This window comes from Syngnathus floridae, chromosome 20 (genome assembly GCF_059516105.1).
Source record: "Syngnathus floridae isolate MCC-2025c chromosome 20, RoL_Sflo_1.0, whole genome shotgun sequence".
NCBI lineage: Eukaryota > Metazoa > Chordata > Actinopteri > Syngnathiformes > Syngnathidae > Syngnathus > Syngnathus floridae.
The window spans coordinates 7,602,698-7,847,045 of NC_142432.1; the positions used below are offsets into that span (position 1 = coordinate 7,602,698).

Below are 244,348 nucleotides of genomic sequence, written 5' to 3' on the forward strand. Positions count from 1 at the left end.
TAATGCTTCGTGGGAAATACGATTGTTGGGTAACATGTCAGAATATTCCATCTGCAGCCATATTAATCAGATTAAAATCCCCTAATCCCCTCCTCCTTATTTACTCTTTGTACCGTAATTGGATGTGCTTTTATTGCAGCGGGATTAAACCGGGTCAAAGCAGTAATTTGTGAGGTCAAAAACAACACGTTGGACTGGGAGAAAACAAAAACACCATAAAAAATTGTTAAAAAAAAAAATTGCTCAGTACAGGAGCATGAGTAGGGAGCGTGGGGGAAGGGGGGGGGGGCATGCGTGTCACATTGCCTGATCAATATGCAGATGGCAACCTGCTCAGAGTTCATTAATGCTGAAGCGAGGTGGATTTCATCTCCTGTCTGTGATGTTCATTAACTCCAACCTCCGCGTTGAAATAAAGACACGATGATGACACAATAATAGTGGGACGTGCTCACACACACACGCGCACACACACACATGGCCTGACCAATAGCGAGCAGAGAGCCGCAACGTATCCGAGGCCGTGTGATGTTATGACGCCGACGGGGTCTTGTTTACATGTTCAAAAGTGCTCATCAACTGATCGCCCGACACGTTTTTGATTAGAATGTAATCTCCAGATTAAGACGCGTTACGGACAAGGTCGATAACGCTGTGAAAGGACGAATAAAAAAAGACAAATAAGTGCTCATAGAACACGAGAACCATTCTAGTCATTCTTTGTTTTAACCGTCAGATTAATCGTTTCCACGTATGGTCATGGAACGTGTTAAACTGTATTTAGCTATTAAACAATAAGTAGCTTTATCTTCTAGCTGCGACATCCCCTGCAAGATCAAAATGAATTCATACTCAGCTTTACAGATGCCACCAGATGTTTTTGGCGCCTTTTTCAATCTGTAAAATATTTCTTTCTGCATTTTACAAAACCAGTTGCAGTTTTTTTTACGATTTGACCTGAACGTAGTATGAAAGGCCGGTCGTGGTTTAGTGTATCCTAGCTTAGCTGGCTAGCGACGGCTCCGTTGTTGCGTCGTGGTCACGGGGCTTTAACAGCCATGAATGCCAAGCACGGGGGAAGGCGGGTCAGGCCAAGCGGAACCTCGACGGCCCCGTGTCCTTGGCTGCTCGTCGGCCTTCACCTCGCACCCCACCCCGCGCACCCCGCACGGTGAATTTTATGGCTAATTTCCGGCAATTTATCCTGGCACTTTTCCGAAGAGACATTCCTGCGGGAATAATGTGCATAATTTGCATAAATCATTCTGATAGAACGCACATCAGCGTGCATGGCTCCACCCCTCCTCCCCGTACACACTCCTTGTCTGATGCGCCGGCATTTACTTTGTAATCAAAACTGACTCCAATGCACGCAAGGGGGGAGGGGGGGGTGTCACGGTTTTGACGAGTAATTATAATGAATGCAGAGTTTTTTAGACAAAACAATGACTCTATTTTCTCCAAAAATGGGGGAGGGGGGTCAAATCAACAACCTGATATCGGTGCCTTATTTCAATGGATCAGGTATCATAAAAACCGGCAATACCAACCCCCGATCCTTAAAATACCCTCTTGTGATTTTTCTACAACCAGGAAGTAAATACGCACAGCTGTGTGAATCGTATCTTTTGCTATTATTTCAGATGCAATGTTTACTTACGGTTCATTATTAGTGTGTTTATTTTATTTTATAATTTGTAGCAGCCATCTCCAGCAGTATCGCCACTGACAAGTGGACAGCTATCGGCCGGGTGGACGTTAATCACAATAATACAGGGCGGGCTAATCAAGACTCGGTGATGGTGTGCTAAATGACACGCCCCGACGTACGTGGCTGAACCAGTCGCTCGTACAGGGATTCACGCGAGAGCCCCCCCGTTGGAGAGGGCAGGCGGCGATGATGATGATGAGGCGGGTGCACAGCCATCCAGACAATAATTACTCTTTGACTTCGCTCGCATTAGGAGTCAGTCAAAGCAGATTAATTTCGACTGATAGCATTGGTACCTCCTAAATGCAGATTCTCCTAATAAGAGTGAAATTGTAGAGAGCGGCCCGCCACTTTGTTGGCCTTACGCGAAGAGACAAGGTCTTATTCTTTTGCATAAATCACAGCGCGCTCCGTGATACCCCGTTGTCGCCTCCGGAATAGCGCCGGCAACATTAACGCGTCTCGTCTGATGCCGTCGCCGGCCCGGGCCCCTCTTGCTAAATACCACGAAACCCTGAGAATTAGCCCGAGCGCAGAGGACGGCATCTGTTTGTGTGCTTGTGCCGAGCAAACAAGGCAATTTGCAGCACGCTGAGGGCGCGGCTAATAAACGCTAACCCCCCTACGTCTTGCTACACCTGCTGTGCACATTTGTTAGCACGCTAATGCTAGTGGATTTCTATTACAGATGTTTCTTTTGGAATAGACCAGTGGCAGTGTCGTTGAGACTATCGGCGGGTTAGCTAAGATTACTTTTGATTTGAAATCAAAAGTATCAATCCTTTCCTCGGGGGCCGAATCCCTACATGTTTTCCAAGTTTCCCTCGTTAAACACACCTGATTCAAATGACCAGTTCATCCTCACGTTCTGCAGGAGCCTGATTAATTGAATCAGGTGTGTTTAACGAGGGAAACTTGGAAAACATGTAGGGATTCAGCCCCCGAGGAAAGGAGTTTGACATCCCTGTTTAAACCATCAAAAGACCTGTTCACAATTTGTACTAACTAGCGGGGGAAGAGAATGACAACTAAAAGTGATGGACATTACATGGCGTAGCATCAAAAATGTTCCATGTTCATCTTTAAAGAAACCTACGGGCCATTGTTGCCTTGCCTGCAAACAGCAGCTCACTATGATCTACTAGCCAAAGTGACACCCAGTGACAACGCTCAGCAGACCAAACACAAAATGGCCGCCCAGTGCCAAAGCCCATCTTGGCTTTCACTTCATATCACACCAAAGCTCCTGGCTGGGAGCCTTTCCAGTGAATCCACAGATTAAAAATAAACCCACAAAGGTGTTATTCAACTTTTCTTGATCATATTACCCTCATCTAGGACTATGAATCGTGGGTAATTGACTGGTCAGCACTTTCAAGGTCATGAAGCTGGCAGAGCAAGAGACGTTCCCCGACTTGTCATCGTTTTGAGCCTGGCAGCCAAAGAACATGATGGAATCAAATAATGAGAGTGCAAAAGGCAGAGATGAGCACGACTTAGCGTCTTGATGAGGCTAATTAAAACATGCCAGGACACGGAGGGGGCCCCGCCAAGGATCAGCGGGTGCTAATGGGTACCCCATAGGCCCGTCGATTTTACATCGTAATGATGATGTCATGGAAACGTAGCGCCCATTGGAGAAACCCAAGAAAAGATTGGCTGTGTCAGCAAATTGGAATTGGGCCCAATTCAATTACACTAAAGACTTTTTGCACAATAAAAACATTTAATTATTGGACGATTAACGGGACGGCTCTGTGGTTGAAGGTCACATTAGCTATGATGCGATTGGCTAACGTCCTTTAATGAGAAACCAGACTGCTTCTCATTTCTGATGCTCACGAGATGTTTAGTCATGACCTCTAGGGTGCATTTATTAAATCTCTTGCAATATTAGCATTATATAAAAAAAATAACATGAAATATTTTACCATAAATTGTGTTTACATTGTTTTGGACATGAGTGAACTTATAAAACATACATTTCTCAATTCGAATAGTTAGGAAAACAAAGGGCCACAATTTGTTAGCATAATTAGCACAATAAACATCAGCTAGCATAGAATGCGTTATAACAAACGCTAAAATCTTAAATCACAAGACATTTTAGCAACAATTTCACTCCGCATAACATGAATTTACTTTCACGTCCGTCCGTCTGCTGGCTAGCGTAAGTGGCACTGACAATTTGTGTGTTTAACTGAGCTTCAGTTCCAACATCCAACCTGCCTTATGGTGCAGAAAAAAAAGCCACGGTGTGGATATGACAACGCTGATCGGCTATAAAAGCACTTAACGACCCCGTCGCTCACCTCTACGACTGTCGCTTACGGCTCTACTTAACACTTCGTCACCTCCTCAAGCCGCCAGACAAATGAAATCTCTTGGAGACGCTGCCGCTTGAGGATCAACCAGTCACGAAATTGAGACTTGTTTTATGTAAAAGAAAAAAAATACAATATTATATTTGCAATATTATGACTCTATTGTTGGAAGACTACAACTTTGTTTTTCTGTCAAATGCCTCATTCTGCGACGGTGAGATGAAAGTGTGCAGTGCGAAATGGCAACAACAAGAAATTTAGTCTGCCGCTCACTGCGGGTTTGTTTGATCTGTCACATTTTTAATGACCTTTCCGGAGGCGACCCCCCCGAATTTGCATGCTGGCGTAATGAAAAAATGTAGGAGCGGAGCATATTTCAGCAGGCCTGTCAAACTCACTCCCACCCCTCACCAGAGCCTTCAGGAACTTCATTCCCGCCGACGTCCGTTCTCAAGGCCGAGTGGGACAAAATCAGTGTTTGGACACATTTACAGAAAGAGTTGGGGGGGGGGGGGTATTGCCTTGAAAGTAAAGTTCACGCACGCACGCACGCACGCACGCACGCACGCACGCACGCATACACACACACACACACACACAGACACACACACACACACGCACCCACGCACACACACACACACACACACACACACACACACACACACACACACACACACACACACACACACACACACACACACTATAAGGGGCATGCATGAAATCTTTTCTCCTTGAACAAATCAGGCCCATCTAGCTTGTTCCCATTTTTCCTTTGAATATGAACCTGTTTTGCGAGCTTGTTAGGAAGATTTGGTGGGCCCACTGACAGTGACGTGAGCTGGGCCTTGGCAGAGGTGACATGTGGGACACACGAGTCTGCTGCACCACCACGCGAGAGCAATTAGAGACACGGCTTCCCCAGACAGGTCTGGACTCGGCTACACGGCGGACAGATACGTGGACTTCTAAGTCGTTATTGACATGACATGCGCGGCCGCTCAGAGTGACAATCAAGGGGTCATGGCAGTAATCAGCAAAATAAAGTGCACGAGTCAGCGCATCACAACAGATTTGCCGAGTGAAGTGATTTAACAAAAAAAAAAGAAGTTACTCTTAGGCACCAGAGCGCACTGGCTAATTAGCAGTGGCACTATAACTAATTTTTACAGCTAAACATAATGAGTTCAGTCTATTAATTAATATAATCACCCATTACGGCGTTGGCCCGATTTCACGCGCTGTGTTACAAATTTGTTTCTAGGGACGATTTCTGTGCTAACGATGTTGTAATTAAAAGGATGGAAGGCTGGTGCTGTTCTCGCTGTCTTTTTGTCACGTCCAAAGTAAACCACTCAATAGATTTGAAATCGATTCTGAAAGGAAAGTGCCAGAATGATGGCATCATGATCGCCAATTCATCAAATAATTATTAGGCTCGCCATTAATAGATAAACATCATTTGCATCGTCAACTGTTTTGTCAGCCTCCGAAGACAGTCCGGGTTCTCGAGGGACCGCCGGAGGAGCGCACTTAACACGGCGGGCCCTGCTCCCCCGGCTGTGAAGGTGACATGGCGACGCTACACGCAGAACAAGCCCTTTTGATTAATCACAGGATATTTACTAGCTCACATCCAATCAAGGGCCGCCGGATCACCGGGGTTGGAAATTACACAGCAGAGTTAACCTGTCACCTGCCAGTGCTATAAGCACACTTTCGACTTTAAACACACACACACACGGGCTCTGAAGTGATTGTTTTATTTTCTGCAGAAACAACATAACTGCAGTCGTGTCGTTTGATATAAAACCCTATGGCAGAGAGGGGGACGAGCAATTTATTTCAAGGTGCTACTCATAATGGGATATACGCCAAGTTAACAACTGTACATTTGCTGCAGAGGACAAACTGTGCTCGATAAAGCACACGTAGCATAAGCCGGCATTTTTGTAGGGTGTCGCTCAAATTTGAAATAGAAATATATTGTTGTTGATGAATCAGTTCGTCCAAAATGACTTCATTTGATCAAAAATGAAGAAAAAGATACAATTCTTGGCCAAAGTTGAGCTGTCAATAAATGCTACAACGATAACAAATGTTGACGCGATCGGAATAAAAATGCAACCTGTGTTCGTAGAACAAGAAAGTATTGGAAGCAGTCAAGGTCATAGCGTGAAATCAAAATGACTTTTCTTTAAAAAAAAAGACAGTTCTAGTAAGATTAAAAGTCAAAACAAGATAAAAACTAAATTGAAATGAACATAGTATTCTGACCCCGGTCCAGATGATGTCAAACAGTGCGTGACACCACTCGCGACGTAACCTTTGGACTGATCCGCATGCTGTCCTTCACGGTTAGCGCGCCTACGCCAGGCGGGAAAAGGCAACCTTACTGTGTTTGCGCACGATGCTAAATGTCACTCCGCGGGGAGGCCCGTCTCATTTCAAAACAATTTCAACATTTTCTAACGTGCCGCCCAAATCAATGTATGACTCCTTCGGCAAAGCGATAAGGGTAGCGACACGGTTGGGGGGTGGGGGCGACGACGAAGCTAGATAAAACACTTTTGTTAGCTTCCACGCGATAGATCACTTAGCGCCAGCGCGGTATCTCTGGACAAATAGCCTATTAGACGGGAGCGCTTTTGTCAGTGGCGCCGTCGCCCTGATATTTCCTGGGAGTGACGAGTCGTATTAGCCGCCAGGAGGGAGAGTAACTCTTCCGTGTCACATCGCTTTAGCCCGACCCCCGCTGACAATCGCAAAGACGAGGGCGCGCTTACCAAACTCAATCACATTTGCCTTTTTAATGGCGTCACTCCACCATGTTGGCCTGGGACTTCGCACTCACTCGGTATTGTGTGAACGCAAACTGACTCGTCTTCAATAACAGCCTAAAATTGAGCTGATTTCAAAAGAATGAGACATTGCGGAAAATAAAATAAAAGCTCATATACATTTCCAAATAACTTGTGCTATTTTAATCAATAATTGGGCCAAAAAATCACAGTAAATAGATATACTGAAGGAAAAATGGAAGTGAGGGATCCGACATCAAATATTCAGAGCAACTTGCAGTTCTGCGAGTGGGCAACAAAACACTTGTGGTAAAACAAGAATGTTCCGAGGACATTCTGTCAGATTCGGCTCTTTTGTACAGATTTCATCACTGGGCCGACATGGCGTAATGCGTTCAAACATTTTGACATGGCACGCGGCGCGCTGAGAGCCTCTCCGCTTGTGAATAATGAATGGGCAGTATGCTCCGAACAGCTGTCTCACCTACCGCCTCTCTACCGCCGTCGCTCCAGCTTGTTATCACGACATCACCTGGCCAATCGGCGGCCGCTCGGCGTCTTAATGAGGTTGTCCGCCTTCGGCCAAAAGGAGAGAAATGACGCTTTGGGCTATCCTCACGTTCTTTGAGCCACGCTTCATATTTAATTCAGAGCTTGTGTATTTCTTTAAGATTGCGACATCTGTTTGCTTCCACTCTCAGCTGCCACTCTGTTCAATAATTCCTGCCCCGCGACTCAAACTTCACTGGCACACACAAGGACAGCAAGCCAATTGCGAGCGGCACCAAGAAAGAAAGGCCTCATTGTTGTCCTTTTACAAAGCCAAACACAAGACTGCATTTCCTCCAAAACAACAATTCATCAAATATAGGTTACTCAGTGCTAGGGTTGTCACTATCGAATATTTTTTATAATTGATTAATCTATTGATTATTCGATTAATTGAATCCATTTTATTTGCATTAAAGTGTATTATTGTTTTTTTTTGTTTAGTCTTCATTACCTATCAGAGGACTTTTTCCAATTGGATGAGAAACATTTTGTGAGGTTTGTGTCCGTTGTCACGGATGTAGATGGCGGTGGGGTCTACCAACAGATGCTACCAACTGACCTAAGAGAGCACGGTGGAGGGGGCCAGATGTTCAGATGACCTCGCCACGTTGGGACCAGCTGATGCGGCCGTGACGCCGATGGACCCTGGCAGGGGAAAGCGATCCGCTGGCGCCGCAGTTTCCCGCTTTGCCCCCTTTGCGTTTTGGTCTTCTGCCCTACCGCAGCGGGGGCATCCTGGAAGGCAAAAACAGAAGACAGGATGGTGAGAAACATGTAAAGAAAAAAAAAAAAAAAGAAATACAAGTGTGAAGGGAAAAGAAGGACAGCAGCGGGAAGGCGGGTCGAAGTGGTCAGTGGTGGTTGTCACAGATGTTGAGTTCAGCACAAAACATTGCCAGCAGCCATCACGTCAAAGCCAAGTGAGCCGAACGAGCGGGGACAACTTGGGCCCCTGTCACCTTCCATCCCGTTCAAATTTTAACAGCTGTTTCTTGAATGAACACAGATGCAAAAATAATGAGAATAATGCTGACTTACAGGTTCCGCTAAGACGTAAACATGCGCAACCTGCAGGAAGCAATTTTCAAAGGCCGTTTCATATCGGTATGTCCATTTGCTTTAAATGATTACAAACTGACAAAGAGTTCCCTATGACAGCTTTAAAAAAAAAAAAAAAAAAAAAAAAGCTAAATACTGAGAGAGCTGTGATGTTGCGATCTAAAAGTGTCCCATCATATCCCGGGGGCTTTTTTTGGCAAAGGGCACCTCTGCCTCAACCTCAATCAGGGTGCGATTGTGTGAACATTTCCTGACTACTGTTGTCTCTCCACAGGGTTTCCAGAAAGGTGTCTCATCCGGGGACACGGATGCACCCTGTGTCTGCCACCATTCTCCACTGCATAATGTAAATTTGTATTTATTTCCGATTATTCATCTACTTTTCTATTAGTCGATTACTTGACTATGTTACTCGTATCTACCTCATGCACTGGATGAAGGTCTCCAATTTCATTGTACTATGTAGAATGACAATAAAGGTTTTCTGATTCTGATTCTGATTCTGATAGTTACAATATAAAACATAGTCCGCTATCTTTATGCTAACGCTAATTTGCATCGATGTTTAAACAGAACAGTCCGGTAGCACAACCATAATCATATATTCTTTATCCTCCCTGAAGAGATTAAATGAGCTGAGAAGGGTCAAGACATCTCAATGAACCGCCTTCTGTATTATACTGCCCCCTAGTGGCTAAGGCAAGCATAAAAACGAAAAATTTTTAAACTACATTTTATTATGTGTTCGCTCTATGTACTGTACGTCTAGGCGATTCCGTTCAAAGGCAGCGCCGTTGTCACACGGATCACTAATACCACACATGCTCGTGTTTGTACATTTCACTCACATTACCCGGAGAAAGACTGCCAACTTGCCTAAGATGTCCGTCCAGCACCTGTCAGAAAGGCTGAGTGTCACCCGCGTCACAGGGTGTCGTGAAATGACAGCCTCCAAAGTCTTCAGAGGTGGTGCCCCAGGAAGGAAAAAAGCCTAGAAAAAATGTAACCACACACAAAAATTATTTTTACACTCCCACATGTATCACAGCAACATTAAATCATAGAATAAGGAAGTGGTCCGTTTTACGGCGGGGGAGCAGGAGCGAGGGAGAGGGGGGAGGGAAGGTAAATGATGCTGGGTGCCTTTCCAAGACAAATGATGACAATGAAAAGCACCTTGTCAGCCATTGTCCATTTGAATTAATGGAAGCACGGCCACAATTGGAGGGGGACGTCGGACAAAGGAAGAGAGAAGGATTGTGTTGGGGAAAGATGAGCGACCAATATGGAGCTAATAGAATGCAGATACAAATGTCGTGCCTCAATTTCTTGCCATTAAATAAAATCCTCACCTCAAATAAAAACATTTTTTTGCTTCAGGTTAAAAAAAATATATCCAATTCAAATTTAATTTATCAACTCACATCATACATCTATAATCATTCACAAAGATAACAAAATTAAGTTATGGTCGTTGCCTTTTGTGGGCGCAAAAAGCAGGATTCAAAATTTGATATTTAGTAGTCTTCAGTAAAAACATGCCGCTGCTGAAATACGTCAAATTCAGTCTTCAACGTCAAACACAAGAGTGCCATCATCTAGTGGTAGACAGTGAAATTACATGCCAAATCAAATTATTAAACTGTGAAATAGTGTAAAGGGTTTACTGCAGTCAAATTGGAAAAAACTGCCAGTCACTACGAGGCAAGCCTTTTACCCAAACAAACCAACGCAAGTGTGCGCGAGATACAAAGACTTGTGCGGCCATGACAAACATCAGATGCTGCGGGCTAAAACAAACAACCAAAACAAAAAAAAAATAGATATCAGGCAACCAAAATCTTGTTTGTGTCCCTGGGCCAGTCGTTGCGGGCCACTTGTGATGTCGGCACTAGCTGGTGTAACGCAACCAGCCAAGCATTAGCATTGGCCCTCCAGTTAGGAGAGGCTCTTTGGATCCTGTCAGCCAAACTTACCGTACACTACCGCACACACACACACTCACACAAGCAGTTTGTTTGTTACAGCAATTTGAGCCTCCTTTTATACGCATCGCACGAACAGCCGCTTCTATTGTAGGGTGCAGCAGTTCAAATTTAATATCACGAAAACATGCATAATAACTCAGACCATCCTCATCATCAAATGACTGTCAAATGAAATTAAAAACTAAAAGTAAAATTGAAGCGAATGGATGAATAAAACATTTCTTCATGTCGAGTTGGGGTGAAAAATTATACTTAAAAATTTGAGTCTGACCCGCTGGCCTGGGAAGGTAAACCTGTAACTCTGCCCCCCCCCCCCCCCCCCCCCCCGCTATTTAGCGAGCACACAAAGTTCAACAACTGTGAAGAAGGAACTATTAAAGGAGGACACACAAACCAGTGACCTTGACTGACAAGAGCTCTTCACAGTGGTCATAAACAGCAGTGGGAAGGCTGATAAGTGCTCACCGGCGCGGCAAGTAACGACCTATCCGTCACCAGAGCTTGGCCCGTGTGAGCTAGCAGAAATTGAACATACATAATGTACAGCAATAACAGCGCCATTCTCACATTCTAATGTATTATCATTATTCTTGGGGGAAGGGGGGGTTGAGTCTACTGGGTGCCCCACACCCTTTGCCCTGTGGGTAAACGCCTCCAGCCGTGATAATTTCATTCTAATCTTTGTTCCATATTATAATTTTCATGGTCAGAAATACGGCAGAGGGAAGCGACGCCACATTTCGATCAAGAGCTAAACAGAACACGGGGCCCATAACGGCGGATTTTTATGTGACGGCATAACCGCCTGCCGCCAGCGCGCCGGTCAATTGATGATAAGGAACGAGGGGCGCGCCGTAAATCCACCTGTGATGGCCCTTTTCAAACATTGTTATGGCGGCGGCGGGCCTCCGATAGGACGAGCCCTGTATCCATATGGAGGGCTGCTTAACGATGAAAATTCAATGCAATAGATCCCGAAAAAATGATATGCAGATTATAGAGTGGAATTATCGCAAGACGGGCGCATGCCTTATCTATCTGGGAAGTTACATATGCATCTTTGGAGCACGTAAAATGCCCCAAGGACCTTCTGCTACCAAGATATGCTGTTAAATATTACAATAATGATAAATACACACCCTTTGTGTTTTACTGTGTCGCAGAGAGGCTGACCTTTGAAAATGACACGTGCAAATAGTGAACAAAAAGTGGCTTCAAGCTGTTTAATGTATTTCTCAGATGAAGTTGACATCAAATAAAACCATGCGACAAAGAGAAATAAACCGCATATTCAAAACAACAACGCAGCGGTTTAGTCTGCTAGCTTAATGCTAATGCTAACACATCATGGGGAACATTGGCATATAAACTCTCACAATGTAAAAGAGCTATTTTTTTCCTTATCAAAGACACACTATCGTAGAGTCAACCACTAAATTTAGTTTTTCAATGAGCATAATGTGCATTTTAAAAAAAAGTTTTGCAAGCCCAAAAAAACTCACGTCAGATAATGTCAGTCAACCCAGAAAGCTATGTACGCAAGTACCCGTGTGAGAGTAATCATGTAACACCCTTAATTAACAGGGAAGTGTCTGAGGCCTCCCACGCACAAACTGCATCGCGCTCACAGTTGGTGCCCCCGACAAGTCTCGCGCGCGACAACTGCGCTGCTAACTGTATTACGTACGCTCACGTTGCTTCTGTTAAGCGCCGTCACTTTTATTATTTTGGTTTTTGAAAATGTTAATTCCTTTGTTAGCTTTTCAAATAAGCGCTTTGGTAGCTTTTCTACTTTCTGCTTTTGTTCCTTTGCTCTGAAGACTTATTATTTGACAGGGTCCGCTAGCTTAATGCTAATCGTGAGCAGTTACATTGCGTTCTCTTTCCCAGGTATCCACGCAAAGCAAGAGGTGGTGTTGGGGGTTGCATGATTGGTAGGAGAAAAGAAAAAAAAAAAAAAGAAAAATGCCTCAGAAGCTGGGAGACACTAATCTCCCTTGTGGAGGTCAAATCTAACATGGCAGGTTAGTGTCTGTGGAGATTGACAGCCTGGAGAAATTGGGCTGCCAGGCAGCCACAACACACAGTGACAGTAAACACCTCCCAGGAAAAAAAAGGCTGGTTACCAAGCCTTATAGAGCGACTGTCAGAGGGCGCCCGTCGTCAGCGCCGCTGCCGACCCTCGCGCTGACACTCTCTGTCAAGCTACCTCCATCACTGCCAAGCACGCACACGCGCAAACGCGTAAACAGATCACATAGCTACACGTCTTTATCTGAAACATTGCAGGCCAGACTTTTATTGGCAGATGACCTCAAAGCATCCTCATATATGTCAGCCTTACAGATATACCGTGCAGGAGACGCAGCTCCTCTTGGCTTGTCAGTACGGCAGGAATATTAGTTGCTCTTTGCAAAGGATAAAGACTATATGCCGTTGAGGATTGTTATGAGTTGTTTACATGTATTGTAGAAGCGTTTGGGTTTATATTTAAAGGGTAACAAAGCTCCAGCATAGATGCTAACTGTTAGCCTGTGTGCCTATGGGGGTTAGCATATGTTAGCATTCAGTTAACTTTTACAGTTAATACACACAATCATAACAGTTTATTGATGGCGTAAAAACATTGATGCTACCATTCTATAAAGATGCCTTTCGCTAATGAACAACTGTACATATATTTTTGTAATTTTTATCGCGTCTGTTGGATGCGGAGCGCTAATTGCGTGAAATATGCTATCTCGCAGGCTGGCGCTGCCTGCCGTTCAACAAACAAAGGCTGACAGATCATGCCCTCAACCAAGTGACCCCGCTGTGAGCATATGCACTAATGCAAGGTCACACTGGAGACTGGCCACATGACGAGATGACGGCCAACCAATTTGCCTCGCAAGCCACACGCGCGCGCGCGCGCACACGCACGCGCACGCGCACGCACACACACACACACACACACACACACACACACACACACACACACACACACGCACACACACACACACACACACACACACACACACACACAGGGCAACAACATACTCCAGCTTCCTTCCACATCCAAAAAACACATTTGAAAAATAAACTTATGTGTTCATAGTTTGTAGTAGGTTTAAATTATTTACTCATTAAGTGCCAGTCTTGACTGAGACTGCGTTCTGGAACAATATAGAGCACAAAAAGAAAATGTTTAACCAGGAAAAGTTTGTTTCTAGCTTCTTCTGTCTTAAGTAATCAGAAGTAAAGCAAGGGTCTAGCAGAGAAAAGATTTTTTGTGAAAAGAAACATGAACAGAACAGTGTATTCGACGCCAATTACATTTTTTCCATTTAGTCAATTAGTTTTATCAAGGCAAGTAGATAGCGGTGGTCTCAAAGCAACCCCCGTAGCCCGACGCCACGGCCCCTCATCCCCTGCTTGCCCTTTGCCGTGAGCCCGCCTCACCTCCAGAGCTGTCAGTGACCTGTCAGAAGCAATCACCGGATGGCGTGCTGTCTGCCAGCCAGCCGCATCCCCATTTGGACAGCGTGACATCACGTTTCTGGTGCTAAGTGTCAAGGACCATATGAAAACAGATGTCCTCATTACTGGCTTGCCGGACCGCCCGCGCTTTAAACGCACGACACTGCGAGGGATTAACAGGGATTAACTTTCATGATGTTTCTGTGACTTTGCTATGAGAATCCATGTACGGCCTCCACAGGGAGCAGCAAGAGCGCTGGTAGACAAAAAAAATAAAATAATAATGACTAGCAAATTAGCTTGCTAACAGTGCACTAAAAAAGAGCGAGGCATCCCGAGAACGGTGACGCGGGAGGGTCGCTTGAGACGCGGCGCGCCAAAAGTCACGTTATTGAATGGGACAGATCGCCGCTTGTCTGACTGACTTAATCTGTTTGATTGAGCAACGGGACGCCTTCGGCTTCACAAGTCCTTCAAAGGCCGCGCATTCTGAAAGTGTGAAAAAAATAAAAATAAAAAATAGTAGGGTGAGTGGAAGAGGAAGAGAAATCTCAACTAGTCACCCCCAACGATCATGCAGGGACACAATAATATACTGCCATTTTTTAGTCAATTAAATAAAATAAAAATAAAATAAAATTTATAGACTCACATTGTCAAATTGTTCAATATCGATATTTTGTTAGCAATTAAGTGCTCTTACGAGTTTCTTTTCTCACGCGTAGCATCGGCTATTGATAACGGCGCTTCCGAAGCGATTCAACGTGGCAGCAAGTCGATGGCGCACGCGGAGGAGCCACCTGTTAAATGACTTCACTTTTTGCATGCACCGTTGAGCAATCCGGCGATGTGTTTAGGACACCGTGCGCCCTTTTCATCACGTTCATTTAAATAATCATTTCCTTATGGACATTTAGCGTCAACGTTGGATTGTTTTATCACCCCCATCGGCGATTTAAGCGCCCCATTCGGAACTCCCCCCCCCCCTCGACAAAGACACGGGAGGCGGGAGGATCTGTCAAATGTCAGCGTCATCGATCGGGGGCACTAGAGGCCGATGATGAGGAGGCGGAGGCTTCGTTGGGTGTGATAAAGAGGCAAGGAGTCGGAAGAGTCGCTTTCCACAAAGCCTCAAAGAGCATTAGCGAGCCATGCATTCATTTGGCCGCACCTCAGCCGCCATTGTGGCACATTTGAATTTGATTTGGGGCTCCATATGCTCATGCTCCACCCCAAAAGCTGCGACGTTGATGCTTGGCCTCACTTGGCCCGTTAACCACTCCAAAGAAAAGGGCCCATTCTGTCGCCACACGGCCTTTTGTGAGCCGCTCGGGTTCCCAGACAAAAGTGGGAGATCATGAATGAGTGCTCAGCAGTCCATTGAAGGGTAATGTGCAAGCGAAATCAACACCTGACCTCAATCGTGGAAGTAGAATTAACAAATGGACAAACATTTTTGAAAATAAATATTGTGATTGTTACAACACTTACTTTTCCCAAGTTGGCACCAAATGCCAGCTTCTATGAGGAAAGACACAAGGGGGCTTAAATGTGCATCGGACCACAGAGCAAGCTGGAGGACACCCCTCAGATGGTCATACCTCTTCGGGGTGAGGGGAGGGGGGGAAACTGCTTGGACAACTCTCTCCCTCCAAGTATCCAAATCTCTCCAGCTCAGTCTCCAGGTCTCCCCTCGGTGACAAAGTCGTCCACATCAGAGAGCCATCAAGCCTAACAAGAGCTGACTGGTGACACGCAGTTTGGGGAGGAGGGGGGGGGGGGGGGGGGGGGGGGGCAAGAGGCGGGGGTGCCTGCCTACCCCGCGGCTATGCAAAAAAAAAAAAAAAAAAACGCTACGCTCCGCCTGTCGTGTGAGAGGACACAACTGCTTCCTGCTAGGCATGGCTTTAACACCATAAGCTCGACCAGCCCCGCAGCACGCGTTGCATTGCACTTGTAAAAAGCGTCGACAATAACGTAAGTCAATTTAATCGCACCCAAATGTAGTTAGCATAAGGAGCAATCTGTTTTTATAAGACCTTTTTATCCTTGCGAAGGGGAAAAGGAAAAAAAAAAACATCTGCCATCACTGATCCAGCCACGTTCTTCAAACAGTAATAATAAGATGCCACTTCACTAAAGCATTCACGGGAAGAAAAGCAACACACACACATACATGCACACACACACACTAAAGCGTGTGACCAAACAGCAAATCATGTGAGAAGAAGTGTTCCAGCAAGACACAAAAGGGGAAAGAAAAAAGCAAATCAACCCCTCACAAAGCCGCGAAGAGGAGACAACTTATCAAGCGTGGCTTCTTTTACAGTGGATGATTTTTTACAGCACGACCGGGCCCGCAAAAGCATTTGAAGCTGTGACAATGTGGAGTTGAGTGAGGAGGTTTTATGGCGATGGGGGGAGACTTGCTTTGTCAAGTGCGAGCTAAACAGTTTTGGCCACATTTTTTTGCTTCAATTCAGGGGATATTGTGCTGCTCCTTTTGTTGTGTGCGCCTTGGCCACATGGGGGGAGTATAATGCATAGGCAAATACATGGAACAGCTTACAATACTTCTCAATAGTCGTTCTTCGCAGAGGATAAAGAATGTGAGTATTGTTACATTGACTGTCTAGATTACAATTGATGAATAAATAAATAAATAAATAAATAAATAAATAAATAAATAAATGAACAGTTTTTTTAAAAAAAAACTCTTTCGTTTCCAACATGTCATTGAATGTCATGTGATATAAAACAAAGAGCACACAAGTTGACCCCGTAGCCTAAAAATCTCAGCCCCTCTCTTCCGGTCAAGTGAATCAGCCGCGACAAATATATGCAATTAGGTCATGCTGGCCACCATGACCGAAACTAGGGCTACGCATCACTGTTGAAATTAAACCAGTTTGAGGTGAGCAATAATGTAATAGGTTCCTCACAGCAAAATGCTGCAACAAGAGCCCAGGATCAAATTAAGGAACATATGGTAGCTCCTAAAAAGTTAATACAGATATAAGCAAGGATGACTCTCCCAGGTTGGTTGGTGTCCATGGCAGCGCCGTGAAACCCCAATAAAATGGAGTATAAAAATGCAAATGCTTCTGCTGCTGCTCTCACCTGTCTCTCCTGGCCTTCATTTTTGGCCTCAATCCCTGACAACCTCACCCACTGAGCTACAGATTGGCCAGCACACAATATCCTCCCCCCCTCCCCTCCCCACGACCACCACATCAACACAATGAAACTACCTTCCACCGGCCGCTCTATCCGATTCCCCGTTTTGTCCATCTGAACCCCATCGTTGATTTGATTTCCCGGAGCGGCGTCCAAGTCTATCTGCGGCCGCTCGATACATTTGCGGCCAAAGCGAGCATCTCCTGCGCGAGCCAAACAAAGGTTGCACGCTCCATCATTCAAAGCGGGGCCGCCACGACAGCTGCCTCCGCCACGCTCGTGCTGACAAACGGCCAGAAAAACAGATGGTTTGTGCATTCATGACCAGTTTAGTGGAAGCCCGGGAGTCGCCCCCATTCAAGGGGAGGGTGCGGCTTTTTTTGTCCGACGCGGGTTTTCGGTCTGGTAGAAAATTAGAAATGCATTTTAAAATCGTTTCTTAATTATCGAGGCCATGCTAGGCTCTGTGGAAAGGATGGAGAGTGGCGCCGCAGCAATTACTTCAAACACTGCCAACGGCATTTACATACATTTTGTAAATGCTTATGAGAAGCAGATGCATTGGATTCTGGAAGCCAATGTGTTGCTTCGTCATCTAAAAGCAGCTGCCATTCATATTACTATCGCAAAAATAAAAAAATAAAAAATCTAGAGATGCAGTTGCTATTTCGATACACAGTAGAGAGGTATCCGGTACTCGTGGAAACTGCCGATACCAGCAACCAATTCTTAAGGCCAAAGTGATGCTGACCCAAGTAAGTTTGTTTATTGCAAAATTAGCGGCGCGTCCCTAACAATGCGGCGGGAAAGGCTGAGCGGATATGAATTAAAGATAACCGCCACGTCGCCCCGCGTCTGTCTTTTGCTTCGAAACCATCTGGACGTTCAATATTACATCTTCGCCTTCACACGCTGATCGGGATCAGAGTTTTGTTGGCACGTATTTACGAGACCTCTCGCCCAGATGTGCTCGCCCGGGCTGACGGAACGCATTTGTCGCCGCATCACTCCGGCCCGCGAGAGGGGTCGTGAAAATGCCTCCAAAAGCCGTCCCCAGGAAAGAGGCGGCGCAGCTGTGCTGGACTTAAGAGGCTCTTTGTCTTATGCTAAATATGAATGCAACATTATGTCACGCTTGGCGGCTACAAAATTAGCAACTTTGAAAAACAGATGCACACAACTCAAAATCTTCTTCTAAAGATGAACCATAGAGCGAGCGGGCGTGTTGCGACCGTGTTGGTCGTCATGCGAACCCGGCATCATCGCAGCGGACGACTGAAGCCTCATTAGCATAATCAGGCTGCTCATTAGCATAATTCCTCTACCGGTTCGTCTGGGCCGCTGACTGCGATGAGCGCTACAGTTAGGAGACGCCCACCAGCAGACGGGAGCAAAGCGCACATGGGCATCGCTGACCTATAGGAGAGGCGCACGCGGTTGACATGATACAAACAAGGATGCACACAACATGCCCTGCATGACCGGTTACCACTTGAACACTGTCCTCCTCTGACCGTTCAAGGGATTGCAAGTGGATTGGGAAGATAATTGTGCTTTAGAAGGTAATGTAAATCAAGTTTTAAATAATAAAATTATTTTTTTAGACTTAAGTTGGGTTCTATAGGTTGACAAAATCAGCTTTTTGTTAGATTGCAGCCTTTTTGGCAGAGGATGCATCGTCACAACAAAAATTATTTTTTTAGACTTAAGTTGGGTTCTATAGGTTGACAAAATCAGCTTTTTGTTAGATTGCAGCCTTTTTGGCAGAGGACGCATCGTCACAACAAAACGTGGGAGGCCTTCAAAGATAGACAGCGGCTCTCTGCCAAAGGCACGGGTGCTCAATTGACGAAGTGTGAATTTGGACCGAAAAAAAAAAGTAGTTGGATCAAATACATATAAAGGTAGCGAGTGGGAAATAAGTCGCAGCAGGATATCATGTTAGAGACTCAATTATCTCAGTTCTAAAAAGAAAAGAAAAAAAAAGCTTTTTATGCTAACTCACTAGCCATTATTATATTATAGTCGTTATTTTCACATTTTACATTACATTTCATAACCTTACAGTAACTTCTTCTGATATAAAACTTAAAACACCGCTTATACATGCACTAAAGAAGCGTTGATACTGCTTGTGCTATGACTGTAATTAAGTTCCCGGTAGACTTTAATCAGCATTCAAGCATCGCATCATCAGAGTGTGATATACAGCAGAGGCCCTGTCAAGGTGATTTGTCGTCTTGCACCACGGCCATCACACACAGACAAACACACACAGACAAACACACACACAAACGCATATGCACGCACGCACGCCCACACACACACACACACACACACACACACACACACACACACACACACACACACACACACACACACACAGAGTCCCAAATTAATACCCACAAGTGAAACCGTGACCCCGCAGAAGCCAGCCCCGACCTGCCGTCCCAGAACTTCCCATCGGATCCACCCACCACGGAGCGGGCGTACATGTTCGTCTTCCCTTGTCTATTCCCCCAGGAAGTCTGAGCAAGGACAAGAGCTCAGCGGGATTAGATACGGATGATATATTCCGTGTCAGAATCTTTAAATAAACTGCTTTTACACCGAAAAATGTGATATTCACATCTAAAATGCTTCATACGGAAATTATGGGATACTAAAGTAATGATTTCAGGTGTACACGCGTACAAAACGAGTAAGACAATGTAATGTGAATGGAATGTCAAGACTCAAGGCCAAAAGGATCATAATAATAAACCTGGTCTCTCTCGCCACAAAATGGCTGCTGCTTGGTTAGCCGCAAGCTCCATTTTGGGACCTTTGGCTCCCATATTTAATTAAAAATCCATTATCACCTTGCGGCTCCAGCCCGATCTGCACTTTTAATTTCGTTTAAATGGTTTTAAAATGCACACGATCAGGCAAAGTGTTGTTAAAGCGATCCGGATCCTGGTTTCGAAGATTGCGCACATCTGGAAATAGCGTTAGCGGGATAAGATCGAGTGTTGTGCCATACGCCCGCGGATCTCTGAGGGGTCTAAATTTAAGATGTTTAATAAGGAAACACCTGAGCGTCGGGCAAAAATGGACAGACTGAAAGTACGAGAGAGCTACAGGTAAACTAAAAGTGGATCATCCCCTTCACATCCCGTTGCCGCTCTCCTTCACTCTTACCTCGGTGAAGGCGAGCCAAGGCCCGAGCTCCCTTGGCTGCAACTAAGTGGCTTGCTGGCATATGGCGTAACCTCCATTTGAGTGCTAAAAGCTGGAGATTGTTTTTGTGGAGCAGATGTTGGCGGGCATTGGCAAGCGGCGCAGCTGACTGGGCCACACAGCTGGGAACACCGTGTGCGCGTGTGCGCGCGTGTGTGTGTGACCCACATTAGAGGGAGCCATTTGTCCTGTATTGTCTTTGCTCGACCTGTTTGTTAGCTTTTCCTCTGTTTCTGCACTTGCCGGTCGTTTGATTATATTGATCCATAACTTTGTGAAGGAGATGACGAGGCTCTAACTCGCATGAACTGTGTGGCGGGAAATTCTCCGGGGCGGTGCAACGCTCAATTTTAGCTTGTGGGGGCGCCGATGAATCTCTTCGGGGTTATACGACAGAAGATCTTAGAATTCTGTTTTTATGGTGAATAAACTTCGCCGCCTTACTTCACCCGCGCATTATGATGAAAACACAAGTTCTTTACAATTTGGCATTGCCCATCTGTCTAGACTGCGCGGATTAAATTTGCTAACAATTAGACAAAATCTCTCGTTGGCGTTGGTTTTTAAAAGACACCTGGAAAATCCGTAAAACTGACTGATGTCATGGATTCTCATTTATTTCACTGGGCAAAGATTCGATCACTAAAACCAACTTTTTGTTTACCGTTTCTAAAAAAAAATATTTGGTTGCTCCACATTGGACTTAAATGACCGGTTTCCTCATCGACTCGAGCAACTGAAAGCAAAACGAGGACACTTAATACGCCTTGCCTACTTTCCCAAACCCAGAAGTGTCCCGATGCCAAGGGTGGACAAATGAAGATTATGCCGAGATTATAACAAGGATGCCAAAACCATTATCCAGTCTACTTTGACAAATGTTGTGCCTTAGTGCGAGCAGATGGGCCCGAGACTTTTGGGTGGGGAATATCCGTCACCCAGTTGGCTCCAAAAGACGAGGATAAACGGCGATAAAGGTCTGTCTACTTTACGCCGTTGCTTTCTCTCCATTTTGAATTTTGCTATCATAGCAGATTGCTATACATTCATTTTTTACGCTGGGTGATTTTATTACGTACGCCGGGGAGGTTCTAATAAAGTGTTCCTACCTCGGCGTGCCAGCAGAAAGCCGGAGATTGGGCAGAGTAATTTGGCTCCGGCCACTTAATTATGAGAGTGTTAAATGCCGTATGCTGCGAGCTCGGGCAAAACAAACTGGCCGGAGGCTGCGGCAAAAGAACAACACACACACACACACACACACACACACACACACACACACACACACACACACACACACACACACACACACACACACACACACACACACAGCCATGTGAGGTAAAAAGGTTGAGAGTTGCCCGTCAGTCAGCGGGGTCACGACAGAGCGCTACTTAAAAAGGCATTTTGGGAATTGAAAGATGCTCGCGGCACTAAATTGAAGACTAAAGAGATGCTAAGTGCGTGCCTTGAGGTGACCGCTAACGAGCGCATTTCGAAACAACGCTCGTTAATTTACGCCGTTTATTGCGTGATTATGAAAGGTAGCAAAAGGTAAAGCGTTTGTAGCGGAACACACGCTGTTGCACACTTTTTATTTTTTGCTGTTGCTACCAAGTGCAGAAGTAGCACATGTCCATCAAAAGTCAAGTTGATACGAGACACGAGTGCTGAGGCCTGCTTGTGAGTTAAGTGGACGGGAGTGACTCATCGCAAAGAAAAGGAATCAGCACGTCGGGACTCAGATGGCTACGCAGTACACCGAATATTTGAGCCAAGTGAAATCTAATCCGCCCTGGCTGCTGCTCCCCAGTCAGGTGCCCATTTTTTTTCCCCCCTGAGCGGCAGGTCTCGGTTTGTCGTGGAAGTAGTTGTTGTGAAATCTCGAACCCCCCGAGGACACATCAGACGGGCTTCTCGGTTATGTGGTCAGATGTGTGCTCATAACTCGCGTCAAAGCAGCTCGTCGAAGCTTCCTTTGAGCTTAAAACTAAACTCCCGCTTGTTCCTTTTCTTATGGGATCAGTCGTCACATGCTGAAGGTAATCGTGGGATTTTTTTGGCGGACTGAAAAAATTCAAAGAAATTTAAAACGTGGAGTGAGGTTCTCAGGGCTAATAAAGTTAGCATCTCAACATCCTCTTAAATTTGCTACTTATGGATTTTAAATGTTGAAGTGACTTTTTTTTATGACGGTTCAAGCACTCCATGGATACTCGGTTTAGCTCAGATCTTCAGATGTCCGCCTTTCAGCTAACAAAGGCAACTCAACGTCGCGTCACTGTCATTCCGCTCGTCCCATCATATCCACTCTGCTGGTCGCAGTCGTCAGCTCCGACGAGCTTTCACCTGAGATGACAGGTGACTGTCCCGAGGCCACAAAGGCGGGGGGGGGCTTAAACTTGCCAACCATCCGTCAGTCCAGCACAAAACCGTCTCCTTCGTCATGTCATCTCCACCACGCCGATCACGCGTCAACTTTGTGTCAGGAAACAGTAGCGGAGATTACAATCTAAAACAATGTTGCCCTGAGCTGTGGCAATTATTGCAAGGCGGGCATTTAAACGCTGATGGGACAAATAATTACAAATCAGATTTTGCTGTAATTGTTCAGGTAATACAAAAACTCAGTGAAAACACCACAGGGTATATTCTTAAACGATATAGTTTCTCATGCCTGTACGTTTTTTCCAATTTTGTCAATTTTCAAGCGCTGTCAGGGAGGATTTTGTTGACGTTTTGAAAGACGGGTCTCTGTTGCTGTTGTCATCTCAATTTGCGGTTAAAGATCCATCCGACCGTGGACGGTTAATGGAACTGATACGGCCTAAAGGCAAATGACACAACTAACATGTAAAAATAATTCACAATCCAAAGACAGTACTGCCTTTGAAAGGAAATGTAATTAATCTGTTATTTGTCTTCGGTGTATGTTTAATTTGACAACAATTCCTAGCAGAGCTCGAAATCGGCACGTTCCCTTGTTGTCGTCCTTCTCGTTATTAGACAGAGATTCATTTGAGGAATGGTAAAGGTTGCGCTGACCTAGCCCCGTAATCACACATTTTTGGATGGGGGAGACCGACAGCGCCATATGGCTAACCATCACAACAATACATCAATTTCAGCCTGGCCATCATCTTTTAGATGACAAATTAGGATTTTTTTTTTTTTTTATTCTCGCTCGGTATAATTACACTCAATCGCTTTGTCTTTTCAAGACCTAATTTACAAAAAAATTATACAGAGTTTGAAATGTTGATGTTTTAATGCCGCGCTAATGATGACGTCTTCATTGATCAAATAACAGTCATGAGCGGAAGAAGCTCTAACCGCCAAACATGCAAATGAGTAACCTTTCGGAGGGCTCCGTGGCAGATGGGCAGTAAGCGGAATGGGGACGGAGCTTGGCTTGAATAAATATCCGCCGCTTGCTACCCTTCCATATTCTCAAAGATTTTAGATTTTGGCAATCCCGGCCGTCTCCGTTTGGCTTAAATGTGAAAAAAGTCAATCAAGTGAGAAGAATCGAAAATTTGCCATTGCAGCCAATACAGCTGCCCGGAAATTCAGAGAGGGACTGTTTTCGTGCTAACTTGGCAGCAGGTTTAGGTGACCTTGGTCCGCGCGCACGCACCTGTTACGGGATGACGCGGCCCCGGTGACCAAACCAAATTAAGCAGCTGTCAGCGCCTACCTGCAGCTCCGAGCCGGCAGATGATGATCAATTTATGACTGGTCGGGGAACGCAAGCGCCATCCCGCCTCCCATTATTGTTTCCCAAACGAGGATTACGGCACTTTTTAGTTTGCTTTCAAAGTAACGACACAAAAAATCGAACAACGTCCGACAGACTCAACAATGAATAATTGAAAAGGAATTCAAATGCTTGGGATTCCTCATCTGTAAACGTTCTAATCCCGAGGGAGAGACAACAAAAGGTGAACCGAGGTGACGGTGACGAAACAGGAATGTGGCCCGGTACCGCTAAGATGTTACGATACATAATTCATAACGCAACGTGGGGAATAAAAGGCGAAAATGAAAGCTAGGAGCAGCCGTGAATGGTACCAGACAAAAGACTTGCAGGATCTTTATGGCTGTGACATAAACAGCTGCTGTAATCTACCAACAACCTACACAGAGGTGCAACGATTAATCGATTCATCGGCAAATAACCGATTACATCGGTCAACAGATTTTACTGGATTTTTTTAACGTAAATTAGAACAGCTGCTGTAATTTATCACTAACCTACACAGAGGCGCAACGATTAATTGATTCATCGACAAATAATTGATTACACTGGTCAACAGATTTTACTCGATTTTTTTCCATTGTATTTTTTTTAAATTACTATTATTTCTTCTATTATTATTATTATTATGTGAATTACCTTGCACATGAAAGCTGTCATAAATGGAACATTAATTGCACGGCTTCTCGTCGCACCATACTGTACCGTCTTGAGCTTCCAACTGCACTCGCCGCATTTGGTTTGTCACGCCTCTGACAGATTACGTAACGTCAATCTGGAGGTAATAAGTAATTGCAAAAAAATAATAAAAATAGCATGGTGACACGTGGTCGCCGTTGACTCACGCCATTTGATTTGCTAATTTGCGCTTTCAGCGTCAGATGTTTAAAAATGCATGTAATTCAAGGCTTATGTCCACCTCATAAAAGATAATATAAGGCACAAACAATATTCTATAAAAGCATGTGGAGTACATTTGCTTGATTAATTATGAGAAAATTGGCCCATGCCGATTCAAATACATAGCGAAGAAACATTCCAAAACAACTATTAATTCCGATATACATGTATTATTTCCCTCAGGCAGATCATTTGAGTGTTTAAAAACAGCACAAACAAAAAATGGAGCTCCAGCTCGATTTAATGATTCAACAGCCTGAAAGATGGGACTGGAATAGAATTGTGTGTCTGTATACAGTGAGCGAGGGAAGGGGTGGGGGTTGAGGTGCGTCGGGGGTGTCAAAGGAGTCCTCTAGATCAAATAGCCGCACGTAGCTTGACAGCAGGTAAATGATGTGTCAAGCGAGGGCTGCATTTCAATCCTCGCATATTTTCCAAAAGGCTACTCGCCGTTTCCCGCCCGCAAACACAAGCACTCCACGCTAACTGTTTCTGATTAAAATGTCAATAAGGCGGCGGGGCTCTTTCATCTCTCGGCCCCCGAGCTGTCCGTCTTCGCAACCCGATTCTAGTGGTGGGAGTGGGGGGGCCTCGCACGACACCGAGGTCCGTTTATCCACTCTGAGGACCGGTGTCGTGTAATAATCCGCGTCTCCGGGGAGCATTTAGCCTGATGGGAAACGCTGATTGGGGCAAAAGTGCCAATGTCTCCCCCCCCCTGCCCCCCTCCCATTTCGCTGCAGCTGCAGGTGGCTGCAGAGGTAAACACACTTATCTCGGGATGAAGAAGGGATACATACAGTCCCTCATACATTGCTTATAAAATATTTGGATTCAGTGCTTTAGTGGAACAGCTGAACTTCATTTAGGGTTAATCTGAGCCATTGTGTGCCGACACCCATTTAACAAGAAAGTGAGTGCGATTGCTTAAGTCTAAACACAGCCACATCGTCTGTTATATGAGGGTGTGCACACTTTTGCAACCACATTCTCTGATTCTACAAAAATTTACAGATTTAGAAATGATTCCGCCTTTACATCACATTTTAACAGGGGTGTGTAGACTTTTTATATCCACTAGATACAATTCCCAACAAGAAAAGCGAGAATGAGAAAAGACAAAGGCGGAATATGGTCAGAGCGGGCGGCAGCTGTACCCACAGATGCTCGTGTTAAAACATCCTTATTCACTTGTTCCCCTCCGCTTGTTTGTTTGCTGCTAATTTAGCCCTTAAACGTCGAGGAAAAAAAAAAACATGCAGCTTAGTTGTCATACTAACAAGGCAATTAGCAATCATTACACATCTCAAGACTGCCTGCAGCAGCCCAGTGCTGGTCACCAATTCCCTGATTTCTAATGTCTTACTTAGTCTATTTATTCTCCACTGTATTATCTCCAACATTACATTATCATTAGCTAACAGTGTAGCAAAAAAAGGATGAAGAGGGGCGGCAATTCATAAAATTGTCAACTTTTGAAAAAAAGAACAAAAAACAAGCTAAAAAAATCAAGTCTGGTTGCTAATGCTAACAATCAAGAATTTAAACTGATATTTGAACACAAACGCTGCAGCAACACATTCAGACATTCAATCTCAGTCACATTCTTAATACAGAGCAATTTGCTCGACAAAAATCAGTAAACCCAGTCAACAAATGACACAATATTGAACCATGGCCATTTTGTAGCATCAAAACTAAAATGAATGCATTCGTGCTAATGACACAACAGAGCGTTCATGGTCTTCAGCGCTCTATAGCCTCATTGCTTATGCACATTCGTCTGGCTTGGGACCACACTGCACTGGGGTGGGGGGAGGTGGTGGGGGGGGGGGGGGGCTCACAGGGGACAAGAGTCCCCGGGTCCAGGCCCTCTGTTCACAGGGACCTTGGGGTTGGCCGGGGGGGGTCCCATTCCCACTCCAACCCACATTTACCTGCCTCAGTTCATCAGAGCAGCTATGACAGCCATATGTGAATTTTTATTTTTAGGGTCACAGGACAACTGGAACCAACCCAAGCGTTTTCACCGCAGAGGTTTTCATACCGCGATCCCGCATAAGAAGAGCAACTAACATACCCACAGATGTGATCTGAGCAACTCCTTGACCGGTTTATCTGCCAACACATGACGGACAATAAGGCGTGTCAGTAAACTCTGACATGACAGAACTTCGTCTGCCTGCCCGTCCCCGCGCATCTCGTGACGAGAAGCCCTGTCGCCCTGGACAGGCCTGCTGTCAATCATATGCGCCCACGCCATGGATGGAGTGGACACCAGCGCATGCACACAACACTCAACTCGGTTGGAAAAACACAAATAAGACACTTTACGTCTAATCAAGACCATCCCCTTGTCTTCGGGGTGGGGTTGGGGGGGATAAAGGGAACTATGATGCTTTATTTCTAATCATCGTAAATTACTGATATCAATCAGGTGAGGCTCAAATTAAAACGTCCGCCTTGACAAAGAATGGCAAAGTGAATCGTTTGATTTAAACTCAAAGCGCTACACGTTAGGTCATTGGGGAGCAACGGAGGAATTAGGAGCTATACAGAGTGTTAGCATAGCTATAGCTAGCGAGTAGCTATGCTAAAGTAAATTGTCTTGAAGATATCAAATCAGTCATCCAAAAAGAACCTCTCGTACCGTGACCAACCACTGTCTTTGCATTAACACAGAGGCTAAGTCAAATCTAATAAAGTAAAAGCAATCCAATTTGGGGTTTTATTTTTCTCCTTTTTTTAAGGTAGTATTATTCTAACCTTAAGTGAAGCGCTGTCGTCCTTGCAGGGGTACTGTCACGTTAGGTCACAGATTTAAGGCCTCAGAGTCAAGTAAGACGACGCTGTAAAACGGCTGGAAACTAAAAGCCGCTTTATTGTTGTCAACTTGTGAAAGTAATTAGTGTAATTGATCAAATTATCAGTTTAAGTGCACCCGCTTAGCATGTACTTCTTAAAAAATAGATATATATTCAAAGATTAAAGGCAGCGGTCATTAAAGACCAGTGGTCGAGCACAATGGAATTTCTCCAATTCATCAAATAAGTGTGGCAATTAACTAAGTGAGGGCTTAAGAGTGGTTGAGGGGCGGGCAAAGGGTAAAAAATACAATAAAAGTGACCAGAGCAGAATTATTGTTATGAAGGAAGTGCAGGCAGAAAGAAAAGTTCAACATGCCCTTTTTACAATCTATATTTTCAGCATTTTCATGGAGGGAGGCCTTTGTCTGTCTGGTTTGTGTTTCAGAAACCAAAAATTGTAAAGGGGAATGTTATATAACTTATTTTAAAAACGTTAAGGTTTGCATTTTGAGAACATCAGCTTTAGAGACACATCATAGCTTACCTGTTTTTTGGGTGTGGTCACATGACGTCTGCAACGCGAGTACAAGGGTACGTTCATGTCAATTTCAGTGGACAGAACAGGGCAGTGCAAATCGACAACCTGGGATTAATGAAAACCGATCAATTAATATGAAAACCGATCAATTAATATAATTCATACTTATTCATCGTGTGTTAGCATTAAGCCATCAGGCATTCCTAAGGCAAAGTTACGTCATTCTTTTCAATACACAACAGGTGTTCCACTTTTTTTAGTATTTTGGCTGGAATATTAGATATTGTTTTTTGTTAGCTAAAAGATAACAGGAAGAGTTAGTACAGAAAGCCATTTTGATGGTTAATGTTTTTAGCACTTTGAGGAAGAAGCGTGGCGATACCCCGGGTTGGTTTTGCACTTGGCCCAACGAGGATGGCGGCATCCCTCCCTGCCCAGATTAGCGTTATATTGAGCAGATGGTGGCTCCATTTTGAACTTTTGCACTGGTGCAAAAAAAATGCTTGGGCGGGCGAGTTAGGCCTGTTTTTTTTTCTCTTCTTCTTCTTCTTCCTGGCGTCACTGACAGAAGCTGCGCATCAGTTGAAGGGGATGTGTGAAATAGTGTTCGGCGCTCAGGACACAAACACGGCGGCGAGGGAAGAAGAGGCGCACGGTGCGGAGGACGAACATGCTGCTCCGTCACATGCTCGGAAAAGTCATCCGGCAAACTGCGGGCGTGCTCGTAGTCCATTGTATTCAAAACGACATTATGGGCCGCATTAAACAATGTGGTGGGCCAGATCTGGCCCCTGGGCCTTGAGTAGGACACCTGGGCTCATTGCACTGAGACCTGACAAGACTCCAAAAATCCAATGTCCTTTCGCCAGACCACCACCTACTCCCATTAGTATCATCATGTTGTCCCCCACCCACCCCCGGCAGAGCGGCTTGTCTTGGCAGGCCCCTCGCCCACGTCATGCCAACTGAAGCATTTTCACATTTTGGTCAACGGAGGAAAAAAAAAATGTGGCTAAGGCGGAGGCGACATTTGACTGACAAAGTGACTTTTTTTGGAAGGAGCCCGTGCCCATTCCAGTCAGAGTTTATTGAAGGTGATTTTGATCTCCTCGATGAGGACGGCGCCATCTGTCACCTTGATTGCATGGTGGCCTCTCCGGGGGGAGCGCCGTGGCTCCTGATCGTTTACAGATTGCGCTGCTTGCGTCTCCATAAGGGCCACATGCGCGGGGCCAGATGGTGAGCATACACGCTTATTATGAGTCTTTATCTCTGTGCAGGAAGGAGTGGAACCATTAGGCCTCCCTCAGGATCCCCCCTCCCCTCCCCACCACCCTCCACACACACTCCTCACTGCAGCCGTGCTATTCTTCTGCAAATACACTCTTCTTCACACACACACTTGTCAAAAAAAAAAAGCAAACACACACATGGAGTCAGGGCATGTGATGGCTGTGTTAAAGCATCGGCACACAAACACAAGTACACACATATACACACCACAACACCTGTTCATAATTTGACATTTGACATCGAACAATGGTGCTTTAATTTTTGAAATTTAAATTCTTCTATAATCATCGCAATTAGTGTAAGCGACCCTGAGATTAGGCACAATTTGTGCTTGAATTGAATTCGGGGATTTTTCACTTGCCACTAGAGGGCGCCACACCAGCGAGTGTGCGAAAACCTCGGTCCAAATATGGTCAATTTATTATTTTTCCCCAAATTATTGTCTATCAGCGTCATAATTGTTAGGGATTTTTTACTCTAGTTTACTCTTACATTTAATATTCATTTCCAACTAATTGACATCTTAGAGATCATCTGTGGAGTCTGTCGCCCCTGTGCTTGACATATGCCCCTCATGACCAGGAGGGCCACAATGTCGGCGCTAATTTGTCATGCTCCTTCGCCTTTTTCTTTTTTTTTTGTTGCTTTTTATGATGCTTATTATTTCATTTGGGACATGTTCTAAATGAATCACTAATGATGTTGCATTTAGAACGCCACCACAGGAAAGGTAATTGTCCCAGATTCTCCACAGGGGGCTTTCAATGAAGGTCATTGGGGCCTTGGGGGTGAGCTAATATTGGGCATCACCTGAAAGCGGGTCCGAGCGTACATCGGTGGGGTAGCGCTGGCCTGTTCCAAGAATGACGAAGTCACAGCCAAACACGAGGCATTTACATTAAAAGCTCAGCAGGCCAACGCAGCCTGCAGCACGCCAACATGGTCCTACCAACACACTTTCATCTTCACACTGGGATCGCTTTACAAGACAAAAACATGGACAGAGTGGAAGAACATCCCACAAGGTCGTTAAAAAGTATTTGTGACAATAATCTTAAACACTTATCTCAAGGTGATAAAAACCATAGCAACACTGGATTCCTCGCAAGTTTGGCCAAACTAGTACTTGACACCGCGGGAGCGTAGTTATTTGTAGGTGGGGAGGGGGGGGGGGGGGGCGTTCTTTATGTTTGCTTTGGCTTGGGCACGGAAAGCACATACGCAGACTCTCAGCCTTTTTCATCCCTCTGCATCAATCTGTTCCCAAGCTGTTTCCACATTTGGGCCCGGTTTGCCAAGCTTCTTCCTTGGCAGGGACGACAGGGGATGATTACTGCGAGCCTGCGTCCACCTTTAGACGCCACTCGGAGAATGACGCCATTACACTCATAATCGCGCTTTCATCTCTAAAGTCGTCGCGCGGTCTCTCTGCGTAAATTGTGGCATAAATATTGCCAAACCCGCGAGACAGCTGCGGCCCATTAAAAAGTGTTATGCTTGCTGATAGTCGCATGGCGCCAAATCCGCCGCCAGCAATTAGCCCAGATGAAATGTTTAATTGCGCCTTAATTTCCATCAGATTTATCCGTCAGCCGACCCGTCGCACGTCCTTAACGAATCGAATTAGGCGGCCGGAGATGTTTGCTAACATGACAGACAGGTTGTACAATTTTCTGGGTGGGAGGGGGAGCAAATATCAGTTTTGAAAAATACAGTTACCCACAGTGGGTGTCTGGACAGGTGAATGAGCAAAATATCTGGGCCACTTTTTAAAAAGTAAACAAGAAAATATAGCCCAGTGTCTATGCTAGCAGTATGCAAGAAATTTGGTCGCGTGGAGCACATGCGACGAAGATCGACAGATGGACGACGCAAAAGCCGGGAGAAAAGTCAAGATGGAGGGGGGAGGAGTGGCGGGGATACAAAAGGTGTCCACGTCGACTGCGAGAAAACGCCACCGTCCTGCCAAAGCACGCGAGGGCCCCGTCGAGAGGGGGCCGCTCATGGCTCTCAGTCGCCAACTCCCGAGGGAGCAGACGGAGAGGACCACTTATCGAGTCTGACTGCAAGGCACGCTGATGATTATGCTAATGTTCCATATAAATATCAGCAAGATGCTCATTACTGCTTTCATGTGATGGGGCTTGTTCACGTTGATGCATCATCATTTGGCCTCATGAAGCAACATTACTTATGCAAAGGCTTATCAAGTGGGACAATTTGTGGAAAATTACACCCAAAAATGAAATGTGGATTGAAATACGTTCAAATATTATAAGTATATTAACTAAATCAAAATAAAGAATATTTCCCAGAAATTATTTTTTTAACTCTTAATAGATTTTCTTGGTGATAACATCCATTTCTATTCATTTGAAATAATAAATCAAATGAATCATTTTCTTGATACATTCAGTTGTATTTAACTTTGAAGTTCAATACGTGAGCATTTAATCCTGATAAACTGTTATTTTTATTATTCATTTCCATCTAATTTCATGTCCACTACATTTGAATTGAATGATATGCTTACAGATTCCATTTTGTATATTTATGATGTCATCGAGAGAGAAGGCCAGCATGGGAATTGTTGCCGTATTCAGCAGCATGCGCGCCACCAAACATCATTACAAAGGACCACCAGAGAAAATGAGATGTGTGGGGCAAGGCTCCATAATCAAAAGCGGACCCCCCCCCCCCCCCCCCCCCCCCTCATAATCACCGTCGCCAACTGTCACCCGGGCTCGACGAGGATTTTGCCCCACAAACTCACCGAGTGGCTCTGCAGCGGTCGGACATCCTGCCGAACATGTGGCACCCGTGATAATTACGGCAGAATTAACACAGGGCGGTTTATGGGCCTTCTGCCGCCGCCAAGCGGATGCCAGATAGGCGAGCGCACACACGCGCAAACACACGCGCGCACATGGGGCTAGTATTTGAGCAGCACTCGGGGGGTCCGGGCGCCCACCCGCCTCTCGCACAAACAACTGTTCCTTCTCCTCGAGACGAGTAGCGCTTCTTCGATGCCAAGTGCCTCACTTTGCATTAGTTGGCTTTTTAGAATCACTTAAAAGTGAGGCAGGCAGCTAGTTGGACAATTTTTTGGGGGGCGTAGGTTGAAAAATGTTTAAAACTTGAAAAAAGTTTTTCATCAATGCCAACCTTTGAAATGTGGCTACAAGCGCAGGGAACATGTCCTTGATTTCTCTCATTTGATCAAAATAACACAATCAAAGAAACGGGATCACAGGCCTTGGTGCCTGCCGCCCGTATGAAGTTGATTTTTGTGGAGGATTATCAATGGCTAATGGCAGATGTTTGCACACACCATCGCCCCCCCCCCCCTCCCCCTCCGTACGCTTTGATTGGGAGAGGCGGGATAGGGCGTCGGTGTGTGACAAACAGATGCTCATAACTCAGTTCAGTGAAGAGCATTACTTTCCAATGAAGGCCTGGACACGGGCCAGTCCGCATCGACTGCGCACAGCAAGGCAGGGAGGGAGGGACCGGGCAGCAAAAGTCAGCAACGAAACATAAATGGGTCGCTGATAACAGCAAATTCTCTCGACGAATCCCCTATATCTGATCGTCGCAAAATAATCTAGAATATTATGATATTGTATGATACCATTATGATACGTTACAAAGTCGAAATCCCATCAACACCCACTTTTCCGAAAACTATGAAACCCGCATTATGATACTTTATAACATCGCTGATATTGTCCAACAACGAGACACAGAAACAACCCTTTGATATCATCACGATACATCACATATTGTACAATGTATCATGATACCCATGCACAATATCATGGTACATTCGAAATGTTTATACAACAAAAAAAATTTTGGGGTGGTGGTAGTTGGCAAACCAAGTTACATACATACATCACAATATTTATGATATCATGATACTACAACACCATGCATCACAATATTCTATAATACAGTCGACACTATATCAGCCAGCTTTGTGTCGCTCCTTAACTTCCGTCACCATTTTGCCTAATTTCTTTGTCAATAATGCATGAATGTTAATGACAAAAGGAGGTGGAGCGCATTTAACATCAAGCCCGGGTCGAGTTGGCGTGAGTGCGAGAGAGAGCGAGAGCGAGAGAGAGAGAGCGAGAGAGAGAGAGAGAGAGAGAGAGAGAGAGAGAGAGAGAGAAAATGAGATAGGCCGGAGCGGAGCCGTCGTAAAAGAAAGCTGTCGGTGCGAGCGTAGACACGATTTCACGGCTGGCGACTCGCTCGCGAGTTGAGCTGTCTTGAGCTCAAATGATTCAATTAGGCCAGCTGTCCCTGTTTGTCATGGCTCAACTGGCCGCGAGATTACCTTTTGCGGGGCGCATATAGGCGCCTCCGACGCCACCGCTCCGATACAAAAATACACGGAAAAGAAGCAAAGGCGGTGGCATTAACCGTGTTAGCCACTTAAGCGCTAAATGTGTGCATTCTTCCCCCCATCTAGTCCCCTTGTTGCTCTCTTCAACTTTACGATGGCTACGATATCGCCCTAACACCGTCAAAGTCTGTTATTCATGCTATACATGGCCTCCCTCCCTTCTACTACTACTACTTTCCACTTTGCTCATATAAGGCAGTTAACACCAGAAGTCAATAGAGCTGATGTCTTCTTCATCTTCTTTTAATATAGTTAGCGCCAAGTAACCTCATCAGACGTCGTTAGCATAATTGTCAGTCTGGAGAAGGTGATGGCTCAAAATGGCCAATTAAAAGCTCATTAGCCGCATTAGCGTCTGCTCCCATTTTTGTTCTTTTTCAAATGTAAACAACAGCCATGTTAAACGCGCGCAACATGCTAACCGGGAGCCTGCTAGCAAACAAACTCAGAAAAACAAGCAAGGAAACTTGCTTGCTTTTTTTTTTTTGCCAGTGCTGAAGAAAGGGAGGACGTGGTCTTGGTCTCTGAGCTGTCAAATCTCTCAGTGGGCTCACGTTCATCACAGTGATTGAGAACAATGCCTCGGTGCAAAGCTAGCATTCATGGGCCGCCTAGCGCACTGACTCCACGCCTTTGCCTTCATTAAAGCAATTTTTGTCACTTTCACTAGTCAAAGCTGGTTTTCTTTTTTTAATCATGGAAATAAATGGTCACATATCACAGAACCACAATGGCAAACGAATTTTATAACATGCTAAAAGTAATCCAGATTAGGTCAGGATATGCTAAGCATTTAAAAACAGCCTACTAAGCAAAATAAACTTACCACTACTTATCAAGAATAGGAAACCAAACAGATTAGCAATTTCAAAGTACAACAAATCCAGGTTGCAGTCCTGTGTGTCTGTGCTGTCGTGTGTCTTTCCTGAGTTATTTGACCCAAATATTTAACTGGTTCTTTTATCACAAACAAGATATTTAGGTTGAATTACCTGACATGTTTCGCCTTGTACTTCTGCCTTCATCAGTACAAGGCGAAACATGTCAGGTAAATTCAACCTAAATATCTTGTTTGTGATAAAAGAACCAGTTAAATAATTGACAAGTGACAACAAAATGAACATAGCACAACTATTTGACCCAAAGTTGAGGTTTATCTTCAATACTTTTGTTAATTCCACAGTTCCAGGGTCACTTTAAGTTGATGCACCTTAATGCCAACAAAAAATAAACTATTCAGTGTCATCAAACTGTGGTGGAAGAAAAACTGTGTGATAAACAGTGTTTTCAAAATCCTTACTTTCCACACAGGCGCCCAATCACTTATCCAATCAGCTGCTCTGACCCAAAAAGGCGGGGCAATGAACAATTTAAACCAATCGGTGACACTAACCGGAATTGAGTGTATTTCCAATGCAAACATACGTTTTTGACTCCTAAGACAAATTCAGGAGCATTGAAAGGTCTTTGTGGTTATTGCGGTGTAAAAGTAGCGCTACTGTCAAACAGCCTCCTTCAAGGTCTCTATGATGTCATTATGAGGAATCACAACTGAATGGATGCTCTGGTGTGTAATAATGGACATCCATATCAATACAGAGTGACTGCTGGGTTTAATGGAGCTCCCCAGTCAGGCTAGTGTGCAATGTTCAGGCCCATTTATTTTGCACTCCCACTGCAGCGAGGCAAAGGAGGGAGGGAGGGGCGGGAGGTTCTTGACCCCAATGAGCTGCCTGCTTTGCTCAGGTGGCACTGAAGCCACACAAAACGCTTTGCACATTGAAGGAAGGCGCTGACAGGTCCTTCCTGGGTCTCTCGATGACGCTCAAGGCTTTTCTATGCAGACCTGGCACCGTGATAGAATTTAATTTTTTTTATTAATTAATTTCAAATTAATATACACTAATAAAAACTATTACAATAAACAATGAGACTGCAAGAAAACATTTTAGACTGAGCAATTAGGACTTTATCAAATGCGCATATTAGTTGGAAGAAATGCAATTTTGATGAAGCAATCAGTGCACGTGTCATCATCAAAGAATGAAAATAAGTTTAGAAATCAAAGAAGTGAGGGAAAATGTGCGCGCGTGTGGTCATGAAGCGTTGGCGGGAAGTGATCATTACTTTAATTGATGATAATGCTTTTAATGATTGAACATTTTGTCTAATTGATGGTGATTGATTGCACATTAGCACACAAGGAAAGTGAATCAGCGAGCTAATCAGGGAGACGACAGCACGGGTCAACGCCACCGTGTGACGGAAACATACAGCGCGCACACATGCGTGGTGTTGGGGGGGGCAGCAGATGGACGGGGAGTGGAGAAATCATTACAAGAAAATGTGCACATTAAATATTACTTTGACTCACTTCTGGTTGTTTTTTTCCTGTCACATCGACTTGGGGTGTTATGGTAAAAATAATAATAATAATAATTCACTGGTGAGGTAAATGTCGTTTTTCAGTTCCTGCAGTTCAGAAATGTGTTTTTTCTTTTTTCTAATTCACTTCAAGTTACAAATTGACGTCCATAGCCGTCAATGGCAGTGAATGAGTTAAAAATAAAAACAGCAAAGTTCAGGGACATTAACTGTTAGAATAATTTTTTTGCAGAAGCACTGGTCGGCCTGAACCGGAGGTCTCATATCTTCGCTCAAGCCAACATATCTGTTTAGCTTTAAGGAGTTCTTATACTCCCTTCTTTTTCTTATCTGTGAGAGGCCCTCGCTAGTTATGAACAGAACACCTTTGTTCTTTGTTTAGTTCAAGAGAAGTTCTTTCTCTTTTATACCTTGTAGTTTCTATTCATACATTGTTGTTGACCGGGACAGCTTTTAAGTTATCCCATATTTACTCAATGTTTGTTTAAGTAGACTTCATGCAAGTTATCTCACATCTACTTAACGTTTGTTGGAGTGTATGCACGAGAGGTATCTGATTATTCACTCATCATTATTATTGTGTGAAACGTAGCAAGAAAGTCTAGAGCAGGGGTGTCCAAGTCCAGTCCTCGAGAGCCGCATTCCTCCATGTTTTCCAAGTTTCCCTCGTTAAACACACCTGATTCAATGATCAGGCTCCTGCACAGGTGTGTTTAACGAGGGAAACTTGGAAAACATGTAGGAATGCGGCCCTCGAGGACTGGACTTGGACACCCCTGCTCTAGAGCATTGTTTTACAGGGACACGGCCTCCAGGTTTGGAGATCGCAGCCGAGAACGAGGCTACCAACCACCTCAGAACAGACTCTGCATTCCTGGGGTCACGAATCGGCCAAGGCCATGCGGCCTTGCACCACACAATATTGCTAGCTAGCTAATCAGCGTTGCTCCAGCCACAATCTCCCCTCCCTTTAGTGGAGCAACGCCTCTTGTAACCAGGGCAACCCAAAATAAAAAGAGGAGATAGCGGAAGAGGAGTCCAGAATTGGTGGAGGACTGTAACTGGGCCTTCTACGTAATTCTCCTCGGGAGCAAAAGGAATACTGGTTGTCTTCTCCTCTTTGTTTCCAGCGTGTGGATTAATGGCTGATGGTATTTAGACCTGACATTAACGCTCAGGTTTGATGCAGGTGTACCTAATATTGTGATCCACTCTCCGTATGCAAATGTGAAGTGGCGAGGTGGTGAAGTGGAATGTTGGAGTGCGCCGCCCTTTGGCACCGATGAGTGTCTCCGAGTGGCTTTGAGTTTAATGAATATAAGTACGATAATGTGATTTGTCTAATAGGGTGACATCGTCTAATGGCGGCCTGTGATGATGATGAATCATACGCTTTTCTGGGAGACAAAGCCGACAGCCGAGGTGCTCGGTGAGGAGCGAGTCCGCTGGGCTCTTTTTAGCTCCTAATGCCAAAAAAATATATATAAAATTAAGAAACATGACAAAAAAAGAACACTAGGGCTGGAGAGGGAAAGTCAAATAGAATAGACTGAATAGTTGATTCTCGAAAGACAAACGAGACACGTAGCGAGTGTTACGTTAGCTTGAGGCACTCGCCGTAGTGACGAATGGCGGCAGACGCATCTCACCCAAGGTTGTTTGAAAGACGCCAAGTGAGATAGGAAAGAGGTGGGTTTTTTTTGGAGGGGGTCTTCCTCCTCTGTCGCCGTTTGTCACTGTGATATCTGCTAAACGTGATAATTAATACCCTCATTTTCACTAGCGAGCCACTCGGTGAGGGCCCTAATTAAAACTGATGTAGCTACTTAGCGCAGCCAGCATCACAGGTGGGGCCAAATTAATCAGCAAATAGAGCTAAATTGGTCGCACTTGGTGTTTTTTCCTCATTTTTATATTTTCTTTTAATTCGCTGCAACATAGTCGTCGTACATTTCAGGTTTAACGCATACATGGTGATGATATTACGTATGTTAGCCAATTCGTGTCCGGTGTTCTACCTCTTGACATGAATGCTATCAAGTTTGGGGTTACTCGATTATTTTCAGTCAAAACTTTACCAAACGAGAAAAACTAAGTCAAAAGATTCTGACAGCGGAATGTAAAAAATCATCACGTGTGTTTATGAATGTTTCATTCGGTCACGGCAAATAAGGAGAGTTAATTGCAAGTTTCCATAAATTAGCAAATTGTTATTTCATGTTAATCACAGTTCTTCGGCTGCTTCCTTCCTTCATGAATAATTTAACAATCAGCGCAAACACACACCCCAAAACAGTTTGTTAGGAAAGAATGGGGACAAGAATTGTTCACTTTATAAAAGAAGTGTTTCATTTCCATAACAGCAACTGACATATTTGGTGTCAAAAGTGGAACCCATTGGCTGAATGGAGCAAATCGGAAGAACGTCAGGTTTCAATTTTATAAGGGACAAGCCAAAGGTTCAAACAAAGCCATTCTATCAGGGGAATTAGAAATAAATAACAATGGTGGAAATGCGAGGACGGGGAGCCGGGCTCAGAAAGGGGGTGTCGGTCCTCGCTCAAGGGGTTAATATGGAGGCGGAGGAGGGCATCCAGTCAGAAAACAAGAGCTAAACAAATCTGCGATGTGGAACATGGAAGTGAGTGAGAAAGAGAGAGAGCAGCCACTCAGGAGGGTTTAATGAGAAGTGGGGGGCTACACAATGATGTGGCCTTTGAGTGGAGAGAATGGCCCTAGTCGAGCATGGCCCCTGAAATGAGGTGAGACTGGCGTCACCTGATCCACAATTATCATGGCTGACAGGGAGGGAGGGAGGGAGGGAGGGAGGGATAACGAAATGGGGGAAAAAAAAAAATCACAATTGACTTTATGGCAAATTGTCAGCGCCCTTGCAGGACTCAATGAAAGCTTGTTAGAAAGATTTATATTTTAGAAGGCCAGCCGGCTGGACTAGAAGACCGGGGGACACTGATCAGGAGACGTCTGATGAAAACGACATGAACAGAAAGTGCGAAAGAAATAACAGGAGTGCCGATGATTAAGTGGTGTTAAGGAGCAGGAACACTTGTTTGCAAGGACAATCTTTGTGTACTTTTGTGGCGCGCCGGCCGCCTCCATCTTTGTGCAAGCATGAAATGTGTTTAAAGAGATGAATCGGGATCGGACGAGCCGTCCTGACATGATTATGAGGGATTCATCTGCGGCCATCTGCCGGCGTTACAAAGAGGGGGGGGGGGGGGGGGGGGGTTGGGGGGGGGAGCGCGGACCTTCTGTTGAGCGAGCATGCCACAAAGCCAATGCGACACAGACCCCACGGCTCCACTACTTAACGTGAACGCTTTGCTGTGTGAAGGTGGGCTTTGGTTCCTGTCAATTAAAATATGTTTTGACATGTTTGTGGAGCCCTCTTAAATAGGAGAAAATTACTTTGAAGCCATTTCGTACGGGCTTATGTAAGCAGTGGGGACTTTTTGCAGGACACTTTTCAGGTATTATCATATTCGCACACCATGTGGACGAAAGTGGGGGCATAGCAGATGGGCTTCGTTGCTCACAACAACGTCCACTTGTCTTAGGTTGTGTAACAGCCAGCACAATTTTTTAAGTCACACCTTTATTCATTTTTTTTTCTCGCTTTCACTCGGATTTTCACAACAACATTAGGACAATGCGGAATATTGTATTACCGATACAGACAAAGCATTCATATAATTATGAACTCACCATGTAATGTGTTATAAACTCAAACTTTCTGGCAGGAAAAAAATCCACGTGGTTCATGTATGTATTTAAATTTTTCGGGGGGTTTTCCCCCAGACAATTCTCTTTTCTCGTACGCCAGGAAAGTCGGCTTAATTACGGCGCGCTAATAACCTGTCACAGAGGCGAATGCGGATGTCACACCATATTGCCGAGCCCTAATGGCGGTGGGCAGATCCACTGATGAGCAGTTTTGGGACAATTATGTTCAAATCTCCGCTTGCGTGTGGCTTGATCCAGCACACACATAAGCTGAGTGACAGGCCAATACATGCATGCACTTTTTGGACCTTGAACCCACCCACCCTCCTCCTCCTCCTCGCAGGCGATACTCTGTCGCAGTTTTTATTATCTTCCTAATCCACATATCCGGCCAGATATGCATAATATCGTGAATTATTTTGACACCGGGGACCTTTTAATTCTCAACAGCCATAATTCATCCTACCAATCGAGTGTGTTGAGAGAGGATGTCGCTGGGCGGACGTGGTCATGTCACAGGGGCTGAAGCATCCCTCCCCCCCAACCCAACACAACTTTCCTTCCCTCCCTGGCTGAATCCAATCATCCAAGTGGGGGAGGGGGGGGGGGGGGGGGGGGCAATAATGAGCTATGACCACAATTACAAACTTTTTGTGTGTGTCAATCTGATCAACGGATGCATGCTTCTGCTGCAACACATGGGCATGAAAAGGTTTGATCGCCAATCACATTTGGAACCTTGTTGCTAACCAAAACAGCAGACATTTTAGTTTGTCATTTTGATGAAATTCCAAAGCTTTCTAATTTTGGCTGGCTAGCGAAACGCTAATGCTAAAACATTGTGAGAAACTAATATAACAGCTTTTAAGCAATTGATATTTGAACACAAATGTACCAACACATTCAGTTATTGTAACGGGTACTCACATTGACACATTCTTTATCGTCTGCGAGGAGCTGAGACAGCTGAACAGTACAGACGTCGTGCTTCTAGATGCTCAACGTAGAAGGCAAGCACAATGGCCATTCAATTGCTGTAGAATTTGACTAAAAAAAATAAATGTGAAAATCATTACAATTTTTGAAGGGCTGAGGCTGGAACAGATTAATTGCATTTCTATTCATTTCAATGAGTCAAGATGATTTGAGACATTGCTGTATTTCTCCGTCAGGGTCAGGAGTCTTGCATCAACGTTGCGCGATGCTCAAACAGTCAGCGTGACCTTCGCTCGGGCGCGATAACGAGAGACATTACATCTCAACAACACAGATCAAGAGAAATGTCTCAATTAAAGCTCCCGGGGAAGGAAGAAGAAGAAGAGTTATCACTCCCGCCATGCTCGCCGCATCCTCTAAAGTTATTTGACATAAATTGCCAGAGTCACATCATTTCCTGCCACCCCGGCCGCCACCGCTGGGATTTACGGCCGATAGCGTTGACTTGGCCTGCCGTCCCACCGCAGCGGGACCCTCAACGCACGCCCACATACAAATGCAAATAGACACGGGCGCCGACGCGATAGGAGACAGTTGATTGGCTTTTAGCCAAGGCGAAGTGTCCAATGTGGACAAGCTTCTCAAAAAGGACTATCATATTTAATGTCATTATATGGAAGCATACGAATCCCTCCAGAACGTCATTTAATGCACAATAAAGCGCCTCGTCTCCAATATTCACCAGTAAAAGCAAGCTGATGGCTGCACGGATACTGACGATTATGATTGCAAGGTGGTGAGTGCGATAATTTATTGTAGATTGAAATGCGGGATCAGCAAGTGCAGCTCCATTTGCTTTTAAAAGCTACCAATTTATTATTGTTTTTTTTTGTATATGATAACTTGAAACCGTGTGGTTAATCGTAATTGTATTTTCAATGTTTTTTGTCAGTCAATTCTACACAATTATATATACTTATAATTTATTGATACTTTTGTCAACAAGTGTCAGATATTAGGATGTGTACCTAATGAAGTGGCTCAGCAGGAAGTGACATCATAGTCCAACAGTGTTGCTCCAGGGCCTGCAGCTGGGCCTTGGCTGCTGCCTGCTGCCTGGCCACCAGCACCATGCAAAAGCTGGGGCAGGTGGATTGCCTCCCTTACTACCCTAAGGCACCTCTCCTTTCAAGAAAAAGTGATTTAACATATAAGAAGAAAACTGCACAAAAACAACAAAGTTGAAAGAATTTGAAGTTTATGGTCATTTGACAGGAATGAGCATTACAGTATATTACACAGGTGGACGTCTGTACATTTCTGTCATTGGGCTCAAAAGTGAGGACACGGAGCAACACGCGAGGACGACAAACAGTTAAACAAACAAAAAATACTGATCATTGTAACGCAATGTCTTGAAAACGATGGCTTACCAGGATGTAGCCACCACCGCTAGATTTAGGTCACGCTGCTGTGTTACAACCTTGACTAACAAGAGATGAGACAAGTGGCCTAGTCAGCGCTACGCTGTGTCGCATTGTTATGTACAGGATGTTAATTATGAGAGACGTAATGCTGGCAAGATAACGGGCAAACCTGGGATGGGAGGTAAGCACTTTCGGCAACAGAGATTTCAATTTTGTGGCGTTAGCCGCGCAAAAAAAAAACCCAGACAGAATGTTTCAGGGTTACTTGGGCTTGAGTGAAGCACCATTTACAAAATGTAGACATGATACTTTTATTCATGTGTAGTATCGGGGTACTCTCACTTTTCCGATCAGGGGCCATTGGAGGTGAGAAATAATAAAAGCAATCAAACAAATGTTTATTAGACTTTTCTGGGCTGTTTTATAATCAGGGTGACTCTTATAAAAGCCTGTCATGTCATGTTAATAAAATACTACCAAAACGTAAATAAAATTTTATTTTTTATAAATTCAGAATTGAAGCGTGAAATGAAATGAATGCCAAAAATATATTACAACTTTAAATTACTTTCAATTGTAATTCATTCTTTTTTTGTAAATTAGGGACTAATAATAATAATATAATATAAATATTTACATTTTTATTAACTGTAGGTTGTATTATTTTTTTCCTAAAGGAAATAAGCCTAAATTCTCAAAACAGAGAAAATAATAAACATTCATTTGATGTATTTTTAAGTGTTATTATCATTATTATTACAGCTCTAGGGGGATTAAAATGGCCACCAAAAGAAAAAGCCACATATTCTGCGCTCTCTAAGGATGCTCCAAAAATGAATAAATACAGAAAAATGTTCCCCAAAAAAATAAAAGGCACGCAGAATTGTGGGGGCAAGATTGGCACTAATGCATGTTAAAGTGAAAAATAAAAAAGTGTGAAAATATTAGTATGATAAATATTCTCGTTGGTAGGTACGAGGTGGGTCATGCAGAGAAAAAAAAAATCTCCCAATTTCATGGTATGAGCATCCTTGGTGTCAGCTGATTTCAAGTCCTATAGTTTGGGATATACAGCGGCTAGCTAGCGTACGCTTAATATACGCACACAACGTCGCTCTGTGTGCGTGCCTGTGCGTGTGTGTAAATCATGCCGACTCGGTATTGTGGTAGAATGTTGGGGAGAGTGGCGGGGTCACCAATAGAAGGAGCGAGTCAGGAAGTTGGCGGCGGTGTTGAGCCAGCCCATTCCGTCCGCGACAGATCCCATGCGCGTCACCGCCTTGTCCGGATCCTGCGACGGACTCTCCTCCTCGGGCAGGTAGTCCGGAATGTCCGTGTTCTCCTCCACCACCGACGTTCCCTCGCCGTCCTCCTGGAACGGCATGATCAGCTGCGACACACGCGCACATACACACACACACGCACACACACACACAGCATTCTAAGACATTAGGTAGGACTTTTAATTGTTCTTGTATATCCAAAAGCCCAAATCTGGATCATTTGAATTAAGCTGTACTAATAAGTGGAACTATAAAAAAACAGGATAAAAATGATCCGTCAGTAAGAGCGACTTACTTTTGGCTTGTAAGATTCTGCCCATTCGATGCCCATGGGCATTCTAACACATCAAGTGAAATTTTCCTTTTTGTCCTTTTTCAAAGGGAGCATCCGAGCCACCACTAAAAAAATGCCAGTTGTTGTTCAACATGAGCTCCTTGCTTGAAGTCATGACTGAGCCAAGCCTGCCGGCTGTTGGTCATAGCAAGTACTGACATACAGCGGTTACCAAACACTACTAGCAGTAGTTATTATAATAATTATGATGATTGTTTTCACAATTTTTTGACATGTTCAAAAGGAAATGGGTCTTCCTCACCTCTCCTCCGTCGTCTGTCCTCAACACCTGTTGGGCTTTCATCACTTTCGTGGAGTTGATGGCTGTACCCAACGCCTGTCACACATCACATTATTTTTTTATTAAGTGGGTTGGCTCCCGAAACATTGTGTGCATGAAGTTTCAGTTCCGAGACAACAAGCATTGCGCTTGCTTACATCAGCTTTAAGGTCAGAGCGGATCCTGACAACGCATCTCTTGACGGCCATCTGGAAAGTAAAGCTGATGACCCCTCGGATCTTCAACAAGGCCTCCTCGCATAAGCTCCTGCGAGTCTGCTCGCCAGGCAGGAAGCAAAAAGGAATAATTGAGTAAAGATTTATAGTCTTGTTTTTTTTTTCAATAAACATTAAACATAACATAAAAGCAAAGACAGAAATTTCAATGTGGTTATTCTTTCTTGCACCACTGGAGGGAGCTCACATATCACAGACGGCCACCTACCGAGTCGTCCAGGCCGTCAATGTGCAGCACGACCGTCTTGGCCCTCTTATTGTTGGAGCCCAGGAAAAACTGAGCCTTTCGTCGGCATGAGGCGGCCGCCGCCTCCGCCTGCTCTGCTTCCTCTTTACCGGCCGACTGGAAGATCTCGTAGATCTCCGAGGCAAGCAGTTTGGTTTCACCGGGCGACGTGCTCCTTCGTCCGTACGGATGAACAGAGAAAACGTGTTAGACCACAGAAATGTTCCTTTAAATGGTTCCTTCCTTTTCACAAAGTTTGTCTAATGTCTATACTGTCATGTTAATATATTCACAAATTTTGTTTAGTTTTTTTCTACTTCTGTACAATTAAAAAAAAGACACTTATTGCAATATTATATTTGTGCGGAATGTCCATGCTGCTTTAAAGAACCATTGCAGCCCATCTCAAATGGTTTGTGTGTGTGCGCCACTTGCTTCTGCATGACATTCTGCAAACTCAGCATCATGCCCAGCTCGCCCTTCATCTTCTCCCGGTTGGCTCGACATTCTGCCAGGTAGCGCACAGCCTACAAACATCCACACACATCCACACACATCCACACACACACACACACACACACACACACACACACACACACACACACACACACGAGGATGAGTTAGGGGGCAGCCATTTTGTGGCTGAAATGTGCATGTCGTGCCTCAGTGTTTAGTTACGCTTCATAGGTTTCTGTCAAGCAACAGTTATTCCAGAAGCTTTTTTTTTTTTTTTTTTTTTTTTTTTTAAGTTTGACAATAATTTCGAACCACCAAATGTATCTTGTTTATCATATGGCAACAAACTTACCAGCAATGCAGAGTAGACCACCTGCGGGTTCGGGTGGTCTAGGAAAAGGATGAGCCCCGGTAAACATCCCTCATCCTCTACGATGGCCCTGCGGTTGAGGGGGTCTGCGGCAAGGTCCCGCAGCTGGTTCACCACCGCCAGCGCATCCAACTCCGCACTCATGGCGCCTCCCGTCCGGCGGCCACGCACATCCAACCGAACTCCACCTGACTGCAACAGAAAACACAATAATGTCATATGCAATACAGTGAGCGAATTTGATGCTCACTAAAAGCATTGCATGAGATTATGTCCCATTCTTTATATAAAGCAATGTTAATATGAATATATAAGAATCAAAGACTAATTAATGTACAAAACAATTACTGTATAGCTGCAACCCTGGTTCGTGAGTAGTACAGGATTTCCTCATATATATTTAGAATACCTCTCAGAAGATCACATAATAAGAAAGGGGAAACGGTGCTTGCTATTATTTGTATCAAAGCTTTGAATTGTGAATGTTAAGTAACAAAATGGTGTAAGAGATTAGGAACTAGCCCAAAATGGGAATTTAAGAAGCTTAAAGCAGCAATTGGTTGACCTATTTATCATTAGAGCACTTGTATAACACAATAGTCGTCCGTGGACACAGCTAATAAGGAAGTTTTGAGGCACATAAAAACAAAGGAATTGCTAACTTTAAAATTTACATGGACTAGTCAAACCTGACGAGCTTAATGCTTCATTAAATGTATTTTTACAAAGTTCATGACATTCGTATAAACACCCAAACTGAAGGAAACAAAGGATTTGAGTGCATTTGAACGTAAATATTTGATGACGTTTTGTTCGACCCCGAGCCTCACCTCAAATTTCGCCCTAGTAAAAGACCGAGACGGGTCGCCAGGCTATGCTAAAGCTAACTCAATTCAACCTTACCTTTCAGTCACTATTCGACGAAAACATGAGACAGCCGCGGCCAAACGTGGGTGACACAAGACACAGATATGTCGCGCAGGGACAAAATGTCGCAGTTTTAAAAACAACCTTTGCTCATGTAAGTGAATAACCGCTGGGCCCTCCGCCTTTTCTTCTATTAAGCCCGTTTAGCTAGCAGCAGTGAACACTGTTTTGGGTTTTGGGGCACGTCAGTGGGTACGCTCGTCGAAAATATTTCACTATAGCGGCTCTAGTGGTTCCCAGGTGTTAAAACAGCCACATTTAAACCGGGACACGCAAAACTAATAATCGAACGCACTCTAAAATTCCACTACATGATTGGACAGTCTTTTTTGAGCGACTAGATTGAAAGCCTATTGTAAGAGAGCCTTGTTAAAATGCCTATATTATATTGGCTATAATAGATGACAATCAACACGATTGTCAAATAGCGGTGGTGTACTGCGAAAGAAGTGGATTTTAATCCCCATAATCCAATTGGTTCAGCGATTTTAATGACTACCTCCATAGTCACTACTCCTGCGGGATATGTCCGACGGCGAAACAAGGTGGAAACTACTGTGAAGGTTGTCAGAAAAGCTCCCAGACATATTTTATAAGGTATCCTAATAGATATTTTACACTTTGTAAATGTTTATATGTTTTACGAGACTTAATCAATTGCGTTGAAGCGTTCCTTTTCCTTGATTTCAACCGTTGACGTTGCTTTCGTAGCTCCCAAAAATTGGTTCAATCCGGTTAGCCACGATGGCTAAATTTAGCATCAAGTCGTAAGGATCTACGAATAAAAGCGAGCAAATGATAGTTTTAACTCGAATCGTGTCATTTATGCCATCTAAATAAGACAATGAGATTTGTGATTTTTAGTTTTCTTTCTGTCTACTTGTCAAATCTTATAACAGTGTAGGTGTTGTCTACAAACGTTTTATTATTGGTTTTAATATTTTTTATTAACATTTCACATTCCGGTTAAGATCGAATAAGAGTTTGCACCGCAATAGCTTTATTTTTATAAAGTTCAAGTTTTTGAGGAAGATTGTTTTTGCAAATGTCATTGATGTCATGCGTGTTTGACATGATGCAAGTGTGTCTTTGAATAAGGTTCGAAAAATATGATTAAAACAGCAGGATTCTGTCATTTTACAAACGTCACTTAGCAAACAAACTACAGTTTTAAACATCTAACAATATAGTAGTTAATAAGATTGTGACCACAAAATTGTTTCTGCTATACTATAAGATAAAATGTTTCTCCATTAGAGTCTTGTATGGTCATGACGTCATCACCATTCGAGTGTGCGTCAAACATCGCGTTCTCAGTGCCTCAGAAGCAATGAATAAACACTATGAACACATCGAAATGGATCTGGTAGGTGAACAGATTAATTTCAGGCTCATTTGTGTGCAGAATTGTAACAAAATGTTTTTGTGGGACAAATAGACTTTTGGATCAGCCAAACCCTACGGGTCCTCGAGGAGTATCGTGAGGAGGATAGCGAGCAACCTCCCGCTCAAACCCTGCCCGAGGGTTCACTTTCAGGTGAGAGATGGCCACCAGAAATGTCATGTGACTTCCGCCTGTACGTCAACTTGTTGACATCACATCCAACTTGGTTGACTTATGTCCAACTATAAACAGTCACTGAGGAGTGACACTGCAGCTCTTGAAAATATTGGCTGTCACTTTTTTCCCCTTCTCTTTCAACATGCCTTTTTCCTCTTTTCCCACTTTTCTTCTTTCCAGCGGCCCAACCTATGTTATGCGGAATACAGTAAGTCTGCTTTAGGTCAGTTTGTTCGCAACGATTCTCTGAATCCTTTTCTCTTTGTTTCCAATGTGATGGACCGCTAACGAGCTAACAATTACCATGCTAATGTAAAGGCGTGGATACCTAAACATAGCCTTTCTTTGTCCCAGCTGTATCCATTCGACGAGGATACAGGCGTCCTCAGTATGAGGAAGGAGCATGTCGTGGCCTCACTCGCCGACGTCTCCTGGATCAACCAGGAGGATGAAGATGATGAAGATGACGACAGGGAGCAGCAGGAAGATAATGTCAGACCTTGGTGAGAAATTAAACACATTGCGGCCACTGGCGTCTTACCATTACTGTCCCATTTACAGAATCTGAACATTGCATCATTGATAGAAAAATAATTGCCACTATTTCTCAGCAGTTCAAGGGCTCCCCGGGGTCTGGCATTCCGGACCCGCCCACCTCGGCCCCGGAGAACCCGCCTGGTCCGGCGGCGCTCACTGCCCAGCCTCCACCAGGGCCCTTCGGACCCCCAGGGTCCGGCCGCGGCTAATGACGAAGCCATCCAAAAGATCAGCGCGCTGGAAACGGAACTGGCAAAGTTGCGAGCACAAATAGCCCAGATCGTACTGGCCCAGGAGAAAAGCGCCCATACAGGTAGGGAAATTCCTCCTGTTGGTGTAATGCGCAAAATTCCCGATAGGTGGCAGTAGAGTATCAAATTCGGCATTTTTCTTCCACTGACCTCAGATGCATCCACCGGAACAAGTCCTTGCCCGCCCACCCCTTGTGGCAGTGGGCCTCCCCCACCACCTCCTCCGCCACCGCCTCCTCCTCCACTTCCTCCTCCGGGACTACAGCGCACCTTTTCTGCCATTGACCTGATCAAGGAGAGGCGCGGCAAAAAGACACAAGGCCAGACGGAACTCAAGCCGCACGCCGAACTCCCGAGCATGCTGGATGTCCTCAAGGACATGAACAAAGTAAAGCTGAGATCCGTCAAAAGGTAAGTACACGGATATTTGTAACAACAGTCAAGATATGATGAGGATAAAATAATATTTTATCAGCATCATACCTTGGCTTTTGTTTTTTGTGAGCAGTCGGCCGGTGGAGAAGAGCGACAAGCTGAAGGAGCCGGTGGACGCCGCGGCGCTCATCGCACAGGCTCTCAAGAGAAAGTTTGCGCACACGTACCCGCAATCACCACGCAACCACAAAGTGGATCAAGTCAAACATCCTACGGAGAGCTCTCTGGTAAACAAGGCACAACAATTATTGGATTGCAACCAAGTCCAAAATATTAGCAAATAATAAAGGGCACATTTTTACTTTGTCTTTTTTTTTTTTTTTTTTTTTGACAGTTTGGTCAGCACATGTTGAGATCAACCGGGAAGCTCAAGTTTGTCTAATGCAACTTCCTGACCAAGGGGAGGCTTTGAATGTTCCAAGTGGCCAATGTTGTTACTTTATTCCTATTTGTGGAAGCACAAAAAGAGATGTACCTCTGAATTCTGACCCTGCGTTCAGTTTGGTACACTTAAGTTATATAACGTGTTTATTTCTTTTATAAATCTCAGTGTTGTGAGAGTCTAACTGGGCAGATGTTAAATTATGATTGATGCATCTTATGATAGTTTGTTCTAAAATTGTTGCTTTAAGGTGAACACTAACTTTGCAAACTTCAAAGCCAAACTTTAATATCACGTGATTATATTTTATTATTTTTTAAATCAATACCTCATTTGATGGTAATAAACGTCACCTCGATTCTATTATGCGCCAGTGTTATATTTTAAATTGTGATACAATGCAGCGGACGTGTCATGAATGACATTATTTATGATTTGTGTTATTGTTAATTGTTTTAAGAGGGAAGGTGGAACGACGTGATTTGTTCAAAATCTTTTGCAGGGGGATTATGTTCAGTTAAGATGCTGTCCAATTGTAAAGTTATTGAATAAAGCTTTTTAAGTCTTGGACCAGTCCAAGTGTGTGATTTAAAAAGAGGAAATGGTGAAAGGAAAAAAATGTAATAATACCAAAATGTCCACTTTTTAGTCAACAAGAGGTTTTCTTTTTATTCTTCCAAAAACAACTTGCAACGGCCATGTATCAAAAAGTGGAAAAAGAGCATGAAAAGCCTTTACAAAAAACTCCAGTCTTGCCCTTCCCTCCCCTTTTCCCGAGAAAACAAAATGGCTGTCGCGATAGAATTGTAAACAGTTTGGAAAAACAAAAACAGTCTTACAGCACTTGTCAACAGCGAGGGGGCGGGAACAAACATCTGCGATCGATTTTCACGGGAGGGTTTTGCACCGTGGAATGTGGTCATTATCTTCGTTATCATCAAGATGAGTTTGGTCACTTAGCTTGTCGCTTGTGCATAGTCGTAAGGCATCTGTACAGCGGGTGTGTGAGCGAGAGAGTGTGTGTGCGAGAGTGTGTGTGTGTGTGGCCCTTTAAGACAGAGGATCCTCATCCTCCGTTTTCTTTAATGACTAAAACCCTGAGAGGCTCAGAGCGGAAGAGTTCAATGTGTGTGCGTGTGTGTGTATTGTATGGCTTTTACTGTTTTGTGCTTCCCCCAAAAAATATGAGTGTGTGTGTGTGTGTGTGTAAGTGTGTGGCTTTGTGCTACCAAACAAAAGCGTATGTGTAAGTGTGTATGCGTGTATGGCTTCAACTGCTTTGCGTGAGTGTGTGATAGTCACGTGACCAAGTGTGTGTTTTTGAGTATGGCTTCAACTGCTTTGTGCTATGAAGAAAAAAAGAAAAAAAAAACATGTGCAGGAGTTGTGCTTCCAATAGTGAGAGTTTGCGTGTGAAGTGGAGAAGTCAACAGTCTGGGTTGGTCGAGAGGCAGCAAACGACTGGGCCTGTCACTTTTGGAGGAAGAGTCAATAGCAACGTGACCCCACGCAAGGATGCGTGTGAATACTCGGCATCAAATGGCACTACGAATGTCTTCTGGAGCGACAAATAAATTAAAAAAAATGAAAAAATTGAAGAAAAAAAAAAGGGAAATTACAGCAGGCGCCAAATGAGGTATCTACGTATTGCTCTACGTCCAATAACAAATCAAATTAAATAAATTAAATAAAATCAGTGGTTTAGCGAGAAGATCAAACTTTATGGGATCAAGGCGCTCCCCCCAGTGTGTGCGTGTGTGTGTGTGTGTGTCAAGAGGCGTCAGGATACTCCCCTTCCCTGAGGTTTGTCTTTGGAGAGGCATGCGCTAGTGGTGGTGTCGGTGGTGGGTCCGGGCTTGGGCTTTGTTCTCGGCTGCCCCAGCTGGCCTTGTTGAGGCCCATGTGGCCCAGCATGGTCTGGGACAGACGCGTGTCAGAGAAGCGGGACCACTCGGTGAACAGCGGCTCGGCCACGTACGTCATAAAGCCTGGCGAGGACGCAAATGCTTAAAATGCCGGATGTCATCGGCCGGTGGACGCGTGTTGCTCACCGATTTGAATGTTGCCCATTGTGTTATTGGCTCGGTCACAAAGCGGGCTGACTTCCAGTTTGTGTTTCTTCTCAACATCGCCTGCGTGATGGAAAATTACAGTTCAAGGAAACGGCAAAGATGCAACAAAAATGGATGTCATCTTTCAAAGTGTGCCGTGGACCTTGTTGGAAGAACTCCTCGGTGACTTTCTTGCTCCACTGCTTGCTCAGCTCCCACGGCCGGCACGGGTTGCAGATGTCAGCGCACTTCAGAGCCATCTGCCAAAAGAAAGTCCTTCATTTAAAAGAGCTTCACGATTAGCGGAACATTCAGAGGAACCGAAGAGCACCTGAAGCACAAAGTGTCTGTGGCTGGCGTTGCTCAAGCACAGGTTGTTCTGGTCCAAGTGCAGACGGAACCGAGACAGGTAGTCATTCTGTCTGCTGATGTCCGTGGCCAGGATCAACGAGCCCAGGTCCCTCTCCAGGCTCAGGCTGAGGCACACACACAGATGAGCGTTGACGATGATGTCACGGTCAGACGTTGACATGAGCAGACCTGTCTTCGGCAGGCAGGTGGGAGAGGAGCCCCGTCTCTCGGAGCAGGCCCACGACAGACTTCCAGTGGTGATTCTCCAGAACTGAGGTATTCTGTGAACAACCAAATGTTAAATTAAAAGGAAAACAATTTTTGGGATCAGTCATCACCTTGTAGAGTGAAGCCAGATAGTGGTTAGTCTTAATGAGGAAGGGTTGGTTGACTCCAGGGTGGTCCAGATCATGAGTGGCGGCGGCCAGCAAGCCCAGCAAGATGTCGTATGACGTCAGAGACTTGGACAGCTGCGCTCAACACACGCTAACGTTAAGACAATAAAATAAAGGAATGCCAGCGGTGCTACAAATGTGCATCAAGCCTCACCGCGGGTTCCCGCAGGTAGCAGTACATGGCCTGCGTGACGTCGGCGGCGTGCACGGCGTTGTGGTAAGGGTTGCGGGCGTGATAGTCCTCCTGGACCAAGACCAGAAAGCGCCACAACCGAACCACGTCCAGTCGGAACAGCTCCACCAGGCCGTATTGATCCAGCAGGTGGAATGTCAGCGTGATCAGGCCATTTCCTACAAAGATATTTGAAGGTGATGGGAGCGTGTCAAAAATGTTGCACTGCCGCTAAGCAACCTGTAGATGGCGCCATTGAGACATACACTATGCTTGCGACGGTTTTTTTTTTTTTTTTTCTACATACCGTTGGTCAACCTGTCAAAGAGGAAAATGTCAAAATTCCAGTTGCCCACTTTCTCCAGCATGCACTGCAAAACAAGACAAGCGCAGATTTTATTTTTTGGTTATCAAAAAACTGGAGTTATTCGATGAATGGATTCAGGCCTCTTGCCAACTTTGCGTGCGTATCTTGTGTAGATCTTACGCGGGCCTGTCCACTGTAGTCCTCGTCGAGGATGGGGAGTGGGATCTGCTGGGCTAGCCCCCGCAGCAGGCGGGACGAGTGAAGGTACCTCTGGAGGCTGAGCAACCGGCGCACCCTTCTCTCGGGGGCCGAGCACACTGCCACTTCTGACTCGCTGCCCAGGCGTGCTGTGCGCGCGCACACACAAAAAATGATGCTTAACAAGTTACAAGGAATGTTCGTTTTTTTTTTCTTGTTTGGATGCGCAAGCTTGTCACATGACTTCCACACTCGGCTCAGTGCTGACAAAGCCGCCCACCAGTAAGCCTTTTTGTCTGGCTACACACAAGCAGACCTGCTTTGTCAGTGTTCTCTCTCGCTGGCTCTCGGTCTCTCTCTCTCTCTGACACACACACACTCACACACACAAAAGCAGCACAACTGAATAAACTGCGACCACAAGCTGGAAACACAGCAGCATGAGACGCACAAACACACACACAATGCGTCTGTGTTGTGATGTCATTGACAAGGTGTTGTTCGGGGGTGGGGGGTTGGGACACACAGCTTTGGGTTTATGTGAGGTAGTGTCCGAAGAGGAGGGGCGGCGGCGGACGCGACGAAGGCCAATCGTACTCACTGTGAAGGTTTCGGAAGTCGATGCACAGATACGGATAGGAGGTTCGTCGTTCCGGTTTGAATCCAACCTGACTTCTCACTCTCACATCTCCTGGAAGAAATTTGCACTTATTTCCTCAAGGCTCATGCAATTACAGCACGTCTGTGTGGGTGCTTGGGGGGGGTAGTGTTAATTTCTAATTGAAGACGAGGGAGGGGTATGTTCGGCATCAGGCAAACAACACAGAGGAACAGAAGTAGTGGACAGACAAGGAGCTTGGCATGCAATGTCATCACAACACAGAACCTGTCAAGGTGGTCCTCAGCCTGACTTTTTGGCCAGCTGTGCTTCACCACAATAACAGCAGCCAGACATGCCAAATCATTCCAAAGGGGTGTCATAGAATGCAGTGTGTGTTTCCAGCATGACACTTGTAATTGCATTTAAATTCTCGCACCAACACACACGCGCACCAACACGCACACACACAACACCACACAAAAAACTGTTTCAAAACCTGAGAAGGCCATTCAGGCTTAAAGTTGCCATTTACAATCTTTATAAGAAATTGGTCAGAGACTTTACGACCAAATTTGAACTACGTACACAAGATGCTAAATCACCAAACATTGGAGTTTTCATCAATGTTCATGGACCTCAATGAGTAGAACCACAAAATGAAAGACTCAAAACCCACCGCCAAAATGTCACAGAGAGTCGGCCATTTTAGTTTGAGGCAGCCATTTTGGATCGTTTTGTCCACTTCCCTCAAAGATGAACTAATGCGAGATTTTAACAGATTTAAACCACAAAGGCGACGGAACGGTGATGGAATCCTTCATCACCCCCTAGTGGCGAATTCTGCCATTTTAGCACTTGACAATATTGTTGGAAGCAGTCATCATGATGGAACGCGCGTCTAATCCGCAGCGTCGCACGTGCACGTCATAAAACGATTCACATGGCCCGAGGCGACACATTCATGCGTGCGTGAATCCGTCAGCATGTGCTCGGCCGGAGCACGTGCGCGCACTTGACGCCGTGATTAGCGCACGTTTGGAGAGTCACAGGGTCCGCGGTGCATTAAGGGTGGGAGATCGGATGTAGGTCATGTCATTCTCAGCCGTGGTGGCACGACACCAGGCTGCCTGAGCGTGCGGGGACAGAGCGCAGATGTTTTTGCGCCCATGACGTCAGACGCGGCCTTGTGAAAGGATTAAAAAGAGGCCGGAAAAAATAAAGCTAAAGACAGCTGTCAACATCAACAACTGGAAGCCAGTCAGACTTGAGTGTGCGTCTTCTGACTATATTATTCGAAAGAACATTTTTGGGGTTCAACTCCGCCTTCCACAGACGACGCTCGTTGAATTGCGATGCGTAACGGACTGCATGTCGAGGAAACACTTACCTAGCATACGAATGTAAAGCGCCGTCTGGTCTGAGCTGTCGTACGAGATGGCCCCGCGTCTCTGCGTAAACACACATAAACAAGAGATAATGGGGAAGAGTTGTAAAGTGACACTTTATAAAGTTTACGGCGTAATGACTGGTGCGAGTGATACGATGGCTCTCATCTTACCAATGTGCGTGCGTGTGTGTAGGGGTGTGTGTACATAAACACTGATAAACGTGTCGCAACCTCCTATCATTCTGCCGATATTGCTCGCACGATGCTATTATCAGTTGGCAGACCAAACATGAGGTGCGTGTCAGCTGTGTACACACACATATAAACACACACACACGACATTATTCCATGGAAATGTAGACTATAAAATGATATTGACCGCTTCTTCCGTGTCACAGCTGAAAAGAAAAAGAGTCGCCGCGCTCCCGTTGACCTTGTCACCGGAACACAGCGCCCGACACGGACGGGCTGCTGAGTCGCATGTGCGGCGCAGCTCAGCAGGGGTAGAAAGCAGCTGAGTCACAAGCGCACTCCGACGTAACCGTGCCGAGCGAGCGTGTATTTGCTCTGTCAACACACACCTGCTGTGGGGATTGGGGGGGTCGATAACGTGCGCGCCGCACGTCTCTGTGCTCTCGACACGTCCCGGACACTCGTCTGAGAAGACTCCCTCGCCTCTAGGGCTTGAGTTTCCAGTTCCCCATAAGCCAGCATGTTCTTACCCAAAGTCTCTTCCACACACGCCCATATATACAGTACGCGTCCTTCTGAGGTCATATCGCCAGTCAATACAAAGCTAATATTTCACCAGCGAGCAAACAGTTCGAAACAAGGTTGGGTCATCCGCAAAAAAGCTGTATTTTAGTGTCAACAGGCCGCAGTGTTTACACACCGCGTCGGCCCTCAGTGTGAACCGTATAGATTGTGTTGAAGCGTGCTCTGACTACACAATGTGTGTTTACTTATTAGATATTTTTTCCCCCCCACCGTTGTCAAGGTATAACAAAAATTGATGGACTTGAGGTCAAATCGGGTCACGTTAACTGGGACGCAATTTAGCTGTAGGTAAGCGTGCGTGAAAATATGATGCTTTGAAGTCACGTGGGCATTTTGAAAGGTGGGTATGCAAAACAGAGCACATCAATGCGCTGCTGTTTGGACAAGGGGGTAGGTCTGAGGCTGTACTTCTAATCGCGCTAACACAAAGGTGTGGCTCCATTGGAGGTACTATCTGCGATGTCATCGAAAAGTGCAGCGTTGCTAAATGTGAGAACCTTTATGGGTGGTTAAATGCGCTTGGTGAATACTACAAAAATACGAGCGATTCTCGTGTGCCTTTCCACTTTGTTTGTCATCACAAGCATTTGCCCTGGCGTGGAACAAGGCGGGATTAAAAATTCTCTCCATCTGCTGGGCCAGTGACCTCCTTCCACTTGGAATGAATAGGGGGGGGGGGGGGCGTCAAATGGAAAACATAATTCGCCGGACTACGCTGGAATGAGGTCATTATAAATATCGCCGCGTCCCGACGCTGATCGATTCGGTGACGGCAAGCAAGCCTTACTTCCGCGTCGTGTTCCCTTTGCTTTAAACGATGATTTTTCGATTCTCTCAGTTTAATGTGTCCAAGGGATTTCAACAGTTTCAGGTAAAGGTCTGGGGTACGCGTGGGACTTTTCGCCATTTAGATGCCAGACTCGCTTTTGGTGATCATAGAATCCGTCGAATCGGCCTAACCAGTTGTGGAATGACGATGCGTGCCGATCGGTACGATTAAAAAAATCTTTTAGAGAATGTTCTACATTTGTCGAACATCTGGCGTTGCAGACATTTGGTCTGCGTTGGAAGGAGTCTTGAGAAGGGCCTAATCTCCCTCGTATTGTTTGTAGCGCTCTCCTAACATAATAAGCGTGTCCATTGTCCGCCGTGCAATTCCATGAAAACCTCATTTAAACGTGGCTGTTTCTTATCTCGGCTCAGCGTCTCCGCCTGGGGTTGCGCTACTCGGGTTTCTGAGGTCACAGACGTGGGGAGGGGTCGGGGTCACGTGGTGTACGAATTTCACCCAAGGGGGGCTTCGCGTTTAGCTAATGTCTGACTGCTGCAGTTTAACCGAGGCCAACATTATGCCCAAGACACGAATTAAAACGACCTCGCTGCACTGGAGTGTAACTCTCTCGGGTGGTTCTGTTAAGTATCTGCCAGAGAGATCTTAAAAAAAAAAAAAAAAAAACTAACACAATATGCGAGTTAGGATCAGTCTGTATTCCGTCCTACACAAGCCCAGCAAATTACTCACAGAGTTGACAGGCAATCATGAAATCCAAACAGAACTCGGATCTCTGAATACGAGTACGACATGCTAACCACAAACTAAGCGTGCTGCCAGAACACCAATTTATGGTTGATGTATTACAAAATGGAGGCCGGGCTCTTGTGGCAAAGGCCAATATCAGATTAGTGAATTGCTCCACCATCACACTTTGCGAACAAACATCCTGTCATCACAAGATTGCGACACAATGCCTTCCGATGCCTTTTCACTGCCAGTCGACCGTTACGATGCCCTGTTACGGAATTTTAACACTTCCCTCAAAAGGACAGGTGCTTCTCACAGTGAGTCAACAACGGCGGTTCTTCCTTTGACAGATAGCGAAACCAGTAAAGCAGTTGAAGTCACATTCATAAGCAAGAAAGCTTACGACTTCTTGCAGCACATTCCACAAACTCAGTGCTAAGCTTCAACTGAGGGTCGATTCGGACCACGCCGGCGTGTGTTTTGCACGCGCGCGCGCGCGCACACACACGCGCACGCGCACACGCACGCACGCACGCACGCACGCACGCACGCACGCACGCACGCACGCACGCACGCACGCACGCACGCACGCACGCACGCACGCACGCACGCACGCACACACACACACACACACACACACACACACACACACACACACACACACACACACACACACACACACACACACACACACACACACACACACAAAAAAGGCCCGGCTGGAACCTACTTGTCGTTAGAGTGTTTAACGAGATCGACTCGCTGAGTTTCTGAGAGACCGCTGCTGGCTGGAAAGGAGGCCAATTGGTCCCCGTGCGCAAGATAAGGAGCGACCCATCTGCAACTTCTTTATTTTATATTAAACCGGTGCCATAAACTGCCTTTCATGTGGGCTTTTTACAAACCGTCTACAAAGGCAACGTCGACTCACAATCATCCCCAGACTCTAATTGCTTGCCTGGGTCAACTTTGTCTTAAGAGGCCTGGTGACTATTTGGGGAGGGGGGTTAAATCCACACCAAAAAAGGTAAATAAATACACTTGTGTCAGTCAGATCGTCGTCGATACGCGGAGTCGCGTTCTCGACTGCACTCGACACGGCGGCACAAAAACAGAACGGTCATGTGATAAGAGGGGGGCCCCTCGCAGAGGAAAACAACAAGAAAGGAGGCCAGTGTCTTGCATCCAAATGAAGGCAGGATGCAAGGGTTCGCTCCCGTTTGTTTACCAAATACTACACGTTCCTGCTTGGTGACAAATTGCGGGACCATCTACGGGGAATTTTCGCAGAAAACCTCCAGCCGGCAGTGCTAGGGTTAAAAAAAAAAAAAAAAAAAAAGCCAGCCTTTGAGGACGCTTGTGAAACACTTGGCTCCTTCAGCATTCTTACCACATCCTGAACCGACGTCAATGCGAGAGCCCTACGCAGATGCACGCGGCCTTATCGCTGCAGTTTAAATCAACAAAGTATCAACCGCCCCCATCCCCACCCACAGTGGCGGCTTATCATTTATGCGCACAGAAGCGTCCATAGTGTGGCTTCGGCGTGCTGCTCTTACGCACGAGCTTATCGCTCGGTGTGTCTAAACATCTCTGATGAGGCCGGAAAACCAACGCAGCTCTGACGATGATGGCGACAATGATTTGGCGGTACATACGGCAGATAGCCGAAGGGCGTTTTCATGGTCCGAGCAAGTGACCTCCATTATCTCCCAATGCCACGTATCGTTATTATCTGATCACTGATCCTTCTTTCTGGCTGTCACAGTGCATCATTTACAGCCCTGCTAGATCACAAATGTTTAATTACTGTATAAAGGTTGTAGCATTAGTGCAGTCATGCCAGCCAGCACAGAGCTTTTTTTTTTGGGGGGGGGGGTAGTGTGCCATGAGATTTGGAAAGGCTCAAAGCGCTTCGAGTAATGTCAGCGCACTATTTCGGTAGCTGATGCAGCTCTTGGCATCCTGCCTACACCGCACCCGCTAGTGGAAACGCACACGGACCGGGTCGGGGCTTTAGCATTCCGTGTCGTACCGCGGGCTAGCTGAACTGAACTGCGGTGCTTGGCATGCTAATGAGAGCTTTTGTGTTTTCTGGAAGCCACACGGCGGTGAGACCGTCAAATGATCTGCTATCATCTAGGAACGTGTGAGATGGGAAGCGCATGACTCCTTGTGGCAAACTTGCGGTCCTTTCATTTCGCGCTCTGTTCCAAAAAATGATCAGCAGAACTTTTGCATTACCTCAAAGAAACAAAGGATAAATGAGGCCTTTTGTTATGCTGCGCGAAGCCGCCGCCTCCTCCGCAGCATTTTTCCTTACAACCCGTTGCAAGCATTCCTACAGAGCGACATATTTACCCGAGACTCGCTCGTGTCTTTAACCCGCCTTGGCCCCGTGTTTACAAAAAGGAATTGTCGTCATCAGCGGAGGCACGGAGAAGAAGAAGGTGGCGGTGGAGAGAGTCAGTAACAGAGAGCTTGTGTGTGAGCGGAACAAAATAGCCAAATGAGAGAGAGAGAAAAAAAAAAGACTGAAGCGAGTTTTGGGCCATCTGCGAGTCTGGCGGCGGGCCAAACCACTGCCCACAGTGGCGAAGCACAAGCCCGACAGTTCTGGTTCTACCGTGCCGGTCCGGCCCTGCTTCCACAAACAAGGGGCCAGCGGTACCGCGTGCAAAAAAACACACGGCCGCAAGAGCACACACACACCTCTTGCGGTTTTAAATACAAGTCGGGGCGCGGGATATGTGGATCTGTGACAAAGGCAAATTGCTGAGCGTCGTAACCGCGACAATTTGTCACGGTAGACCTTGATCTAGTTTGCAGCAGTGCAACCAGTCTCAGGATTTGGTAGCCCGAGGTAAGGTGCCCCAAAAATGCCATGTCCACAAAGTTGCACAGCTGCATTCAGTTTGGGACAGGGCGGTTCCAACCGGTAACTTTACAATAGAACCATGTCTGGTACGAAAATGAACCAAACTGCCTGATGGAAATGAGACTCGGAATGAATTATTTTGGTCCCTTGAACTTCCAGCAGATTTTAACCTAACTGCCGTTCTCCTGATGGATGACAGGCCGAGCCGATTGCTCCTAATCACCGAGGGGGCCCGACAACAGTGAGGTCCATTGATAGCCTGGACTATAGATTTAAAGAAGCCTCCTCCCCCCCCCGTGACAGCGTGGCTAGCTTCAAAGCGGACACACATGGGTGCATATGTAGGGCAGGGTCGTACACAAAGCGCTAATAGCCAGCTTGGGGCAAGGAGGGTTCTCCAGGGGTCAGGCGGTGACTTCATGCTTCATAAATGTGCCCGACGGTGAAACGCAGCGCTAAGCAGGAGTCGGCTCTTGAGTAAGCGAAGGGAAGTGAGCTGAACACGAAGAAAGAAAACCACTGAGAGAATTGTAAACATTGGCCCACGACTACTCTTGCCTTTGAAGCGCTTTATGGACCGTGTGTATTTTAGGAGCCATGAACACAACCAGCCTACTGACCCAAAATCCACTGAGTAGAACCCTTGGAAAGTTTGAAAAAAAGACTTAACTATAAAGAATTTTGGGCTACACCAATATTAAGTAAAACATAACCGGGTTGCTTTTTTGGTTGTTCTGAAAGCACACCGAACATGCAAGCCTATCGGAAGCACATTTCCACCAGTGACAAAGCAGGAAGTTCAAACGTGACAGGTCGTTTCTACCAATGTGTCAAGGGATGTTGACATAAATAACAGCGCAGTGGTCTTGGCATGTTTCCGCTGGCAGATGTAGCAAAATGGTAAAACGAGACCTATATCTGCGACGAACACGCACGCATTTAAAAAAAAAAAAAGTGTGGTCAAAAACCACAAAGATAAGAAAATTGCAAGCGCCTCGATGGTTTTGTGTCGGGCCGATACCCCCGGCAACCACCTGCAAGATTCCTTTGGTCCTATTTGCTAAACGTTGCTTTTTAAGGCCTCTGGAATGAGTTCAAACAATCGAGGTGACTACACAATTACCAAAAAAATTCTAAAGAGAAAGTAGCAACATATGCTACTTTTTAAGGCCTAGAGAACTAGAGCAACCATTTTGGGGGTGGCTACACACTATGAGTGAAAACTGTGGGGCTACACAAAGAATGGAAAGGGGGCATGTTAGTCTTCTACAACTGGCATCAAAGCTCAATGAGAGAGTTGGATGCTGATTTTGAATGTCTCTGGGATTAACTCAGCAATTTAGGGAGTGTGGGGAGCACAAAGGAGACACAATGAGTAGAAAACAGCATGTTTACCTGTGACAGCAGTCTGGATGCTGCTTTTTAAGGCCTCAGAAATGAACGCAGCCATTTGAGGGTTGGCAACACAATATGTGAAATGCAGAGTGTGATTACCTGTGAAAGCTGTCTGGGGTCCGGGGCCCCAAAGAGCGAGGAACTGGAGCTGAAACTGATGGCTCCCCTGCGGCTCAGGACGTGCTTGGGAACCGGCCTGTCTAGAGGCAACACCGGTAGCTGATAGCATACTTCCATTGAATAGTCAGGGAGATAACAAAGAAATACTTGGAAAATATAGCAAGCAAAAATTGTCAATAATACGATCTTTTATCCAAGTTGAAAGTGTTTCTGTTCATTGTGAGCCACTCTGGCACAACTTCCAAAGGGGGGAAAAACACCGTTTGCGCTCCTTTGGTGTCATAGTGATGGCAATCAAAACAAATATTACAACAACAAAAAAAAAAAAACTCAAGGAGAGCCTTTCCTTCTCGATCTGCTCAAATCCAGGCCTGAGGACCCACCAGACAATAAGACCTCGTCATTTTCGGGGTCTTTATGTAGACGCTTCCTCATTTTTTTGTTCTCCCCTTTTTCCTCCTGTCTCCTTCTCAAAGCAGAAACGAAGGTCCGCAGCTTTTTGGGCTCCGCATGTTAACAGGCAACAATCTCCCCCCCCAAAAAAAAAACCCTCACTTCCACCCCCCAACCCCCAACAAAAATGGAGCTTCGACGTTTCACATCGACATATCGCCGACGAAGGGAGAGCCCAACTCCTGGAGATGAGAGCTCGACAAGTCGCAGCGGCGTGGTGGTGCTGGTTATTGGGAGTGGAGGGGTCTTCTAATACCCCCACCACGGCCTCACTCGCTCGTTCCCGATTCCGCAAGCGTTGAACAAGTCGCTGGCTCCTTTTAGACCACCAAAGTGGCAGAAGAGGAAGGGGGGAACCCCGACGTTCTCGTTTCTAGCTCGTCCGCCGCGTTCCGGGTGGCTTGTCAAAGCTTGTCATGGCCGTGGATACGTGAAATGATCACTCGTTAATATAATAGTGATCAAACAACCCACACGCAAGCTATTCCGTGCTAAAGACTCAAAAAAACGATATTAACGGTCGGCCGGCTGCTGTTTCCTTAAAGGGCGACACCACCTGCCAGAGATGGTGCTGTTGTGGGGGAGCCACACGCACAAAAAAAGGGAAAACTAAAACGCCTTCGATTTACACGTGACCAATAGGAGAGAGACGGTAGTTGTAAGCACCGCGAGGATTGGTTGCTGTTTCCCATGCGGAATGAACACGGTACTCCTATTGGCTTTGTTCCCAAGACCTATTCCGAGTGGTGATTTTCTCAAGGGTATTCCTCCACACAACGGGGCTTGCCCTGAAGCGCTCTCCACAAACACACACGCACGCACACACACATCATTGCCTGTGATTACCTTCCTCTCATGACTCATACTACTCAGGAGCTTAGTAGTAGTGACTCAAGATATTTTAAATGTAAAGGCACACTCAGCAAATGTCGCTTTTTTTCATGGTGTGTTTATCTGGCATCCAAACAAACGATTGATTTTGCTGTGTGTGTTTGCTGCGTGCGTGTTTGATAAAGTGCAGCTGAATACACACACTGGATGAGTGGTTCTCATCCCCTCCCCGCTTCCCAAGATAAACACGGTAATGGAGCAGAATAAGGACATTTTATTTGGGGAGTTCCATGCAGTGTGGAGGATACGGAGTGGGGGGAATGGCTGTGTCATGGCAACAGTCAGGCTCCCGTGCCCAGTGGATAATCCCCCCTGCCCTCTCAATTTCTATGGCTTCCCCTTACTAGTCAGTATACAACCTTAACCGCAAACAAAGGCGACCCACATCATTTCCAGCCGTCAGAGACAATACGACCCATCTGAATACATTTTTACGACTTGCTGGGAAGGGAAGTATGTGTTTTGAGTACATACATAGCGATAATTGAACCTGAGCAATTATCTTTTGGTGCGGGGTGTGTATGACTACTTTGGATCCGCTTGGAGGAAGTAGGCTGTCGGAATAACAGGCATAGCGGCTAATTGATAGTGAGGCAAGGGAGCTTATCTGGTCTGCCAGGTGAGCAAAGTACCTGTTGATTGCCCTCGAGGGGTGCGAGCAGAGTACCTGTTGATTGCCCTCGAGGGATGCGAGGAGAGAATCCCGTAAGGTCCCGCCGCTCCATGGACAGCTGTAATTGATTCGTTACCTCGTGACGGTGCAACGAGTCATTTCACGTTACCGGGTTGCAGTTCTGTGCCATTGGACATGAGCGCATCACATCACATGAGCGCACATCATATTTATTCAACTGCAGATGGCGGAGGCATCTATGATTTTTGGGATGCACTAATGAGTCTTATTGTTTAGAAAAAACACCATTTACAATCTTTGTTATGATGAATCGGGGTTGTTTGGTTTACTTGTGGCAAAACTTTTAATCTGTAATTAACCTACGACTCTAATTTTTAAACAATAATTAATCAATTGCTAAAAAAAACATTTTGCATACATTAAAATAATTCCAGGAAGTAAATAAAAATATACATATTTTGCATAATATGACAGTCAATTTCCCCAAAAAGAAAAAAAAAAAAAAACTTGGAACTGCAATGCAACTGAGCTGGGTATGTTGCGCTATCTTGTGGCAAACTAGAGTAGAACAAAAAAGGTCACCCTTTTTTGTCAACTTATGGAAAGCTTTATTATACCCGAGAAAAATATATGATTAAAACCAGATCGATCAATTAATTAAAATAGCTTTATCCTCTGCGTAATAATCACCGATATTATACAGCACCCAGTGGCCAATGGAGGCACACCAGAAGAATCACCGCAATGTGTTGAACTGACGCATTAAATCATGATGCACATACAGATAATTAATTCTTAAAATTGTATCAAACTATATTCACTCTGTTTTTTTATAAAATACAATGGTATTGTTTTCCTAAAATGTGCTAAATATGTTTTGCTTTTTATCGTAGAGGCCGGAATGGATTTAGTAGTAGAGTAGGAACGTAGCAGAACGTACAATCATACAGAATATCCCGCCAGTAGATGGCACTAGTTGACTGTATTTATCAGCGGGTAGGCTTTTGAAAGGAAAAATGGGTGGATATGGGTGATGTGTTAAAATTAACTCATCTTGATGCCATAAACTCATTACTCTTAATCACCATTTACATTCACGCAATTAAAAAAAAAGTTACAAAACATTCCTTCGAGCCGGATTTGAACCAGCGACCTAAGGATCTCCGTATAGCCTCTACAGTCCTCCGCTCTACCAACTGAGCTATCGAAGGATCCGAAAATATGGCAGTGGAGTAGGTTTTTTGAATAATGTAACCAGAGAATAGCTGATGGACTCGTACATTAATATAACAGTGGATCATTGTACAAGAAAAACAATGCAAATGCAAATCTGGAGACTGCTGTTAAATATTCTACGGACATTTACTTCCGCTATGTTCACGTGACTCGATATCGTCCTTTATGTTCACGTGACTCAATATCGTCCTTTACAGAGTGTCGTACTTGCAACTCTTCAAACCTGTTCTATTTGATAGCTAATTATTAATTACAGCAGACTTCGCAAATGAATCGCGTTAATTTTTGGGTTTAAAACTGGTAATGGGTCGTTATTAGATTCCAGCCAGATTGAGGGTTAAAGCTAAAAGCAATTAAATGGGTTAGGAAATCTGGAATTGTGTGTACAGCAAAACACAACGTAGTTGACAACTTAGCCAAACATGATCAGAATGCATACTAACAATGCAGCTTTGCTTATCTTTTAGTTTTGATGTGGTGGGGCACTATTCGACTGTTGCTTCCACGTGGTCCTTGTCCTCGAGGGTTCTTTGCTCGAGATCGCCGCCCATTCCAACTGCCAAGACATGGGTACACAATCTCAGTGTGCTTGTTATTGTGTTTGGTGGTCATTATGTCAGTTGGTGATAATACAGGGAACATTTAGCATTTTTGACAGATTAACTGGTGTTTTAATTTCAAACTTAATAGGTGGGCGGGTACTTTAGAGACCCAACTATTCATTAAGGCCAATTGAGTTCTAAGAACATCAGCTGCCAACCTTTAGCATCATTACAGTGGTCATTTTTTTATGTGATTGCTGATGGCTAAAGCTAGAGGCACTACTCGAAGCCTTTACTGTGTAAATAAAGGGGAAGAGTGTTGGCAACCCGCAGCTGCCAGCCACTTCCCTTCTCAGTTTCAAATATGGGCAAGGTATAAATGGCAGTGACGTGAGTGCAGTAGCTTCTAAAAACAGACGTGATACCAGCAGCAAGAGAAAGAGGCGCAACACACCCGGGCCTTGTACTTTGGGGCCTAATGTTGTTTTCCTCAAACAATCTTTTCCTGACGTGAATCAGCTCTTGTTTTTGTGGAACCCGGAAGAGTGAGGAACACCATGGAGAACCTGGAGAAGCAGCTAATTTGCCCGATATGCCTGGAGATGTTTACAAAGCCTGTGGTCATCCTGCCCTGCCAGCACAACCTGTGCCGAAAATGCGCCAACGACGTCTTCCAGGTAAGAAAACAAGCCACTCGACAGCTATCTGTATTCACCGTCATCCAATAAGACCATCTAGAGCACTGTTACTTGACGTTAGCACCTCAAGCTAACCTCGTGTCATTGAAACATTTGACATTTGTATGAACGTAAATAGCTCATGATGACATCTCAAAAGATACATCTTATCCATACAGACAGCGATGTATTTTGTTTTGGCACAATTAGACCAGAAGACATTTGGACCCGATAACATCAAACCAATGTTTTAAGTAAGGCCATGGATGGGTAGTAGCTTGCGCTTTACTGCTGTCCTTGTTTTTTCCGACATATACAGTGGAAACAAAAACAACATTTTTTGGTGATGTAAAAATTAATTGAAAACTTTTGACGTCCAACAACTTCAGGCTTCCAACCCATACCTGCCGACCACCAGGAGCGGCTCGTTGGCGTCTGGCGGCCGCTTCCGGTGTCCGTCCTGTAGGCACGAGGTAGTCCTGGACCGCCACGGCGTCTACGGGCTGCAGCGGAACCTGTTGGTGGAGAATATCATCGACATGTTTAAGCAGGAATCCAGCAGGTTAGTTAGGAAATGACAGGAAATCAACATCCAAAGTGTCACGTAATAAAATCTTGAACTTATTTGAATAATTATTTGCATGCATAGTCGACTCTGCTCAGACGCCATTTTGCCCCTTGCATTCCACGCACGGCCAAAACCCGACAACTGATTCGTCAATACCGGCCATGCGAAACTGTGACATTATCAAAGTGACATCGCTCTTCCCGTCGATAAAAACAGCGGCAGCACGCCGGTGCCCGAGCGCAAGGAGGCAGTGGCGCCCATGTGCGACGTTCACAAGGATGAGAAGATCAACATCTACTGCATCAGCCACAACGTGCCCACGTGCTCCATGTGCAAAGTGTTTGGCGCACACAAGGACTGCGAGGTGCAGCCCATCAACAGCATCTACCAGACCAAGAAGGTGAGCTTCACGCCTTCCAAAAAAAATGACTAGGAAATACAAAACCAAAAAAAAAACTAAACGAAGGGCTCAACTCACGCAGTCTGAGCTGAACGACGGCATCGCCATGATGCTGGGCAACAACGACAGGTTGCAGGGCATCATCGGTCAACTGGAGGAGGCCTGTCGCGCCATAGAGGTCAGTTTTCCCTCACAGGGAAGGAAAAAAATCTCGCATACTATACACACCCTGTCTTTTCGTCTCGCTGAAATTAATTTCCCACAATAAGGAGAACAGTCGTCGCCAGAAGAATCTGGTGTGCGAGAAGTTCGACCTGCTTTACACCATCCTAGAGGACAAGAAACGCGACATGAGTCTCAAGGTGACGGCCGAGCAGGAGGAGAAGGTCAGCTACATCAGGAGCCTGACCAGGAAGTACGAAGACCACCTCGAGGAAAGCTGCAAGATCGTGGAGAAGGGGCTGGAGATCATGGGAGAGCAGGAGATGGCCGTCTTCCTGCAGGTCAGAAAACGAAATGGCCGCCGTGATCCCTTTTCACTGGTGACTGACTTTCATTTGGTTTCTCTCTTCCAGAACACAAAACCTCTCCTCAAACAGTAAGTACACCTGAAACACAAAAGTACTTGAATTTGGCCTGCACCTATGACCTTTACCCGTGAACACACACACATATGAAGTATAATGTAAGAAATCTGTTTTGCACTTAGACTAGCAGAAGCATGTAGCACGTCTCACCTGGACAAAGTAGAGCGAGGCTACGAGAACATGGATCACTTCACCGCCGATTTCCGGCGAGAGCGCGAGATGTTGGGCAGCATTGACTTCCTCCAAGGTGACGAGCACGTCGACGTCACATGACGTGGAACCTGTCTCTGACACCTCCCCCTCCTTATACAGACGATGACGACGACGAGGATGAGGAAGAAACGGCGGGCATGGGCCAAGTGGAGCCGGCGGCGCCCGCGACCTCGGCGGATAGCACACCCACTGTGTCTTCCGCACCGCCGCTTCCCGCCCCAACTCCGCAGACAAATCCCGTCCCCGCCGTGGCTAAGAGCGTGGCCTCCACCTGAAGCTCAGCCGGGAGAAAACACAATGACTGAACTTTTTGCCCCTGTGCTTTCTGTGCGCCTTTATCAATTATGTAACATTTATCAATATTTTTAATACTTTAGCACAACACCCTTTTCCAAGGTACCAAGCTATGTTCTTTTCAATTTTACTAAAAGGTACAGCAGTGCCTTAAGAGACATGTACAATTTGTGATCATGATTGAAACTCAAATTATGTGTGATTATGTGTTGTGAACACAACAAATATCAAAACAAGCGTAATGACATAATTAAATGGAATGTGAAGAAATAATTTCGGTCACACTTTTTGCTTCAACTCATTGGATATTTTGTGGCCACTTTTGATATGCACACTTTGGCCACATGGGGGCAGTATAATGCAGATGTATAGCGAGAAAGTCCTCAGGACTAATATGAGTTGCAGAGGATAAAGAATACATGCCGTTGAGAATTTTTAGATAGTCTGTTTCCAAAAACTGTTTATTTCAGACGGGGAACACTTTTTTTGCACATGAATGTTTGGAAATTGAAGTGGCACTTTTTTTTTGCAGACCAAAATGTTTTGGCCACACCATTTCTCTCGGGCGCATTTGTGTTATAAATTCAATAAGCATATATAATGGACAAAGTGCCATTCACTGAGGGCTGAGCCAAAAGTAGAATAAGGATGACTCACAGCCTTTTTGTTCAGTCTGCGGACAGTGTCGCTCAAGGATCAACACACACACGCGCACGCACGTATTTAATTAACACCCTCATTACGACTTCGTTCAAGCTTCTTTTCACAGTAATTGCATCTAGAAAAAGGTGGGGCTTGGAAAAATGTACGTGGGGGGGGGGGGGGTAGAAAAATGTACGACACCGTTGCTAATGTTTTATTATTTTGGAAGAAATTTCACATGCAGTGTTATCCCACGACTTGGCTTATATATGAATCAATATCTGTGTAGGCAAGACTCCGGAAAGATGTACCTCTGCTTGCTTACATGGGTGCGTTTTTCTTTTTTTTTTCCTTTTTTTTAATGGTTAATATTACCCAGCTCGACAGCAGGATTTAGTGAGTGAGGTGTGGAGGTTTTATAAGATGATGTTTAAAAGCCATTTTAATATTATTTTACAGCTCACTATTAAATATGTAGAAATATTAAATGAAGTTATTTTAAGTTTTTTTTTTTATTAGCCACATTTTGAGTTGCATCAATACTACTGCAACTCTATATTTACTATTAAATACTGTATATGGGGATATTAGTGACAATGAAGCCTTTTAGTTTTTTTTTTCCAAGTACAGATTTCCACAGAGAAATATAAAAACTGTGCTTTGAGTATTTTTTTATTAGAAAATATATACGATATCTCCTGCACATGACTGCTTGCACATCAGTTTATTAACAAACCAATAATGTCATATATACAGAAAAAAAGCAACTTTTTTTCTCTGATACAAAGTTTTTTGTCACATTTTAACATCCAGTTTGAGCTGTAAATCATAATGTGATAAAAGCAGCAAAATAAATAAATAGTTTTTTTTAAGGGTGGATTTGAGGGTCTTTGGTCTTCACTTCCCGAAAAGCTCCATCATTCTTCTGTTGTTCTGGGCTTGCTGGGCCAGCTGCTCCGCCCTGGACATCTCCATCATCTCCCGCAGTAGGTGGAAGGTGAGGTCCAGGGAGATGGGCGGGTCTTCGGACCGGCGGCCCCGCTCCACCGAGTCCCCCTCGTCGTCATTGCTGAAGCCGCCTCGAACGTTGCCCACTTTGCCTGGCAAAAGCCTCCGAATCAGCTGCAGCTGCAGCGCCCGGTTCATGAGCCCACCGGCTCCGAGGGGGTACATGGACGAGGGGGGGAAAGAGTTCGAGTCGCCGTTGCCCAGCCGGATGAAATACTCCTCCCCGAGGCGCTCCAGGATGGGACCCGAGGGCGACCTGTGTTGCTGTTGGTGCTGCTGCTGCTCCACCTGCTGGGTGTTTTGCGCACCCGGGAGGCGCAGGGCTCCACCGGGGCTCTCAATGGCCCGACATTCGCGGCGCGGTAGGAAGGCAACGAGCAGAATCACGGTGGTAGCGAGTAAGTTGAACTTCATGTCAGGACGTGAGCACAAAATCTGGAGGAGGAAAGGGCAGGAAAGTCGTTTGGGTCGCTGCGTCATGCGCAATTACGCATCGTTTACGCGTTACTTTTGATGCGTTTCTTTTAGAAACATAATTTCCGTTAATTTATTTTAGGTGCTTATCTTTTGTCATTTCAAACTAACCTAATGCTAAATTCTCGTCATACCTTCACTGTGTACAGGAGATCCGATGCGGTGCTGGTGCTTGTTGGTTGTCGGGTATGCTTGGCGCGACGCCCGCCGTCCTCTTTTATTTGTTCGTCCCCCCACGAGTGCAGTTGTGTAGTGTTGGTGGTGGTTACTTTTAAATGGGAAAGATGTGGTGAGTTGGACTGGTATATATAGTGCGCGACTCGATTGAGTCTGCGCGACTCTCGCCGTGGCTGCAACGTGAATGGACGCCCCCAACCATCCCCCACCCACCGCCCCACCCCCCCACCCCACCCTTTCTCACTCACCATCCCTGACAAAGTGCCTTAGTTTAGACGGGATGACTCATGAAGGTGCGTGTGTGTGTGTGTGTGTGTGTGTGTGTGTGTGTGCGTGTGTGCGTGTGTGTGTGTGTGTGTGCGTGTGCGTGTGCATTTGCATGTGTGTGCGTGCGTGCGTGCGTGCGTACGTGCGTGCGTGCGTTTGTAAGCCAATAATACATGCTGGCATTTTTACACTAAACACGTACAAAAAATATCTGCTGTATTTTTAGTCTGCCAAAACACATTTTGACCGTTTTTTGACCGTGAAATGATTGAAAGTTTTATCTCAAGACTATATTAGAAGCCGCCGATCCACACTGCAGCGCCACTCATATTCACCCTATGGCTGTACCTAATGTAGTGGCCGTCGCAGTGTTACCCTCTCCGCGTGGCACTTAATGAATGAATCCGCATCTGCATCCAAGTCAGGAAGGGATGGGCAAGAGATGCGACGTTGATTCATTGCCGCACGTATATACGCGCGTCACCAGCCTCTTGGGCCACTCGCTTTGCAGCAAGGGCCCCACGCCAAATCACACTCTCAAGATGGAACGCTCCATCCAGGGTGAGACGAGCCATTAGAATCCCAAGCAGCGAGAGGATGATGATTAAAAAAAAAAAATGCTGTTTTCACACTTTCAGTACAAAGTAATTAACGGGGGTAATTGGAGGAATCACTTAACTTTCTGTTCTCCTGTTAATGGTGACACTTGTTTTTTTTCCCCGCTGCATATGTCACAATGAGGTGAAGCACATCCTCATGTATTTTCAGTCCAGCAAGCTGCGGGGGGATATTAGGTTCCACTTTTGTATTACATGGCAGGACATTCAGTTTTGGGTAATTTCACTTTTTAAGATTGACCAATGTTTAAACAGGCGACTGCTGCCACTTCCAGTATTTGCCAGAAATTCCTGCAAAATGCTTTCAGTCCAGACTTGAATGTTAATGTTCAGCATCTTGGATCCTCCCTGACCATTTTTTTCTCGTCTTCTTCCTTCGATTTTCGAGGAACATCCAGTTCCCTACAATGTCTGTCCATCATCGCAGACTAGCGATGGAATTGGCACACGTGTAAACGCTTCCTGCTGAAGTGTCTCACGACGCGACCTCGGGGTGGCAAGGCGTCAATTCCCATCCCCGGCAACACATGTTCGCTGACACAAATAGCAAACACCTTGTGGTCGACGCACGTCGCCTCCTTTGCAAATCACTCTGCCGTCCACAGCGGAAGAGATTATTCGGCTTAAAACGGCGTTTCCGTAATTAGAGCCGCGGTTGGATAAATGTGATGAGGGGAGTTGGGATGTTGACCTGCTGCCTCGAGACTGTTTTCTCTATGGCGAGTGATCGATTGTGCCAGAAAGGCCACCTCGTTTCCCTAAATAGTTTGAGCTCCCTTGTTTTAATCAGTGAGGTCGCTGCGGTCTTTTGAGGACTTGTTGCTCGGGTGCTTATTGCCACCTGCTTAGGTGGCAATATTTTATATGTATATATTTTATATAATATATTATATAATTTTTTTTTTTTTTTTACACTTTACGAAATCTCACTATGCTCTATAAAACATCTTGCACACTAGGCGAGATGTTTTGACCTTTCGCGTTGAGCGTAGCCAAGCAAACAGAGGTGACATTTCATTTTATAACACAAAACAAAGTAAAACAACAGCTTTGGTTGTGATGGTCAGCAACAGAATAAGTCGCGCATTCAATTTTTCTAAAAAAGCATAGCAGCTTTTAAGAATTAAAAACAGTTCTTGAATGTGGGCAAGCATGTTAAATATTTCTGGAAAATAAGCATTTTTAAAAAAGTATATCCATCAATTTTGTTTTGTCTTAAAAGAAAGTCAAATAAAAAGGGGCAAAGTATACAACCTTGAGGGACACCATTTTTATCTCTCTCAATCTAAAGTGTTATAAAATGGGCCACAAAGCAAGACATTAAAATGTGATTTGGAGGATTAGTCACTTAAAACATTGCTTCGACAGAATAGAACTTCTGGGAATGTCGTCGTGGCTCCAACAAGCGTTTTAATTATGCTGCATGAACCTGACTCACTCTTTTCCGTAAAATAAAACGTGCGCATTTTAAGTACTTCAAGTGTCGGATCGTTCTAAAATGAAAGTGATCAATAATTCCGTGTGAAGTTCCTTAAGGATGATTTTAAATATTCAACAAGGTTGGCCAGCGCGTGGCTTGCGATAAATCAGGAGTGCGTCGTTGCAATAGCGAAAGGTGGTGGCGTGAAGCCAACTGCACGTATTTCGTTTCCTCGTTCGAAGACTATTGAACATAAAATTGTTCCATATCGGTGCTACATTAGTCTTAAGTGGAATTTTTTGAATAAATTGCAGGTCCATCGCTCATATATTTGACTCCCTCTTTCTATATTGCCTGCACCTGCTTTCCTCGCACATCACGCACTTTGCTGTTATGATGTAAATCAAAGCGATGAGACGAATGTGTGTGAAGGTCGGCCGTCGGGGCATTAGTCGTATTGTGTGCGGGAGGAAGATATGCGGACAGTTTGACGGTCTGCTTCAGAGCTTGATTTGCTGTCATTAAGTGACGCCATTCAGGAAGAGCGTGTCACTGAGAAGAATGACGGCCGCTAATGGGAACAAAATTGGGAATTGATTTGAAAATTCTGAGCCGGTACGACAAATGCTTTTTTTTTAGTTCGAATTGTACAAATGTTTGGTTTTTCCGGAAAATATTTTCTTTTGGCTCATAATTAGCCGAAATGCCACTGCTATTAAGGTGACAGTGCTACTTGTTGTTTTGACATGCACATAACAGCATGCGATTTTATTCTTAACTGACAGCAAGAAAAACAAAATCTATAAATATAATGTCACAAATCAAGCAGGAAATTCCTTCGTATTTCCGACGTGCCTTTTTCCCCTTTGAGTTTCACTGACCTTAAAAAATATTGTTTCGCACTCCCACTCATTTCCCCTCACCATCAACAAGACGCTAAAACGTCGTGTTTGCGGTCGTGCCTCGGCAGCAGCGGACATCTTAGCGAGGGACGCAAACGGGCCGGAAAATGTAAGAAAAGCTTATTGTCAAACTAATGAGCGACAACTGTCTCAAGACTGCGGGCGGCGCCACTTGCGCATCTTCAACGTCGGCCTGTAACCTTTTTTAGACGCCGGCAGTCACACCGAGTTACGGTTTCAGCGTGAGGACAAGCCAGCCTGCGTGATAAATCGGAGGGAGGGCGGGAGAGGGGGGAGGCACACTGGGGTCAACTCACAAGGCGCTTGTTATTTCCAGTGACTTTTTTCTCATTATTTTTATTTCATAAGAAGGGGATGGTTGTGTTCATAATGTGCAAAAATGTTATTATTTTTTTGAGCAAACATGATGCAGGTCAGTGAAGATGCTTTCCTGAAAGCCAATGTGAGATGTTCTTAATGAGGGGAAAAGCTTGTTTGTGAAGCGAGCAGAAGAACAAGCACACATAAAGGGGGAAAAAATCAACAAGGCTCATCAGAACAAGAAGAACTCACCCACCTCTTTTTCATTTTTGTCTTGACAAGATCCGGCCAAATGTGAAAAGACGCAGCAGACAGCAACACTCGGGAAATATCGGAGAAGATGAGAAGATGATGAGATGCAACAATGTGCAACCAGCTTCTATTTTCATGTCCCTGGAAAAATAATACACACAATATTATTATGAGAATCTATCAAAAGAATTGTCCTGTTTGTTGTTATACATTCATTAACTCTTCAAGCAATCTTAAATAAATTATATTATGTTGCCATTTAATTGGATTAGTAGCAGTCCTGCCTCCTTCGCTCCAAATCTGCCCTTTGTCGGATTGCCCGCACAACGACACGGTCTTCCTAATCTTTGACACATTCAGAAACTTCAAAAATAATTTTAGCGTTTTGAAATTAAACACGGAAAGTGATGTACGAGGATTTCGGACAAAGAACGCAACAGTGTTGGTCTCAAAACAACGTTGAGCCACATGCTGCTTCACCCAGACATTCTTCTCCCCCCTAGTAGATTTTCCTCAACAGTAACTACCTGACTCGCTCCAGGACTTAATCACTTACTAATTACTTTTCTTGTTATTTAATTGCTCAGCTTACTGAGCTGTGTGTGGAATCAGGTGGGCTCGCCTCACCCCCACACCCGACTGCCCCAAGTCATCCCCCTGGGGGTCTTTGAGAGTTTACGTGCCGGGTCGTGAATTACACAAGATGTTTATGTAAACATTAATTAGACTGGGGATTTCGCTGGGCCGTGAAGTCATTGTCGCCTCTCGCTTTTGCAGCCTCATATACACACATATATATATATATATATATATATATATGTATATATACATATACACACAGGACTGTCTCAGAAAATTAGAATATTGTGATAAAGTTCTTTATTTTCTGTAATGCAATAAAAAAAATAAAGTCATACATTCTGGATTCATTACAAGTCAACTGAAATATTGCAAGCCTTTTATTATTTTAATATTGCTGATTATGGTTTACAGCTTAAGAAAACTCAAAAATCCTATCTTAAAATATTAGAATATTTCCTCAGACCAAGAAAAAAAAAAAGATTTATAACAGCAAAACAAAATCAAACATTTGAAAATTTCCATTAATGCACTCAGTACAGGTTGGGAATCCTTTTGCACGGATTACTGCATCATTGTGGTGTGGCACGGAGGCAATCAGCCTGTGGCATTGCTGAGGTATTACAAATGCCCAGGATGCTTCAATAGCGGCCTTTAGCTCATTTGCGTTGTTGGGTCTGGTGTCTTTCATCTTCTTCTTCACAATACCCCACAAATTCTCTATGGGGTTCAGGTCAGGAAAATTAAGAAGTACACCATTTACTGGTAGTTTTGGCACTGTGGGCAGGTGCCAGATCATGCTGGAAATTCATCATCTCCTTAGAGCTCTTCAGCAGACGGAAGCATGTAGTGCTCTAAAATCTACATTTACTCTGGACTTGATGAAGCACGGTGGACCAACACCAGCAGCTGACATGGCTCCCCAAACCATCTGCTGACTGTGGGAACTTCACACTGGATTTCAAGCAACTTAGATTTTGCTCCTCTCCAGCCTTTCTCCAGACTCTGGCGCCTTGACTTCCAAATGAAGTACAAAACTTGCTTTCGTCTGAAAAGAGGACTTTGGACCACTCTGCAACTGTCCAGTGCTTCTTTTCCATAGCCCAAGTCAGACGCTTTGTCTTGAGTTCAGAAGTGGCTTGACCATGGGAATACGGCTATTGTAGCCCATTTCCCGGACACGTCTGTGAACAGTGGCTTTTGACCTGGACTCCAGCTTCAGTCCACTGTCTTTGAAGCTCCCCCAAACTGCAAGCGACTCTTCTTCACAATGCTGTTAAGGGTGCGGTCATCTCTCTTGGTTGTGCAGCGTTTCCTGCCACATTTCCCCCTTCCAGGAGATTTTCTGTGGATGTGCTTTGAAAGTGCACTCTGTGAACAGCTTGCTCTTTGAGAAATTTATTTTTGTTTCTTACCCTCCTGATGGAGGGTGTCAATGATGGTCCTCTGGACAGCAGTCAGATCAGCAGTCTTCCCCATGCTTGTGATTTGTTTACTGAACCAAGCTGAGTGTTTTTCAAGGCTCAGGAAACCCTTGCAGGTGTTTCGAGTTAATTAGATAATTCAAGTGATTAGTTGAATACCCTACTAGTATACTTTTTCATGATATTCTAATATTTTGAGATAAGATATTTTAGTTTTCTTAAGCTATATGCCATAATCAGTAATATTAAAATAATAAAGGCTTGCGATATTTCAGTTGATTTTTAAACAATCCAGAATGTATGACTTTTTTTTAATCGCATTACAGAAAATAAAGAACTTTATCACAATATTCTAATTTTCTGAGACAGTCCTGTATATATATATATATATATATATATATATATATATATATATATATATATATATATATATATATATATATATATATGTGTGTATATATATATATATATATGTATGTGTATATATATATATATATATATATATATTGGTAGATAACTGGTGGATAACTACTGGATATTATCTACTGGATAACACCAGTAAATAACTGGTGGTGGTTCACAAATTTTGAAGTATTGCTGTCTGTCACTCTGCATCATTCTACACGTGTCAATGTGAGCTAAGGTGACAATGACTAAAAATAAAAAAATAATAAAAATTTAAAAATTAAAGACTTAAGTAGAGTGTCTGATTTTACAAAACATATGTAATGGGTTTGAACTGAGCTCAGGGCTGATACAAGGTTTTCCCCCTCTTTTGTTGTCATCCACACTTTGGACTTTTACTGGGCACACCGCCACGAGTTTGCTTTATTTTGACTTTCACAAGTTGAAGTGATGTTTTACAACCGGGGATCAATGGCTACTCTTTATGTAACACTTAATTTGCTTAATCACTGTTTACACCAAAAGTTTTTTGTTTTGTTTTTTTCACCCAAAAGTCTCCAAAGTTCCATTTTGTGGATCGATTTCTCTGCCATACCGCCTACGGACTCCCTCGCTCTCTGAAAAGCGCCCCATTGAACGGACGCAATTTTTGCTTTGAAGACTGAAAGGTGGCGGAAACGCGCTTTCCATGCTGAGGTCTCGAATTCCGCATGAAGGTGCGTTGATGTGAGGCTCTTTTCATGTCTCAAGAAACACATCTGAGGAGTTGTTTTGCTCCAAGTCCAGGCATGAGGTGGTGAGCGGGGAGGCTTTTAATCTCCATATCAAAGCCATTATAGCGGTGCCGCAGGGCCTCGGCAGAGACGTATACAATCCATATTATTTATAGCTCGGGATCATCCCCCCGGTGCGGACGCTTAGGTGAAAGCAGGGTTCGTTTTGCTACGGTTGCATCACGCCGGGTAAAGACTATGTGAGCGCCATTTAATCGGCCCATTGATCAGGTGGACGAGGGAGGGGAAGGCAAAGAAAACTGGATGATAAAAGTCACTTTGGGCTGGATTTGGACTACAATGCACAATTTTGAAATAATGGAAACTAATCAAACAATGGTAAATGTGAAATGCTGAGAATATACTAACTAAATTAATTGACCCAATTCTTCATTCTCTGGACAAGCCGTCTCCTGAGAGGAATTAGTGTCTGTCCGCATTCATTGGACATAGAATCCGTCTAATTATGCGCTGATGTGCACTCGGAGGGCTAATTAAGGGGTGGGGATCAATAAGGACCTCGAATGCCCGTCACGTAGGGTGGCCCCCGAGTTCATTAAGGTGGGGGGGCGGCTTCAAAGGGGATTTCTCAGGCTCCACCTGAGGGCCGGATGGGTATCTGCCGACGCGCGTGTACCTGGGTGCCAACAAAAACACAGACAGACCTGGTCAATATTTGCTCTTATTATCCGTCGCTAAATAGCCTCGCTCTGGCATCGCCCGCTGACGTCTTTTGTATCCGCGTTGGGACTTAACATGGCCGCGCAGTGCCAAAGTGGCATTTTTAGCAGATTGATAAAAGCTCCTCCGACCCGAGCTGACATGCCAGACTCAAACCCACAGGAAGCGGCCAACGTAATCATGAAAAGTGCCTATGCCCGAGCAGTTAGGTGAATATTATTTGTTGTGCATGAGCAGCTTAGAGGTGACTTCCTCCCCGCCACAGGCGTCATGCGAGCGGAAAGTGGGCTACCGAACATACTGATACAAATACAGTTCTGTTAAATTCAGTTGGACATTGCGCTGCTCCTTATTGCGGGTGCACAACGGCCACAAGGGGGTAGTATGATAAGGACATTTAGATGTAGTGACACATGTTACTCATTCTTCACTGAGGTTAAAGAATAAATGCTTGTGAGTATTGTTATCTTGTCTGTCTAAATGTGTTGCACCTCCTTTTTTGTTCAAATATGTTGTTTAAGGGTGCTATTCGTTAATCCAGCCATGGTGTTTTGTAAACTAGATTAGAATTTGGATGAAATAATAAATGTATTAAATTCAATTTACAATGTAGCGCAATGATCCTTTTAGTTTTTATTCAATTTCTAAATTACAGATCAACAGAACAACAACACAGAGAGTTTTGGGGGTAGGTCTATTTTGGCCTGTTCATGGGGGAAACCTTCACATTCTGACACATTTGGAGCGCTACTGCAAGTTAAAAAAAAAGCCCTCAACTGTGTAAAAGGGCGACTGAAGGTGTATCATTGCTGTCAAAAGGCTTTGATTCGTACTAAGAGCTCACTGGAGACGATCAAACCCACTTTGGGAAGAAAAACCTGTGTGAGGATGAAAAGCTTCAATACGTCATGTAGGAAAAAGTGCAAAAGTGACGTGTGTCCCGTGTCCTTCTATAGAAGAAATGTTGTGGAAAAGTAATCCTGTTTACTGCCTTCATCCCTCCGTCCAAAAGTCAGCAAAAGGTGTGTGTGGGGGGGGGGGGGGGGGGTACTGAAATGCAGGAGAAAAAGGAATGGGGGAAGGCAGCCATTTTGACTTTACATAAAGTCCTTAGGGGACCATTTTAGAATAACCTGGCGGGATGCTCAACTCAACGAGTGCCACAAAATTAAATGTAACAAATTAATTTTACATTTTCTTTAGAATACGGTTACCCTAATTCCAAATTTAAACAGGCTGGCCTAACAATCTAAATGTTACAATGCAACTTCATCTCTGTAACAAACGTATTTCCAAACTTTCTATTTCCTGCCTTGCGTCATATATCTCGTCTGGTGAAGACATGAGGGGTCTTTTTAAATCCCACAAGAGCGTTTGGGCCACCAATTATCCACCATCCCCTTGCCTGTGACCTTATCTGCAAGCCTGTCAAGCGTCTTAACATTCAGGCGGAGCGCTATGGCCGACAATTTAAATACAGCCAACCCCCAATAATAACATCATCATGCTGTTATCAGACACCTTCATCCTTCTTCAAATTAGTGCAGAAAAGGACCGAAATAATGACCTACAACTTATGGCTTATATATTTTTGTACACATTTCATCTCAGTGGAAACACTGACATTAATCTTTTGCAAAGTTAATCAAAGCTATTTTTAAAAAATAATGTGAATGTTCTTAAATAGAAATAGGAAATGTATACGCCAGCGGGTATAAAATATTTGACACAGCGTTCAACCTCTGAAAAATTCTCAACATTAAAAGTAAATTGCATATAAATTATTTAAGTACGTACAGTACTATGAACTGCAGTAAAACACACACATTGGGGTAAAAGGGGGGTGTCTCCCTCTTGTGGGTAAGTTTCATAATCACATCCTTCCAAGGTTAACCCGGAAGTGTTTGTGTTTTCATACAAGCACGTGTAAATACACCGTTCCAGTCCACGTCCAACATGGCCACGGCTTCTTGTAACTTCGACGAGCTTCTCGCCCAAGCGAAGCGCGACGAAGCGGAGAAGCTTCGCAGCATTACCGTGAACAAAGAGTTGGAGCTGGACTTCGACCTGGGCAACCTGCTGGCCTACGACAAGAACCCCGTGGAGCAGCGCGACTTAACCGGGAAGAAAGCGTCCGACTTTCTCCGCTCGTTGGCCCGCGACAACACGCAACTACTCGTCAACGAGCTGTGGAAGCTCCCCACGGAGAGGATCCAAGAGGTCGTGGTGGCCAAACTACCCGAACCGACGACCCCCTTGCCTCGGGAGAAGCCGCCGCCTAAACCCCGACCTCCGACCAAGGTTAGAATTGTTTGTGGGCACAGTCTTGTGGATTACGCTCACATTATGATTTCAACTTTCATTTTATGTGGCTAGAATTAAAGTAAGTAAGACAGCTTAAAAAACTATATTCTGTTGCCAAATAGTTTTCTGGTTTTGGTGTATTTATTTTTAACTTTATAATTCTTCCATCTGAAGTGGGAGCAGTTTGCGAAGCTTAAGGGCATCCAGAAGAAGAAGAAGACCAACTTGGTGTGGGACGAGACAGCTAAAGAGTGGCGGAGGCGGTGGGGATACAAGCGAGCCAAGGATGACACCAAAGAATGGCTCATCGAGGTTCCACAGACCGCCGACCCGAATGAGGACCAGTTTGCCAAGCGCGTCACCGCCAAGAAGGAGCGTGTGGCCAAGAATGAGCTGAACCGTCTGCGGAACATTGCGCGGGCGCAGAAGATCAAGGTCCCTGGCGCGGGTTTGACTCCCGTGGCCAAGCAGTCCAAAGACGAGCTAGTCCGAGCGGCCATCGTGGCGCGGACATCCACAGCTTCCGTGGGGAAGTTCCAGGAGAAGCTTCCCAAAGAGAAACTGGCCAAGGGCGCCGGTTAGTATTTGCATGCTAGCTGTGTTAGCCTCTATGGTGTACTAACTATCAATAAATTGTTAATCCTCTTTCAACCCTACCAGGCAAGAGGCGCAAGTTCCAGCCAGTCGTGGGTGACTTCTCAGTAGAGAAGGACAAGCAGCTGGAGCTCCTTAAGATGATGGACAGCAAGAGGCCTAAGATGGACGTCACCAAGGCAGTCAACAAGCAGATGAGGGAGGAGGACCGAGAAGAGGCAGCGGCCAGGAACAGCAAGAGGGGCAAGCAGGCCGGGAGGAAGGGACGCAAGAATAATGTGGGGGGGGGTGGCAAGGGGAAAGGCAAGAAGGCCGGTCGCGGAAAACCGGCGGGGGGGCAACCTCAAGGAAGACCTTCAGGAGGAAAGAAGTCCAAACCTGGGAAATTATGAAAGAAAACCTACAAGGACTTGTCAATTATCACTACAAGCCTGGAATGTTTCAAGTGTTATGTTTATCAGAGTGAAAATAAATGTTTTCTACAAATCCTCAACTGGAATTTTTGACACCCTACCTAAATAAATTTTAGAAATTTTTAATGTCACTGCGCTTTAGTTGAATTCTCTCCACTAAACTCTTTTCATTTTTGAAATTGGCGCAACCTGCACTTCTAAGAATTACTCCTCATCAATCAGATCACTCGCCTAAGCTGCTTAACAGTGACTTTTCCTTACGTAAACTTTTTGGCCTAAGCTTAGTCCAGGGGACTACGAGTCATTAATTTTGAAACAAGGACCCCGACTTCACACCAATTAGCAATTAGCAGAAAAACAATAATTCCCTTAAAATAATTTACATTTGTATGACAGTTAAATAATGTAACTTAAAACATGGCCTGCCCTGCAAACACCTTCCACTCTCTCCATTCAGGGAGCAGTTTTAGTTTTACCAACAAATGGTAAAGCACCTTTTAACTAAATAGATGTTACTTAAAATATCTTCCTGCACCGCTGCCAGCGGCCGCCTCCACCGCTCAGTGAGTGGTTGCGGTGGATTAGTGGGGCGGTGTTTATTTTTATTTGTGCAGGGCAACACGCCACGCAGTGCCAGTTGGGAAGATGCAGCGCATTTATATGCACAGCCACCACGAGCACCTGGAGGTGTTCACCACGGTGCTAGCGCCGCAAGGTCAGTAACCACCCGACGATAGCCAGGGAGGGGGGCACATGCAGCTCCGTGTGCCTCCGGTTGACCACCCCTGATTTAGTTAGGATAGAAGGGGAGATTGTACGTGTGTAGAGTTGGGAAAACAATAATAGACTAAAGGATAGCAGTGAGGAAGGAAGGATACAAGGACAGATACCAGGAAGCTTGGAAGGAATGGAGGTAACAAAGTCACACGAGTTGCATTAAAAGTGTTGGAAGAAAGGATACAAGGATAGATGAAAGGAGAGAAAGGATGGAAGGAAACAAGATGCGACTGGAGGAAATGAGGAAGCTAAAGGAGGGGATGGTCTTACGCTTATTTTTTGTTATTGTTTTTATTTCGAGCATTTGCAAATTAAAAGCATGTTTAAGTCTTGCATTTCTAACAAATATCGCCCTCCACCCGACAGGCCGACATCCATACGGAGGCCATGACGTCAAGGCGAGTTTTTTTTATATATATATATTTTCAATTTTCAAGTCAATTTTTTTATTTGAGTCGAAGGCAAACATTTAATTTACAAGTACTGGATGTTGATTAGGAAACTTGTGTATGTAAAACCATCACCTGAAGTGCATACCGTAGTAAATACAATATATAACTGTATGGTGTGTATATTATACTCCCCCTTGGTGGCCAAAGCGTGCACATCACACACCCGATGCCTATTGAATTCAAGTGAAATATTTGTTCTTGCCATTCTATTTGCTGATGTTGGACATCAGTGAGCTGATTGCACGCAGGCGAGATATTTAAGAAGTGCTAAGAAGCCCCACATTTAGGCGTTCTATTTCACCAGCGCGCACCTTAATCCCATTGACACATAATCCAATTGGTTCACCACTTGGTTCGGATCCGCGCTTTCACTCAGCAGGCTGAAAATCAAGTAGATCCTCAGCAATTTGATCACAAGAGGAAAAACTTGGAAATACAGTATCTCACAAAAGTGAGTAGACCCCTCTCATTTCTGCAATGTTTTGATTATATCTTGTCATGGGACAACACTGAAGAAATGACACTTTGAGACAATGTTAAGTAATCACTGTAGGGCTTGGATAGCAAAGTAAATTTATTGTTACTTCAAAGTAACTCAAAATACAACAATGAATGTGTAAAATGCTGGCAACAAAAGTGAGTACACCCCAACTGAAAATGTCAAAATTGGACCCAAATGTCAATATTTTATGTGGCCACCATTATTTTCCAGCACCGCCGTAACCCTTTTAGGCATGGAGTTCACCAGAGCTTCACAGGTCGCCGCTGAAATCCTCTTCCACTCATCCATGATGACATCACGGAGCTGGTGGATGTTAGAGACCTTGCGTTCCTCCACCTTCCGTTTGAGGATGCTCCACAGATGTTCAATAGGGTTTGGGTCTGGGGACATGCTTGGCCAGTCCATCACCTTCACCCTCAGCTTCTTTAGGAAGGCAGTGGTCGTCTTGGAGGTGTGTTTGGGGTCGTTATCGTGTTGGAATACTGCTCTGCGGCCCAGTTTACGGAGGGAGGGGATCATGCTCTGCTTCAGTATTCCACAATACATGTTGGCATTCATTGTTCCTTCAATGAACTGTAGTTCCCCAGTGCCAGCAGCACTCATACAGGCCCAGACCATAACACTCCCACAACACCACACCCACTGGACACCGTCTGCATGGCTGTCGTCCCAGGATAAAACCTCTTCCAAAAAAGATGTACAAGGAAGCTCCCAAAAGGTTTGCTGAAGACAAGCAGACGACGGATATGGGTTACTGGAACCATGTACTGTGGTCTGATGAGACCAAGATAAACATATTTGGTTCAGATGGTGTCCAGCGTGTGTGGCAGCAACCAGGTGAAGAGTACAAAGACAAGTGTGTCTTGCCTACAGTCAGGCATGGTGGTGGGAGCGTCATGGTCTGGGGCTGCATGAGTGCTGCTGGCACTGGGGAGCTACAGTTCATTGAGGGATCAATGAATGCCAACATGTATTGTGGAATACTGAAACAGAGCATGATCCCCTCCCTCCGTAAACTGGGCCGCGGAGCAGTATTCCAACACGATAACGACCCCAAACACACCTCCAAGACGACCACTGCCTTTCTAAAGAAGCTGAGGATGAAGGTGATGGACTGGCCAAGCATGTCCCCAGACCCAAACCCTATTGAACATCTGTGGCGCATCCTCAAAGGGAAGGTGGAGGAGCGCAAAGTCTCTAACATCCACCAGCTCCGTGATGTCATCATGGAAGAGTGGAAGAGGATTCCAGCGGCGACCTGTGAAGCTCTGGTGAACTCCATGCCTAAAAGGGTTACGGCGGTGCTGGAAAATAATGGTGGCCACACAAAATATTGACATTTGGGTCCAATTTTGACATTTTCAGTTGGAGTGTACTCACTTTTGTTGCCAGCATTTTACACATTTATTGTTGTATTTTGAGTTACTTTGAAGTAACAATAAATTTACTTTGCTATCCAAGCTCTACAGTGACTACTTAACATTGTCTCAAAGTGTCATTTCTTCAGTGTTGTCCCATGACAATATAATTTAAACATTGCAGAAATGAGAGGGGTGTACTCACTTTTGTGATACTGTATTATATATACAGTACTGTATACCCAATGGAATACAGAATGTTTGATCCAAACAATGTGATTCTCCTTGTGTCCACTAGATGGTGGTGGTGCACAGCTACAGCCCCCACTGGCCTGACGAGCTGGAGCTGGCCGCTGGTGACGTCATCGTGGTTTTGTCCCAGGACTGCTCTGGTCGCTGGTTCGGGCGCCTGCAGGATGGTCAGCAGGGATATTTCCCTGGATCTTGCGTCCTGGAGCTCGGAAAGGTCGCTTGTGACATCAATCTTTTTTTTTGTGACCTTGTCTATGGTGTTTCACAAAGTGTGTTTGCATGAAACTCACGGCATTTATGAAAATCAGTGTCTTTCACGTGAAAATGAAATACAATGATATTTTAATTTTTTACATTAGAAGTAATATTTTGTTAGAATGTTGAAATTTCCCTGTTTTTCAGGAAAACTTGGCACCCAAAACTCCAATGAGGAGGAGAAGCTCATCCCAGCGAGCCGCCTCATTCTCGGAAGGCAACAGCCTATGCCTACGGCGCAACAGTGCCAGGTAGGACACACTATCCCATCATGCAATTCATCCACCCTAATTCACTACTATCCTTTCATCTGTCGGCCAGCGGTCCTGTTCTGCAGGCTCTCAGAAGGGCGAGTCGCTCAGGAGGGGAAGCGGACACCGGCGAGGCCCCCACCCTTCTGCGGAGGCCCCTGCCCCCATCGGCCCCACGCAGCCCCCACAGCACCCCTCAGATGCAGCACTCCCCCGGCCTGCTGCACAGAATGCTGTCGAAGTATCGCAGGAAGAGCGAATGTCAGGGAGCCACCAACGGGGCCTTTGAGGGGGACTAAACGAAGACCACCTCACATTTATAGGCAGTTTCCCATTGATATGTTTATATGCTGTTTTTCCTCAATAACCAAAAAGCTAATCCTAAGTATGTCTTTTTTTGCATGCAGCCATGTTAAGATAAGAAATCAAAGGGGGCAGAAACGAAAGTACTCAGTACCATAAATTCAAAGGTCTGTTGGTGGGAATGCAACAGATGTTTTGGATACCAGGACTAAAGGTATCCTGAAATATGGGAACAGAAACAGAACGTTTGCAAAAGTACCCAGAACCTGGTTTTGGTCAAGGGACAACCAATTACAATTACAACCAAGAAGCAAATCAGGGACCACTGCTTTGGTGTAATATTATTTTATTTTGCACTGAAGGAGGATAGACCTATACACGGTATTTATTTGCATCTGTATGTCTATTTTGGAATCCCATCTACATTTGACATAATTTGGATGGGAATATGATTCACAAAATTAGCTGGAAAATAAAACAAGTCTAAATAATCAATTATTTTCCATCCAATTTCGCGGACCACCTGCAATACCGCCAGGGACCACTGAAAGGCAGCGGACAACAGGTTGATAATCCCTGTTCTAGAATTCCCGAGGAAAATACCACAAACAATAATGCTAACGAACTCAAAACTAAAGTGTGCAACATTTCAAAACAAAAGTTTCACAAATCCTGACCAGCTACTCGACAGTTCAAAACAGAAGTTAAGTTCAGCCAAATGGCCACAATAACGTACAAGTTATGAAAGGGGCACAGCAAACGTGATAATGTCCTCCATTCCGTCTGTGTTGAATGCAGGTGCAGGCTCCTCTGGTTTTTTAAATGGCCTATTTCCTCTTAGAATTGAGAAAACGTGACCCTCTTTCCACTTAGCTTCGTAAAAACAACAACTATACCTGCCCAAACAACGCATATCTGCCCATTTCCGGCTTCAATTATGTCCACAGGCAACTTTTGATGATGTAGCTACTTCTTGGGACAAAGGTCAAAACTGGAAAAGAATTGCTACCGCCCTCTACTGGCTTGGAAAGCATAGTAAAACACTTCGTTGTACTTTTCAAGATAAACGATGTCATTTTTTACGTGATGATCACCATGGTAACTCATTATGACGCACTGGTCCCAAAGGAGTGGAGGAGGTCACATGACGATGACACAAACCGTGACCTATATATTTAATTGAGGTGAGGGGGTGGCTTCACAAGTACACACATATGCATACAAATTATCACTTGGACTCTCCCGCCAAAAGTGTGTTGAGATTGAGGGAGGGACGATTGGTGGCGAGTGGGGGAGCGAGATGCCTGCCAGATGACTGCTCCGTCAGCCTGATAATGGGCTGCCATCTGCTGTCTAGCGCTCACAAAAGCAAAGTGTGTGTGTGCGCGGACGGATAGGCAGGTGGGTGTGTTGAAGTGCGCGCGCACACACACACCAGAATGACCACTTTTTTTAACAGACATTTAAAGATGACATTTTATGTTGTTGAACTGTAAGGCAAAAAAAGTAAAGTAGGAAAATATTTAAAAGAAAACTGCAGGTAGGAAAGCAACTGCGCCGCATCTTTACCGGGGTCGCCTCTTGTACAGTACATTTCTGAAGAGGACATGGCGTGCAATTATGTGCGTGTGTAGCATAAGGCCAGTGGCCCCATTCTCCCTCCATTTGGTGGCCAATTGAGTGAATGTGTAAGACAAAAGAGGCCCACGAGGGGCATTAAGTCACGGCTGAGTGGGCCTCTTCAGGCCTGGCAGCTGACCCCTGTAAATGGGAGGGCCCTGTTGTTCTGGCCGAGGGGGCTCGTGCCCCAGCGCGGACCCCCACACCCACTCCCCTGTCCCTGAGGTCATGTAACAACCCAAGTGGATGAATTGTTTTGTTTCAATCAGTTGAAATCAAAATATTAACCTGAAAGTCTGCAAGCTTCATGCTAACAGTTGATGGGCAACATAAAGCTAGCAAAACTAGCATTCATGTCATTAGTGCTACATTTACTTTTAAACAGTACTTTTCAAAGTAGTTTTAATGCATACATATTTTATTTGGAAATATCTTTTAATGAGGTAACAGTACTTGAAGTCATTACATGGCACTACATTCCACTCGCTACAATAAAACCCCAAATACTATATTTAAATATAAATTGCATTTATTTGTCCCAAATGCAGAGCAGGGTAGAAATGGGCAGCTTTCATACCTCAGCTAAAAATAATTGTTACAAAGGACAGCCAGCGTTACACACAAATACAGTAGTATTGCTTCTATTGCCTTTTTTTTAGCATTTATATGCACTCCATTACTCTAACTCAAATATACAACAAAACACAATGTATATACATAGACTCTCTTAATCTTTCCACTTGAGCTCCCTGACAAGATTCCCTTCTTATTCTCACTTGTAATGCAGGATAATCCAGATTAGAAGACAATAAAATCGTGTAGTTTTGCTTTAAATCCGAAATGGATGGTTTTGCTGTGTAGTATCGGGACACTTTTGAGTATTGAGTATGGGTATCAATGAATCCATTTTTTAGGATGTTTTAAAAAATACTTTGTACATCCAATTATCATTTCAACCAAACAGCATTTCACGTCAGCATTGAATTAGGAAAGATTCAAACTAACACACAAGAAACTACACGTTCACAAACAAAACTAAATAATTTCAAAGTTTAAAAAAAAAAGTGCAATTTGTCTATGATTAGAGGTCAGAATATGTTTATGAACACCTAAGTAAAAAAACGCAGCTAAATAATGATTGGCCAGGTGCTGCTAGCAAGTCATAGTTATCCTACAGGTTGATTGTGATGATAAAAATTATTTCCATAGTCGCTCTTTAAAAAAACGCAAAATAAATAAATTAGTAAATAAATAACAGCCGCAGCCTGCTTCGAGCAAATGCTGTCTGTATGCCAAACGTTTTTCCTTTTAGTTGAACTACTCACTCTGTGGTTGTCTGATTTATATTAATATCTAAGCCATAATAATAATAATAAAAATAAATACAAACACAACCTCAACATCAAAGTACCCTTCCCGTTACAATGAAATACATTCAACTCGGCTGTGGACCAGGGGACATTTGTTAAAAACTAAAAACAATCACAAGTGCTATCCACATTGCCCTCAAACCATAAAAAAAATTGTCCGCCAAAAAAAAAAAAAAATTATGCAGTTGCAACATCCCGCCTTGATGCCTTATCTTCTCTTACAGAAGCAAATTTGCAGGCTCTCTGGTGAAAGGCGGTTAGTGTCCTCACATTTATTGCGCTGGATTCCTTCATTGTGTGTGTGTGTGTGTGTGTGTGTGGGGGGGGGGGGGGGATCGATGGTGTCCTTATAGTACAAGAGCCCTGGGCGTGGGGCCGCCGGCCGACGGGTAGTGTTTCAGGTACTGGCGGGCCTGCTCCGTTAAGGCAAGCTGGTCCTGTGTCTTGCCATAGACCACCGCTTCCCACTCGCTCACCTGCGGAACGAGTTCGGACGACATATTTTCAGGGATGAGAACGGCAAATGAATAAAAACACTAAAAAGTAGCCGGGGTCCCCCCAATGGGCGCTGCAGGGCAGGCCCCTATTGGGGGCCACAGGACCCACAGGCCCCCATTGGGGCTGCAGGGGGCCAGGGGCAACGCCCCAGAGGGGGCTCAGGGGGCAAAGCTCCCTGGAAACTCCTGGATTTTGGCAGTATAGCAACCCTAAAACCATTAATTTCATCATTCAATTTCAAAAGTTTTGTTAAAAAAATATTCCTGCTATCTATCTATCTATCTATCTATCTATCTATCTATCTATCTATCTATCTATCTATCTATCTATCTATCTATCTATCTATCTATCTATCTATCTATCTATCTATCTATCTATCATTGAAGATTTATTCTTTAACGATATCATGACAATAGCCTAACATTAGCTTACATGTAACATCACATGCTTGTAAAAGTAAAAATGTACCTTTGTGGTTTTTTTGTTTTGATGTGCTCCTTATGTTCGAAGCGCCGCAACCTCCATAGCTTATCACATCTTGACAAAGAATGCACAAAACCCTCCCCGGGACATCTAATTTACAGATATGTTCCTTCAGGCAGGTGGTTACAGACTGTGTTCCGAGTTGTAAGATGACGCTGCTCTCGAGCAATGCCCATCTGAAGCAGTTCCTGATCCCGTTCGACTTGTCTATTTCCCTGGCACGATCCTCGTCTTTTTTCTCTAAAACTTTCGCCATGCTGGCTAAAACTTTTGCTAATTAGGCAAATGAGTAGGCAAATGATGTGACGAAAGTAGCACCAAAATGCTGCCCACATGAGCACCTGTTTGGTCCCCCTGTGGGGTTTCTTCTCGAAGCGACGAAGGTGCTGGGCCACTGGCGAAGGTGTCTCCTTCAGCTCTGTCATAGGGCTTCCGCATTCGTCCTCCTCCCCCGCCTCCTCCTGCAGCTGCTGTTCGGGGGTTGGGGAGCTCAGGGAGGAGCCGGACAAGAGACTCTCATCCGGAACCTGGAGCACACCAATAAATTCCAAAACGTTATAAAGTGCGCATAAAAGCAGAATGGATGAGCTTAGGACGGACTTGTGCATCATTGAGCCGATCTTGGAACAGCTGGCGACTGAGGCAGTCTTTCCCCCAGGGGTCCAGCACCAGGGACTTGCGGACTTTTCGAGCTGGAGCGTCTACCTGCAATGACGACACACATGAGGACAGAATTCCGCAGATGTAGTGTGTGTGTGTGTGTGTCTCCTCCGAGTGCTGGTGTGTACATTTTCTTTCCACTCTCGGTAGTCGGACTGCAAGATGGCCGCCCTGTTAAAGATGTCAGCCCCGGTCTCCTGCTTCAGAACCTCGCAAATGTCTTCTTCCAGAAAAGCTAACGGCTGCGGCTAAGGAAAAAAAAACGCCTTCAATTAGTTCTGAAAAATGTTTGTTTATTTTTTATGTTCGTGACTCTCACTTCCAGCTTTAGCGGGCCGTGCATTTTCTCTTGGGCCGCCAAAGCGTTCTTGAAGGGCGTCGGCGTCCTCGGAGTTGGAATCATAACTGTTTTACGAAACTTAGGTGTCCTGGAACTAAAATAAATGAATATATATGTATATTAGGGTTGCCATAGCTGGTTTTTCACATGCAGGTCATTTACCCTTCGTTCTCCTTCTGGTGCTTGGGTGTGGATTCTTTGTGAAAAGGCGTGCTGAGGAGACACTTTTGGTCACAGACGGGCGTGGAGGTGAGCGCCGGGTTCTCCAAGTTGAGATGCTCTGCCCCTGATATGTTACAGAACTACCAAAAGACAAGACGCCTCAATTTGGTAGCTCAACTTGATGAGTTAAAAGGAAATTGGACTGATGTGGTTTACCCGCGTCGGCGTGAATGGCAGCGACTTGGTGAGCGTCCTCTTGGGTGAATTGGAAACGTTTTCTAGAAAAGAGGAGTAGGTTCTGTCGCAAAGAGGGGATGGCTCGCCTCGCTCTCTCCTCCTCCTCCTGGCCGCCGATGCCTTGGAAGAGGCGGCAGTGGTCGGGCAGAAGACGGTCGAAGCATCAGCGCTTCTCTCTTGAAGTAGCGTGGCGAAGGCGGCTTGCTCGTGCTGCGGCGCCGCCGCTGTCTCGGAGGGGTCAAAATTGGTCACGTCGCTCCACGCCGCCGGGTCCTGCGTGGCAAGACACATCTGCAGTCCGTCTTTAACACATTCAATATTTTTCAATTAATTTTCTGTCTTACCGAGTCGATGAGGTCCATGGTCTCGGCAAAGTCGCGAATGGTCTGCAGGGTGAACAGCACCGCGCTGGCCTCCACAGCCAACAACTTGCCGGGGGAGGCGGGCAGCTGGCAGGGGTCCCCTCGCAGGTTCTCCAGCTGTGACCAGGATGCCCCGTCAGCCTGCGCCTCCAGGCTGCCGCTTGCTGCATCTGGAGTGCTATCCGACCAGGCCGAATACTGCTCCAAGGTCTGGGAAGATGGAAGCCGTGTGGAAAATGAGTGAATGAGATACAAAGAGGAGTCGGATGGGTCCTAAATGGGTGCGGGGGGGGCTACCAAGAGCAGCTTCAAGCCAGTCGGGATGAGGAGCCAGATGGGAAGCTAGCTACTAGAGAAACACTAGAGCCAAAAATCATGTGTGCCACCTTGATTTTACATACACTGCAAAAATGTAGATTGGAGGAACTTCCCCTTTTTTTTTTTTTTTTTGCAGTTTACGCATGTCACGCACACACACATGCAAGCTATGCTACGTTGCTAACAATGTTGCGCTTACACATGGACCTCTGTGACGGACTTCGCTCTCGGCTGACATAAGTAGCAGCTCGAGCTCCTTAATTCTTTGCTCTCTGTCGGGATCATCCGGGCAGGGCGGCTGAAACGGAGGGGCGGCGGGAGGGAAGAGTCGGACGGGACGAGAGGGAAACGAAAGAGGTTAAGAAGAACGACAAGACGACAAGACAAAAACAGATAGACAAGTACACATTTGGACACAGGAAACATAAGTCTGGTAGGATGTTCAAAGGTTGGTTTGTTTTCTGTAGCGTTAGCAAAAAATGAACACAGGAAAGTCCAGCGATTAAAGAACACATTAAAGCAGACATAGAGGGACTTTTAACCTTATTATGACACCTTGAAACCATTTTAAATGGTCAAACTCACCTGGGTGAAAACTAAAGTGTCCATCAGGTGGCGCCCTTGAGGATCAAAGTCATATCCCGCCATCTACAAAAGTAGAAAAACAAACAGCGGTTGATAAACGCCACAAGTGAGCACAGTTTGATTGAATGTAGACCTGGTTGGGTGCTGTGACGGGGGGCAGGGGGCTCCGATCGCAACGCTGCGGCTCGGCCGCTGTTGTCGTCAGAGGACGCGCCGAGTGATGGCGTCTCTTGGCAGCGCCGCCGTGCGGGGACGTGCCCGTCTTAGCACCGGCGTCCTGCAGGTAGCCCTCGTGCTCCACTTTTCGCCTCATGGTGGAGTTCCAGTGGTTCTTGATGGAGTTGTCCGTCCTGTTCAAAACATGTGACAAGCAGCAAGACTTTTGGTGCTTTGAAATGGGAAAAAAATCCACACTCTCAAGTAGCTTTTAAAACTTGGAAATGTTCAGATTTTCAGTAATTGAATGTTCCCTTTAGGACCCCTGCGTCTTTGGCTTCAAGTTTTGTGTTGATTCAATGTAGGATGATTTTTTTTTTCTTTTCTGCTGTGGAAAAACAAACTGTAAGCGTGTAAGCTAGCAGTGTGTGCATGTCCTTAGCCTACATAGATTCGATGAGTGTGCTCTTGCATCAGTAAATGTGTTGAAAACTTTGGAGTTTTTGACTTTCTGGATATTTACCGTCCGGGAAGAAGCTTCGAGATCTCAGCCCAGCGGTTGCCCAGCCGCCTGTGGGCCTCGTAGATGATGCGGTCCTCCTCCTGGGTCCACGACGACTTTTTCACCTCGGGGTTGAGGTGGTTGTGCCAGCGCTCGCGGCACTGCTTGCCGATGCGGCCCTGGAGGTGCTTGGCGATTACCGACCAGCGCTTGGGGCCGTACTTGTGCACCAGGTCAATCACCTGCGCAAAGGTTCAGGGAAAAAAAAAAAAGGATTTACTGATTCATTCAAGGAGGTTGTTGTTCACCTCATAGCGGTGGCTAGCACCCCCTCCCTTCAGGGAAATGGCTGGAAAGCAGCCACTTGTGAGGTGTTTTTATTAGCCATGATGTAGTGGAGTGTTTGGATCAGGCGCCACAGGCCGGAGCCAAGAACGTTTTTTTTTTTTTTTTTTTTTTGGCGGGAAGTGGAATAAATGGCGCCGGCCAGCTCTGCCTTCTGTCTCCCCTATCGCTTACTGGTAACGTGCGTGCCCCACGGAACACTCCCGGATCCACTTACCTTCTGATCCTCCTCTTTTGTCCACGGGCCTTTCACCAGCTCCGGGTTGAGCACCTTCTGCCAGCGGTGCTGACATTGGCCATCTGTCCTCCCCTGACAAGTGAGCAAGACCTCATCACGTACGTGTAAAAAAATATATAAATCGTCCGGGAAAGAAACTATCATGCTAAGACGCTAATTTGCTAATGACTGTAGGTAGCATGTCCTAACGACACGACAAACTTACAGGAAAATAGCTGGCTATTAATTTCCATGTGTCTGTGCCATGTTGCTCCACCAGCTTTTTCAGTTTTTCGTCCTTGGGGAAAAGCAAAAAGAAAAATCAGTTCAAGTTCTTGTTAGATGAAAGCGTTCAACTTGAGACTGAAGTGCAGGACTCGGACCTCGTCGCGGGACCACTTGACTTTGCACAAAACCTTCTTGTCTTTGCTCCGCTCTTTACTGTCGGGATCTGTGCAGTGCGACTCTTCGTCCTCGTTGTGGCTACGAGGAAATAAATTGACATTCATTTTACAGAATGGAAAAAAAAAAAGTCTCATTCCTTTTGCATATTTTCATGTATTTTCCCACCCAATATTTTTGTCTGTCATGCCTCGTGTATTTTTACCTATGCATTTTCTTGCCTAAAGTCTGTGCAATTTCCATCTTATTTGTAATTTATTTTTCCGCCATTAATTTTGGAGGGAAAACATAATTCCCTCCAAAGCTCTTCATCATTGTGGAAACTCAAGTGAGTCACATGGATTTTGGCAGAAGGTGCTCCTGTCAACACCATAAGCAAGAACAGGGAGGGGGAAAAAAACGGTGGGTGAAGCGGGGGGTTCCCGAGCCATCAACGGGTTCTTTCACCTCCAGAGGTACGTTGGGGTGTGGTGAATCTCTGCTCAGTTTGTGTTGAAATATTGACGGATTAAAGGTTGTAAATTGATTTTACTGAGAATTCAAATATGGGGGTACATGCTTCGCAGTCAAATTTTTATTTGTTTGATTCATGTTTCTATCTTTTCATATGCCATATGTGTGTTAAGGTTATACATAGTGTTACCCTATAGGGAGCCATGGAAGTCGTTTCGCAAGTCTAGCTGAAATGAGTGAGCGAGCATTGCAAAACCAAAGCACACCCCCATCATGCATAAATGCAAACAGTGGTGCTCTCTTCAGTGGTAAATGAGAATCACTGAATGAAATGTGCAACCTATGTAATATTACATGTTATGGGCTTAAGCATTATTTGCTTTAACCCAATGCAGTAGATTTATTTATAACAGTTCAGTTGTGTTTGACTTTGAAGTACAATACACTCGCTATTTTGCAGTCTTTTAGTTTGTTTACATTTGGTATATTTTACACTTCTACAATCAATACATTTTAAATTAATAATTATCTAAGTCCATTATAGTTTTTATTTTATTTTACTGTGTTTATCACAACAACGTTATCGAGGCTTAAAATATAAATAAATCCTGCTAAGATGTTATTATATGCATACGTCCTTATATAGACTAATAACCAAAACGGGCCAAAACGTCACTTGAGTGACGTACGTAAGAAAGTGACGCAAGCCTCAAGTAACGACGTCAGACAGCGGCGACCCACCTGCGTGCCGACCTCACGTTGTCCATGACAGCCGCGGTGTTGCGTGGACCTCTTTTGCGCGTTCTTATTTCTCAGTTCATTCAAATGCAACAAGATTGGACGTTCATCCATATAAGTGTCCGTGGGTGCTCGCTTCCAGATCTAGTTAGCATTATCACGCTAGCCATCTTGCCAATTGAGTCGTCGTCGATATTACTTTCTCTCCGCTAAAAGCCATCGGCAACATCTCTCTGAATAACAGCGCAACTATGTCCACGCCGCTTCTCCTGTGATCGGACTCACGACGTAAAGTATGAGCTAAAACGGCAAAAACACGCGACAATTTTACTTTCGTTCTTCGCTGTGCGTACGTTCCCGGCTTAATTCATGCGGTGATGTGATGTTTTGTCCATCCCGCCGATTCTATTGCCCAGCCCCCTGCTCGGGCGGCCTAGCCTGCGATTGGCCAAAAATGAGGAGAAACTCGCGTCAGATTGATCAGGAACGGAGCTAAGCTTCTGTTTGATTGGCGGAAAGCATTTGGGGAGGGTTCACGCGATTGGTGGAAATTTGGAGGAAGCGGACAAGCGCTACTGTTACCAGTGCGGTAGAATGGCTCTTTCATGCGGGCACCAGTGACCCAAAACATGGCTGTGGAGCGTCGTTGAGGGGCCCTTCCAAGGGGTCTACACAAGCACGTAATTAATTTTTCTGATGACAAATCCAATGTGGTGTTTACCCCATATTCTCACTGTTGTATCAACAAGTTATATTCAATACTGGAACAAATTATTCTGTGAGAAAGAAAATATTTTGTAAAACTTGTGAGAACAGTAAGAGGCTGAAAGCTGATTGGACAGAGATTCAGCAAAATCAAGAGAAACGCTACAAAATGGAGAATATATTGTTTTGACTAAATACAGTACAGAACAAAAATGTGAATTCAGCTTGCATTTTCTGTTTCTTTCTGTAAGTTCTTTGCTGCCACCTTGCGGAAAAAAATAGACCATAATACTGTAGTTGCATTTTATATATTTTTAACGTATTCTTTTTTTATGTATTTTCCATTCAATAATTGTGCTGTTTGCCAGATATTACAGATATTAATACTTTTGCCTGGTTAAATTTCTAACGAATATTATTCATATTTTATCCTGACATGTTTGCATTTATTAATATTTGTGTATGTTTTACAGTATACCAGTTACTCCATATGAATAAATTCAAGTGGTGTTTTCGCGTTTTTTACTCAATCCAATTTAATTTTGTGTTCTAATATAGCAGGGTGTAGTATCTTAGCCTGTAGATGGCTCTATTCTACACATTTTTTCCGACTCGACTGCATTTTTGAGTCATCATCCTTGTAAAGTGTGTCAAACGAAGTATATAAAAACGGAAATTGTCCGAAAAACGTAAACGCCTCGATCGTTTGTGGGAGAGAAAAAGGTGCGTGCACGGGTTTTTACAAGATGCAAGGTGTATAGAGCACATAAAAAAAACTTTGGATATCATTTACAAAAAAGGGTGAACCTCCTTGTCCCTCTGTACTTGTCCATTCGCAACTTTACACGTTTGTTGTTTTATTTTGAAAGTGCCAACCGGAAAAAAAATACGTGCATTCAAGGTGGACCACACACGCCTGTTGCCTTCAGGTCCCGTGACGAATTTACATCGTAACTTTACCCGACCAGGAAAGACTGATGTTTCCTGCTTTTCTAAGCTGCATCGCACAGGTAGCAACAGAATATCACCACCCGGAACATTTCGGACGGGTTTTGGGGGGGCGAAAGGTCCAAACACCAAAAATATTGGCTTAACCGTGATTTTGGAGGAGCGCCGCCTGGAAACAGCGAAAGGTACGAGCGCAACTTAAACGTCACCTTGCATCGCTAACGTCGTGCTGGCTAGCCGTGGGGGCTAATTTGTTCTTTACGTAGCGGTCTTCTTACGTATTCGTCTGCGCCTACGTATGTTTACGTTCACGATACCATTACGTAACACCGACTTTCCACATTGCGCTTTGGTTTTATTTTACTACTATATAGGCGGAAGTTCAACCAGCACCAATTTGCTTAAACAAGTTAAATATTTTCTTTTCTATAACAACTTCCTCATTGTGCAGTGGTTATAACATATTCTACATCAAATTCCACCCCAAAAATACTTGGCTCTCAAAGTAAAAAAAAAAAACATAAATGTTTAAAAGCAAAGCATTCTTGCAGATTCAATGAGAATGTGTAAAAGGGAAATGCATTGTTTTGTGTTAACCCCAATGTTTTTGTCTTGTTTTTATGGAGTATTTATTCAAAATGTGACTATTGAGTAAAATTAGATTTTGTAATGTAATTACTGCCTAGACCTCACACTCAAATTTCGTTTGATGTATGAAACATGCAGAAAAAAGTTTGCCCTCTTTGGAATGAAGCGTTCTATTTTGGATTCCTCATTGTATCCCTGGCATAGCTATGCTTGTCAGCACACGTTGCTTTTCGTGGCAGTTTGCAAAACAGGTACCATTAACAGGTTCATTCCACTTTGTTTCTTTTTAGAACCAATAAGTCCCATTCCGTATGTAAGAGTAGGCATGTTGGTGGAAATTGTACATATTGCATATGAGGCCTTAGTGTTACGTTGGATGCATCCTAAAGAGGCCTACAACCACCCCCCACTCCCTGGACGTGAGCAGACTCTCACATCCTGTCAGGATGCGTTTGCTGTCAGATCAATAGAGAAACGTTTGTTTTTTCCTCCTCCATGCATGGCAGGCACACAAATGCACGGCCAAAGCGATGAGGCTCGCGGCCGGACAGGGACAAAGGGAATTCGAAAGAAACGAGGCTGACCTCACCGCGAAGCAAACAATGGACGGGCTCACATGTGGACACAAAGAGCTTTGTCCCAAGACGTGACATAACGCACGGCCACTTTCATACTGTACGCTTGCTTGGGCAGTTGTTGCTCGTCCTTTTTAAGAGGAGCCCCTCCAACCCGTTTGTACATTTCACAGTAACTTCATAAAACAGATTTTCATCTGTCCCTTCACCAAGATGCATCGGTGACTCCCCGTCCCTGCGAGCAGGAACCGTCAGCGTGCCACCTCGCGACCTTTCCTCACCCTCCGCAAGATGGAGGAACAATCGGGCCTGCCTAACGTCAGCATACCTTGTCACAACGAGCAGAGGGACAAGAAAAAGCGCTACACGGTAAGTCAAGAGCCCCCAGGATGAGTTCACCCTTCACAAATGTCACTTTTCCACCTCCCCAGGTTTATAAAGTGATCGTTAACGTGGGGCAGCAGGAGTGGTTCGTCTTCAGGCGATACGCTGAGTTCGATAAACTCTACAACACGGTAAGTGGCAGCCATTTTATGAGGCGGCGGCGGGTCAGCGACTATCACATCGGCTTTCTTTCTCATTACAGTTAAAAAAACAGTTCCCATCGCTGAATTTGAAGATTCCCGCCAAGAGGATCTTCGGCGATAACTTTGAACCTGGTGAGTGTGGGTCGCCGCTTTTCTATGCTTACTAATAAAATAATTATTTTAAAATGTAATTTAAATATTTTTTATTTGTGAACTAGAATTCATCAAGCAGAGACGAGCCGGCCTGCACGAGTTTATCAAAGGCATCGTATCCGTTCCGGAGCTTTGCAACAAGTAAGGACAACTTACTGGGGATATAAAAGGTCTACACACCCTTGTTAAAATGACAGGTTTTTGCGGTGTGTATGAAAAATAAAAAAAACGGCTGAGCAGCACTGTATTTGTATACGGTATTTAAAATAAATATTTACAAATATTCTGTCGCCCTTTTAAAATCTGCAGCCCAGATGTGAGGAGTTTCCTGCTCATGGACAAAAAGCAAAACTTGCAGAACTCTGACGCCTCCGAAGATGAAGATGACAAAGTAAGCTGAGCTCTTACAAAATGTTCAGATTTGATTTCACAGATGCTAGTCAACAATGATCACGTGGTCATAATGCTAGTATTTTTTCTAAGAAGTCCAAAAAAAAATACCTGTACAGATTTTCACTCTGCAACTTCACGTGCTAATATTTTATCTCTACTTTTTGACAGAACAACTCATCTTCCAGAAACATTAACCTGGGACCGTCTGGAAACCCACAGTAGGTTTCAAAATATGAGCCATCTCACGCATACACAAGGAACTTATCGTATAATTGACACACAGTCTTTTTTTTTAGCGCCAAACCCACAGACTTTGACTTTTTAAAAGTGGTCGGAAAGGGGAGTTTTGGAAAGGTATGCTAATCTTATAACGGGAAGCGCCGTTAGCTATCACTGTTTGATTATAACAGTAGAATAACATTCTCCTCTATTATTTTTTTTAGGTGTTTCTGGCCAAGAGGAAGCTGGACGCTAAGTATTATGCCATAAAGGTTCTACAGAAAAAGGTCATCCTCAACAGAAAAGAGGTGAGTCTGAAAAGTCTGAAAAGTAGATCCATATTTTTCCAGGCGCACAAGCTAATCTTTGACTTCCTCAGCAAAAACACATCATGGCCGAGCGCAACGTGCTGCTCAAGAACGTGAAACATCCCTTCCTGGTGGGCCTCCACTACTCCTTTCAGACCGCAGACAAGTTGTATTTTGTCTTGGATTTCGTCAACGGAGGGGAAGTGAGTAGTGAGTCACAAGTTTAAAAAAAAAAAAAAAAACAGCTGATGATGGAAAAAGGAAAACACACAAGCGCTGTCAGAGGATTTTGACTGTGAAAGGCGAATTGTAGCTATCGGAACTTAAGCGGGGGCTTCCTAAAATTGGAATACGTTTTAGAAATTAAATTACAATTTCAAAACTGTAATTACAATGTTTTAATTTTTTTATTAAATTTAACAAATTAAAAGAGAATTAAAATGGAACTGTTGCACCTATTCACCAAATGAAATCCTACGCTTTTGCACCTACAAATAAAAATCAAATAAATTTACTTTATGAACCAAAATTTTCATTTTGCACAATGTCAACAGATTCAATTTTGAATGCTGACTAATGACTCGCTGTTGCCGTCAGCTTTTCTTCCACCTTCAAAAGGAGCGCACCTTTGTAGAACCCCGGGCCAGGTTTTACATTGCCGAAATGGCCAGCGCACTCGGCTACCTGCACTCGCTCAACATCGTTTACAGGTACGTGCCGTCACAAACAACACAACGTGATTTTTTCATTGCATATAAACGCAATAAGATAAACTTTTTATTCATTCCTTTCAGAGACCTGAAGCCTGAAAATATCCTGCTTGACCACGAAGTGAGTAAAAAGACCAATAAAGACAAAAATTGTTAAATGCGGGGGAAAAAAACCTGCAATAACTTGAAACTGGCCTGCTTTGAAATGTTGTGGGGCTACTTTGCTACATCTGGACAGAACAGGACTGTCAAGTTATTCTGGACAGTACAAATTGAGGAAAACATCATTGTAGTTTCACTTGGTCAGTTTCAGGTTTTTCCAGTGACCGATTTCTTTTTTCCTGTCTTTTACCCAGCTGGAACAGAATGTATACGTGATTAGATTAGCTGGTCCTAATGATCCCCCCCCACGCCCCCTCAATAGCCTCACTCATTCGCCTGCTGTATAATAAAATACTTGTCATTCTCTGTTAAAGGGTCACATCATTTTGACGGACTTTGGCTTGTGCAAGGAAGGCATTTCCCAGACGGACACCACCAGCACTTTTTGCGGCACACCCGAGGTACGCCTTCACTTTGTGGAACTTCCAATTCGATCCACTTTTGAGTCAGAACCAAAACTGTTTACTAAAATAGTAAATTTCACAGAATTATTTAAATTTAAATACTGATGAATTTAAATAATGATACACATTTTTCAATCAAAATTTAGAGGTTCCGTTTATATGAATTGTATCTGGAAGCGCTTAAACTTTCCAAGTCCTGGTTTATTTTTCCGCCCACCAGTACTTGGCTCCAGAGGTGCTGAGGAAGCAACCGTATGATAACACAGTGGACTGGTGGTGTCTGGGTTCCGTGCTCTATGAGATGCTATTTGGCTTGGTAAGACTTCTTTTCAATCCACAAAATGACGACGAAGCTAATCGGCGTCATTTTCTCCAGCCGCCATTTTACAGCAGAGACACGCACGAGATGTACGACAACATTCTGCACAAGCCGCTGGTAATACGCAGCAGCGCGTCTAACGCGGCCTGGTCGCTGCTGCTAGGCCTTCTGGAGAAAGACGGAGCACTCAGGCTGGGAGCCAGGGACGACTTTGTGAGTGGGCAATTTTTTTTTTTTACATGGTGTTTTAACGTCATCTAGTGGTATAGTTGTTCCCCACAATCTTGGCAATGTTCCCCCTTTTTACTCACAGTTGTGTAACAAGTGTCCAAATATCCAATTCAGAATTCTAAATAAATTAAATTAGACCAAAATTAAATGTACACATATTTAATTTATAATAAATTAAATGTATTAAAATTTAGTAAGTGAAGATATTTTAATTTTATTTTCTTATTGTTACATACAGAATGAGATCAAAACGCACTCCTTCTTCTCCCCCATCAACTGGAATGACCTTGAAAAGAAGAAGATCCCGCCCCCCTTTACGCCCAATGTGGTAATTATTTTGATTTTATTTGCATTAATGTCATATTTAGGCTAGGCAAAATTTGATATGCCAAATGTCAAATGCAGTATTTATTATACATTGCCTGATTAAAAAAAAATAATGGTTCATATATTTTTGTTTTCTCTGTCTTTTCTTGGTCTGTTTGTTTTTAACTAGAACTCTTTTTCTGACATCTCGAATTTTGACCCCGAGTTTACCGAGGAGATGGTGCCCAACTCTGTGTGTTGGACCCAGGATCACTCCATTGTCAACGCCAGCGTGATGGAGGCTGACGACGCCTTTGTGGGCTTCTCGTACGCCCCGCCCTCTGACGACTCATTCCTATAATATATTCCCAACGGCCCACCTTAGTAACTTCTTAAAGGGAAGAAAATGTCACTTATTCTATAAAGCCAAAGGAAGCAGATGGAACAGCACTTAAGAGATTTTATTGGGAACAAACTATGATGGAAATAAATTATTTTCCCATTAGTAATTATATAAATATGTATAACATATTCTATTAAGAAATAAGGGCATTTATTCAGCGTTGATGTCACTTCAAAAATTGTGCCTTAACTTTGTCTTGTCAAAGGAGAAAAATGTCACTGGAACCTAAAGGACAAAAATTGGACAGCAAAATATGTTTGTCACAAATTCACTACTAATGTAGACTTATGTTATTTCTGTGTAGTTGCTGTGTAACAAACGCCATGTTTCGTATTCCTGAACTCTAGACTCTATGCTGTAGAATTACTTGAGACCACGAGAAAGCAGAAATTGCGTATCACAGGTCACATTTATTTAAATGGTTTTTTTTTCTTCAAAAATGTCAATAGGTTTATGCGCCTGTACATTAAAAAAAATCTTAAAGTCTCTGTCTTGTCTGTCTGGAGGTTTGAAAAAAAAATTCCTAATAATTTGCTATGTATTTATTCTTCAATTACATTCACTTTTCTCCGTCCGGTTTTGATGACGATAAATAACTGAATGGAAAATGCAGACGAACGAAACTTCAGACTAACAGAAGTAATTACTGCTAATTGAACCACGTTTAGTCAGTGTTGGGCTTTAGATAAGAAAAAACGTTATACTACAGTATTTTTGGACAAGTTGTGTGAGTACTAGAACTTACCTTGCCGTGGCCATTTTTGATGATGTCACCAGCGCTGCCCGGGTTTGGTTGCCATGGGAACGATGTGTAGCCGAGCGACAAAGTTTTAAGAATACGATTATTTAAAGTAAATGATGGCATTGACATTTGTAAGACTTTTATTTGAAAAAATGATGGGTGTGAATGGGAGTGAATTTGCTTTTCTGTGGCCGGTGTTGACGTCACGTTCATGTCTCCCGCCGTTCGGTCTTGGTTGCCATAGAGACGAGGTCTTTCCGCGCACTTCAGAAAAAAAGTACTAAGTACAACATAAAGCTATAATGGCTAACATATTTAACTTAAAAAAGTCCATTCTCTCCTATCTTAATTTGAGCGGAGGACTTCAGAAACTCGTCAATGACTGTGCATCCTTTAACGGTAAATTCAACTAAACTTTCTGTCCTTGCGCTTAGCTTAGAGCTAATTAGCATGATTCCTTTTTCGTAGATCCCCAGCATACTAAGGACGTGTACCGCTTTTGCATTACCGTCAACCCCTCCGATGTGATTGATTTGGACGCTGAACTGGGTGACTGTATCTTACACGACCCCCAGCGAGCCACCCCCTTGTTTCAGTCTGTAAGGGAGCCGCATCACCGTTAATACTGAAGCATTCCCACCGGTTGGTCCTAATTATTCCTTCTCACAGGTTTGCTTCACAGCCATAAAGAATCTTTCACTTGTTAAGAAAATACAAACAGAGTGCCAGGTATGGAAATAATTGTACTTATTTCAAAAGGTATTGAGCAACAAGAATGCACTGGTTATCTATCAGGCTCTGTAAATTGCTCTCTGGCGTCCACTAGAAGTCAATCACCTGACTGCTGAGCCATAAGACGTAACATTAAACTGGCTTCTGCTTCTTTTGAGGTGAACGTCGTTTTAAAGCTGACACACTTACCGCCTTTTCCGGAGTATGTCTTGGACCTGGCCACTTTCCCTCGCATGCGTCAAAGCATGTGGCCCGTCCTTATGGAGGGCCTGGCCATTGCTACCACCTGGGTTACTAAATACACCCAGGGGACCAGGTTCCTCTGCAGTAATGACTGTTGTCCCTTCTCTTTGGGTAAGAGGCTTACATTATGATGAGGTGGACAACCTGTGTCTTGAATTGCCACCACGCCTGCTCGCTTTAGGATTCCACACCATCCGCTTTCACACGCCGGGAGCCACTGAGTCGGCAACCGTGGGCAACGACTTCACTTGCATAGTTTGCACCTCACCTTTCAAAGAGGACATCAAGTTCAGAGTGTTGGGAGGTGAGAGCAAGTGCTGGAAACATCTTCACCGGCATTTTAAACTCTGTATATTATTTTATTGTTATTTGTGTCTTTGTGAGACAGACAAGCAGCTGGTGGAATTAATCCACGTCGATGCACTCAACGTCCTCCATGCTCCTCAACAAACCGCTATTAGATACCAGTCGGTCACATTCTTCCTCAGAGGTAAGTGTAAAGCATATACGTAAAGTGTAGTTAAAGCAACACAACGTGTCCATATTTTTTTGGGTTGTAATTAATTAATTGTAATTAATTAATTAATGTTAATCCCCACAGAGGAAAATAATTGCTGTGGGATCAAAACAGATCTTTGGAGGTTCCGCGCGACAGTGATGTCATTGTTTCACAGGGACCAGTAAATCAAATCAGTGCTGCGTGGCGAGTCATGCCGGATCAGCTTTCATATACGTGCCCTAAATTAACAGGCCAAACATTTACACGGTTGATATTTGTTTATAAAGACCTCACCTCATCCATTACGTTCACGCCAGACACCGAATCATTCGGATTTTAATTTCTGCTATTTGCACACAGTCACGTTGGTGGAGCCCGCTCATTAATATTGTCCGGCTTGTGCTAAATGAAATTCACTTTGGAACCCAAACTTTGCAAGAGAAGAGTTCAAATAAATACACGTCTGCGCCTGACTTGGCGGGGTATTAAGTGTTTCTGTCCTCCGGTCGCTACCCCCAGAGGGTTTCGCAAAACTCAGCGACGGGGATTAACATATTCCGGAAGGGGCTTCCCGTTACGAACATGTTAATAAGTGCAAAGGGGGTGCTCGTTACGACAAGCGCACAGCCGAATCTTTGTTTCCAAAAGGGCCTCATGCTTGTTTGTCTTGGCAGTGGCTGCTACGCCATGTGACTTTCTGTACTCCCGCTGGGACTGATTGCTTTGTTTGCCCAACCGCCACAGATGAGCTGTGTAACGCGATGAGCATCGGTCGGCTCTACAGAGTGATCGGCATACCTGCACGTGTGCACTGCTCGCCCAACATCACCTGGAGCGTGGAGGCCAACAGCGTCCAACCGTGGGAGCCCGAGTGTAAGGCCGAGCCCTAAAACGAAGAACCATTCACATGAGCACTGCCATTATCTTATAATATTAGCATGTCCGCTAACAGTTTGAGCGAGCTTTAGCATGTTAGCACTTAATTGACATGACCTGCTCTTAGAAGTCTCAACAGTTTTTAATAGTGTTCAAATACATTTTTATTTGGTACTTGTAGATCCACATGAAATCAGTGTTAAGTTCAAGGAGCTGCTTGACGCTACCAGAGGTTCTCCTTGGAGGTTTGCCGCTGTGGTCACTAACTGCTTCGCTCTGGATGTGGTTCCTCCGGGCCTCTTCAACACCTTGAAGCTCAGCTTGTTGCTCAGCTTGTTGCAAACTGAAGCGGAAGCAAAAAACACAGTTTTCAACTTGGATCTTTTGGTCATGACAGATGACAAACTCATACTGGACAGGTAGAAGGGTCTCAGTGACATTGCACATAACGTGAAATGCATTTTCTTTTAACAAAATGCCACATGGAGGCAAAAAAAAAAAAAAACATTCTTTATCCTCTGCAAAAAACAACCAATATTACTGCAGCTGTATATTATACTGCCACCTGGTGGCCACAATGAAACAATCTCTTGGGTGCAAATGAAACCAATTAACTTACTTGTCAGGTTGATGGCATACGCTCTGAGCTTGGCACGTCGCGGGGTGCGGCATCCAGCTGTGGAGAAGATGTTTGCGTCCCTGTCCCAGGATGAGCATGGGGTGGGCACCGCCAACATCCACGCCGGCTCTGCCCTGCTGGCCACCGGTGGCGTTTGCATGCTGGGAGATTTGAGTGGCTTTGTGAAGGACGAGCTGGATGCCATTCAGTCAGGTAGACCGTATTTGAAAATGGATAAGAATATGGAAGTCATGTCACTGCTGTGTCAGTTCTGGACAGTCGCACTGCATCCGTGTTCATCCCCGGCAAGAAATATGGCGAGGCTGTTGACCAGAAGCTTAGCTTCCCGGTCTCGTGCAGCTTCTGGGCCTTCACCGACTCTGCTCACCCTTCTCAGCGCTGGGGGAGGGCACACGATGTCGCACTGGGAGCCGCGGTAAGTGTGACCAATAACTTGACTTAACAGTTCACAGCAGCAGGTTCTTCATGAGCAGGGAATGGGTGCGATACCGCCGCAGCTGGCAAACAGCTTTGGCCTGGTGGTCCAGGTGGATCAAGGCGGGAAGCAGACGGTGCTCGCGCAGGCCGTCCACATCCTCCGACAAGCAGTTCTGCCTGAGGAACATCACCCATCATTGATGAACTTCTCCGCTGAAGATTACAAGGGGGTGAGGAAACACGCCAATCTGAAGTTCATCTGTTTCGTTGACCTGATTTGTTTTCCTCCCAGCTGGTGGCCCACGCACAAAATTTGAAAGTGGAGCTGAGCGCCAGCGCACAGATGATGATCCACGGCTACTACATGGCCAGCCGCGCGGTCTGCTCACAAACCCACACTGCCAAGATGTCTATGGCTTCTATCAAATTGTTGTAAGTGGCAGTCCAGTGGTTAATGTTTCGAGGTGTTTATTACAGCTCTAAACAGCCCAATTAATACCTCCAAAATAATTAAATTAAGGGAAAACTAAAGCTTTATACCTGGAGTACCTCAATGATCCACTAGGTGGCAGTTTAACCCAGACGTTAAGTGCCATTCTGTGCACTCAATTGAAATATTTTGCAAGAGCGTAGTATACAAATAAATCAGGAATGCCTTGCTTCATTTAAAATGTATTAGCCCCTCCCCCCTCCAAAAAAGAAAGTGATCCTTCTCATGTTTGTCGTAACAGGATCTCTTTAGCAGAGGCCCACTGTAAATTAAGCCTGCGACGGCAGGTAGTAGAGGAAGACGCCGTGATTGCGGTGCTCCTCTGCGAGAACTCTAGCACTCTTAAGCATGGTACGTTTCCGCATGTCATCATTACGCCACCAATTTTCCCTTGGACCAAACTACCCCGCCGTCTCCCCCCCCCCACAGGGGCGTCAGCGCTCGTTATCCTGCCCGACGCTGCCTTTCCCAATGATCTGGGAGATGCGGATGGCCTGCTCAGGAGAGAGCGAGCCCTGGATCTACTCCGGCAGGAAATCCTACGCTTTATCCACGCTTACGCGCCACAGGCCGTTAAGGACATCAGGGAGGAGTAGCCTAAAAGCACCTCTAAAAATACGTAGCTGTTCTGACAAGTAAGCACAATCACAACACTGATGTTTTCTAATGATTTATTTTTTTAAAATAATTCTTATGACAGTTTGATATCGGGGATAAATTTCAGCTTTCTTTCCTTCTGTTGATATGGCCACCACCGGATAGTGGCGATAAAGGGCAAAAAGGTGAATTCATCATTAGTATTTAGCTTAGTTACAAGAATCTGGACAGTGGACTCACCATAGACCGCCGAAAATCAAATTTAACAGCTGCCCGTCTGCTGATCTGTAGTCACAGTGGGGAGAAGTATCACTTTTATATTCATTGACTGGAATTCTTTGGTCAAAAAAAAATCTCCCATCTTGCAGCAAGTAATTCAGTTGTCACAGTCTCACCACTTGTTTATCTGACGGGTAAACGGCGAAAAGGTGAACTCATCATTTCACGCTGCAAGATGGTCTGAGATTTGAGTAACTTTTACACAGGCCGTAAAAACTCGTAAAAATATGACCGATAATGTATAATTAAGCACATCTACAATTTTTCAATTTCGCACAAAATTCTGTTATCAGTGTCACCACCCGATAGTGGCGATAAATGGCGAAAAGGTCAATTCATCATTAATATTTAGCTTAGTTACTAGAATCTGGACAGTAGACTCACCATAGACCGCCGAAGATCAAATTTAACAGCCGCCAATCTGCTGATCTGTAGTCACAGTGGGGAGAAGTATCACTTATATTCATTGGCTGGAATTCTTTGGTCAAAAAAAAATCTCCCATCTTGCAGCAAGTAATTCAGTTGTCACAGTCTCACCACTTGTTTATCTGACGGGTAAACGGCGAAAAGGTGAACTCATCATTTCACGCTGCAAGATGGTCTGAGATTTGAGTAACTTTTACACAGACCGTAAAAACTCGTAAAAACATGACCAATAATGTATAATTAAGCACATCTACAATTTTTCAATTTCGCACAAAATTCTGTTGTCAGTGTCACCACCCAATAGTGGCGATAAACGGCGAAAAGGTGAATTCATCATTAGTATTTAGCTTAGTTACTAGAATCTGGGAAGTGGACTCACCATAGACCGCCGAAGATCAAATTTAACAGCCACCCGTCTGCTGATCTGTAGTCACAGTGGGGAGAAGTATCACTTTTATATTCATTGGCTGGAATTCTTTGGTCAAAAAAACCCCTCCCATCTTGCAGCAAGTAATTCAGTTGTCACAGTCTCACCACTTGTTTGTCTGACGGGTAAACGGCGAAAAGGTGAACTCATCATTTGACGCTGCAAGATGGTCTGAGATTCAAGTCACTTTTCCACAGGCCGTAAAAACTCAAAAACGTGACCGATCATGTAATATTTGTACTATGTGAACCCCCCCAAGTGAGACCTACTGATTAGTAGAGGGTCTACAGACAGGATCGCCAATACAATTGACTGATCGCCTAAAGGTCAAAGTGCGCACCACAACACAGCTTGGGAGCATAAGCGACGCGGCGCGTCTGAGACAGAGGGTTCAACCGCAAGTTGCCACCTCTGTCGCGACCTTGCTTGCTCCGCTCGCGAGAAGTAAAGAAATAATGGCCAAAAGGCCACGTCCCCTTCGCCCAACTACAAATATAGACACTTTCATCTGTCTACAAGGATGATTAATAGCTTTGCCTCAAGGGACAAGATGCAGCCTTTTAAAAGACACAAACTTGACCGAAAGTCAATCGCAGCTTTCATGGTGGACATCATTGACTTGGTGTGTTAATTCCAGTCCAGTTAGTATACCAGCAAATTAAGAATAACCGTATCAAATAAAAATAAATACTTGTACAATCAAAATTCAATGAAAATATTAAACTTTAGGTTTTTAATGAGATTTTTAAGTTCAATTAAAACTGTGTGACGCAGTAGAGCAGGCAGCCAAAGTGCAGATCAATTGCATTAAAATTTTGATTCAAAATTTAATCAATAGTGCATTTAGGAAATGCTTTTTTTAAAACATACTATTCAAACTATACTAATTCATGCAAACCACCATTATATTTACTATGAAAATTAATATAGTTTTATTAATTATTTTTCAAATATAAAATTCTTCAGTATCAATTTTGACTTAAATACCACAGGTATTTACATTTTTGCAAGTCGTCTTTATAATTGCACGTTATACGCTTGATGACATAATTCCGTTAGAAACTAGCTTCGCTCGTCTTCCACGTGGTTACAACGCGAGCTGCTAAGCTACATCCTACAGCTAAGTTGCTAACCAATGTCTGCTAACTAAAATTGTGCTCTGAGTGCGGTTCTATGAATACTACAAACCAAGTTGCTTGACTCACCTTTACAAGCACAAACCTCTCCACGCGGGTGAGGAGTTGGCGAAAATCATCACCATGTCATGCACATGCAGAGAGGAGCAGCGAGGCTCTTATCCTGCGCCTCTCCTCACCCTTTCCTAAAGGAAGAACTTCCGCTCTTGCGCAGTGGACGTCACATAGAACGCGCTCATGTGAGCGTCGACTGCGCCCTTTATCTCGCGAGATTTAAATGCAGTATGAATGGGAAAACAATTTGTAATTATAAAATGAAAAATGTTGAATAACACAATTGTTTTCAATTGTTTGAATTATTTTACAATGTATATATTATGCGTAAAATACTTTTAAACCTTTAAAATAGCAATTATAACGTGTATATCTATAATGACGTTTTTATATGTTGATGAAAAAATGATGACCCAATTTTCAGTTGTTATTGCTCTTTACTTCTCTTAAATAGCATTGATTGAGTATACGATACAACAACATTTTTATCTTTTTATTGACACTGATTTTTCCAAGCATGCACATGTACACAAAAAAAAATACCAGGATGGAACGTGAGGCTGGCAGCCCCCTATTGTTGACCCCCTAACAGACCACTTCACATGACAGATGTTAAGTTATTCACACATGCATTTTAGTGCAAATGTCTCAAGCGTATAGCATACACTCCAAGCATGACAGGCTCATTGTTATTATAGCCAAAGATCATACTGGGGGGGGGGGGGGGGGGTGTAGCTGCACAATGCAAACAAGACTGAAACGACAACACTTGAGGAAAAACACATCACATCATATATTACTTTACAGCGTCTCCCTGTATAGATATAGTGGAATACAGGTGTCCTTCAGCACCGCTCATGCAAATGGAAACCACTTGGTTGATTTATTTAGAGGTGGATGATGAGGAAGAGGATGATGATGGACCTTGGTTCTCAGATTCTGAAGGATTGTTCAGGAAGTGACCGCTCGCTCCCACGTACAGTCTGGACCTCATCGGCCATTTCTGTTACGGGATATTGAAACAATTTTAGCAAGACATTTCACAAACACAAAGCGAGATACTAAGATGGAACAATAACCCTGAATAAAATTGTCTCTAAATAAATATATTGTAATACATAATCTGTTTTGATAGGCCAAAGGTTCACTGTCCAAGTATAGTTCTGTTGCATTTACGTTTGCATTTAATATCTTTTAGAAACATTGTTAAGCTTTCACCATAGGTGAAAAAAAATAATTTTGATGTTCTCTAAATAATTTTTTATTTGTCACTTTTTAAGTGCAGTGTTTGTGTTTAAATTAAGCATTAGCTTAGTGTAAAAAAATTGAGAATCACTGTTATTGGAAGGCATGAATATATTTATAGAAAATGACTAAACCCCGTGACGATAACGCCACAGATACATTTTTAGGAAACTATAGAAAAAAATCAATGAAACCTCTTAGAAATACATGCATATATTTATCAATATGTCAAATCATATTACAAATAGGTATTCATAAATGTCTATATATTTACTTTAATTAAAGCTCACTCATAACAAAAGTACAAACATTACATTTGTAAAACGGTATTAATAGGTCTTTGATTTGGTTGTTTAGTGCTATATTAAAAGAACGGCAACAAATATATACAATAATATACAAAATGTATGGTTTGAAAATACTTTACTGATAGAATTAATCAGTATTTTTGCCTTTAAAAAACACTACATATCGCTATACAATATGTATTAATATGGTTTCATAGATTTTTTTCCATGCGTATTTCCTGATACAGAGAATTTAAATAAAAACAAATAAATGAAAGATGTATTTTAGTATTTATTCTATGACACTTATTTTCTAAATAGTAATAATAATAATAATCTTCCAATTTTTTGTGACAGACCTTGACCGGGTGCAAGTATCCTTCCCCTTTGAGCGATTTTAACGCCTCCGTGTGCTGCTTTGTGCTCTCGCCTTCGTCGGCGCTTTCCTCCTGCAGAGTTCGAGTCAAGTGGGCGATGTAGGTGGTGGCCAGTATCAACACGTCCAGTTTGGACAGTTTGGTGTCAGGCGGCACCGACGGCAGTGTCCGTTGCAGCTCCAAAAAGGCGTTCCTCAGGGTTTGGACGCGGCTCCTCTCCCGCGCCGCGTTGGCCGCCGCCGGCCGCCCTCTGCCGCCTCCCCCACCGGCCAGCTGCGGCGGCGGCGCCCGACCAGCCGGACTAGAACTCGGGCTGGAACCTGGGCTGTCGTCCACCACCGTCACGGAACAATTGCCGCTGTCCATTCGTTGCGTCTGTCTCCCGACCATCTGGCTAACCTTGAAAGTTCAATGAATGATACACGTTGCGTGGAGTTGGTCAGCGAAATTAGTTCTAAAAAATACAAAGCTCAATAGCATAATTGCCGCATCATTTTCATTCAAATTCAATTAAGACCATTTATTTCTGAAAAACTATATTCCGATAAGAAAAAAAAAACTATTTCAAAATGATTTCGGCAATTAGGCTAACGGTTCAGAGATGCAAAAATATTCTAATGGGTCAGTTCAGCCCATTAGAACTAGATTACTCGTTTTTCTATTGAAAGAAAAATGCATGTTAAAATGTTTTAATGCATAAGATAGTTTTAAGAAGTCTCGTTTCATGTTTCTCGGGAACTACAGTAATGCTCCTTAAAAAAAACCTCCTTAACAGTAATATTTTGTGGAATTCTTGTCTTAAAAATGTTTGCTAATAATTATAATTGTGAAAGTGCCGGCGTTTTTATTAGAAAGACTGTTTTCCAGTGACCGCAATAATGTTTTTAGATCAATGCATAAAAAATATTAATCACCAATATTTAGTTTATACAACTTTTTTTTTAGATCTTACACATGAAATCCTAAAATATACAATAAAGCATTGATTAAAAATGTTTTAGGTGATACGTCAACACAAGAGTCCACCAGCTTTAACCTGGATGAATGAACTTTCGTGACTTAACAGGAGGGTTAAGGAAATAAACTTAGTGTAAACAGCATGTTCATCAACAATGTCAAGACTCACCTCTCGATCTCCGAGCAGGCGTCATTAAAGACTGTATATCCCCCTTGGGGCAAAAAACGTAATTGTTTCGGAACGGGGATGCTTCACCTTCGAATTAATCAGCGTGACTCGGGACTACTTTTCCTCTTCTCTCTCTGCCCGTTTGTGTCTCGATGACGGCTGCGTTCCCTTTTGCACTCACTGCTTTTGGGGCCGCAGTCCCGCTCTAATTGGCTGCTTTCGCTGGCCTATCAGAAAATGGACTTTTTTTCCCTTTTCGACAAGGATGAAAGGCCCGTCCGTCAAAAGACCTCTTGCAGTAGACCGTGAAGACAAGCTGAGAAGACCAAAAAAAAAAAAAAAAATGTTGGGCGGACTAAAACTGCTGTAATCAACAGTGAGGAAATTCCCCAGAGGCTCCTTAATGAATCACTCATGGGAAGGTATATTAATGGAAACAATTAGTCATAATAAGCGTTTTTTTTTCATGAACGTAATCTAACCGTTAGAGGACTTTTTTTGTTTTCATAAGAAGTATCCGGCGGGGGTGCTCATTAGAGAAAGGTCAAGTAAGTTTGTTTGCCTAAATACCTCACGCACCCATTTAGCATTTGCATCCCTCCATTTGGATACCTGTGTCACAATTTGCCATTTATCTTTTAAATTATATGAGCAAAATAAAAAGTCATTTCTATCTGAGGACAATGTCAAGAAGACGATTTTAATGTTAAACACACACACACACACACACACACACACACACACACACACACACACACACAGCAACTGAGTAAAAATCTAATGAATCACATTTCGGAACAGCTAGCAAATCTATGGGGTGTTATTTTTATTTGCGTCCGACGTGCCCGCCGTTCGGTTGAGCTTTTTTGCACAAGGAGCTTTTTAACTGCTGCACCCTGAAAGACAGTAAAAACAATAAACATTTAATTTGAATCAATTTGAACCTGACTCATGACAAATTGAATCCAACAAACAATGAGAGGGGACCTGTGAGGCTGCTGCTGCGCCGACCAGCCTCGCGCATGAGCGTGGCAGCACACGTGAGGCGGGTGCACACCCGTCTGACCCACACCAACGTTATCTAGAACACAAGCAAACACAAACTGGATTTATTTTCTTAAAAAAAAAAACACATATAACCTCCACATTTGTACATTATTTATCCATGTCAAATCCTACTGAATTATTAACACAATAACATGTTTACAATTTCAAAATGTAATGTGTGGAAATATTTTTCATTTTTAAATCAGTAGTTATATTTTTTACATAAAATACCACCAAGTTTTCCAATGATAACATTAAAATACGGTTGGCAGAGATTTAATAATTAAATATTTTAAGCCACTGTAGCATTATGAAAATACATCTAAAAAATCAAAACTAATAATAAATAATAATTAAATTAAAAATGTATTGTACATAAAATTATATTAGACTGCATCTATCGAGTTGTAAAACATTAAATGCAAATGTACACTACATAAAAGTTAAATACAACTGAACTGTACCGGAATATATTTTTGTAATTAAATTAAAAAAAAAATTAAAGATATTAACTGCAGTGCCTTACTCATCATTGCAAGTGATTTCAACAGTTCCTCCTCCTCCTTCTTCTTCTTCTTGGCTTCTTTGGAGGCTTCCCATTTGACCAAAAATTCTCTAGTCACCTCCTGAATGTCGCGGCCATCCAGCACCTCTGAAAAACACAAACAATTCGCCTGGCTCGTTTCTAAGTTAGATTATTTTGAAAAGCAAAAAAAAAAAAAAAAAGCTACTTTACCGAGTGCCTTACACGCTGTGATCAGTCGGTCTCTGTACTTGGCGGTTTTGCACACAGGATTTCCACGCAAATCCATTTGAACCAGCCAAGGCCAGGACCCCGACACGTTTTCGAGCTCCTGGAAGGGAGGGAGGAGAGAGGGGGGAGATATTTTAGTTATTAAAGTAACGTGCTGTGCTGTTTTTACAAAGTTGCTCAGTTCGAAACAAACACGCAAGGATGTTTAAAGCAGTCCATAAACAACACATCAGTCTATTTTAATAAACTGTATCGCCACTGGAGAGGGGTGGGGGGTTCGCTTGTATGTTTATCCAAAAGGCACATTAATCCACGCTGTGGAAATCAGAACACTCTCTGGACATGCTGATTGTTCATTGCCTTCCTGTCTTGGCCAAAGCGCTTCCACTTTACCGAGCGGCGCTGCAATCAGTTCGGCGGGGAGTGTGTGTGTGTGCGGGGGGGGGGGGGGGGGGGGGGGGGGGGGGGGACCCCTGAGCACGGCTTTGATAAATGATCGTGTCAGGGCCGTCAGTCAGAGCTTAAGCCCCCTTGCCGCCACTGAGGCACCCACCCCCGCCTCAGCTCCAGAGCCGGGCTAATGATGAGCCAGTTATGAACCTGCATTTGACCAGCGCTTCGATTCAGGATGAAGATGCTCCCCATTTGTCACCCCGACTGACTACCTGTCATAATCTATTTTGAGCAAAGGGGAAAAAAAAGTAATCAAGAGAAGAAGAAGAGCTGATTGATCCTTTTGGAGGCCTGTCGTTGAGGAATCAATAAAGGCAGACTGCTTGTATAAATTATGCAGCCAAACAAAAATGACATTTTGTATAACAATTGTTGAAATTAAGGTGTCCTAAATGAAACGAATTGGCAGTTCCAATAATAACAAACTCCTGATCCCAAATTTGGGAACACCATGTTTAAAAGCAATCAACAAATTCTAAATATGAAAAGAAAAAAAGATTCAGGCAGGAAAATTGATGCTTGTTTTGAGCTGTCAACGAGCAAAACCCTCCATGGAGGGGGGTGGGGGGGGTCACTGATTTGCTGAATAATTCGGAACCCCGAGAGAGTCATTCGAGCCGACGGTGGGATTTGCGAGATTTGCTTGTGTAGAATCCGCATCTCCATCTCATTTCACGCCTGGCCGCATGCAGCTCCGCCAGCGCCTTCACGCTAACGCCGGCAGCTAATCACGCGTCGGATGAACTTCAAGGGGAGAGGAGTGCTTTTACCTCCACGTTGTGCAGCTTGTTGTCGGCGGCGGAGAAAATGCAGATTTCCCACAGCGCGGCCAGCTCTGCGATTTTGTCTATGTTGTTGTTGTTGATGTTGAAGATGCGCATGGATTTCTGGAAGAAAACAAAAAATAGTTTAGAGTCCAAAAATCTCATACAAAAATCTTGTACAAATGTCATGAGATTTTGAGACTTGCAAGACTCCTTTAAGGTTTGTATTTGCCGTTATAGTCGATCCAAGTCACCTTGATAAAGTTGTGGAATGGCAACACACACAAAAAAAAAATCTGGAACTGTTTGAATTTGCACAGCAATTTGTTGGAATGATCTAAACAAACACGAAGTTGAGCTCGCACTGGGCCGTTAACTGAGCCACACAGGCCTCTTTGACATCATCAAACAAGATCCCCTTGACAAGGACCACCAAGCAGCCAGGCATCTTGTAGCAAACACGTGTTTTCAGCTTCTCATCTGACCTCCTTGGGAACTCGCTACATCGTTTTCAAGTGCAGCCAGGACTATTTTCAGAGAATATGAAAAAAAGAAGAAAAAAAGGAAAGTGGGTCATACAGCCAGGGAGTGCAGGGTCCTGGGGTCGAACTGCAGCTTCTCCCCGGGGGGCAGCCTCTGGCTCTCCATGTGCAGCTCCTCCAGCTCCCCCAGGCACTCCAAACCCTCCAGAAGCGAGATCCTGTTACCGCCCAGGTAGCTGAAAAACACACACATGCAAAATCCTTCAATGTGATACCCACAAATGGTTAAAAAAAAAAAAAACTCACAGTTTGGAGAGCTTGCGCAGATGGGCCAGGTTGTCAATGCGTGAGATGTTGTTGTTCTGCAGGTACAGATGGGTCAGGTTACAAGCAAAGTCCAGGTTCTGGATGTGCTTGACGCGGTTGTTGTACAGGTAGAGGACGGTCAGGTTGTGGCATGCGGAGAGGTCACCCTGCAAAAGGCGAAGGGGGGGTTAGAAATAGCTGAAACAGCAGCACTTCCACACCATTGCAAAGTGCAAACCACAATAATAAACACGAGGTTAAGCATGCAGACGCCCTCTCAAGTGGGAACCATCTCAGTTTGAAGCAGAAGTAAAAAAAAAAAACTGTTATCAATGGGAATAGAAGCATTAAATCATTATACACAAGCTATTTATTTTTTTACATTTTTAAGAGTGAAACGCAATGGCCTCTACTCACAATGCCCTCGATGTCGTGCCCGGAAAAGTGGAGGTGAGTAAGGGTCCCGAGGTTGTACTGGAGAGAGAGGCCTTTCTTTTTCTTGAAGTTCCTGGACTTGGCTATGAGGTCTGTGGTCAGGCTTACCATGGTTGCCCGGGATCACCTTCTAAATGCACATCACGAGTAATTAATATGAACCGCAATTAACTACCGTGATTGCGTGCCTCAAGATGGTACTACTGTATGAATTACGTCGCTCCAGATACGACGTCACAAAACGCCAATAGCTCATCTCATTTGTCATTTCAACATTTAGCACGTCATATACGGCAATCTAACCGGTTTATTTAACGTAGCAAACGATAGTAAAACATACAAGTTATAATACAGAATTCAACTATTACAAAATTCGTAACAGAATCGTGTGTATAGCCTGTGATACTAATTTGGCTAGCACAATAAATGACGTACTCTACGTCAGTTACAAGTTACAGTTACGTCGAGTACACACACATTGAAATAAAACAACAAAAATCAATTTTATTATCCTACCTGCGTTCGGTGGAAACAGCGAGTGGTCGGGGTAAAATAAAAAAAAAAGTGGCAGTGTTGAAAAGTTGTTGGGCGTCTATACGTTGCCATGGGAACCATGACGCGCCGGAAGCCAGCCGACAAACAGGAATGTGCAACTTGAAGAATGTGCAAAAACGATCATTATGACATCTCATCAGAACAAGTAGTTATAAATATAAATAACTCGCGGCAAGGCGGACTAGAAGTCGCAGGTTCGAGATTGCATGTTCTGCCTGCGCTCGTGTGGTTTCCAGCACAGCTCGGACGACCTCGCGTTACATAATGGAAGAACCAAGTCACGGTTCTGCACAGTTTAAATGGCGTCCCTTTTCCCGGCCACAATTCGCGCCCCGAGTCGGACTGTCCTCCCCGTTGGTTTCGGCGGCGTGGCAGTGACACAGGCCAGGAACAGAAGCACACTGGAGGCCATTCAGCCGCCGAGCGCGCGAGCCTGCTCTGCGTCCACTACGCTGAAGTGTCACGTCGTTTTCTCAGGGCATTGTAATGGCCAACTGTATATTTTGGATGTCGTGTTCAACTGAGAAGGGAAGCCCGTCGAGGGGGCAGCAGACGTACCTGCTTATTCTCTACAAGATGGAATTGGGCACCACTTCTTGTAATGATTTTCATTTGCAATCCGTCTGGAAACAGTGAAGAAATGTTTGCGTGTTGCTTTGCCGATCACTGAACTATGTTGGAACACGTTGCAAATTGCACCGTGATTATCAAAAGATTTTGAAGAAAGAAAATATTCAAGTCAAACTAGGGGCAGCCAAAAAAATCATTCCTCTTCAAGAGCTTGTCTTCATTAGGGTCAAGTTAGACTCAATCAAAGGAGGTTTTAAAAAAACAACATAATTTTACATAGACCAGCCCCCCCCCCCCCCCCCCCATCATTCCTGCAAAATAATAAAACAATGTACTTTCACCAACAGTCCCTCCAAAAGTATTGAAACAGCAAGCTTCTCCCAGTTGACCTTTTCTCCCATAAACAACTTTCTTGTCTTCGTGTTTGGAGTGCTCAATCAGCCTACCATGGATGTTTTTGGGATGTGGGAGGAAACCCACACAGGCACGGGGAGAACATGCAAACTCAACACAGACCTGGCCATCTGAACTATGAGGCGGACGTGCTAACAACCAGTGTGCCAGCGTGCCGCCCACTTGAGATCATCTGAAATCCAAATACAACAAAAACAAAGAAACTGACCTTGGAGTTCCAATACTTCTGCATGGGACTGTAAATTTTATTGATTCCGATATATTTTCTGGCTACAATAGTGAAAGTGAAAAGTGGGGTATTAAGCATAAACACTTTGCCGTCATACACAAACATTACCCAGGAAGTGCCGGAACAAACCAAAAAAAATTAATTAGATGTGTTGATTTGATTGAAGAGTTTGTCCTTAATGACTTGAGACATCAGGCCGTGAATGGCTTCAATGGTCGTCTTGCAGCTGAAGCAAAGAGGGCCAAAAAATATTTTACTTTTGTTTTTTTAAAGATCTTTTCTCGTTCAGGGTTTGATTTACCGTATTTGCCGGTGTATTAGTCGACCTTTTTCAATCCAAAATCGACCGAAAAAAATCGACCTCGACTTATACACCGAGTCATAAAATTTAACTTCGTATTCATCGCTTCAAATGTGATGGTAACCACAGGCCGTTTCTCATGCATCTCATTGTGCTCATCAAACAGCGAGAAACTGAATCATTATAAAGCGTTCGTCGTATTAACACGCATCCTCAGCAACAATTTCAAATATTCTCACCTCAATAACGGACATCGAAAGCCAGGCAGCGACGATGACTGCTAGGGGGAAGTACTGGGTATTGAGCGAATGTGCGAGTCATCGCGCGTCAAGCAACGACAATAACTACCGGTACGTAAACATTCAATCGCCATGTCTAAATGAATGTCGTTGGCACTTAGAAAATATTCGCCAAACTTGGCCAGACTTCCAGGGGAAGAGGCCGAATTTTCACTTGTTCTGGCCGACCGGAGGAACCAGCCGAGGCGGACACTTTACGGCGGTTGAGTCGTTGGCACTTAGAAAATATTCGCCAAACTTGGCCGGACTTCCAGGGGAAGAGGCCGAATTTTCACTTGAGGTGGCCGACACGGGGAACCAGCCGAGGCGGACACTTTACGGCGGTTGAGTCGTTCGCACTTTGAAAATATTTGCCAAACTTGGCCAGACTTCAAGGGGAAGAGGCCGAATTTTCACTTGTGGTGGCCAACATGGGGAACCAGCCGAGGCGGACACTTTACGGCGGTTGAGTCGTTCGCACTTTGAAAATATTTGCCAAACTTGGCCAGACTTCCAGGGGAAGAGGCCGAATTTTCACTTGTGGTGGCCGACATGGGGAACCAGCCGAGGCGGACACTTTACGGCGGTTGAGTCGTTGGCACTTAGAAAATATTCGCCAAACTTGGCCAGACTTCCAGGGGAAGAGGTCGAATTTTCACTTGTTCTGGCCGACATGGGGAACCAGCCGAGGCGGACTCTTTATGGCGCAAGAGCCGTTGGCACTTAGAAAATATTCGCCAAACGTTTGGAAATAGCGACGATGAAGACGAATTTTTAACTCTATGTACCGGCAATCACTTTATAATTATAATTTGTTGTTTCTTAACTAAAAATAAACCAGTTTCTAAGAGTGTTCATTGTTGTTAGTCTCTCTCGGCGCGTAATATCACAGGGTCATGAAGTAAATAATATTTAAAATGGCGTATAGATCGCTCGCTACAAACTCGCAAATTTGAACACATTTCGTCAATAAATTTCGCATATTTCTGATTGAATTTTGAAGTTTAATATAATGCAACAATTGAGCTCGACTTATATAAAGGATATATCAAAAAATCGTAAATTTCCGTCGAATTTTAGGGGGTCGACTTATACACCGAGTCGACTTATACACTGGCAAATACGGTATTCATTTTAAACGGTACATACCTGTCCCGGGTGGCTTTGGCCAGCTTGTCCTCGGACTTCCTGTCGTGCGTGTCCAGGCCCAGCATGAAGCTCCCCCGACCCAACTGAGCCTCCGACTGCTCCAGCTTCTCTGATAGGTCGAACACCTGACCCGTAGTATAGTCCGAGTTCTGACGCACACAAAAAGACCAACGGGATGTGCCCGATGAAGACAGATGCGTGTTGCTGGAAGCGTTTGCTTAAGGTGAGGCCAACATGTCAGTGGGGAGGCTCATTAGAGCACAATGGCCCGCGCCGCTGTCACCTTCTTGACGTATAGTCAATTTGTCCTGGCGTGCAGCGCACTGTTTGGATAAGCTAGCTGACTATTTAGCCCCCCTCACTCACTCAGACTGCGGGGGCTTTCATAATAGGAAGTTACCGTGAGGAGACTGGAGGAGCTTAACGTGTTGACCCAGTATTTGTTCCAGAGCAGCTCCAGCAGCTTTCTGTCCAGGGATGACTTGAAGTATGTCACTTCCATTGCGTAATACCTATCAAACACAAAGAAAAAGAAAATCTTAGGAACCGTTTTTAAATGTGGAAACTCGTGCTTTAGAAAATAGACTCACTGTTTACAGTGTACGCCAAAGTCTTCAATCTTATTCAGAGGGATGGTTTGATACTCTGACGGCCCTTCGTCAGGAGGCTTGTAGCCCTGAAATGACAAATTTTTCACAAATGTCAGTAAAAAAAACAACAACAACTCACAGTTGTGGACCATGAAAGTGGTTTCCTCTACCTTTGGGTATGTCCTAAAGGCACCCAGGTTGACCTTGCCGGCCGAAATGGTCCGCGTGGGGTCAATCTGTAAAAGGCGGCAAGATAGGGTAGACAAGATGCGGGTAGACAAGATGCAATCACAAAAATATCGTAAACAATGTCAGAGGTGGCTCGTAATCTTACCACCACAGCAACAAAAGGCTCCTGAAACTGCTGGTTGAGCATCTGAGTGCTGACATCGATGCCCGAGAGCCAGCAGCCGTAGCCCGGGTGACTGTGATACCAGCCGATAGCGTTCTCCAGTCGGCCCACCTGACACAACAACACAGTTGCCACTAGATTTTAAAAACACTCAGACACTCCTTTAGGTACACCTTCATGACCCTCAATAGGAGAACTAAAAAAAACAACAACACTAAACCTGTTTGGCGTTCTCAATGTAGGCTGCCATGTACTCGTAGGCAGCGGCCTGCGCGTTGACTCGGGTCTCGGTTCCTTCTACAGGCAGCGCAAAGCTGTCCATGATGATCATGCTCTCGCCATCGACCTTGCCCAGCATGAGGCCCATCACCTCCAGGTTGCCACCCGAGCGAGCGTGCATCACCATCTTCAGCAGAGCCAGTGCAGAAATCTTGGAGTACTTGAAGTAGTGGTGGCTGGTACCAGGTACACACAAACGCAAAAAATTTAAAAAATACACATGGCGATTCGAACCTTTCTCTTGCTTGAGTTTGTGAATAGGCGGTTTACGGTTTGGCGTCAAAATTCAGTTCCGGTGTTGTGCTCGATTTGGTTCCCCCGTGAGATTTTGTTCCCCCTGCCGCGGGAGCGCGCACAGCTTGTTTGGAAAGCGAAAAACCGATGCCGTACGGCGTCGTACGGCGTCAGCACTATGTTGTTTTCAATAAAAACATGAAGAACTCACGTTTGCGTCAGTCAATTTTAATTTTTATAAGGGATTATTGTCATTTGATGTCTTTAAATTCATCCGCGTTCTGCCATTGAAGCGGGGTGCATTCAAAGACCAGTCGTAAAGACGGAACACTCACTCACTTCACCAAAAAGCAAGGATATAATTACGTGAGCTCTTTGCATAAACCTCGATGCAAAGAAACTCCTCCTTTTGGGTACCGTTACATGCTACAAGGGGTATATATTACAAAGGAGACTTTATTCTTAATTGTAATCATCATTCATCCATCCATTTTATTACTCAGGTATTTTCAAAGCAAATTAATATTGTTGCATTTATTAATTTGCTTTAAAATGACAGCGCAATATAATTAAAAGCTGACACTCTAGCAATGTCAAACGTGTTAGTTTAAGAAAAAGCCAAGATTGTGATCAAATCTTTCATAACGACAATGATTTGAGTGAATTGATTTGAATGAATAATTGAGAAGACATTTCAGTTCTGAAGGCTCCTTTTGTCCCAAGCAAAGTGAAAGGTGGTGGGATAAAAATTGTAACAGGAACGCTATAAAAAATGTCAAGCCGTGAATATTTGTGCCCCCCTCCCATTTTGAGAACGGTGAGTCCTGGACATCGACTGGCTTTTTTTCTGTCTTCCTGGGGGTCTGCTCAGGTAGTGTGGCAAATTTGAACAAGTTCCCTCATTCCTGGCCCAAGTTACAGGGGGGGAACAAATCCTCACGGGTGCCCCGTGAGGATATGTTCCCCCCCCTTATTTTGAGAACGGTGAGTCCTAGACTCCAGCTGTTTTTTTTCTGTCTTCCTGGGGGTCTGCTCAGGTAGTTTGGCAAATTTGAACAAGTTCCCTCATTCCTGGCCCAAGTTACAGGGGGGGGAACAAATCCTCACGGGTGCCCCGTGAGGATATGTTCCCCCCCCTTATTTTGAGAACGGTGAGTCCTAGACTCCAGCTGTTTTTTTTCTGTCTTCCTGGGGGTCTGCTCAGGTAGTGTGGCAAATTTGAACAGGTTCCCTCATTCCTGGCCCAAGTTACAGGGGGGGAACAAATCCTCACGGGTGCCCCGTGAGGATGTGTTCCCCCCCCTTATTTTGAGAACGGTGAGTCCTAGACTCCAGCTGATTTTTTTCTGTCTTCCTGGGGGTCTGCTCAGGTAGTGTGGCAAATTTGAACAGGTTCCCTCATTCCTGGCCCAAGTTACAGGGGGGGAACAAATCCTCACGGGTGCCCCGTGAGGATATGTTCCCCCCCCTTATTTTGAGAACGGTGAGTCCTAGACTCCAGCTGTTTTTTTTCTGTCTTCCTGGGGGTCTGCTCAGGTAGTGTGGCAAATTTGAACAGGTTCCCTCATTCCTGGCCCAAGTTACAGGGGGGGAACAAATCCTCACGGGTGCCCCGTGAGGATATGTTCCCCCCCCTTATTTTGAGAACGGTGAGTCCTAGACTCCAGCTGTTTTTTTTCTGTCTTCCTGGGGGTCTGCTCAGGTAGTGTGGCAAATTTGAACAGGTTCCCTCATTCCTGGCCCAAGTTACAGGGGGGGAACAAATCCTCACGGGTGCCCCGTGAGGATATGTTCCCCCCCCTTATTTTGAGAACGGTGAGTCCTAGACTCCAGCTGATTTTTTTCTGTCTTCCTGGGGGTCTGCTCAGGTAGTGTGGCAAATCTGAACAGGTTCCCTCATTCCTAGCCCAAGTTACAGGGGGGGAACATATCCTCAGCTGTTTTTTTTCTGATGATTTGTGCAGTGATACTGTTATTAATGCACTTTATCAACGTCTTTGGCCTTATTTGGGTCAAACAACTTTGTTTCTTTATCATATAACATACATAAAAATAATGACTTTAAACTTTATTAAGAAAAAAATATATATTTTTTTAAATAATGAAATAAAAAAATAAAAAATATTAATAAAAAAAAAAGCAAAATGGTCTTCAAGCAAGGTTCAAATATTTAGCATTTATTTTCTTTACATGCTGTACACAAAAAACAGCCTTCGGTTGAAGGCTCCCCGACACATAAAAGATGGAACCACCTGCAACACTCGTCACACTGAATCTGGTAAACAAAGAAAAAAGCAAGATCATACAACGCAGCACATTTACAATAATTTACAACGCATGTGTCATTCAATATATTTCTTAATCATCACATGCATTAGTTAACAAGACCTGACATAATTACCCATCTGTCGTCTGTGTCATGTGTAGCTTCCCCACAAACAAAGCACAAGTCAGATAAATCATCTGTGAAAACAAAGACAGAAGAATTGCTATCGTACTTCCCTGTGTAAAACTTAACTGAGTTGTATATAGCATTGATAGCACAGTCAGGACCATTCTTTGGGTGGCAATAACATCTCTTGGGTGCATATTACTTACCAGTCTCTAATAGAAGTGTGGTGACAATTTGCAGCCTGTACCTATTTATATCGTGTGCCTTTGATGAGAAATCTATTTCTTCATTTGAAAGAAGATGTTCTGCAAACTGAAAAAGACAATGTCAGATGTTGACAGTGCATAAAGAATGCCTTAAATGTTTGCCATCTTTAGCCTATATATCGTACAAAAAATTCAACTGTCAGACAATAATTTGTTTTAGTTCTTTGTTGTATGAACTCTAAATTAGTTTTTTTGTTTTGAGTAATGTTTGATTAAGTTTTTGCATAATTGAGTGATACACATGACACAGACGACAGATGGGTAATTATGTCAGGTCTTGTTAACTAATGCATGTGATGATTAAGAAATATATTGAATGACACATGCGTTGTAAATTATTGTAAATGTGCTGCGTTGTATGATCTTGCTTTTTTCTTTGTTTACCAGATTCAGTGTGACGAGTGTTGCAGGTGGTTCCATCTTTTATGTGTCGGGGAGCCTTCAACCGAAGGCTGTTTTTTGTGTACAGCATGTAAAGAAAATAAATGCTAAATATTTGAACCTTGCTTGAAGACCATTTTGCTTTTTTTTTTATTAATATTTTTTATTTTTTTATTTCATTATTTAAAAAAATATATATTTTTTTCTTAATAAAGTTTAAAGTCATTATTTTTATGTATGTTATATGATAAAGAAACAAAGTTGTTTGACCCAAATAAGGCCAAAGACGTTGATAAAGTGCATTAATAACAGTATCACTGCACAAATCATCAGAAAAAAAACAGCTGAGGATATGTTCCCCCCCTGTAACTTGGGCTAGGAATGAGGGAACCTGTTCAGATTTGCCACACTACCTGAGCAGACCCCCAGGAAGACAGAAAAAAATCAGCTGGAGTCTAGGACTCACCGTTCTCAAAATAAGGGGGGGGAACATATCCTCACGGGGCACCCGTGAGGATTTGTTCCCCCCCTGTAACTTGGGCCAGGAATGAGGGAACCTGTTCAAATTTGCCACACTACCTGAGCAGACCCCCAGGAAGACAGAAAAAAAACAGCTGGAGTCTAGGACTCACCGTTCTCAAAATAAGGGGGGGGAACATATCCTCACGGGGCACCCGTGAGGATTTGTTCCCCCCCTGTAACTTGGGCCAGGAATGAGGGAACCTGTTCAAATTTGCCACACTACCTGAGCAGACCCCCAGGAAGACAGAAAAAAAACAGCTGGAGTCTAGGACTCACCGTTCTCAAAATAAGGGGGGGGAACATATCCTCACGGGGCACCCGTGAGGATTTGTTCCCCCCCTGTAACTTGGGCCAGGAATGAGGGAACCTGTTCAAATTTGCCACACTACCTGAGCAGACCCCCAGGAAGACAGAAAAAAATCAGCTGGAGTCTAGGACTCACCGTTCTCAAAATAAGGGGGGGGAACACATCCTCACGGGGCACCCGTGAGGATTTGTTCCCCCCCTGTAACTTGGGCCAGGAATGAGGGAACCTGTTCAAATTTGCCACACTACCTGAGCAGACCCCCAGGAAGACAGAAAAAAAACAGCTGGAGTCTAGGACTCACCGTTCTCAAAATAAGGGGGGGGAACATATCCTCACGGGGCACCCGTGAGGATTTGTTCCCCCCCCTGTAACTTGGGCCAGGAATGAGGGAACTTGTTCAAATTTGCCAAACTACCTGAGCAGACCCCCAGGAAGACAGAAAAAAAACAGCTGGAGTCTAGGACTCACCGTTCTCAAAATAAGGGGGGGGAACATATCCTCACGGGGCACCCGTGAGGATTTGTTCCCCCCCTGTAACTTGGGCCAGGAATGAGGGAACTTGTTCAAATTTGCCACACTACCTGAGCAGACCCCCAGGAAGACAGAAAAAAAGCCAGTCGATGTCCAGGACTCACCGTTCTCAAAATGGGAGGGGGGCACAAATATTCACGGCTTGACATTTTTTATAGCGTTCCTGTTACAATTTTTATCCCACCACCTTTCACTTTGCTTGGGACAAAAGGAGCCTTCAGAACTGAAATGTCTTCTCAATTATTCATTCAAATCAATTCACTCAAATCATTGTCGTTATGAAAGATTTGATCACAATCTTGGCTTTTTCTTAAACTAACACGTTTGACATTGCTAGAGTGTCAGCTTTTAATTATATTGCGCTGTCATTTTAAAGCAAATTAATAAATGCAACAATATTAATTTGCTTTGAAAATACCTGAGTAATAAAATGGATGGATGAATGATGATTACAATTAAGAATAAAGTCTCCTTTGTAATATATACCCCTTGTAGCATGTAACGGTACCCAAAAGGAGGAGTTTCTTTGCATCGAGGTTTATGCAAAGAGCTCACGTAATTATATCCTTGCTTTTTGGTGAAGTGAGTGAGTGTTCCGTCTTTACGACTGGTCTTTGAATGCACCCCGCTTCAATGGCAGAACGCGGATGAATTTAAAGACATCAAATGACAATAATCCCTTATAAAAATTAAAATTGACTGACGCAAACGTGAGTTCTTCATGTTTTTATTGAAAACAACATAGTGCTGACGCCGTACGACGCCGTACGGCATCGGTTTTTCGCTTTCCAAACAAGCTGTGCGCGCTCCCGCGGCAGGGGGAACAAAATCTCACGGGGGAACCAAATCGAGCACAACACCGGTGTTGTTGCTCTTTATACGACCACAAATGAATGTTGAACAACCTACAATGACTTTTGAACATGCAAAATATCTATTTGTTACGTCAACTCACTCTTTTGTCCAAGGCTTGGCCGCAAGGATCTCCTGTTGTTGCTTTTTGTCATATTTGTAAATTTCGTCGATGCTCTGAACCTCCTGCATGCTGTTGGTGAGCTCCCAGGTTTTCTGAGCCGTGTTACTGGCCGCCATGGTCTCTCGGCCGAGGACGACGAGTTGATGTTAAACCATGAACATGAGCTAAACACAGTGAAAATGTTGTCTTTTTAACCAAATACGATGATGCCGCATCAAGGAGCTCCGAGCTCAGGGCGCCATGACAGTCAAATATCATTTACGAGATTAAAGGGGCGTTCAACTTCATGTCGCCGTTATATATCAAAATTTCCCATAAATTTCGTTCTCGATTTGTACTTTTGATTAAAACAACAAAATTTTAATGAAAATGTAAGTATTTGCTCAAAAATCGAATTACATTTAAAATATTTGTCAAATTCAAAGCAAGGTAACCCCCCATATCGCATAATGGTTCAGCCCAGGGAGGAAGTCCGTAACAGCAAACCAGAGCTATACTGCTCTCTTGCGACTGGTTTTTACTCTTTCATATATTTCAATATATGGTAATCCCTCGCTACAACGCGGTTCGTTTGTTGCTATTTCACTACATTTTCAGTGTTGTACCTTGTTATAGAAAAATTGTTATAATAAAAAAGAGTTCTAAAAACATATTTACAGTATGTACACTTGTGCCTTGTTATAAAAAATTTAAAAATGTTATAATAATAAAAGCTGTTCTAAAAACATATTTACAGTATGTGTTAAGAATTCTCCATGTTATTCGGTCGTGCTTTGATTTGATGTAGGGTACTTTATTTTGAAGGCCGTTTTCAGGCGATACCACTTCCTGTTTCACGTTCGTGTACATACATGTTACAGTGGTACAGCAATCATTGACGATCTAAGTGGGTCTCCTGACAAGAGAAATGAACGATCACATATGTCTAACCTTTAGGACAATGTAGTATTGCTCCAAATGTTGGTTTACATTCCTTTTGCGGTCCGTTTTCGCGTGTTATCACGATCGCGAACCAGCATCTTCCCGCTAACTCGTTAGCCTGCCCAGTACTTCTTGTTAACATGTTACACGCACACTGAAGGAATGAGGTCGAAATACAAAAAGTCCTGCCTCGCTACAAAAACAGATATGCTCAAACCTCATTGAATAAAGTACATAAGCAGACAAGTATATTCACATATTAAATAAATAAAAGAAACATTTGAAGCATATAATTATACCTACACACCAAATCAATAAAGAAGACATAACTAGACATTTTTGATAAGTGGTGATGAGAAAGGTTTTTATAACTTTATGATCTGATATATATATTTCTGAGGACTTTGAAATAACAAATGACTTTTGATATATTGCCTAAATACCTTAATGACCCTTAAGGAACTGTGGAATGCATGCCTGATGTTTTTTCTCTGAATCATGGACACGGCCAGAGTCGTCTTGACCGTTCAGTACTTGATTGTATCTTATGTTTTGACTAATGCTAGACGCCAGTTTTTGATTACTACTGAACGCTCTGCACAGAGGGAAATAGTTTGCCTAACAAAGCAAAGATACGGTTGAATGCGGTACGACAGTGTATGTCCAAGATTGGAGAAGAATGTTCACAGGAAGGTCACGTGGAGATAAAACCAGTGGGTGCCAGAAGGAGCCACCCGAGAACTCGGCCAAAGATGATCGCCAAGGCCGAGAGACGGGATGGAAGACAACAGCCCCCCACCAACACACCGAATCGCCCATAACCAGCACCACTCCCATGGAAGCAGACTCTCCTTCGAACTTGCCCCACCCCGAAGACTCATCGCCCATCAATCCCAGCCCACAATGTGCTACTGAATATAAAACTGATCTAACAACCTTGGACTTTGCCTTTTCTGAATGGAGACTTTCCGCTCTTGAAGGGCCCAGCGCTGTATTGCACTTTCCTGAAAACAGAGCTTTCTGAACAAGAATTGTGATTGAACTCAACCAACCTGTGTAAGTCTAATTTCTGCTTCAGTGTCTTTGCATTTTCCTAAATCTGAAGAAATCAAACGAGCACGCAGTGAGTAAATTGGATAACAGGTGATTGGCAAAGGCTTTTGCCGTGAGGCGCAGATAACGCGCTCCCTAAATTGTGGACAGAATCCAACAACACATGTATAATATTTTCAATATTTATAGAAAAAATTCTGTATGTTATTTATACTATTAATGTATTTACATGTTTGAAACAATTATTTAATGTTCTAATACAATATGCACTTAAACCAGATCAGTGACCTAGTGGTAGAGTGTCTGCCCTGAGACTGGAAGGTTGTGGGTTCAAACCCCGGCCGGGTCATACCAAAGGCTATAAAAATGTGACTCATTGCCTCCCTGCTTGGCACGCAGCATTTAGGGTTGGAATTGGAGGGTTAGATCACCAAATGATTCCCGAGCGCCACCGCTGCTGCTCACTGCTCCCCTCTCCCCCAGGGGATGGATCAAAATCACACGGGGATGGGTTAAATGCAGAGGACAAATTCCACCACACCCAGATGTGTGTGTGACGACGATTATTGGGACTTTGAAATGGTTTCATATACATTTATTGACACACAAAAAACTGTACAGATGAGCGGGTTACACTACTTCGCAGATTTCACTTATCGTGGGTGGTTTTTGGAATCAATTAGCCGCGTGGGTTTTCTCCGGGCACTCCGGTTTCCTCCCACATTCCAAAAACATGCTTGGTAGGCCGATTGAAGACTCCAAATTGTCCCTAGGTGTGAGTGTGGGTGCGAATGGTTGTCTGTCTCTGTGTGTCCTGCGATTGGCTGGCAACCGGTTCAGGGTGTCCCCCGCCTACTGCCCGATGACGGCTGGGATAGGCTCCAGCACGCCCGCGACCCCCGTGGGGACTAAGCGGTTCAGAAAATGGATGGATGGATGGATTAGCCGCGTTACTCAAGGGATTACTGTATTAGCTCCTTTTTCATAAACAAAAAGCAATCTGCGTGTTCTTCTAATTTTCATTCTTAACATAATATAGCTGAGTGGAAATAAGTGACGATTCAAATGACCCAAGTTCAAAAAAACTTTATTAACCTAGAACCTGATTAGAATGCCAGAGGATGTACACAAATTTGTACATATCTTTTTTGCAACATAGAAAACTTTACATTGCTGCATCATTTACATTTGTTTTCTACATCCATGAGCAGGAATGCATCCCATTCGCACATAAAGCACAGCTAATATCACTCATTTATCCTCTCTCTCTCTCTATACACATCACTACCTCCCAAAACCCAAGAAAAAATTAAATATATTATTTTTGATTTTTTATACACACATGAAAACTAAAGTCAAAAATGAAAACAGACTAATAGCAATTAGTCTTTCGTTTTTTTAAGCAGCTGGCATCTCGTCTTCCAGTTAAAAACAAAACAATATCAACATTGAAAATGGAATAATTTAATGCAGCCTTCACTTACTGGTGAGATGTTACAGTCAAATCTGGAGCGGAAGGGTAAAATGTCAAATCTCCAGTGCATTCCGAATGGAGCTCGAGTGCAGTGACGAATAATAATAAAATATAAAAAAAAAAAAATCAATCTAGTGTCATCAGATTCTTACATCTATACATTTGGATATGAATGTTGACCACATAGGGGTGCGGAGAGAGAGAGGTCACATTTCATCATGGTTTTTGAGTATGTCTTTGCAATCATTCAGTTACATTGAATATACAGTAAGAAGCACATTTTTAAAATTTTTAAAATAGATTCTGTCTGAGCAGCTTGGAGATATGGTGGCAGAAGAGGAAATCGCTACAAACCAGACTGTTTTTTTTTTTTCGTGCTGATAGCCAAGGTAGATGGAGGGCTGGAGGCTGCAGGCAGGTGGTGTTATAGAGCTTCCTCCGCCGCCTTCGGGTCGGCGCAGTTCTCCAGTAGCGCCGGCCGGGGTTGCGGTTCAGGTGCGATGCTGAATACTGAGCCGATCCGCAGGTAAAATTTCCTCAGGACGGCGCGCAGCTCCGGGATGAGGTCCAACTGCATGATCTCGCATAGCAGCGGGTAGTACCGTGATGCATGAGCCTTGAACTAAATGGGAGCGACGTCTTAAAGTCTGCTTAGCTAAATGCATAATGGGAAGTGCCATAGGCGGGCTAATGTACAGATAGCATTGGCGTTTTCTTTTTATCTTTTAACCAATTGCAGTTAAGTAAATACAGTGCGTGTTAGCGTGTTTGAGTCGTATTTGTGTGAACCCACCCTTTGGTCGTTGATCTTCAGAACCTTGGTGAGGAAGAGGAGAAGGAGGTTGGTCCAGGCCTCCCTGTGGCTCTCCGAGGTCAACGCCAAGAAGTAGGCCACTGCCTCGCCACACACGCTGACCACACACAAAAGAAAAATGTTGGTGAAAAAAAGTGATACATGATTGCGATGGGCTGCGTCTGCGTCCTTACTCTAACAGTCGTCTCTGGACTTCCTCCCAGGCGTCCCGCCGCGTTTCGTCCGTGTACATGCGGAAGAGGATGCGCAGGCCGCACGCCAGGCTGCCCGTCTCCTGCTTTAACAGGTTGGGCTTGGACTTGCCTTTAAACCCTACAACGCACATGCGAGAGGTTGGTCACGAACACGCACTCACGCCGAACTTAGCGGTGGCGCAGCGAGAGTTACCCGCTTTCCACAGCAGTGTCCTCTGCTCGTTGTTGGAGTTGAAGGACTTGGCGAAGCGGTGCGACTCCATCAGGCAGTCCAGCAGCTTGAAGAGCTGCTGTGACGTCAGGTAGCGGAACATTCCCTGGTCTGGTGCCTCTGCCGCCACGTTTGACACGCAGGCCGCATCGCGCTTTGGGAAAGACGATACAAGAGTGGCGTTTTTTGTTTTTTTTAGTACAGCTTGACAATATTTGGCAGAATCAAAGAAATTAATATTTATGTCGGCACCTGCGCTGCGGCAAAGTTTTCAGCATCTTCCTTCTTGCTGGTGGCGGGGAAGAAGACGATGTTGTCGATAGTCTGGATAAGCTCCAGCTGCACCACGCACTTGATGAGCAAGGCGGCGAACAAGCGCTGCTCCTGCACCCCTGCGGAGCACCAAAGTTCATGGTCACAAAATCGCCTTTCGAGCGGAACGTGACGTTCGTTGTGAGGCAGTGGGTCTCCTTTCCCACAAGAATGAGCATAAAATGAGAATTGGCCACTTGGACCTTGGGTTTATGTAATGCCCTCCACTCACTGGTGGAGTTTCTGCCCCTGGCGACGTCCTCGCCGGGGGCGGAGGTGACGCCGCTCTGCTGGCTCTGGCGACGGCTCTCCATGCTGCCGACAGAGCGCTGGTCATCCAAGGACTTCAGAGAAATGGAATCCTGAGGGGAGATGGCGTGATGAAGATCAAATGCGAACTGATCTATGTGGAAATCGGCTAGTCTCACCAGCTGCTTGTCGAAGTGCTCGCCTTCTGCTGGTCTCCACATTAGTAGTCTGAGGCAAACACAGCATTCATCACACATTTAGAATGGAAGGGGGAGGGTGGTTAAATATGGCTTACGCATGCGGGATGGTGGTTTTGAAGATGTCCAGCATGCAGTTGCACGTCTTGTCCCATGTCTCGGCGGAGAATTTCTCGCCGTTCAGGATGACCACGTTCTCCAGGCAGTTAGTGCCCGAGCGGGCTAGCTGCTCGTTGTCTGCGCACAAAATGGAGGATTTGGTAGTTGCCATAAAAAAAAAAAAAATCCCTTTAAAGCAAAATCGCTGCCTTCTGAACACTCACCTTGCTGCACACACCAGTAGAGCTGAGCTAAAATGTCATCCAGCAACACGTCGCTGAGGGACTCAAAGTACTGCGTGAATACGTCACAGATGGCGTAAAGTGCGTGGTTGCAGGTGGTGGTCATCCACTCTGCTTTCTGCGTGGGTGGGGGGGCAACAAGACTTCTTAATTATCCGGCCAAGCAATCGAATCAGCCGACATTGGCTTTTTTGCTGATCACTTTCATATCTGTCCTTGTGATGGCGTGACAGACGTACTTCAGTCTGCTGCTCGGGCAGCTTCATGTTGTCGAAGATTCTGAAGACGATTCGGAACAGGTCTTGCCACCAGTGCTTCTCGAAAGTGTGCCCGTACGTCTTCATCACTTCAAACATTACCGTCAACCCCCTGAACAAGGACAAACAAAAAGGCTCCATTGATGAACTCAATGCTTCAAGTTAGTGGCCTGGAAACTGGTGGGGCCCATGTACCTGGTCCGTACATCCAGCTTGCACCTGTTGATGATGCAGGACAGCTCGAAGAGGATGGGGAACCAGCCTCGCACCCATACGCGGTCCTCCGGCGCTACATTCATGTCATCGCTGGTGTAGTCTTTGAAGGCCTGCCACGCAAGTTAGCCACATTTGGACCCGCAGACACAAGTAGTGGATTTGGCTGGCAAGGCGGTCGCCACGGCAACAGTGGGTGACCCACCTGTGGCCTCCCCGAGACGTATTTGGCGCAGTGTCGGATGAGGCGGATGGCTTCCATGCTGGTGTCGGGAAAGGCAGCGTTGCACGCGAACTCCGACAGGCACTTGACGGCATCCTGGAAGGAATCGATGGTGGCCGCAAAGTGCTTCTCGAATACATTCGCTGGCGATGACGGAAAGACAAAGTCAGCGACGAATCGTAAGGTCCGGCGGGGTGCGCCGTTCGTGGCACTCACTGACGATGTGTCCCGTGGTCTGAAAGGCCAGCTCCACGATGCTCTCGTCCTGGTCGGACGCCGCCAGGTGGAAGACGGAGAAGATGTTCTTCCAGCCCGAGCGGATGTTGGCCGCCTGGGAGTTGACCATCTGGGCGATGCAGCGCACCACCATGTCCCTGATGGTAGGAGATCTGTAGACACAAGAGAGATAAGAGAGATCCAAGAACCACCATCATCATCATCGTCGTTGTCAACGCACCTGTTCTTCTTCATGATGTGCTCGAAGGGCCTCAGAAAATCCTTCTGGAAGCGGAAGTTGGCCAGCTCGCCTTTCTCCAAGAACTTCATGGACAGCTGCCGGAGTGAGTCCACGGCAAAAATGGCCACGTCTTCATTGGAGTTGCAGCCCACCTGAAAAACCAGAGCTGCATTTAATCAAAGCCAGAAAACGACGCACTGCAAAATAGATACGAGGATAAAAAAAAAGCACTCCATTTGTTCTAATGCTGCTAAATTGCAGCCCACCTTGTTGAAGTGGTCCCCGATGACCTCCCAGATCCTGGACCACTGTAGTCGGATACGTCCCATGTTGTAGTAGGAGATCTCCACGATCTTCTGCAGGCTGAACATGCGCGGGTGCGTGGGCGAGGCCAGCTCATCCATGGACACGGCGCACAGCCAGCGCACAAAATCCACTGAGGATAGTTATGGACATCAGACACAAACAAAGATGGGCGCCATTGCATACGGATCTCATAGTGATTTGAAATTGCTTTTGCATCAGTCAACACAATATTTTATGCTGCTAATGGCCAGTCCTCGACTCACCTATTGCATTGCCATCAAGTCTGGTTGATCCTGTAAATATCCTGAAGAAATAAAAAAAAAGGTTATAATGTAAGTCCCATATATATCTATGATAGTTATCAATGTGATTTTTTTCCACCCACCTGTCCACAGCCACCACCACAGACTGAGAGCTGGTCTCGCCGATGGATTCCTGGATGCTGGCAATCTGCTTGCGATCCACCGTGCCGCCAACTGCACAGCGGAGGGAACGGTTAGCAACACTTATATGAGACTTTGGACCAAATGCCGACTTACCCAGGCCCAGGTACTCGTCGTTGCTCTGCTCCCTGGTGCTGGCCATGATGCCCTCCTTGCCGCGCACAGTCCCCGAAATGTAGCGCGCCTTCACGCCTGTGCCAATGAGCTGCGCCAGCTCCAGCTGACTGATGCACTTCATGATCTAAAAAAAAAAGTTGATTAACTCAGTGTCCTCAAGCAAGTATAGTTGTTGAGATTTAATCATAAAAAAAAACTTCTAAAGGGGGGCAACCTCGTGCCAGGAGTTGCCCAGGTAGTTTCCGTCAGTGTGTGCCACCGTGATGAGCGTCTTGATGGTATCGATGTTCTTCTGCTTCATTTCGGAAATGCCCGAGCTGGCGGTAAGCAGCGTGAACCTGGCCAGTGCTTGTACGTAGGCATCCCTCTCCAACTAGGGGGAATAAAAAATCATAAAATAAACTAGTTTACTTTTGTGTCACATACAGTACACAATTCTGATTTGTAACCTGTATTGAGAAGATGCACGCTATTCTGATGGCACAGCGGATCCCTTCCAGACACAGCGAGGCCACGTCGGTGTCGTCACAGTCCTGGAGGCCCACGCTGAAGGCGGCCAGAAAGGGCGTCCACGCCAGCTGAGGACGACAGCAGCAGGAAGTGAGCGTGGATCTCGACGGGCGTCTAACGACGACCTGTCCTACCTTGAACATGGGCCGCACGTGCTCCAGGTGGGTGGCGCTAGTGAAGGGTGCCTGCACATGGCTGACGGCCTCCATCAGAGCTTTTGCCGTCTTGGCCATCTGCTCCATCTCCACGTTGTACAGCAGACGCCGCTGCTTCTCACTGGCCACGCCTGGAGGAGGAAATATAAATTAGAATTTTTTTTTTTTTTTTTTTTTGCTTTAAGCTACTAGCTGACAACACTTACTCTGCTTGCTGGACTTGATGGTAAGCTCCTTGGTCTCCTTCATGGCTATCTTCTTGCCAGCGATCTCGTCATAGATGGCTGACAGGTACTCCTCGGGCAGATCCTTGCTGTCGTTGATGCCGCGGTTCATCTTGATGTACTGCTCCTTGGTCATTTTGTTCTTCACCTTGACAGGAAGAAGAAGAAGAAGAAAAAAAATTGCGATTGCTGTCCTTAATCATCTGGAGGTGGCGTACGTACTTGTGGACTGTGAAGGTCTGTCGTCAGCATAATGATGGAGTAGGCGAGTACGTAGGCGGTGTCTGCGCTGGCAAAGAGGGTTTGCCTGCAGGCAAAGCAATTTCCCAACAATGAACTCGATGGCGTCATCGAGCGCTGGCTGACATTTGCCCAGCTCACCCCTGATTGCATTCAAGGTATCTGGCGGCGAACTTCTCCATGAGCCGGTCGATCTTCTGAGCCTCGCCGGGCAGCCGGAAGCCCTCCAGGAACATCCTCAGTGCCGACACAAAGTCTTTGCCTTGGAAGTCCATTTGATCGACATAGGCATACATCACCTCCTTGTTGAAACGCTCGTTATCGCCGAGAAACTCGCCAACTTGAGTCTGCGGCAGTGCGGGCAGCACAGCAAACACAGCGGAGTCGCATGATTGGAATGTCAACGTAAGACTAACATCTAAAAAAATAATAATCGGGCCTCACTGAATCAAGGCGCTCCTCTTGATGCAGGAACTGAGCCAGGTCCTCTGGGGTTGTACCCAGCATGCCTTGCTCTTGAAGGTACTGGATGCCCCTCTTTGGTTTCTTGTTGAACCTACAGGGCAGTGGTTATTGTATATAATATCGACCAGCAGCATTATTAAAGCGGTATAAATAATACAATGAAGACTGCAACATACAGGTCAATGCCCTGCTCGATGATCTCCTTCTGCTGCTTGAGGACCTCAAACTGCTCGGGGTTATCCGTGCCGGACATCTGTGTGCTGTAGCTGCCGATGCCCGACGAGGCGGTGGAGTCCAGCGAGTTGATGCTGCCGTAGCGGTTGATGGTCTCGGGGGCCCGAGTCTCGCTGCTCTCCTGCTCCGACGGCTTCTCTTGGCCTGGGGGAGAAGGGGGGCAAGGCCAAACGGGTGGTCACAACAAACGAGGCGAAAATACGGCTGACGTTGAGGGACATTAACTAAAACGGGGAAACTAAACAAGGCATAACCACAACAGTATCAAGATACGACGACTCATTTAAAAATATATACCGTAATTTCCGGACTATAAGCCGCGACTTTTTTCCAAAATTTTGAACCCTGCGGCTTATAGTCAGGTGCGGCTTATATAAGATTTTTCTCGTGATTTTTTGTGATGACTTGATCACTTTTATACACTCGTAAAAAGGCTGTGGACCACTGTTGTGCGGTATCTTGAAGAAAAAAACAACAACAAAAATACTATTTTGAAACACTACTATGGCTGCTGTTTATTCTGGCTGTGTTGCTTGTGACTATTATGAGCTTTAGTAAGAATGCACGCTAGGTGACCTGCGTCAAAAGGCTCTAAACCCTTTCTCTTACTCTGCCATGTGACTCAGAGATTACACAAAGCAGTGGCGCTGTTTGGACCATCTGCATTGTATTAAAACCCAATCAATCAGCATTTAAATTCAATTCTTCTGACATTTTGCTCACCAAAAACAAGTTGTAATGAATGTGAACTTTTAATGCATTTTATTCAGAAGGTTACTTTGAACCCTGAGGCTTAAATGGCGGCGCGGCATATTTATGGATTTTTACGGCTTTCTGTGTACTGTCTTTCTTTGTAAAAAACTCATGTGCACGTGCGGCTTATAGTCCGGTGCGGCTTATGCAAGAAAAAAACTAAAATATCCCTGAATTTTAGCTGGTGCGGCTTATAGTCCGGTGCGGCTTATAGTCCGGAAATTACGGTATATTTTGCTATTACATTAAATCAATTGTAACTATCATTATAGCAGACACAAGGTCACGTAGAAAAGCTGCAACCCAGCACTTGCGTTGGCGTATCGGAAACCCTTTAAAACATTCAGCATGGTGTCGTCACGGTAACGTGAGCTGTCATTTTGCCCGCCGTCCGAATGTTATCTGATTACAAAAAGCACAGACAGACACGCCACTAAAGCCATCCTTTTAATAGTCTAAAAAGCACTTGTGCTAATGCTACTGTTACCTGTTTTGGCTTTAAAGTCATGTCCAAAAGGGGAGAAAATAAAACACAGTTACAAGGTAAAAAAAAGAAAATGGCTCCTTGACAGCTTTCGCATATTTTGCTGCTCCACACGTTAATGAATTAGCTGGTTAGCCTTGACAGCTTAGCCAGAGGCATGCTTTCTGAGCTTATGGAACACACGTTCTTTTGTTTGGGCTCCACCTTTGGCAAATAACATCTCAGCGCTTACCAAGGCTCGTTTGGGAGTTGGGGTTGACGTACTGGTCCTTGCTCCACTCCACCATACATTTCAAAATGGACACCAGGCATTCAAGGCCTTTTTTTCGCAAGGTCAGCTCCTGCGGACGACGTGAATGTGTCATGGTCATAATCGAGCCCCAATTCTGGATGAATACTTGTACGGAGTGGTGATCACCTGCGGGGGCGTGGTGCCCAGCTCATGGCCGCCGCGTCCCTGCGCTATTTTTGAGAGGTCGTTGACAAGCCTCTCGAAGATGTTGGCGGCGTTCAAGTCGCAGTCGTAGTTGACGTAGATGTCCACCACGCTCTGAGCGTCTGAAGGACAAAGACAAGCGGGTCACAACTCACGGTCGCCCTTGCGCGTCATCATGTCTACATCGAAGTCAGACCTGCACATATTCTGGTGAGGGTCTGGATGACCATCCACTTGTGGTCGTAAGAGCTCGTGGAAGTCTCCAGGATGTAGAGGAAAATCTCCTTGAAGAAAACCTGAAGAACAAGGCAAGTAATCATCAGTGGGTCACGCCGTCTCTGTACGGCTTCGCTGGCGCCGCTCTTCACCTCGATTTGCATCTTGAGGTGCGTCTTAAAGTGCGAGAGCAGCGTGAGGAAGATGGACAGTGACAGCTCGAAGACCTCGGGCACGGACGACACGCCGTTCTTAGAGAGCGCCACGCACAGGTACTGCTTGATGGCATTGATGAACATCTCGTTGGTCTTGAAGATGGGCCCGGCGTTCTGCAGGATGGACAGCAGCAGCTGCAGCGACAGCACCTTGGAGCGCAGCTCGTGAGACCTGAATGGACAGAACTCGTTAAGCCATTTTGAAAGACGTGATTCAAATCTAGTGGACAAGGCTGACTTACTTTGGGTCGGGCGGGCCGTCCGACAGAGGTTTCATGGACAGCTTGCAGAGCGAGCGAAAAACCAGGAAGGCATCTTTCTGGAGGATGTGAGAGAACTTGGCACCCGGCGGCTGTCCCGGCGTCGCTCCCGATTCCTAACACAGGATTTTTTTTCCTTTTTATTTTTTGTGTATTTTATTTCAAGGCTTTTTTTTACTGTGACAACTAAGTAGGGCAACAAGGTATGATCAGCTCGTTGCACCTGAGTGTCAGTGGATGAGAGGGACAGCCTATCATCAGGCAGCGACGGCGCAAAGCTAGCCGAGATGGGCGTGCCAGGGATGCCATTGGCGTGAACGTGCTCGCCATCACTCGCCAGCGTGCTCTCGTCCTCCAGCGAGTTCTGGGCAGCCTGTGGGACTGCCTCGGGTGGTCCCGCATCCACCTCTGTGTGCTCGCCCTCGCCTGGCGGCTCCTTGGCATCCGTGCAGAGGTGGGTTGGGTCCAGGCAGTTACCTGCCAAAGAGAGCGAGGGTCATTTAATGAGGGCCACTTTTTGGACAGCAGTGGCCTTGGGCCACCATTTTGATTCCGACCGCGGAGTGTCATCTGAATGCGAGTCTCACCTCCTGCCACAGTGTTGACCACCTCCTGCAGGATGCTCTGCACGATCTCCTGGGCTTTCTCCTCATAATTGGGCCCTACTAGATTCTCCTCCTCATCATCCTCCTCGCCCGCTGCATCTGAAAGAAAAAAACAAAAACACATACACAATGTCACGTCAATCATTATTACACAACAAAATGGGCCTGGCCTGGTGAGAGACACGGGCGGCTTTTTTTTATTCAATGAATCGTCGAGAGCCGCCATCTTACTCTGTGCCGCCGTGGCTTGGTCGGCCTCTGTCTGTTCGTTCTCCGCCATGCAGAAGTCGGAGCCGTTTTCCGGATCGGGGCTCTCGTAGACGGGCCGGCACTCTCCGGGCGAAGAGCGGCTGCTGCTCCCGCCTCCGCCCTCATCGTTGGCCTGTGGCGCCGGCGTGGAAGGCGACGTCGGGGTGGATGGGGCGGTAATGCTCGGGGTGGTGATGGGACCGTTGGCCTCCCTGGTGGGAGCCTTGGGCGGTGTGTGGATTTGAGGCGAGTCTGGTTCGGCGTGCTGCCGGAGCCGCTCTCGTTCCAGCTGTTTTGCCTCCTGCAACTAATTGACGGGACGCGAGGTGGGGGGTCACATACGTGCGTTAAAACAAATTCAAGCACACACATGCAAACAGAGAAAAAAAAGACAGATTAATACATTGTTCAATTAAAAACTTGGAAGAATGTTTGCGTTCCCTTAAGGCTCCTGAACGCTTTTTCCACGTCACAGCCAGACATCCTAAATTAAACTGGCAATGTGGTGTGTTCGTTAAAAAAAATCTTCATATTGCAATATTTTGATTTCTTCTCAACGCAGCCTTTCTAAAATCCTTCATACGTATGCGAATATGAACGACTACATGCCAGTCGGTGACGTCGCTTTGCCAACGAGCAGTGTGCTGCTAGCTTGTGCGCGCCGAAACAGATGGTGCTACTTGGTGGCAAACACAAACAAAGAAACAAACAAACAAACTGAGAGAAGCAAGCAGTAGACATTCCTTCAGCCAAGCTCAACTAACAGCCCATGATGCGTTCAAGTGCACTAAGCGATTCAAAATTCAGGATGGAAAAAGAAAAAAGGCACAACGAGTGAAAGAGACGTGAGTCACAAGCACACAAAACAATGATGAGTGATGGCCTTAATACATTCATCATGTCTGCAAAACTGCCAAATGAAGCTAACATCTTGACTGACGCTATTAGCATTGAGCGTCCGGGCCAGACACCTCCGAGGCGGCGCAAACAAACGAAGCTCATTATTTAAATGCCACCCAGGCCCGAGTGTCTGTTAATGCTCCGTTTCTGTGTGAATACTTTTTTTTAGCATTTATTCATGATTATTTTTAGTATTTTTAACACTCCCTAAGTGTAACTATGTGAAGTTCAAAGTGGCACAAGCGATGGAGTGAGTCGACGTGCGGCAAGAATACGGCAAACTTGATGGATGGATGAATGGATGGATGGATGGATGGATGGATGGATGGATGGATGGATGGATGGATGGATGGATGGATGGATGGATAAGGAGGAAGTTGGAGGAGGGAGGAGGAAACACAAGAGAGGCGCACAGAATTTGGAGACTTTGTGGGTCAAGCAAGTGGAGAAAAAGAAAAAAACCAAAAAAAAAAGAGAGAGAATAGTTCACGGCAGTCCTGCACGCTTTTCTTTACCTGGCGGTCACGCTTTCTGGAGGCCAGAGACCAAGATAGCTTGTGATTTGTAAGCTATGTGTCCCACAGGGAGGTAAGGGGGGGAGGTAGGTGAGGAGGAGGAGGAGGAGGAGGAGGGGAAAAGTGTCATTCAAAAAGAAAAAGATGACATTAGAGCAAGGCACCATGTCCGACAGAGGATGAAACCGGGAAGTTGTGTGTTTGTGTGTGCGCTGTCGGCGGATGGGCGGGCGGGCGTGGGGACGTACTGCTTGGTTCTCCATGCGGGCGAAGATAACGTTGAGCATTTGCGTCAGTGTGGCCTTGGCGGTGGTCTGGTTGATGAGGTTCTTGCTGGCCAGGTAGATGTTGTAGCAGGTGCGCACAGCCTGCAGCACGGTGCCCTCGTGGATCTCGATGTGCTGTGACGTCACCGCCGTCAGCAGCGCCTGCAACGGGGAGCGCCGTCATCAGCAGCAGGGCAAGAGAGGACAATTTTCTTGGGGGGGGGTGTCCCCACCTTGATGATTTGCAGCTGCACTCCCTCGTCCGTCTGCGGGCCCTGAAAGCAGGCGCAGATGGTCTCGATGATGCGGTCAATGAGCTTCTTGCCCGGGGCTGTGCTGTCCGGCGCACTGCCAGTCAGGTGGCCGTACGCAATCAGCTTCTATAAGCACAATAAATAAAAACAATGACGGCCTGAGACCAGAGCGGAACGCTGAAAGACGTGTCAAAGCACTAACCTGTAAACAGTCGAGCGAGGTGATGACGATGCGGGGACATTTGGACTGGCATGCCAGCTCGAACGGCAAGAAGTACTTGTCGGCTTCGATGAAGTTGGTCTTGGATTTGACTGGCGGCAAAGTGGCCGAACCCGATTTTCCATCTCCGCTGGGCGGGCTAGAATGATAAGGGGATAAACAAACGGCTTTAACGATAAGTTTTTTTTTCTAGACCGATATCCATTTTGTGACTTTTTAATTTTGTGTAATTCCAACCATGCAAAAGTTGTGACTTGACATTCTTTCTCTGTCTATTCCTCGACGGACGCCCATTAGCATGCTAAAAGCTAAAGTGCTGAACTTGGGCTCCAGCTGAGTGCTTCACTTAATCTATCAAAGGAGGGCGGGCTGGGTAATCAGCTCTCATGCTGAGAAAGCATCTCCAAGCCACGGATAAGCCGCTCAACCCTTAAGTCGAGTGTCCGAGCAAGATGGTTTTTTTTGTTGTTTTTTTTCGACTTCTGGTGATTCTTTTTTTTTTTTTTCTTTTTTTTTTTTTGAAGGCCACAAATGCGCGCACCCCTCAGAGCTGCCGCCACGCCCTGATGAGCGCAGACACAGTGAAGGGAGGGCTCGTATTGTTTATGTCTTGGCAGCGAAGCGGGATGAGCTCAGCCTGTTAAGTACCACAAGGACCCACCGCGAGACGCCAAGGAGGAGGCTGGAAGGGCAACCAAAAATGAAAAGAAATTGTGGCTGGAATCAATTTAAATTTACACACGTCATGAGTCACTGCCTCCATTGTTGGTATTCAATTAAAGCTGCCTCAAATGTTAATTTCATATCCCAGCAGGCCTGCCACTCTGAACTCGTAATCTTGCGCAACACTGCCAATAAAGCGGCCGTTTAAACAGAGCTGCAGGCTCGCCGCAAAAAAAGCATCTGGCAGATATAAAAACAAGGTCGGGGCTTGCTGAGGATCAGCGATTTCTTTTTTGGATGTTAATCTTGCAAAAACACAGCTCGAGTGAAGGTGGAGTGCGGTCCATGTACGCTCATTCCGAGGACGGCGTAACTCGGCAACACACGCGAACGCAGTGGGGAGAACAAAGGCTGAGATGTGAGAAACAACAAAGCTCACTTCGAAAACACACACACACGCAGTGTTCTAGTAGCCTTGAGTTGAACTCTGCGGAGCGCCTTTGTATACATTTGTTAAGTCAGCCGCCGTGTTCTGTTTGCAGACACTCACCTTAATTTTCCTGACTCCTCTTTGATTTCCTCTGAAAAAGAAAAGAGAAACAAGTTTTTGAAACAACAGTTCCTCTGGGTTTTATTGTCAAATCCCAGAAGCCCCCCCCCTCCCTCCCACTTGCATGGGCCCCTGGGCTTTGTCATGTGAAGTCATTAGAGTCGCCAGCCACTCTTTGCATCAAACATGAAGGCGGTGAGGAGCTTTGACGAAAGCGGGCCAGAGCGACAGAACGAACGGAGTGCTTTCAAAAGACGGCAAATTGAAGACGAGTGGCTCAGAAAGTGAATCGTGTTTACGCAAGAATCATCTTCCACCGTTGCGACGTTTGTTTTTGCTTGTTCCCAAGGGCGTCCACAACTTAGAGTATATCTATTGATCCGTTTCATCTTCACCGGACACTGTTGCCATGGTTACACTGCTCCAATCCTGAAGCGGCTGCCGATGAGGCCAATATGACGGATGTGTTGATTATTGGACAAGGCTGTCCGACAAGTGTGAGGAGCTTTTAAGCGGACGAGAAGGTCGCAAGCGACACGGCTGGCTAATCATTCAGCCACCCGGGCATTTTTTGAAGGCCTTCAAGCATGAAGGAATGTAGGTACTTCCCAAACAGCAACCGACACTGTGGAACCTGTAGCACGACTCGCCTTTAAACATACAGCATTTTAATTTTTTTTTTAACATCTAAAACTGTCTCCCAGGCTCAATAGCATTAAGTTAGGGCGGCTTGACTTGGCAACGACTTTGGGTTTTGTCACACCGCCGTGTTGCATTTCATGTGTGGTCACCTGGAGTCAATTCTTAGCACGCAAGCTAGCAGGCGCGCTATTTTGCCTCCTCTGGAGTCTGGGCATACGTGCGAGGTAGCTTCTTTCTAATTGCCTCTTTAAACGTGATGTATTCCACTCGGCAGCCAACAACGATATTGATCAAAATCAATCAAGGCAGCTGATCCAAACAAGCAGTGTAAATAGTGATAAAAGCGCCTCCTCATCTACACGTGGGAATGCTTAATTCATAGTTCGTCTCCGGACTGAAGGAGGTCCACAAGATCATGTAAAATGAATGGAGGGATCAAGTTTAAAAACACGCAATAATAAATATATTCTGCATCATCTTCAGGATAGAAGAAAGGATTATTTATGCGTTGAGAGCGAGGGCCCTGACACACACTGACATGAGCACGAGCGCAAGCTCAATATCAGGAGAGAGGGGCCAACTTTGGGATTACAAGGAGCTCAAGTGTGTACACTTTGTCAAAAAACATTCAAGTGACATGAATGATCACTTTTGAGGCTGAATGAGTCTTGAGGTCGCCATGGCTTGGCAAACACTTTTTTATTTATGGCCCGGTGCTTATCGTGGGTGCACACCCGGCTGCAAGAGCTTCTAACCATGAGGCAGGAGCGCATGTTCCCGAGGGACAATAGTACCATCGGCACCACCGTCATGCTCGGAGCGGCGGTACAAAGTAGGTCAAAATATTAGGGACAAGTGCACTGTCGAGAACGTAGTGTTCCTGAAGTGAAGGCCTACCGGGTGACATTTTGGCATTTCAAGTAAAAGGTCAGAGCGGGAGTGGGGATGACGATGATGCTTTGTCTTGCCCAAACCTTTCGCCTCACTCCCTGTGACTCACCTTATAGATACCGGAGAAACAAATATGAGTGAACCATAATCAACCCCCCCTCCCCCCCCCAAAAAAAACAATGGGAGTGGACTTATTCCAATTACTCCCGAGTGCTGCATTAGGTACAGTCCCAATACAAACAACGGTAAAATGGAAAATCCACATCGAGAGATGTTAAGTGACAGCGTAGAGATGTGTCTGAGCCCTGAGAGCATTAGATTATGTAAGTCACTCAGTATTCTGGGTCAGGCAGTCACCCTTTTATATGTATATACATACTATGACTGCGCTGCTTCTCACTCTTCGCATTCTGCGCAGTTAAGTGGTGGCACCACTGCACACATTTGCCAGAATGCATGAGGCTTTATTTGAATTTTTCTGCATCTACCATTTCTTTATTGCCAACAAATCGGTGGCTTAATAACAACACAGAGCAAGGCTTGTGTGTTTAGGCCCTCAAGGTCACCCGATCTCCTCACACAGGTGGTTGGCTGCTCCACAAGATGCTGCCATTGTGTCCACTCTGGGCATTGGATTACACCCCTTGACAAGACAAAAGCCTCGTTTGTCCCGAGCGTCATAAATAATGCCCGTGCAGAATAACACTGTGCAGACATCTTCGGTGTGATTCAAACACAAATGGCTCCAATTTTAGCTGGGGAAATTGTGATTAATAGAGACTAGAAATGGGGATACACCTGTTAACAAGTGGCGTGAATGGAAACGTGCAAACCGGACGCGACATAAAATCTACTTCAAAATAAGAGCTTTGAACTCGTGTTAAAATGGTTTGGTCCCTAATTCAAATTACAGGATAAGTAAGGTTACATTTGAAATCTACAAAAAATGTTTTAGTTGGTTAATTTGGGTGGCTAAGGGTTTTTATAAAAATTTAACAAATTGTGCTAAGATTTTAATTGCAAGTCTAACCGGAGGTTGTTCCGTCTACTTCCGAGAGAGGCTTTGAGCTAGCTTAAACGTTGCTCTGACAGCTGTCACCTTATCCCCGGCTTCGATGACAATTTGTGATAATGTTGCGCCACAAACCTGTCGTTTAACCCCTTGAAAACGTGCACAAAATTAAGAAAATTCAACGTGTCGCTGTCAAGAGTGAGGGAGGGCGACTGCGTACCGAGCGTACCAGGAAGAGACGCCGACACACCGCTGCTTTGTGGCCTTGACAGCATGTGATTAAACGGCTCATAATTGCCGTTTGTGAGCGGGATAAGTGATAACAACCAACGTCGCCAACAGTGTGTCATTAGTGGTCTGCAGGCACGCCAAAACACCGCAAACGAAGAGCCCCCCGTTGCACAATTTCCGCGTTGAATGTAGGATAAACACACGAGTTTCTTGGGCTTCTTACGTGCAAGTCACCTAACAAGACAAAATGGCGTTTTTGCGTGTTTGTTTTTTCGGGCCAAATAATCACAACATGTCGCAGAATAGCCTGTTAATGAGTCCAAAGGGGCTGCGTGTCGTATTTAAATCAATGAGCACGAACGCGAGAAGTCGAGGAGGGGGTGTGGGGTGGGTAGAAGCAAAAACAAGCCAACTTACCGAGTGCCACTTCGCAGGCTTTGCGTAGCTGGGAGTGGTGGGCTTTCTTCACCTCCTTGTCAGCTAAAATCTTCTCCAAAGCTCTGGTGAGGAACATGTTTTTCGTCTTTTTGCCCTCAAACATGACGCAACGGAATCGGGGCGCGGTATGTGTGTCTCAGGAGAGGAGAGGTGATGGTGGTAGTGTGGGGGGAGGCTCTTGCCCACAACACGATGGCTTCCCCTCACTGCAACGTTGATCCTCCAGCAGCAGCCAAGACAAAACAAAAGAGAAAAGAAAGAGACACACACAAACAAAAGGTGGGCTTCAATCCCGTCCGATGGCCATCAGCGACCTGCCTCTTGCGCCATGTTGGAGAGGAAATGACGTCACAGTGAGGCGGCAAGAAGGTTGTGATGCTAATGGTAATTAAATGTACAACTGCTCAACTACTTTGTCCACATAAAAATAAATGTGGAAAAAAATTAAATATAAGGAAAATGATATTATATAAACACAATATATAGATTTACATATTTTATGTGCAGTAATTATTATATTTATTGCTATTGTTCAACTGTATTATTTAAGCAGTACAATATTTTCTTTTTTTGCCTCCTTTATTTTTTTCAATACAGTATGACAACATTAAAAAGCATACCCTCCCTGTATATCTACAATTTGTGTTCTGTTTTATTTATCACGTAATCAGTCTGTTAAAACTAATTTATTCCAGTACATAATCACACATATACACACAGTTAAAATATCAAGTTCAACATATGTGATCCATACCTGAGTAATAAATGACAAGGTACGACTACCCTTACTAATGATGCCTTGGCTATAGCAAATGAGATACCCAGACAATGTTGCAGTAATGAAGGCAATCGTAACATCCACATCCACAGCAAGTTCTAAGCAGGCCACTTGAATGTTGAATCTTTACCAAAAAGTGCTGCTAGATGATGAAAGACAAGTGCTTCAATGGCAGCTTATGGTTCTTATGTTGTATATTATCATGGTGTAAAAAACACATGGCGAGTGCATTTATATGTACGGGAAGGCTTCCGCGTCCGTGTGGCACTTTTTGAGCAGGCCCGATGCAATGGCCTTCACCGCCCGAGTGGTTTCGGTGCACGTGGGGTTGATGAGGGTCTCTGGCAGCAGGAAGCCAAAGTAGCCCGTATCCCGCAGCTCAAAGGCAAACGCGTATGGGATCCCGTTCCTGTAGGCCCAGTCCATAGAGCTGCCCGAGCTAACATCTTTATGACAGAGAAGAACTGTGAGGAATTACGGCCGCACTGAGAAGCCCATAGAGCATCTGAGACACCAGTATAGAATATTTGTCATAACAATGAATTACGGCCGCACTGAGAAGCCCATAGAGCATCTGAGACACCAGTATAGAATATTTGTCATAACAATGTATACTCACATAGGGTCGTGGAAGCAGGTCCATATCTGTACTTGACTCCGTAGGCCGAGTACAGTGCTGTCACTGCATTGTGAGCTGCAGACTCCTGCAATCATTTGAACAACCACATAACCCGTGGATGACAGGATTTGACCCAAGTTTATTATTCTTCACTCGACGGTCTTACCACGCAGTTAAAGTTGGGGATGGCAGCGTACTTGTACGAATACGGGTAGAGGAGCATTTGGGCATATGCATGTACGGAAATGTAGGCCTTGACGCGCTTCTTGTGCTTGCGCAAGAACTTGACGACAGCCCGTACTTCGGGCTCGGATTCGGGGTAGGGTCCGCAGTAGGTGTCGTCGCAAGGGTGAGACGACGCCCCCTCTTCTGCAAAACAGAGTGAATCCGTTTTATTTTTACAATTGGGATATATCTTTTGCTCCATTTGTAGGCATGGCTCTTAAAATGATCAAGAAGCCCACCTTTGTCTGCACCAAATCATGATGATTAACCAAATGCTAATGTTATGATAGCAGTTAGCCAGCTAAGCTAACACAGCTAAGTATGCTGATGTTTGCATAATGCTCAGGTGAGATTGACACTGTCATAGAGATTTCACAATGTTTGTTATTGGTGGGTGTATAGTTATAATTAGTACTTCATGTACTTCAGATGATGAGGTCATGAAATTTACGCGTGTCATACCAGTGTCAGCACCTTGATCACAAAGCCCACAAAATGACATTTTCTTTACATCGCCCTTTGTGACTGGACGGCTTTGCCGCCATCAACTCTCCCTTTTCTTCACTATCAACATTTTTTTTCCGCCAATCGCACTGCATTAGGTGACCTAGAAAAAGTTTCAGTGGTGATGGCTAATTAGCAAACAACAGCATGGAGGACTTGGGGAGTGAGAGCCCAAGCGTGGGCAGCAGGGAGTATACGAGCACGCCAATAGCAGACTATCCACGGAGGGTGAGTTCACCTTTTGGGAATGTATCAAGTTGTATCTGTACTTTGGGTACACTCAGAGGTCTTAACTGTCGTTTTAGATGCACCACCAACGGCATCAGGCAATAGTGGCGGAAGGAGGTTACACCAAACAGAGTGGCCTCAAGCGGGCGCTCTTCTACAGCGAGAGTTCCAACCGTGATCTGGTCGCTCAAAACACCGCCCTGAGAGTGCAGATGGAGAGTGAGCGCCAGAGCCACCACAGGGAGCGGCAGAGGCTCCAGAAGGCTCTGGACGAGGCCAGGAGCGACCAGAGCGCCCCAGCCATTGAGCAGAAGCTGCGGGAAAGGGAGCATGAGATGGGAGTCCTTCAGGACATTTTGGCGGCGGCCCAGCGTGAAACGGTCCAGGTGCGGCAGTACTGGATGGAGGAGCACGACCTGCTCAAGAGGGCCCGTGAGGACGACTCAGAGAATATCGTGGCGGCAGTCAACGCTGAGTGGCAGCAGTGGTGGAGTGTCCGTGAGCAGGAGGCGGCGGCCCAGCTGCACGCTCAGTGGGAGAGCGCCCAGTGGCACGCCGAGGAGATGGCGGCTGAATTCAACGGCAAGCTGCAAAGCCTCCAGAAACACAGCAACGACACCGCCGTCTACTACAAGGCAGAATTGGAACGTCAGCAGTGGCACATGAACCGAAGCATCAGGGAGAAGGATGACGTGATCGCCAAGCTGACCAAAGACAACTGCCAGGTCAGAGTGGACCACGCCGCCTTGTCCGCACAGATCGTCAAATTGGAAACGGAGGCTTCCCAGCTGCAAAAGTCTGTCGAGCGTCTGAAGGAGGAGCTGAAGGTCCAGCGGGAGGCCAAGACGCTGGTGGACGAGGAACTCTCCGCGGCTATAGCCGCTCTCACGCGAGAGATGGAACTGGAGCGCCAACACCACCGAGAGGAGAGGCAGATGCTCCGAGAAGCTCTGAACGAGGTTCAGACGCCGCGGGGCTTGTCTGAGAAGCTGCAGAAGAAGCAAATCGAAGCCGGCGAGCTTCGGGATGCTCTGGCCACCTCTCGTCAGGAAACGACCAACGTGCGCAAGTATTGGATGCAAGAATGCGAGGAGCTCAAAAGGAGCGCAGAGGAGAACGCCAAGACCATGGTGGAGGCCATCAACAGCGAGTGGCAGCAGTTTAAAGCCGAGTGGGAGCACATGCGCAGGCACAGCTTCCGGGCCCTACAGGAGAAGGACCACCTGCTAGCTACCTTGTTTGCCGACATGGAGAAGTTGACATCGCAGCTTGTTAAAGTTCACCCGGAGACTCCAGAGCATCTGCACGCTGAGACTGTTGAAGGCGACCTCGATCTCGCCTCTCTCTGACATCTTTATAAAAAATATGGTGCCACTATATAATGTCTTCAGTTCATCGAGCATCCAAACCGTCTGTTTTGCTCTTGTTGCTTGCTTTGATTTGTGTAACGCTGTCCAAGGAGTGTGCTCATCATCATGGAAGATATGGCCGAAGCCAAGTGACAAGATTGATTGCGCAATTCCTAAATGGCGGTTAAACTATTTTTACACTTGTACCAGTGGGGCAAAAAAACTATATTGAGGAGAAATGTTATGTTTGATTTTTTGAGGTTCCATTATTTACATTGTCATAAAATACATATATTCAATGCTCTTTTGTACATTATAAACAAATACACTTTTGTTAAAAAAAAACCCAAATAAATGTATTGAAATAATTACATACGTTGTTTACTTCAAATGATTTCCAGATTGCATACAGAAAATGAATTAATGAAATAAATTGAATCAACTCAGTTATAATCCATAATTATTAATTTAATCTAAAAAAATACAGGAGCATGATAACTTCATAAATATATTTATCCTCATTTAAAATCATTTTAAGGTACTTTTTTCTATATTTAATTTATCATTTATTATACCTGACAGAAATTGAGATACAAACATACTGACCTGCTTTTTTAATTTTAGTATTTTGTAAATATTTTTAGAATGCTTTACGCTTTTTGTGATCACACTCACCACACCACTTGACTTTCCAGTTCCTGTTTGCATCCACGCCTCGACAATGGAACTTGCGATTTTTGGACCGCGTCTTCCTCCAGAAGCGATCCTGCACAGACATTTTAAAGCTATAGCTTTTCTGGTCCTGTAGATGTTTATTGTCATCTGTTTGTGTTGGTCCAAATACCTTAGTCCAGCTGAAGTGATACCCATCCACATTGAAGACGGGCATGATGTAGAAATTAAGCTGGTTGAGCAATCGTCTCATTGCTGAGTCATACCGGTATGAATTCAGCGCCTGTAATTTTATATAACAGAATAAATCAAGTGCGCCCTTTAAAGTCCCTGCAAAGTGAAAATTAAGAGTGAAAAACTAATGTCAAGGTCTTCAAAATGCTGAAGACTTTACGACAATGAGACCCTGAACTCTTGTGGCCAATCAAGCATACTACATGATTATAAAAAATGTTGAGTTTTTTAAAAAAAATTGTACTCGTAGCAAAATTCATGTGGGGGTTGAATTGTCCAAAAAATTCCCATTTATTTGGCCAAAGATGAGTAATGACAAAAAAAAAAATGGTGAGTCGTGATTGGGCAACTGAGATCAGGCCAACTATGATGTCATTTTCAAGCAACAGCAAGTGACAAAATGGCCCCCCTCTGAGATGAAAAAAAACCCCCAAATAGTTGAATTTTGCTGCCAAACTCATATTCCACAAACACAATATTAATCATAGTGACATGTTTAGACTAGTGGGGGCACATACAATATATTGTATATTTTCACATATAGATTTGTACCTCTTTGACGAACCACTGACAGAAAGCGGGTCCTATCCACTCTCTGGCGTGAACCCCACAGTCGATCCAAACGGCTTTTTTCTGCGGCCGACTTCTCTTTCCAAGCTGGCAGCGGATAAACCTTGTCAGTTCAGTACTTATTTTGAATTTTCTTCACGCTTCTTACCTGAAGGACGTAAAGGGGTCGCCCTTCGTACGACTTCCCAATGGAGAACATGTTGAGCAGGTCAGGGTGAGTTGTATTCATCTCAAACATCCAACTCTGGATCTTGACGGTGGGAATAAACATGACCAAAATGGCTGACTTCCTGTGTCTTTTCAGAAATTAGTTCTTCTGGCTTTCTACCCGTGATAGACCTGCCTAAAAGTCTAAAACTATACACAATAACATCGGAGGAAGGTTACCTCCTCCAAGGAGTGGTAGATCTCGTAGTCGTATTGACTGTCCGACCTTCGTTTGCGGGACGAGCGACGCCTTGTCTGCCTTTCAATTTCCTGCTGCAGATTAGAGATAAAAACGCTGCGGGAGGAGAAGATTGATGTCACGTTATAAAGAATATCGTGAAGCTGTATTAGAAAATGTCTGCTGCAAGATGTGGCCTGTCGTCTACTTTTTTCCCCAATAATCCAATACAATGAAATTTAATATGACAAGACGCTAGACCTATAGTTGATATGTTCCTGCTTTAAGGCGGCATGTAGTCGTCGTATGTCTCTGCGTTTAATGTGCACATCCACTGTAGCATTCTGGCTAATCAGAGAAACGCTGTTGGGCTGCCACAAATCCACCTTTAACGCATAAAACAAAATTGTAATACAGTGCTAGTTCATGCCAACATACACAATCCAACTATTTTTAAGAACCAACCTTCATGCTCTCCAGAACGTTCTTGAGGGTGCAAACCTCGTCGTCATTACTGGGGCTTATCCTGAAGACTTGATCGCTGCAAAAATAACAAGTGTTTTATTCTCCTGTCAATTGAAATTGATGTCAAAGTGCCTTCGGGCTTGCATTGCGAGCGTCATGGCTCACATATTTAATGGTTTGGTCGTTTGCTGTGTGTGTATGCACTCACTAAAAGGTTTTACAATGTCGCACAGGAAGTGAAGGCGTCAGTGAGAGTGACAAAAGGACTTCAGCCATTATATTAGGCACACCCTGGAGCACCATATATACCAATGAAACAGTACGTTGATTATTTTCCAGGTAAAATGTAAAAAGTGCGCTTAGAGTAATTTGTCAAGGAGACTACTCTTATTTGACATCCCTCCAAAATACATCAATATACAGTACATTGCTTATATATGTTGTGGATGGAGGAGGAAATGAGACGAGGTGGCTCCCACCTCCCGCTCTTCATCAAAAGCTCCATTCAGATGTCAGAGTGCTTCGTCAAAACTCACTTCAGCTAGCAGAAAGGATGAACTCCGCGGGCGGGCGGCTGTTTTGCCCCCATCCTCTTTTTGGTATTTTCCACTTGCACTACAGTTTGGAATTTTGAAACATTTACTTCAAAGACTTTCTTGAAGTTACAGATGAGTTCCTCACTCAAAAAAAAAAAACAAAAAACGTCCAGGTTGAAATGTTTCAAAGCGCTACACATTCTTGCATGCAGGTCTTAAATCAATAAAAACCACATATAGAGCCTCTCTTTGTTCGCGCTATGAGAAAATCTACCCCTGCGACACATCTGATTGCAATTGCATCCCTCATGGCCACACATGAATGGAAAACGGGGGTGGGAGGGGGGTGGGGGTCTTCCTCTACTCACCCAGCGTAGCGGTTCTTGTAGAGTGAGTGCGCGCATAGCACACCGCTGAAAATTATCACACTGTGCAGCAAAAAAAGTCGAAATGCCCACCCGAAGTCCACTATCATCTTGTGGCTAATAAAAAAAGTACGTTAAAGTTCGAAGGATGAAGTTGGTCCAGTGACTGGAGTCCACTCGGTCCAACTCAGACTGAAAGGTTTTTGACACCTGATGTGCATGAAGTGCCAAACGCGAAGAAGAGGAGGAGGAGGTGATGGAGGAAGAAGGGGGGAGGATTTCGCACCTCTCCTGGTTTTAAACCAGGCTGCTTGGCCGACGAGCCGGGTCACGTGATATGCGGTGGGATTCCTCCACTGCGCACGCGCATTCACCAACCAGATAGGAGTCTCAGAAATGCAATAAAAATACTAAAAACTGATCTTCAACTGCAATCTAGTATTCCTGACAGCATCACTTGTATTATATAATAGTAGTTTATTTCTTGGTTTATTTCTTTTCTCACTTTAATGGTATGTAAGAATGCCGGTGACGACAATGCTTTTTTTGGTTTTTCTAGCCACTTTTGTGTTTCGTCTAATACTTAATTTTATTTTGTAATATTTTCATATTTTCTAATATTTTGTGCATAATGTAGGCCTATATTGCATGCAGGCAAGACGATAATTTTAGTTCAAATCAATGGCGTTCTCTAGCGGTAGCAAATATGCATCACAGCCATTGGGAGAGACTTGCAGTAACAGCAGAGGCCACTAGAGGATAATATTTCTCCGAGTTTCAATGGCCTCTGGCAGGGGCAAATGTGCGTCACAGCAGTTGAGAGACTTGCAGTAATAGAAAAGGCCACTAGAGGATAGTGTTTCTCCGAGTTGAACGCTGTTCTTGTTTTAAACATATAGTACACAGTACAGTCAAACCTCGGTTTTCGACCACGATCCGTTTCAGAAGGCGATTCGAGAACTGAATCGATCGAATTCCGAATCTATTTTTCCCATTACAAATAATGGAAAATGTTTTAATCCATTCCAAGACTAAAAAAACGCCTTTTTAAAGCATGTTTTCATTTGCGCATTTTTGTCTGATCGCGCAACTGCAGCGCACCGCCGAACGCGCAACCGTTGCGTGCCGCCGACCGCGCAACTGCACTGCGCTGGTCGCATTATTGTGGCAGAGCTGTCGCTGAAATTTAGAAAATATTTTTAAAGTCCTGATATACTTTCCAAAATTTAAGTGGACCTCAGTGCGCAGGGAGCTTAATTTGGTCCGATCGCGCAACCGCAGCGCGCCGGGCGCTCACTGTCGCATTGCTTTAAAAGCGTCTTCGAGTTTTAGGATGGCTTTACTGCTCCCACTTGCTTTCTTTGGAGACATGATTAGGGGTTAATACAATCCCCAAAGTAACGAAAAAACAATAACGAACGGAGTCAGTCGGCATCCGGGCCGCGCGGTCGGGTTTTCTCGGGTCCTTTCCGCTCATCTTGCGAGATTCGACCTCCGAATTTTGTTCGACAACCGAAGCAAAAAATTCTCAAATTTTTCGTTCGAATTCCGATTTGTTCGAGAACCGGGACGTTAAAAAAATGACTGTACTTTGATGTCATAAGATTGGGGGAGGGGCATAAACGTTGCACCCCACGGTGAAATTTTGCATAAATATTTATTGGTATCTCTGTTCAAAACAACGGCTTCCTGTTTTTAGAAAAACGGGAGAATGCATGGATTGTGTTTCTACTTCACCTTAGTCAGTCAGTTTGTGTTTTCCTCTCAAAGAATACATGAGTAGCAGGAGGAGAAGTCAAGAGGAAAGGTAAAAAGGTTTCTAGCTCCTGGGGTAGAACATGGCGTATTTGGAAGTACGGAAGCCCAGCAGGTCCCGCATCTCGTTGCGGAACTTGGACAGGTCTTGGCGCAGGTCGTTAAGGTTCTCCACGGTGGCTTGGTCGGTGCTCTGCATCTTCTGCCGCGTGGATGTCAGGTAGCGATGCACCAGGCAGCACATAATCTTCTGGTAGTTCTCGTCACGTTTTTGTTTCAGGTTCTTCCATTCCTGCGCGGGAGAGCAAAGCAGCCGTGATGCATTTTCCAGAAAATCACCACCTGAGCGATTGGTCTTACCTTCAGGCTGTTCTGTCTCTTGACCCGCCCCTTGGAGGTATGTGAGCAGATCCACTTGCTCATACTGGTGAGCAGGTAGCAGACGGTCTTGGGCGAGGGCAGGATGTTGAATGGGGGCGGCATCGTACACTTGTCGTCAAAATAGCTTAGCCACAATTTGGCTCGAGCGAACTTCCACTCCTTGTCTTCGTGATTCTATCAAACAATCACAAAGATGGATTCATTAAGATAATCAGGCTGGGTACCCTGATTTGAAATCCAGACACCAGACCGGCTTCCCATGGGCTCACCACCTGTGGGAGGGGCCGAAGGGGTCGGGTGCAATGTGAGCTGGGCGGCAGCCAAAGGCAGGGACCTTGGCGGTCTGATCTGGCTGGTGTGCGAGGCAGAAAAATTCCGACTAGATATAGTCGGACTAGCCTCCACGCACAGTTTGGGTTCCGGTACAAGCCCTCTCGAGAGGGGCTGGACTCTCTTCCACTCTGGAGTTGCCCACGGTGAGAGGCGTCGAGCAGGTGTGGGTATACTTATTGCCCCCCGGCTGGGCGCCTGCACATTGGGGTTCACCCCGGTGAACGAGAGGGTAGCCTCCCTCCGCCTTCGGGTGGGGGGACGGGTCCTGACTGTTGTTTGTGTCTATGCACCAAACGGCAGCTCAGAGTACCCACCCTTCTTGGGGTCCCTGGAGGAAGTGCTGGAGAGCGCTCCTTCTGGGGACTCCATCGTTCTACTGGGTGACTTCAATGCTCACGTGGGCAATGACAGTGAGACCTGGAAGGGCGTGATTGGGAGGAACGGCCCCCCCGATCTGAACCCGAGCGGTGTTCTATTGTTGGACTTCTGTGCTCGACATGGATTTTCAATAATGAACAATGTTCAAGCATAAGGGTGTCCATGTGTGCACTTGGCACCAGGACACCCTAGGCCGCAGTTCGATGATCGACTTTGTAGTCGTGTCGTCGGATTTGCGGCCGCATGTTTTGGACACTCGGGTGAAGAGAGGGGCGGAGCTGTCAACTGATCACCACCTGGTGGTGGGTTGGCTCCGATGGTGGGGGAAGATGCCGATCCGACCTGGCAGACCCAAACGCTCTGTGAGGGTCTGCTGGGAACGTCTGGCAGAATCTCCTGTCAGGAAGAGCTTCAACTCCCACCTCCGGCAGAGCTTTTCCCACGTCCCGGGGGAGGCGGGGGACATTGAGTCTGAGTGGACCATGTTCCGCGCCTCCATTGTTGAGGCGGCCGACCGGAGCTGTGGCCGTAAGGTCGTTGGTGCCTGTCGTGGCGGCAATCCCCGAACCCGCTGGTGGACACCGGCGGTAAGGGATGCCGTCAAGCTGAAGAAGGGGTCCTATCGGGCCGTTTTGGCCTGCGGGACTCCGGAGGCAGCTGACAGGTACCGGATGGCCAAGCGGAACGCGGCTTCGGCGGTTGCTGAGGCAAAAACCCAGGCGTGGGAGGAGTTTGGTGAGGCCATGGAGAATGACTTTCGGACGGCTTCGAGGAAATTCTGGTCCACCATCCGGCGTCTCAGGAGGGGGAAGCAGTGCAACGTCAACACTGTTCACAGTGGGGATGGCGTGCTGCTGACCTCGACTCGGGACGTCGTGAGTCGGTGGGGAGAATACTTCGAAGACCTCCTCAATTCCACCTACACGCCTTCCATTGAGGAAGCAGGGCCTGGAGACTCTGAGGCGGATTCTCCAATCTCTGGGGTCGAAGTCACTGAGGTAGTTGAAAAACTCCTCGGTGGCAAGGCCCCGGGGGTGGATGAGATCCGCCCGGAGTTCTTAAAGGCTCTGGATGTTGTGGGGCTGTCATGGCTGACACGCCTCTACAACGTTGCGTGGACATCGGGGACAGTGCCTCTGGATTGGCAGACTGGGGTGGTGGTTCCCCTCTTTAAGAAGGGGGACCGGAGGGTGTGTTCCAATTACAGGGGAATCACATTCCTCAGCCTCCCTGGTAAGGTCTATTCAGGGGTGCTGGAGAGGAGGGTCCGTCGGGAGGTCGAACCTCGGATCCAGGAGGAGCAGTGTGGCTTTCGTCCTGGCCGTGAAACAGTGAACCAGCTCTACACCCTCGGCAGGATCCTCGAGGGTGCATGGGAGTTCGCCCGACCAGTCCACATGTGTTTTGTGGACTTGGAGAAGGCATTCGACCGTGTCCCTCGGGAAGTTCTGTGGAGGGTGCTTCGTGAGTACGGGGTGCCGAGCCAACTGATAAGGGCGGTTCGGTCCCTGTACCACCGATGCCAGAGTCTGGTCCGCATTTCCGGCAGTAAGTCGGATTCGTTCCCAGTGAGGGTTGGACTCCGCCAAGGCTGCCCTTTGTCACCAATTCTGTTCATAATTTTTATGGACAGAATTTCTAGGCGCAGCCGAGGCGTTGAGGGGGTCCGGTTTGGGGACCTCAGCATCGCGTCTCTGCTTTTTGCAGATGACGTGGTGCTGTTGGCTTCTTCAGGCCGTGATCTCCAGCTCTCGCTGGAACGGTTCGCAGCCGAGTGTGAAGCGGTCGGGATGAGGGTCAGCACCTCCAAATCCGAGTCCATGGTCCTCGATCGGAAAAGGGTGGAATGCCCTCTCCGGATCGGGGATGAGATCCTGCCCCAAGTGGAGGAGTTCAAGTATCTTGGAGTCTTGTTCACAAGTGAGGGGAGGATGGAGCGCGAGATCGACAGGCGGATCGGTGCAGCGTCGGCAGTAATGCGGACCCTGTACCGGTCCGTTGTGGTGAAGAGAGAGCTGAGCCAAAAGGCAAAGCTCTCAATTTACCGGTCGATTTACGCTCCTACCCTCACCTATGGTCACGAGCTATGGGTCGTGACCGAAAGAACGAGATCCCGGATACAAGCGGCCGAAATGAGTTTTCTCCGCAGGATGTCCGGGCTCTCCCTTAGAGATAGGGTGAGAAGCTCGGTCATCCGGGAGAGACTCGGAGTAGAGTCGCTACTCCTCCACGTTGAGAGGAGCCAGATGAGGTGGCTCGGGCATCTTATCAGGATGCCTCCTGGACGCCTCCCTGGGGAGGTGTTCCGGGCATGTCCCACCGGTAGGAGACCCCGGGGACGACCCAGGACGCGCTGGAGAGACTATGTCTCTCAGCTGGCCTGGGAACGCCTTGGGATCCCCCGGGATGAGCTGGACGAAGTGGCTGGGGAGAGGGAAGTCTGGGAGTCCCTCCTAAAGCTGCTGCCCCCGCGACCCGACCCCGGATAAGCGGAAGAAGATGGATGGATGGATGGATGGACACCAGACCGGAAAATTTAAAATTGTCATACTCACAGCAATTTGTCTAAAACTTTTATGGAGCATGGCCACCAGCAGCTTAGTCAACACAATGACCACCACGATGTTGTAGGTTCCGATAATCAGAGCGCCCACAAAAGAGCGCAGTTCCTCCGTGTAACTGATGCGGGTCACGAAGAGCGCCACGTGAGCCAGCGAGAAAATGTACCAAAAGAGGGCGTAGCACGTGCCCATAAACCTGCGAAGATGAGAACGACATAAACGATGGCTTGAGCCCGACGTTCGCTTTTGACCGACACCCAGACGTACGTGTGGAAGGCGTCGTTGCTCTGCTGCTGGCAGAAAATACCCTGGCAGTCGCTAGGCGGACTCTTATCCGGATCTTTCCGGTCCTTTCCGTAGAGCTGGGTGAGTCCGATAGTGAAGGAGAACAAGACCAGCAGGAATAGACCCAGGAACTTACCGAACTCCTGCAGCATCTGACCCATGGAGATCTGCCGAGAAATAAAGAGCCAGCCGAGACATTTACGGGACTGATTCTCTTGTACCACAATTTTATGAGCCCAATTTTATAGTTTATTTTTACGAGAGTCTTGCGGTTGTCATTTGCTTTATTCCACATGTACTTGGGGTTTAACGACACGTCACCCTGAATTATCCCCATTTGTTTTTCATAGTTTCAAGCGCTTTTATACCATGAGGATGTCAAATCATACCTCCTCTTTTCCCTGGAACCTTGAATCACAATTTCCTGAATACTTCCAATGTCTTATGGATCAATGGTCTCATGTCCTGGTAAATGCAGGTCATGTTCTTCATCTGGCACCACACAAGATTTAACTACCAGTCATCCGACGTTGTCTCTTCCCGGACTGAATGGTCATATGGCCCAGGTTTTATCTGAGTGTTCCTGATTCCATTTCTCTCCAGATTCCAAGAAGGACCCATGTCCCTGGAAATCCTCTATTGTCTTCAAACGGTTCGTAGGGTTGTACTTCCAAAGGGACATCAAACTTAACCAAGGGTTGCCTGGAGCCAAGATTCTGTGGCCCGCCATTTTACGTCCCTTTGACTATATTCCTATTTATTGAAATCTTCCACCATGTTTGTTTTGTCAAGAAGCTCATCTTTGAGGAACGCAGTGGGTCGGGACCTCATCAACTCTATTTTTAAAGATGCTAGGTTTGTTTATTTTTCAATTCCAGACCACTATGTACCAGATCTGACATATGCACCATTCACTCTTTCCTCTTACTTGGTGATATTAGTCAGATGAGAATTCTCAAGGTAAAATGAGAGACAGCCTTAACAGCACCGACTGACTCACACATGTGGAAACACGTGGGCATCCGCTTCATGCACCCCGACGCTAATCTTCCGATTTTTGTCCTTTCAACAACAGCGATGACATAACACTTTTTTTTCCAGAGCTGTTCTTTCACAGATGTGCTTCTCTCATCCATCACTGCATCCCACGCACAACGGCCTATTTCAAAGTAAGTAACATTACTTTCCTACCTGCAGCGGCCCCAGGATGGAGCTGGTGGTGTACATGAAGAAGAGGCGCAGATAGCTGAGGACATTGGCAAAGGCAAACAAGCCCTCGGCTACCAGGATGGGATGGAAAGCATCCCAGTTCTTTCTCTCGGTGTCCTCTACATTCTTGAACTGCGGAGGAAAGAAAACGTGTGTGTGTTTATATGTGTGTGTATATGTGTGTGTGTGTGTGTGTGTACCTTGCTGTTAGCAACTATCTTGAGGGCAAAGGTAGCCAAATAAAGGGAATTCATCACAAAGCTCAGCTGGTTCCTCGACTCATCCAGGAAGTCTTCCAGCCCCTCGTACCAAAGACGTTTCACGTCCGACCACACCATTCCTGAAGGACACAGTTAATTTTTGTACCCAACTGTCCATTTTAGATCTGCTAGCTCGTTTCTGTATGACAAAACCCAAAGCTAATACCTGACATTGGAAAAGCTATCAGGGGTTGTTACCGCGGTGAGTTACGACTGGCCGACCGACGAGCTTCTGCCTGACTGCCGCGAGCATGAGTCAAACCATCACGGTCGAGAAGGCGGACAGCCATTCCAGCGAGTCAACCATAGCGCTAATGCTTTCTTGGCAGCGGACACCCTGTCTAAACAGCCTCACGTGATCTTGAGCACGTGTCATCACTCAAGAGCGGATGTCGATTTGGTGAAAGCAGGCTCTCTATCGTTAAGAATCAAGACGGCTATTTGTTGTGTACACGCCTGATAGCATTATGGACAGACAGTACAGCCCTGCTGGACTGAAGCCAGGCTCATAACGCAAATGTCTCATTTATGCTCCACTAGGCAATATTATACATCAAATTAAAGGATATAATTGGCCTCATTGGCTCAAGAGTTATGCAGTTGCAGGAACACGGACATGTGCAGTTGCAGGAACACGGACATGTGCAGTTGCAGGAACATGGACATACAATTATCACAAAATGAGCAGGCTAACATAGCATTTTGAGCCCACCTATGATCCAAAGGATGAGCAGGTAGTCTATCATCTCCAGCGCCGGGCCCATGGTGTTCTTCTTGCCTTCGTTGTAGACTAGCGAGTAGAGGTTGAGCAGTAGTAGGAAGGTAAAATAGGAAGCGCTGTGGATGATGAACTTGACGAAGGGCGTGTGGATGATCTGGCCCACGCGGGAACGTGGCACCAGTAGGTAACAGAAAGAGAGCAGCGGCCACAGCACGGCCACGCTCAGCACCGTGGCGATCTTCAGGCAGGTGTGCTTGCGACGGTAGCTGGCCGTCTCGCCGAACCACACCGTGTTGAGGAACTGCTGACAGTTGGACTGGGACACAAACTGAAAAGCACATGCACACAAAGAACTCATCCAACTTTCCGGCCATGATGGTCAACAGTTTATCGTGCGGAGACAACTGTGAGCAAAAACCGCTCGTTGTCTGACCGACCTCCTTCTGGTTGTACTTGATGGCCAGTTTGAGGCGGCTGAGGTTCATGCGCTCCTCCAGGAGCCCCCGCTTGTCCACCGGATCCTCGTTGGACGTGTGGTTGAGGATGACCTCCAGCTCTCTGGAGTTGCGAGCCTGAGCCAGCAGGTCCTTGGCAAACATCTTGCACTGTTTGGCTAGCTCCTCGTAGTCGTTCCTGCACAATCAGGCAGGGCAGTAGAAGCGTTAATGGTAGCGACAACAAATCCAGAGACACAAAATATTTCTCTGTTAGTGTCAGGAAGCACCTGAACTCCACCTCCACCAGGCTGAGCTCTTTGAGATCTGTGCTCAGCTCAAAGGCCCTGAGGATGGGGTCTTCCTCTGTTAGCATGATGAGCGAAGGGCTAGCTAGGCAGCGGTAGATGTCCAAGCGGAACCTAACCTCCAGAGAAAAGAGGGGACAATTCGCTTGGAACAGATAAGATAACTGGGTGTTCTATTTCTTCGGACCTGGAATGCCGCAAGCTGTCCTTCTTGTTCTTGGCGTTGCAGAGCGTGCACTCGCATCCGACGGCGTGCGGCCGTGGCAGCGAGATATCCTGCTTCAGAAGCATGGTCAGAATTTCGTAGTTGTTCCTGTGTGCTGCCAGGATGACAGGAGCCACGTCCATGGTCGTGGAATACTCGGGGTTCTGGATTCGTTGCATTAGTTTCTACAAGGCGGCAAATTTAATTAGCTATTGCGATTTTACTGTGTTGACAGTTCTTTTTCTTCAGGACTCACGGCGATGGATGGCTTGGATGCGCGTCTGGGTCTGTGGTTGAGGAGGATGTCCACAGCTCCCACCACTTCCGAGTCGATAGCCACCAGCAGGGCGTCGGTGGCCTGTGAGGCAACAAAGCTCAGAGTACGATGCAAACAAAAACAGCCGACGTGTATGTGTGTTTACTACCTGACAGCCGTGCTCGAGCAGAAGCTGCAGAATGTTGAGGTTCTCGTTCTCGATGGTGATGGTAACGGCGTCACGGCCGAGCACGTCTACACTGTTGACGTTGAGCTCGCCGTGCCTGTTTTCCTCCAGTAGTTTCTTCACCATGTAGTAGTCACCTGGTGACCGAAGAAGCGCTGAGTCGACACGGATTAGCAATCCCAGTAGGGTGTTCTGCTTCCGGCTAGTTCCTGTTTACAGTCACAGCTCCCACAAAGGGCTGCTCCAGTTTCTGGGCCACGTTTGGATACTTTATATGGTCACGAGTGCTGTTTTGTGTCCTGCCTGTCACCATCCCATCCACATGCCTTCGTTCCTTTATGCTTCCTCTGCAAGAGGTGGTCAAGTTTTTGTGCGCACCAGCCAATTTGATCATACACTATAAGTATCAAGGTTTTTGTACCTATATTTTTTCATGAATTACAGCAAATCCAGAAATTATGTGCAGTCGCTCTTTTGACCCTCTTTTCATCCTTCACCCAAAAATAAATCTAATTTGGGTTTGAATTAATCCGAAACAAACAATGCAAGCACACAATCGTCCCATGATGGGGCAACTAAGAAAGGAGGTGTTTCAATACTTTTGTCCATGTCATAATAACACTTGATTGTGCACTGACCTTTCTCGCAGGCAAGCAGAAAGAGCTTCTCATCCAGCGTGGTCTCCTCCTTCACTTCCCTGACGTCTTTCAGGGCGAGGAATTTATCCGGGGAGGAAGCGTCCGTGCCCTGGTACAGCGCTGCCATCACGACAGAGAGCGAGCTGCTCCAAACACTGACGTGCATATCCCCCCTACTCTGGAGCCGAGGGGGTTTCTCAAGGGTGCCTTTTGTTGCAAGCGCTTCGCGGTGTGACCATTACAATGTCAGCCGGAGTCCAAAGCTCGCTTGCGCACGCACGCATGCACGCGAGAACGCGGCCGTGACGTCAGATCGACGGGAGGAAGTGGCGGTTGAGGGTCCGGGAAGACGAGAGGACGAGCGCTGTGTTTACATGCGCCATCATCGTTGATGGGGCTGGGGGGAGAGCTCGGTGGTCCTGATGCTGCTGCTGCTTCTAATGGTGGTGCTTGGGACGAGGCGCGTACTGCGCATGCGCGCGCCTGGAGATGTCGATTGCGTAATAGACACCCATTTTCACTGCAGCTTTTCAGCGCGTCATCGAAATACTATACATTGATTGTAATTTTGATAATGATGATAGCAATACCATAAAAATTGAGAAAAAAAACAATAAACACAAATACAATTATGAAGCATAAACGATGCTCTTATGAATATGATTCCAATATGATTCTAGTTTTCATTTTTAAACATTTGTATTATGTTAGACGCCCTGAAATGTCGTACTGCTGCGTTGAGAACTATTTGTATAGGATGGTACAAGTGTAAACAATAACGTGTTCTGTTACGTGTTGTACAATTACAATAAATTGCAGTAGTTGTAACAAGCAGCAGAGGGCAGTGTGCGCGTAGATTTAATGTAATCCGTAACATGAATTTAGGGGAACAAAATAACTTGACATATGAAGTATAATTTCCCCCCTCTTTGGGAGAAAGCTACATGTAAAACTAAGTGGTCCACGGAACAGGCCCGAACATGCAGAAAAGGAGCGGAAATATTGAAGAATGCTGGGGTCTAAGGCTACAACATCATCTAAATCATGTGCATTCAGTTTTTCACATTTTGGTAAACAGAGTATACACATTGTGTGACGATGTCAATCGACCAGGATTCAATATTTCACAATATTGTGACAAAAATCACAAATGTGTAAATTTGAGTCTAACAAACGCAAGTGTTCAATGAAGTATCACTTTAAACAAAGTACACCACCGCAGTCATGATGTTGACGTTTTTGTATGTCTCAAATCATAGAATAAAGTAAAAATATCAACAGATTTGACTATTTTTTCAGACATGGGACGTCACAATATTAGTCAGACCGACGGCTTGCTCAACCAATCGCAGGCCAAAACGCCAACATGACGTCATACAGCTAACCAATAGTGTTAATCCACAGGCGGAGCTTCGCCGTAAGCTTCAGATTGAATGTGTCCAGTGTACGTATTTGTCAAAGCGGGAGCAAAACGGGAGGAAGTGTGCAAACGCTCTTCAAAATATCCAAAAACTGCATTTATGTGTATGTGTGGCTTCCTTGCAGCGGATGTGGATTGAGTCGCGGTGAGCTCCGTCAAGCCTCCTCGCCGCACTGGTGAGAAGGGAGGGGGGACTATTTTATTGTCTGGGATGCGCATTTTCGGGAGTGGGGGTGGGAGGAGGACGCGTCCCGCGGCGAGAGCGCGTGGGGGAGTGCTCCGGCTCCAATATGGGCGTCTGGGACAATAACGACTCGCCTCCTTGTTACCTCCGCTCTCATCCGGCGTTGCCATGAAGACCGTTGCGCAGTGCAGCGCCAAACATCATAGCCGGATTTGGGATCGGCGAGGATTACATAAAAGAATCATCCTTGTCTAGACCCCCCCCCCCCCTCCTTTTTTTTGCTTCTCCATATCCCCTCCACGTCTCGTGTGCATGTAAGGAGAGTCACTTTTGGGGCGGTGGGGGCTGTGTCGTGGGCACAGATGAGAGGCAAGACATATCACCCTCCGCTGAAGTTGACAGCACCCTGGGAGAAGGATGCTGGCTTCGGCAGGAAGCTCAAGACCTACAGGAACCATACCAAGATAATAGCGCAGCCCGGCATCGTGATGAAAGTGCTGCGCAGGAAGCGGATTGTGCTGTATGCGGCCTACTTCCTGCTCCTGGTGCTCACTATGCTCAACTTGGCCAACTACAAGTGGACCAAGGAGCCGCAGCCTTGCAGCCACCCCATGAGGGGCGCCGCCTACCAGGGTCGTTCTGACCTGCGCTACCTCTACAGGCCCTCGCTAGCCAAGAAGAGGCAACTCATCTACGTGCTGACGACGTGGCGTTCGGGCTCGTCCTTCTTCGGCGAGCTTTTCAACCAGAACCCCGATGTGTTCTTCCTGTACGAGCCCATGTGGCACATCTGGCAGAAGCTGTACCCGGGCGACGCCGTGTCTCTGCAAGGGGCGGCGCGCGACATGCTGAGCTCGCTGTACCGCTGCGACTTGTCCGTCTTTCAGCTTTACAACAGCCCTGGGGGTAAAAATTTCACCTCGTTGGGGTTGTTCGGCGCCACGCTTAACAAGGTGGTGTGCTCCTACCCGCTCTGCTCGGCCTACAGGAAGGACGTGGTGGGGATGGTGGATGACAAGGTGTGCAAAAAGTGCCCCCCGCAAAGCCTCCGGCTACTAGAAGACGAGTGCCTCAAGTACAACGCGGTGGTCATCAAAGGGGTGCGCATTCTGGACGTCAACGTTCTGGCGCCCCTCATGGAGGACCCCTCCTTAGACCTGAAGGTGATTCACCTGGTCCGAGACCCGCGGGCGGTAGCCAACTCCCGCATCAAGTCCCGGCACGGCCTCATCCGGGAGAACCTGCAGGTGGTGCGCAGCCGGGACCCCAAACTCCGCCGGATCCCGTTCGTGGATGCCGGCCACAAGGCCAACAAGAAGGACGGCTCGGACTACCACTCCATCGGCGCCATGGAGGTAATCTGTGACCGTACCTCCCGGACGCTGAGGACGGCGTTGAACCCGCCTGGTTGGCTCAAGGGCAAGTACATGGCCGTGCGTTACGAGGACCTGGTGGACAACCCGGTGAAGACGCTGCGCGGCATCTACCGCTTTGCCAATCTGACGGCCAACCGCGACATCGAGTCGTTTGCCCTCAACATGACCAGTGGATCCAACTCGTCGTCCAAGCCCTTCATCGTGTCGTCGCGCAACGCCACGCAGGCGGCCAGCGCTTGGCGGACGGTGCTCAGCATCCAGCAGATCAAGCAGGTGGAGGACTACTGCCATCACTCCATGTCTGTGCTGGGCTACGAGCGTGTGCGGACCGCCGGTGAGGCCAAGGACCTGAGCAAATCATTACTGACGCACTCCAAGCTGTGAAGACGCCGCCAAAGACGCAAAGTGGGGGAATCTCGTTGGCCTCACATTGGGAATGTAGCGCCTTTTGAACGGCGCCTGCAAGGACCGATCGCTTTTTTCTATCGGAACACTGGATGCCATTCGTTGCCAGGCCTACTAATGACAATGAAAATCTCTTTGCGCAGAGGTTCTCAAACTTTTTGGGTCTGGGTCAGGAGCTCCTTGAGAATGTTTTTCTAAAGACCACCTTACAATCCAATCATCACAATTAGGGACGGGTTCGATACCAAATATACACTCTTTGATACCAAGTACCGATACCTGCAGTGCTTTCGGTATATCAGATTTGATTTAAATAAATTTGGAAATTATAATTCAAGCAAAGTATGAATCTTGAACCAGCCACCAGTTTGAGAACCTCTGCTGTGACGTTTGTGTAAATTTAAAAGTGGATGTTATTTTTTGAATGTTTGGAAGAAAAAAAATGTTTTCCAGTCTCCATATCATTTGTACAAGTGAAACTAGTGGATGAAAAAAAAAATGTTTAAGGTCAAAGACAATCAATGCCATGTTCGAGTAGGCCGACGTCAGACTAGATTATTTTCAACTTCAATTGTTTGGTTTTTTTGTCCTTGCGGGATGATGCACTGTGGACAATGCCTCGACTGCTGCGGAGCTGCCAAAGTCCTCGTCGTCGACGTGAGCAGTCTTGTTTTTCCAATGTTTACAATCGTTGGCTTTACTCTCATCCAATGCTCACGTGACCTCCATTGGTGGTGATGGGGGGAGGGGAATATCCAGTAAACAAGCAAAGAGTTACTACGTCTTTTATCCCGTGTATTGATTCGGTATTGCATGCGAACTGACATTTAACACCAGAGGTTGCAGTCATATTTTTTTCCCCCACTCAGTCTTTGTTGTGGTGTGATAAAAGAGAAGACACAAAAAAAACATGATTCTCGATGCTTAAAGTGGCCCCAAAATGACACATGCAAAGTGTAATCTTGTCATTGTGTGCTTCCACAATGACAAGATTACACAGTAAAGTCTGAGGGAGCTCCTCCCCCCTCCCTTCCTCTTCTTCATCTTCTTCTCGCCATCAGTTTATTCTCCCTTGCATTGAAACAGCCGCTTCACACTTCAGTGCCTTTAAATTGCCCCCCAAAAAAATTTCATTCTGAACACAGAGGATCCTTCTAATGCCCAATATGATCTTTTATCAAGTCAGTCGCATATTCTAAAAACCAAAAAACACACAACCAGCATCTAGAATTTTGCGGCTCTCGAGGGAAAATAACGACTGGTTGAGTTTTGATTTCAAAATGTCGCCTTCTTTATACAGCAATTTAGTCGACACTGAATCAACAGCGCCAAAAATATGTTTTCGATTTGAATTTGATTATTTGTTCAGCTCTAGTCTAGTTTACATAGTTTTTAATTTTTAAAACAAAACAAAAAAGCAGGCAGACGCAGCATTCCACTGTAGTATCTCCAAAATGTCCAAGCATGCGCATCGCACAATTGAAAGCTCATATTGTACTCACAACGATCTCTTTGTTAAATTCAAATTTGGCTGACATTGTGGAAGATAGCAGCCCGCCTGTTTCCACTCCGATGTGCTTGGTGACCTCGTTGGTTTTGCAAGGCAGGGCCTTTGCTTTCGGGGGCAACGAGTGCCGAGAAGCCGGAGTCAGAGGTAAGACGTCCCCGCTGGAAAATCAAATCACATCCTTCTGCAGGTGTTTATAGAAAATATCGCAAACAATATCTCTTTAAAACAGGGAAAAACTAAAACACCAGCCCTGAAAAGTCAAAAAAGTATGTCGCCGCTGCCTTTATAATGAAGTGTCAATGCACTTGCCTTGAATCACAAAGCAGCAGTCCCACCTGGCAAAATGACCTCCGATGTCGCCCGCGCAATTTAGCACGCGTAAGATAAAACAGTGAATTAAAGATGAACGCGCATACATACTTCACTGAATTCAAGCAAATTGCTCCTCTGCGGAGTTCGACTCGGGGACTCTCAGAATGTGCATGTCGTTTAATATCCCTCCATTTGATAATGTATCAAATTAATTTCCCCCATTGAAATGAACTGAAATGAATCTGAGGGGAAACAAATTGCAACTAGATTATTGATTAAAATTCTTTGTTAAATCCATTAATTTGTTCCAGCTCCTGTAAAAATGACTTTTTTTTTGGTTAGATGATTCCGATACAGATAGACATGCAAAACTATGGCACCAAATTAAAAAAATGTATCAATTAATGCCATAAACTGTATTAGAGCCAAAAAACGGCCTCATAATAATATTTTTTTAAAAAAGAGGTCATAGGGTTTAAATAAAATTGCGCTCTTGGACCTTCAGCATAAATCCTGCCTTTGTATTTGAGTCCAGAGAGTCCATAAAGTCAAAATAATGTGCAGCGCCCAGTGACCAGGCCATTAAGCGCTCCGATTAGATTAGTTGCAACCGTAATGGAGTTGACAGAAGACTCGAGAGGGCTTTCCCATTTAACTGCGTCCGTGTTTAGTCTTGCGCCTATCAATAATAACAAACACTCAACGCTCACTTTATGAGGTTTACCTGTTTGGAATTCTACCCGGTTAAAAGATAATCATATTTATTGCAGGATGCATTTGGCGAATTGACTTTTTAACGGTATGACCATTTAGTAGGACATAAAAAAAACAACTTCTGACTGAGTGCACCTAATTAATCAATGCGGCACAAATGCCAAAGATTGTTAATGAGATTGGGCCATACCTGCATTTGCGAATAAGCACTGTAGCAATGCGGAGGCAGAAGCAAAGCGGCGGAATACAGAAATGCCCCCTTGGGAATTTTTGCAGTACAAACGCAATCAGGGAAAAGTGGTGTAGACGAAAGGAATATTTCACAAGCCGTCAGTTTGCAGATGCTGACGGATAAGCTTCGTATTAACGTACGGACACAAATCCAGATTGGTGACAATCGTCTGGATGAAAAAAAATAAATGATCAAATTAAACACGCAGATCACTCACTCACTCACACACACACACACACACACACACACACACACACACACACACACACACACACACACACACACACACACACACACACACACACACACACACACACACACACACACACACACACACACACATACACACACACACACACACACACACACACACACACATGCACACACATGCACACACATGCACACACATGCACACACACACTAAAAGTCAAGACCCGCCACGGTTTGACCTTTTGACGCAATTTCAACAAAATCAGCCTCATCCTCTGTAGATCACGCCAAGAAAATGTCAGCCGGCTCAACCTTTGATTAGCGACAAACAGCGCCGCAATTAGAGCCGATCGTCTGACTGGCAGCCATTATTATCCCGCTTAGGGGCAGGGAAAGGGAGCGAGGTGGTGGTGGTGGGGATAGTTTGTAATCTGCTGGATGGAAATGAAACCGTTAGGGTTAGAGTTAGGTGGCATCTTGGTGTTATGATTTTTTTTGTGTGTGTGCTGAGCTTCAGTCTGATAAGAAAAAAAAGAGAAAAAACTCTGTCCAGGATGATGCAGCACCGGCCACTTTTCTCCCGAGCTGCCGACTCATGCTGCTATTAATAACGCTATGATGTGGAAGTCATTGCTTTAGGGGCTTCACAAAAACCTTGACTGAGCACAAATTACATACGTAACTATGAAGTACAGAAAATAAATTAGAGTAGTTTTGGGACAGGAAAGTTGTGCTTGTTGCTCGACTTTAACTACTGTACAACGTCTTTTGTGGACATAGAGATGCAGGACCCTAATATATATGTATATGTGTTATGTCACAGATTTTAGCTTGTATCGCAAAAAAAAAAAAAAATTCAGATCTCACAGAACTCACTCAGATACTTACATTTTGTGAGAATGTGAAGACAGACGTCACCTATGAGTTGCTCATGCTCCGTTCATAGTCATTGAGTAGCAGGTATAAGTCCGCGCTTATTTTTGCATGTATGGCCATCACAAGTCAATGGTGCAGACTTAACTGCAAATGAGATGTCATGCGTGAGTTGTGAACTAAACAACAAAGCGAAGCGCCGTTTGTCTTCCTGCAGCCTTGAAAAAAGAAAAAGAAAAAAAAAAAAGGCCGGTCTATATCTAAGAAGCCATAATAATAGATATCACATCTTGTCTTGAGCCGGAGCCATCAACCCACAAGATGGATATTTTCAGTCTGCTGGGGGAGGGGGGGGCTTAGTGCGAAAGTACAACTTGTAATTGTGAATTTGTAAATGACACGTACTCATCTACAAAAAAATCAAGTATATTTACATATTTCTAAGATGATGCGAATGGACAGACAGATATGCGTTGGTGCAATTGAACACGCTTCACCATCTTCCTCAGATCTTTTCCATTATTAGCAAGGCCAGATTAAGAAGCATAAAATATACATGAAAGGTTTCCCCTGCTTTGAACCCATCACAGCGGGGAACACGGCACACACCATTAGCCAAGCTAAGTGGGCAGCTTTCCAGCACTCTGGGACCAAGTTAGGCACACGGGTGTACTGCAAAGGTCAACTTCAGTCCCCTTCCGGTTTATGGTGCCTCATCATCATCATCATCATGCTACTTGTACGTTTTGAAACCACACCGCCACCTCGGAGGAGGAAATTGTCTCCATCGTGGCTGATGAAATTTTGAGGACAAGTGATGAATTATTTAGGCAGGAAGGATTATGAAAGCGGCTTCTTGGCACGTTGCTGCGGGGGATGAATCGATACGAGAACCCCGTCCAGCCCTCGACACCAATACCAACAACAACACCACTGCTGCTGCCGCCACTTTTTGCCTCGGCGTTCATACAACAAATGACAGCTGATGAGTCGACGATTCTTCTTGTGAGAAAACGCCGCAAGCCAAACAACGCGAGCACAAAATGCTGGTTGTACTAATTCACTTTTTAGCACCTTGGATCCAAACCAGAGTGCTTGATAAAACTGATAAGACCACACAAAACAAAACCGTGTGTTTCATTCCAGGTAGCGTTCCAGTTACATAATCACGTCAATGAAGATGTGATTGGATGGAATCGAGTCACATAGTTTCTAGCCTCGGAGGCTGAATAAGTAAATGAACATCTCCCTTGATTGTCCCGCAGCGAGTCGGGTCCATTTATCTCCCCGTGACTCCCGCCTCCCTCCAAATCATTAAATCCTGTCGTTTTTTTCCCTCCCTCCCATCTGGGAATGTTGTTTTCTCTCCTCCCCTGCCTCCACAATAAGAAGCCGGTTTGCTTGAATTTCACAGCACCGATCGAAGGTGAACTGGATGACTTTCAATGACTGCAAACCTTCGTATTTCCATGATTTCCTCTATTCCATTTCCCTCCACAAAAACTCTGACCTCCACGTCCTTGCGTGAAGCTACGCCGCGTATCTTTCATCATGAGCCAGGCCCCGTCAGATCCTCAGATCAGAGCATTTTAATGGTCCCGAGATGATATCAGCAACATCGCGAGAGAGAAAGTCTCTAGCACTAACTCATCACGGAATGGACCAAATTTATTCGGAATAAAACCAAATTAAATTAATCAAAAATATCCCTTTTCTAGACAAATTTGCCCAAGATGGCTACCATTGTTTCCATTTTTCCCAACATATGCATCAAGCTCTCCTTCCAACTAATTATTCAAGAGGCAGAGAGATGAAATTGTGCGTGCTAAAAATAATAGCGCTATGAATAAGTGGCATCCACTTGGAGTGATTGAAAGACAGCCACACACACGGGCTAACTAGGATTAATTGGCACGTTCAGCTTCCAAACGAGGTGTCCTGCAATAACACAACAAGATCCAGCACACGCGTTTAGCCCCATCAGCATCATCCTTCAACCCTCATCACCACTCCTCCAGTCGTTGGAGAATCTGGTAGCATTGTTCATCTACCAGCAGAGTGCCAAAGTACACGTGTGCAGCAGTGGCACCATGTCTGTTTTATTATTCAGAGTCATGCGCCGATCCTCTCTCAGCCCACGGACACTTGCCAGAGAGACATACTCTCACTGCCAGCCCAGTTAAAATGGACGTCTATAGCCGTCAATGGCAGTGAATGAGTTAAATCGATGGTTTTCATTTATTGTTTGGCGCAGACGTTCAAAAACCTTAAAGGTCTGGGGAGAACCCTAGTTTAGTTTCATTACTCACTCCTGCCTTCTCCTCGTCCAATTGACGTCACGTCCATTAAAGCTTTGCCTCCGGGCCTTGTTATTGGAGACTCCGATGCACAAGATCCCCCCTCGCTCTTGACAGTCAATCTCTACCTGATGAACTGAACGCGGTTACCAGGGGCAAGTCAAAGTCAAAGTCAAAGTCAGCTTTATTGTCAATTTCTCCACAGGCCAAAGACACACAAAGAAACCGAAATTTCGTTCCCCCCTATCCCACGGTGACAAGACATGGCTCACAACAGACAAACAGTAAACAAGTATAACAAAAGCGTGCCGAATAAATAATGAATAAATAACACAACAATAAATAAATAAATAAATAATTAAGAGGAGCACAAAAAGAAAAAAACAAAAAAGAGCAAGTGCGCGTACAGCAGACATTCCCGAAAATAGCGCAACAGTGCCGCACGCTACGCAGAAGGGGGTAGCGAGTTCAGGGCCCTAACAGCCTGGAGGAAGAAGCTGTCGGCGAGTCTGGTGGTGCGGGAGCGCAGGCTCCTGTACCTCTTCCCAGAGGGCAGAAGGTCAAACAAAGAGTGAGCCGGGTGACTCACATCTCTGGCAATCGAGGTTGCCTTGCGGGTGAGATGGGAGGTGTAAATGTCCTTCAGGGAGGGAAGCGAAGCACCAATAATCTTACCAGCCGTATTCACTATGCGCTGCAGGGCCTTCAAGTTCTGTTCAGTGCAGTTACCACCCCAGACAGCGATGCAACTGGTGAGGACGCTCTCAATGGTGCCACGGTAGAATGTAGACAGGACTGCCTGAGGAGCACATGCACGCCTGAGCTTCCGCAGGAAGTACAGGCGGCGCTGAGCTTTCTTTGCCAGTGACGAGGTGTTCGCGGACCAGGAGAGGTCCTCACTGATGTGCACCCCCAGGAACTTGGTGCAGCTCACCCTCTCCACCACAGCACCGTCGATGATCAGCGGCAGGTGTGTTTTGTGACCCTTCCGGAAGTCAACAATGATTTCCTTGGTCTTACCGACGTTCAGCAGGAGGTTGTTGTCCCTGCACCACGTGGTCAGAAGGTCAACTTCTGACCTGTACCGAGTCTCGTCGCCCTTCGTGATGAGACCCACCAGAGTCGTGTCGTCAGCAAACTTCACTATGCGGTTGTCGCTGTAGGTCGCAGTGCAGTCATGCGTCAGCAGGGTGAAGAGCAATGGACTGAGCACGCAGCCCTGGGGGGCCCCTGTGCTCAGCGTGATGCTGGCGGAGATTTTGTCGCCAACACGCACCACCTGAGGCCTCTGACAGAGGAAGTCCAGTATCCAGTTGCAGAGGGAGGTACTGAGGCCCAGCTCGTCGAGTTTGGAGATGAGTCGCTGCGGCACAATGGTGTTGAAGGCAATGTGTCCGGCTTCCATATTGTTGTACGTTTGCTATCGTCTCTCTCAATGTTTTGATAGCAGACGTAGCATAAAATCATGTTTCTAGGATATTGAAAACGGAAAGATGTCATATGGGTTGTTGCCACAAATTAGCCCGAGCGTAAGAATCACCTGCGTGACCCAAATCCTTATTTTGAGTAAGACTCATAATATTGTCTCTTGAAACAATTTTCTCTTTCTTGTCAGCTGTCGTTTGTTTCCTGTCATCATCTTTGTATGTGGTGTCACGTGACCACGACCAGGCACAGGTGTTTTTGTTTGCACTTGATTTTGTTAAATATAAATCAATGTACTTCATTTAGAGTATAATTAATAGCCACGAGTTTATTGATCTATGAATATTCCATTGTTAGAGAAGGTTATAATGGGGTTGTAACAGGCTGTAAAAGACGGGGCAGGTTGATATTTGATCGCAGGAGCGAAGATTAAAGGAGGCGGAGTCATTTGTGGCCAATTTTTGTGTCAGGTTCAATTCACACACCGAATATCTGAAGAAGAGAAAAGTATCAGCAGACAAATACAAATGAGACAGAATATGGATTCAGTGCTTGCGAGGAGTGCAGTACAGATGTCTTACAGCAATCTCACTGCACTAAATATCTGTTGCACTCTCGCTCTTTTTATTTGGATTTGTCCTACCCACAGTGTGAGACGATAAGCCCCTAAGGAAGGGGAAGGAAAGGCATGGGCTTGTCTCGTAATCAAGAAATAAGAAGTAAGGCACAAGGTGTTATATACTGATAAGATAATATTAGCATAATGGTTTAAGTAATCAACAGTTGTCTTCAGCACAGACGGATGGAAAGAGGAACGTGATGTTCTCTAGGAGCCTTAGCAGGGTCATGATACGGTCAGTTGATGTATCTTCGGTCTATTTTGGGTGGATGCTCTGAGTTATCAGCAATATCTTGCTTGACACAGCCATCACCTCTCCCTTGACCCAGCCACGGACTTTCTCTTCTGTTGCACAAGATCAGAAACAGCAAGGCAAAACAGCAAGCATATATTGCAGTAATATTGTGATTATACTTTTATTAGAGAACGCATGATAACATATATATATATATATATATATATATATATATATATATATATATATATATATATATATATATACATTTTCCTAACATTTTGGTTGGATTTGGCGGAAGGGGGAATCAATTCATTTTCTTATTTTTCCTGATTGTCATATGATGATCAATAAATCAATTGGTCAAAACACCACTGGAACGTTTGTGCATTTGTTTATTTTGTGCACGCACACAAACAGATCAACTATCAACACACGTACACGATAGATGAGCCGAGGGACGGCGCTGGCTATCTGATGCCACACAGAGTAACCCTTGCAAGATAATTTAAGGAGATAAACTTTCTCCCATTTGAGCCGCTCAGACAATTTGTTCCCCCTTCAGCCATCTATCAACCCTTTTTTTAAAGCCATCTGTGATTTTAAAATGAAGTTTGATTAGGCGTCATCAGCGGAGGGTGCAGCTGGCGCGGCTAAACGCAGCCGCCAACTGGAGCCTCCGCCGTCACAGGATGAAAAATGAGCAAACGCACCCGGGGGGAAGGGGGGTGGATAAAAAGCCAAAGAAAAGGGAGAGGGAAGAAAAGAGGAAAGGATAAATGAAGCGCGTATGAACTCCACATTGTTTTGATAAATAACGGCAAGAGCGCAGCACGGCTTAGAAGTCCAATCCATCACCGGCTCGCCACTCTGCATTAATAATGAATGTGTTTTGCCCTGGGAGGAAAGATGAAAAAGGAGGAATCATCACACTTTTTTTTTCTGCTAACGTCGCTAACAACAACAAAAAATCCGTAGCCCTGTAATCCATCATTCGGTACCTCGTTTAACCTTATCAAAGGAAGCCTTGAGCGGGAAACAAATAAAAACAAGTGACTCACACATCGCCGGACAATGGCATCATCCCTATTGGTCAGTTTGGCATACGGAAAGTATTTTAACTATTGGAAAAAATTGAGCCAAAATTTGGCACCTTAGCAAGTTATGTAAGAATTTGACAAGATTTAAATTTAGCATCCAAAAACAGCAACAGCAGAAGCTAACAAGTCAGTGTGCCACGACATCCAAGACCCCGTCCAACGGCCCATCTGTCCACTCACGACTCACAGCTGGCTCCGACTGGCCGCTAATGTACAGCATCCTCGCCCATACGCACAATCGAGCGTACTTTGAGCTGGAGCAATTTACGCATCTTTGTATTGCCCTCCGTCATCTGCACTCCATCGCGTATGCAAATGAAGAATCTTTAATAGTAGCCGGCCTTTGCCTGATATTAAGTGAGTAGGGGGAAGCGCTGATGGGCTGTGCGCGGCAGCAGTAAACATGCGGCGGGCGGCATTAAGTCTTCCGACCTGGTGACCGCCGCTGCTAATTCACAGTTCCTGCTCTCACTATTAATAGAGAGGCGAGCATGGTAAAAGCCATCGAGAGCTATTAGTCAGTAGGAGGAAAAATAAAAATGATTCAGCGAAAAGGTCTTGAAGAGGATGCAGCTGGACAAGGTTCAAAGACGTGCTGGGTCGGTTCGACCCAGGGGGGGGGGGCACAGTCATCTCCGGCCTTGTCAGAGCTGAGCTTGAGAACAGGAAGTGACAGAGCCAAAATGTGAGTCTTACTTTGGATTTTGAAAAATTGTCATTTTTTTGTGTATTTATCAAAAACAGTGCAATTAATAGAGCCCGACTGATATCCATTTCACCTTGGCAGCTGCATCAAAAATACCCTTCCCGTGCAGGTGTTAAATAAAAACAACAAAACGGGAAGAAGACGACCGGAATTGATCTCTTAAACTGCTCAATAGCTTCCAGGCAGTTGCTCGTCGCGGGTCGCCGCTGCTTGTGCACGTGACCGTGCGGCTCTATTAACAATCCAGTCACAGTGCAGGCAGGAAATTGGGTTGGACATCTGCCTATTTTCTGTGGTCATCTACCGCCCAACAAAATAAACGCTCAGGGTAATTGTTCCGAGACAAAAAGTCTGGGAAGGGGAAAATAAATGCGCGATTGTTGCTATACTGTTCATAAATGTTTGTTGAAGCTTATTTTCCCATGAAAGATCCAGTAAACAACTCGACAGATGACATTACAAAAGGCAATCTGCAATTCATTAGTGATAAAGCAAGCTCAGGTGTTTACTACACGGGCGAGCTTTAGTTAGGGTCATTTTAAAACGGCAGAACAACGTGATCCAATATCAAATACGAGACATAAAGCTAATAAAACTCAGTTTTGATTGACAGCGTGCTGGTGTTAGTGATATAGCAATACGTTTATTAGTGCTGTGTGACGGCCATCTTGCAATTGAGTCATTTCATTGCTGTTGTTAACTCGTTCATTACCATTGACGGAAATAGATGTCGAACATCCATTTTAACTGGACAGGGAATGAGTTCATCTTAAGGTCAAATAAATTGTCATTTTACATCAAATGATGAAAATTGGCTTTGTGGTGCTACGGGAGAGCTGCCATTTTGCTTTGAAGCTAACCTGTTGCTAATCAACCCTCGGGGACTCAAATCGTGGGAGTCAATTAAAGCATAGTGATCTGGGACATGATTACTGGTTTCATTTTATCCAAAAATAAGTGCATTGCATTCTTCATGCCTCTTTTGCACAGCTTCTGGCCTTGAAACCTAGCCAAATATTTCTCTCATTTGAACTTCCTTGGCGGAGCTGCAGCGGTGTTTGACGATAACGGCCAACCGTAAAGAATTCAAATGTACCGGGTAAGAGCTTTAAGGGTTGAAATGTGATCCAAAGATACGGAGAGCCGTGGTACCTCTGAGGTTCGGATTTTGATCATCTGTCAAAGCGCTAACCCGCTATCCGAGGGGGTAAATGAAATAATATTGCCCTGCACAATCTACTGTCATGGACATATTGCTGACCCAGAGCAAATGTCAGAAGCTCAAGGCACAGAATCGAGAAAAATATTATAAATAAATAAATAAATAAATAAATAAATAAATAAATAAATAAATAAATAAAGAAAGAAAGAAAGAAAGAAAGAAAGAAAGAAAGAAAGAAAGAAAATAAATAAACACAAACACACACACACACACGCGCGCGTAAATAAATAAATAAATAAATAAATAAATAAATAAAAGGTTGTCTATGGATCAACTTTTGCAAAATAACAAGCCAGGCTTCTCCACGTAGGAGCCAAAGTGGGTCAAGCCGAGCAGTAAGGGAAGCTGCCGATGTCACTTCACATCAAATATTCTTCTAGCCTCCGACGCGAGCAACAGCCATTCGTCTCAGACGTGCATGTGGGACATTGCCCGAGATAGAGAGGTCGTAGCTGAGGTGCTTGATGAAATCAATTTCGTCCATGACAAACATATCAAAGCACACCAAGAACCTTAAACCTCATCACTGCAAGGCAGACATGCCAACCACTGTGCTGCCCAATGTAATGAACAACCAGTTGCAGACTGCCCGAGGTAAAAAACAGTCATGTTGGAAAAACCAATATTTGCGCAGATGAAACGCACAGAAATACAAACACAAGCGGTACACAACACGGAAGCATAGCAGCAGGGGAGTGGAGATGCCGAAGAGGCCTTCCAAAGGAGTGTCTCCCTCCAGTAAATGGACGCCTTCAAAGAGCCGCCAATTATTGTCAGACAGATTCAAGCAGATTGTGACGGTGAGTGCGGCGCTTCCGTCATGTATGCCAAGGAAGACATCAAGGATCATCATATCATATCGCAAACGGGCTTAGATCCAGTCAATGTTGATGTTATCCTCTAATCCTTGAAGATCAATAAATGTCTGTCTGCTGAAGAGACAATCTTTTCAAATCAGTTTTCTATAGTCCTGAAGTTATGAAATGCTGCCAGTGAGAAGAACCTGATGACAGGAAAAAGCGCAACATGACAGATGAGTCAAAATGACAAACCATTTACCTTGAACTTTTTTACTTACACATTCCGCCAAATTCAATTTGGCGCCCTGGGTGGGACCGCCCCCTCACCGTTTGGAACGCGGCGATAACGCGTCGATGATTTATTAAAGAGCCATGCGTGTTAGTTACACAAGCTTCATGCCTCGTTTAACGAGGACGAGATGCCTTGGAGAGAACACCTCCCAGCGTCCATTTAAACGACCAATCGTGAAGCTTTGTCCGTTAAGCTGGCTGGAGACATACTCAAGACATACAAACCACTCTGAAGCACTTTAGACTGGAGCTTGCAATGACTAAATAATGCATGACCAGATGAGCACACGCATGACGTGTTGCAGGCTTCTATCAGGATGAATCCTGCCGGACAACAATACTGCTGATTCACCAATACGTGCACATCAACAAAATGCAGTCACTCACTTATTTATACAAAAGAGACTGAATTAAACTTACTAATAAACTGGAAGAGACATTTTTGGGGTTGCTATTTTCATGACCGGCATAAATCCGGTGAGGGGTATCTCTTCTGTGAGAGGGAACCTGCGCTGATGTGGGAATTGTCACAGCCAACTTTAGTCACAACCAACTAAAGCTTGTGGTATAGGATTGATTTACAGGGACTTTGAAGAATTTAAAAATCTGTGTGTGTTGTAGTTTAAGGAAGCACACATGAAATATAAAGTGGAAACTCTGATTAGCATATGCCCTGTAAGCTCGATCTCCCCAAAGAGGCCGCTTTCGATCCTCCAGTGTGCAATTACATCTGAATATGAAGCAGGAAAGAGTAAGAGCAGTCCAACCCTGAAACCGGTTATTGTGCTGCTCGCGCTGAATTCCAGATGTCCACATAACTTATTCAAAAGTCGTACAGCATGGGATCCTACCAAGCCAACCCTGTAACCACCCATTGAACCGGCTCCAGCTGAAACCGAAAACCAGCTGTTGAAACAACCACCAGGGCCAAGTGCTGTAGTTGAAAACAAAAGCTGCCAAAAAAAAAGGCCTGATGTCATCAAGAGATGTGCCGGAAAGATGACAAGCACAGTTGGGAGTGGGATGGAGACAAAACCAGGCGGCAAAAAGTGCTGAAGACTCCCCTTGTTGGTAAAGGCGAGTTTGGGCGAGCCAGCTGGAATGTGAAATGCAGCCTGGGATGAAAAGAAAGTGTTGCACAAATTCAATTGGACTTGTTGAGAGAAGATGGAAATTACCATGATGGCAAGTCACAGCCATTTCCATCTCCCAGCAGCAGACTGCTTTGGGCTGCTAATTATCTTTTTGGAAGCCCTGCTTGCCTCCACTTCATTACTTTTGGCCAATAAATCAGATTAAATATCAATCATTTGACGTGAAGTAAGTCACAAGGACTCCATTATAAAAAAGTATCAGTGGAGAAGCCCCGCCCCTAGCATGCTAGCTAACATGCTAACAACAATATATCATAAAGTAGCCATGTCCAAAGTCCAGCCCGCGGGCCAAATCCGGCCCCGGTCAGATTTCATACGGCCCGCAGCTTCGGTCTTGTAATTTATTATTTATGGGCCGCCTGCACTGTCAAACTGAATTAAAAAAAATCATGAAATTTGTAACTGTAATTTCTCCTATTACCAAAAGGTGAACCTGCGCCGATGTGGGAATTGTCACAGCCACCCCTCTACGCTCATTTCTGCCATGGCGACTGCAACGAAAACGAGGAAAGTTGACATTGAGGGCCGTCGCTTTCAAGAGAAATGGGAATTACAATACTTCACTGAGAATCAAGGCAATTGTGTTTGTCTAATTTGTAAAGAGACGGTTGCCTTGCTTAAGGATTTCAACCTAAAGAGACACTATCAAACTAAACATGCTAACACACACGACAAGCTAACAGGGAGTGACTGTGCTGATAAAGTGAAGCAGCGCCAAGCTGAACTGGCATCACAACAACGATTCTCCACGTGGGGCTGTGAGTCAAAAGTAAATATTACTAAAGCAAGCTACAAAGTGGCCATGTTAATGCTGTTGATGGTATGAACCTGTAGACGTGACACAAACTATTACTTTCTGAAAAATATTGTAAATGACAAGAGGAAAATTCACTTGTTTTAAGTTTTAATAATACCAGACAACTTTGCTTTACTTATAACTCCCGTTTAAAATGTTCATTAGGCAAAAATGATTTTAAACTCATGTAAATTTAAGGTATTTCATACAGTTTGTTCAATGTTATCTGACTCTTCAGATATGAATGAAAGGCAGAAATTGTGTTTTTAGAGTTGTTCACATCTGCCCGAGTGGCTTATATTTGGTTATTTTGTCATTTGAAAAATAAAGACGATTGGGACAATGAAATTTGTATTATAACAGTGTGTATTTGCATGAAATTTTTGTAGTTAAAAAATGTCCGAAAAAACTATTGGCCCCCGGGCCCCTTCACTTTATCAAATCTGGCCCTCCTTGCAAAAAGTTTGGACACCCCTATCATGAAGCAAAAAAGTAATTTTCACTATATATATTTCGAGATATTTTTATAAATTTATGATAATAAAAGTGAAAAACAAAAGGCCACTTCATCCCTCTCCTCACTTACGGTTGTTTTCACGGTCAGGTTTCCACGCACGGCATGCATTAATTTGTAGCCTGACCTGCGCCTCACCGCGCTCGCCCCACAAACGTCTTTCTCAGCACTCCTCAAGTGAGTCTAATGGAGCGCGTCTCATGTCGACTCCATTTGCTTGAACAATGCACCTGTGTTGACGCGGCAACGGCTACGCTCATCCGCTACCAGATAAGACGCCATCTTGTAACGAGCAGCTGCAAGATTAATGATGGCTGACTTTGAAACTCATTAAGTGCGTGGGCCAATTAGCAAAAGGCCGTCGGGGTGGTCGACAAAAATTCACAAGAGACTAGCAACGCATATATGACGGTAATCCCCGCAGATTTGTTGGTCACTATTCGGAAATTCACTTTTTATTTTTTTTACTTAGTATTTCACAGTGAGCCAGGGAGATACAATAAAGATAACATCTTTGTTAAAAACACCCCCGGTTCAATATCGAGCAGAAAATCCTTGGTTTTATCGAGGCGTGCTGCCCACGCCGCCGTGTACTCCGCAAACACCCGAGTCGCAAAGGTCAAGCCGTTTTTATTAAAACGCTCTCCTCTGACCGCCATAAACCGGAATCCGTCTGATGTCACTCCAGCAACCGCTCTCACACTTTTGCAGTCATCGTTAGTGACGAGCATCAGGTTATGGAATTTTGTGTATAGCACTTTAACAGAAATGTAGACAAGTAAATCTTGTTTGATTTAATAGTATCGCTCAATGGTATAAATATAGCCGTCTATCCATTTAAGCTCTAATGGACACCGTGTTAAAATGAGTTTGGGGAATTGCGCCTGGAAATGGGATTAGCTTAGTGTACCTCTGCGGACACCAAGCAGATGATCTACTGATGCTTTATATTCTTGCACTTCCGCCGTCAGATCTTGACGATCTCACAACTTTCTGCACATCTGTGATTTATCCGTCGATGTGGAGTCTGACAACAAGGCTGAGCCCGAGGAGAAAAGGCCGGTTGCTTATGAAAAGAATTTGTATCCTGTTTGACCTTTTTGACCCCACCTCCCACGCACGGCACACACACACCTGATGGTCCACTGGGTTCATATGAGGCGAGGCTGCTCAAGGACGCCAATGAGGAAGAGGCGGGTAATTAACGAGCAGGAAAGTGATAGCGTATTTAACCGAACGATCATAGCCAATGCATTTTTTTTTCAGACAAATGTCAGGACACAAAGGTGAAAGTGAAACCCAAACCTCATGTCAAGAAGACACATTTTTCTCACTTATAGGTCAGAGAGGAACGCCACCCACGTGAGTGGATGCTTGATTGCGACGTTAACGACCTCTCTGCTCGCTTTATTGTTGTAGGAGCACTTTCAAGTTTGGGAATAATGACGGCATACAAATAGATAGAGGAAAAAAAGAAAGGGAGTAAATGATACAAGGGCTGTTTTAAATTTCAAACCAGAAGAAGGAGACACCCAACAGAGAAAATAAACATCAGAAAGGAAGAAAGTGAGAGTGTTTCTTTAATAAAACACATTTTGTAAAGTAAATTTTTTTGGCATTTATTTCCTTTATTGGAATGCCCCTTATTAGTTTGTGGGAGGCAGAGCAGCGCTATAAATACTCTCTGTGGGGGAAGGGAGATATCCACATGGAAGTAATTGAGTGAAAAGAGGCCTCGCAGGGATGAAAGAGGGAGGCTGCAATTGGGGAAGAGGTAGGGGAGCCAGTCAGATCGTGGTCCTGAGGTGAAGCGGGTGGAGGCAGGCGCCACTGCAGATGTTTGCAGAGGCCAGCTTGCCATGACTCTGAGACTTTTTTTTTGTATGGCTCTTCCATGTCCATGCGGGATAGAACTAGCAGAAAATTGCTTTATGTGATACTTATAGAGGGGAAAAGAAGGAGAAAAAAATACAACAGGCAGTTGAGAAATGAGCTGGCTATGCGTCTTCACTTTTCGCACTGTCGGGCTGCAGCATGCCTTAATTGCCACTGAAAAGGGAGACAAATCCATCATATCGCTAATGATCTTGACAAAGTGAAAAGGGACAGTATAATCCAGAGATTGGTCAAATCAGTGGGGTTCACACCACTGGTGGAGCTAGGATTTTTTCCTTGGGGGGCTGTGGGCTGGGGGTGGGGCAAGAATATCAAAATATGAAAACAAAACGAATTACAAACCCAAAATATTTTTCAGAAAATGCTGATGAATCCTCATTACATGTTTCTTACAGAGGGCTTGTGTGAATATTGAAAAGAATTCCCCGTAAAATCAGAAAAAACCCAAAAGTCGTCCACAAATACCGATTTTTATTATGTTAAGCAAAATCTTTAAATGTCAAAGACTCCCCCGCCTCTCACCCAAGGTAATCTGTGCTAGGTTGGCAACCCTGCTAAGGAGAAAATGTAGGAATGTAATTAAAAAAAATTCAAAATACCATACAGTGTGTGCCAAGCGTCAGAAAGAACGTGTTAGAACAAAACCGCCCTCGGACACCCTTGGTGTTTGCTCACTTAAAACAATCTCATAAAAATGGTAATGTTCTTCCTTCAAATAGCCATCATTAAAAAAAATTGAAAAAAAAATCAATTTTCAGTATGTTTAAATGTCGCCTTGGGAAAAACTCTGACTGACTAACGTCTTGTTAGCTTCCAGTCAACCGGGTCAACGGGGGCCCGGTTGACACGGCTTTGGAGAGGGCGCTTCGCCATAAGGTCATAAGCAGCTCCGAGAGAGCTTGTTAACATTCCAGTGCCAGGGACCCGCCGCGGCTCCCTAATAAGGGCCGTCTTTGTGCGCGGGGCCAGGCAGAACAGCAGGCCGACGGACCGGTCAAGTGACAGGGATAGTGCGGCTGCTCGCGACACTCAAGGAACAAACATGGCACTGTGTGGCGGACAAAGGCACGGCCGCCGCGCATTGACGACTTGGTCGTCTCGGCCCTGTTGCTACCTCTGAAAGCAGAAATTCCTCCATCTCCCACAATAGCCGTTTTTTTTTGTTTTTTTTTACAAGCAGAATAAAAGGGGACTCCTATCAGTATTGTTCATCCATGGCAGCGGCGCTCTTGTCTGATTTGATCCTATCCAAGGTGTCGCTTTGTCCTTGCCTCCTCCATCGTGTCCGCTTGCCAATCGCAAACATCAATCTCTACAATACAAACGAGAAACTCCCACATAATTTCCTCTTTCATAAGACAGGGACATAAAAAGGCGAGTTCCCCCTCGGTGTTACGGATTCGACAGCTCGTTGCCAAACGATTGAGTTGCCGGAGGGGCATCTGACAACAAGGCGAGGACTGAGAGCAGATAGCATCTCAGGACTGCCGCAAAGAGAATGACAACCGCTACGAGGCCACGGGTATCATCTTGGCTGGAGTCAAAGGAGAAGCCCAGAAAAAAAACAGACTGGAACCAAACCAACCTTTACCCTACAATAATACTAACTAACACGGATTATGCCGAACCCAAAACATAAAAATAACTAAATAAATAAAGAATAATTGAAATAATAAATAAATATATAAAAGAATAAATAAATAAAATATTTAAAAGAATAAATAAATAAATAAACAAATAAAAGAAGAAATAAATAAATGAATGAATGAATGAATGAATGAATGAATGAATGAATGAATGAATGAATGAATGAATGAATGAATGAATAATCCTAGCTCAGTCATCACAGTTGAAAAATATGATCCAAGTGGGAAATACTATATTTAGTTTTAAAAAAAGTAATGTAGATAAAATAGATAGCACTCCCACAATGCTGCCTGGCTGACAATAACACATCCAACCACCGTTCACAGGATTCGCACAAAGACAGACACGCTCACACAAAGGTGGCGGGCTGTGTTGCCATGGCTCCCTCTGAGCTACAGCTGACAAGTGTTCATCTGTTACCGCGGCAACAAACTAACACGGAAAGTCGATCCAGGCAGAAGATCGACGAGAGGTCGTATGGAAGCCTCCTGGGGTCATATACGCCTGTATGGTGACACACACTACTTTTTTGATTATTTAATTATCACCTTTAAATCTGACGTAGTGTTTTGCGTCAAGTGATCATCTGATAGATTTCTGTCATCAAGTCAAAATGATTATAATGAAAAAAAAACACCACTGAACACTCATGGTCTATCATATGCTTTGGATTTCCTTCTTCCTGCTTTTCCACTGCCTTCTGTTTCTCATTTGTATGCGCTAACCTGAAGCAGATCCGTGTGATGTGTCTGAAATAATATTCATGCTCGCAGCCACAATCTGCAAGAGGATTGAGAGGTTTGTTTGAAGTGCATGAAACCCAAAGTATTCCGTGCTGCAGAATTCGCTTTAAAAGGCTGACTACCTGCATACGTTCAACTGACGGTTAGCCACGAGGACTTCATCGAGACTAAATAGATTAAATATTAATGCTTCTTTTTTTTTTACACCCATGATAGCAAAGAGTAAAATTGAGATGACGACCATAAAACAGGAAATTCAACATATTGCCACCTAGCATAATAACAAGTGAGGATCTTTCCTGGCTGCATGTAGCTTTTCTGTGTTTTTATTATTTATCTTTAAGCCAATTGGAAAGGAGCCAAAATTTGACTGCTAGCTTAGCATCTTGCTTGCTGCCAACGGGCTGGATGCTATATGACGACGGTTAATTGTGATCATAAACTGGAGTCTTTTACAGTGCATGTATAATGGTTTGATGTTTTACATTAAATTTGTGGTTGATGTAATAATATAACTATTGTATCTATTACAAAGAAGAGAATACAAAACGTAGTACCGTGTTTTCCGCACTATAAGGCGCCCCTAAAAACCTCCAATTTTCTCAAAAGCCAACAGTGCGCCTTATAATCTGGTGTGCCTTATATATGGACCAATATGGATTCGTGGATGAGGACTAATTTATTAAAGTAAGCTTTACGTGTTTATTTTGTGTTGTGTGATATTAACGTTTGAGCAAAGTTGAGTTATTGGTATATTGTTATTGTTTTCAATATTTCGTGTTACTATATTGTGATTGCATTAACGCTTGAGCAACGTTGAGTTATTTATTATATGCGCCTTATAATCCGGTGCACCTTATATATGGACAAAGTTTTAAAATTGGCGATTCATTGAAGGTGCGCCTTATAATCCGGTGCGCTTTATAGTGTGGTATATGTGGTATTACAAGAAATAAAAGAGGTAACTGTTAGCCTTTGTGCAAATACTGTGCAATAGTTTTCTCACAATCATCGAGTCAATGGCTTGGCCCAAAACACTATTAGAATAGAATAGAATAGAATAGAATAGAATAGAATAGAATAGAATAGAATAGAATAGAATAGAATAGAATAGATCTTTGTTGTCATTGTCACACATGTACAACGAAATTTAAAGTGCCAACCGATCAGTGCAAAGATAAAAAAAAAAAAAAATACAATAAATACAATAAAAAATAAAAAAGTACAAGCTAAAAACCACACAGAAGAACATACACAAACATGATCATTCATTTTTTTTAGCGGCATTTAATGTGACTACCGCCGTGGGGTAAAAACAGTTGGCGAATCTGCTAGTCCTTGAGCTAATTGATCTGTAGCGTCTGCCTGATGGCAACAGTTCGACAAGGGAGTGGCCAGGGTGGGAAGTGTCCTTCAGAATGTTCTGTATTTTTTTGAGGCAGCGGGTTCTGTGTAGGTCTTCCAGTGTGGGGAGAGGGCAGCCAATGATCTTCTGTGCTGTGTTGATCACCCCTTGGAGCTTTTTCCTCTGAGCTGCAGTGCAGCTGGTGTACCAAACACATATACAGTATGTCAGAGTGCTCTCGATGCAGCAGCGATAGAAGGACACCAGCAGTCTTTGTGTAATGCTGTACCTCCTGAGCACCCTTAGGAAGTAGAGTCTCTGCTGGGCCTTTTTTAGCAGCTCAGAGGTGTTCACGCTCCAGGTGAAGTCCTCCTCGATGTGGACTCCCAGGTAGCAGAAGGACGACACCCTCTCCACACAGACCCCATTGATGATAACTGGTGGAATGTCCGTTTTATTATTCCTCCTAAAATCAATGACCAGTTCTTGGGTTTTAGCCGTGTTCAGGAGCAAATTGTTCTCTCCGCACCACTCCGATAGCTGCACCACATCGTCCCTGTACGCAGACTCATCCCCCTTTGAGATGAGCCCCACCACGGTGGTGTCATCTGCAAACTTCACAATGGTGTTGCTGCGGTGGGCGGGCGTGCATGTATGTGTGTAGAGCGTGTAAAGCAGTGGGCTCAGTACGCAGCCCTGTGGGGAACCGGTACCAAGACTGAGAGGTGTGGATTTATGACGGCCCACTCTCACCCTCTGGTTGCGACCCGTCAAGAAGCTCTTAATCCACATGCAGGTATTGTGTGGAAGTCCCAGGCCCCCCAGTACGTCCACCAGTCTGTAGGGGAGGATGGTGTTAAAAGCAGAGCTAAAGTCCACGAAGAGCATCCGCACATAGCTTCCCGGCTGCTCCAGGTGGGACAGTGCAGCATGGAGGGCTGTAGCAACTGCGGCCTCTGTGGATCTATTTGCCCTGTAGGCAAACTGGTGGGGGTCAAAACCTCTGAGCAGGAGTGATGTGATGTGACCCCGTACCAGCTTTTCAAAGCACTTCATCACCACCAGGGTGAGTGCGACTGGCCGGTAGTCATTAAGGCTGGTGATGTGGCGTTTCTTGGGCAGGGGGACTATAGTGGAGGATTTTAAACAGGATGGGACGGTGGACTCGGTAAGGGACTGGTTGAAGATCTTTGTGAAGACTCCAGCCAGCTGATCTGCGCAGTCCTTTAGGACACGCCCAGTGACGCCGTCGGGACCCGCAGCCTTCCTCGGGTTGATGGTCTGTAGCATGCGTCTCACCGTGCTCCTTCACTGTGAGAGTGAAGCTGCTGCAGACTGTGGGATGTGATGTGGCCGCCTCAGGTGGCTCGGACTCGAACTGGGCAAATTTATATTAACCACATAAATAGGAATTTTGATCAGAAGGGTGGGGGGAAAAAAACCCTGAACTTTGACCTTTGACTTTTTCATATAAATATTGGACTGAAGTTGAGCAGAGAAGCAGTGTCTCGAAGGGATATGACATGAAGCTCATGGCATGCAGTGTACAGTACGAGCAAATCTTCGTGATGAAAATAGAAACAATGACAGGCTGATGAGAAGCGCAACGACTTCTAAATGGCGCCGGAAAGGCTCCGTTGCTCCCCTGACACCCTTTCTGCATACACCTAACTCACACATAAGCGACACCAGCACGTCAAAGAATGCAAACATGACCCAGCTTGTCAAAGTCAGCCATGTTTCCCCTCAAGGACGACGGTGGACTGGGGGCGATGGGCTTTTTTAAGGGAGTCTTTAAAGACAGGTTACACTGGAAAAGGATGTCAAGATTGTGCTTTCTCACGATGGATAAAATACATAAATCACAATACAGCAGATACACTGATAAATGCATATCAGAGGAGATTATACACAGTAAGCATAACTGAATGATGAGTGCAGTAATTGTAGTCAGATGAGAATAAAATAAAGCATGATCCAGTAGAACAAACAAAAACAACCACAACGATTCTGTCGTGGGAGCAACGGAGAATTTCCACGCATTCTAACAGCACCACCTCGCGTTCACAAGCCAGACCAGCAGGCCACCGTTTTTTTTTTTTTTTTTACCTGTACATTAAACGCTAAACTGTTCGCTCAATTTTAATTAATAGTCACAAAAGGTGTACGTTCAACGACAGACTTGTGGACTGATTGCTGTTTCTAATATTTTGACCTTATCATGCATTTAATAGCGTCATTAAAAACACTTCCGCTACTAGTGTCCAGGCCCCATTTTGGAGGCCTGACAGGACAGCCTGCTTAGCTCCATGAAAGATGATGGGTGACAGGATCAGAGGTCTCGGGGAAAAAAAAAAAAAAAAAAAAAAAAAGGATGGAGCTGCTGTGTCGGTCGGTGACTGACAGGTCTCCCACAGGGACGCTGCTTAACCGAAAGTGATTGACACATATCACACACAAGTAATTCACTCTAGGTCAGCGCTTACAAAAGCTTTACCCTGTCCTTTTCGCTTAGAAAAGTCCAGGGGAACCTTGTTTGACAAGAACCCCCCCCCCGCCTCAAAATATGTCAATCAACGCATATGTCAACAATCAATCTCCAGGGTGAGCGCCAGTTGATGAATTACATAACCTGATATCCCTTGGCTAGCCTGTAATATTATGACTGCATTAGCATTCTATCCCACATCACTGACTGGGGCCTCCGGAGATGATTAAGAGCGTAATATAAAATGAGAAGGCAGGCGGCCGTCACCACTGAATTAATTACAATGCAAACCACGGTCAATGTGCATGCACAGACATTCAGCAGATTAAAGCTAATGGCTGCAACCTACACTCTCAATAACACGCCGAGTGTTTTTTTTTTTTTTACAAACTGAGCATGCTTGCTTGTGATGATGTGTTGAAAGCTGCTGCCTGGTCTGCTCAGCCTATATTTCCTTTCCACTATTCATCATTTCATTCCATATTGCAAGCGCAATTACCTACACTGCAAACCAGATTTGATTATGTTCTCATCTGCTGAGGTATGACAATGTCTGCATAAAAACTGATGTAGACACTGTTACTGATCAATTATGCATAATGCTCATGGCTTTATTTTAAGGGTCACCTGCGACACACGTTGGTGCGGTGTATACAATAATTGCACGTTCAGCCGAGCAGCTCACTCTATTCTATTGGACCACAAACTCCCCTGTGGCGCATAATGGACTCGGTAATGCAATGAAATCTTTATCTGCCCCAGCTCGGTCCCCTTATGAATCCGACTTAATGGCGTGAAGTCAACACAGAATGGTTTGGGCCTTGGTAATGGCCGGTGTGGTCGAGCGTTTGCTAATGAGGCAGCAGTAGAGTGGGGGAGATGCAATTGGCCCAGGAACTAGGGTCACCTCTTAGGCTCCACCCATTTGAAATATTGCTAACACTAAAAAAACACAACTTTTTATAGGATTACTTGGGCAGTTTCATCTCAATGCAATGGAATCAAATATGTGTTTTTGGGGTGTTCTTATGGTATTGAGGGGGGCTGGTTGGCGGGACCATTTACAATATTTAGGCCTCTCACCAGCTGGCCCGCTGTTACTTTTTTCCTTTGTTCTTTTTTTGTGGCTTTGCTTTGATACTTTTAACTTTCGCACTTATTGGCTTTCTTTGTGGCGCCGTTGTGTGTGGCAGCCTTTTATAGGAGTCTATTGAGTTGCGCTCATGTCATCTGTGTGTCTTTATATACCCAACCTGAATTTCCCTCCCCCTGGGGATCAATTAAGAATCAATCAATCAATCAATCAATCAATCAATCAATCAATCAATCAATCAATCAATCAATCAATCAATCAATCAATCAATCAATCAATCAATCAATCAATCAATCAATCAATCAATCAATCAATCAATCAATCAACTAATCAATCAACTAATCAATCAATCAATCAATCAATCAATCAATCAATCAATCAATCAATCAATCAATGACTCCTATATATTGGATGGCTCAAGTTGGCAGCGCAGGTTTGCAGGGATATTCTATCAAAATCGCATTTTTCCTTATTGGTTGTAAAAAAGGACTACCTTTCAGTATATGTTAAACTACTAAAGTATGCTGATGACACACAGCTTTACATAAAAGTGGACAAAACACCTAATTTAATCTCCACTACACTCACCATCTGCCTGGAGGAGATAGAGGCGTGGATGAGAGAAAACTTCCTGCAGTTAAACAGATGCAAAACGGAAGCCATCCTCATCGGGACTCCACACCAGGTCACATCCTCCCCAATAACAACCATCACTTTTTCTGGTCAGGACATTCCGCTGTCATTCGTCGTCACTTGGCGTGCGAATGGACCCCCAGGTCAATTACGAGGCCCACATCAAACACATCTGTAAAACATAATTCTACCACCTTAGAAATATAACCAAACTCCGCCCCACCCTGTCACCGCAGGATGCGGAAAAACTCGTCCACGCCTTTGTCTCCTCCAGACTTGACTACTGCAATGCACTTCTCATCGGGATCCCTGGGAAGAGCCTTCAAAAGCTCCAATACATCCAAAACAGCGCCGCCAGGATCCTGATGAGAGTGCGCAAATACGACCACACCACACCCATCCTCCAATCATTACACTGGCTTCCCATTTCCTCTCGGACTGAATATAAAATCTCTCTGCTGACCCATCAATGCATCAGTTGCGTACCTTAAGGAACTAATCACTTGTGGAAGACTGGACTCATCTAACACCTACATCCCTCAAAACCCCCAAAACTAACCTCCGTTCCACGGGAGACCGGGCTTTCTGCTCTGTCTCACCCACATTGTGGAATGCCCTACCAGTCCACTTGAGAGCACCGCAGTCGGTTGACACTTTTAAAAACGGTCTTAAGACGTTTCTTTTTAAAAAGGCATTTTCTGTAGCACTTTGAGATTTTTAAAAAAAAATGTAAGGTGCACTATAAATATAATTTATTATTATTATTATTATTATTATTATTATTATTATTATTAATAATAATAATAATAATAATATTAAAGTTGGTTCTTCATCCAACAAATCCATCAACAAGTGTCATATGAAAACAAACTAAAAGGCATTGCAACTTACCATCCGTTGCTTTCCCTCCTTTCACCTTCCATGCAAATATTTAATTCTGCACAATGTAGACTTGCAGGGTAGTAAAATGGGTTGGACGATAAGCGTTGAAGTGTTTACAGTGAGCAAAATTCGACTCTTCTTTGGGGCATATGTCAAACTTTTGAGGGGACTTTAAATAGTTATTTCCGTAACATTTTGTGCTGCGTTGAGTGATCCTCGTAAATCTCGGAATCCATTTGTAGTTGCCCCGCAAATTACTGCAAAGAACTTAAAAAACATTTCCTACTTTTGACCACGAGATGGCGGTGACTGCAAACTAATTCATGCCGGTGTTGAAAGGTTGATCACGCCTCAGTTGAGCCGGAAATATCGAGTCGCCGCTGTCATTGTCCTGTTCGGTGGGAGTGATCCAGCCATTAGCGGCTAATTAATCAATTAGTCATTCGGCTAGTGTGAATTGTGTTTGCCATGTGCATTACTTCGCTGATTACGATAGTAATAACATCGTCTCTGTGATGAAGGAGTGCAATTATCTAAGTGTTGTCTCGGTTGCACAACCGAGTGGCTCGCTTATTATTGTAAATGTCCCCATATGGTGCGTTTGGGTTCTGGTTTTTTTTTTTAAGGACAACGGAGCAATAAAAAAAATCCATGAGGGGGCGTATAATTAATTAAACAATATATTTTCTTGAATAACATTAATAATCAACTTGTAGATATATTCACCTGAAGTGCACAAAATGTTGCATTTTAGGGCAAACTTTGTTCTGGGGGGTGGGGGGCGTTCCACCGAGACAAACATTGGAAGAGTCGCTATGGAAACACGAGCGTAAACAGACCTAGGCTGTCGTAAAAAAGACTGCTGTTGAAAAGAGTCGCCAGAGATTCTATTGTGGTTAGACAAGGCGAGTAGAGAGCTGCTATTCGGGCGAGAAGAGCGGAGCAGGAGCACGTTTCTTGCCCATGCAAAGAGACCCATGCTCCGCAGACACTCATGGACGTCCACACTCTGCGCCAACGCTCGGCTCATTTGTGAAGAGGACGCAGGACGAGCCGGTCTACGAAGAGTTAAGATTCGACATCCTAACTGTTTATGTGAGCGGCTAGCAGGCTAGCTGGCTACATGCACGGGGGGAGCCGCTACTTGCAACGAAGCAGAAGCTCGCGTGTTGTGATCGATGGGAACTGAGCCCAGTTGAAACTGCCTTTTGTTGTTATTTTGTTGCCTTGATGTGGTCCTGATCACCCCACGCACCAACTTTGAAGAATGATCGCGTGAGAGCTGAGCGTCTGCTGACATTTTTTGCACATTTAACCTGGAAAGAAAGAAAAGTCACTCAGGTTTGTTGTTTTTTTCTTCAACTTGGCTTCCATCGGTTCGTCAGTTCGACTTCAGCCTTAATGTTTAAGCCATTGAAGTGATTGTGCAATTTGGACTTGGCTGGCTCGTGATTTTTCTTTTACACGAGGCTTCGCGTGACACTTTAGTTTCTTTTTCTCCGATGAAAGCAGACGATAAGAGCATTTCTTCTCTTATCAGATGCCCCCATTGTCCACGAGCGGCGACAAGACGGGTAACATAACCGCTAAAACGGTTCTGCGTGATGTTTTGCAGAAAAAGAAGTTCCGTGAGTCGTTTGAAGCTCAATTTGAACACAAAACAACAAAAAAACTGAAATAACGTTGGTAAAACCGTGTGGTTGCGTTGCATTTGCACACGGAGTGTTTGAAATGCAGAGCTGCAACATTTGTGTCTCAGCGCAAGATCTAAATTAGACAGGATCACGTGCCTAAAACACCCTATAAATTAAATAAAGTTGCGTTTAACATTTTTTCTCCCACAGCCAGCCAGTCAGTCAGTCCCATTTGGGGGTACCGATCCCAAGTGCGGGAACTCCTTGAAAATATTCCAACTGCGAGTTTGTAACGCACTTGGCAGCAGAATTTACATCAATTTGCATGACTCGGGTTGCTTATTTGTTAGAGAAATGTGCCGGGATTCAAAATGAGACGGGATCTTTTTGGATATGAATGCAACTTCCATGCCACCTTGCATAATAGAACTTTTCTAATCTTTTTATTTTTGTTTTAACTGCCATTTGATTTTCTTGAGCCTTTAAACATCAGGTTAGTCTTAAAATCAATCTAAATTAGCATGCTATCCTCTGAACAGTCAAGCACATTACAACCCGAAAAACCTCAAAAACAAATAGATCCCCGGATTAATAATGTCCCCTGCGAGAGGAGGCTGCTGTTAATTGGTGCTGATTTTTAAAAAGCCTTAATGCTCCTCCAGGAGTGTAAAACGCTGCTGTCGTTAAGATTCTCTCATTGCAAGCCGCCCGCGTGCTTTCTCCTGTGAGTTGTTTTTTTTTTCTCTGTATTTGCGATCAAACATTATTGACTCCCCCAGTCGATAACCTTGGCAACTGGAGCCTCGCAATGACAGCAGGGGTGGGAAAGTGGAAGCTTCGTCTGATGTTGCGGCGAAAGCCGCCAGCAAATGCCGTTAAACACTTTTTTTTTCATGTGTGGGCTTTGAGACTTAAGTTCTAAAGCGAATGCGATTCAGTTGAATATTTGGATGCACTTAACCTTTGTGCCGGTGCACTGAAGAAAAATGCTGGAGCGTACCATTGCCAAAAGGTGAGTCTGCTCTGTCGTTTAAAGTACAGTTGGTTGACACAATGGGAATGCGGCTGACAATTTGACATTTTATAGACTAAAAGATTTAATGACGTGATATCAACGATTGACATTGTGCCTACATGTGGTCTTAAAAATTCCCCGCAGGTGCCACCGAGACAATTGGTTTATCCCGTGGCATCCAAGCCCTCTAATATGTTAATCTCAATCCAGTTTGATTTGACGAACAACGGCGGAGATTATCCCTGGAGGATATTCCCTATCTTATCTGGCTTATCCTGTCAAATGTTGAAGACGAGTTGAAATATTGGAATATCCGCAACCTTTCATTCTGTTTTCAGTCAACACGAGGCCTAGCTATCGCTATATTATGGCACTGTTCTCTCCTGCTAATGAGGCATTTTGCGTCTCTTGGCATCTGCCCCGACTTGAAACTTGCATTTTGCACGCAAGGCTCATTTCCTATGCATGAGGAGCGGGGCGCCCTTTGATTTGCCCGCCTTACTTTGCCTCTCTTCTGTGCTCACCCGAGAAATGGTAGCGAGGAAAAGTCACCACCCCCTACGTTAGGCAATCTGATGCTTATTCTAAACAGGGGTTTCCGCTTGGTATTGTGTATCCCTCCTCCTCCCTTCAAGGGAGAGACGAGATGTCGCCGGGGTGAGATCTGAGAGCGGGGCTAATTTGACACCATGGGGTACAATGAGGTTTGCCCCCAACCTTAAATTTCACTTGGCTGGCACCCTTTTTGATTCACATCTGGTGCAGAATACAAAGCGTCCGACACCTTCATGTGGTCTTTACCCTCTCGAGGTCAACCTTGCCAACGTAAACTCCAAAGAATCAGAGCGACGGTTATGTATTTTGGCTAACGCTTCCGCTGGCCTTTTGTTAACAACCTCGTCAAAACTGCTGCGTGCGCTTTATCCTTTCGCCGCGCCAATTAACAAGGTCATCGACATAATCCAGGTAACGCTCCGTAGGTAATTGAGGCCTAACACTTGTTCTCTTGAGAGACGGCAAGACACTACGTGTTAGCTTGTTAGCCGCCCGCCCAGCCGCGCATCTTATTACCTGTTGGTTCAAGCTCGCCGTTGAGATGAGTGACTTCTACCCGCTCCCTCCCTTGAGTCCTTTGCTGATCCAAATTAAAACTCGTATCTACTCCCAAGATCAGGGCTGCGACGTCGAAGCCCTAACCGCCTGTGTTGGAAGCTAAATGGGTTTTGATTCGATATCTTAGAGCAACGTGATATTCCATTCCATTACCCCCCTCCTTCACTCCCTCGCTCCATGTAGTGAAATGTAAACGGTATGCTTCCTCGGCTCATATCGACATTTTATTGTTGGCTGACTGTGTTCTTATTTTCTCCCCGCTGATTCATCTTCTTTTCCCAAATGAATATGATTATCTTGGAGGAATAGATTTATTTTTTTATTTTTGGGACCCTATCAAATTATTGTTTTGGCTTTTTAGAACGGGCAGAATGCGCACCACTCCTGAGGGGTAATATATTTTTTTATTGTTCATTCATCACACTGGAGACATTTTGTGGAAGTCAGCGTGATGCTGAGGTGCAATTTTTTTTTTTAGCTTGCTCAGTGTTATGCAGGTTTCAGACTTTTAAAAAAAGTGTAAAGGATTACCATGTACTTTTTCCACAGTATTGCACCGCTGTCATTGTATACTAAATGTGCCCTGGATATTATTCACTCGTAAAGCCCTAAAAGTGGTGATGTCTTTTTTTTATGATTTCATAAATCACTGAATGGCATCCGGATGTGACAGATCACCATTCAGGCTTTCCATCTTGTTTATGGTACATTATATGCTCAGAGTTTTTACGGCAAGTGCAGACAGACAGCATTCATAAATCTTGTGTCCTCTTTTGAAAAAAAAAATACCCAACAAGCAGTGCAGCCGCCGTCTCTACTTCCCCTTAATTGGATTCGGGTTATTTTTAGCGTTATAGCCTAGCTAGGCTCAGATGGCGGTGGGTGCAGTTCCTTATCGAAGGCCCCACTGCTGCTCCAGCCGTCACCGCTTACTTGGCCGCCTGGAGCTCTCCGTCGTGAAGCCACATCTCGGCAGCTAAACTGGAAGGACCGAACACAAAGAATCAGTGTGCACACGCCACGCTAATCTGCTTGCTCGTTAGCCGCGCCCTCTCGCTAGTCTGTTGTCCTAATAGGAATGTCCTAATGAGCTCTAATTGAAGACGGCTAATTTGCATGGCTGGACTCATTGTCTTTCTGGAAGCATCTTAAAGCTCAAAGGAATCTAATATTATTTGGTCTTGGATGATCCGCCGTCCCCAATTCCAGATTGGAGTCACTTTGTTCTGCGGTTATTTCTTGACACGATCCCTTTGTGCCAGACGGCGAGACGATTTTACCCGATGGCATTTATTTTTCGAGCGTGAGGGACAGTAACAGGGGCCATTTTTCAAAGCATATCAAAGCAGGGCAACTTTGATCAGCACAGCGCTGTATAGGAAAGTGATACAATTGCAGAATAAGGAGCACCTTTTTATTTGCACTCGAGAGAAAGGCGTTTCACTCTTGGTTTGATAGCCGCCTTTATATCCTTACCATCTCCTTGCTTTTATTTATCGTTTTACTGTGAGTGCCCATAAAATGATTTTCTTAGAGAGAAAATGTTCAAATGGGCACTGGTGGTTTGATTTTTTCTGCCACCTTCTGTCTCATCTGTGGACAAAGGTATGGAAAGTTCTCAGATGAAACAATTTGAATTTCTCTGGCAATTGCTTCTTCTCAGGAAACGGGCATCTTTCAAGGTAGCGCACATTAAGTCGTCATTTACCGGTAAGCCGTGATCAAAATGAATGCGTACGCAATTTCTCTTTTTCTTGTGACCTGTTCTGATGAGTTTCCTGCTCTTTGTTTTTGTTCGCATCCAGGCTTGCTAGCTGAAAGTAGCCCGTCAACAGGAAGCTTGGTTGAACATGACTCACCGGCCAGTTGCAGGGACTGCCAACCTCGCCCCAGCTTGTGGCTCTAGATGCCAACCCGACGCGCCATGACGGAGAGGCGTTGAAGTCAACTCGCCGACAGCCATCTGGATAACGGTCCCGACCGCCGAAGCCCTCGTGACCACACTTCTGTCCCGTCCCCACCATGCTGCGCTTCCTCCCTCTCAAACTCGGCCGCGTGTACCGCTGTCTGAAGCTCCTGTTTGTGGTGGGACTGTTTGTCATCTTGCTGATGAACACCCACAACCTGTTCGCCTCGTTCCAAAAGAACGAGCTCACGGACCGTCGCTTCATCAACCTCAACAAGTGTCCCGCCTGCTTCGGCACAAGCTGGTGTCGCAAATTCATGAACGGTCAGGTTTCCTTTGAGACGTGGGGGCGCCTGCGCTTCCTCGACATCTTCAATGTCAAGAATGTTTACTTTGCCCAATACGGAGAGCCCAGGGAAGGCACGCGTCGCATTGTGCTGAAGCGGCTGGGCTCCAACCAGGAGCTGGCCGAGATAGACCAAAAGATCTGCAAGAGGGCCACGGGCAGGCCTCGATGCGATCTCATCCAGGCCATGTACAAAACTGAATTTGCTAGGATCAATGGCGACGTTCGTCTTCTTACTCCAGAGGTGGTAGAGGGCTGGTCAGACCTGGTACACTGCCCCTCTCAGCGTCTGCTGGACCGCGTGGTTCGACGCTACGCGGAGACCAAAGACTCTGGAAGCTTTCTCCTCAAGAACCTGAAGGACACGGAGAGAATGCAGCTGCTCATGACCTTGGCATTCAACCCGGAACCACTTGTCTTGCAGGTATTGTTTTGTTACCTTCACCTAGGAGGTTAAACCTTTGTTACTATCCTCATCTAAAGTGGCAGGGCACCAACTAAAGAAAGCCTGTTGACGTGTTTTTATAATGCCTTTGGGAACTGAGATAAATATACCTTCCTTCCATTATTAGCATTGATGCAATTCAGACCTATGAGGAGGGTGAGTTGAAGGTCTGATTCTGCACGATAGGCAGCATCAGATGTTACGAATTCTTGTGTTCCCTCTTCGACTGTTGTTCCCATTAACCTTTGTTTTGATAGGACGGAGTTATGGCTCCAGGTGTTTTTAAGCAATGTCATCCTTTGGGGTTATCTTTGGACAAGCTCACCAGTACAGTATGCTCATTTCCCTTCTATGTATAGATGTTGGTTTGGGAGGAACCCTTTCAGAACCTTTGGCAATGCTCGCGATCCTCTAAAGGTTTTGAGAGCCGTGGCCTCGTGAAAGATGAGAGGATTTTGCTGGCGGCAAGATTGCATATTTAACACCATATGTAGGGCGGATTTGAATTATTCAAGATTGCAATCTGTAAATGGTCCAAGTTGTTTTTAATTTGAATACGTGTCTCTGTCCGATGGGCCGCCGTCATCTGTGGGAGTTTGTGCTCGGAATGTAGTGTTCTATCATCCCGGTTGCCAGAAAGGCTCCACCGACGCGGCTTTTTTCCATCTCCCTGTGTGATATACAAGCATCCGATCAATTCCAATCTCAATCCGTCATTGACCGTGTCTCAACAGAACCACAACGGTCGCAGCCCGTGTTGACATTCAATAACTGACCTCCAACCCTAGCCCCCCTTTTTATACTCATAATGTCGGACGCCTCCCGGCATTCCGCAAGATAAAAAGCGAGATCAGCTTTTGTCCAGTTGATCCATAATGCCCGTTTCACCCGGCTCGTGCTTTCCTCTCTGCCTTTTGTTCTGTCCGCCTGTGTCTCTCTTTTTGTCAGCGGATGAATATATGCTCCACAAACTCCGGATTATTCCATTGCCGTGGCCTCTTGCCATCCTCCCCCGAGCCCAAAGGCTACGTGATTCGGAGCCGCAAATGGAATGCTAAAGACATCAGACACCAACACATCACACCTTCCCATCAGCTGCATGCATCCCTCTACTCTTTTTCTCTTGGCAGTGTTTTCCTTTTGCACGTGGCTCATCCCGACACCTTGTCATCTGTGGTGTGTTTGAGAGACCTTCGGGTCACGTGGGTACGATCCTATGTAGCACATGGTTGGCATCGACAACATAGGGTAAAAAGATCTGACGGCTTGGCTGGTCAAAATATACCAAAGGACCCTCTGCCAAGCTTTGGCAGGAGTGGACCATAAAGAATTAATGTATAGAATGAACATGCCGCGGTACCTGGATGTCTGTTTTGGCCACCGGTGATACCCGCCTGGTAGAGATTGAATTTTAACAAAAGATAAGCAAGGACAGAATTAATGAAAATCTTCTTCCCACTGCTTCAATTTGTTTTAGCAGAGGCCGTCACCCCCAAGAGTTACAATTTTCAGGTTCACCGTCTTTAATACGACGGATTTCCTGCCGCCATTGTTTGCCACTGCTTCTCTTTCCCCCGGCTTTATTCGCTTGAATAATGCACGTAACATTTCTACTGTCTGCTCTGTGAGCTCTGAACTCTCAGAATGCCTTGTGGTTTTGCTCTTTTGTAGCCACTGGCAGTAAATGGGCCCTGTTTCACGATGAGACACCAGACCTCCTTTGTCAGTGGCAAACAATCTGCTCTGTTGTTTTGGCTCGGGACAACAATGGCCCGTTTATGTGTGCCGTGCTATACGCAAGGCATACGCAAACACAGCTTGCATTCCTCTGTCACGTGCCAGACCGTTTGGCCGTGGGGGAATAAATATTTTTAGATGACCAAAAAAAAAATGACGACGGCGAAATACAAAAGCCTGGCGCCATGTCTAGCGCTTGTTTCCTGCTTTGGCTTGATAAATATCATCGCTATCCAATGAGGTGTCATTTCCGCAGGACATCTACGTGGAGTTAAGGTCACGGTTAAATCAAAACGGTAGATATGCCAAGTCACATGATGCCCGTTGATTTGACGTCTCATTCAATGGTGACATCATTTAGTCTACACAAAAATCGTGTCTTAGAGAGATGCCCGGGGCTAATTCCGGTGGATCATTCAGGCATTTCTGAATGGACCCGTCTTCTCCCCACACTGTACTCGGCACCGACCTGCTGTGCTTGCAGTGTGGCCCTCCTCCTTCACTACAGCGGGAGACGGCTCAGTGAGCATTCCGCCGCATTAGCCAACGTGCGCATTTATTTGCGCACTGTTGAGTGCCTCTCGAGTTCAGGCACGGGAGGCTCCGTGAAATGCACAAATTTACTACGCCCTAATGCTTCCTTCTAATTATCCCGAGCAAAGATTACGCAATGTTCAGGTAAGCGGCTTCTTAGCAACTGACCGGTCCAGTTGACAAACATTATTGGAAGCAGTTCGTTGATGGTAATTTGTCAGTTGTTTGATGGCGAGCCAAATCGTAACATGATTTAATGATAAAATTGCTCCTCGGGGCTATTTGTGTTCTGGGAAAACACAATGTCGCCACGTATAAGCGCCGTTTAAAATCCATGTGAAATGAAATGAATCATGGGAGGAGCAGATCGCTTCTGATCGGGTAGCACGACAAAGGCAAAGGCTCGTTGCACTCCCTTTTCAGATGGAACATGCCTTGGGATGTATGTATTTAGAAACGCTGAGTTCGCCCCCCCTCTCCCAAAAGTCTTAGTCATCAAGCTTCTTCCCATTTGCAGTTAATTTGGCGCCTTTCCTTTGGCTAAACGACTTACTGATTCATCAGGTGATTTGATGGGCTACAGTACATCTGGCCCAATCGGAAACGAGTTTGATTTTCGCCTCGGTCTTCCGTTCCAAGTCATTAAGCCTTGCGAGGCGGCCAGGACCATGTGACTGCACTCGCGCCCTTTTTGGTCCTGGGCTCCGCTTTGCCCAGTGAAGCTGAGAATAGGAAGTGACAGGCTGTGGGCTTCACTCAGCCGGCGGCACTCTCATCTCCTCTAAACTCAAATCTGTGCCGCTTTCCCAACCCTCCCTCCCCTTTGCCACCATCCCAAAGAACCACCTCCTCACTTAACACCCAGTCCTCGGCTGACACCGACATGCTCATCAGAACGGTCCTGTCGCGTAGCCATCTGTTTTTTCCCCGCACAACATCTGACACCCAACACCGCATTGCAGAAAAAAAGAAGCACACACATTGATAGATGACCTTATCTTTCATGCCTGCTAAGATTCCTGACAGGAAGATCTGAACTGTGAAAAGTAAAGACCCAATGTGCTTTCAACAAACAGTCTGGCTGCATTGTTTGTTTTCTCCCCAAACGGGGGGGGGCGGATTGTCTCTTTGTGTTGTTTTTGATTTTAATGAGCTTTTGCATACCCAATCACAAGACTAACCTTTGGGAACTGAAGCTTAAATAAACACGGAAGGGCAAAGGTGACACCTGAAACGTGACCCTCCCAAAATTGATTTATCGTAGAGCAAGGAGCCGATTCCTAAACATTTGTTTTTGGTAAGAAATGGTTCTACTTCCACTGGCACACTTGACGGGACATGCCAAATGCAATTCAAGGCCAATTATAGTTTCCGACTATTTACTTCATAATTGCGGACTCGCCTTCAGTCCTGCGGCGTGGTGTGTCTGCCTCCCATCCTTTAAAGTGGCTGAGGTCCATCACTAAATAGTGATGAATATCTTATTTGCTTTCTGGTTCCCAGAGACAGTGACACTCCTTAGCGCTTAAGAGCAGAGTTGTTTACGCCGCTTAACCCGGCTTCGAGTGCTCCCAATCCCCTTTTCATTATTCTTCTACGCCTTTGTGTACAGACTGAATCCTGTTAGGATAGAGAGTTATCCGGGCCCAGCTCCCCTCTTTTGGATGCCCTCATTGGATGGCGTCTCCGCTGGAAGGCGGAGGGCCGGGGAATGGTTTGACAGCACTCTCTGTCCTACAAGCCCAGGGCCTTGTGGCCTTTTCTCCCATTTTGAATGAGCCTGCCTGCCGTTGTCACCGTAATCCTCAACAAACACATGCACACATGACAGCTGTGTTTGCTTAGGTGGTCTGAAGCACCCCGTACCACACACCGGGTCTCCCCCTACCCCCCAAATCAAGCTTCCTTCTGTCATGCCTGCTTGCCAAGCAAGCCACTGTTGTATCCACCATTGGCACTTCCTGCCAGAGAAAATACCTTCAGATAATGCAGCACATTGACTCGTAGTCACTGCAAGTGCAGCTGCCTCGGGACAGTGGAACCTCTCCGTGACTGTTTGGTTCATTAAATTCTCTTAAATACTGACTCGCTCTATCCGCAGCGAGCTTCTGAGCACAGGGTCAGTCGCAGCAGTTTGCCGTCCCCTGAGATAATTGTCTGCCGCTCTGCGATACGCGATCCTCGACGCAGACCTCAAACGTACATGCCCTCGGAAGTTAGTTTCGAGTTCCGGTTGGGATCCTCCCCGGTCCGCGTGAGCGGCACAACCACCCAGACGGATTCAACAGCGACCGCCTTTGACGTTACACATTCCTGGCTTTCCCAGCAAAGGGGATTTATGAGGTCGGGTTCAGGTCAGCACACAGTTATCATTAGAAACCACTAGGTCGGCCCCTCTCCCCTCCCCTCTCGCTTTTCACTCCCAGTCTTCATTTTCATTCTTCAGTATACTTAAAACATGCTTAAAGTCAAGTGTGACATTTCATTTAAAAGGCCGGGCAAAAATGACTCGCTGACTGCATCAAAGCAGTGACTTGTGCAAGAGCCACAAACTCTTATCTAAAAGAGATTTTCAAGCTTTGTGTTAAAGCTTAGCTAATTGATATGCTTTGATAGGAGCTTTGACGCGAATAAGGAAGCAGTGTGCGGATCACTCCGGGAGGGAGGGGAGAGACTGCATTTGTCACAATAAACCAACTCTAATTACAGGAAAGATAGATTTCAAATGTGCAATAGGCTCAAATGTAAAGTAGACTTTTGAATTTCTTTCTAGGTCGTCTTTACAAAACAATTTTCCTTCTTTCCGTAGAGGGTGGTGGGTGACTTTGCTGTCAGTAGCGTCCATCGTAATGAGGCAGACTGAAGCTACTCGGAATCAAACCACACTCCGCATCCTTTGTCTCTCTACGCTCTGACACTTCAGCAAATACCTTTCCTCCAACTTAGTTTGCTGACTAGGAATTTTACTCTGAGAAACCGAAAAGACTGCAGAAGCAACAAAGAGGCCAGTGAGCAAGTTGGGGGGCAGATGACATAGAAATGTCTCGCTGCATGTGTACGACCGCGACGACGGGGCTTTTAAAGCCCATTCCCTAGTGAGGCTTGAGCGCTTGCTGTGGGCTACCAGACTGGATTCGAGACTTCAAATTGCCCCCAAAATGCCAGAAGGGGCTCGCTGCACATCCTCCATATGAAAAAGGTGAATAAGAAATGTCACCCCTCCTGCCCCCCGACTGGCTTCAGAGGAACATCTGACTCCGCCTAAGAGATGAGTCCCTGTTCTAAAGCATCTGAGTCATAGCCGGAAGAAATTTCTGTTGTTGTGTCTGACACGAACACGTCTGCCCTCCACACTTAGCATTTGATCTTCGGGACTGGCCTCCAGAGTCCTGTCCTGACTTGCTTTTCGTAAAACGCCGGGGTTTAGTCAAGGACAGAAAATGCAGAGAATTTCAACCGCACCCTTAACTACTGCTGTGGCTAGCTACTAATTTCCTCTAAGTAGCCATCGTTGCTAAGCCCAAGCCTTTTCGTTATATATACACACAAAGCTTTCATGTATAAATGCAGCTCTGCGCCACAGCGTTTGCTCACTGGTGTTTGATTGGCCAAGTGTTCTTGCGGGGTAGCCAAGGCGATATCTTGGGAGCCGCTGATGTTTACTCGGCCCCTGAAAAGAGGTTGTTATCAGCCCTGGTCACGTTGCATTTTCTCATTCATATGCGGCGGGATACAGTTTTGGGTTGACGCTCAAAGAGCCTCTTTGCCCGTGCCCTCCCCCAATTTGTCCAGTAGAAGGGCACGTCTTTGTCAGCGGATGTCAGGACGCAGGTGTGTGTTCCCTGCACTGCTCGCTCCATTCGTTTCATCCTCCTTCTCCCGAGGCTGCCTATTTGTCTGTGGCCCCGTTTCATTTCAGCCCACTCGGATGCCCTCCCTCCCCCACCACCCCCCGGGAGGACGCCAGCTCGTCTGTTGTATTAAAGGGAGGGGAGCGGAAAGCACACATGTCCCCCCGCTCAATGCCGCTGTTGTGCACCGGCTCTACCTTTTACATTAGATTAGCCAGAACTGCCCTTAGAAGTCACTGCGAGGTCACCTGCAATAAGAACAAGCTTGTGTGTGTGTGTTTGCCAGTCTTGTTTATTACATTTCTTCGTATTAAATCGTATTTACTGGATGACTACGACGTTTTCCGAATTCGGAACAGAGGTCCATCGTGAATTGACGACTGCATGTCACGACTCGCGTCCTGTGTTCTTGCTCAATTGCCACTTTGGAGGCGTGACAGTAAAACAGTAATTTACTTGCCTCTGCCTTTCAAACGGAGCTTTGGACCAGACATAGTGCTGGTTGCCCCATTAAGCTAATTAAATGCGAGGTGTTGACAGTGAGCCGCTTTTACGTACGACTCAGATGCTAGTTGATGCTAGCTTAAGTCGTTAGCGTTTACTTTCCAGCACCCGTGCAGTGCCACGTGCCACAATTTGAACAATATACGGCGTATGTCCAACTTTAGCAGATTGTCATCAATTGGCAGGGATAGAATTTGGCATCACAAAAAGTCGTAACCAGAATTGCATTTTCAGCGCATTTAAAATGCACGCCGTCTCCGGGGGACACAAATGGTAAAATTTACCACCTGTGCGCTTCATACGCCTCTTGCAGGAAACTTCCCAGATCTGCTCAGAGATGGCAGAGAAGTGTATCCAACTCATTTCGTCCCTCCCCGCCCACCGAACCCCCCCCCCCCCCCCCTCAACGCCTCATTGCAGACGGTAATGGCTTCTGCCGAGTAACCGTTTAAAGAGCGCTGAGGGAGAGCGATCAGCAGGACACGGGGTGTATTTATCAAGCTCGGTGATAGGAAGTCGTCGAGTCTTTCAAGTACGCCGCTCGCTAGTCCTCGCCTTCAGCTTGCCCGTTTGCTTTTCACACGTAAATACGGGCCCCTCATTGAAAATGGCACCTGAGTATGCAGAGACCGTCGGATGAGAGTTAAGAGCAGGAGACGGCGACATGAAGGCCTTCTTGTAACACAGGCTGACAGTAAGTCTGAAAGTTGCCTCGGGGTAATCAAACGCCCCCCCCCCCTCACACACACACACACACACACACACACACACACACACACACACACACACACACACACACACACACACACACACACACACACACACACACACACAAGCTTCCGGCGCTCCGCTTTTGTAGCCTTTCAGGCTGCAACCTGACAACCAAAGAGCGGAGAGAGGCTTTCGTAAACCAGCATATGTACGCCGCTTTACTCTCCTCCCAGCTTTGGCTTTCTCCATTCTCGTCTCATCCGCCAAACCTGGCTGCAGGGGCTTCAATTTGGGAGGATTTTTTTTTTTTTTTGAACGGTAAAGCCGTTTCAGCCATTCCGTTGGACGGGCCGAGTTTTGTCAACATGGCCAAGAGCTGCTTAGAGTTGCATCAACACGGCGCAATCCAAGGTTTGCATTTGGGTCAGAGGAAACGGGCCTAATAGGGATGTACCAGCAAATTATCCAGCTTCAATCTAATCTTTCACTTTCTATGTTTAAAAGCCATTTTAGATACTAAACCCCTCTAATCCCAAATTCCTCTGGAATCTCCAAATTGTCACCAAAGGATATCAGCTCCCCTTTGCTGTCACTTTTACAAAAGTTGTCGAGGAAGGCTGTCGACCCCAAAGTAAGGGCAGAATTCAGAAGGAGTCCTTGCCAAAACAGGGTGACTGGGCCCCAAGAAGAGTGATGTCCTAGTTGAAGCCCATTGTGCTTCATGTGTGGTCTTGGATCTGTTTTTGTGGCGCTAATCAGAACCAAATTGTTTTGGACCTATTTTGGCTTGTGTTCTCGAGCTCAGTCAATACTGGTTAGCGCCGTTGCTTTTTCGATTCCCATTTGAAACACACAAAAAGTTTCCCGGCCTCACTTTACTCCATTCCTATACAGGCGATGTAATCCGCATTTGTGATATACCGTCAGGGAGAATAACGTTTAAATAATTTGTATTTCATCAATATTTAAGGTGAGCTCGTCGTGCATATGTAAAAGCCTCCTCGCAGGCACCAAAAGGCGGCAGAGCGTCGACTTTCCTCCGGTGACACGGCGGTCAGGAGTAGTTCACACCTTGCCAACAGTAACGTTCCGTGTTCCCTGACATTTCGCTATCGGGTTTGAGGATTCGGAAACACAAGTCCCCCCCCCTCCCCTACCTTTTCCTCGACCGCCTTGCCAGGAACAGCAGCCTTTGTGGGATTCGTTACATAGGAAGCTCCCATCCGGTACACTTTATGGCAAAAGGACAGTTTGACAGAAAATTGAGAGAAGCCCCAACACATTGGTGCAATCTGGATTTTGTATTTCAAGCCTTGCTTAAACTCTGAACCGCTTTGAAATGGTAATAGTCTTTTAATGACAGGCCGTGTTTTCAGCACAGCGTGTGTTGTAGCTAATGGAGAAGAGTGGCAACAAAGCAGCCATTTGTAACATTTCCTTGTAAATACATTTGCATAAACAACTTGTTTGTTGTTAGAACCAACACATCAAGGCTTCGGAGGAACTTTTTTTTGCTGAATCACTAAAACGCATTTTCACTGCTAAACGGGCACGGTGACGATTTAAACTTTCGGCGGACGCAAATAACCGTTAAGTTTACCGTAATGGCAGGCGGCAGATATCGGCTCGGGGCTTCAAACGCAAGACGGCTCTTTCTGTTAGATTTAATCCGCTGTAGCCATCGCTGGCTCTGTTTCATGCGCTCCTTTTGGCAGATTCTCAAATCTTGTGCTTACACTGGCGTATCAAATGTTACCCAAGGCTGCATGGCGAACTTTGCGTTTGATGTCTGGGATTATTCTCTTTCTCTCTTTATGCGAGGAAAACCGGTTCCCGTCGCAAGTTCAACAAGCGCTTTTCCGTTAATGACCACGGCCGCTCTTTAAACTTTTAAAATTTGCGCTTCAACTGGAGTTTGTTTTCCCTTCAGAGTTTCCCGTCGGACGAAGGCTGGCCTTTCGCCAAGTACCTCGGGGCGTGCGGGCGCGTGGTGGCCGTCAACTACGTGGGCGAAGAGCTCTGGAGCTACTACCACGCGCCCTGGGAGAAGCGGGCGGACCTGGCCCGGCAGCTGATGGACATTGCCGAGCAGCTGACCAACAACGACTTTGAATTCGCCCTCTACCTGCTCGACGTCAGCTTCGACAACTTTGCCGTTGGCCCCCGCGACGGAAAGGTCATCGTGGTCGACGCCGAGAACGTCCTAGTGGCCGACAAGCGACTGATCAAGCAAAGTGAGTTTCCTCAAAATCGACGTCTTTAACCGTCATTGGTAGCAAATGGGTTAAATAGCAGGAGCTGTTCTGGGGCATTGCTTCTACCAAGCAGCCAAGAATATCCTCATCCAGCTTCTTCTGCCCTCAACACGCTCGTCTCCATCAAAGCAAAGATGGTCTCGATAACGAGCTGTCTCCCCCCACCCCTCCCCCACCTTCTTGAAATAAACCTCATAACAAGGACGGAGCTATACATCACAGGTAGTGCGTGACAGATCCCTACCCCTTGGTCCTCCTTCCCGCCGCTGCTTCACTGAAAGGGAGGACCACCCAGTCACTCCTTTTTGATTTGTCCCGTTTTCTCCAGAAATCCTATTAAGGTGATGGAATGTTGTGTCGCCAGATGCGAAGGCCCCACCAGTGCTCCCCATGACAGATATCAAGTGTTGTCTAGCTTTCGTGTACGTGTGGACTCGTATTGTATATATAAAAAAAGGGATTCTTGTGATGAAGTCATTCCGATGATCAAATGGAGTTGTGTTGAAGCACCGTTAAGGGCTACTTGTTACTTTTTATAGCTGCGAGCTGAAGGTTCCCCGCGTTGCCACGCTGTCTTTTCGACTCGCCTTAAAATGCAATTCGGCCTGTTGACGTTCTCCGTCTGACAGCCGCTGAGAGCTTGTCAAGTCCGACTGCGTACCCGGGCCGGCGCGTCAAGAACGTTTATGGTGGAAGTGGTGGCGATGGTGATAATCAGTCTCACAATGTCGCAAGCGCGCGTACCGGCTGGACCTGAACAGACGGTCCAATGTCAAAACAATTGGAGCATTTCCCAGGTCCGTTCAGGTTCCCAAATGTCAGGTAGCTTTTTGAGCTTGACGAGACGTTCTCGTCGAGGTTCAATCATTGTGTCGTTTTTTTCCACAAGAGGCTCCCCGGGAAATAACGAGACGACGTGACCTAGCACGTTTGTACCGCTTGTTCCACCGATCCATTGGGACTGAAAATGATATTCTCCGCTTTTGACAGCGTACGTTTGTTCACGCCCGCAATATCAGCCCAACAAAAGAAAGTGATGAGCTTCTTTTGCTTTCTGTTATGAGGTGCTCCCCCCTCCCCTCCCTGCCACACACTCGGCTTCATCCTTGGGAAGAATCTCCTCGCTGTCGTGCGTTAGTGTGGCCAAGAGGAGTGCTTCATTTTCTTGATGCCGTCTGTCAATCAAGTCTGGGAACATTAATTGCTGTCACCTCACCTTGGTGCTTGAGTGCACACCTTTGCTTCAATGCGCGTGCGAGGAGATCTGTCTTAACCTCACTGATTGATGTTGATGCGCCCCTCCTATTTTGGGGAACGTTGGTGGGACTCATTTCCTTGCAGGGCAGCACTTGATGGTTTAATTGAGTTGGTGTGATAAGCCGAGTGAATTTTTGCATCCTGTGGTGGCAAGAAAATGGAAAAGAAAACAATGTATACTGGTATTGCGATGTGCCGGTAACGTGCCTCCGCCCTCCCCAAACAGACAAACCCGAGAACTACGACGTGTGGTACGAGAGCCGCTTTGAGGAGTGCGACCGAGAGGCCTGCCTGTCCTTCTCCAAGGACTCTCTGTGCTCCCGGGTCACGGTGGACCACAACTACTACGCCGTGTGCCAGAACCTGCTGTCGCGCTATGCCACCTGGCGTGGCACCACCGGGGGCCTCCTCCACGATCCGCCCGCCCACATAGCCAAAGACGGCCAGCTGGAGGCGCTGCTGGACGAGTGCACCAAGCCCAAGAAGCGATACGGACGCTTCCAGGCGGCCAAGGAACTGCGCGAGTACCTCACGCGGCTTTCGGCCGCCTCCTCGCCCGCCAGGTAATGGACGGAGTCGGCGTCGGTCCGACGCGCCCGCAGACTGGATCCCGGGCGCCTCCAAACTCTTTGAGATCCTTGATGTCATGAGCTCCCCTTTGCGCAGGAGCAGGACGGCGCCTACGTTTGGAAGAGCCTTCGGTTACATGGACTGATTTACTGACTGGCTTTGCCGCCTGAAAAGAGGAAGCGGCCGCTAACAAGATTCTGCTGGGGAGCGCGATGCAGAGTGCGGGATAGGTATCGGGAGCAACTTTCTCGGATGGTTGCACCATCTGAAAAGGAAGGGGGCAGGCTCTGAGCGACACTTTGCTCGCAGGCTAATGCAACATGTGCGATCAAGCGACGCTGACCTCACCCCCCGCCCCCACCCACCACACACTTCCCCTGTCTTGCCGCCTCATTTCATCATCACGTTTCATGACAACATTGAATCGAACACCTATGAAAGTTTGCCCGGGGGGGATCATTCCTTTTTTTATCCCCGCTTTCTTTCATGGCTGCATTTAAAATGCTGCATTAACATTTTTGCTGCACCACCAATCTTGATTTTATTTTTATTTTTTTCCTCTCTGTAGCGTGCCACAGGGAAGGCAGAGGTAGCTTGAATCTCGCAGGGTCTGTCCCTGTCGTGGCGGTGGTGGCAATCATTGTCGTTTTCTCCCCCCCTACCACCTTTTGTGAATAGGAACCGGTGAGAACAACAGATACTCTTATAGGAAAAAGAAAGGAGAGAACTGCACAGTCCCGTGACGATAAAACCAAAGAGGCTGAAGGTAAAATAAAAAACTTGTTCCTCCACCGCAACCATTTTTTTTTTGTGGATTATTTTTAGTTTGGCCACAAATGCCCATTTAAACCCGGCTGCTAACCAAAGCAGCAGTATCTCCTTCGCCCTGAAAAGCTCTGCGAAAGAATACTTTTCAAATGTTTCGTTTCTCACCCCTCTCTATGTTGTGAATCGGACGTGGCCGGCAGGGTGTTTCGGAAAAGCAATACAAATAGGAAAGAATAAGAATCGTTTGGCTCCGGGCTTTTTTTTTTTTTTTTTTTTTTTTTTTTTTTTGGAACATGCCTCTTCGTTGTGTCCAATCCGTTTTCCTTGGTCCCGGAAAAGTGACGTCAACGCCCCCCGCTTGCAGGAGTTTGTACATGCGTGACTTAACTGTCCACTTTTGTACTGTCCGTTTCCTTTGGATTATTATTATATCAGCGTTGTCTGATTGTTCCTGTGCCTTTCATTCAAAAGTTGTACTTGCAACTTTCAGTGGGTTTAATTATTGAAATAAAAGATATATATATCTATATATCTATATATAGAAATATACACTTGTGTTTACACTCTTCTTCATTCTGTCTTGACTGTTATTTTATTATTTCCACATTCCAGTAGGACCATTTTGGCCGCACTTCACACTAAAGTTGGATCCACCAAGTCTGATGTTGGCCGCTTTCCTTCTTCCTCCTCCTCCTGTTTTGATCTTTCATGTCTTTTGGCCCAGATCCGCACGTTGACTACGCTTAAATCTGTCTTAACGCCAGACCTTCTGGAATGTTCTTAAAAAAAAAAAAAGCTTTTTTTTTTTCCCCTCGGTGAAAACCCATAAGGTATATACAGTGGGTTTCAAAAGTCTACAGACCCCTGTAAAAATCTTTGTGATATTACAAAATTCGCTCGAAGTGATCCCTTTCACAGATTTTGCCACTAGTGGGAACAAATATTTATTTAACTTAAGTTGCACAAGTGTGCACACCCTCTAATAACATCTGTGTTCATAATGAACAAATTTAGAGTTTTTGAGTATTCTTAAAATCGACCCTATCCCATTGTGTTGAGTGTAATCTTTGCTGTTTCAGCGCATTTGTTAAACACAGAGAAAAGCACTTTTTTTTTCCCCATCCTGTAATTTCCTCTATTGAACACACCCTTTGGTTTGCGGTTTTTGCCCGACGTCACAGCCGCGTGTGGTGAGCGCTGCCGGTCTAACCAAAGCCCCACCACCTCCCCTAAAGTCTCTTGAATGTTCAGCCTAGCCTGACGAGTGGCTCCAGGGTCGGCCTGCTGGCTGGCTGGCTGGATGGAGGAAAACACCACAGGCGTGCACCCCCGCCCGCCGCTGCCCTTGAAGTTTAAATAAACATGAGGCCATTTTCAGACGCGGTAGTTTGAAACATTAAGACTCAGGAGGCGAGAATGCTTGGAAAGGTGAAAAAAATATATATATTTCAAAGTTTGCTGAGTGCGTGGAAAGCAAATAAAGCTGCAGAAATGTCTCCTTTGAGATGCTTTTAGCTTTGCTCTTAGTTTAGTCTATATTAGCGCAAGGGGTGGGACGCAATATTGATATGGTGATATATAAACGTTACGCTGAGCATTTACACTAGAAAGCAAAAATATTTTCAAATTGTGAGGCTTGTGAAAAGATGCTGGAAATAATTAGGCCGCGCATTTTGAAATCCATCCGTTCGTCCTTATCAGCGCAGGACAAGAGTGAAAGGCAGAGGTGGATATCATTGTTGCAAATGTATTACTCTGGATGTACATGTCTCGCCTGCTGATATCTTATTCAGGAGGCAGGCCGGTCTTGTGGGGGTGGATGTGCACGCCATATGCCCGATTACAGTGACGCGGCGGGATGAAAAATGGGCAACAACAAAAAGCAAAGTTTCCTGCTGGACGTGCTGTAAAGTCTATTTCATGCTCTGGCAAGCCTCAGGCTCAGAGAGCCATTTTTAGTCCCGAAATGACCTATATTTATTTTTTTTGGGGGGGAGACCGAAAAGTAGGAGGGCTTTGTGAGCGAAAGGTTATGCACAACAGGGCTTTGTTTGTGTAATTGTGCGCACCCTGGCCTGATGTTTTTTTTTTTTTTTAAGGGGGTCGGGTTTTTCCGGGCTTGGCCGCGGCTCAGGAGAAGCAATCCGCGGGCCAGAGGAGCCTTCCTGCTAAATCATCACTAATGCAATACACGGGAGTTGCTCGCAGCAATGTTCCTGGCAGCCTGCGTGCATCCCTTCAACGTGATTATGTCACGCTTCTACTATGCCTCATTTAGATAAGCTGTCGCGCAACCCAGTCTCAACACGAGAACACCAAGGCTCCCGAAGTTTGGAAAGCGTGGCTCTGGCAAGCGGCTTTGTGGGGGTGGAAAGTAAAGCATGTTTGAGATGTACAAACAGGACGATTTGGGGAAAATGAAAGTAAGTACAGGAGTACCTAGAAAAAGGTGGCTCTGAATGTCATGACAGTTCAAATTGTTGAGACATTCTTGGAAATGGTCTTGTAACCTTTATCTATAGTTGTTCTAATCAACTCTGACATCTTTCTCCTTCATTTTAATACATGGTGGTTTGATAGTTAACATGAAACCTTTGGACCGAAAACACCGGCCTTGATGTGGTGAATCCATCCCTAGTGCTTCTAGAATCTTCAATTTTTACTTTGACCTTTTGAGGAAAAGCAGTTCAGAATGATGCGCGCGTCTCTTCGGCCGCTAATTAGCCGCGGGCAGTGGCAATTGAAGAATCCTTGGAAGTTGTCTGCTTGCTGTGCGAGTTTTTTTTTTTTTTCTCTGAAGGATTGCCATTTTCAAGGCTATCTGGTGTGAGGAGAGAGGACTTCGCTGCTTAAGTTGCTTGATGTGTCCGGAGGCTGTGTCGGAGAAATGATTACAAGCTTTGCCAGTGGAGAACAACAGGTTGGAGTTAACGGCTCTGAAGAATAAGTCGGCCTTTAGTGCCAACCCCCACCCCCACCCCCTCCTTACTTGTTGCGCTACCTGTCTGTTTTTTACAATGGCGCTGTTAGTCTACAAATATAGAGAAATATAACATCACGTAAAAAATATTCTAATTGCTTGTCTACATATTTTGCATCCCACCCATGAAGTGTGAAATTAAACAACTGAGTGAATTTTCTGTTATTTGTAATTTTGTACCTAATTTACATAACGCCGCCCTCACACTTGACAGCTGGACAAGCTTGCGGATTTAGAGCGTGCCTCGCACCAGACTCGGGCTGCTCACAAACATAACTGGCAAATACTGTGAATGCTGATGTATTTGCACATTCTCACAATCAATGCAAATATTTTACATAATGATGTCCCGCTTTTCGTTTGTACATTTACATTTTTAGCTCCTGTAAATCCCCAGCACACCCCGACCCCCTTTTGACTCAGTTCCCTTGGCAAATTTTAAATTGGTCAGTGATTTTCAATTGGATTGGACAGGTTTGCCAGGTTCGGTTTCAATTGATTTTTGTTTTTATGTTAATTGTGGCTATACTGTGTGGTCTCTTCCACTTTTAAATGAGAATAGCTCAAATGCTAGCTAGGTTATTTTTGACAAAATTAGTGGCAGCTCGCGGTTAGCCGACAAAGAACATTTTCAAACGTCCCCTTCGTGCTTATGTATTGTTTTCCCTCCTCCCCTTGCCCTTGTGTTTTCCTCCATGACGCACAGCTAATGGAGCCGTGCTGCGTCTCCCGTATCCCAGTTCTAAACGGGGAACAGGTCATTGGCGCCATCAGACTAGCACCATCCGGCAAGAGCCCAGAGCGCCTCGCCATGTCATTATCCCGGAACGTGCGGCCGTTTACAAGGCACATTATCATCTGCCACAGACAGGCCTCGCTTGGCCTGACGATTGGAAGCTCATCATCGCTTCACCTCCCCTACCAACACAACTATCATCATCACCACTCGCCATCCTCTTGTCCCTGGGTACATTAGCCGAGAACCCAGGCCTGTGATTTTAAATATGACAAATTCAAAAGAATCAATTATCCACCCCTGCTGAAAACAAAGTATTATCCAGAAATGACGTCATCAAGTTGCAGGAGGGGACGCTTGATCTCCTGATCTATATATATATATATATATATATTTTTTTTTTTTGGGATAATGCAGCTCTCACCATATGGCGCACTGTGACTCAAGCGAGATGTAATGAGGAGTCAGCATGCTGGAGATGGTGACATTTACGCTGATTGTAATAACGTTTTGTCCCTCCCGTTGTCGTCAGGATGTCGGCACGAATCTTTGTCGCATATTCCCTGTCACACTATTGTGAAATGAAATATTTTTTTAATAAAACATTGAAAACAAGAGAATCTAAGAATTTTCCAATTCATTCTAAATTTTCCACTTAGATATTTTTCTTGGTCACGCCATTGCCTCGTTTAATATAGAAAAAAGGCTTTGTCACTATCCTGTGGCAGTTATAGGCAATTACAAACGTTTTTCAGACAAAATTTGTGCAGGCTGATTTTGGCCGCTAACAAGCAAATTAATGCTTACTGACGCTTATTACCAAACCTTTGGGTCACATAAACCCGATCAATTGAATATTAAAACAAAGTCAGTCCTGTGGCTCTTTTTTTTTTTTTTTTTAAATTGAGATTTGGTCTTATGAGCCAATTGAGATCTCCATGATGAATGGCTCTCTGACCAATTAAAATGATTTGATACATGGGTTTTGATACGATTCAAGGATGACTTATTTCAAAGTGGAACGATTCCAGTGCGATTCTGATTCAGTGCGGTATGCTTCTTCATTTGATTGGTTAACTTTGGGCCAAATAATATCAATCATACAGGGATTACGGATCTACCCACAATGAACGTTTCTGTCACTTTTGGCAACAGTTCAGCTAGCTCCGCCCCGTTTGACTGAGGCCTGACAGTTTGTAATTTTTGATGTTTAATAACGTGTTGAAAAGGAAGACGTCGTATTTATTAACGAAAAACGCAAAATGACAATAAAGAGGGGAAAAAATGCGATTAGAATCCGTGTGGGCGGAGTCAAGCGCTGCGCCACGCCTCGGACTGCGCCCCACGACAAGGTGCAGCACGTTCCTCGCATGATTGACGACGAAATATGCATTCAATGAAGACTTTTTTTCAGGTAATTTTCAAGTTGGTTTCTGAATGAATTATAACAGTAAAAGAATGGCGTAAGAGGAGGAGAGAGTTTCCCCTCAATAGTGAAACAGTAAGGGTCGTCTAACGTTGATTAAATGTACAAATTGCTAACAAATTGCTAACCCCCCGGATTTCCACAATTCGAACAACCTCGTAATCGTGAGTTTTTGTATACTAACCCAGTTTCCAACGAATTACATGCTGTTTGTTGTTTTAAGGTTGAAATAATCAGTTAGCCATACACACAATACAAATATAAATAACCTGCATCATGTTAAAGAGCAACAAATGGTCAAAGATTCACTCTAACTGAGGTCTAACCAGACCTTTATTTTCTATAGCGACTGAAAATAGGGCAAAGGATGCGAGATATTGATGTCGTTTTGGCACAATTAATGCTTTGATGGACTCCAGCAACCCAAACAGTACCCCAGGCATCCCCCGACCTTGGGACGGCCAGGTAAGGGAATGTGAGCAAGAGACAAATAAGGATCTGATCAACCACCACCAAGTTAGAGCATATGTACACATACAATAAATTGCACCAATGTTTTTTTTTTTTTTTTTTTGGAAAAGTGAAGCTTCACAGTGTTACAAAAAGTGCTTTTGACAGATTGTGCCTCAATTTGAACATAAATGTTGATTTTAGCTCGTAACAACTGATGAATTTCTGTAATATTTTATTGCTGTTCTATTTATTTTGTATGTATCCATGTTTTTGTTACATAACACGTTTGTCTCATGTTTAATGCCGACATTTTGCACAATCTTGAGCAAGCATGAACCAAATAAGAGTAATGGAAACACAAAAAATACAAAACAAAATGTATATCTTTTGCTAAATGTGGGTTAACTGTACCTAGGCCTCTCGCCGCGTTGTGGCATTCGGCCCCTCAAGGCAACAGCAGCAGCCGGCCTCTGTCTGGAGGCATCCGTCACTTTGCGGCACATCGAGCCGGGACCAAAGCGGAACATTTGCTCCGACGACTGTCCACTCTCTATCTGGTGACGGCTGACTAAAAGCAACAGCACGGAAACCTTCAACCCGCATGGCCCTAACCTGTTCCGAGCTTTCCTGTGAGAGTGAGAATGTAGATTTTCTCTGACATAGCTTGTTCCTTGTAAACACTTCACGATTGTGAAAGCCCGTGAAAGCACAAAACTTCCCTTACATGACAAACTAAATGAAAAGATGCTCTGGATGCGGCAACCCCTGATGCCCACCATCCATATTGAGGTGGTGACCTCACATTCAAATTTTTGCTTTTTTTTTTTTTTTTTAACTCACTAAGACCAAGAAATGTCATGTTTGTGTCACGTCTCGTCCCCAGCCGTGTTACTATGTGTCTCTGTTGTCTTGGTTTCTGTCTGTGTGCTCGCCCCTCCCCTCCTGTGTGCCCATGATTAGTTTGATTATTCTCACCTGCCTCTTGTTACCTGTCGTGTATATGTCCTGTCTGCCCCTCATGCCCCGTCGGATCATGGTGTGTTGTTCTCTTGATGTCGGTTGGTTCCTGTTGTTTTAATGTCTTCACGTCCTTTGTTTCGTGTCCCTGTCGCTTAGTCCTTTTGTTATTTCGTTAAGTCATGTCAGTTTGCCGAGTCTTAGTTTGTTTTGCTGAATAAACCCTGGTCCAAGCTGCATTTGGTCGCCCTGCTCCAGCCGATCCGTGACAGTTTGTGTTTAAAACATAAAGTCAAGTTTATTTATATAGCCCTTAATCACAGACAAGTCTCAAATGGCTTCACATGGGAAAGAAGAGCAGCGTGATCACCTTGCCAAGGCTATTTCATTATAACTTCATTACAATATGTAGCGTCCTGTACTTTTGCGCTGTATTCTGACTGTCTGCTGTATGCACACTTGCTCCATTTTTGCTCCTCTTATTTATTATGTTATTTGTTTATTTATTCGTCACTCTTATTTATTCATTGTTTGTGCCTCCTTGTTTTTATTTTTTTGTGTTTACTTGTATGTATAGTGTGTACTATGTCTTGTCACCGTGGGATAGTGGGAACGTAATTTCGATCTCTTTGTGTGTCTTGGCATGTGAAGAAATTGACAATAAAGCAGACTTTGACATTTTATTTTAGGCTAAATACCTTTATCCCTAAAGGAAAGGTATTTTTGAGTAAAAAAAAAAAAAAAATCAATATCCTTTAAAATACCTGTACTAGGACTTTACACCCCTTGCGGTACTTGCCCCACAGTTTATACATCTACTTACGATACTAATTGTCCAAGTTGGACTTAAAAAAGTGTTCCAAATTAAATCACATTACTCATTGTCTCCTTACAAAGACAATGTTAGCAAATAATCGCATTCTAATTACTGGTGGTATTTCTAGGGTCACCAAGACCAAATAAATCTGAGTTTTTTCAGCACCGAGTGGAGAGCCAAGTCAATGCAGTATTGATGTTTTTCGTCATACCTGCTGCTGCGCGGCTGTTTTTGTCGGAGACCTGCCGTGGGTTTGTATTTCTGTTCTTTCCGGCGAGTTTTGTGTCGACAAAAGGACAAACAGCGGGCTCATAATTGGGGCCCGACAGGTGGAAGGTTTTTGGAAGCCTTGTGTTCATTTCATTGTGATTTATGGAGCTGGTTACATTACCTCGAGGGGAAATTCAACTTCAACTCAAGCCGCATGCAGATGGAAAAACAATTAGTTCATCCCCGGCTGAATTGGTAAGTTTGTTCACTTATGATGCAGAAAATGCAGTGGTGCAATGTCGTGTATATAAAACGGTCAGCTAGGTTTCTAATATGTACCATGTAATGGAAAATGCTACAGATAGGCTACTAGAATTAGCAATGGATTTCTAAACACAAACAGTGCAGTAACACATGCAGATAGACAATATAACATTATTCACGGGCATATAATTTTGATCCTCTGCTAAAAACGCTAATGTTACATTCTATTTAATTTTGTTTTGACTATGTTGTTAGAAAGTACTAAATTGTAGAATGTAAAATATATATATACCATATATCAGGGGTGTCAAAATAATTTTTTTTTGCAGGCTGCATTGTAGTCATAGCTTCTTTTGGAGGGCCATTATGACTGTCAACCCAAATAAATGTATGAGCACCTCATATTATATACAGTAAAAGCTACAAAACAAACTGACAACTCGTTTTCAAATCAGATGAGTAAAAACTGGTCAAATAAAAAAAAAGATGTTAAAAGTGAAGACAATTTGCAATTCTAATAATGGCACGAATTTGATGCACAATTTGTCTTTGCGGGCCACATAAAATGATGTGGTGGCCATATCTGGCCCCCGGGCCTTGAGTTTGACACCTGTGCCATATATGGTTGTTGATTATGCTATCAATCAGAAATGCCTAAAAACACCCAGTATAAAATGTGCATGTTTTTTTTTTGGAAGAATAAAATAAATATTTGATCCCATCTAACTCAGCGAGCATGCTGGCTCCCACAGCTTGGCTGCTTGGTGCTCAGCTGCATTCAAAATCAACTCTTGAATACCAAAACTCCCCATCTCAACTGGTCATGCATAGTAAGTGCACACCTGTTTTTGAAATAACATTTTTAGCTTTCAATCTTTACCCATTGTGGTCAACACTAAGAACTGTCTCTTGCCCTCCATTAGAATTTTGGCCTGTTTTACTGCCGCTTCCTATGCATCACACGCCATCAAATCTCAAATCTTTCCACCTGGATTGTGGACGACCACGAGAACTCTTTGACGATCACCCCTCCAAAAATGGTAAGTAACACACACAGTGTCCTTTGTATGGATTCTTTTATTTTGAAAAGCTCTTCACTTCCTGCCACCCGTCAGTCACGTACACTTAAGTCTCCTTCACTTGTTTCTTTAATTAAATGTCAAAGTGTTTTTTTTTTCCTGGCCTGAGGGGAATTATTCAACCTTTTGAGCTCAAAAAACACCTCTTGGATGAGTCATGCAGGAAATGTAAGGCCCAGGTGCATACGGGGAACACTAAGAAAGAGCTTGAACTCAGCTTGCGTCAAGCTGTGGGCGGAAGTAGCCGCATGCAAAAGAACAAAAAGTTGGAGAATTAACTTTAGAACATTAGCTTTTCAATCATATGAGCAGTCGCAGGATGACTAATGTATACAGTAGCTGCGTGTCGGCATTTGCTGATCCAGGTAAGTTTTTGTTTTTGTCAAGCCAATAGAGCCGCCATTTTGATTCAACTGCACCAAACAACCAAGTCAAAGCTGTTTATCAAATGATAATCTGCATACAGCAAAACTCCACACAAGTCAAGATTTATTTTGTTGTGTAAATCTATACTTTATAGCTGGTCTTCTGTTAGCTATTGAAAAGCCAATGTCCCAAAATATGTTCCTTTTCAATACGGCACTTGGATATTGCCGCAAAGGCATCAACCCTCGCATTACATGAAAGCGGCATGAGAGACGAGAAGCGATTAATGAGAAGGAAAACCAGGCGATCACCGGGAAAGACGCTTGAACGAGATGAAATCGAATGCTGGAATAAAGCCGCCGCCGTGGATTAGATACGGTTAGGTGCTCGCAGGCCATGAGGGGAAACAAAAGGATTAGCCTGAGAGATGAATGTGGGTCACAGCAGCTTTGAAAACGAGAGAGAGAGAGAGAGAGAGAGAGAGAGAGAGAGAGAGAGACGGACGGACGATCTGAGGGGCTGGGGTCACTGATGGGAAGGACAAATTTGGCCTGCTTTTCTTAACTATTACTTACTTTTTGGGGTCATATTCAGAGTTTTTCTGACCTTTGACCAACGTCTCAACAGTCAAGTCACGGATAGGACAATGTGTGTGCGTCAGACGGGATTCGGATTACACAATTAAGCTCCTTGTTAACCCCTTTGCATTAACGCACCAAAGCTCCGAGCTGAAATGTTTCGGAAATAAAAAATGGCTAAAGAGCTTTGTCACATCAGATTGTCTGTTAATCGCCTTGCTTATTTTTCTGTTGGTAAAACGACAGTTAATTTTCGTTCCAAAAGAATCCCAAAAACTTTTTTCATGAGCAGCCGCCCAAAAAGCTAAATGTAATTTTTTTCCTTTCTAGTGACTATTATTTTTTTAATTTAATAATAAATTACATTTATTATTAAATACATTATAAGTAAATAAATTGATTTCATAATTTAATTTTAAAAAATTCAAGTAATTGTTGTCGTAACTCCCTCCAAGCAATTGTGTAAAAAGACAAAAGGTAAGCAGAGCTGCAGTGTTACAGCGTTTTTAGCATTAGGCTCGAATAAGTGGACCATACTCAAAAGTTGATCGATTTTCATTGGTGTATTTTCACCGGTGGCAACAGCACTTCATCACGTCGCCCCTGATTTATACTAAGCGATTCATGTAGCTCAAAGACTTAAACAGAGATGCTATCACGCTATGGTAATTACTCCGACATGGGCGACTCCAAAGGAACACGGAAAGTTCAGAAAAGGGCCACCAGGTCCAATAACGAGTCAATTGGTGCAGGCTTCCTTTATCGCCACGGGATCGGTCACGAGCGCAGCACTGCGCTCGGTAGCGCTCGGTGACCTACATCTCCATCTGCTGCCTTACCATTCTACCGAAAAGACCGTCGATAAACCGCTCAAGGCGGCCCCCCTAAAAAAAAAGCGATTTCAATCAAACGTCGCCATCTGCACGCAGGAGGATAATTACAGGATGCGCGATGGCGTGTTGGCCGCACAAGGAGATGGATATGATTATCACCGTCGCGGCATCGAAATAAGATTGCTTTGTGTTCTCTGTAGAGGGAAAAAGAGGATTACTGGCGTTTGAGTCTAGAGTAGATTAAAAGCGGGCCGCCTTGACCGTCGCCTCCACCTGGAACCTTCCGTCACGTCGGCCCCGCCTAACTGCGCATTGAAGAGTTCCAATCAGTCGACCTGTAATTGTTTGTAATGCCCGCCAAAGATTGCGTGACTAGCAACGCACAATCGGCAGCTATTAATAGACATTTGTCATGTTGGAAAGCGATTCCAAAAATAGGTGCAAATAGCATCATTGCGTCTGTAAGAAGTAAGAAATAGTGGCTCTAAAAAGTCTACACACCCCTACTCGAATGTCTTTGTGATACTTAAAGTAGACCGAGATGAATCATTTCGTATCTTTCGAATCATATGAATGGGAGCTCTCAACAGAAAAAAAATTGAAGTGGGGAAGTAGTAATAAACTGCGATCGTGTGGTTGCATAAGTGTGCACACCCTCAGTCCGTGTCACGAATTGTGTTAAATCTGAAACGTCCACTCTTTTATTTTTTTTTTAAATTAGACGAGAAAGCCAAGAGTTTGACATCCCCTCAAGGACTGACCACTAAAACTCCTCAAGTTGCCCGCCTAAGCAGTGACTGCCACCAGAATCAAATCTCTTCCATTAGGTAGCCGACTTGCCGCTGTGAAAACGGAAAAAAAAAAAAGAGTGAAAAGTTGAATGCTTTGTGAGACAAATGAAGAAGAGAATCACTTAAGACGGTTAGCATTTGTGTGTGTGTGTGTGTGTGTGTGTGTGTGTGTGTGTGTGTGCGCGCGCACGCGTTGAGCACACACCCGAGCGACTCCTTATCTTAGCATGGTGAGTGTGAGGGTTCATCTTATTAGACGTTCAGAAATAGCGATTCTCTCGTACGGGGAGATTGGCGGCGCAGGGAAGTGATTTCTGCACGCGGTCCAATTGAATTGCACTGTGTGTGTGTGTGTGTGTGCATGTATTAAGTAAGAGGCTTTAATTTGCTCTGGAGTATGTATTCTGCTGCTGATAAGCCTAAATGTAATTGGAGTCGGCGACAGGAGCGGCTGCTTTTCATTTGAGATTTGAGAGTTTATTTTTTACGCTATGAATCGTATCAGCTGAACTTTTTTTCCGAGCAGAAGGCGCCCTATAAAAGTCAGCCGTGACGTAACGAGCTCCTTTTGTGATTGTTCGCTGATAAAATCAAAAGGCAACTAATTATTCTTGTTTGGAAAAATAATAATTTAACGTAGTATAAACAACTACTTGTTACTAGTTTAAAAAAGCCTTTCTTAGACTTAAGATAAATGTTTTTTTTTCAAGTGGGACCTCATGTTTGCGAGCAACTGCTATGATCCTCGGAAGGATGGATGGATGGATAGATGAAACGTGGAAAATCGGCTCGAGTGATTCCTTTCACATAGCGTGAATCTGTCATCATGCAGAGAGAGAAAGAAGAGTTTAGAATAAGAAGCTTATTGTGAATATTGACCTATCTGTGGAGAAAAAGGAGGGGGGCGGGGAAACAGGTGGGGATAAAGAAGTCAGGTTGAAAGCAGGCTCCAAGAAAGAATCCAAAACCTTGAGGGCTGTATAATCCAAAATATAAGAGAATCGGGCCGCGGGAAGTCCGATAAGAGCTTTGCCTCCGCTAAAAGAGAGATATGATGACGACGAGACAAAAGGAGATTGCGTTGGAAAGCTACCATCGACACATGGAGGAAAACAGCCACGCCATTGCAGGGGCCACATTCACAGCCGGGATAATGCCGCCGATCCGAGCCAGAACACAACTCCATCAAAGAGCAAATCTAAAGAAAGTTCCACTCGGATCTAACGGCAGCTTCCCTCCGATTTGGATTGTGCTACTTAAACATAAAGAGTTTATCGTAAAGAGCTTAAAGCCAAGAGTGGCAGGCAAGGGGGCGGCTGTTGGTGGTGGGGGGGAGGACTTTTCAACTTCGACAAGCTCCTCCCCAATGCCGCGAGGCTTTATTTTAATTTTAACCTTCTTTTGGCAGTAAAATATATATATATGTATTTTTGTGATGACTTTGACCTTCACTTGTGAGATTGTTCAAAGGCTTTAAAAATTTGGACTAACTGCAGTAAAGAGACTGTAAATCCCTTTTCGCACTGCACTTAGGAATCACAGCTCCCCCCGGTCAGCCTCAATTGTACCTCTTGTGGAACTGTTACTCACGAAGGAGATTAAATTCTCCAAGTTCCCGCTGAGTCGTTAGGAAAGGATGCACACATTGCCTTTTCCGCTGCTCATCTCCTTCTCCTCCTCCTTAAAATGAACAACAAAGAACTCCGCTTCGCCTTTAATGCTAATTTAGCAGCCGACAGGCCGAACCTACGCAAAGGTCGCAGCCAGACGCAAACAAGCAAGGCGGGCTTCCGATTTGCAGACTTTTGGATTTTTTTTTTTTTTTTTTTCTTCATCGACGTGGGAAGACTTCTTTCATGCGTGAATCTAGAGAGGGTTCATTCGCGCTGAAAGAAGAGAGCCGAGACTATCGCTCCCGGATAAATCTTAGCCCCCTTCGCATATCATATTGCGCTAATTGAAGAGGTGGAATTTAATGGATCGCCACGTTCCAACAATTTATTGTGATAATACTTAAGGAACTGTTTGGTGTTGGGCAAACAGGACTTTTTTTGTGTTGGTCATGTTATAAGGGATTTTTTTGTATATTTAGTGGTTGTTTTTGTTCACCAATTAACGTTACAGAAATTAAGCCATTAACATTACGTTAATTAGTTCAATGGAACAGAATGATGAATCAATGTGCAATTATTTGGAGTGAAAGTAGGAAATTAGCACAATACATTTTAATTATTTTTTTGTAATATTCTGATAAAATTGTAATGAGGGAAGACAAAATAAAAATGCAACAAAAATATTTATTAAAAAAAATCCAAAAGATAAGTCATAATATTACAAAGAAATGTTACATATCTACATTATTATTATTATTATTATTATTATTATTATTATTATTATATACTATTTAGAAGTAATAATTACTCAACAGACTTGACTTTTTTTTGTGATAAATTACAACAGTTCTCATAAATTGGGCGGGTGAGACAAATTCCAAATAATTAAAAAAAGAATATTTAAAAAAAAATCATTGGACCGTCTGTCCAGATGATTTGGCAGGGTGCAAATATATGTCTAAAGTGTTCTCTGGCGACAGCAGGCCCACTATCACCTGCCCGGGTCTTAATCGCCGCGCTATTGAAAAGAAAGCAATACATTTCTTGGGAAGTCGCGCCTGCCGCGCTGATGGTGGCGTGTATTTGATTTCATTGAGCGCCGTGCTTTCGCCGCTTTTTTATGACTCTGGTGGGAAGTGTCATTAATATTTCCGAGTTATTCCTAACACGTGTGTGCCTTGTTCGAAAATGCCATGTGGAGCCAATTCAAACATCCCTCTGATAATTTTTTTTTGAAATAACATGCTTGCATTTTAATGGCATCCATCAGCCTAATTAGCGTACGAAGCTTCCAAATACTGAGAACGTCTTACAATGTTTGCACTATTATAAATACATAAAGCACCATCTGCTCCACATAGGCGAGACGTCGCAGCTCCTTAGGCCTGACTTATCATTGTTTGGACTTGCAGTTTTAAAAAAAAACAAAAAAAAAAAACCTAGCAAACTGAGCCAAGCGGAAGCGGCCGTCTGCTACTCAATCGCACATGTTTATACGGCTCCTTTTTATTTGGACCGAGGTTGGGCAAGGAACCTTCTGAGGGAATGCAATATTCTGGGAATCCATCCAGAAAACCGAAAGCAGGTCACTTCTTTTTGGTGGTGAATCCTCAAAAGGCTCACAAAAATTTGACATCATGCTCCGCCCATGTTTAGGCTAAAAAATTTGTCGAATACCTAAGCTTGTTTGGAAGAATTTTTTAGTAGGAGCCAGTGGAACTCCACAAAACTGCTGACTTTATTTTTAGAATCCACCCAAAAAGTTCTTAATAAAGTTTTTAATAAATTGGCAGAAACAGAATGGCCTTTAAATGAATGTGAACAATGAATTCATTCATCATCCAAAATATGCAAATTTGAAGTAAAAGGAAGACCATAAAATAAATGTGAACGCTTGACGCCTCCAAAATGTTTATAATTACCAATATTAATCATTTGAATCATTATCATAGCATTGTTTGATCTCCTCTAAAATCTGTTCAATCCATTTTTTAGATTTCACTGCCTGAAATACGAGTCATTGCTTTTGGCAGCCATTTCTTGCCTGGGCTGTTTGTTTGTGAAACAATTGTGCTAAAAATGACTAACTGGAACTGGAAGCGCGCTCCAGGCTGGGCTCCATCCGATATCTATTTTTCGGAAGCTGTGTCGGCCGTGCCAAAACATTGAGGGTGGGCTGCGTATAAACAGAAAGCGGCCAATGCAGTGGGATTGTTGTATCTCGATGAGGTGGTGTGAACAAAAACACACACACATGCATACGTTTGTCGTGGTGTGAGAATGCGGACATATGGTCCGTGTGAGACAAAAAGCGTTGGTCCTTGGAAGTGCTTGGGAAGTGTAAGAAATGCAGCTCAAATGAAATTTGAATGGTACATAAAACTCCCAAATGACTTTACTGCTACTAATTTTTACTTTTAGTGCACTGAGGGAACAAATATACCGCAACAAGACTTAAAGTAACTTTTAAAGTTCAGCGTGTGAATTTTGCCGTTTTGCCAGCGCTCGGTTTAACGCACACTGATTTAACCTCTCCTTCGGGGAAGGCCTCTTTGAACCGCAAACAGGGCCTCATGCATTTAAAATTCCAATCACGAAACAAACGTTTCCAAAAGTGTCAGACTAAATCACAGCCAGGATAATGCACACGAGCGGAGCGGGTCTTGAACCCTTACGAGACCCGCCGACGGATATTTCCGTGCCTTTTGTTCAAAAGGTTTGCGAGAAAACAAGGTTTTTAAAGTGTTTGTGGCAAACAAAAAATCACATTAGTGAATTGCTGTAAAACGGAAGTTATCGTCAGAGTTGGTCTGCATTGCGTATACAAAACAGTCACAGAAAATTGGATCATTCTGATTAGCATAATGCTAACAAACAATGCGAAATGGCATAGACTGGCTAACAGACAGCAAATGGTGGAGCAACACACGTAGACAGATAAGCTAATCCAAATATAAAATGCTAACTTTTTATGTACGTATTTTGCTTGTTCAAGGGTTAAGATCCAATATGTAACTTGTACTGTAATGCTGCCGTATTTTTTGCATGGCACCACTTGAACTCATTTTAGTGACAAAACAGCTGGCAGGATCTGCCTGCGACAAATTCCCCCTGTGCCCTCGGGGGACACCATGACCCAGCTCAGAGCCACAGCGGATGCTGGAGGGCTCAGGCGGTCTCCGACGAGTCCGATTTGGCTCCGCTCCCTTCCTGGAGAAACTTCTGTGTAATTAGTTTTTGTGTGGAAATCCAGGGGTGTGCAACTGACTTCGAGATGACTACTGCTTGTCTCTCTCCCTCCAAGCTTGCTGCATTATTAAGTGGCAACAGGCCCGGTTGTGGTGCACGCCTCTCTGCCATTCTCTTTGTACCGTGTTCCCCGACCCAGCCCGCCATTCCACCACCACGTGTGTCCTTTGTGAAGTGGAAATGATGCCCCCCATTAAAACGCGTCAACCACAAGTAGATCACTGCGGCACTTATGCTAATGTGGACACAAGGAAGTAGGCTTGGAAGAATGCTTGAATCAGACAAAAATGATTTCTAGCAAATGCCATTGCAATTATTGACTAATGTGTGGTTAGGAAAACCCTTTCAAGTGCAAAGCCACGTATCCCCTTTAGGACCTTGACATAGTACCTGTTAGCCTCCCTGCAAACAAACGCCAAAATATATCATCTATGTAAGCCAGGGGCGGCCAATGTTTTTCAACCCAACAACCTGGACAGCTTTCCAAATATTTGAAGACACACACCTCCTTCAACATTTCCTACCCCTCCTAAAAAAATAATTTAAAAAACTCCATGTAGGGAGCATAGCCACGTCGATTTTTACATTGAGTTCCGGCACGACAAAGAAACCCTGGTCCAGAAAATCCACTTACATCCTACTCTGCTCCGTTTAGAGAAAAGATAATAAAGTCTCTGACTATGAAGCATAAAAAGGAAGAATTGTTTTATCCTCCAGGCAGGTGCGGCGGGTGTCTGTTTTTAATTTTCTACACGCTCGCGACTCAGCCGCACGGATCAAAAGGGACACTTAATTTTCCTGCAGCGAGGAACGAGGCGGGTCCTCACGGGAGCACATTTGATTATTGCGCTTTATCGTCGGCATCCCGTTCGGTGACACGAGGGCCCGACGCCATCGCAAGCGGGCAAACACATCAACAAAGAGGACTGTTATTTTCCACCTGATTTGTGCTCCCGCGTTTTATTAGATTCTAATTGCTGATTATAGAACAAGGTCCCTCACCAGTTGCAATGTAAAATGTTTTGAGCGAATACATTTTTTTTGTTTTTGTGCGTGCTCTACAGCATGAACTCAACCAATTTTGATTGGCTAATGTCAGAAAGCAATCTTACTGTAACAGTGCGGTTGTTATTAGACCGTTACCACCGCACAATAACACCGTAATTACCAATAGTGAATAATAAGTGATCCGAATGAAAGGAACAGCATGGCTCTTAAGGTTGAACAATTAGATGATTGTGTACCAACCATGCAAAGCATGACTATGAATTTAAAATTATCCACAGCCTCATGATGGACTAGGAGGGAAAAAAATAAAAACAACACGAATGGCCTAATGTATTCAGAACCCTTAATTAGTGTAAACATCTGCGCACCTCTTTTGCAAATGCAAAACATCTTGAAAGCAAGCATGCCACATTGTGAGCGTTACCATGGCGACAAGTACGGCGTTAATAGGATGAAGCGCTTTTTTTTCCTCGATTCCAGACTGCCTTGGGAAAGAATACAGTGACGTTAGGTCAGCTTGTTCGCTTTAAAAAAAAAAAAACGTGGGCCACCTACGCAAACCTTTGCCGATCCCCCCCTTTTCAGGTGATCGCGCGGTGAGGCTGATTGCCTTCTGTACACACAATGACACGCTGACAATGATAATGACGATCGCGGCGGTAAAAGATAATCATGCGGCAACAGATGTCGCTCCCCCCTCCCACCCCCCGCCTGACTACTACCCCCCGCCTGACTACCACCCACCAACCCAGATGTTTAACGCCAGCGACTGGAGAGGAAAATTAATTCCAAGCACTTCGGAACGAGTCGTCAGTTTTTCTGGCCGCTCGTTCCGAGAAGATGCCGGCTTGCACTTTTTGTTCAATGTTTAAATGCTCCTGTTGGTTTTTCTCTCCCTGCTGCGTGCAGTCGGTACGCCGTGAGACAAGATGTTGCCGGAGAATGACAGCATCCGCTAAACTAAGTTTAAAATGATGTTGCCATGAATAATGAAGTGGCTCGCTGCGATCGGGTCTCGAGTTTAAAAGCCTCTAAAGTGGGGCTACGTCATTTGTTTTTAACTGATTGTTCCAAAGCGATCTTCAAATATTATCGAGCACAACAATAGCATTATGTTACACAGTTGACGCTGATCATGTGTGTTAGGGGTGCATTGCATCGGTTTTGCAACAAATGTTAAAGTTGAGCTTCTCCGACTGTTGTAGCGATTGACCTGTCTACCGGATGTGAGTGAACGCTGGCGCGACTTGCTGCCGCTGCTCTCCGGTCATTTTTTAACGTTTTTGTTTTCTTTCTTTTTCTTTTTGCTATTTTATGTTCGTACAGCGACCTTGAGTGCCTTAAAAGGAGCCTTATAAATAAAATGTATTATTATTATTATTATTATTATTATTGCCTATGGTGGCATCAGAGTGCCAAGGAACTATGTTGCTGTGAAATGAGGTTCTTTATTTAGACAAAAGTAGTCCTTTCTGGCTCACACTGCAATTATGATCCCTTTGAGGCAGGTTATCAATCACTGGCAAATCTTTGCCATTATTGGCATGGTTCGGTGTTTATGAAACCGTGTGATTATAATGACTTGATTGTACGTTATATTACATTGTCATAAGACTGTTATAGGTGCACTGGGAAAAGTTTTTGTCGAGTGGGCTGAATTAGAACTTTTAACAGCTCCAAAGTTGCAAGAGTTGCTAACAAGAATTGCAAGACGTTGGGGGTGGTTAAGTGCAACGGCCTTGTGTTTTCAAGTGGTCAAATCCCTCAAGGGAAGCGAATTACTCCTGTAGGAACGTGTGCGGCTTGCGAGCTTATGCGAGTGCGTGAGTTCGTGCGCGTGGCGGACCGTACGAAAACAAATGCACGTCGGCGAGGCAGAGCTTTAATTATTGTCAGTGTGAGCCTTGGCCGCATGCAGCCTGCGCTGCTGTTAGTGGGGAGAAAAAAATATATAGAAAGGGGAATTAGGCGGCAGCTTTCACGAGCCCTGACAGCTAATTACATTTAAAACCAGCTAGCGCGGCGGAACAAAAAAAAATAAAAAATAAAAAGCAGCCCGGACAATCGGCCCTCGCCAGCCCAGCTTTATGTATGCGACGTGTTGTCGCCATTTGCGGGGAGTCTTTCTTCTTTCCCGCTTATTGGAAGCGCATTGATGTCAAATGTCCAACGCTAAAGATACGATCATATACGTTGTCTTAATTGGCCCGTCTCCAAAAAGTGACATGGATGGCGAGGAAGCCGCGAGGAAGGCCGTGAATTTCGTTTGTGTGGCGTTTCTTAATTAAACTAATCTTGGGGTGTCAATTATGCGGCGCTCTGCCTCTGCTCTCCTGACAGGCTGCATCGCAAAGCCGGCACGCGGGGAACGCAGATCGTGGATAGCACCGATAGCGTTAGCATTAGCCTTTATAAACTAGATTATGTTTGTTTCCTTTAGGGGCTCAAATGAATCAACCCACAAGAAATGCTTTTGTCTTATTGCAAAGTGTGAAAAAGCTGTTGTTGGTTTTTCCACCCGCTCTGTGCCGAGAGAACGGAAGCAGCTGTATTTGTGTACGCTCAGCACTCGTTTTGGAAAATAACGAGTCCTCGTGTGATGCCCCCGCACAACAACAAAGCGCAAGCCGACCTTGACGACACGTCCCGAAAAAATAGAGACTCCTCGTCTACAGCAGAATATGCTTTATGCAAGTGGTGAATTCAATGCAGACAGATGGATGCAAAGCAGCACATTTGGATTGATCATAAATGTGCTCAGCTGATAGAGGGTTAAGGCGCCATTAATTTGAAAAGTAGGTGGCAAAACGAATCAGACTAAAAGCCCTTTAAAGTGCAGCTGTAACCCAAGAAGAGATGAATGTCAACAGCCCCCGCCATTTTATCACTTGAGTACGTCGGTTAGCAGTCAGCAGGGACGTTTTTCTCCAATCCAATTAATATGGAAATACTTTATACACAGTACATTATAATTTTGTTTTAATGTGCAAAAAAAAAAAAAGTCAAACAAACAATTCACTTGGGGCGTTGTATGAAAATTTCCGAGAAGATGCTACCTCCCAACAGCCGTGAATTACTCACTAAAAGGCTCAGCCAAGGAGAAAAAAATGTCTGGCTTTCATTGAGAATATCCCCTCAAGAGTTTCCAAGTTCAACATGACTTGTCAGCCTGAACTGCTGCTGGGTCACATGACTGTTGCAAGTGTGTAAGTCTAAAAATAGGTTCAAGTGTGGCCGCCGCAGGCAGGAACATATCTGTTTGCTTTGCTCCCTCAGCCCACTACCCCCGCCTCTCCCCACCCACACATACCTTTCACATCACAAATGGCCTCCGTGCATCATGACGGCATCTTCAGTCAAGCCAGACTTGTTTTTGCATATTCCTCCGAGCCGGGACGTTTTATCGTATTTTATCGTAAGCTCTATTTATTCACCACAGGACTTTTTTCATTATATCTTTTTTTACAGTATAGCTAATAACTTTCTTTCTTATGTTTTTTGCCACGTCATTCCCTCTGCACCGGGAACAGGATTAAAGTAGTATTTTATCTTAACATGATAATTATAAGAGAATGAAACCACTAAAATGTTACTTGATCATTTGGAGGGAGACACACATCATTGAATTCAGCGAATAAAGTCGCTCGGCATAAATTTTGCATGGGTCATATAATTTGATCCAAAAGTAGTGTTGGCCAGCTTCGTCGCTTCCAAAACAGCCCATGTGATACTTCACGGGCAGAATGGAGATCCTCTTGACAATTGCATGGAAACAGTGAGTGAGGGCGGCGTGCCACGAGCTGGCAGTTCAAAAGAACAATTAAATGCGTAATGGCTTGGCTACAGAGGGAAGCAGGCGCGAGTTATAAAGCATATAGGGACAACGGAGGATGGGAAAAATGGAGCGTCAAAAAATAAAGCCCCCATATGTCACAAAACACTTAGATATTCGCGCAGGCCAAAATGTGTTGTGAAGTCGCCAGGAGGTGCGCGACGTGGAAATGAAGTTCGGTGACAACGCCGCTGAGTCAATTAATGGCGAGCCCCAGAATTCAGGTGGAATGATGAGGTGGGGTGAAGTCCGCTGGGCCGCTAATTGATAATAAAAAAAACGAACCTAATCTCTCTGAATCTATGAGACACATACTAAAGTAGAAACTCTGATTTGGACAGTACTACTTCAGGTCCGAATTTCGGAACCAAACCGTGATCCAAAGATCTGATTGAGAGCTGCGCCGACGGCCGCTAATCAGCTCCCTGAATGCCCGACGCTAATTCAAAGCGCACTTCCGCGACATTGAGAAAAGCAATTATCAGCGACAGCCTAATTTGCCTCATAAAGATCCCGTTTGCCATCTCTGCTGATGTGTGTGTTTTTTTTTTTAAACATCTCTAAGGCAAGTGGTGGCCGTGAAGGAAGCCGACACATGCCCTATCTGCTGACAAAGACCTTGTTCCATTCCTTTTATTGGAGACTATTACTGATAGCAGCTCTGTCTTTTGTAATATATTGCTTTGGGCCCTTGCTAATAAGCCAACCGCAAGAATGACTCACCTCAATTTACCTCAGCACGCTCTCATTTGGCAGATAATGAAAAGTGCATATATTAGTCAAGGTCTCCCCATCGCGTTTGGGTGCAATAATCAAAATATTTTATATTATTTTTCATTTTATGTTTTTTTAAACATGGTGTTGCTAAAACGGTGAAACTGGAGCTTCCAACAAAAGCACGACGAGAGACCCAAAAGGCCTTGCGCACCTTTCCGAGCACAACTTGCAGGACAAGGATGGTTGATGTGAAAACAATGATGTTTGACAAACATTCAGCCCCGCTAGCGGGGCGCCTCGTTCCGCTTTCCACGACCCCCTCCCTCAGGAACCTGCAGCGACCCGGTTGGCTTTCAAAGCAGTCTTGACATTTCTGGCATACTTTTTTTATTCTTTACTCCAGCATGTAGGGCAAACAGTTTGGGGATTAGAGCACTGCATAGATGCGAATGAGCGTGGGTGGCTCCAATACGGAGCTGCCATTTTATCAGCTCGCCCCCCGAGCCATCGACAGTATGATCACGCATCAGAGTGGTGGCGGCATCTGATGGAATAATCACCGGAGCAAATCTCACACTCCCGTTCGGCGTTGAAGTCATCACCGCGGATATAGTTTTAACCCCTTGTAACATGGCACTCCCTCCAAGGGATGCGTAGCTTTTGTTCCTCAACATGCTGCTCTATTGTACGCTTGATGCATTCAAGTAGCGCAGAACAGGAAAGCTGCATTCAGGGGTGCCAAAAATGCTATAATTAGGACCGAGCACCAGGCAAACCAAAGGCCCTCTCGGAATCCATCATTTTTTCATTACATTTTTTTTATTTTTATTAAAGACTCGTGCCCAAAAGTGAGATGGCCATATTGGTTTGTATCAACCGAAATTAAACTTTTAAGACTAGACGCAACCTCATCTTCAGTAGCGCGTACTGGGTTGAGGTTGCAAAGACAAAGAACATTTCTGCTATTTTGTGTTGAATACAAAATCCCTTACTGCTTACTAAAAAATCCCACTGCTTACTTAGGTGTTTACTGACTACCTCCCCCCTTTCGAGTGGTTGATAAATTGCTTGCCTGTGGACCTCATTCGCAGCAGTGATTTAGAAACAAAGACCGCAAGCAATGAAGCTGCTATTTAGGAGTCAAGTTGTAGCCCGGAGGGCGAGCTAGCCGAACTGCTAGCCGAAGTGGTTAAATCAGGGTTGCATACCCACATAAACCGTAAAATGAGAAAAGCCGGATATCTTTCATGTAAACACAACCTTGTAGAACCCCCCCTAAGGTATTTTTTATTTTTATTTATGGCTTTGTGTCTCTGATGGGTTTCCAGTGTATCAAAGACCAGGGCGCTACTATCCCGACACTGGCACCATAAAGCAAGAACTCACTGACGGCAAAAAACAACATGGCAGGGTCTAGGAGCAAGATGGATCGTTTCTTTCCTCAGGCTGAGGAGTTTGTTTGTGTTTGATAGCAATCCGGTCGGCCGGTTGACTGCTTCCTTGATTTTCCTGTGGAGGTTCCTGGCTGCAGAGATGCAGGAATGAAGCCGAAGTTTGTTTTCCTGAGCCTTGTTTGATGCGCCGTGCTGTTCAAAGTTCACTATTGAGGCTTTTGGCAAGTTCTCCTTGTGGAATGTGTTTTTATCCAATAATGCATTTTTCTTGCATTTGTCAAATTGAGTCAAGTTGGATGTTCATTGAAATGCCACATTGTAGAGTTAGAACATATTTTTCACACATTGTTGAAAGCAATTTGTCAAACCCAATTCTCCAGAGAATTCACTTGATAGTATTGACTTGGGCTTTCATTATTCGCGGATGAGAAAATGTTCAACATCCCAGAATAAAAGTGTTACTTAATATTTAACACATATTACAACTTATTAAATGCTCAGTGGGCGTTATTGCACCTTTTCCTCCCCAGGACTGACAGACATATTAGTAATTTCTTTCCAGCAGAAACCTTGCAAGAAGGCTCGAACGGAGCCACTCCGGCATGTGTGGTATTAAACGAAGAGTAACAAATAGCTACAGGAGCAACTGAGTCTCATAGGGCCATGTCGGGGTGGCAACCCAACCGCCGCTAACAAGCAAGACGCATGCAGGAAAATGCAAATGAATGATGCGTTGAATAATGTGCAGTAGTTAGTGGGGGAGGCGGAAACACCAACCATCCCGGTCTGTAGGTGATCCATCAGGATGCGCCAGGGTCACGCGCTAAAGGGTAACGACACGCATGTATGTTGTATGGAGGCAGACTGCAAAAGCACCTCCGCCAGATGTTAAATGCTATTTCTGGGAAAGCAAATTGTGTGGGATTGTGTCAGCGCGAGGTGTATAAAACATGAGCCGAAGCGTTGCCGCAGTAACTGAACACCAAAAGGTAAACTTTGCAGAGTCCAACCTCACTTTGAGTCTTTGGAATCGACGGGTCACTGAGCGGGTCCCACTTCTGATTGCTTTGCAGGACGAATTCCACCCTTTATCTTTTATTCATCCCCTTTTAAGTCTTTATTTATCACCGTCCTGGCTGCCCTTCACCGTCTCTCCAGTGCAGCCGGTTGCGGGAGTAAGCCGTCCTCACGGTGTCGGTCAGTCGTTTCCCGGCCAAACTTCTCGTCCGCTTCTCTCTCGGGGTTTCCACGTGACGGAACTTCACGCTGATTTATGGAGCCAACGCTCCGTATTTCTGCTTGAGGATGTTTTGCATATCATACCCTCCCGACGGACGTCAGGGTTCACCCAAAGGGGGCCCGCATTTGCATTTGCGAAGATCTTTCAGACAAGTTTTCCACTTCAAGATCAGTCCCTCAGCGGTAGGAAGAGGAAATTGGTTAACCTGCTCTATTTTTTTCTACTGTCTGGACTACCGACAGAGCAATCACAAGGAATCAGGACACAATGGATGACCCAATTGAGTTCAGCTCATTCTGTCTTTCATTCAAACTGAAGCTTGTACATATCATCAGTGAGCCACCAATCTAGTTCCTCTTGTCCATTCTGCCTCTCTTTTTACACTTCATCCTATTCAAGCTTGTCCCAACCGAAGGATGAACCGTATCCCGTATTAAAAGACTTTGGAACCTTGGCTTTTACGAGCAACTTAATGTCCCTGTCAGTATTCATACAAACTTACATTGACCTCAAGTTTCAATCTCAGAAACTTAGTCTTCGTGACCGTCGTTTCAGTACGTCAGACTGAATGCCCAACCAACTGGGATAACGGGCATTGATTCATTCTTCCTGTTTTTGAGACCAAAAAAAGCTGCTGAATGTTTCCTCCATTGTTGTTTCCAGTCATGGGGGATCGGTAAAGTGCGATCAAAAGCTTCAAAGAGGAAACGCTAAACGCAGCAATGGCCTCCGTTTCCCAGCGGAAAGCCGTCGGGCGAACAGCCGGAACCTGAGCGCCGGCTTCCTATGTCCCCATCACAGCACCGTGTTGCAATTTTAAAAGCATCACACTGCCACTGTTAGCTGTGACTGAAAGGTGCAAACTTTGCATCTCTGCAACCTGGGAAGAAAAAGAGATTCCATGAAAATAAAACAGAGTTGAGTGATCGGTGTCTCACGCTCAAAGAGTTGGAGGGCGTTCAACTGATCTACATGATAAATGTCCAGATTCTGTAACGATGACATTTTTGACAATTCTTTCCTCTTTCCAAGGATAAGTGGAGCTGGATGAAAATGGCTCTTGATTGCTTCCCGTCATTAATCAGGGCATCCAATTGCCACATTACTCGATAGTGAGCAAAATTTGGAAACACTACTTCAGGCGCTTTTACACTAGCACTCCTTAGATCACAGGTCTGAAACTTTGTAGTTGAACCAGATCAATAGGTACGATCTCAAACCCTTATATGTGTGGTCAACACGGAGTTCAGCCGAGCCACGGACTCTGTAATGGTGACGTCGTAATTGATTAATTTGATTAATTCCATATTCTTTCCCAAGCAGCTGCTTTGAGCCTGCGCTCCCGCACCACCAGACTCGCCAACAGTTTCTTTCTCCAGGCTGTTAGGACCCTGAACTCGCTACCCCCTTCTGCGTAGCGTGCGGCACTGTTGCGCTATTTTCTGGAATGTCTGCTGTACGCGCACTTGCTCCTTTTTTTGCTCCTCTTATTTATTTATTTGTTGTGTTATTTATTCATTATTTATTCAGCACGCTGTTGTTATACTTGTTTACTTGTTTGTCTGTTGTGGGCCATGTCTTGTCACCGTGGGATAGGGGGGGAACGAAATTTCGGTTTCTTTGTGTGTCTTTGGCATGTGGAGAAATTGACAATAAAGCTGACTTTGACTTTGACTTTGACTTTGATGGATCATTTTGTCGGTCTAATCGCTGCTCAGAATCCCTGGATCTGCTTCTACCAGAGCACCCATGTGAAAGATTGGTGCGGGAGCATCGGGAAAGCATCGGGATCAACTCGGACCTTATTTAGGCTTTACATGTTCTTGCGTTTTTAATTTTCTTTCTTGCTCTGTCAATATTAACTAACTGTCACTCACCTCTTGATTTTTGAAGCAGCCCAGTTTAAATGATGCAGTCCTTCAAGCTTGCACAAGCCTCTCAATCATGCATGAGTGGTGGATAAGTGATGGAAGCAGCCGTGGCCTGCCACTCTCCCCTCCTTCCCTCCCGCGCAGCTCTCCACAGAAGGTGTGTGGGGGGGTTGGCGTTGCTGTTACTCTGGATGGTGGAAGTGGATGAGAGAGATTTCCTATCACACCCACCGCTCAAATATCAAGAGCACAAAAGAGAGTGAGTGATGTAGCGGCAGATGTACTTTACGGCACAAGTTATAGAAGCTAGAGCAGTAACATCAAGGTGTCAGTCAGCCGTTGTCTTTGTTCGCGCTGCAAAGACGCAGTGTTTGATCACATTTTCTTTGCTTTTATGCAACATTGATTAGACATGGCTTCCGAACACATTTCCAATTAGTGAACCAGAATGGCTGATTTTTAGCTTCTATTGCTGTTCCTACCATGTCCACCAGTGGTATTGCATTTTCACGCAATGCTGGTGACATCAGTCTTGTTGCAGTTTAGATGAGTGTGTTTGTGAACGTCGTCGGTTCTCACATGTGGAATGTTTATGTCACATTGTGGGTGACATCAGTTCCTTATCATCTTGAAACGATGCCATCGGGTCCCGATGGAACAAACATTAAAAAGATGGAGGAAGCACAGAATTATCAAGAGAATTGATGTACAGGAAACATGTTATTAGATAACTCACGCACGCGTCAAACTGAAGGTCAGTGAGTCTTAAGAAGCATTTTTCACTACCCTAATGTTGTTTGCCTCATTTAGCCAAAGGAGAATCCCACCGTGCAGGTAGTGCACTCCAAGCACAATGCAGCTAATAGATTTTTAATTAAAAATGCCTAAATCTGTGAAATATGATGTTCTGCCAAGAGCAACAACATGTGCTTTGAGCGAGAAAAGGCTTGTAGCTATTACGTTCACTTTCTGTCCATTATAGAAGGTTTTTGTTGCTAAGCCAGTGGATTGTTCGCAGTCTTCGGCACCTCGAAGCTTTTGAGTTTTTCCGAATGCGCCCCATGATGCTTTTAGCGCGGCGGGATCGTCCATATATTTGCTAAGAATACATTACCAGCATCCCCCCGTACGGGCATGAATCCATTTTACAGTATTTATTTATTTATTTATTTAAGAACAACATTAGTGAAGCAGAGGAACCAAGGTGGGAAAAGTGGGAAGTATTAGGACAGTTTTTCTTATTATTATTACTATGTTTGTTATTATTATTATTATTATCATTATTAGTTCATTTTTGTTAATTTTGAAAACAGAGAAATCCGCTAAGAAAGACACAGGCAACTAAATGGCAGCTCAACCACTAAGACACAATTTAGCAGGAATACCGTGTAAAAGTGCCCTGACATATTTTCAGAATGACCGACTGACTGGACAAAGGTGACAAGGTAACGCTTTCTCATAATCCCGCCTGTAAATTCCACAGCAGTAATGCGGGGAAACACCAAGGGGCACGTCGAAGTGGAGTGATTGAGGTCGATGCAAAAGATCTTCATTTTCTGAGCAATTTCCCGCTCCCTTTGCAACCAATCAGAGGAACCGCCGAGCCCCTTTGGCGTCCCCCAACGATACAATCCGCCCATTTCTCTCGAAATTTAACCAGCGCGTGAGGACTGATATTGACACACCTGTCATATATCGCCCTACTGGAGAAGAAAAACCACTTCATGGCTTTATTTGAAACTTTAGTAAAAAAAAAATGAAGACAAAACAGCCGCCTGTTAGTTTTTAAGTGGCCCCCGGGGATGGCGAGCACTATATTGGTTGTTGTACTTATTAAACCACCGGCAAGTGGCATTTAGACGTGATGCTACATTTGGGAGCCAGAATGCGGCTACCTATTACCAGCATGAGTGGAGACCCTTGTGTGAGATGAGGAGAAGAAAAAGATAGTAAATATTTTGTGGCTGTGGAGGTCAACTCGATGTTGATATTTTTTCCGAGGGTGACGTCGCTCTTTAGTAGGGTTCGTCAAGTTAAGTCGAAATCTCAATTTGCTTGGGTTCATTTATAGAAAGCAATGCAGCCGATAGAAATGCAACAAAATACAGAGAATCGAGTGTTGGGAAAAACAATGTTGAAGAAGAAATATTCTCCATTTCTGCTGAAATGTAGGTCAGTGACTAATAGTGTTTAAGCCAACAGAGAAGGCCTTTGCAGTGCTCAGTCTTCAGTTTAACAATCTGTAGCAGCAGTACATTGAGCCTTTCATCCTTTTGTGTGTCTGGAATGCAAATAGTAAACCTTGTTAGACCTTGCCTTTTGGCCGAAGTCCGCGTTTGCCGCGTCAAAGCAGGTGAACGGAGAACAAGCCCTTCACACAAGGTAACAAGCTTTGACTGTTCCAGGCAAAACCTTTTTAATTTTCCGCATCATTAAGAGCTCCGGTGGCACCCAAGGCCGAGAAGCCCCCCCCTTTTAGGCTGAAGCGGACCCTTTAACGACCTGTTTACCGGGGCGAAGGAACGACGGGACGGCCCGAGCTTGTTAACGCTTTAACGACCGCACTGATTGATTTAGGGATTTGCATAAAGGTCACACTTGTTTTAGGGTTGCATCCGAGGTTTATGATGCGCACGGACCAATTGCAGGGATGGGTGGCTGTGATGAAGCATAATTGGAAACTACCTTTCTCTTTTGTGGCCCCTTGATGGCTTACAAATTAGTGTCGAGCATAGCAAAGACAAGAGAAATAAATTAACTTCACCCTAAATGGAGCGGCTCTACAGCGCCACCTGTGTGTGTTTACGAATATTCAAATACGAGAATATTTGAACTGAAGTAATGTCGTGATAGAATTAAACATATATTTTCATATATATATATTTTATATATATTTTGACATCTGCGGTATTAAAGTGTGACTTTATGTTTTCTCGTGGCCTCGCAGAACCACAGCGGAGCAGCTCTTTGAATAATTCAACAGGCAAAGCCGAGCTGATAGCGGAAAGAAAAGCCCGTAGACTTGGAATAATGAACGTGAATGTTGTCAGTTAGGTTTAATTTAAAAGGACAAACCTGACTTAAAAAAAAGAAAAAATGGAATGGTGAAAAGATTTTTTTCCTTGTTTTGGCAACTTGAGGCGGGGAATGTGGCAGACGTCAGGTGTCCACATTTTTCCTCTAACCCCTTGGCTCCCTTATCTGGCTCGCTCGGGATGCTCTGCTTTTCTTTTCAGCAACAACGGGAATGACGATGGTGACATTATGATTTAAAACTAATCTGTTCTAGCTGCTTTTGACAGCACCCTCTGCCTTCTCTTCACTCGCGTTTATTGTGACGGCTCTGTTGGCGCGGCATAATAAAACATACGAGGTTACAAGTTGTCTGGACAAGGATTTCGGGAGGTGGTGGGTGTACGCCATCGACCTTGACTGAATTATATCTGAACCAGAGTGTGACTAAATGCTTCTTTGATGAATATCTTATGCGTATGGGCACAGGGGGAGGAGCCGCTTCGTACCAGAATACGTCTTAGTGGGAATAAGTCTTACACTCTAAATGCAAGTCTCAGTTCTTAACCTTCAAGTTTGAAGCAAGTACCAAGTTACAAAAAGTCACCACAAAAACATTAAAGTCAAGCCCAGCAAGTCCCAAGTCCAAAAACCGGCAACTGTGAAATCGCTTGAGTCGTCTACCTCTTGCTTGTTACCGACTGGCTGCGACATGCCTAACCCCGGATTTTCTTCCTCATCTCCACGTTGAATCTACAAAATTCCAAAAATAGCTTTTCCCTGACGCCCTGGACGGAGGGCAGGTCAGTTCCCACCGAACGCTTGTGGCCATTTCCGTGATGGTCGTTGGTCACGACTGACTGCACTGCCTCGGCGTCAGGCCGAGTCCTTCCGAGTCACTGGTTGTGACACGCTTTCCCAAGGCTCTCTTTGCGGTCGTTGGCCTCATCCCTCTCTCAGTTCCCCAAGACAAATGATTAAATATGCACTCTGACTTTTTATCTGAATTAACTTTAATGCCAATAAAACACGGGCACGGTTGACTAGTGCCTTTCTGGTGGCAGGGAAGCCGGTGCAAAAATGCTGTCAGGTACAAATAGATTTCTGCCATGTTTCATGTCAAAGTTAGTCAGAAAACTATTTTGTGTGACTGTTTGGCTCCCTCTGAGTGGTCAAATGGCAAGTCGTGTGACACAGGACAGGACGGGGCAGGATAGGACAGATGTAAGGCAGGCAGTGCTTACTGGTGTGTTTTTGGAGTAGGTCATGTGACAAGCTTAAAATCTGTTTTTATTTGCTCAAAGGAGATACATTTTTATCCTCGCTCAGATGTCTTTTTTTATGGGTCAAGTGACATTCGGTTGCTATCACCGTCTCTTCTCGTAGGGCATTGTCACTGCACACGTTTGCATTCGCATACTAAAGGTCACCGTCGATGCTTTTCATAATGTTGCCGCACCCCGGTGGTGACTCATCGGCGTTAAGTACATTTGGACACGCGTCTGTGTGTCGCTCGCATTTTCATTCCGTCTGAAGTGAGCCCGGCGTCTTTGTCGCATTCTGACATTCAATTTAGTTTGCCAGATTTTTACATTCTGCTAACTTTTTGCTGATAATGTGATACCGCCACCGCCCCGGAGAAGGAATCAATGCATAATACCTTTTATCAGCTGTGAAAGTGCTGTCTAATCCAGTTGTTCTTCCATATCGGCTGCTTGCTTCATCATGCATTGAGCGCATGATTGGAATACCAATATGAGGAAAGGCCCCCTCAGTGTTCCAACGGGGGAACGATCACCAACGAAGGCGACCCGTGAAGCTTGGCGGCTTTTGTTTAGCAAGATTCTATCAGAATTCAATACACAGTACCACGGTGACTGATGTCGAGATGCGACGGGAAGGAATAAGTGGTGGAGAGGATAATTTCCCGCGCGAGTCATTCACGCGCCAACGGTTATGACAGCCACAGGTCTCTGCCGTCGCATTGTTTTGATGGCATGACAAATGACCGCCCGCTAGCTGTGTTGACGGGACGTTGGGTGTATTTACCTGCGTCCTATTGGATTGGAGCGGACACGTCACAGATGGAGGCGATGCTTTTCCCATGGAGTAGCCAAAATGTAAATAGAATGTCTTGCCACTATAGAATAGAATGCGTCCCTATACAAAACACGAAATACAGTTAAATGTTGCTCGTCCATTAATGTGACCCTAGCCCGGGGGTGGGCAAACTTTTTGACTGGCGGGCCGAATTTGGTTCTAAATTTAGACTGGGGGGCCGAACCAGGAGCAGATGGATGTAGTGTTTGTGTGAAGGAATAGAAATGACATGTAAAGGTCATTGCATAAAAGGTTTGTACTTTTAGTAGGTAGTAAAGCATGGATATTCAAAAAAAGCTTTTTGAAAACAAATGCATTTATTAACAGCATTAAAAAAATATTTCACCAAAAAACTACTATCAGTGATTCTCATTATATACGACACTGTTATTATGAATAATAGTTTCCATCACTTCAGCGCCTGCAGGTCAGATTTATGAAATATGTTTATCTAATGAGGCGAAATCACATCAAACGGCAAACATTCTGACCAAATACATCATCTTAAAGAATCAGTGAAAGAATACATCTAAATAAAGTAATTAAAAAATCAATCGTATTGTTGGTCTCCCTTATTTGCAAGTGCATCATGGTCTGGAGTAAAATTTGTTGTGGTAATTCTTAGGATAGAGCTGAGGTGTCGGTCCGTTAACCTAGATCTGTGACTAGCTTTGATGACGTTCATGCGGCTGAACGTCTGCTCACACACGTAGGTCGAGCCAAATTGTCCACTCTTTTTTTAAACACTCGGTACTCGGTGTCCACCTTTCTTTTCCTCGGGCCACTCATTTTAACGAAGGATTCCAGGGGAAGGTTTGTGGGTGGCATTAGCGTAAAACTGTATCTGAAAACTCAGCGCGCGAATTACGAGAATGCTGACGTCACAGCCCACACTCGAAATTCGGCACTGATGGAAATTGAGCGCGGAGTGCGCCGGGTCCGTACTACTTAGTATGTACACGCACTTCCGGGAGTAAATCCGCGGGCGGGCGGTTCCCCATCTATTGGGGAAACATAGTAATTGTAGTGAAAATGACCAAAAAAAAAAGTTAAATAATACAATTAATTCAGGTTTGGCGGGCTGGATTAAACGGCCCTGTGGGCGGGATGTGGCCCGCGGGCTGTAGTTTGCCCACGTCTGCCCTAAGATGGTAGTTGACGTAGTTTGTATTCACTCGTCAGGCTTTCATTAAAAACTTAACACCTGACGCCGATGGCAATGAACCGGGTGGGAGTTGGAACAGTGCGAGTCCTTGGTCTGACTCATACTTTAGTGTGCCTACTCGTTGCGATCCCCCGCCGCGCGCTACTTCATGGATTCCTGGAATCGATTTTCTTATTTTAAAAGCTAATGATCTGTATAGAACAGGGAGAGAAAAACAATTGCCCTTATCAAGTGTATAGCTTGTCCTCTGTGGCCGACATGAAT

At 45.0% G+C, this 244,348-nt stretch overlaps 19 protein-coding genes, 5 long non-coding RNA genes and 1 other non-coding gene across 48 annotated transcripts; 10 read left to right on the forward strand and 15 right to left on the reverse strand.

The window, feature by feature from the left end:
- Nucleotides 1-2,679: 2,679 nt before the first annotated feature.
- Nucleotides 2,680-35,849, reverse strand: LOC148381152 (uncharacterized). The gene is made up of 4 exons (XR_015854601.1): nucleotides 35,294-35,849; nucleotides 28,296-28,394; nucleotides 9,293-9,435; nucleotides 2,680-8,376 (listed from the first exon to the last, which is right to left on the reverse strand). It is a non-coding gene; the product is annotated as an uncharacterized LOC148381152 (long non-coding RNA).
- Nucleotides 35,850-42,299: 6,450 nt separating this feature from the next.
- Nucleotides 42,300-46,800, reverse strand: armc1 (armadillo repeat containing 1). The gene is made up of 7 exons (XM_088363118.1): nucleotides 46,574-46,800; nucleotides 45,653-45,862; nucleotides 45,280-45,371; nucleotides 44,827-45,019; nucleotides 44,541-44,657; nucleotides 44,365-44,439; nucleotides 42,300-43,875 (listed from the first exon to the last, which is right to left on the reverse strand). Exons 2-7 carry the CDS (start codon nucleotides 45,812-45,814, stop codon nucleotides 43,678-43,680), a joined length of 837 nt encoding a protein of 278 aa, XP_088219244.1. The 5' UTR covers nucleotides 45,815-45,862; nucleotides 46,574-46,800; the 3' UTR covers nucleotides 42,300-43,677.
- Nucleotides 46,801-47,043: 243 nt separating this feature from the next.
- mtfr1 (mitochondrial fission regulator 1) lies at nucleotides 47,044-50,331 on the forward strand. Of its 2 annotated transcripts, none has more exons than XM_088363115.1 (8): nucleotides 47,044-47,194; nucleotides 47,855-47,963; nucleotides 48,036-48,134; nucleotides 48,513-48,661; nucleotides 48,770-49,008; nucleotides 49,102-49,357; nucleotides 49,455-49,608; nucleotides 49,716-50,331. In XM_088363115.1, exons 2-8 carry the CDS (start codon nucleotides 47,928-47,930, stop codon nucleotides 49,761-49,763), a joined length of 981 nt encoding a protein of 326 aa, XP_088219241.1. In that variant the 5' UTR covers nucleotides 47,044-47,194; nucleotides 47,855-47,927; the 3' UTR covers nucleotides 49,764-50,331. The 2 variants fall into 2 exon arrangements, with proteins under 2 accessions (XP_088219241.1, XP_088219242.1); XM_088363116.1 differs by having other exon boundaries at nucleotides 48,773-49,008.
- A 74-nt stretch (nucleotides 50,332-50,405) lies between these two features.
- On the reverse strand, nucleotides 50,406-62,959 carry pde7a (phosphodiesterase 7A). 7 transcript variants are annotated; one of them, XM_088363108.1, is made up of 12 exons: nucleotides 61,897-62,959; nucleotides 55,226-55,286; nucleotides 53,839-53,925; nucleotides 53,187-53,386; nucleotides 53,040-53,103; nucleotides 52,715-52,911; nucleotides 52,504-52,635; nucleotides 52,355-52,446; nucleotides 52,146-52,290; nucleotides 51,978-52,074; nucleotides 51,815-51,895; nucleotides 50,406-51,751 (listed from the first exon to the last, which is right to left on the reverse strand). In XM_088363108.1, exons 1-12 carry the CDS (start codon nucleotides 62,032-62,034, stop codon nucleotides 51,534-51,536), a joined length of 1,512 nt encoding a protein of 503 aa, XP_088219234.1. In that variant the 5' UTR covers nucleotides 62,035-62,959; the 3' UTR covers nucleotides 50,406-51,533. The 7 variants fall into 7 exon arrangements, with proteins under 7 accessions (XP_088219234.1, XP_088219233.1, XP_088219235.1 ...); XM_088363107.1 differs by having other exon boundaries at nucleotides 53,839-53,928; XM_088363109.1 differs by having other exon boundaries at nucleotides 53,220-53,386; nucleotides 53,839-53,928; nucleotides 61,897-62,471.
- Nucleotides 62,960-65,020: 2,061 nt separating this feature from the next.
- On the reverse strand, nucleotides 65,021-65,106 carry trnay-gua (transfer RNA tyrosine (anticodon GUA)). Its single transcript is given in 2 exon segments — nucleotides 65,021-65,056; nucleotides 65,070-65,106. It is a non-coding gene; the product is annotated as a tRNA-Tyr (tRNA).
- A 215-nt stretch (nucleotides 65,107-65,321) lies between these two features.
- On the forward strand, nucleotides 65,322-68,685 carry trim55b (tripartite motif containing 55b). The gene is made up of 9 exons (XM_088364099.1): nucleotides 65,322-65,701; nucleotides 66,218-66,350; nucleotides 66,740-66,912; nucleotides 67,135-67,318; nucleotides 67,401-67,496; nucleotides 67,588-67,821; nucleotides 67,894-67,916; nucleotides 68,028-68,152; nucleotides 68,218-68,685. The coding sequence occupies exons 1-9, from the start codon at nucleotides 65,604-65,606 to the stop codon at nucleotides 68,391-68,393; spliced, it is 1,242 nt and encodes a 413-aa protein (XP_088220225.1). The 5' UTR covers nucleotides 65,322-65,603; the 3' UTR covers nucleotides 68,394-68,685.
- Nucleotides 68,686-69,763: 1,078 nt separating this feature from the next.
- crhb (corticotropin releasing hormone b) lies at nucleotides 69,764-70,810 on the reverse strand. Its single transcript, XM_088363441.1, has 2 exons — nucleotides 70,671-70,810; nucleotides 69,764-70,497 (listed from the first exon to the last, which is right to left on the reverse strand). The coding sequence occupies exon 2, from the start codon at nucleotides 70,474-70,476 to the stop codon at nucleotides 69,952-69,954; it is 525 nt and encodes a 174-aa protein (XP_088219567.1). The 5' UTR covers nucleotides 70,477-70,497; nucleotides 70,671-70,810; the 3' UTR covers nucleotides 69,764-69,951.
- A 9,429-nt stretch (nucleotides 70,811-80,239) lies between these two features.
- rrs1 (ribosome biogenesis regulator 1 homolog) lies at nucleotides 80,240-81,738 on the forward strand. The gene is made up of 3 exons (XM_088363559.1): nucleotides 80,240-80,655; nucleotides 80,833-81,235; nucleotides 81,319-81,738. The coding sequence occupies exons 1-3, from the start codon at nucleotides 80,311-80,313 to the stop codon at nucleotides 81,642-81,644; spliced, it is 1,074 nt and encodes a 357-aa protein (XP_088219685.1). The 5' UTR covers nucleotides 80,240-80,310; the 3' UTR covers nucleotides 81,645-81,738.
- A 546-nt stretch (nucleotides 81,739-82,284) lies between these two features.
- LOC148381160 (uncharacterized) lies at nucleotides 82,285-86,310 on the forward strand. The gene is made up of 5 exons (XM_088363718.1): nucleotides 82,285-82,380; nucleotides 82,809-82,840; nucleotides 85,053-85,220; nucleotides 85,409-85,512; nucleotides 85,583-86,310. Exons 1-5 carry the CDS (start codon nucleotides 82,311-82,313, stop codon nucleotides 85,809-85,811), a joined length of 603 nt encoding a protein of 200 aa, XP_088219844.1. The 5' UTR covers nucleotides 82,285-82,310; the 3' UTR covers nucleotides 85,812-86,310.
- Nucleotides 86,311-87,946: 1,636 nt separating this feature from the next.
- On the reverse strand, nucleotides 87,947-95,671 carry mybl1 (MYB proto-oncogene like 1). Of its 3 annotated transcripts, none has more exons than XM_088364123.1 (16): nucleotides 95,267-95,671; nucleotides 94,054-94,153; nucleotides 93,897-93,968; nucleotides 93,671-93,763; nucleotides 93,130-93,350; nucleotides 92,584-92,800; nucleotides 92,451-92,513; nucleotides 92,065-92,163; nucleotides 91,530-91,757; nucleotides 91,165-91,458; nucleotides 90,949-91,088; nucleotides 90,766-90,880; nucleotides 90,575-90,694; nucleotides 90,387-90,491; nucleotides 90,128-90,313; nucleotides 87,947-89,281 (listed from the first exon to the last, which is right to left on the reverse strand). In XM_088364123.1, exons 1-16 carry the CDS (start codon nucleotides 95,290-95,292, stop codon nucleotides 89,153-89,155), a joined length of 2,208 nt encoding a protein of 735 aa, XP_088220249.1. In that variant the 5' UTR covers nucleotides 95,293-95,671; the 3' UTR covers nucleotides 87,947-89,152. The 3 variants fall into 3 exon arrangements, with proteins under 3 accessions (XP_088220249.1, XP_088220248.1, XP_088220250.1); XM_088364122.1 differs by having other exon boundaries at nucleotides 91,165-91,476; XM_088364124.1 differs by lacking the exon at nucleotides 92,065-92,163 and having other exon boundaries at nucleotides 91,165-91,476.
- A 1,196-nt stretch (nucleotides 95,672-96,867) lies between these two features.
- On the forward strand, nucleotides 96,868-102,700 carry sgk3 (serum/glucocorticoid regulated kinase family member 3). Of its 3 annotated transcripts, XM_088363080.1 has the most exons (18): nucleotides 96,868-97,101; nucleotides 98,011-98,179; nucleotides 98,293-98,448; nucleotides 98,511-98,594; nucleotides 98,666-98,738; nucleotides 98,825-98,900; nucleotides 99,069-99,150; nucleotides 99,321-99,370; nucleotides 99,449-99,506; nucleotides 99,596-99,679; nucleotides 99,751-99,882; nucleotides 100,277-100,389; nucleotides 100,474-100,510; nucleotides 100,866-100,952; nucleotides 101,176-101,271; nucleotides 101,332-101,487; nucleotides 101,744-101,833; nucleotides 102,002-102,700. In XM_088363080.1, the coding sequence occupies exons 3-18, from the start codon at nucleotides 98,371-98,373 to the stop codon at nucleotides 102,170-102,172; spliced, it is 1,467 nt and encodes a 488-aa protein (XP_088219206.1). In that variant the 5' UTR covers nucleotides 96,868-97,101; nucleotides 98,011-98,179; nucleotides 98,293-98,370; the 3' UTR covers nucleotides 102,173-102,700. The 3 variants fall into 3 exon arrangements, with proteins under 3 accessions (XP_088219206.1, XP_088219205.1, XP_088219207.1); XM_088363079.1 differs by lacking the exon at nucleotides 98,011-98,179 and having other exon boundaries at nucleotides 96,869-97,101; XM_088363081.1 differs by lacking the exon at nucleotides 98,011-98,179 and having other exon boundaries at nucleotides 96,897-96,978.
- Nucleotides 102,701-103,020: 320 nt separating this feature from the next.
- On the forward strand, nucleotides 103,021-113,387 carry mcmdc2 (minichromosome maintenance domain containing 2). Of its 3 annotated transcripts, none has more exons than XM_088363075.1 (15): nucleotides 103,021-103,355; nucleotides 103,425-103,555; nucleotides 103,626-103,685; nucleotides 103,847-104,042; nucleotides 104,113-104,235; nucleotides 104,320-104,421; nucleotides 105,175-105,303; nucleotides 105,488-105,725; nucleotides 105,933-106,138; nucleotides 106,195-106,361; nucleotides 106,405-106,593; nucleotides 106,656-106,795; nucleotides 107,095-107,204; nucleotides 107,283-107,488; nucleotides 111,760-113,387. In XM_088363075.1, the coding sequence occupies exons 1-14, from the start codon at nucleotides 103,259-103,261 to the stop codon at nucleotides 107,447-107,449; spliced, it is 2,055 nt and encodes a 684-aa protein (XP_088219201.1). In that variant the 5' UTR covers nucleotides 103,021-103,258; the 3' UTR covers nucleotides 107,450-107,488; nucleotides 111,760-113,387. The 3 variants fall into 3 exon arrangements, with proteins under 3 accessions (XP_088219201.1, XP_088219202.1, XP_088219203.1); XM_088363076.1 differs by having other exon boundaries at nucleotides 106,420-106,593; nucleotides 111,760-113,383; XM_088363077.1 differs by lacking the exons at nucleotides 107,095-107,204; nucleotides 107,283-107,488; nucleotides 111,760-113,387 and having other exon boundaries at nucleotides 106,656-106,799.
- On the reverse strand, nucleotides 103,079-105,880 carry LOC148381164 (uncharacterized). Its single transcript, XR_015854594.1, has 3 exons — nucleotides 105,534-105,880; nucleotides 105,229-105,316; nucleotides 103,079-104,199 (listed from the first exon to the last, which is right to left on the reverse strand). It is a non-coding gene; the product is annotated as an uncharacterized LOC148381164 (long non-coding RNA).
- LOC148381165 (uncharacterized) lies at nucleotides 107,511-109,959 on the reverse strand. The gene is made up of 5 exons (XR_015854592.1): nucleotides 109,788-109,959; nucleotides 108,535-108,579; nucleotides 108,114-108,158; nucleotides 107,691-107,735; nucleotides 107,511-107,589 (listed from the first exon to the last, which is right to left on the reverse strand). It is a non-coding gene; the product is annotated as an uncharacterized LOC148381165 (long non-coding RNA).
- Nucleotides 110,217-113,136, reverse strand: tcf24 (transcription factor 24). Its single transcript, XM_088363086.1, has 3 exons — nucleotides 112,808-113,136; nucleotides 111,664-112,080; nucleotides 110,217-110,775 (listed from the first exon to the last, which is right to left on the reverse strand). The coding sequence occupies exons 2-3, from the start codon at nucleotides 112,069-112,071 to the stop codon at nucleotides 110,656-110,658; spliced, it is 528 nt and encodes a 175-aa protein (XP_088219212.1). The 5' UTR covers nucleotides 112,072-112,080; nucleotides 112,808-113,136; the 3' UTR covers nucleotides 110,217-110,655.
- A 229-nt stretch (nucleotides 113,388-113,616) lies between the features above and the next one.
- ppp1r42 (protein phosphatase 1, regulatory subunit 42) lies at nucleotides 113,617-117,737 on the reverse strand. 2 transcript variants are annotated; one of them, XM_088363085.1, is made up of 9 exons: nucleotides 117,565-117,737; nucleotides 117,031-117,178; nucleotides 116,614-116,780; nucleotides 116,405-116,543; nucleotides 115,832-115,948; nucleotides 114,591-114,708; nucleotides 114,381-114,506; nucleotides 113,795-113,888; nucleotides 113,617-113,703 (listed from the first exon to the last, which is right to left on the reverse strand). In XM_088363085.1, the coding sequence occupies exons 2-9, from the start codon at nucleotides 117,157-117,159 to the stop codon at nucleotides 113,634-113,636; spliced, it is 960 nt and encodes a 319-aa protein (XP_088219211.1). In that variant the 5' UTR covers nucleotides 117,160-117,178; nucleotides 117,565-117,737; the 3' UTR covers nucleotides 113,617-113,633. The 2 variants fall into 2 exon arrangements, with proteins under 2 accessions (XP_088219211.1, XP_088219210.1); XM_088363084.1 differs by lacking the exon at nucleotides 117,565-117,737 and having other exon boundaries at nucleotides 117,031-117,421.
- Nucleotides 117,738-118,505: 768 nt separating this feature from the next.
- On the reverse strand, nucleotides 118,506-127,643 carry cops5 (COP9 signalosome subunit 5). Its single transcript, XM_088363082.1, has 8 exons — nucleotides 127,354-127,643; nucleotides 121,707-121,941; nucleotides 121,469-121,597; nucleotides 121,305-121,370; nucleotides 121,135-121,220; nucleotides 120,945-121,056; nucleotides 120,545-120,693; nucleotides 118,506-119,042 (listed from the first exon to the last, which is right to left on the reverse strand). Exons 1-8 carry the CDS (start codon nucleotides 127,488-127,490, stop codon nucleotides 118,955-118,957), a joined length of 1,002 nt encoding a protein of 333 aa, XP_088219208.1. The 5' UTR covers nucleotides 127,491-127,643; the 3' UTR covers nucleotides 118,506-118,954.
- On the reverse strand, nucleotides 124,156-126,217 carry LOC148381169 (uncharacterized). The gene is made up of 3 exons (XR_015854593.1): nucleotides 124,598-126,217; nucleotides 124,401-124,462; nucleotides 124,156-124,274 (listed from the first exon to the last, which is right to left on the reverse strand). It is a non-coding gene; the product is annotated as an uncharacterized LOC148381169 (long non-coding RNA).
- A 2,775-nt stretch (nucleotides 127,644-130,418) lies between the features above and the next one.
- arfgef1 (ARF guanine nucleotide exchange factor 1) lies at nucleotides 130,419-147,147 on the reverse strand. Of its 5 annotated transcripts, XM_088363420.1 has the most exons (40): nucleotides 146,764-147,146; nucleotides 143,571-143,601; nucleotides 142,340-142,496; nucleotides 142,117-142,263; nucleotides 141,866-142,045; nucleotides 141,618-141,671; nucleotides 140,185-140,509; nucleotides 139,936-140,052; nucleotides 139,572-139,825; nucleotides 139,331-139,464; nucleotides 139,026-139,260; nucleotides 138,854-138,953; nucleotides 138,640-138,779; nucleotides 138,454-138,562; nucleotides 136,927-137,128; nucleotides 136,730-136,841; nucleotides 136,427-136,632; nucleotides 136,268-136,352; nucleotides 136,028-136,193; nucleotides 135,801-135,952; nucleotides 135,606-135,734; nucleotides 135,371-135,529; nucleotides 135,136-135,280; nucleotides 134,982-135,072; nucleotides 134,860-134,900; nucleotides 134,557-134,726; nucleotides 134,291-134,442; nucleotides 134,050-134,222; nucleotides 133,816-133,976; nucleotides 133,593-133,723; nucleotides 133,380-133,509; nucleotides 133,123-133,258; nucleotides 132,898-133,036; nucleotides 132,782-132,830; nucleotides 132,586-132,715; nucleotides 132,294-132,433; nucleotides 132,024-132,195; nucleotides 131,810-131,948; nucleotides 131,616-131,733; nucleotides 130,419-131,444 (listed from the first exon to the last, which is right to left on the reverse strand). In XM_088363420.1, the coding sequence occupies exons 1-40, from the start codon at nucleotides 146,885-146,887 to the stop codon at nucleotides 131,247-131,249; spliced, it is 5,733 nt and encodes a 1,910-aa protein (XP_088219546.1). In that variant the 5' UTR covers nucleotides 146,888-147,146; the 3' UTR covers nucleotides 130,419-131,246. The 5 variants fall into 5 exon arrangements, 4 of the variants coding, with proteins under 4 accessions (XP_088219546.1, XP_088219545.1, XP_088219544.1 ...); XM_088363419.1 differs by having other exon boundaries at nucleotides 134,982-135,280; XM_088363418.1 differs by having other exon boundaries at nucleotides 139,936-140,509.
- Nucleotides 147,148-147,362: 215 nt separating this feature from the next.
- cpa6 (carboxypeptidase A6) lies at nucleotides 147,363-153,977 on the reverse strand. Of its 3 annotated transcripts, XM_088363424.1 has the most exons (12): nucleotides 153,925-153,977; nucleotides 153,718-153,831; nucleotides 152,814-152,889; nucleotides 152,610-152,734; nucleotides 152,351-152,465; nucleotides 152,112-152,213; nucleotides 151,946-152,050; nucleotides 151,332-151,442; nucleotides 151,163-151,253; nucleotides 148,348-148,550; nucleotides 148,182-148,266; nucleotides 147,363-148,008 (listed from the first exon to the last, which is right to left on the reverse strand). In XM_088363424.1, the coding sequence occupies exons 1-12, from the start codon at nucleotides 153,933-153,935 to the stop codon at nucleotides 147,794-147,796; spliced, it is 1,353 nt and encodes a 450-aa protein (XP_088219550.1). In that variant the 5' UTR covers nucleotides 153,936-153,977; the 3' UTR covers nucleotides 147,363-147,793. The 3 variants fall into 3 exon arrangements, with proteins under 3 accessions (XP_088219550.1, XP_088219552.1, XP_088219551.1); XM_088363426.1 differs by lacking the exons at nucleotides 153,718-153,831; nucleotides 153,925-153,977 and adding an exon at nucleotides 153,350-153,626; XM_088363425.1 differs by lacking the exons at nucleotides 153,718-153,831; nucleotides 153,925-153,977 and adding an exon at nucleotides 153,022-153,104.
- Nucleotides 148,962-150,858, forward strand: LOC148381172 (uncharacterized). Its single transcript, XM_088363423.1, has 2 exons — nucleotides 148,962-149,138; nucleotides 149,216-150,858. Exons 1-2 carry the CDS (start codon nucleotides 149,058-149,060, stop codon nucleotides 150,485-150,487), a joined length of 1,353 nt encoding a protein of 450 aa, XP_088219549.1. The 5' UTR covers nucleotides 148,962-149,057; the 3' UTR covers nucleotides 150,488-150,858.
- A 1,375-nt stretch (nucleotides 153,978-155,352) lies between the features above and the next one.
- On the reverse strand, nucleotides 155,353-164,100 carry trpc1 (transient receptor potential cation channel, subfamily C, member 1). The gene is made up of 13 exons (XM_088364089.1): nucleotides 163,626-164,100; nucleotides 162,970-163,124; nucleotides 162,801-162,902; nucleotides 162,527-162,729; nucleotides 162,322-162,453; nucleotides 162,035-162,230; nucleotides 161,589-161,925; nucleotides 160,817-160,956; nucleotides 160,599-160,748; nucleotides 159,390-159,574; nucleotides 159,117-159,318; nucleotides 155,830-156,024; nucleotides 155,353-155,761 (listed from the first exon to the last, which is right to left on the reverse strand). Exons 1-13 carry the CDS (start codon nucleotides 163,789-163,791, stop codon nucleotides 155,534-155,536), a joined length of 2,391 nt encoding a protein of 796 aa, XP_088220215.1. The 5' UTR covers nucleotides 163,792-164,100; the 3' UTR covers nucleotides 155,353-155,533.
- A 968-nt stretch (nucleotides 164,101-165,068) lies between these two features.
- chst2b (carbohydrate (N-acetylglucosamine-6-O) sulfotransferase 2b) lies at nucleotides 165,069-167,787 on the forward strand. The gene has a single exon (XM_088364139.1). It carries the CDS (start codon nucleotides 165,592-165,594, stop codon nucleotides 166,987-166,989), a length of 1,398 nt encoding a protein of 465 aa, XP_088220265.1. The 5' UTR covers nucleotides 165,069-165,591; the 3' UTR covers nucleotides 166,990-167,787.
- Nucleotides 167,788-193,592: 25,805 nt separating this feature from the next.
- Nucleotides 193,593-211,942, forward strand: dipk2ab (divergent protein kinase domain 2Ab). Of its 4 annotated transcripts, XM_088363655.1 has the most exons (6): nucleotides 193,593-194,088; nucleotides 198,173-198,219; nucleotides 198,315-199,185; nucleotides 208,474-208,777; nucleotides 210,282-210,618; nucleotides 210,722-211,942. In XM_088363655.1, exons 3-6 carry the CDS (start codon nucleotides 198,532-198,534, stop codon nucleotides 210,768-210,770), a joined length of 1,344 nt encoding a protein of 447 aa, XP_088219781.1. In that variant the 5' UTR covers nucleotides 193,593-194,088; nucleotides 198,173-198,219; nucleotides 198,315-198,531; the 3' UTR covers nucleotides 210,771-211,942. The 4 variants fall into 4 exon arrangements, with proteins under 4 accessions (XP_088219781.1, XP_088219780.1, XP_088219783.1 ...); XM_088363654.1 differs by lacking the exon at nucleotides 198,173-198,219; XM_088363656.1 differs by lacking the exon at nucleotides 193,593-194,088 and having other exon boundaries at nucleotides 194,104-198,219.
- Nucleotides 211,943-216,337: 4,395 nt separating this feature from the next.
- LOC148381176 (uncharacterized) lies at nucleotides 216,338-217,820 on the forward strand. The gene is made up of 3 exons (XR_015854697.1): nucleotides 216,338-216,523; nucleotides 216,882-217,000; nucleotides 217,404-217,820. It is a non-coding gene; the product is annotated as an uncharacterized LOC148381176 (long non-coding RNA).
- Nucleotides 217,821-244,348: the final 26,528 nt, after the last annotated feature.

Coding starts and splice junctions, on each gene's coding strand:
- LOC148381172 (XM_088363423.1), top strand. CDS start 149,058: ATGGAGGACTTGGGGAGTGAGAGCCCAAGCGTGGGCAGCAGGGAGTAT. Junction 149,139..149,215: donor TAGCAGACTATCCACGGAGG/GTGAGTTCACCT, acceptor CTGTCGTTTTAG/ATGCACCACCAACGGCATCA.
- mcmdc2 (XM_088363075.1), top strand. CDS start 103,259: ATGGCTAACATATTTAACTTAAAAAAGTCCATTCTCTCCTATCTTAAT. Junction 106,139..106,194: donor GCTGGATGCCATTCAGTCAG/GTAGACCGTATT, acceptor CTGCTGTGTCAG/TTCTGGACAGTCGCACTGCA. Junction 107,205..107,282: donor CTCTAGCACTCTTAAGCATG/GTACGTTTCCGC, acceptor CCCCCCCCACAG/GGGCGTCAGCGCTCGTTATC.
- arfgef1 (XM_088363418.1), bottom strand. CDS start 146,887: ATGTTTGAGGGCAAAAAGACGAAAAACATGTTCCTCACCAGAGCTTTG. Junction 135,073..135,135: donor CGACGAGTACCTGGGCCTGG/GTAAGTCGGCAT, acceptor TCCGCTGTGCAG/TTGGCGGCACGGTGGATCGC. Junction 133,510..133,592: donor AAGCTGGATGTACGGACCAG/GTACATGGGCCC, acceptor GTCCTTGTTCAG/GGGGTTGACGGTAATGTTTG.
- ppp1r42 (XM_088363085.1), bottom strand. CDS start 117,159: ATGGTAAGCCTGACCACAGACCTCATAGCCAAGTCCAGGAACTTCAAG. Junction 116,544..116,613: donor CTGCGCAAGCTCTCCAAACT/GTGAGTTTTTTT, acceptor TGTGTTTTTCAG/CTACCTGGGCGGTAACAGGA. Junction 113,704..113,794: donor GCGCAGCAGCAGCCTCACAG/GTCCCCTCTCAT, acceptor ACTGTCTTTCAG/GGTGCAGCAGTTAAAAAGCT.
- mybl1 (XM_088364122.1), bottom strand. CDS start 95,292: ATGGACAACGTGAGGTCGGCACGCAG. Junction 93,351..93,670: donor CAAAAGAGGAGGATCAGAAG/GTAAGTGGATCC, acceptor ACCTTTGCGCAG/GTGATTGACCTGGTGCACAA. Junction 90,881..90,948: donor CACCAGAAGGAGAACGAAGG/GTAAATGACCTG, acceptor CATTTATTTTAG/TTCCAGGACACCTAAGTTTC.
- tcf24 (XM_088363086.1), bottom strand. CDS start 112,071: ATGGTCGGGAGACAGACGCAACGAATGGACAGCGGCAATTGTTCCGTG. Junction 110,776..111,663: donor GATACTTGCACCCGGTCAAG/GTCTGTCACAAA, acceptor ATCCCGTAACAG/AAATGGCCGATGAGGTCCAG.
- armc1 (XM_088363118.1), bottom strand. CDS start 45,814: ATGAGTGCGGAGTTGGATGCGCTGGCGGTGGTGAACCAGCTGCGGGAC. Junction 45,372..45,652: donor TGGTCTACTCTGCATTGCTG/GTAAGTTTGTTG, acceptor GGATGTTTGTAG/GCTGTGCGCTACCTGGCAGA. Junction 43,876..44,364: donor GGACAGACGACGGAGGAGAG/GTGAGGAAGACC, acceptor CGTGTGTCGCAG/CTGATCATGCCGTTCCAGGA.
- mtfr1 (XM_088363115.1), top strand. CDS start 47,928: ATGAATAAACACTATGAACACATCGAAATGGATCTG. Junction 48,135..48,512: donor GCCCGAGGGTTCACTTTCAG/GTGAGAGATGGC, acceptor TCTTTGTCCCAG/CTGTATCCATTCGACGAGGA. Junction 48,662..48,769: donor GAAGATAATGTCAGACCTTG/GTGAGAAATTAA, acceptor ACTATTTCTCAG/CAGTTCAAGGGCTCCCCGGG.
- cpa6 (XM_088363424.1), bottom strand. Junction 152,466..152,609: donor CAGGAACATATCAACTATAG/GTCTAGCGTCTT, acceptor CTCCTCCCGCAG/CGTTTTTATCTCTAATCTGC. Junction 152,214..152,350: donor TCTACCACTCCTTGGAGGAG/GTAACCTTCCTC, acceptor CCCACCGTCAAG/ATCCAGAGTTGGATGTTTGA.
- crhb (XM_088363441.1), bottom strand. CDS start 70,476: ATGAAGTTCAACTTACTCGCTACCACCGTGATTCTGCTCGTTGCCTTC.
- trim55b (XM_088364099.1), top strand. CDS start 65,604: ATGTGGTGGGGCACTATTCGACTGTTGCTTCCACGTGGTCCTTGTCCT. Junction 65,702..66,217: donor TTCCAACTGCCAAGACATGG/GTACACAATCTC, acceptor GGAACCCGGAAG/AGTGAGGAACACCATGGAGA. Junction 68,153..68,217: donor CAGCATTGACTTCCTCCAAG/GTGACGAGCACG, acceptor CTCCTTATACAG/ACGATGACGACGACGAGGAT.
- LOC148381160 (XM_088363718.1), top strand. CDS start 82,311: ATGCAGCGCATTTATATGCACAGCCACCACGAGCACCTGGAGGTGTTC. Junction 82,841..85,052: donor ACGGAGGCCATGACGTCAAG/GCGAGTTTTTTT, acceptor TGTGTCCACTAG/ATGGTGGTGGTGCACAGCTA. Junction 85,513..85,582: donor CTACGGCGCAACAGTGCCAG/GTAGGACACACT, acceptor TCTGTCGGCCAG/CGGTCCTGTTCTGCAGGCTC.
- pde7a (XM_088363107.1), bottom strand. CDS start 62,034: ATGGAAGTATGCTATCAGCTACCGGTGTTGCCTCTAGACAGGCCGGTT. Junction 52,447..52,503: donor ATCTGGCTTCACTCTACAAG/GTGATGACTGAT, acceptor GGTTGTTCACAG/AATACCTCAGTTCTGGAGAA. Junction 52,291..52,354: donor CACCTGCCTGCCGAAGACAG/GTCTGCTCATGT, acceptor TGTGTGCCTCAG/CCTGAGCCTGGAGAGGGACC.
- cops5 (XM_088363082.1), bottom strand. CDS start 127,490: ATGGCGGCCAGTAACACGGCTCAGAAAACCTGGGAGCTCACCAACAGC. Junction 121,598..121,706: donor ACATTGAGAACGCCAAACAG/GTTTAGTGTTGT, acceptor TTGTTGTGTCAG/GTGGGCCGACTGGAGAACGC. Junction 121,057..121,134: donor TTTGGCGTACACTGTAAACA/GTGAGTCTATTT, acceptor TGTGTTTGATAG/GTATTACGCAATGGAAGTGA.
- sgk3 (XM_088363080.1), top strand. CDS start 98,371: ATGGAGGAACAATCGGGCCTGCCTAACGTCAGCATACCTTGTCACAAC. Junction 98,595..98,665: donor TCGATAAACTCTACAACACG/GTAAGTGGCAGC, acceptor TTCTCATTACAG/TTAAAAAAACAGTTCCCATC. Junction 99,883..100,276: donor ATTTCGTCAACGGAGGGGAA/GTGAGTAGTGAG, acceptor TGTTGCCGTCAG/CTTTTCTTCCACCTTCAAAA.
- dipk2ab (XM_088363655.1), top strand. CDS start 198,532: ATGCTGCGCTTCCTCCCTCTCAAACTCGGCCGCGTGTACCGCTGTCTG. Junction 199,186..208,473: donor CGGAACCACTTGTCTTGCAG/GTATTGTTTTGT, acceptor TTTTCCCTTCAG/AGTTTCCCGTCGGACGAAGG. Junction 210,619..210,721: donor GCCGCCTCCTCGCCCGCCAG/GTAATGGACGGA, acceptor CCCTTTGCGCAG/GAGCAGGACGGCGCCTACGT.
- trpc1 (XM_088364089.1), bottom strand. CDS start 163,791: ATGCACGTCAGTGTTTGGAGCAGCTCGCTCTCTGTCGTGATGGCAGCG. Junction 162,730..162,800: donor CATCCAAGCCATCCATCGCC/GTGAGTCCTGAA, acceptor GCCGCCTTGTAG/AAACTAATGCAACGAATCCA. Junction 161,926..162,034: donor TCAAGTACAACCAGAAGGAG/GTCGGTCAGACA, acceptor TGTGCTTTTCAG/TTTGTGTCCCAGTCCAACTG.
- chst2b (XM_088364139.1), top strand. CDS start 165,592: ATGAGAGGCAAGACATATCACCCTCCGCTGAAGTTGACAGCACCCTGG.
- rrs1 (XM_088363559.1), top strand. CDS start 80,311: ATGGCCACGGCTTCTTGTAACTTCGACGAGCTTCTCGCCCAAGCGAAG. Junction 80,656..80,832: donor AACCCCGACCTCCGACCAAG/GTTAGAATTGTT, acceptor TTCCATCTGAAG/TGGGAGCAGTTTGCGAAGCT. Junction 81,236..81,318: donor GAAACTGGCCAAGGGCGCCG/GTTAGTATTTGC, acceptor CAACCCTACCAG/GCAAGAGGCGCAAGTTCCAG.